At 44.1% G+C, this 255628-nt stretch overlaps 5 protein-coding genes and 2 long non-coding RNA genes across 16 annotated transcripts; 3 read left to right on the top strand and 4 right to left on the bottom strand.

Moving 5' to 3' along the window:
- Positions 1–38353: 38353 nt before the first annotated feature.
- On the top strand, positions 38354–75766 carry SLC1A4 (solute carrier family 1 member 4). Its single transcript, XM_052784191.1, has 8 exons — positions 38354–38945; positions 48530–48572; positions 50030–50092; positions 56457–56623; positions 60111–60344; positions 61439–61633; positions 63087–63221; positions 65563–75766. Exons 1-8 carry the CDS (start codon positions 38434–38436, stop codon positions 65795–65797), a joined length of 1584 nt encoding a protein of 527 aa, XP_052640151.1. The 5' UTR covers positions 38354–38433; the 3' UTR covers positions 65798–75766.
- A 943-nt stretch (positions 75767–76709) lies between these two features.
- Positions 76710–95231, top strand: CEP68 (centrosomal protein 68). 7 transcript variants are annotated; one of them, XM_052784186.1, is made up of 9 exons: positions 76710–76854; positions 79153–79288; positions 88481–88906; positions 89416–90870; positions 92195–92317; positions 92545–92641; positions 93536–93690; positions 93825–94070; positions 94812–94933. In XM_052784186.1, the coding sequence occupies exons 3-9, from the start codon at positions 88691–88693 to the stop codon at positions 94860–94862; spliced, it is 2343 nt and encodes a 780-aa protein (XP_052640146.1). In that variant the 5' UTR covers positions 76710–76854; positions 79153–79288; positions 88481–88690; the 3' UTR covers positions 94863–94933. The 7 variants fall into 7 exon arrangements, with proteins under 7 accessions (XP_052640146.1, XP_052640149.1, XP_052640144.1 ...); XM_052784183.1 differs by lacking the exons at positions 76710–76854; positions 79153–79288 and adding exons at positions 84270–84932; positions 85048–85167; XM_052784185.1 differs by lacking the exons at positions 76710–76854; positions 79153–79288 and adding exons at positions 84270–85167; positions 86280–86371.
- Positions 95232–96366: 1135 nt separating this feature from the next.
- Positions 96367–111426, bottom strand: RAB1A (RAB1A, member RAS oncogene family). Its single transcript, XM_052784190.1, is given in 8 exon segments — positions 96367–98425; positions 98696–98827; positions 99874–99969; positions 101483–101578; positions 103798–103870; positions 111020–111156; positions 111159–111236; positions 111238–111426. Coding segments are annotated over 8 exon segments (999 nt in total). The 3' UTR covers positions 96367–98227.
- Positions 111427–113066: 1640 nt separating this feature from the next.
- Positions 113067–118374, bottom strand: LOC128140456 (uncharacterized). Its single transcript, XR_008234745.1, has 3 exons — positions 115762–118374; positions 114411–114648; positions 113067–113495 (listed from the first exon to the last, which is right to left on the bottom strand). It is a non-coding gene; the product is annotated as an uncharacterized LOC128140456 (long non-coding RNA).
- A 1472-nt stretch (positions 118375–119846) lies between these two features.
- On the bottom strand, positions 119847–140493 carry LOC128140455 (uncharacterized). Of its 2 annotated transcripts, XR_008234744.1 has the most exons (4): positions 140256–140493; positions 139407–139545; positions 121630–121732; positions 119847–120223 (listed from the first exon to the last, which is right to left on the bottom strand). It is a non-coding gene; the product is annotated as an uncharacterized LOC128140455 (long non-coding RNA). The 2 variants fall into 2 exon arrangements; XR_008234743.1 differs by lacking the exon at positions 121630–121732 and having other exon boundaries at positions 140256–140491.
- Positions 140494–140648: 155 nt separating this feature from the next.
- On the top strand, positions 140649–166238 carry ACTR2 (actin related protein 2). The gene is made up of 9 exons (XM_052784181.1): positions 140649–140785; positions 147119–147229; positions 152760–152975; positions 157028–157100; positions 159484–159620; positions 160440–160589; positions 161301–161446; positions 161849–161981; positions 163181–166238. Exons 1-9 carry the CDS (start codon positions 140738–140740, stop codon positions 163349–163351), a joined length of 1185 nt encoding a protein of 394 aa, XP_052640141.1. The 5' UTR covers positions 140649–140737; the 3' UTR covers positions 163352–166238.
- A 22765-nt stretch (positions 166239–189003) lies between these two features.
- On the bottom strand, positions 189004–254418 carry SPRED2 (sprouty related EVH1 domain containing 2). Of its 3 annotated transcripts, none has more exons than XM_052784177.1 (6): positions 254233–254418; positions 216568–216745; positions 215070–215238; positions 212155–212219; positions 192348–192497; positions 189004–191926 (listed from the first exon to the last, which is right to left on the bottom strand). In XM_052784177.1, the coding sequence occupies exons 1-6, from the start codon at positions 254277–254279 to the stop codon at positions 191276–191278; spliced, it is 1260 nt and encodes a 419-aa protein (XP_052640137.1). In that variant the 5' UTR covers positions 254280–254418; the 3' UTR covers positions 189004–191275. The 3 variants fall into 3 exon arrangements, with proteins under 3 accessions (XP_052640137.1, XP_052640138.1, XP_052640139.1); XM_052784178.1 differs by lacking the exon at positions 254233–254418 and adding an exon at positions 226320–226609; XM_052784179.1 differs by lacking the exon at positions 254233–254418 and adding an exon at positions 221884–222110.
- Between the last annotated feature and the right edge of the window lie 1210 nt (positions 254419–255628).

Here is a 255628-nt window from a genome sequence, read left to right as displayed (position 1 = left end):
GATTTGTAATACCTATAAATGCTGCTACTATTGCAGCTAAACCCTGCATCCCCCCCCATTGCAAGTGATGCTGTTATTATGGATATATAAAATGCACATGGCAAGCGCGACTCGGCTATTCCAGAGGCCCAGACTCCCCACGCTCCAGCGTGACGGCGCTGCCCGTTGTGCCAGGCGGAGGAAGGACGAAGGCTTGCCAATGGAGGCTTTATATCATCTTGGGGCTGCCCCCGTGCTGCAGCTGGCAGGGGACCAGCGCGGCTCCTGGCATCCTTTCTCGCCGTTTCAGGGTGGCTCTGATTTATTCCTGGCTCCGGTGGCCCTCCAAGGGCTGTCCCAGCCAGGGCACCAGGCGCTTTCCATATTTCCTGGCCATCTCCCATGATTTCCACCCCAAGCCTAGTTTTGGGCAGAGAAGCAAATACTGCTGTTCTTATGCTTGGTATATCTTGAGATCCCAGCTATACAGGAGGCTATAATCTTTATGGCAGACAAAATATTTGTTTGAAATGTGAATTAATCAATAAACCCACTTTTTGGTGGTGGAAGTCAGCATGTATTTCCCTGGCACGTGAGAATGGGCATTCCCAGCCCCTGAAGCTTACAAAATAAAATACCACTGAAAATTTAATGCCGAACTGTGAAACGACAACCAGAAGAAAGGCTTTTGTTTTCCCTCGCCTTTTTTCTTGAACCGAACAGTACCTAACTGTTTAACTTGTGGCTAGGGATTATTTATATATGGCTCTTGTGTAGGTAAAGCACCATGTCCTTGGCCCTCTGCCCACGTAGCACAGTGCGGGATCTCTCGTTACAAATTGCAGCTGTATAACATAACAGGAAACGTGGGGCTTTAAGTTATTCCACTGGAAAGATTAATTATTTGGAAAATAGTTATGCAGCAGCTTTGTGTATTTTTGGAGCAAAGGTGACCAGCACCATATTAAATTTAAAGAAAGAAAGTCTCTAGGAAAGAAAAAATAGAGGCACTTTAGAGAGTGGAAGTGTTGTGGGACAATTTTATTAATTTTTTTAAAATAATGTTTGAATCGTCTGCTGTCACGGAAGGAACAAAGCTGAGCTCCACGAAGGGCAGCCCCGGCAGGGTGAGGGTGGTGGAGGAACGGGAGTTGCTGGATTCAACTGGACCTTGACCCTTCCCATCCAAAATCCCATCCACCTGCTTGAGGGGAAGATGCAGGAGTCCTGCCGATGGGGGAGGCAGATGAGAAGCAAGATTGGAGGCACAGGCTCAGCGCAACGGGTTGTGGTCTCCTCAAAGTATGCTGCGGACAGCCCATGGGAAGACACCAGATCCTGGGGAGCCTCTTCCCTCCAGGTAGACATTCTTGAAAAGGCAAATGTGGTGTTGGGAGGGGATCTTTTCCCATGGGGCAGAGGATGGGGTGACAAGTGATACCTCCCGCTCATGTCAGTCCATCCAGCCTTGTCCGCCTAGCTGTGAGCTTCTTTATACTGCCAAGTTCGTGGGATTTTAATTTGCTCCTCTGCATGCAAGCGATCACCCCAATTAAAGGAAACTACTAAAACAGCAAACTAGCTGCTGCAGTGTGTAGGCATGGGTGACGGCCAAGTTCGCCCATCGCCTCTGTGGATGCTTCCCAGTGACTTCAGAGAGGCCTGCGGCCAAAGTAAAATGTCTCACTGATTAGGATTCGTCTTAGCATCCAAATGTGCTTAAATACTGGAGCTCTCCGGAGGGATGTGGTTTGGATAAAGAAGTGGTAGTTATTTTTAGGCAGCACAATGCACCTCAGTAAAGTTTTTCCACTCAGACACTTAAGCCGCGGCCATTTCACGAAGGCAGCTATCCCACACCTAACTTTACGCTAACCTGGTCTCCCAGGGCTTTTGCCCACTGCTGTGATAGGGACCCAGTGGTCCCCCTCTGTTTGCTCAGCTAGAACTCCTGAAATGAAAGCCCCGAGGGAGAAACCCTCTTGCATGAGCATCTCAGTGGGTTTTGGGAGGAACCTAGTGAAGACCATGACTTGTGGCCTGGCAGTCGTGCTCCTGGACTCCTCTTCTCCCCTGCAGACAGGAGGAACAGGCAGGAGGTGCCCCAGGAGCAACAAGATGTGGATCCCAAACCATGTCCAGCATCTCTCCTTCCATCAATGCCCAAGGGAAGCCTGCTTTCAAAGCAGCCCGGTTTTCCCTGTCCATACTGGGAAAAGGATGATTAATAATAGATTAATAATAGCAATAGGCTACATTCAAGCTGTAAATGTCTAATAATTGATGCAGGATGGTCCATTATTTTTAATTTTTACATTCCAGGTCCTGGCAAAGAACAACATCAGATTAAGGAGGGGTGTAAAGAAAGTTTCTTATAAAATCAAGAATGCCTTCTACGTAAGTAGCGAACTGAACAGAGAGAGCAGTCTCTTAACTTTCCAAGTTTTTTATTTCTGCCTCATTTGCTGCTACCTCAGACTAACCAAAACTCCATGTTTGTCTAATATAAAAAAACTATTTTTGCAAAACTCTTCAAGCCACAGTAGTTTAGCTCTACCACAATAATTCACCACTCTACTATAGCAAATGTTAATATATGAAAAAACCTGCTGGGTATAAAAAAAAAAAAAGAGGAGGAAATTATTTAATTTAATGCCTCTACGTTTCAGTGCATTTGATAGAAGACAGAAGGCATATTTTTCATCAGCCAGAAAATAACATTAGCAGAAGGCTACTTTCTTCACTGTGTTGCACCTCATGTGGCTGTTGGCTCTTTTATACCCATAGTGCGTCCCCAAAGCAGATATCCGCAAAATCCTTCTGGTTTGGGACCCAAAGAATCCCACCCTGCCCCATAGCCCAGATCTTAGCCCAGATACCTGTGTGATGCCTGGCTGAGGTCTGGAAAATCATCTCTGGTATCATCATAACACAAGCAAATTACAAGTTAGCTAAGCGCATATGACTAAGCTGTCTAAGATAGGACCATGGTCATTGAAGGCTCCACCTAGACTCAGTGGAAAGAGAGACCCTCTAGAAGACAATCCTGCCTAGCTATAATTACTGCTGGGAGAAATACCTCTTGTGTCTTCTGGGCCATTGACTACGGGGGCAACCCAGGATGACAAACCTCCTTACTTAGGTTTTTCAGAGAACTGCTTGAAGTTGGGTGAGGAAAACAGAAGGCAAAAGTGAGGTGTGTGGGGAAAAGGTCAGCAAATCTTGGTGCAGTACATAACATAAACCTTTTATAAGGAAAGAAGAGGTCACTGTAAATAGCAAAAGGGTTGTTAGGTCTGAGGCTAGCAAAAAGGTTCAGCTGAGAAACAAGGACGGCATAGATAAGCTGAGAAGCTTTCAAGAAACCAGGTCTTTTGGGCAAAGCAACAAATCTTCTACATTCAAAAGTCACCTGAAGACAGAAGGTGCCTGGAAGAGCAAGATTTTATTGCCAGCCCAAGTACGACCTCATTGTACAACCAAAAGCGACACAGGAGAGGTTGGTCGGCACGATGGTCTTTTGAGTTTGCCAAAGAGGCAGATGTTCCTTGCCACGGGGAAATTATCTTCCACACCTTGGCATCTGGTTCCTGTAGCTGCCAGTAGAAGAATGGGACAGGCACATTGTGCGGAGGGGCAGGTGGCACATTGCAATGGCTTTTTCAAATAATTACCAAGAAGAAGTATTACAACAATTTTTGGCTGAAGTGATACAGATAAACACTGTGAACAAGCTCTGTGAATGTGGCTCGAGGAATCACTGAAATTAGCATTTATCTCTTGATATTTCAGAGTCCTGGGCTAGAGGATTTCAAGAATGAAGGATTATTTGGCAATAAAACCCTTTTCCTGGTGCTATGCCCATCAGCGAGCAGATCCTTAAGTGAGCAGCCAGGCAGGCTATGAGTTGCTGTGTGCCCACTTGCACCAACTTGTACTCTAAGGGGTGAACACCAAGCCCTTGCTAACCTTCCTGCAGGGTTGGGTATTTTGGAAACTAATCTGAGAGCAAGCAAAGGGCTTGAAAAATAAGACAGAAAAATAGCAATTCTCTTTATACTCCATTCGAGGAATGAACAAAGTTCTTTAGAGGCTTTTGCAAATGTGGCATCTCAGTTATCTGCTGGGGACAAACTATTGCCTTCATAAAGCTCTGTGAGGTCCGTCCCTCAAAGAGGGCATTTTCTCGGTGAGAAAAGCAGTATGAGCACAGGAACAACGGCTGCAGGAACAAATCCGCTGCTCATGGGAGAGGGTATCCGTTGCAGATCCCAATGGGGCAGAAGTTACACCAGCCTCAGTGCTCCCCATCCTGGGCTGGAGGGCCTCCAGCCAGTCCCTCCTACCTTTCCCTGGCCGCTGCTCCACCACCATCTCACTTTTGTCCTTGCCGATCTCCATGAGGTTAAAAAAATGTAATGGGAAGGTCTTAAGAAGAGAAGTCTGGAAAAATCAGGAATGCTTCCTAAAACCCTGGCTTGTGTGACATCCATCTGCTCAGAGCACACATTAACTGGTTGTTTCTTCTAAATTAAAAGCTGTGATAAACTCAGCTGCTCTCAGCTCCACCACTATCTTTATCCTTTGGAGTGAATTTGCTGAGATGAAAGGGACTATTCCCCCCTCCTAGATAACTACTGGCCCGAGTTGCCTGCACGCTGGGGCAGACCTCTGCATCCCACCGTAACAGATTGTGGGTCTTTTTGATTTTCCTGGAGCTGCCAGCAGAGCAGGGCGAGGGTGCGAGTGGCACCGAACATCCTCGGGATGCAGCTTGGACCATGCGCAATGGACCTGCTTGGCTCCTGAGCGCCGTCGCCGTAATCACGGTGGAGCCTGGCAGACGCCTGAGCCACCGACACTAGCAATTAAGTGTAATTATCTAAGGGGGGTGTGTGTGTTATATGGAAACACAGCCCTGCCATGAGTGCTGATGTTCTGAGGTAAACACCGAGCTGAGTGGAGAAATAAAAGTCAACTCTCTTGAATTTTTTTTTTTTTTTACAGACCTGCTCACTGTTACAGAGCTGAGCCTTAGGGGTTTTTTTTACAGAGACCCTGTTCAAGTGGATGAGGGACACCCCACTCTCCCGCAAATGCCAGAGGGATGAGGATCTGACCACATCCTCCATGCTGAATTACCCCAGCAAATCCTACCCACAGGGGGATCGGTGAGACATTGCCACGAGGGACCGAGTAATCTTGTGAGCTCTCGATGTGGTGGGAAATAGGATGGAGATGACGAGGTGGGCATCCAAAGGATGGGTGAAGATGGACCCCACAAATTGGGAGCTCCCGGTGTTATGGTTTATATGTGGTTTTGGGTTACCCTGAGCAGGGCTGAGCAGGAAAGGTAAAACAATGACCCAGATAACATTCCTGGGCAAAACAAAGGAGAAGATGTTTATTGGGGAGTAGCTCCTGGCCGGCTCTAGCTGGGTGGCGAAGAGTTTACTCTTCTCAAGGCTAAATCCGAGATCAAAGGGAAGACCTCAAACATTAGAGGACCCCAGGGCCCAGCCAAGGCTTGGGGAGGAGGGGCATGGAGAGGCTATGGAGCTGTGCCCACTGATGGCGGCCAAGGAGAGCAGCCACATCTTTGAAATAAATAAAAATGGCTTTACTTGGATGGGGCTGGTTTGATGTTGATCAACCAGCTGGCTGGGCTCACGTACCTCCAGATCGAAGGGACTGCCGGGCGTGAAATCCCAGACAGATGTGCCGTAGCCACCTGGGATGGCTGTCCCTCTGCCTTGGGGGACCACTGGACCACTTCACTTTGGCTTTCATGTGTTTGACTGCATACCACATCTCAAAAAGATGCTAACATCTCCCCCCTGCCCTAAAAAAGGAGCTCCTGAAAAAAAAAAAAAAGATAAAGTATTGCAAGGAAAAAACAACTTTGCAAAATATCTTTCTTTGAGCTAAGGAGCTTTGGGTGGTATCAGGCAAGATTTTCAAAAGTGGCTTATAATTATAAAACAAGAAGCCATGGTTTTGTGCCAAAGTCTCCTGAAGCTAAGGGGGGGGGGGGGGGATGATCTTGAATCTGGACAATGGGAATTGAAGAGGATGGTACCTTATATCCCCTCAACTTTAAATCACAAATGCCTCAGGGCAGCAGGGTTTTTACATATCAAGTGGAGTACTTGGTAAGGGGCTCTGAGGTAGGAATGGCAGCCCTTTATTTTTCTGAGCATCCCAGAAATGTATCAAGGCCGTAGGGAATGTTAATATATTTTATTGGACAAGCCGCTAGAGCTGGAAACAGCTTGTCAGCTGTTGGGCACACAAACATTTCCAGAAAAAAAGCAAAAAAAACCTTAAAAGCTTTAAAAAAAGTGCCCAGAAAGACTTCATTCGTGCCAACAACACCTTAAATAAACCATCAAAAGTAGCCAGACAAAAACTAGAAATATCCCCAGAAACCAAAGAAGTTCTGTGAGTGTGGATCAGCTTTGGGCAAATTACAGCTGTTTTGCTTGAAAGGCAAAGTTTTTCCCTACAAAATTTTCCTTGAGTGTGTACTCAATCCTCCTTTCTTTTCTATCAAAACTTGAAAAATTAATGAAAAGATTGATTGAAAACCAGCCAGGCTTGACACGGATGGAATGCTGGCCTAAGCAGGTTTTTTTTATTCGAAATTCTAGATTTTTTGTAAAAATAGTGCTATAGGAAATCCCTGTTGATTGGCAGGGTATTCTTGTGGTTGCTGGGAGAGCCTGAGCAGCCCAGGCATCTTGAATGAACAAGACCTGGTGGCAGGAGAAATATTAGTGTTATAAATGAACCCAAACTGGAGAATTCCAGCTCTGGAGCCTCGTCCTGTTTTGTGTTCAATCCTATTCAATGTCCAGGACCAGACAGCTCATGAGTCTGAAGCTCTCCCAGTCACTGGGGTAGTTCAAGATTTGGATTTCTAAGAAACTTGGTTGAAAAGACAAGACAAAAGTCAAGGCAAAATAGAGTATTTCTCGTTCTCTGTATTCTTCCATGCTTCTTGCTTTCCTACTTCTCTTGTTTTATGAGTTGTAAGGAAGATTAGACAATTTGCTGTGAACCTGTACAGCCAAAGAGTTATTTAATCACTTATTACCCAAGCACTTGCTACCTGCTTTGCCTATCTAGAAGGCATTAAAAAATAAAATAAAATAAAATGTTTTTGCTGAAGTAAGAGCCTGGATATTGCTTTGACATTACTTATTCATATTCAAAATTTGTCATGTTGGGTCAAGCTGTGGAGTTTATCCCTGCATTCCCTCTCACTGAGCACTTCTCCATCTGAAAAAAGGGAGAGTGTTACAAGCAAAGTTCACAGGGCATGTTTCTTCTATTGCTCTGCAAAAGGCACTTCAAGCAAGGTTGATATCAAAGCACTACCGTAAGCACCAAGCATAATAAGCACCAAGGAAGGACTGCCACAATTCATACATCAGGAGAGAAACAGAGACTGCAGAACAGCATTTCCCTCTCTTTGGGCTCCTTATTGTGGTGAGGTTCTTGTCAAAGGCACAAAAACCCCAGCCCCTTGCAATATCAGACATTTGTTTAAGTCATGGTGGCTGCCAGAAGATAATAGCCATCAGTGTAAAATTACAAATCATTCTGCATAATGCTGTGCTGATTACCATGAAAGCAATGGCAGTATTTGAATTTTACTGCTTTTTTTTTTTGCCTGTCTTTGTTGCCATGCTTAGCTGAAGAGCTCGACGTGGCAGCCTCACTAAGGCAGTGTTTTATACTCAGATCTGCATGGCTGGCCTGGTGTCGCTTGTGCATTGCTCATTTGCTGCTCAACAAAAAGGTTCAGCAGGTACCTTAGGGCAGGTGGACGATCCCACCGCACAGCATCCTTGTGGAAAGCCTTTGTGGGCTCCAACTTGTGTCCCCTTCAGCAGCAGCATCGTATGGCTCTCTTGTGATAGGGGAAGTGATTTTCGCCTTTCTTTCAAGTCTGAGGAAGGGAAGCACAAAAGCCTGAAGTCAGTTGCCTGTGTTCACAACGCAAACGGCAAAAATGGGTTTTGCACCTGAATTTCTGGAGTCACGAGGAATGACATACCCAGCCACTTGCCCAGGCATCTTTCAAGTGCCTCTAGCAGTACTGATACCATAATGCTGCCATGAAACTGAGCTCAGCTAAGATATTCCCCACCACCACCTTGAGTATTTACCCTGAGTATTTCTCTGTAGTCGTGGCTACGCTTCCTGCAAAACCCGAGCTAGATTGTTTAAGATGAGCTCAGGTTAAACCATGACCAGTCTTACAGTGTGAGGGATGAGGGAATGAGGGATGCTTGGGAAGGTACTATTTTGTGATGAGCAATTATCCAAAAGGAATCCTCTGCTGAGAGAGGAGAATGTTTTGTAGCCATGACAAAAGCTGGTGCTTAATTCTACTTGATGTGAAGGAAAAAAAGATCATCATCAACATTTCTCTGTGCTACAGGATGAGGGACTGCTTGAGTCAGGGACGTTGCTGTGGCGAGTCAACTGGATTAAAAAAATAATTAAAGGAGATGCAGAAACAAAGTATGACAAGGGGGATAATTATGAAACAAGGAGCAGGAGAAGGGCTGAAGTTTTCACCTTAGCAATCAGGAAAGCCAGTCAGGACTGCTATTTGATCACAAACAAAATGTATTTCAATACCTCTGCTTGTCTGAGCAGCTGGGGCTCCTGCGATCAACCCCCCCTGCAAAGCACACTCACAGGGGCAAAAAGCAAGAGGACAGCACATCTGGGGCATCGGTGTAATGTTTGGACAGCCAGATGTGTCTGTTGGCTTCACGCTGTGCCCCGTCTTGGTCAGAAAGGATTTGCCAAAATGTTGTGGAGCTGGAGGTGCTGTCCTTGCCCAGTTTCATGCAGCTGGACTCTAACTCAAATTAATTATATATGTGCTCTGCTTAATAAACATATAGATGACTCCTTCCTTCCATCCTGTAGCAATTTAGCTGGTAAAAGTGCAATTCATGTGGCCTGTCCTTGAATATCTGGCTCTGCTGGACCCAGCGCTGCTCGTGGGGGCTGTGTCTGAAGGGGGAGTGTCTAGGTGGGTCTAGGGTGATGCTCAGGTGCTTTCCTGATCCCCACTCCCATCACTTCTTCTCAAAGGAGTCTGAAGGTTTTTTGTGAAGAGCCTGAAGATGGGATTTTGGACTGTGGGATGGGTTATGGGTCACAAAAGCATCTGGAAAACATGCCAGGCCCTCTAAAGCATGGGGTCCTGCAAAAAAAGAAGACGTAATGCCCTCAAAGGAGCTGACATGTCCCCTTGCCATGCAGGACCCTGCTCCATGTACAGCTGAATCCACCTTTAGTTCACAGTCAGGCTTTCCAAAGCCCGAGAATTCACTGTAAATGAGTCTTTCTGCCTTTTAACCCACCCCTCAAAATGCTGTTTCCCCTCTTCCTGGCACCTCAAAGTTGCCAGCAGTGCTATTTCAGAGAGCAGAGCCAAGCCGTTCATCTTCTTCTTTAACACGTTCAGTTTTTGCTTAGGTCAAGACGTGCTCATCTACCATTTTCTGGTGATTCACAAGCCAGAAAAAGTTCCTGGCTGATTCAGAGGAGGGATGCACGAAGCCCTCAGTCACCATGAGTCACTTCTCTGCCAAATGCTAATTTTGCATCAGAAGCATGTTTTACTTGTATTTTGAGAGTGACTTTTTTTCTTTTTTTTTCATTCTCAGCTCTGTCATTTGAGGACGCACCCTGCCTGGGAGGTGGTGAGCACCCAAAAATCCTGTGAAACTTGTGGGTGCCAGAGCCTCTTATTTGGGATTTGGGACTAGAGCTTCCTGGGGTGTTGATTAGCGTAGACCTCCTGAAGGAGCAACTTAATCAAGTTTGTAATCAGTGTGGTGGTCTAAGCAGGATGTTAAAAGATATTCAGAAAGGTGAAGCTTCATATAGGCTCCTGCAAGGAGGAGGATTTCTAAGGGGTCATTGAAAGCACATCTTTTTTCTCCTTCCTTGGTCTATTTGCTGGCATTCTACTTAAAAAACTTTCTTCCCCAGTGGCAGCAATAAGGCAGTCTGGTAGGTTTTATGGCATTTTCAAGAGTTTTCCTCTCTGGCAATCTGTATATTTGATCTTGATCTTTAGTTATGTCCTTCTCCCTTTCTCTTCCTTAATTTTATCAAGCTAAACCATGTGCTTATTAGCTGCCATAGTAAACACACGTCGATGATCCTGAGTTAAGAGGAAATAGAGCAGTTGGTACTGTCGCAAGCTTCCCTTCTCCTTGTAGATAAAACCTAGTAGGTCTTGTTGGATCCACACATGCTGTCATGTTTAAATGATTAAACATTGGCTCTCAGTGGCCAAAGCCTCAGTATTATACAACAAAGATGAAGCTTTCAGAGGACATCCCTCCTTAGTAATGAAGTCAGTGAGGATGCCAGAGGTTTAAGTCCCTGTTTCCCAGCAGACATGGTACAAGCTGCACCACAAGCAACCACATGGAATTTTCTCATCTTTCTTCCTTTTCCATCTAATTGAAGGTTAGAGGTTTCCACCTAATCGAATGTTAAGAGTGGAGGCTACAGACAGATGACAACCCGCAGAGCTCTACTGTGAGATGTCATTGTTTGGCAGGGTAACGCGGAGTAGCTCCACTGGGATGCAGAAACCGGGGCCAAGGTGGGAAGGGAGGCAGACAAGAAAAAGAAGGAAAAGAGGAAGCTGAAGCCAGAAAAGTTCTCTTCAAGTCCCCTCCCACCACATGCATGATCACTGTACGCTCACATGAACACTTAAGTGCTGGTGAAACAGCCTGAAACACCAAACAAAACACAGGCTGTAGCCCCAGGGGCAGTAGAAAGAATGAAGAGAGCCAAATGTTATGCCTCCTCCAGGAGATGTGGGACATAACCCGGCACAGGGAAACCTGCTTCGCTTCTTGCGTGAAATACGCCCAAGCAACATCTTCAGCGCTTGGTCCCCGAATGAGGGCTTCTAATTATTTATTTACATCTGCAATTGTCTCCGCCTGATGCTCCCATATCTGTGTGTGCTGTTGAAGCTGGCTAGTGAGGGATGGGAAAGCCCTATTAAATCATTAAGCCTCTCCCCTGAAGTGCGGGCCACGTGCTCTCAAACTGATAGAAACTGATACTGCAGTTTATCTCTGTCAGAAGTGCTGTGAACACTTAGCATCTGTCTTTTAAGCTCATTGTTTTCTTAAACGTCCTTGGGCTCTGCTGTTATTTCAACAGAAAAAGGAAGACTCGAAGGGGAGATCGTGCTTAACCAACCTGATTGCCTTCTGCAATGACGTGACTGGGTGGATGTGGGGGGAGTGGTGGATGTTGTTTACCTCGACTTTAGTAAGGCTTTTGACACTGTCTCCCATAACATCTCATAGACCACGTGACAAAGTATAGGTTAGATGAGCGGATGGTGGCTTGGGTTGAAAACTAGCTGAACGGCTAGGTCCAAAGGGTTGTGGTTAGTGGCACAAAGTCTATTTGGGGGCAAGTGGTGCACCCCAGGGGTTGACATTGGGGCCAATGCTGTTCCACATCTTCATTAAGGACCTCAACGATGGAACAGGGTGCATCCACAGCGAATTTGCAGACAACATAAAACTAGGAGGAGTGGTTGATACACCAGATGGTTGTGCTGCCATCCAGAGGGACCTCAACAGGCTGGAGAACTGGGCTGTCATGAAGTTCAAGGGGAAATGCAAAGTGTTGCCCCTGGGGAGGAATAACCCCAGGCACCAGTACACACTGGGGCCTGACCAGCTGGAAAGCACCTATACAGAGGAGAACGTAGGGGGGTCCTGGTGGACACCAAGTTGCACATGAGCCAGCAATGCATCTTCGTGCCAAAGAAGGCCAACAGATTGGGCTGGAGGAGGTGATCCTGCATCAGGAGGGGTGTTGCCAGCAGGTGGAGGGAGGTGATCCTTCCCTTCTTATCAGCACTGGTGAGATCATGCTTGGAGTGCTGGGTCTGGTTCCGGGCTTCTCAGTACGAGAGAGACATGGACATACTGGAGAGAGTTCAGCAAAGGGCCAATAAGATGATGAAGGGACTGGAGCACCTTTCACATGAGGAAGGGCTGAGAGACTTGGGACTGTACAGCCTGGAGAAGAGAACACTCAATGTATAAATACCTGCAGGGAGGGTGGAAAGAAGACCGAACCAGGCTCTTCTCAGTGGTGCGCTGTGACAGGACCAGAGGCAGTGAGCATAAACTGAAACACAGGAGGTTCCCGAAGCGCTTTTTCACTGTGAGGGTGACTGAGCACCAGCACAGGTTGCCCAGGGAGGTTGTGGAGTCTCCATCCTTGGGGATACTCAAAAGCTGTCTGGACATGCTCTTGGGCAACTGGTTCTAGGTGGCCCTGCTTGAGCAGGGGGGCTGGACCAGATGACCTCCAGAGGTCTCTTCACACCTCAACCATTCTTTGACTCTCCGATTCCCTTTCTGACTTTTTTTTCCAACTAAGGAATCCTTCTCTGCCTCACATGGCCTATATTTTTCTAGGCATCATCAGCCAAGATATTTGGCATCATCAGCCAAGATTTCCAGTATGGGGAAACTGAATCATATTCCTGGGGCTTCAAAGACAACAACAACAACAATTCAGCAACAAGTGCTACCTTTCATCAGGTATTTCACCACTCTTCTCCAAAGGGACAGTATCATAATCATAATCTTCAGTGGGTATCAGTAACTATGAGATTTTTTTAATCCAGTAAACCAGCACTGTGATATTAGCAGAGTCTTCCTCCATTACATCTTGCCTGTAAGTTATATTTCAATAGGGGAAGCCATTCGTACCCTGCCATCTCCTGAGTTGGCCAAACATCCACAAGCCTATTGCTAATCTGCTTTCTCTAATGAAAGCATCAATTCCTAGCAGCGATAGTTGTCATTAAATCAATAAGACATGTAACCCATTCTTCTGGTGCCTCATACGAACACTTGAGCAGCTTGTTAACAAGATTTGCTAACGCTGAGGTCCCACAGTCCAGAAGTTTCCCACCGATGCTGCAAAAATAATGGTATTTGGCTTACAGAAGAACTTTCCCAGTTTGCTTTGTTCTCCTAAATATTTTAACCCTGTTTTCCCTCTGATTTTTCAGTGTTTGAAACCTGTGGAGCAACTGTGCTTGGGTGGAGGTGGTTCAGGCTTGAATGAAGCACTGACAGCAAATGCCAGGCATCGTTTTCTGCAGGTAGTCAAACACTGCCACAGAGACAGTCAGTTCTTGGTTTGCCCAGCAATTTATTTTTCCCCCTGAGAAACACTAAACTAACTCCTAGTCATCCCCAAAGGGTTTCCTTCTTTCCCTGGGATCTATTCCTGATAATTTTTTTTAATCACTTGGAAGTAAAACTGTGGCCCCTTAGAGTCTCCCAACACTCTTCTGGCTGGTAAAAACCCCGTTCCTGGAAATCTGGAGGCCAGCTAATGTTTTAAGGATGAGGAGATGACCCCAAGGTTGGCAGCTTTGCCTCCAGAATATTTCCTGATGTTAAAGTGCAGATGACGTGCCTTTTCTCTCGAGCACCAAGAGCCGCCTGTGTTGACAAGGGAGTGCTTCTGTGGTGTGAACCAGACTTTTTTACTGGTTTTACAGGTTTTTGGTGGCTGGGTCTGACCATGTCGCCGAAAGACCTTCATCCTTTCTCTATGCACATTTGTGCGCGCATTGACATAGTGGGATCAAGGGCTGCAAAAGTAAGGATCATACTGCTGACCTGCTGGCTTGTAGACCATAATTAGTTTATGTCTGAAAAGCACGGCAGCAGCAAAATGTTTCATGTGTGTCTGGTCAGAGAGACAAGCAGGGAGATAAGGAGGGTGATGACGCTAGAGAAAGAAGAGGAGAAATATAAAAGGAGCGAACAAGCTGGCAAAGAGAAGGAAGCCAGAGGTGCTCAAGGACGGAAACACAAGAAGTCAAGCTGATTATGGAGAAAAGGCTGTGCTTCAAAACATAAAGGGAAGCAGCACAGAGAGATGCGAAAGAGCAGTAATGACAGGGAGATGGATCGGATGGGCAAGCTGTGGATTGAAGGCAAAGGCACAAAAGGGCAAGGACAGATACATACAGCTTTGCAATTAGTGGCTGTGATTTATGTTTGCTTCTTTGTCTTATCATCCTTCCCTCGCAGATGTCCTGCAAGCAGTGGCAGTCGGGGGGGTATTTGGGGAGGGGAGAGAGGGGCTTTTAAATAGTCAGACTAACCGTGAGGTATGGAAGGGACTTTCTAGTAGTCCGTACAACCTACCCAGGCAATTCTCATTAGAAATATATTCTAAATTAAGTGGTAGCTGACCTTCTTAAAATAATTTTAAGAGATCCCTTCTCCCTCTACCCCAACATTTGTGCTTCTCACAGCAGGTTTCTGTTCCTTTGGACAGAGCCTGAGCACTCAAAGCTGGTTTGGGTTTCAGCTGCTAGCTGGTGAGGAGCTGGGAGGAGGGAAGCATGAACGAAGGCGGCACAGAGGAAAAACTTTCTTTGATGGGACAAATCTACTGCACTGCTCCCTGATCCTTTCTCCTCATCCTGACCATCCCCTTTGCTCTGTACACACACAAAAGCTTCTATCCCATCCATTGGCCAAAGCTTGAAGCAACGTGATTTTGTGGCCATCACTTGATTACCTGCGAGGCTGTGAGCCCAACTGAGAAGCTCGAAACTGTGGAGGGGGCTTAGATATTTAACTTTGATTTATTTTCAATGAGTTTTTTACACCTCTGCTGACATGGCAAGATGAACACCATAAGTAGGGAGCAATGGGCTAATCTTAACCCAGGGCTGGCCCAGAGGGAGCTCCATCACCTCTGGTCCCCGCCATGGAGGTGGGGGCACCTGAAGAAAGAACCGGGCCTGCATGGGAGGAGAAGCAGGAGGCAAACGGGGTGAATTTGGGAAAGGAGGAGTGCACTCACTTGGGAGCAGAGGTCGGAGAGGCTCAGCTGTTCAGAGGGGGGCCAGCTGCGGCCACGGCAAAGGCAAATGGTGGGGCAAGAGGGATGTGCGGGTGACCGCAAGCTCCTCTGCTGGGTGTCCCTTGGGGAGTGAGTCAGGACTTGTGGGCTTACCCTTTCCTATAATAGTTGGGGCTGAGGGTGTTTACCCTGTCTGCTCGGGCAGCCCGAGCACAGGCACCCTTTGTAGTCCTCCCGCCCCTGCGGAAACCCACCCGCAGCTCCAGGCTGGTGGGCTTCGTGTCCTGGACACCTCAGGACTCGTGTCTCTCTCAGGGGAATCAAGAACTAAAGCTCCTGGGATTGCCTGTGTTAATAATGAGACTATAGACCCATATATAAATGCAACTACATGAATATATTAACTTTGCTTCGCTGTTCAATAGCTCCAGGAAAGCTTATGTTTGGAGTGAGCACACCTCAGTAAATCACTCCCAAACACCTAATTCGTTGGCCTGGCAGGGCTCACATCATGACAGCCTGGAAATGAGACTGTAAGTGCATTTTTTTTCTCCCTTGTTCTTCTTTTGGAATTTCTTTTGCTGGTTTTCTCTTATCTACAGGTCCTTTGGGTGAGCGTCTGGTACCTGCTTGCCCAGCTTGGCTGCTTTTTCTTGATATCCCGGCCTCTTGCTGGTCTTCCTGGGAGGCTGTAGCAGTTCCCTTGCCCTTAGAGGAGCTCGGGAGGAGCCTTGCTCAGGAAATGGGGATTTGCTGCCTCTTAGGCCAAACAAGAGCACACACTCATGGTAGTAAAGCATTAAATCTCCTCTGGCATTATGTGTAAGAGGTGCAAACCCCTGGTTTTCTCTCTGGTCTGGGGAATGGGCATCCCTGGTTTTCCTTTAAGGGAATCTGTGAACAGCGATGGAGAAACACAAGTCAGGTAAAATACAGGGATCCCCATTTCCACTGGCAGCTTTAAAGGGAGTCTGTATACCCTAAAAAGGCTGGAAAGAGCTGCAGGGGACAGTGTCCCCAGCTTGCTCCTGGCCAGAGGTTGTCCCTGTGCTTGGAGGTGACTTCTCCCAGCTGTCTTCTGCTTCCCCCCAGAGCCAAGAGCCTGCAGCAGGCTCTTGCGAAAGGTACCTTGTTAAAGGTGGTTCAGTAGAGCATCTGTGGATCCCAAATTAAGAAATAAAATGAAAAAGTGGAATCCTTAAAGAAGTGAATCCATATTTATCCTAGAAAGCAAAGGTTACTGGCCCAGCCTGGCTCGGTGGGGTGCTTCAGGCTCTCTGGAGGAGAACTGGGGGTTGCCCCTTCCTTGGTTGGAGCAGCTTTGACTAGTTTGGGAGGGAGGGAGCAGTGGGAAAGGATGGGAATGAATAAAATAAAGCCAGGGGGGAGAGAACTTTGTTATATTAATATTCACTTCCCTGTTTTAGAAAGGGAAAAACAATGCTTGGTCGTTTGTTGCACTTCCAAAAACACATAGAAGTGAGACTGCATAAATTGATTAAAGAAACAACATGCATTAAATAGTATTTACCTGCCAAAACTGAAAGGGGGGGGGGAAGACATCAATTGGAAGGAGAGTGGAAAGTATTTTGATTGAAAAATGTCAACAAGCTCTCCTAGAAGCAGCAAAAAGCAGCAGTGATTGTGTTTGTACAAAAAAAGCCCTTCTTCCCTATGTAGAAGACTGGTTTTATTTTCCCCGTTTCAGATCACCTACCTTTCCCACAAGAAAGCCACATAAAACCTCCCAGACATCCCCAGTCCCCCCACTGAACTCTCCAGAAAACTTTGGGTAACAGAGAGGAGAAAAGAAGAAAAAAACCTCAGAAACAAAATACAACAGCAAGGTCCAGATCCTCAAAGGCCTAAAAATAGCTCTGAGCACTGGGCTCTGTGTTGGTGATGATGTTTCAGTGGAGAACTCTTCCTGCGCATCCTGGCTTCTAGCTCAAATCTGGGCACGGAGAGGGATTTTCTAGGTGTTTGGGTTGTTGTGGGTTTAGTGGCTCGCTGATGACTTCTAGTTTTTTTTATTCCCTAATCCTACGTGAGCATTGTAGGCTGAGAGACATAATCCAGGCTCCTTGAATGAATCTCACAGAGTTTTGTTCTTAGACAGAAAATGAATTAGGTTAAGCAGGGATTAGAGGAGACACACCACATGCCTGCTTGGCCCCATGCAATCCCAATTGTTTATGTGTGAGCTGGAAAAAAAAATGGTTTGGGAAAAAATAGTTGTAAAAAAGTGAAAAAAAGTAGGAATAAAAAGGAACCTCAGACGGTTGGGGACACTTTCTCAAAATGGCAATCCCATGGCACTGAACAGCCCTGGCAGTCCAGGGTAAAATATATCTAGGATGGAGCCAGCATCTGTGGAAAGATGGAGGTTCAGTGGCTGTGGATGGGTCTGAGAATATCAAGACAAAGCTTTGCTGAGCAAAGAAGGGCTGATAGGGAGAGGATACCTTTAGACCACAAAAATCATGAAGATTTGGGTGGTGTTTTAAAAACTGCAGTCACAGCGAGTGGGTGGTGTTGGCCCACGGGTCGTCTTCCTTAGCCCTGGTGTTCCTCCAGCCTCAACAGGCCAGATCCTGCCCTGCCTGCTGTGCTGGATCTAGGCTTGCCGAGCATGGAGCACGATGCCCGCTTTCTGGATTTTCTATTTTAAGCAGCTTCCGTCAGAGGTGAGGAGTTGAAAGTTGCCATGCCGACAGGGAAATTTCAGGCCCTAAAATAGTCAAAACTTGCTCCTGCATCATGCAAGCGTGCGTATGCTTCCTGCGAGGGAGGCGAGGACCAAGCTAGGAGGGTGCAGGGAGGCTGTAAGGATCCTTCCTGTGCAGGGGGGAAACAACCCCTTGAGAAAACATCTATAGGATGCTTTCAGACTCCTTCCTTATAGGTATCTGGGTAAATTAAGCAGCAGCAGGCAACAGACAGCAACAGCAATGAGGGGATCCTAATGATCACAGCATTTAAAAAAGCTGATTATTCCTGGTTTTACTATTATTGTCACTGCTAGAGATCATAGCCTCCAGACCCTCATATGGAATCCAGTCCTCAGTGTGAGACATGGAGAGCAGAGAAAAAGAAACTGGGTGGTTTAGGAGGGAATATGCATTTCTCAAGGAAGTCTTGCACTATGCTTGTGGGGCAATAGAGTTGAATCACGATGTAAAAGATTTACAGCTACGTGTTGGAGATACCCGAGGGCTGCACCAAGCACCCAGCTATGTCCTGCCTATCATGCACCTGAAGCCTCCTGTCGTGCAGGAATAAATGGGCTTGGTTTTGCATTTTCCCACACTGTTCAATCCAATTTGACCAAAGATGCCAAAATGTGGATTTGTTGGTTTTTTTTTTTTTTTTTAAAGTTCTTTAAAACTGGGGTAGCCCCTGCAGAGATGCCCAGACCAGTCAAGCTAGTGACACAGATCTGCCAGTGGGTAGGGGACGGTTGTGCCCCTTGCACATGCTTGGGTGAGGTTATTCTCCAGCCTCACAAAAGCATGAATGCAAATGCTGTTTAGCCATCCCTGACCAAGGAAAAAATCAATTCACTTTACATGCCCAGAGCCAGCCATGCTTCCGACCCCAACGGGTGCTGAAGCATCTCTGCGGCCACCAGAAATGAACCCTGGCAGAGCCTGGGAGGCTCTTCACCACAGTGAGACTCAACATGCGTTTCAGCAAGGGGAAATCACAGCTCACTTTTCATTTCACGCGTTCTGCCTTTTTTTTCTCTCTCCCTTGCTCCATTTTTTTTTCCCTGCTCACCCCTCCAGCCAGTTGTCGCTCCACAGTCCACGCTGACAAATGTAATTTCTTCTGATGTGTGAATATTTCACAAGCGCTCCCTCCCCCAGGGATGGTGTCTGCCTAGAAGGAGGCAGCCTCTGCGGGGATGGAAATGGTAGCAAATGACAATCTTAATGAAAGATCTCTTCTCCAAGGGCATCTCTGCAGAAGAATACACCATCCTGCAAGAGCTCCCAGCTCATCAGAGTGTGCCCTGCTCTCCAGCTGCTTGAGTTGCCTTTGGCCATGGGTGGTGGAGGTATAGAGAATTACAACTTGGTCTTTTCCCAGGATACAGCATTTCATAGGTTTGGACATGTGTTGGGATGCTCTGGTCTAAGCTCCTCATAAGACTGATGGAAATATCTTCCCTTCTGTAGACATACAATGGCATAACCCAGAGAGTGGCATGATGCTTCAGGTGAATTTTTTTCCACCTGATGTCCGGACAGAGGAACTTCATCACATAATTCCCTCCATCCTGATACACATAAGTAGGTGATAATCAAATTAAAGCACATATCAAATCCAAACAACAAACTAAGCGTCTTCACCAAAGAATGTGCACATGGGCCCACGTTTCCCCATACCTCCGCATCTCCATCCCCTCTCAATCTCCTTGCCCATCTCTTCTACATCTACAGGCCACCAAGAGGGGCTGGCACCCAACAGACATGTTTTCCCAGGTGTTCGTGACCCCCAGACCCTCCCAAAGTTTTTCCAGCAAGGCCTCCCCCTGTGCTGGATCTCCCTTGCTGTGCAGGACCTCTCTTTTCACACCCCATCCAGACTCAGGTTTATCGTGGGCATAAATATTCGCATCTGCCTGACCCCAGCAGTATGTATATAGCTATGTGTATATATCTCACTGTATGTATAGAGCTGCCTTATAGATATCCTAGATGTCTTAGATATCTGAATGATACATGTTAGATACCTGAGTGATACGTCTTAGATACATCTTAGTTAGTTATCCAAGTAGCAAGCGCAGCCCGTGCCTGAGCAGCGGCCACGTTGCTGTCTCTCTCTCCGACAGTGGGTGGCACTATGAAATCAAAATAGCTTTGCTTCCGCTTTATTCCACTATCTTCATTTTTCAGCCTGGTGGGGTTTGAGCTGTGCAGTTTCGGAGGGGCAGGGAGCATGGGTTTCACACCGACAGCATCTCGAAGTCGAGGGTCATCAGAGGGGAACTCGTACAGCAAACTGCGGGCTGCCTGGAGGATGCTTCCCTAGGAAAATCAGAAATGGTGAAGTTACTCTGAAGGCTGAGCCTGGTTTGAGTTGTGCTCTTCACCACTTCTTTTTTAAATTTAAGGAGCAAGAAGTGTTTATTAGGAAAAATCGAGTATGGTGGCTACTTTGTTGCCCTTTTTTTCTTGTAAAACACAGAGAATAATTGCTGGTCTGCTTTTTCAGGATGGTGTTAATCTGTGACACTCTCTCTCCTACAAATAACTTTAAAATATTGGGGGTCAGTGTTGTGACTCACTCTTGATAGCAAGAGATGTGGAACTTGATTTGCACGTCTCAATAATTTTTCTTTGCATTTCTGTTCTGTTAGAGATGCAAGGGAGATACTCAGGTTTGGTTTTCATCTGCCCTAGGACTTTCTCATCAGCAGGCTTTCCCTAATTAGCTCTCATTGCAAAACTTCTGCCAAATTGAACTAACTGCAAGTGAACAACAGCAAGATGGTGCAGTCCACGAGTCCATGAGCGATGGTACAGTTAGGTTCATCATTGGGGAAAGGACACAGAAACATTTGCCCGGATTGCTAGGCTTGGCAGAAGCACAGAGCACTCCAGCCTGTATGAAAATGATCTTCTCAAAGAAATTAATAAAGTTTCTGTGATATTAGCAAACTCTAAGCTGTATGGCAAACTGTGTTTAAAAGCTGAATGGATATTTTTTACCTAAACCACACCCTTGGCAGGGAAACGGTGGGATGCTAAAGCAATAATGAGAAAACAACAATGTATTCACGATAAAAATGCAGAATCTCCTGACACCTCAAAGGAAGGCCCAGTTTCAAGGTGCCCCATGCACTAGGGTAAAATCCAGTGTGTTGTGTTGGCTATATCCCAAACCAGAGTTTCTCAGGCGATGGCTGGTGAATCATTTCCAAGGGATACATCATAGCAGGAGATGTCAGTGTCTCCTGCCTCTGCTCTGTGTGCTTTCGAGGGGTTTAAGGCAGGAGCTGCTTAGAGTTTGCAGCTGGGACTCGTGCTGGTGCTAGGATCCATTTGATGGAAAGTTGCCCCCACTTTAAGCAGAGGAATGGGACCAGCTTTCAACAGCAGTGTGGTCCATAGAGCAAAGCAGCAGTGTTTAAAGAGGTCAGTAGGGGAATTACGACTTCTGTTTGGCTCTTCAAATAGGACAGGAGTATTTCCACATTTGTACAAGTCCTGGTTTCACCCTAAATGAAAACGATCCCTAAATAGGATGCTAGGTGCAAAACACTGTGCTCACACTTTACTCAGGCAGCCCAAGTAATGTGGTACCCTGCTGAAGTCAGGGTGATGGAGGGTTTGTAAAACAACAATACATCATCTCCCTGGAGGGTATTTTATCCAGGGGTCCTCCACTCTGTGTCACGTCTTGGCCAGTTCAACTTCCCTGAGGCAGATGAACACCCAAGTGAGGAAACTGGAACACAAACATCTTCAGAGCCAAAAGCGTTGTGTGACCCTGAGAGGTGCTGGTTGTGCCCACAGCACCTCAGGCTCAGTTTAGAGGACAGGCCATGCCCAGCCTGGCACACTGACTGTGTAGACACATCCATCAGCAAGGATGTAAGTCATGCCTGAGAAATAAAATGCAAACAAAGCAAGTCTGTGAACTGGAAGTGCTCAATGTCACACGATGGGATCTGCACTGGTGCTGGCAACCAGGAGGGCTAGGGTGACCCTGCTTATGGTGGTGATGTTGGACCAGGTTTCCCTCCACAAAGAGAGCATCCTCAGGACCTCAGAAAGTTACAGTTTACCATGGAGTTGTGCAGGAGCTAATCCTTCATTCTCTTAGATGTTTGGAGGAAGGTTTTGGGAGAATAACTGTACTTCTTTTGCAGGCCCAGACAAGAGAAAACGAGACTTTTACCGCACTCAAAAACCTGGTCCCTACACACAGGGAGAGCAGCAATAGACATCAAATCCCCCTGAAGTGCAGTGAGAGGCTGGGCAAGCAGACACAGGGTTCGTGCAACATGGTGGACACTCATTGCAGACCCCAAAAGAGCTACACCAGCAAAGGACACGACCGTGCTAGGGGGAGCACTGCTTTTTCCGCTTCCAGAGGAGACCTCTTTGGCAATTACAAAGCACACTCCACTTTTGCAGGCCATAGTGGGTGACCAGTGTCTCCAGGTACCACTATGCCCACCTCAAGGGATGATGGCTCCTATGATGCTGGTCCATGAGCAATCCCAACCACCTTGTGCTAGCAGTGTGTGTCTTCTTTCACAGCTGTGTCACAATCATACCCTGCTTTTCTTTATTTTAAAGCAAATGACTCTGTGGACTTTATGCCAGCACTTCAGATTGTCTAGTGTCTATACATCAGTCTAGCTTCAGACACCAGTGGGTTTACATTAGTTCATGCTAGCTAAGGCCTGGCTCAGCCTGTTTGTTGACGGCGGTGGCATATGTTTTAGTGTAACTCCAGTAAGGATCATCTTGCTGGGACCAGATAGGAATACACAGGGCTGTTGTGCTAGGGGAGATGTCTGGGTGTGAGAAAACACCAGTTTCCCCGAGGCATGCTGCCTTTGTGCACCTTGGCATCCGAACCAGCAAAGACCTCAACACTACATCAGCCTCCCTGCTCCCTTTTGCAGAGGCCTTGGGGTTCAGGGGTACCAACCACATGGGCCAAACTTCCCCCTCTCCTTCACAGCATCTGCTCTGCTCGTATGGACAGTGTTCAGTAGCAGGGGAGCACCAAGTGACAACATCTGCCGCTGTGGGAGTTGCTGTCGGTGTGGTGTGGTTTTTATATATGCTGGTGGAAAAGCCAAACTCTGCCCTTGCAGTGAAATCTGTGAGGTTTTATGGAAAATCAGGCAAGGCAACCATGGTCCTGTCACCTATGCCAGAGCCTGGGGGGCCAGTTTCTCCTAAGATCAGCCCCACCAGTTGCCCATCTTTCTTCCTCCAATGGGAGCAGAAGCTCATCACCCAAGGGCTGTCCCCGCCATTCCCTTCCCATACAGCATATGCCCCAGTTCCTCAGCCTTTGAGGGGCAAAATTAAATTTTACCTACGCGGCTGGGAAATGTCAAGCTTTGCCCAGACTTGTGCCTATCCAGTGCCCACTCAGGCTGCAATGCTCAGAAAGCCCCGAGGCTGAACCCCTTGGCTTAGACTCGTCTACCCAGCTTTGTTCTCCATCACTCTTCTTCATGCCAAGCGTGGACATTATGATTAATGTGAAGGATTCACAGCCCTGGCCTGAAGGACTTACCATCATCAAGATGCCCTTTATGAAAAGATTTCTGCCACAGTTGTTTAATGAGAAGCATTTTGCCATGTTTTATCTCAGTTGGATGCCTCAGCGGGACTGGCTGGAGGTTTGCTCCAGTGGGGCCAGAGTCTGGCCAATGAGCCAAAGGTTCTCAGAAGTGGCTTTGGCTTTTCTCAAATTAGGCTGCTTGTGACTCACAAACTTGTGTCTTGCTTTCAGATGAGAGAGAGAGATAGAGGAAAGATGGGTAAATAGGCAGACTGGTGCAGGTTTCATACCAGCCTCTGCAAATTGCTTTAGCTAAATCAGAGATGTTGCTAGTGGGCTTTTGACACGCAATTCCTGCCTGCTTCTCAGTTAACGCTTCCCTGGGAGCAGAAGATGAAGGGATTTAATTTCCTCACCAAGACCAAAGCACAGTGCTAGGAAGGTGAAATGACCCCTCCTGCTTGTGTGCTGTGGGGGCCTGAGAAGCAGCATGACCATGTGATGTGTACTGGGCTCCATGTGGCTGGGGGACCTCTGGGTTTGTCCAGAAACCCTTCACCAAAATCTATAGCATCTCCCAGTGGCCTTCCCATATGCCTGAGTTCTGGAGGAGGAAACTCTGCGTACAGTAACCAGCCTCAGGGAGGGCTAAGGAAGGAGCCAGCAACAAGAAGTTGGGTAAAGCTGTCCTGTGTCCCCTTCATGCTGGATACCTGCTTCACACACGGTGGGTGATAAGCTCCCAGGAAATAATTTCTGAATATGCACAAGGCTAAAGTGGAATTGCTGTATTCCTGCTGGCTGCAAGAGAGCCGAGAGTACAGTTACACACCTGGTTGCAACAGTTTAATTATTAGAAACTTGAATTTCACCGAATGTATCTAGAAATAAAAGTTGCATTTGCCAGTGAGGTTTCCGATACAATGACAAGAGAAGCTCCTAAGATATTTGTGGGGTTTTCACTTTTGGAATTGGTTTATCTGGTGTTAATGAAAATCTAGGCGTATATTTAGAAGTTCCCCCACTGCAAGTCAGAATTGCTTTCCATAGAGCCCAGGTCCTGGGGAAGGGCTCGAGGTCCTGAATACAATATTTCCCTGTTTCAGAGCTGGACCTATGTACCTTAAGTGCGTGCATGTACCCTCATACGAACTAACACATCCCTTCTTGTTTATCTGGTTCAGCCCCTTGTGAAATACTGCTACCAGATTCTGTGCATTTTCAGCCGAATTGCTCTGAATGTAATTACCCAATCTTGCTAAAACTGTTTAAATGTGATTAGCCAATGCAATTATGCAATAATAGAGTTGGTCCAAAATTCAAAGCAACAGAAAGAAAAAGAGGGGAAGAAAAAAGCAAATAGAGGCATTTGCATCAGATTTTTTTTTGATTACTTTTCCTATTTGACAGTATGGAGGGAACAACCCTCCAAAGCTAGAAAAAGATTGGTTTCAAAGTGGAAAAAAACCAACCCTGCCTTATCATCAGAATTCATTCCTTGAAAACAGTTGTCGATCTGAAAATGCTGACCCGGGGAAGATTTTTTGCCGTCTTCCCTGTGGTCCTCTTTAGTTGTCTGGTGGCACATGAAAGATAGTGTCACCTGGTTCCACATGAGAGGCATCAATGGTGGTCAGCGTCCTGTGAAGAAAAATGCATCCAGAACCTGCTGGAGGTGGCTGGTGATGCTGTCCTGTGAAAGACGCTAAGCCCTGGTGATCTCCTTGTGTTCCTGGGGGGATAATTTGGGGATGAAGTGGGAACCTTGCTCCAGGGCTGCAGGCAAATGCTGTCATGCACAGCAGCATCTCAAAGGTTTGCATCCTTCTTCACCCAAAAGAGTCCTTCCAAGAAGATCCTATGGTCACTGCCTCGGTCTTCGCTGAGAGGCCCTGAGGTCAAGGGCTATTGAACAGCTCAGTCCCTTTCTTTGCTGACTCTCCACCATTTTGTGCACCATGTGAACAGGTACATTAAACCTTCAGACACCAAATCAACAAAAGTCTCCCTGCTCAGTAATGGAGGTTTATAAGCCAGCTGAACAAGTCAAGGCTTACTTCTATGCATTCACTTTTCATTCTTCATTTGACTAATTAAGCAAGAAACCTGGGTCATAAATTAATATGATTAAAACAAATGAAGCGGTGTAGAGTACACCCTTAACTGTGCAGATCATAGGTCACTCCATCTGTACTTGTTTGCTTAGCCCACTCCGGACAAAGTCCTAGCAGATTTTGAGCATTTAATTGTCAACTCTTCATTTTTTATGGTTCACTGCTTGCAGACCCACAGATTGTGCGGACATTGAGAGGCAAAGGGCCAAATCATGCCCCATCCTGCCCCACTGGGAATGAACTGAATCAACAAGATGAGCGAGCGTGCCGCCGAGGGTGGGACATGGCTGTGCCCGGCCACTCATGCTGCACTTTGGATTGAGCAGAAATAAGAGGCAGCGGTGTTTTACCATGGAGGAATTTCCTACCTTGCAAGACCCACTGTACTGACCTCCTGTCCCCATTAGCTTTGCCTTTTCAGCTCAGACTGGATCTCGCAATTTGCCCTGAACCCTCTCTCTGGCTGTTTCCGGCTGGGGGCAAGGGGCGGCCTGTCTCCAGTCACGGGGCTCATGGCCGTAGCTCATCCTTGTACAAGTCCTGGGGTACCCTGGCTGCTCCTCTTTCTCCCTGCTCAGCACCAGATCATTAGGGGACCGAGTACCACCCAGCCACCACGTGCATAAATGTGCTGCAGCACTGGAGGTATCTGTGCTCACCCTGGCAGTACACATGGTCCCCTGGAGGACAACTGATAAGAACCTAATAATTTAATTTTGGGGAGGGAAACCAGGGAGATCATAGTGACCTGCACTCCTGTCTCAGCTGCTTGTCTCCTGGCCATGCTGGGGTGCAAATGCCATGAGGCTTTTGCAGGCAGATCTCTGACCCCTTCGTTAGCCAGGCCCAGCTGAACTTCTCCTTTCCTGCCTCGTTAGGAGCTGTGGCCCCTGCACAGGTAAGTCAGGATTTGGGATGGATGCAGGGAAGGGCAAACCTCCAAACACCAGTATTTTTCTGTGCCCCAAGGGCGTAGGTGAGACAGTGCATCTGCTGGCCTGAAGTGGATATTACTGGAATTTGGGATGCCTTTCGGATTAAGCATCACGAAGCGCTCACAAGGCTCCATTTAGCCAACATGTCTGAGCTCTGCCTGAAAATCTGATTTCCCTGTCATTACTTCTAAAGCTGTCTTTGCCTCTCCTCCTTTCTTTTTTCATTCTTTTCATCCTGGCCAGTTGTAACATGTACCTCCCTGTTATGTTCTTCAGAGGTACTGCTCTGTTTTTACTTGAACTAAATAATTCTCTGTGCTCTTTTCTCCCCCTTTCCCAGTATTGGCCTTTTCCCCAAATTCCTGGCGCAGGCAGTTTGTTTTCTATGGTTTTGCTTCAGCTGAGCTTGGTTATTGAATGTGCTTTCTTCTTTCCAGAGAGACTCCTGGTCCAGCCCTGGGCTGTTTTTCCAACACATTAAGTGTTTCCATGTCTTTCCTCTCCTCCACTCTGAGAAGATTTAGTTGTATCCTTTAAAAAAGTAGCAGTAACCTTTTATATCTCTACTTCTGGCCTGTTTTCTAAGGACACAAGGTGTATTTAATGGTGCTATGCATGGGTATGTATATGCCTACCTGTTGATTCCCTCATAACTTGAACCCATTAGCCAAATTTAATGAAAGTGGACAGAGAGTTAGGGAGCTCAGAGACTTCAGGTTCTGAAAAGTCTCATGAATATGTGTGAGTGAGCAGACAAGGAAGATGCTCTGTGTTCCTTAACCAAAGGGCAGAATAAATACTGTGGTTTTGGGGGGAAAAACTCAAAAATATGACTGAGGGCTCCGGATCCAAAAGCAAATGAAAAACATGCACTTATTTTTCTTTTAAACCCCATGCTTTTAAACCATGAAGTCTCATGATTTTGGAGGGACCAGAATCATGACTTTTAGACCCTTGGGTATGAAAGCAGTGATGTTGGAGTCTTCCTGCAGCCAAGAGTAGTCAATAGACCCTCGCAAACTCACGAGGGTACTGCTTCACTGCCTCCTTCTTGCTGGTTTCCTGCCAAGCCGTTCCTAGAGGCAGGAAAGAAGCACTCCCAGCCTGGAGCTATGCTATTGCGTCTGAATAACATGGTACAGGTCCAGGGAGGGACAGCATGGGACAAAGCAGATCAAAGAGCTGGATGTACTGGGTAACCTTGGGCAAGTCGGTTTACCTCCCTGTGCCTCTGCTTGTCTACTCACCCTGCAGAAACCCTTGCTGGTAGGACTTTTCTCTGCTGTGTCTGTACAGCACCTACCACTACAGGGTTCCCACCTGGTTGTGCCCTGCAGGGAGGGACTGCATTGGGTCCTAAAAAGTCATAATTATGGGCACAGCAATCTCATTCAAGAGCCACGGGATCAGCATCATTGTAGAAAGCAAAGGAGATAGCCTGGCTTGTAGGAGGCATTTCTCAGGGGCTTTGTCCTTGTGTGGGTGCCCCTTGGCTAGGGTTTGTCTCAGGCACTCTTCCCAAAAGCTCCAAGGAGATAAAAAACTGAGGTGGAGAAAAGGAAAGAAATGGAAGAGCAGGCAGGAAAGGAAGACAGAAACTGGGAGACAGAAAGCAGGAGACAGCTCTCTTGTCTGTCAGAACAGGTAGCTGCTGACTCAGGACAAAATATTCCCATGTGAAGACTGAAAAGCTTCCCTAGTCCCAGCCTCCTGCATGCACAGACCCCGCACAAGCGGTCAGCGTGGAGAAGGTCGGCATTGCTCCCTGTTGAGGAGTATGGCTGAAAACAGCCACATTTTCTTCCTTTAGGAGTTCAAGTCACTCCCCGTAAGGTCTGATAATTCAAGGAGAGCTTCTCCAGGGTGTGCATTTGCCTTCCTTCCTAACCGTATTTGGACGTGATATGGGGTGCTTTACCTACATTTCCCACACGAAGAAAGCCCCTTAGCTGTAAGACAGCTTCTCCCTCCCTGCAGACAGCTATTTACAGGATTTCAATGGGTAGGTCTGAAATGACTCCATGTTCAGAATTACCACTGCCAAAGGAAGGAGATGGGGGTCTTTGCAAAGGGCTTTAATAATCTTCCTGTTGCTCTGGCTGGCAGCTTTCGGCATGTGTCCCACATTCTTCAGTAGCCCTTTCCTTAGCAATGAATAGGCTTTTAGCACACTCTCATAATGGTTTCTTTTCCTGTGGCACTCAGAAAAAGCTTTCAGCCTGCTCCAGCTGCCGCCTCTGCTGCCTCTCCTTATCCACCAGAAAGATGCAGTGGCTCTGCTCAGCATATCCTCTGCCGCTAATAGAGCCACTATTTCACCTCTGAAAAGAAGTGGCGTGTGAGCAAGGGGTGGAGGATGGCTTTGCCTCTGTTTATTTTTCTTAAAGCTCCTTTGCAAGCTGGGGGTTACAAGGCTGAGTTAGGACCTCTTCACCCCCCCAAGAAGCACACGTGCCCTGTGGATCAGCAGCCTCGATGCAGGATCAGGGGGCTTCAGCCTGGAGCTGCTGTCCTGCACTGTGGCAGCAGCGTGCCAGAGACTGAACTTGTACTCCCCAATGCAGGAGGTCTTGGCTCTGATTTAAGGCAGGTGGAAAGTGCATGCTCTTCCTGCCTTGTTTTCCTTGTCTTAATTCCCAGCAGGGCTGTTACTCTAAAACCTGCAGTGACAGGACTCTTACACAGCCACTGTAGTGTGTAATCTACTCTGCACGAGTATGTTGTTGCTTGTTTTTTTCCTCCTGGATTTGATAATGATGCTGCTTAATTAGGGAGCAAAAATTGCTTTAGTTCAGGCTAATAAAAGGGCCTTTGGAGCTCCCAGCAGTTATCTCAGATACCTACATTAGCAGGTACCCTAGACAGCTTTGAAAATTGTACAATAGGTAACGTAAGCTCAGATTCTCAAAGGCTTTGAGATCAATGAGAATTACAACCCCCAGAAAAACATTAGGTACCCATGTACTTTTCTAGGTCTGGCTAAGAAGCGCGTCTGAAAGTGTGGACTTCAGCAGCAAAAAGCTCATTTTCCGTGATGCAAACATGATGGGAGGAAAAGGAGAGAGTGGCAATGCAACATGCTGCTGTGACTTCTCAAGAATTTGAGGTTATTTTCATACTAACCTGCAGTGTCATTACATGAGTTTCTGTGTTTCCTTTTTCTCTTAACTTTGTTTTTTTATTTCGCTGCCCAGGAAAGCACTGAGTAGGTGTTTACTATTTTCCTTATGCATATGTGACTCCCCCACATTTCCACATATTTCTATGTATCTTTTCAGGATTAAAGAGAAAACCTACATCACATCTTTCTCCACTATTAGCACAACTACTTTGTGATTCACATGGAGATTTGGGACAACTGTAGACACAAGGTAAGTTTTAGCCTGGTTCCTAAAAAATTGTACATTGGCACATGCACTGGGAGATGTGTCTCTATGTGGCTCCATCCATGCCTCATTAATAGCTCTTGATTCCAGCATGCAATTTCACCGAAGGGTGGAGATCTCACAGGAATTGTATTTCTCTGAGTTTTGTAAAAGTAGGCAGGTTGGCTGAAGAGAAACCCCCACTGAGGAGGTGTCTGAGATTACCTCTGAGCAGAAATCCAAGGATTCACAGACTTGGAGACCTACAGCCTCAGAGACCTACAGCCTCCTTAGGTGGGTTGGCCTTAGTCATCTCCTGGGCCTGAATGCCAAATTCCCTTCATCACAAAGGAGGGAATAGCACTTCGTGGCTGAACGGCAGCCTCGGAGAACAGAGGCAAAGAAGCCATAACACTTTCCCAAATCCGTATTTCATGGATATAGCAAACACTGCAAGTTTTTAGTGGTTTGATACTTTACACAAGGGGTTAATACACCCACTTGGTGAATCAACCAGGTCAGAACACATTGCTGGCCAGATGCCATCTTCTGCAGTAGGTTAGATGCAGTCCTGGTAGCTACCTGCCTCTCACTGCCCTAAAAGAGATTTATACAGTCCTGGGGTATTGGCATAAATGACCAAGTACTTCTTTTCTTCAACAGTCTCCACTTCTTATACCAATCAGGTATAAACCTAATTTTTTAGGGAGGAGGGGAGAGCTCTACATTCACCACTGACATAAACATTATCATCTCAGATACCCCCAATGATGAAGTATAGCTGTTATAGTAACACCGCCTCTGACAATCTCAGGCAAAGTGGTGAGGTGCTAAAACAGCAGTCTGAAAAATGGAAGTACCTGCTTTCTCCTTGGCACTTTTACTCCTGTTACAGCATTACAGCAACACACATGCATGCGCGCGCGCACACACACACACACACGGAGCAATTGCTCTTTGCTCCAGGCTGGTTACTTTTCTGCCTAATCCATGCACAGCCGTCAGGGGCCTTGCGACTACTGGCCGTGCTTGAATCTGCAGCCACGGACCTTGGCAGCAGTGCATGTAGCAGTGTTACTACTGAAGCACAGTGTCAAGTGGAGAAACAACTTCTCTGGTCGTAATGGGCTGCCTTCGTTAGCCCCTGCCTGCTGACTCTGCTGCCTTAGCTGTAGCTGGCAAGGGAGAGAGGAGTTTCCACCTATCATCAATCCATGACATGCTCTTGTGCTCTGGTCTGAAGGGGTATAGAAGAACCAGGAAAGGTGCAGAGGGTGACAAAAGCATGCAGTGAGCACTGTACGGGACTAACATCATCTCTGGAAAGGAGATGACGGGGTTCAAAAAACCAGCAGACAAATTTGCAGGAGGAAAACGCATGGAAGGCTTTTAAACCCAAAGGACTGCACCTGGAAACATCTGAGCTGCAGACTGTTGGATACTTGGAAAGTATTCTCAGAAAATATCACATGTTCTTGGTTTGCTTATTCTTATGTTCTTCCCTTCCAGTATGACTGTTCTTACGATACTTTGCTGCTCTTTTTGCACAGCCCCAAGGATCTCTAAAGCTGCAGTTACTTCTCAGAGACCTGTTTGGTCCACACCTTTGCTCCCACAGCCCCTTGGTGTGGCCACTGTCACAGTCCTGCAGCAAGCTGGGGGCATGGGAAGACATCCTCACAGGCCAGTGGGCAAAGGGCAGCTGCACAGTCCCCTACGTTCCCTGTCAGAAGCTTTACCACTCCTGTTCGCTGTCATCCCAATTTACTGTCACCCGTAATCAGGGATACAGTATTCATTGTCATACTGTAATCAGGGATAAAATGTGTAAGAACAGAGATTCCCCTTGCTGCTTCTAGCCACTGAATCACAACCAACGTTCAGAGATCGCCCATGCTTTTTTATCTCCCTAACATAGCTTTTTATAGCATATTCCATACAGCTGATGTAAATCAAGGCATGCTCTGCTTGTGTATTAATCCTTGAATGCCAGGCAAATCCTCAGCTGTCTAACTTACCTGCCTCCTGCCACCAGCAAGGCACTTTATCAACCCACAACCATGGGAGAAATCAGCAGGCACTTCTACTTGGAGCACTTGCAAGTTCTTCATTCAAGCATGTTTCCCATAGTTGAAACCTTCCTATCGTTTCCCTTGCTCCTTCGGTAGCAAAGCTTCACTGTGAGAGGAGATCACACAGCTTGTTTTCAGATCAGCCCAGCTTGTTTTGAAAAGCCTGACCCTGCATTTCCCCCGCCAGCTAGAGGCAATGTCCCCTGCTAGGACAGGATGCCACACATCCAAGATCTTGAACATCTGCGCTCATTCTTGCCCTTTTTTCTGTCTTTTCCCCATTTTACCCTCGAAAAATCTCAGGAAGACCCTACGAAGGAGAAAATGCCATTATTCTTGGGAGGCAAGTTGGAGCCCTTCTTTTCCAGCACATACCAATTTGTTTTTCTTCATGTTTGTACATTATTATGGTTTTGAAAAAGGGCACAACACACCCAGTTTTAAATTTACTCCTGTCTCAATTCGACTTTGTTTCCAGAGCCATTCAAAGGAGCCTTAGAGTAAACAAGATGGGGGGGGTATTATTCTATATTTTTCATCTTCTTGCTGGTAAAACTTCATGTGCCTTTGGAGAATAAAGTTAAATATTTACCCTAGGTCAACCATCCCTGTCTGCAGAGTTTATATTTTGTTGGAGTTTGGGCAAGCAAGTGGTATTTGCAAAATTCCTTGCCTGCCTCTGCTATTAGAAAATGCACTCACAAAGGCCTTTTTTCTTGATCCTCAGAATATTTTCGTTCAGGCATGAGAACTTACCTAGCATGGAGAGACAGTGAATCCACATGTGATGCTGCGGTGGGATTGTGTTTGGGACTGGGACTGACCCCCACTGAGGGCCAGGGGGTCTTCTTTCCGTGATTTTGGATGTCTTGAAATCAGGCTCATTCCGATAAGTCCAGGTGGCTGCGTGTGGGTGGCTGGTCCTGCATCCAGCTTGCAATGGGGCGAGCTGGTCGGTGGCACTGGGAAGAGCTGAGGAGCACACTTCATGTTCCCCCCCCGAGTCAGGCAGAGAGCATTTCTGTGATGGGGCTGGAGTCTGTCCAAATTGCTTGGCATCCCAGGCCCAACAAAGTCTTCTTGCCAAGCTGAAGTCTGCATACCAAGGAAGTGCTCTAGGCCTTCCTGCCTCAGCCAGCGTGCTGTGGCTCTTCTGAGGAACTTCATTTTGCCTGGTGGAAAACATGCTCTCTCCCACATGCTTTTCATGTATTCTCCTCAGAAAAAGGCCACTCTGTAATACAGCGCCTTGGGACACTGCAGGCTGCCCAGAACATCTCAGCTGGGATGTTTGGGAGCACCTTTATTCAAGCTTGTCTTGAAAAACACAAATATAAAACCCAACCCCTTCCTGCCTTTTTCCTTTCATCTTGCTCTCTCCTCCCCCCACCATGACTTTTAGGCATCAGACTACTTCATATCAAAGCAGTCATGGGAGATGGGCTGATTGATGATGTCTTTCTAAGCCTACGAAGTTTTCTGTTAGGTCTCCCAAGAACAGAGGGTAAACAGCAACCAGACCCAAGGAAGCTCCTGAAAGCTGCAGATGACCTTGCCAGTCTTACGAAGAGGGAGATAGCGGCAGGAAGACAGGGGGAAGAGGAGGTGGCATGATGAGTTCTCACTGCACCCCTGCTACACACAGCTGGTATGTGGTTTTGTAGGAAACATGGCCCAAGGGCTACTCTAACCTGTGCCAAGAGGGCATGTATCAGGTGTGAAACTCAAGGACCTGCAAACAGCTCTTTGAAAGCCTTCCTCTCCTCCTCTAGCAAAGAAACTCAAGTCTGATTTCTTTCAGACTTTGTCTTGATCTTCCTCAGGTGTGGAAAACCTTCTCCTCTGTTTCTTATGGGCTTTTCCACCCTCTGAAAGCCCTGTCATTGCAGCACTTCCATGCCAGTAACTTAATATGTGTTGATGTGACCCTATGAGCGATGGAGAAAACACCCACCAGACAGCTTTATTATCCTCACAGATTATCAAAAGCTAAGGGTGTAGCAACTGCTACTTTATTTCATGGGCTTTGCCCTTTCAGAAGTATTTGTTACATATAGTCTTTTATGCTTGTGCTTCGTGATAGTGCATAATAACACCTAACATATGCAGTAAGACTGATAGATACTATGTAGTAATGCAGAGTGTATTCCACTTTTTTCCTTCCCCAAAACCAAAAATCACAAGGCAGAAGCTGTCTTTAATACCTTCATTTCTGGCTGAGGTGAGCAGCACTGCACAGTTAACTGTCAAATCTGACTTTCTCCAGAGACCACAGCTGTTGCTATCCAGAGGTTTGATTTTATTATGGAGGCCACCATGAAGTTCAGAGCTAGCTCCAGATGTGGACATCCTCAGGGCCAGGGTACATTTATATTTTGGGAGTCAGGGCAGAAAAAAAGTAGGACACAGTTCAGATACCAGGTTAAATCTCCTCTGAGGAGCAAAAGATCATCTTGAGTTTGTAATGTTGAGTGAATATAATATATACAGAAGTCACAGAGGGAGGAAAGTAATGATTTTCTATGATATTGTTGTACAGTCTGGTTTTGGTGTAACCTGCATTGTAAGTCAAGGGTGTCCCATGACAGAAATTACCTGAAACCTGGGTATTCTAAACAAATTCTCTAGGTCTTCTCCATACTCGGTGGAGCACAGCAGATACCCCCATGGGAATTTCATTTCATCTGCCTCAGACACATCTTTTAAAAGGGGGTGACCTTCCCTATATCTCTATTGACTATGGAAAAAGTAAGAATTAGTCATTAAATTTCTAGGTGGCAACACCTAGATTATATAGATCCCATCCTGAGTGTCCATACCATGGATCTGCAGCAAGAGTGTGGTAAAGGTTAACAGTGGGAATGGATGAGCAGTAGGAAAAAGGAACTATAAGCCTTTCCTCAGAGAGGTCTCGATATCAACTTCCCTTGACAAAGCAGGACCTTTTCTGAGGGAAACAGCTCAAAATAAGTCCTGTACTCTGCTTGCTTGGTGCTGAAAAATAGAGAGGAAGGACCTGATTCCTTTACACCCATTGAGATTTTTTCATTTCCTTCACTGAGGCTGGAATTTCAAATACCCACACCAAAAAATTATATCAAGCAGAATTTGACTGGAAATCAGCAGGACCTCTTCCTTCCCGGGCCAGTGGTGAAAACTATGCTGGCTGTCTCCTCACTGAAAGCAAAAGGAATTTTTTTATTTTATTTGAAAGGAACTGGATTTTTTTTCTGGTTTTTTTTGTGGGTTTTTTTTGTTTTGTTTATTTGTTGTTGCCTGTTTATGATCCCTCTGCTGATTTCTGGAGGAAGCACTCTAGCCCTGTGCAGGTGAAAGCCATCCAAGACAAAAAAGTTCTTCAAGTCACAATAGGGAAAGTTGAAAATTCTAATTTAGAAGCACCAGCAGGGTGGACATTGGAAACATGCAGACTGACTCACTGGAAAGCTCCCAAGATCTACAAGTGCTCAAATGAAAACATGACACAATGGATCAGTCAACGGTTACTACTGAATAAGTCAGCGGGCTTCAGAGTTAATCACTGCAGCCATCCATGAACTCTCACAGGGTATGGAAAAACTTTTAGCTTTGCCTAGAATGTCTTTGGGATGATGTCCATTCATATGGTGGGAGATTCACATGCTCTATTGCCGCCTTCTTGGCAAAAACCTTGTCATCTGAAGATATGTTAAGAGAAGAAGGGTAACTTCTTGGATCAGTGTTTAAATCAGAAAATCAAGAGGGGAAAAAAAGGGAGGGGAAATTAGGAATCCGAACTCTCATGGTGTCATTGACCAGGAAGCTTGACACAAGGGCTGACTATCACCAACCAGCCTTAGCATGGGTTAAAAAACATGCAGTGGGATCTACAATTTTGGAGGAGTGTGTTCCTGCAGGTCACCCGGCTGTTCTTGTGGTACTGCTCTGAGCAAAGTCAACCCCGCAAGGACATGGGGAGATCATCCAGGAGAGAAGGAGCCGACTATTGATTCATATGGTGGAAAAGGCTCAATTTTAACTCTTGCACTGGTCTCATACATGTGCTGCTACAGATGAGTTTTCCTATTTATTATGCTCTTCTTGTTCACACTTCCCTGAATTTCTCCCCTTGCTTTTAAGTTTGCATATGGGAACTGCATTTCGGCTCATTGTTTGCTTTTAGAATCTTTTCTCAACTGAAACAGAGAATAGAGACTTCTATATGTTTATATTTATTTTATAATTTTCTGTTGTCCTTTCTTTTCCCCTCTTCTCTTCTGCTTTTCACGGGTTAATGGAAAAAAAAAGGGTGAGACCAGGAGAGAATGGCAGGGAAAAAAGCAAGGCAAAAATGAAGCATGATGTTTTCATGAGGAATACTCTCAAAATATTAATTAAAAATCCATTTTATAAATGCTTCTGATGCAGAAAGAAACAATTATTTTAGAGAGTTAATTGTTTATTATTCACAAACATATTCACAAAAAGAATTCAAAACCAATTTTAAAGGACCCACGTAGCTTTTTGCTCCTTTTGAGGTTGGTGGAATTGAATGTCTTTGAAAGTGTTTGCAGATACTTGCTTTCCTGTTTAGTTTAGTCTCTGTTTTCTCTCTCTGCTTATCCTAATTTGGTAGAACATTTATTCCCAGACTTCCAAAAACCAAGTGTTCCTCAAAGGGAAAGTTACCAGGTGTCCTGGTTTCAGCTGGGATAGAGTTAACTGTCTTCCTAGTAGCTGGTACAGTGCTATGTTTTGAGTTCAGTATGCGAAGAATGTTGATAACACTGATGTCTTCAGTTGTTGCTCAGTAGTGTTTAGACTAATGTCAAGGATTTTTCAGCTTCTCATGCCCAGCCAGCGAGAAAGCTGGAGGGGCACAAGAAGTTGGCACAGGACACAGCCAGGGCACCTGACCCAAACTGGCCAACGGGGTATTCCATACCATGTGACGTCCCATCCAGTATAGGAACGGGGAAGGGGGGGCAGGGATTCGCCGCTTGGGGGACTGGCTGGGTGTCGGTCGGCGGGTGGTGAGCAATTGCACTGCGCATCATTTGTACATTCCAATCCTTTCATTATTGCTGTTGTCATTTTATTAGTGTTATCATTATCATTATTAGTTTCTTCTTTTCTGTTCTATTAAACCGTTCTCATCTCAACCCACGGGTTTTGCTTCTTTTCCCGATTTTCTCCCCCATCCCACTGGGTGGGGGGGGAGTGAGTGAGCGGCTGCATGGTGTTTAGTTGCTGGCTGGGGTTAAACCACGACACCAGGAAAAAAAATATAAAATCATTAAGAATATGCCTGGTATCCTGAGTCAAATTTTCATGCAAGAGCAAGCTGCAGGTCAAGACTTTGCATTGAGCCCTGAGGTGGGTGGTGGTGGACACAGTTAGTTGTTGGTGGAGTTGTTACCTATTTAGATGGAGACAATTCCCAGGAGCTCCAGCAATGGTGTAGGGATCTTCGGATCTATCCACGAGGCTGGAAAGCAGAAAAGAGTCTTATTAAATCAGGATTATTTCAGTCTCTTTAATTAGTCCGGTCTACTCAAAAAGCAAATGTGTGGCTGGTTGTTTTCACAGCGTGTTTTCTGCTAGGCTGTGCTTTGCTGATGTCAAGGGAATGAACTGAAATGAAGCCCCTTCTAAAATCCAAACATCGGCTGAAGCTCGTGCAGCTGCGTCCGTGAGCAAACGTGACAGTACTGTACCTCCACGGCCCTTGCGGATTTGAAAGCCCCAGGTGTCCTTTATCAGCGCCTCGTGCTGTCAGAGACATCGTCTGCTCCTCAGACAACCTGCTCACGTGGTCAGATGTGAGTTTCAGCCTGGTTCCTCAAGGACGCATGCTCGGAGCCCGTGTGTCCGTGCCACCCTGCCACCAATGAGCCTGCGGACCTGCTGGCTGGCTTTGACCGTGGGGATGGGGGCACAGCCATGACCCATCCTGGCACAGAGGATGGCTCCTGCCTCTCCGAGAGGTTCCTGGAGAGAGGAGGGGGACACTGAGGGGATGTGAGTGAACCAGGTGACACTGAGGAGACACGTGTGAGTGAGCTGTGGGGACACTGAGGGGGACACTGAGGAGATGTATGTGAGCTGTGGGGACACTGATGGGGATGTGCGTAAACCATGGGGACGCTGTGGGGACATATGTGAGCCACGGGACACTGAGGGGATGTGTATGAACTATAGGGACACAGAGGGTACGTTTGTGAGCCATGGGGACACTGAGGAGACATGTGTGAGCTGTGGGGACACCGACGGGGACGTGTGTGAACCACGGGGACACTGAGGGGGACGCTAGGGAGACGCGTGTGAGCCACAGGGACACTGAGGGGGACACTGAGGAGACCGCCGGGGGGACACGTGTGAGCTCTGGGACACGGAGGGGGACACCGAGGGGACGGACGCGTGTGAACCACGAGGACACGCGTGTGACCCGCGGGTACGCCGAGGGCCCGTGGGTAGCGCGCGGGCGGCTCCGCGGGGGCGCGGAGGGGACGTGCGGGACCCGCGGGCGGCGATGGCGCTGAGGCGACCCGCGCCTGCAATCGCCCCGCGCGGCCGGGCCCCGCGCGGGCGGGGCGGGGCGGGGCGGCGGGCCGGAGTCACCTCCCCGCAGGCGTGGCGTGGCCGGGCCGGGCTGGCGCCGGTCCCCGCGCGCGCGCGTCGGGGGCGGGGCCTGCCGGCGGGGCCGGTCAGTCAGTGGGTCGAGCGGCGGGCGGCAGCGGGACGCGAGGCGCGCGCAGGCAGCCGGCGAGCCGGGAGGGCGCCGCCGCCTGCCGCGCCGGGCAGCATGGAGGCGGCGGATGAGGAGAAGGCGGGCAACGGCCGCGCCGAGGGGCCGGCGGCGGCGGAGCAGCGGGGCGGCGGGGGTCGGCTGCGGGGCTGCTGGGGCTTCCTGCGGCGCAACGCGCTGGTGGTGCTGACGGTGTCGGGGGTGGTGGCCGGCGTGGCGCTGGGCGCCGCCGTGCGCGGTGCGGTGCTGAGCCCGGCGCAGGTGGCCTACCTGGCCTTCCCGGGGGAGCTGCTGCTGCGGATGCTGCGGATGGTGATCCTGCCGCTGGTGGTCTGCAGCCTGGTGTCGGGAGCCGCCAGCCTGGACACCCGCTCGCTCGGCCGCCTGGGAGGCATCGCCCTCGGCTATTTCCTAGGCACCACGCTGCTGGCCTCCGGCCTCGCCGTCGCCCTCGGCTTCATCGTCCGCCCCGGCGCCGGCGCCTCCGCCCTCAACGCTCCCGGCCTGGGGCTACCGGGCGGCGTGCCCACCAGCAAGGAGACGGTGGACTCCTTCCTCGACCTCGTCAGGTGAGGCCGCCCCGCTCCCCCCCACCTCCTCCCTCCTTCCCGCCCTCCCCGCCGCCGCCGGAGGATGATGACAGACCCGGCGGTGTTGCACGCTGCAGCCGGCGGCCGCCGAACCTTCCCCCCCCCCCCCCCCTTCTCCTCATCCTCCTCCTTCTCCTCATCCTGGCTTCTCCAGAGGCACCACTTTCTGCCCAGGTACCTGCAGCCTGGTCAGGTGCAGGGCTGTATGGTGCTCTACCTCTCCCTCCTTTATTTTTAATTTTGGCTGGGTGGCTGCGAGGATGAGTCAAGGCTTGCTCGGAGCTCTGGGTGCCTGGACCCGTTTTTGGTCCCACCTGGAGGGAGAGCAGCTCCTGGATGCTTGCTGCAGAGCAGGCATGGCCTTGCCTGGCACCTTCCCCTGCCCCGCTGCTTGTCGTTGCCAGTCTCCCACAGGTAGGGCAGGGCAGCTCTCCCTATCCCTCACATGCACCTTTTTCTTTTATTCCCCCACCCTTTATTCAGTTTCCTCACACAAATGCCAACCTGCCTCTTGGAGATGCAGGCATGGAAATGCAACCCCATGTTTCCATCGAGGATGTACCCTAAACATAGTCCAGCATGAGGAAGGACACCCTGTATGTTCATGAGCTTCCCATCCCACCTCTGCACCTTGCAAAGACAAGACTCTCATTCCCCAAAACTACCTCGAAGCAAGGCTTCCACTTCTAACCAGATCATAGTCTTTCTGTTTTATCCTTATTCCTCCTTGCAAAGTTGCAGACTTTACCTTTTTTTTTTTCCCCAGAGCCCTTGTTTTCTTGAGATCTGTCCAGCTCTTTAAATAAGACAGAAACAATTACACAAATGAGGCAAATATCTGGCCAGCTTTTTGAGTATCAGACTTCCAACTGCGGTCTCTTGTCCTTTGATGAATCTTGGTGCAGAACCCCAGATGAGAACAGACAGTGTGTTTTTTTGCCCTGGGTCTGGCTCTGCCACACCTGAGTGGTGTCGGGCAGTCACAAGAAAGTATTACAGGTGCCAGAGTAAAGTGGTGGAATAAAGGAAGACAGGGAAGTGTGGAGGTTTGCTGAAACATTGGAAGATGAACGGCTTTGGAGGTGGTAGATGTTGTTACCAAGATGCAAACAGAAGAGTTAAGGGAGGTCACCTGCGTACCAATGAAGTGGCTGGAGAGTTGTGCTTAGTGGATATCTTTGTAATTACGAAGCTGAGTGGGGGATTTTTATTCAGATCGTTTGCTTTGCTTTTATGAGTTCAGTTTTTCATCTGAGAGACTTTTTAGCTGTGTCTGGGTAAACAGATGTGGCAAAGAAGATAAAAAGAGTTTTTTAAAGAAAAAAACCAAAACAACCTCAGAACTGTAATTACGAATCCATGTTAATGTCCTTTTCTCCCCCAGAGAGACGTATGTTCTGTTTGGACAGAAAGTACGTCTGGTTTGTCCCATTGGCAACCACGTACTTCGTGTCCTCAGCCCACCTCTCTGAAAGACCAACAATTAAGGACCTCTCTTAAGGACCAGAAATTCCTGACAGAGCATATTAAGAAGTAATAACAGGACAGTGCGAGTAGGTGGACTGGCTGTGAAGGTGATGTGGAGTTGAATGAAAGTGTAGGCAGGTGAAGGAAAATTACAAAAAAAAAGGAGTCGGCCCAACCAGGAGAGTTGGGAAGTGTAGCAGTGGCAGCCCCGGGTGCATCCTGGCGTGGTTGCTGTAGCTGGTGTTTCATTCTTGTATCGCCACGCAGCACAGAGTAGGATGTAGCTGAGAAACAGAGCAGGAATGCTCCAGCAAGCTTCAGGCTGTGGGTAACATCTGTGAAGTTGGGAGCAGAAAGCTGCTTCTTGTTCTGGTCTGTAAATGCAGGTGGAGAGTTATCTTTGAAGGGGTTGTAATGGTGGTGGGATTGAGTCCTTAACTCTAAAGTAATGCTCATAACGATGAGACTTGGGTAAAGCATGCGGGTTGCAGAGGGGTTTCCTTCTGGGAAATGAGGGGCTGGGGGCTTTCCTCCAATGCATGTACAGTGGGCTGTGAATTCAGCTTTTTCTGGGAAGGACTGTTGTAGCCACATTGTTGGGCAGTCCAGTTGTCACAGCAGCAACAGCAGAATCCAGTCCAGTAAAGATGCATTTGGACACAGCCGTCACTAAAACTCCCAGTCTTAGCGCAAATCCCTGACAGACCCAGGGATGGAGTGAGTTATGTGATTTTCTGGAAATAATATCTCTCTCAGTCTGCCTTTTATTTTTTTTTTTAACTGTTGTTGAAAATGTGGGTGTTCTGGTTTGAGCATCGATCTTGGTCCCTGCTGTGGTGGAAGGTGCCACAGTAACCTCATCTTCAGTTAATGAGGCCTTGAGTATATAGGGCCTGGGGGGCTGAAACTGTTACCTTTAGTTTGGGTGGGTCTTGCAGCATCCTGCTCTTTGCTTTTCCTTTTCTCTCTTCTGATCATGAAACTTTCTATTAGACACAATAAAACTTTGTTTTCAATTGTGTCACAAGACTGGCTGTGTCTGTCAAGGCTTCACTGCTCAGTTTCAGGTAAAAGGTAAAAATGAGGCATGAATGGGTAAACTGAGTCCCCCTACAGCACTGAATGCAGATGTAAAAGGTGGCCCAAGGTAGAAACAGCAAAGCAGAGATCACAGCTGTGAGTCAGTATTTGCTATGGCTTCTGCAGGGATGACACAGAGTGTCCTTTCCCAGGATGCAGATCCCTTCTGCTTTTGGGAATTGTATTAGTTAATGACCAAAGATGTTGCTTTCCATTGTTGCAGTGATGTCTGGAGGCCAGCTTAATTCTTGGTTGCGATTTTCTGTTTCCAAGTCTAAAGCTTCCACACAAACATGCAACTGTGCATGCAGACATGACCTCTGGAAAAGAGATTTATCTTGGGCTTTGGTAGCAAATAAATGATGACTTGCTGGTCAACCAAAAGCCTCTGTTTTTGTCCATTGACCATAACTTCCAGGTCTAATTTGTCTGCCTTCCTCTGACTGGAGGTGCTGGAGCACCCTCTTGGTTTCCCTTCTGGCAAGTGCAGGAGGCAAGCCTTGAGCATGCCTGGCCAGCGCTTAGGCATGCTGTCCTCTGCCCCAGGATGCAGGTTGGGAACAGCAGAGCTGACCTGAAGGTGCCTTTGTGCCCCACAGCAGGGATGCTGATGGCTCATCTCATCTCATTTCATCTCATCTCAGGTCTGTCATGTGGGCAGCTTTTGGAGCTCCCTAAAAGATGAGCATGGCCAAAGGTAGGGAGAGACTGCAGCTCAGCTATCACAGCTGGGATCCAGCAAGAGTTCAGAGGTGCTTCTACAAAGCTGATGGCTTAAAAAAAAAAAAACCACCCCAAAAGTGGGGTGTGCTCTGAACTCAAGAGGGGACCTTGGATTTTCTTAACTCTGTCCTATGGCAATGAAGAAAGACAGGCTTCTCCAGAGCATCTGGCAAGGAGAGCAGCTTGGTTGTTCCAAATAGGTGAGTGCTGAGTGCCAGCAGAAGATGAGGAGAGTGAAGGAAAATTTTGGAATTTCTGGTTTCATCCCTTACTCATTTGTTTGGTGCAGAAGGCAAAATGGAGAATGAAGAGCTCTTATCAGCTTGGCTATGAAGTGGGTAGCAGGTAGAGGAAGAGGCTAGCTGTGATATGGTGGGCTCTGGGGCTGAGCACCCACCTGGGTAGGAGACATGGCAGAGAGCCAGCTTGGCTTGGATCATGCCAGGTGTCTAACCAGGGAGAAACAGGTGAGGAGGAGAGAGGTGGTGACAAGGAAGTGACTCCAGCCACCAGCTAACACAGCCAACCTATAGCTTGTTGGAAAGCAGTTGAAACAGCAGGATCAAGTGTTTTGCAAGAATCTATTGATTTAACACTTTTGACTGGCAATTGTCAAGACTGCAAGTTTTGATAAGGTCAGAGTTTTGTTTTAGCTCTGATTTATATTTGCTGATTCAACAAAATTAAAGTTTCACAGGAACCTATTGATCCTGTCAAAATTTCCAACAGTGGGTGATCCTGCCACTTCATTTCAGTGAGGTCAATGTTTTGCTGTAATTTTATACAAAAGACTTAAGTAGAAAATCTCACTCATCAAGAAGGAACATTCCAACAAAATGTTTTACAATATTTTTTTAGTGGGAAAAAAGGTCTGGAACAGGCTTTCTTTGCCCAATTTTGGGATGAAAACATGTTTTGAAACTGGAATTGGCTTTGGGAATGGAATTCTGGTCTTAATCCAGCTCTAGCTCTAACAGTCTGGGGAGGGAAGGAGGTAGTAGCATCATCTGCTTTTTATAGGAGGGGTATGCAGAGGTCTATGTGTCTGCCCTGAGCAGTAAGGTCAGGGTTTCTCAGGCTGCCAGGCAAGTCTGCAAAAGCAGTTTAAATTTTTTTGTTCCTCACTGCCCTTTCTGTCTCTCTGCCAGAGGTTACCAGCTGTGCTGCCAAAGGGAGTACCCACGGTGCCGTCAGCAAGCCCACGCATTGGCTCCAAGCACCGTTGGAGCCAGAGGGAATGCAGACATGAGCTTGAGTGCAGGGAGAAGCACGGGTTGTGTTTTGCTGGCTGGGCTACAAAGCAGATGGCCAGGGTGGACCATGGGGTCCAGAGCACTCATGCAGTGACCCTTGCTCAGGCACCAGTTGCTCCGGTAGCACTTGTTTCTTATAGTCTTGCTCCTCCCAGTGAGTCACCCAACAGCAGCAACCATGAAGGCTGTCTCTGAAATCCCAATGTGGAAAGAGAGCAAAACTTGACTGTTAGGAGAGGAGGGGGAGATGCCACCTTTGTAGTGATAAATAGAATAGGAAGTGGCCAGGGAACAGCTGCAGTTACACCAATGTCAGGTCCCCAAGATAGGCTAGCCACTGGGTTTCATAGCTGGATGGCTAACTCTTAACTCTGGGGTACCCTCAGAAAAAAGGGAACTAGTAAATGTTACTGTCCACCTTTGCTTGTATTGTTTTCTGAGCCCAGACCCTCTCTTGAAGTATAGGGATTGCTGACTGATTTTTGTAGGAAGAACTCAACATTTTCATTCATGTGCCTGCACTGTCTGGTGGGGTTTTTTTAGGAAGCCTCTCAACATTTCTGCTTCTTTCTTTTGTTCTTTATATTCATTACCTTTTACTACTGACTCCCACCACTTATGTTTTATTTTCTAAGCAACGAAGATGCAGACTGGACCATTAAGGCAAAAAGTACCAAATACCTGCTATAAGTAAACACATTTTCAAGTTTCTCTGTTAAATGCACACATTCATAAATATGTATATGTCCAGGGCATGTATTGTGCATCCACATAAATGCAGATGAGAAAAATTGTTGTGTGATATTGAATGAAAATCTTGGGACAGAAATTAAAATAAAGGTATTGGAGTGAAGCAATGCAAGACAAATGTGTAGTATTTTAGGGTTTTGTTCTGCTTGCCTGGATTTCCCTTCATGCTTTTGCTGCCACAGCAAAGTTGTTTGCAGAGCTCTAGCAAAAGAATCATTTAGAAACAGTTAATAATAATCCCTTATAAATGCAATGAAGGCATTCCTGTGCCATCCTTATCCTGCTGGTGGAAAGATACAGGGTAAGGAAGAGAGGAATTCGCCTGCAATATCAAACTTGAGAAGGATGGAAGCTACAGCCCCTTTTTGCTCCGTTTACAGCTCCAGGTTTCCTTAGTTGTCTAGGATTTCCAGTAGCAGATGCTGCAGCTGAACTAAGATTTCTGTTACAGCAAAAATACAGTGAGTCCTCCTTGCTAAATTCAGTTAGGGGAGTAATGGTCCCTTCTTGCCTGGTGGGAGTAGCTTTTCACTTGAGAAAAGGAAAAAGCTGCATTTAGCTGGCTCTGCATGGGGAGATGGTGGGATGAGTACAGTATTCAAACACAACGTATTCAGACCCTGAAACTCCTGCCCTGGTGCTGCTGCCTTCTGGTTCCTATTTTAAGAGGATCTGAGATGGGTGCTTTCTCACACTGTGTGTTGTGCAGGTATGTGGAGGTTTTCTGGCTCAGCCCAGCTGCCGCTCCAGCCCCAGGACACAGCTGTCACCCTTGACAGCTGTCTGATGGATTTCTGATTTTTTGGGGGGGACGGACTGTCTGCACGACTTGCAACAGGCAGAGAGAGACTTTCCTGCCTGGTGCTTGGCAAGGGGAGTAAAGTCTCTCTGTACCACCTACTTTGCCTTTACACCACAAAGGCAGTTGGGTCCATGCATGGGTAATCCATCCCTCTCCATGGAGCAAGGTCCCGGCAGCAATGGAGCATCAGGGGTGCATGCAGCACATCTGTCCCCCTGCTGTAATGTCGTGCATTGCTGGCTCATCTCATTCTTGCCACATACAGCAAGTTTCGTCTCTCTGAATCACAGGGCCAAGGGTGCCTGATCCCAGACCCCTGTGCTGGGCTCCTTATCACCTAGACTCAGGGTTTCCTCAGCAGCAGGGATGGGGCCATGAGAAACAACAGCAACAGTCAACAATCCAGTGATATAACCATGGTGATATCCTTAAACTCTATGTTCACATCTGGTATGGGCTTTCAAAGCAAAAAACCCTTCTCAATATTTGGTCTGCATGGAAAAACCAACTGCCAGATGCCCACATTTAATTCGCATGCTCAATTACCCAGCTCATCAGCTTTCCTGTTTGCCTGTTCACCCGGACAGGAGGGGTGTTCATGCTTTCCCCTGTGAGTCCTCCGCTTGGGCTTGGGGACACAGCGAACACCGGCTCACAGGGACAGAGCTAGGTCTGGGTTTCTGTGGCGGGTGAACTTTGCCTCGCTGTGCACCATGAGCAAAGCCTGCAGGCTCAAGCACATGATGAGCCCAGGCAGGTCACCAGCCGGCTTTTGGCTCTCCCTGGAGCATGCAGCATCCTGACCTGTTTTTTTTAGGTGCTGCTGTGGTGTTCTTGCACATATCCATCTTAAGGCAGAAAACTGCGGTCTTACCCACCCATAATTAAAGCTTAATTTAATTCGCATGCTGACTGATCTTAGGTGAGCAATGAGTGTAGTCTGTGCAGAACTCGTGCCTCTAAGGTAAGCCATTTATTTGTTGGTTGCTTTTTATGACCCAACAGATTTTGTTCTTAAACTTCAGGATCTGAAACAAAGAGGAGCAAAACATTATTTTACGTGTTGTTGGGACTTTGCAGCCAGGTGTACTTAGAAGTTGGATTGAACAAAACACAGCTTCTTCTGAGCTGCTGAATTAAGATGCAAAATTTTTACTTGGTGGATTGTCAGAAATGCTGTTTGCTGTCCTCAGAGTCGAGTCCTGTGACCACTGCTCCAGGGATAAAGAAGAGAGACTGCTATATGCTCGTATTTGAATAGCTTTAGTGCTGTTCACACTTGAAGCAAGAACCTGCCCCTCGCTTTGCTGTAGCAGGCATCACTCAAGTATGTGCTTTAAGTATATGCTTGGAGTTAAGTTAGTGTTTAATAACTGAGGCCCATGCCTGACATACTGTGTAAATTATGGAGGGTTTGGTTTCTTGGCCACATTTAAACATTGGAGAACCGTATTGTTTAGGCTTTAGGATTGCTTCCCTTGGCTTTGTTTTGTCAGGATGGAAAAGCTGTTTTTAAAAAAAAAAGGTAATTTGATTTCTGGTTGGTTTTCAGTCTTTTTTCATCTCTCTGATTCTTCAAAATCCAGTCAATTCTTTTTTTAAAAAAGTAATCATCTTGCTATGAAAAGTTGAAAAGAAATATCCTTATTTTCCCAACAGCATGTTTTCTTCTTTTTCGTTAAAACTGTGCACTGAGCTGAGCCCATTTGTATATGTGATGTTTTACTCCTGATAAAATTAAGTTTGCTTTTACTTTATATGAGGTTTTTATCCACCGGAGAGTTCCATCCATGCAAGAATTGGTGGACGTTAGCTGTTCCATTGATTTTATTTGACTAATTCTTAAGCATCTCTGCAGAGTTAGAGCTCGCTTTCCTACTTTCAGACAGACAGCTGTATTGTCAAATTTTAAGGAGAAAAAGTTGCTGTTTCTTTCATGCTCAGTGGAATGTAGACTCCAGAAGCCAAGTTATTCTTACAGCAATTTGGCTTTTGCAGCTGCCTCCTAATACACTTGCAATGCAACAGAGAGGCAGGCTGAGGTAGTTCACAGCAGCCACTTGTTTGATGAAGGTCCGTGTACTTTACATCGCTGTCAAGGCTGTGGGAAAACCCTCACTATGTGGCAGGATAATGGAGCTATGCAATGGAAAAGACCAATATCCTTATCTGTGCCATTTTTTAACCTCCCTCTTGCTTTCAATGATTTGACTCTGCTGCTCCATTTCTTGTTGTGGTTCGGATTTGCACTTTCCATGTCATTCATGGAATGATCGCAACTGAAAGCCTGGTTTAAAATCATGTTTGCCAGGGTAACTATGGCAAGAACTGGGGGGGAGGTTAGCACGGCACAGCCTGGAGGTAGCTGCAGCTTCCTTGGAGCAGTGCAAGGAGCAAGAATGGGGAGCAGCTACCGAAGTGTGTTTTGCCACAGTTAACTGGCTCTAGGTAAGGTCTTTTGTTTCCTTACCGTAAGAGTTGCCAGGCCTCCTTGATGCATTCGGCTGGCAGTGTTTTCAGTTAGTACCTAGACCCTTCCTGCTCTCACCAGCTAGGGTCCTGTCGTGACCCCAGAGGTGAGCTTTTATTCCTATTTTGCTTTCTGACACAGCAAAAAAAGCTGCCATTTGGCTAGGGGAACACATGCTCTTTGCACACCATAAGGGGGGAAAGAAGTGTAGCATTAAAAACAACTATAAAATACAAGAAGCAACTTTTTCCTTACATGGTCCAGTTAACCATTTTTCCTGTCCTTGTCGCTTCATAGATGCACATATACACTGGATGCCCAGTAGAAGTGTATGTCACTTTGCATGCTATCCTCTCTGCACAAACCTGGTGCTCAATTTGCATTTCTGTACGAAAGCACTACCAAATTCAGATGTTGCAACTTTCCATATGAGTTGCCTCTGCTTTCATCTGTGCTGTTTAACTATTTAAGCCCTTGCAGACACCTCTGGCCTGTGACATTGTTCTGCTTTACCTTGGTGTTCAGGGAAGCTGACCTTGTTGTGTTGAAGGGTTAAGCTGTTCTTTTAAGTGGATTTTGCTGATTGGATTGTCCTTCATGTTGATGCTGTGAGCAAAGTGTAATCACATGAGTAATGTTAAAAATCTGCCTGACCCTGGAGGCCATAAGCTGTTGCTGCAGCTGGTGTGGCTAAGCCAGTTTCTGTAGCCACTGGCTGATGGGTGTGTATAACTAACATTGTGTCTGATCGCCTCTGGTGTCACTACCGAAATGGTTAGGTGTGGCAGACAAGCAGGGACCTTTTTATGTGAGCAAAAGAAGATGGCATTCACACCTCTGGAGATGTAGCAAGACATCTGCTCTGTGCTGCCATGGTGTCTTCTGTAGTATGTACCTCACTAATGCAAATATGCTTGCCTTTGCAAAACTAATTCAGTTTCTGAGAGTAGAACACCTTGGTGCCTTCATTTTAGAAGTTTTACAAGAAATATTTCATTTTCTTGTTTGTATTTTACAGAAACCTGTTTCCTGCAAATCTTGTTGCTGCAGCTTTCCGAACGGTAAGATGTGTGGACTTTGGACGTGAGCTACAGCGCACAGACAGACAAAGTGACTGCTCTTTTTGGAAAAAGGACTAGAAAGATGGTGTAGAAAATACCAAAAGTTAATTTACTTATAGTAGGTGGGATTTTTAAAAGCACCTGACATAATCAGACATACAACTTCCATGGCAAATGGTTTGATTTTGAAAAATACTCCTCAAACAAAAGTATATTCATAGCCTATGTTTTGTACCTCCACCAAAAATGTTCTTTAAACTTTTGTACTTTGGGTGCCATGTTGGGCAGCAATAGCAACTCTTAGTGCCAGGCTGCTTATCACTTTGCAGGAGCTAGTGAGGAAACCCTTGGGTACCTAGTTTGGAGCTGGGCTCAGAATAGACAAGGCTGAAGACTTTCAGGCTCTTCTGTGTAAGCATTACCTGTTGCCTGATGCTTTTATTCAGTATTTTCCATTGTATCCCTTGCTGGATTAATTGCTCAGCCTGGCTTCTCTTCCAACAGAGGACCAAGTGTGGTAGGATGATAACTGGCACCACAACATAGTGTGGTTTAAACTGATGGACAGGAGCTGTGGGGCTCCAAGAAGATTTTGATTTAGTTCTTAGTGCTAACTTTAGATGTCAGGATAGATGCTGTTGAGAATATTGCTATGGGGCAGAGTGATTCTTTGTGATACAGGAGCAGAATAATAGTTTTTGCCTTTATGGTATTCTGTTGTTTGCTTTTGTATCAAAACCAAGGTCAAACTCTTAAAATCAAGTTCCTTTTTGAGTGTACATATAATACAGTACAAGTCAATATGCCATAAATAAAAATAGGAGCAATACAAAAATATCATTAAGAAAAAGATATTCTGTGATACCTCAAGTGTCAGGGTTCTGTATGTTCAGGGATGAAATAAAGAAGTCCTCCTTTCCTCTGTGCTGCTATTTTCACAGGTAATTGGCAAGTACATAAGCTTTTCTGTCCCCTATTTTATATCTAAAGAAAACAAGCCAAAGAAGTGCCCTGCTTTTGCGAGGCGTCTAGCTTATTTATCAAAGTAAACTGTTGCCCCAGATTTTAGATATTTTACTGACAATTTTAATGGCTGCCTCACCATTTCTAACAGTGAAACAGTGCAAGCGCCACTTGCCTTCTGCAGGAGCCAGTGCGACAGTGTGGTGTGTGAGCAACAGCAGGGTGGAGGAAAGGGGAATTCCTTGGCTGCTGCCCAAATCTGGGAGCTCAGGGGGTCACAGAGCACTTCTTGGCTGCCACATGGGGAAGGAGCTGCATATAGTGTCAGTCCCTTTTCTTGCATAGGACAGGCTTATTAGCCTCCACAGTATGGTCTCCAGAAAAAGTCTTCCTAACAGCAATCTCCTCCTTGTGAAATGCTAGATGATATGGTCATATTGATGATCTGATTCGCAAACATAGTGGTTTTGTTTGGGTTTTTTTCTTACCTGCAGTATGCGACAGAATACAAGATGCTGCTCAGAAACACTACCTCTGGAAATGTCACGTGGGAGAAGGTAAGGTCACTTATGTTTTTATACAAACCTTTGTCAATTGTAATATTTGACTACTTTGCAGTCTTTAATCCTTTCCAGCAGTCACTGGAAAGAAACAAATACTTGTCTTTGCCTGGAACTGAGACACACACAAGCCAGATGAGTTACCCACAGCCACATAAGAAAGCTATGATGGATAGGAGAGTTGGGCTTAATAGATCTGACCCCTGAGACCTTACTTTTAGGCCATGCTTTCTTAGACCTGGTCTCGCTTGATCTAAATTTTGATTAGTCACTCTGCCTAATGTTTCCAAATAACTTTCTGTAGACTAGAATTAAATAGCCATCAGGCTGGCTGAATATGTCCCTCAAACCTTACTCTTCATTAACAATTTGGAGACAATGAGCTTTTTTCCACTACCCAAGGCTCTTAAAAAAAAAGAAAAAGAAGAGGTTAGTTGAGAATTTTTTCTTGTTGCCATGCTGCTGAAATTTTGTTTGAAGCAGTAACAAGTGGTCTGAAGGAGTAAAAATTATAGACAGAACATTACAAATAGGCTGCTATTGCAATGGTGTCAAAAAAGAAACTAATTTGCAGGTGTAGCTGAGGTAAAGAGTGTTCTCTTCCATATGGAGCTTGTAGAACTTCCAGAGATGTTCTATATCCTGTTGAGTGGCATCTCTCCTGCAGCATGGGGCTATCAAACATCTTTATTATTGGCCAGAGCCGACATATTGCAAGTCCAGCAATAATTACTGTTGTCTTACAGGCAGCATCCTATGAAACAAACCCAGTATCCCAGCCTGTCATGTGTCACCTCACTCCAAATGAAGTATCTCATGTGCTTTCGTGGGATTTTGGGGAGATGGGTCTGACACTGGAGATTACTTTCAGGGTTATTTTCTTTTTCTCGGGCTCATTCTGACTATCTGAGATCAGTATCGGATGTTGGGTTACTATATCTTTAATATGATTTGAATGCCCCTAGGGCAAGAGACTTGTAATGTTTGTATTTGTCATGGAAGGGCTCAGCTGAGGCTTGCCCACCGGTTTGTAAAACCATCGGGGGAAAAAGCAGTTTATGCATATCCAGAGGGACTCTGAAGCGTATCCCTGAGTGCAGGAAGTACTGGCCTCTTTACCTTTTCCTCACCACGCATGGTGCGTGAGCAGGTGATGCAGAACAGTGTGTTTCTGAACTCTGCTTTCAGCTGATGGGCTGAACTTTCACCAGCCCTGGGGGCAGGGTGATAGGTGACTTGGATGGCACAAGAACTGAGCAGGGGAAAAGTCAGCCCTTGCCTAGAAGCCTGCTATCACACAGCGAGTGGTTTCACTGGGGAAGAAGGCAGCTCCATCTGCCCAGGCCTATGAGATTGCATTAGCCCAGATCTGCACTCACCTCATCTGACACGGATGCACAGCAATAACTGCAGGACCACGTGATCCCAAAAGAGCACTTTCTCTTCTCATGCCATTATATCCTTGGGCAGTACATGCCTGTGCAGCCTCGTGCTACTAAAACCCAAGTTCAATATGAAAGGCTGTAACAATGTGCACTTAGACATGTGTGATTGCTTACAGAGGGTAAAGTTATTCTTCATTTAAGCAGGGCTAAATGAAAGGTGAATAAGACTCTTCTTATTCATCTTCAGTGTCAAGCTTGATAGGGGCTTCTTGGCAACCAAGCATGGATCAGGGCCAACCATACCCATTGGACATAGGCTTGGCTGTTGAATACTTTTTTAATGCTTGTTCAAATCCATCACTCTTCCTCAAGAGATAAGAATGCATCTTTTGACAATTTAAAATGTAAGATTCTTTTTCAGTTTTCTTCTTTCCTTTTCCCACTTATCAGACTCCTGTTTTATGCAATATCAGAAAAAATATTATGAATTTGTCACCAATGCCTGTTTTTGCCAGTGCTTATGATGTAATTTCTGGTATTACTTTTCCAAAACCTTTCTTCAGTTGTTGGGGCGGAACCAGAGCTGAACTTCTTTAATTCCAGAAGACGCCCTACTGCCTCTAGAGAAGAGCAGACCAAATAAAAAGAAAGCATCGTCTCAGTTTTGTTAGCTCAGTTTCAGTACAGATCTGGCCATATTATTTATGGATAGATGAGGATTAAGTTTGGAAAGGAAGAATATGATTTTTGGAGAATATGTATAAATATCATAACAATAGAAGTTGGGTTCCAGGGAAACAAGATGATATCCCTATCAAATGTTTTCTTTCATCAGCAGAATATTTGATTGAAGAGGAGAAATGTTTTCCTTCTACTTTCCATATGAATAGTGTAGAGCGAACTTTTCCATTGATTTTATTTCCCCTCCCCCCACTGGTTAATAGGCCCTGTCTTCTCTCGATGATATGAATAGTGGGGCACGTAGATGTCTGCGCAGCCATGTCTTTTTTGTTGTTTCACATGCTCCCCTTATGTTTACCTAGCTTTTATGGCTATGTCCTCTCTGTCTCTTTGGCAGCAAGCCTTCCTGGGGCATGGACTATCTCAGTTCCCCATCTGCAGGACAGGGAGGCTGTGGGGGCTCTGAGTTCCTCTTGTGGCAGCAGTAAAAATACACAAACGGGTGATTGCTCTTCTTCCTCACATCACGTGGCTACATTTTTTTTTCAGCCACCTACTACTGGGACAGCTCAATATCAGCAGTTGTTTCCTTGATAAGCATTTTGTTTCAAGAGCTAAAAAACAACAGGATCTTCAGAGAGATTCAAGGACCAGAAGAGCTCCATGAATCTTCCTACCAGAACACGTAATTTCAAGCAAACAGTAACACATCCCATAGTTTATCCAGGAACAAAGCTCTCGTTAAAGCCGTTTTTGTTTGGTGTCCACAATGCTGCTTGGTTTGGCAGCTCCTTTGGGGTGATGCACTCTTCTGTTAGAGTACAAAAAGACTGTTCAGCATCTGCCAGTTTTAGAGGCTGGGATTGAGAGGATCTTCCGCTGAGGATTTACTGCTGGACTCTTTCCATATTGTGCTGCAAGGAGGTGAAATTCTCTGAACGCTGCAGATTGTCGTCTTTATTTGCAGGGAGCAATTTCTTGCAGTAAGTTACTACTCCATGCAAATGATGGACCTTCTGCCTACATCTGTGGTGATGGGAGGCGATGGTCAATGTTGTGTATTGTAAAAAAATTGGCTCAAGAGGGAGAAAGAGAGAGCAAGACCTGAAAAGGGTGGCAGGATGACAGTGAATAGAGGGAAACAGCTAAGAAGTTTTTGGTGGCTGTGCCAGAGTCCTCCCTCCGGTCACCAAGAATTCAAGGGTCCCCAGATCACAAGACCTAGGCTTGAAGGACTAGTAAGTGTGAGCACTTGGAGAACAGCAGCAGCAGCAATCGCAGTGCCAGGAGCAAGGTGGAGAGAGACATCTCTGAGGGTGAAGGAAGACTAAACTCCATGTATTATCATTCTGGAGAGGTATAGGGGAGTTTGAGGAGAACTGGCCAATTTATGCACAGTAGGCCACTGTGCAGGTTAAGATGAAAAGTGAGAAGCCACCTGTGTCCTGGCTGTAGCTAACTGGAGCCGCTGCTATCTCTTGCCCTCTCCTCTAGCTTCCCAAGAACAAAATTTGGCAAGCCTTTGCCACCCATGGCTCTGAAGAAGGTGGAGTGGCTGATGCTTGTGGGGATTGAATGACCTAGAAGAGCTCTGGACTTCTCTAGTCAGGGAAGTGACCTTCCAAATTAAGCTCTAGGAGCTCTGGCCCTTGTTTTCCTGAGTGCCTCCCAAGCTCTGTCCTGCTCTGTGACCCTGTGTGCCCTATGCAGCTGGTGGAAGCTGAGCAATCCTCTTGCACGTTCAGTACACTTCTGCCTCGTTCCTGAGACTAGATCTCTGAGAAGCCTAAACGGTAGCAGGTTGCTGCGCTTCAGGCTCATACCGCTGCATTTAATGAGTTGAGAAGCAATTCTCCGGTAGAAGGAGTTTAATGGGCGGAGATGCTTTGCAAAACATCAGTATAAAGTAGTATAATGGAATTTCCTCCCAGTAACATCCAGGTCAGGAGGCTGGGCACTTTCAGCAGCTTGAAACACTGAATTTCTGTTCCAAAGGAAGGGTTGATACTGTTTTTTTCTGAATGACAACAAAAACAAAAAAGCATTCAATGTTTTTAGGATTTTTTTCTTGTGTGGAAAAGTTTAGGGTCATTATGTTGAAATTCTGTTCCAAGCTGAACTTTTCATATTAGCCTTGTATCAAATTAACCCAGTATAAGATGTTATATTATAAAATAACAAGTTGAAAAAAACACAACAAGGTGAAAAGTCGTGTCAAAATGAAAAAGCGTTGCATTCACTCCATGTGAATGAAGAAGTGTTTCTTTTCTGGTGTAAAAATGTTCATGTTTTGCCCAAGTTGACATTTCCCAGAGAAAGCTTTGGTTTTGTTGGAATGGCATGGCAGCATTATTTTACTACAGATTTACTTTCTTCCTGCTAATAAATTAGTCATAAAATTTGAGACTTGTATATCAATTTGTACATTGTTACTGATAAATTGTCACTGAAATTTTGTTAGATTTTCTTCAGCCTTATGGTAAACCTTATCTCCTACCCTAGAGTTATGTTTTACCGACAGAAGTGAAAAATAGAAAAATGTGCACGGACAGTTTATTCAATTAATAGGAGGGTGTCGTTTTTTCTGTCTAACTTTTCTAACCACAGGAATGTTCAGGGCTTTCAGGCACACAAAACAGAATACAGACAAAACTATCCAGACAGAAAAGTGTTACTGTGTGTGGAGAAAAGAGCACATTTCTTGAGACATCTCTGGAGATACAGTGCACCCCTTTCATAATATCATGTCCATGTTTTCAATTCTTTCAATCAGAAATCAAACAAATACTGACAACTTAGCCCTGAGCAAGCAGCTACCATAAAAAATTGCAGATCCTATGTCTAATTATTTTGTAGCTAGCAAATATAAAAAGCCAGAACCTTCATTGTTTGTAAACACTTTTGTTAACAGCCGTTTAGCCTTCATGCTTTTGTGTGTAATTTATGTTTTATCCCCTTCCCTTCAGTACTATGTTTCCACCTGCCACTAAGAGACAGTCCAGTTCAGCAGTATACTTCCAGGAAAAATATCATCTCAAGCAGGCTCATTTTGTCAGATGTAGCAGATCAGTATCCCGAGTTCTTTAGTTAATATTCATTTTAAGCTTTTAGCTCAGAATATATTTTTCTTTCCTAGTGTTGAGCTGGTGTCTACTTAAACTAGCCAGAAGGCCAAAACTTGTACACAAACCTAATCTGTTTTAGAAGCCCTTCCAAATAAAACAACAATTTGACATGTTGAGCTTGTACTGCCAAGTTGCGGGGGGGAAAAAAACCAGTTTGTCAAAACAATTATATTTTTACGTAGCCACAAGAACACTCATTCAATTCATATGACTGCCAAACTACATTGCCAAACAAGCTTAGCTCTCTTTGAGAAACAAACCATGAAGGACCAGCAGAGCAGACTTGTAAGTAGACTAGTTTTTGTCAATAGGTGGATCCTGTTTTTATCCTCTTGCTTCTACCATGCAGCCACATGATTTCTGAGAAGGGTAACAGGTATTTCTTCTGTTCTGTCTGTATCTCCTACAGCTGATGTGGACAGATGAATGAGTAGGTTTCCACAGTTTGCTACCTTTCTCTGCCCCTCTCCACTCTTTCTGCTTCATAACATTGGTTGTTTTCTCATGGTTTTCACCTTGGTATAAATATCGCACTAAAGCAGTGGAGCTGGCATTTTCTGAGAGCAGATTCCTATCAGAGGTGTCAGGAAATAAGAACATGTTTGGGGCCAGACCGCTGCAAGCCTCTTGCAGGTATGATTTGTTTAGGTGGTAGAATATCATAGTGCTGACAGTGAATGATGCTTGATGGAATAATCAGAGCTAGGAAGTCAATATTGCCAGTATCTGCTATTTATGCCTGCAGTCTCTCCCACACCCATCTTCCCTTACGGGGAAACAGGGATGAAAGTTTCAGTCTTTTAACCACACACATGTGATTGGTGCCTATGCTGTTTCACATCTGTAGTGGAGCTTGTCTTGAGTAAACTGGGGAGGTTTCTTGTTCAGGTCACGGAGAGCACATGTATCATATTGAAGGGCATGAGGGGAGGTAATAGCAGGCCCTTTCCTTCTCCAGTGAATCCATGCCAGCTCATAACTAGGGAGGTTTGTATCTGCACTGCATCCAGATCTTGTTTGGTTCCCTTCAACAAAATAGGTTCTTCCTTCCCAAAATAGGTTCTGTGTGTTGATTTCGGATCAGTCAGGCAGCAACAAAATGAGGTGACCCTTTTGTTGGGTTTTGTGCCAGTCTTGCATCTAACAAGCCTTCTTTTTTTGCCTCTACAGATCCCTGTTGGTACTGAGATTGAAGGGATGAATATCCTGGGACTGGTGCTGTTCGCTCTGGTTTTAGGAGTGGCGTTGAAAAAGCTCGGTCAGGAAGGGGAAGATCTGATTCGCTTCTTTAATTCATTCAATGAGGCAACTATGGTCTTGGTTTCCTGGATTATGTGGTAAGTGTGTGACTGCAGATAAATCTGCAGTACAATATTATGCTCAGTTCAGGAATCTCACCATTTATCCATCTCTCCAGCTTTTTCCTACCAGATCCCTCATCACAGCAAAAGTGAATGTCATGGTGTCACATAATGGGGTCTTTTCTTCTTGCTTGTGCCCTGTAATTACACAGTCATGCATAGCTTAAGGTATCAGTCTGGAACACTTCAGACGGTTGCTTAAAAATCCTCTCCAGGACTCCTTTTTGATTAATTAGTGGAAAGAAGGCTTTCTATTTCAAAGCAGCATAAGCCCATGGCTAGCTGCCATCACGTGCCTAAAGGCACTGGCCTTGAATGAATAAAGGAGATGTGAGCAAGTAAGGAGTATGGTTGTGTGAAGGCCAGAGATGTTTGTGCTTGGAGTGCAATTGCAAATGCAGTGCATAACTAAAATCATACTTGTAGCTTCAAGCCTTGATTTTTCTGTTGGTCAAAAGGTTACTTGTACTGATCTGAAAGATATCCAAGGAGATGAGAAGGTAGCCCACTCACTGGTATTGGTTTGGGAGAAACCCTGTGGAGTGCATGAATACGGACCCCCATCTGTCTATTGCATCAAAGGCTGATGGAGAACCTATGGCCCTTTGTATAGAAGGGAGGAACAGTCTCCAGGGCTATGCTCTTCATCCTATTGAAACAGTAGTGCTAGCTACTGAGTGTTTTGTCATTGTTATCAGCAGAGCCTGAGTTATACAGTGGATCTTTAAATCTCTGTTCCACTTCTAAGATCTCTTTCATTTTCTTGGGTGAAGCAGGAACTAATGTTACTAGAAGAGCAATCAACTGTTTCTTTCTTGTTTGTACTTGCTTCTCCAGAGATGCTTCTGTTTTCCATTTCACATCCCCGAGAGTAAGTATTTCCTAAGGTTGATTGTTTATTTTGTCTCCTGCCTATTAATGAGCAAATCCATTATTTCACTTACTTCCCTGGAGTCCAGACATGTTTATGGGGTGGATGTTGCTCTGACTGATCTCACAAAGCTTTTGGCACAAAAAAAAGTCTATATGTTAGGAACTGGAGCGCGCTGAACTTTCTCCAAGAAACCACCATTGGAGGAGGCAGGCACCTCTAGGAAGCAGTTCAGGCCACCTAAGCTGGGGTAGGACCAGCTTCCTGACTGGGTTTTCTGTCAGGTAGGCTGAATCTGGGTCTCAGAGCAGTATCATGGCTGTTCTTATGCAGCTGGATGGGTGTAGGCTGCTCTTCTGAAACCAACAGTACTAATACCTCACATGCAAAAATAAAAACATTCATAAGGACAACTAGCTAACAAATTAACAGTGGGACATTTCTCGCTCCCTTTCCAAAGCTGTTGGAAAAGCTGTAAGCTTACCTTAGCAGGGGTATTTTTTCTCCTTTCATTCTGCATTTTTCATTCCTACTATTTTTCTCCCTCTAAGAAGTAGAAACGTTTTAACAAAACACCTGATTTTACACAGGCAGATCTCTGTGTTAGTTGCTGTCATAAGGGATTGAAAAATTCAAAGTCACAAAGCAGCTTAAGTCTTTTACTCTTGAGTGTAATTCCTTGGACACTGAGTACTGCTAAGAGGCAGTTCTTGTATTCAGCTGATTACAGTGCTAACACTTCAAGCCAATCAGTTGGTATATAATCCTTTACTTTGTGGATTATTGGGACCACAGCTGACTCTTAACACTGCAGTGCACCGTAGCCCTTACTTGTTCTCTTTCCTTCCTTAAGGCTCTTGTGTTGTCCTGGTATTTATTCAAAATCTGTCAAGCTACACGTACTTCCCAAAGGATACTTTGGAATGGCCAAAATCATACTACAAGAGAAAAGGCAGCTTGAGCTCATATCTGGTCCCATTCAACAGCCACTCTCGTGTTTAGCAGCACTTTGGTCTCAACTTTCAGTTCCTTCCTCTCCATCCTCCCTCTTCGAGGGGAGGGATCCAGTCTCAGCTCTGAATCTAGTGTTCATGTTTGCAGAGCTTGTGCAGGACTGGGGCTCAGCTACATATAGCTAATCGGGGTGCTCAGAAAGGTAGTTCAAAGACAGTATGTTGCAGAATTGGCAGAGGCTAAGTGGGGAAGGTTCAGCAGGCCCCCTAGAGATTTGGCCAAGGGAGGGCAGAGAGAGGGTGCTCACATTGATCTGGGACATAAGGAGGTGCTCTGTGGACAGAACAGAGGAGCTGCAGAAGCACTGAGGGTGAGGCAGGCTAGGAAGAAGTGAGTGATGTGGGCAACCTTAAGGCTTGCCCACCTTTCCAAACCTTTGCATGCTTAACCAAACCTTCTGAAGTTTGTCCTGACTCCACAGATCAGCTTCTCTGAACATGGGCATTGGATTGGAGGGGACAGTGGGAGAAAAAACTTTATTTCTGAGATGTACAGGCAGATCTTTTGTAATCACGTGCGTGCCTGGGGCAGGGTATTGGGGAGCTGGGTGATCTTTTAGTATTTCTTAATCTTAGAAGCAGAAATTGATGGAGCGTGGACAGCATCAGCAGAGGTACTCAGACACAGACATCCCAAGTAGAGCTTTGGAGGAACTGACCCTGGGCCTGAAGTGATTCCTGTAGTTCATTTAAGTAGCTGTTCTGCTGAAGGTGCAAGGGCAATTCTGTCTTTTCACAGCTGTTCCCAGCTGCACAACTGGCACAAGAGGTGTGGTTGTGGCCCGCAGGTGGCTCTTCCCCCTTCCAAGTGTTCCTGACAAAGGAAACCTCAAACAAATGCTGACGTCGTAAGACATAGCAAGTTGCTAGATAGGAGGCATGGGAATGTACGTGTACATGACTGTTGGCTTGAGGGAAGCTCTGGAATCCTGATCATTTAACTTAGTGTTTTGTAGGCAAATAGCAGAGTTAATTGCTATCTTTCACACATGCATCAGCAGCCTTTAGCTGAGCTGTCTGGTAAGGGCGTAGCTTTTTCTTTCCTGCACTGAATATGTTGGCACCCAGTATGACTACCATTTTAATGACCTAACTTCATACTTCTTCTGGTAGTTACCACATGTGTAAGATCCTACTCTTCCACCCCTTTCTCTGCTCCAGTGACATGGTACTGGTCCTTTCTTTCCTGCCATCTGCCATCCCTTCAGCAGTGACTTTAGCTTTAGGTCTTTGCCTGCCTTCCTCCCTGATGGACTAAAAATCCACGCCAGTGTCTTGTCCTGATAGCTTCTGCCAGCATTTCTGCTTCCTGCTTGACTTCCCTTGGACACTCTCTTAGCTACCTCTTTGAGGGCCTAGGTGAACAGAGCTTTTTCAGTTTGACTGCTTGCCTTCCACCAAGCAAGAGTGTTAGAGAGGCCTTCCAAATTTGCTTAACCTGAGTGTGTGGTGAATAAGGCACTACTCTTCAGTAGGAGCAGCATATTCTTTAGAAGAATGTTATCTCCAGGACAAAAAATATCATGTTTTTCAAGGCTTTTTGTTTGTACATAATGACAGGCAATATTTCTTTACACAGGTATGTACCTATTGGCATTATGTTCCTTGTTGGGAGCAAGATTGTGGAAATGGAAGATATTGTCCTTCTGGTGACCAGTCTGGGAAAATACATCTTTGCCTCTATCCTGGGCCACTTCATCCATGGAGGAATCATTCTGCCACTTATTTATTTTGCATCCACACGCCAAAATCCATATCGTTTTCTCTTAGGACTTATCACACCACTTGCCACTGCTTTTGCCACTTGCTCCAGGTGGGTTTCTGTGCTTCTTTTGGGATTATAGCCTGGTTATATTTGTCAGTGTAAATTGGTTATATCCCAACACCAAATTGTGTTGAGTTTTAGGTGCGAATATTGTTCCTGAGATTGCAAAAGTAGACTTCTGAGCATGGAGAGTCTCACTGCTGTCAGCAGCCTGCCACACAACACATACTGATAATGAGCTGTTGAAAACAATTCCTCAAAATATCGGGACTGTAGCATGATGCCGAGTTGGAAATTTTTGGGGGAAAAAGTGAAAGTATTTGCCTGCCAGCTGTTCTTTCAATTTTAAGTAAAGTGAGGGTCAGTAGTGAGGGACTTTGTCCTGTAAAGTTTAGTTCTCTAAGTTCAGAAGGATCTGGAACAAGTTTAGACTAATTTTGCAGGAGCAAAGCAGACTTATTAGCTAGTGTAAAGGGACGTAACATTAATGATTTCAAAGATCTGGCCTGATCAGCTTTTATTTGTCATAACCCAACTATCAAGCATGTCATCTACACTTTTCTCAAGGTGCAAACACCTGATCAAATATCATAACTATATAAAATCATTTCAGGTCATCTCCAAAAGTAGATGCATGTCTGCCACAGGAGCTGAAGTACATGAAGTATGAGAGGGTTTATGAATAAAACCATGTAACTTATAATGCAAGAAATAAATCCAACAGTGATTTTTTTTTATTATTATTCGTGTGTTCATTTGAGAAGGTACTAGTACAACATTAACAGAGATTCCTCTGTTGTGTTTATATTGGCATCTATTGGTGTATTTTTGTGGTTTGAGACTTGATCATTCCACAGCCCTGTTAGGCTACATACTGTGTTAAGTCATGAGTTCTTGCTTCTGGGAGATTAGAGTCCTTATCAGCTATTTCTGGATGGAAGCAGATTATTAAATACCGCTGCTCAAGACCAACAAGGACGGTCCCTCATTGCTGTCATTACAGAGAAGGACTATAAAATGGCATCATTGTCTTGACAGTCCTGTCTGCAGCATGTTAGAAACATGAAAGTGATGAGACAGTGACTTTCCATTCAGTGCACCCTGATGCTTTGTGTTTATTTTTCCTTATTCTCTGTTTCTAGCTCAGCCACTCTCCCGTCAATGATCAAGTGTATTGAGGAGAACAATGGAGTCGACAAGAGGATCAGCAGGTTTATCCTTCCTATCGGGGCGACTGTAAACATGGATGGAGCTGCTATTTTTCAGTGCATGGCAGCTGTGTTTATCGCTCAACTGAACAATGTTGACCTCAACCCTGGGCAAATCTTCACAATTCTGTAAGTTGCTTGCTATTGCAACCACATCCTTCTGGGCCCCAAACACATTCAAGCCTGTGGTCTCTCTGTTAATAGCTAGCAGTTTGCATTCCACATCTCTGACCTAAAGCTTGCAAACTGCTATGAAACATAATTATAGGGTGATTAAAGGATGGAGTCTTTCAAGCCTTATAAGATTTGCCAGAATCTTGATTTAATAAAAGGTGGAACCTGGGAGGGGTAATTGAATTCTGAAACAGACTTTGAGCTGTTTAAAGCTGTTTCTCACATGAAATTCCTCTCCTTCCTTAAGCATCTCACTCCCCCACCCTCCACTCACCATTAAGCTGGGTAATTGAGGCATGCTGCTCTACCCAGAAAGCTATGCCTAATTCACCCTCTGGATGTCTTAGAAAATCCTCCTGCCAGCTCCTCAGTTCTTTATGTATCAATTTCATACTAAAGACTCTGCTTCTGCTTACCTCTGCCCTTCCTACCATCGCATCGCTGTCTTCCCAGGTCAGACCCATTATCATCCCCCTCCTGACTGCTTTGCTCCATTATCCCCTCCACCACCTCAGTCCTGCCTCCTTCTCTAGGACTCTCTCCCCTCCATGCCTGCAATATCGTCCCACTTCCCATATCCTATGAAGTATCATTCTCTTCACTTGCCTCCTCAAAAGTCCTGAAGTGAGGATCCTACAAGGAGTTCTAGCCCCTCACTGTGCCAAGAAGCCATAGCTGTATCCACCAGATGCCTCCTCGGGCCAGTTCCTGGCATTTTTTTACCCTCCCTGACACGGTTTTATTTCCTTCCTTATTGCATTTCCCAGTATATTGTTTGTCTATTTAAGGCAGGGCTGAGGCATTATTTTCTTTGATGGTGACCAAATTAGCCTTTCAGGTACTCAGTGAATCAGGTGTTAACACAGACCTGAGGATTATGTAGTGATAGCCCAAGGAAAACTCAGTTGCAGACTGCACACGAAAAGGTGTGTGGTCCATGTCTATAGCACATGCACCACAGGTTTCCAGCTCCTGATTTAGGGTCTGTGTTTGCAAACGAGACACAGAGAAGGGACAGTACCCTGCATGGCAAGGTTTACCTTTATACATTTGGGGCCAGGAGATGTAATGTACTCAGCATATTTGAACTGATACATGACTTGGAAATGGATATATTAGTAAGGCAGCGGGATATAGTTGTGTTGGGTTTTTTTCTGAAAAGGCAATCATGGTATTAAAAACAAAGCCATTGCCTTGGTAGCTGCTATGGATGCCTGCTGAGCAACTGTGCTCTGTACCCTTTACTTTGTATCAGCAGGCAGGAAAGGGTTTGCCTGGGAAGCAAATGATCTGTGTCCCATGCTGTAGAGTTTGTTTACAGTTCCCATAGTGGGGAAATCTGTGACGTAAGTGTAGAAGAGGAGCACTGCAGAGCTCGTGCTAACCGGGTACGCAAATTGATTTGCAGTGTGACAGCTACCGCATCCAGTGTGGGTGCAGCTGGGGTCCCAGCCGGAGGAGTCCTCACCATCGCTATCATCTTGGAGGCCATTGGACTTCCAACCAACGATCTGTCCTTGATATTAGCGGTGGACTGGATTGTGTAAGTACTTTAGGCCACACATAGCTGCTGTTGCATGACATGTAGCGTGTTCAGCTGGAAACACGGGGCAGGGTAGTCAAAGTGGCGCAGTATAAAATAAAACCCTACAAGCTATGGCTGCCTGCAGGACAGGTAACTCTTGAGAGATAATGGAAAAGGTGGTCCCTTCTCAATTAAAGCAGGTAGTATGCTAAAATCCCTCTTCAGCTTTTTTACTCAGCCTTTATTGAAATGTATTTCTTTCTGGTTTCAATTCCCTTTAGAAGGATTGTTAAAAGTTTGTTCAAGAGGGTGTTGATACTGCTGGAAATTAGTTGGACGGTAGGAGGGAAGGGGTAAAAAGGAAATTGAGTCTGAATAGTGGTGGAAAACTTTCTTGGTCACATATGTGAAGCAGTCTCCATCAGAAGCTGTTGACAGCTATTGTTTGAACTATTTTTGTAGTTCAAGACTGGTCAAAGCACCAACGCAAGTGTCACAGAGAGGTGCTGTCCATTGGCAGGGCAGGAGCACAGAGGGTTTGTGGCACTCATCACAACTGTGGCCAGTGTCATGGCTGGAACATGCTGCTGGGAGTCACAAGTTTAGTACATAGTATTACCACCTTTCCTTTCCATCTCGTGGGAAAGAGCTAAAAGGTCACGCCTTTGCTCAGCTCCTCCTCTTCTTTTCCCCTCCTTGAAAATGAGAGATTATCTCCTTGCCCAGCTCTGTTTGGAAGAGCTCATCTCACCACTTAGCATAGTTATGTCCTTGTTAAGGCCTAAATTTACCTTCTGTAGTACCTAAATTAGATTAAGGAAAGCCTAGAAAATTTTTTTTGCTCTAAGTATTGGGGACCCAGCCACAAGTGCATGATAAAGTATAAATGCGGGTGATCTCTTGTAGCTTAGATGAGCCTCGTGGAAAAGGGTGTCTCTGCTTTTCCTCGAGCAAGCATCTAAGCACTCATGAACTACAGCACGCTTAGAGTTTAAATGCTAGTGAAGTAAGCATGATCTGATAATTTAAAAGTATAATCTGCTTTCAAGCCATCTGGTTGAAGCTGGGTAGTGGGCTGAAATCACTGGTCAGTATGGGTCAAGCGATCTGAATTCCATTGGGTTTCTTTTCCAGTTGATGGGTTTCTGGGCATTTCCTGGTTTAGACTGTACATAATCCCCCTGCATTGCTTTTTGGAAATACCAGCCTCTCTGTATAGATGGTGTACTTCCACAGCAGATGTGGAAATTAGGATGCCCAAGGGCAGTCTTGAATTCTGGAGGCTGGGGAAGAAGGCAGCTGTATTATTTCCTTCCCTTCCCACACCACATGTGTCTGTGGAGCATAATCTTATTCCTGTGGCTTCATTAGGGCCATCAAACTCTTTCTTGCTGTCACCTCTTGGGGACCATCCACCTCCAAAGGACAGGAGAGACAGGCAAAGCAGTGGCTAGCCCTTTGTATCCCATCTTCCTAAGGTATTACAGTAGTAGCTGTGTGTTCCACAAGCTGTACTTGCAAGTGCTTGGAGGCAAGTGTGAAAAGCTTGCCTTTCCTTTCACTCTGGGCTGGCCTCAGCCTGTGTCGTGCTGGCTGTCTTCATTTCAAAATATGTAGCATCCCTCTGTGGTCAACACTGTTGTTCTAATCAAGGAATTCAGCCTTGTGGTAACAAAAGGGGGAAGGAAGGAGGGAAGAGTCCCGTGTCTTGTTTTAATGCCAGCCGTTTAATTACCAGAGAGAACCACAGTGACAAGTTGAGCACATGTTGAAGTTAGGCTGCAGAATGACTAACAGAAGTCTTAAAAGGCATGTGAAGAAGTTCTTCTTTATGACCCATAAATCTCCATTAGACCCTTGGACACAGTAGTTTTGTGCTGTAGGACCAAAGGTTAGGACGGGTGCTACTAGCAAAAAATCCAGAGAGCACAGTCACTCTGCCTGCTTTTGGAAGGACCCCTTAAGTAGGTGTTTGGGTTAAGATATGAGTCTCTATAGTTAAAAAGAGCTCAGAACTCGCATTTGAAAAATGCTGGCCTGGGGAAGGGGAAGAGGATGGAGGTGGGCTGGGAAAAGAAGGATGCCTGAGAAAGAGTAGTACCATTGCTGCACCCCACTGAGAGACCAGAACCAGTCAATAGTAATGGTTGGGCTGACCTTAAACCAGCTGCAGTGCACATTTTTAGTTCTGAAATGGTGATGATAATTCTGTGGAAAATATCTATGGTAATAACATCTCCCTTGTCTAGCTCCACTGATGTTAGTGGATCAGCAGGGGTGAATCAGCTCCCCTTATTGTATTGTAACTCTCTTAAGCTAAAAGCCTGCTGCTTTGTTTTTTGTTTCTTATCTTAACCAGGGACCGAACCACCACAGTTGTGAATGTGGAAGGGGATGCCCTAGGAGCGGGCATCCTTAATTACCTGAATGAAAAAGAAAAGAAAGACAAAGAGCAGGAGCTGAAGGAAGTCAAAGTAGAAGCAGTTGCTAACAGCAAGTCTGAAGGGGAAACATCACCTTTGGTAACCCACAAAAACCAGGTTTCCAACACAACCAGTACAGCAGATCCTGAATCCAAGGAATCAGTACTGTGAACTAGAGTCCATTCATCAACACACGTCCTAGAGGTGGACCGGGGACTTGTTAACGCACCTAGACGTTTGCAGTGCTAACAAGGGCTGGATGGCTCTTGAAAGTTTTCCGTTCCAGTCTGTTTTGAAATACGCTGGCCTGGGGCAGGGGAGGGAGGTGGAGTGGGCAGAGAAGGGGTGTTGAGAAAGAACACTCGCTTTATAGTAGCATTTTAATAATTCATATATATACATGCTTATGTGTTGCACGTGCACACACATATACATGTATGTGAAAACAATGCCATTGAGACTTCTGGTTTAACAGGACTTCTGTTAGTAAAGGTTCATATGGGTTGGAGATGAGGAAGTAGACAAACCCAGTATGTGCGTATTGTAGGGAAAAATTAGTAAGCTTGTTGTGCTGCCGTTCAAATGGACATGCAGTCTAGAAACTCCAGAGTGGGTGAAAATGTTGCTTAAATTTAGTTTCTGTCCTGGAAACGCTTACCGACAATTACAGACACAATATGAAGCAACATTTTTCTCCCACTCCCCTTCCTCTCCTGTTCTCTGATCCCTTACAAATGTTAAATATATCCTGAAAACTAGCTTTTTCTTTTTTTTTTTTATTTTTTGTTTCATATCTGAATTAATAGATTTTAGGGGTCCACCCCTTGTTCCATTCCCCCACTACACTGCAGCTCATAGCAGCTTTCCTACCTTTTGGTGAGTAACTCCCAAACTTTGGGACCAAACATAGAAGATCTTTGTGCAGATCAAGGACTGGTTTTCTTCTTTCCTCTAACCAAGCTGTTAAGGAAAAATCCAGAGGAAACACAAATTTTGTTAAAGTAATCCCTTTGGGGCTGAAAAAAATGTAGAGTCTGTTCCAGCATAAATACATCTGAAAGAGGCTTGCCTGTGACAACATCAAGAAATCAAGAAGTCAGTTCCCTTCATGAAAACACGCATGCTCCTTTGCTAGCACGCCATGTCCTGCTCATGTTTATTTAATGGGTCAGTCCAAACAAGTTAAGTCATATCTCTCTTCCAGCAAAATTGAACAGGGGAGGAAAAAATCTGAACACACATCATGTGGGAACTGACGGCAGGCAAGTCTGAGTGTTGGTTTGAAAGGGGAAGAGAAGAGTTGAGTTTATAACCCTGTGTAGTTCAGTGATCTCTGTGTGTTGGGACAGCTGCATACCTGTTCCTGCTAGGAGTTTGGTCCTACTATAAACGTCCTTCTGGCAGCAGCTTACATTTAGTAATTCTGGGTGGTGCTGGGCCTGGGTAATGCTTACTGGCAGATGGTAACCTTTGCTTGAGGCTGAGCCAAATGCTTCTGGATTCTGACTCTACCTTTCTTCCTTTACAACATACTTCCTGAATTTGCACCCCAAACCTGAACAAAGTCCGGCAAACTCATTGCAAAGATCCTGTTGACTTATCTTGGCTTTTTGGACAGCAAATAATTACAAAATTATGGCTGTGCATATGCCAAGATTTGCCTGGACTTGTGACGTTTTCCCTTGGCTACTTTAGCAAGATGATTGCATATGGTCAGTCTCCACACTTTTAATTCAGCAATATATATTTACACTTAGCTTTGATATAAAGTAATGCTAAGTCTCCCTTTTTCTTTCTCCTCTCTTGCTTCAGAGGAAGCTATCTTGGAAAGATATCCAGTTGCTGATGTGTATGTTCACGGCACTAGGAAGAGGCAGCTCCAATTTCATAGCAGCAGCAGCCTTCATTTGCAAAGCATCCTTCCTGGTGAAGGGACACAATGAGTTTTGCAAAAAGCGCTCAGAATGAGATGTGGCTACCTCTGAGGGAAAACACAGTGAGTGCGTCATTACTGGCTGTTTAACCGTGTGCAGCAGAGCTATGCAAACAATCAAAGTAGGAAAGCATTAGTCAGCCCACTGAGAAACTGCAGGTGGAGTTTCTTTTTAACCAGTTTATTTATAACCATGTCCACAAAATTTGGTCATTCCTTGGCTTGTCTTCAAAATGGAAGGAGACAAACACAATTCTCTAGGGACATCCTTTGCCCTGTATTTATTACTTCATTTTTAGCAGATCAAGACCCACTGAAACTTTGCGTTTCCTCCCATTAGAATCATCCCAACTCCTTTCAACTCAGGAAGCCAAAAGCGCACTTTGTAGCTGACAATGAAAGTCAACAAATAAGAGGTGTTTTGAAAAATGTTAGAGGTTTGAAAAAATGGTTCTCAACAAAACCTTTTTTCTTTTTTTAAACAAGTGTAAGTATTTCTTTGGAAAATCTGAATGCACCAGAACCCCAAATACTTTGATTTTGAAGCAGTTATATGGATGTCTCAAGGAAGCTGAAAATCATGACTGTTCCCTGTGGGCTGGGTTCTGTAGTTGCATTTTATCCTCCATCAGACATTTGGCCCCCCTGGTGCTCTTCTTCACCATGACACATGCAGCTGGGATCAGGACATGAGAGCAGGCAGCATTCAAATGACAATTCCCATGAACCATCACAGCAACCACAGGTAAAAGTTCTCACCTGGGCAAGTCCAAAGGCTGGGCTTCCTTGCAGGCAGCACCTTGCCATTGTATTGATCTTTCTTCCCTGTGGTGCTGCAGCTTGAATGCACCCTGTCCTTGTAGCAGTGTGCCATAGGCTGTGGCACATTCTTTCTGACAGTAGATCCCAGGAAATCATAGAATCATAGAATGGTTTGGGTTGGAAGGCACCTTAAAGATCATCTAGTTCTAACCCCCCTGCCATGGGCAGGGACACCTTCCACTAGATCAGGTTGCTCAAAGCCCCATCCAACCTGGCCTTGAACACTTCCAGGGATGGGGCATCCACAACCTCTCTGGGCAACCTGTTCCAGTGCCTCACCACCCTCACAGTAAAGAATTCCTTCCTAATACCTAATCTAAATCTACCCTCTTTCAGTTTAAAACTGTTACCACTTGACCTATCACTACACTCCCTGTTAAAGCATTGCCCCAAACTTTCCTGTAGGCCCCCTTTAAGTGCTGGAAGGCTGCTATAAAGTCTCCCCAGAGCCTTCTCTTCTCCAGGCTGAACAGCCCCAACTCTCTCAGCCTGTCTTCATAGGAGAGGTGCTCCAGCCCCCTGATCATCTTCATGGCCCCCCTCTGGACCCGCTGGAGCAGGTCCATGTCTTTCTTATGTTGGGGGCCCCAGAGCTGAATGCAGTACCCTAGGTGGGGTCTCATGAGAGTGGAGTAGAGGGGCAGAAACACCTCCCTCGACGCTGGTCACACTTCTTTTGATGCAGCCCAGAATGCGACTGGCTTTCTGGGCTGCGAGTGCCCATTGCTGGCTCATGTTCAGTTTTTCATCCACTAATTCCCCCAAGTCCTTCTCCTCAGGCCTGCTCTCAATCCACTCATCGCCCAGCCTGTATTTGTGCTTGGGATTGCCCTGACCTACGTGCAGGACCTTGCACTTGGCCTTGTTGAACTTCATGAAGTTCAGCCCACCTCTCAAGCCTGTCAAGGTCCCTGTGGATGGCATCCCTTCCCTCCAGGAAATGGTAAATTAAAGCCAATACCTCAGAGTCTTCTTACTATTTTCCAATAGCAATGCGGAAGCTCAGAGTCTTTGCTAAAGAACTCCTCTCCCAGTCCCCACTAGTGGATTGCCACATTTTGCATCAATGTGAATGTCTAGTCCCATATAAAGCTTGTTAGAGCAGTCAAATTTAAGGTGGTCAAATCATTCTCGTAGCAGGAATTTAACCAAGGAAATCTAACACTCCCTCTCCTGGAAACAGGTGCCATAGGGTTTATATGAACCATGAGTATTCGGGTCTTAACCTGCCAGAAATCTGTAATCTTACAGAAGCCCTACTTTAGACTTACAAAGGTGCCAGTTCTTTTGTTGTTCATGCACAGCAAGAGGGATCCCAGAGTTTTCCATAGAAGCAGGAATGCTGGGTAACTACTGCTTGTCAGAACATCTTCTTCATCTTTTCTCTATCATCTGTGTCAGAAATGACATTTCTTGTTTTTCCGTGATGTTCCCATTCCTCACGATGGCCATGCCGCATCTTCTAGGGCTTTCCACCTGGATTCAGATTTTTTTTCTTAAGGTACAAATGTAAAAGATCCAATATTACGCTCTCTCAGACTGTAAAAAATTTGGCACATTCCAACAACTGCCCTTTTAACAACGTGAATCCTGATCGAAAGCACGATGAGATAGAAGACTTGCCATTTGCTTCAAGTGGTCAAGGTCTTCAGGTAAGGCTACTGGGAGAAAAATGAAAGGGCTGTTGGAGGATGTGCATTTTAGATGCTGTCCTTGACCTTCAGTGCAATGTGTTACACTGGGAGCTTCCTATTTCAAGTCCCTGTGCAGCCTCACTCCAAGAGGCTGTGAGCTGAGAAGGTGCTCAGCAGCAGTGCAGGTGCAGCTGGTAGTACCTGCTCTGCTCTCACCCAGGCACTCCATGAATCTGCTGCTGGTGTAGTACTTAACTCCAGTGTTTCTTGAGTGGACATATGTTTATGTTCTCCCAACATGACTGTAAACTGGAAACCTTTAGTCAGTTGCTTTTTCTCTCAAGAGGAAATAAATTCTATCTAGAAAACACTGTTTTTCTTTTTGGTTTTAGTCTTTTTTTGAAGGTACAAATTCTCTTCTTAAGAAACCAGGCTACAAATAGCTCACGTCCTACCTTCTAGTACCGCGATTGCTTTTTGGGAGAAAGATATGGGAATATGGAAGAGAAGAGTCTGCAAGCCTTTGGCATATGCAACCGTGTTTTGTCTCTGATGCCATTTATTCTTCCACTTTTACCTTCTCTTTTTTCAGTGAAGTTTCTTTGACTGTTTTGGACCATGTTCTATTTCTTCTTCTCCAGGATTGGCTTTCCACTCCATGCTTTATCCGTCACTGCCTGATCTCACCCCATTTCCTGGAATGCCCTGTGCTGTTTTTATGTATCAGTGGCTCAGGTATAAATGGGAGAGTGGACAAAGTTTTGAGGGCTCCAGCTGGTCCCTGGGAAAGTAGTTTGCATTCTGCCTTGCTCATGTCCTTAACTCACCAGAGGTTTGTGAGACAGTAATTTAAAGAGTTGCTCTGAGTGTGCGGAGCATTATCTGTCTGTCATCCTGAGAAAGGTGCTTATTCCATGCTGTGAGATGTGGCTATGGATGCCTGAAAAGCTGTAGTGAGCGATGAAGGATGCTAGCACTTGGCTGCTATTAGGATATTTTCAGTAAAGACCCATTATTCCCAGTAACTGAGCTTTATCTCGGCTGGTGTGTTGGTAATTGCACTACAAGATTCAGTAATTGCAAAGGACTTTAAACCCTTCTGGGGATGTCTCTTGCAGTCAGGGTGTTTTTTGTGTTGAGAACAGACTAGGGCCAAACCCAGGTCTTCCCCTGCAGGGATGTTACAAACAGGACCATGTGCTTCGGATATAACAGAAATGTGGAGTCAACCAAAGTACCAAATGAGTTGGTGAAACAACTTCTGCTTTGTCTTTTCTGGGCAGCCCTGTTACTGCGTGTAGAGGCAATGCCCTGAGCTGGAGGTGGTGAGAGGTTGAGGGGACAGTATGAGGGCAGTATGTGCTTGCTCTGTTCCTATACTCTTCCCTGGGCATTTGCTGTGGCCAGTGCCAGAGATGCACATGACATAGTGTCACCATTCTTAGACTTATTCTCCTGTGCTTCCTCCGTATTTTACAGCAGGAATAATAAAAACTGAGGCATTTAGGCAGTTCCTCTTTCAGTCAAGTCAAGTGGCAGCTCATAATCACTCACTGTGATGGACTCACAGACCTGCCTGTAATGACTGATGAACAGCACCAAATTAGGCAGGTCACATAAATCCTCTGCCTGTGCTTTCTTTTCTGTAAATTAAGTTTACAGATACTTACCAGTCTCTCACAGGCAATAGTGTGGAGGATAGTAAGTCACAGTGTTTGGAAAGCACTCTTAAGACATAGAGCATTAAATCTTAAGTAATAATGAACTTTTCAAAAATCTGAAAGGAATCAAATAGTTAAAGTGTGCATCATGAAGTCAGAGTTGCATTGTTCTAGAGTATGAATGACTGTGTGATGGAAAGGAGATCCAGCATATGCATTTGCTGGACTAACTCAGGGGAAGCGGGGGAGCTAGTGCCAGTGTGAGTTGCATTTCAAAAAGTGGATGTGATTTAGTCAAGGGAGACACAGTGCACTGTTACATCTGCCTTCTTCCGTGTCCACCTGGCATGCCATGAAAGCTTAGGTTCAGGTAAATGAACAGACTTCACCATGGATTCAACGTCTAAACTAGGAGTCTTGACAGGTTAGTTTCTGTCTCATTGCAATGGAAGAAGGAGCTTTTCAGCTAAAAGAACAAGTTGTCTTGTTGGCAGTATGGGTGAAAAAGGTGGAGAAAAAGAAGGAAGAGCCAGAGGGTTGCAGGGGGAGCATCACAGAAGACAGGGTAAGCAAGTGGATAAAGAAGCTAAGACCTGAAGGAAGTATCTTTTCCTTGGTGTTTTGATACAGATAGCATCAAAAGACTGCAGGCATTTGTCCAGCATGTGGCAGAGACTGATGCAAATCCCTGCCCGCTGACTGGCCAGGATTTGCAGGGAGAGGCAGACGCCAAGTGCTGATGTTTCTGAAGCCCGTCGTCACTGAGCAACAATGAAGCATGCAGTGTGCCAGCATGGAGCTCTGATAAGCTGCTTCTGGCTGCTAACCATGACCACAGAGAAATAACAGTACAGTTCTGGATCAGGGATTGACCCACATTCCTCCTTGCAGGATAGCTAGGACAAACGCTCCTCAGATAAATGCATGGTAGCCATTATTCTCTGAGGACAAAGAAGACCTTGTTATCTATGCGAGCATATTGATGAAAGCCATGTTCATTTGCTGCTTCAGTTTCAGGGAGGAGGGAAAAGGGTATGACAAATGATCTGAAACTTTTTCCAGACATTGGGCAACACGTTGAGACAGTTGCCACTGAATATTTTAAGTCTGACAAGAAGTGATCAAGAGCCTTATTTGGCTTCTGTAGCTCTCTGTCTTGACATCTAAGCACCGGCTTGGGGAGTTAATGTTAACACAGTATTCATTCTCCGCATGGGGTCTTTACAGACATTTGTGACCAGCAGGCACCATTTCACAGCTGCAGAAGTGAATGCATGCAGAAAAAGGTGAAAGAATGCTTTCTCGAGTCACGCAACGAGTTGCCAAGCAGGCTAGGAGCAGATCTCGAATCCTGAAGCCGAGTTCATTGTTAGCTAACAACTATCACTTCACTAAAAAAATTATCATCTGGGGGTTTATAAATATATTTGAGTATTGATACCATAGTAGTAATAGTATGTTACTGCAGGATGATCACTTCTCTTTTTGGAGGAATGGAAGGGGAAAAGTGTAGATGTAGGAAAGTTATCTTCCCTCTAGGATGGATTTTTTTAATAGAAAAGGAAAAAGGAAATCTCTTTCATTCAAGAGTTCATGGTATGGTTACTTACTAAATTCTATCTGAGTGTCAGCAGATATATCCTCAAGAGCTATGAAATCTCATTTGGATTTAACCATTCATCTCACTGCCAGCAGGAGGTGAGGACTGTGGACATTCCAGCAGGCCAACTGCTCTTACTTGAAGTCCTGCTCAAGAAACATTTATACTTGTCTTTCTCAAGGCCACAGATGCTGTTTGCAAGGCAAGCAGGCCTACCGACAGGGACCAGTGTGAGGAAATAAATTTTGAGTCAACCCTGTTGTAATGTGAAGTTAATGGTGTGGTTTTAAGCCACAGAGACCAAGAAATTTGGTATTTAGATGTTCCTTAGGATAGCTTTCGTTTGCTCCTTCTGGTAACAACACTGAGAAAGTAATACCCTTGCTTTGCAAGCATGTAGTTAAGTAACCGGAGCTAAACTGCATATGGCATGTCAGTGCAACTTAAGTTAATTGCAGTTACATGTTGCAGAAAGAAATTACCAGGGGAAATCTTCTCTGAAGGAAACTGTTTACACATGCCTGAATCCCCCTGGATTACATTCCCACAGAAAGAATTGTACTTAACTATTAAAAATACTCCAGATATTAACTGGTTTGGATTGTAGCTTTTTTAAGAACCAGAAAGAATGCCACAAAATGGACAGGCTAGGGCCTTCAGTGGTGTGTATTAATGTAATTTCCTGAGCTTTCAGTGGCCTGTGGACTTCTAATGGAGATGATACCTCCTTAGCAGCATAGGGGTTTGGTCTGGTCCTCTTAAGACGATCATGTTCATTAAAGCAGCAGTAACGGAAGATTTTTAAAAATTGTTGGCTATAACTAGAGGCATTTTACGTGCTCACAGTATTCTTATGACATGGTGCCTCCCACAAGAAAAATGTGTTTTCTAGATGGTCAGTGTTGATGGAGAAGCTTCCTAATTTTTTGATCGGTTTTCCTTCTCTGTATCTCTCTTGCAGAGTATGCTGTGGTCCTTGGAGTCTCCCCAGACCCCATCAGGACCAGGCTCCTACGGTACATAGATTAAACTTAAAGATATTCTAGTCCCATGTGAGGACACAGACTGTCTTACATTCTGTTATGAGGGGATGAAGATGTAGCTTCAACTTTGGAGGAGGGGCTGGGCTGAAGAAAACCCTTCTTCATTAAGGCAATACCTTAACGACATTTTACACTTAAGTCAAATAATTGTGACCAAGCTAGCCCAGCCCTGGCTGCCTCCCTGCTCTGCCCCACAATAGATGCTCTGTTGACATCACTTCCCTGTAATGTCTAGTGTGGAGGTAATGTGTTTGCCATCCCTGAATATTCCAATCTTTTAAAAATATAGTCTTATTTAGACTTTTTCTGTTACTACCCTGGCTACACTTTTGTAAGGTCATCCACAAAGCACATGCTGTATGGGATGGAGACCATGCACAGCACTACTAATAGCTGAGCATACCTCTGCTAATGGGAGATGAGCCTTTTTTCCTGAATTGCTTCTTGGTTATAGCAAACTGAGACTGACTCACTCACGCTTTATGAGGGTGAAGATACTGATTAGATTTTGATTAATCCCTTTAGATTCAGGGACAGCAGGACCACCCCTAAGACACAAGGTGTCTCCTTCTGTAGCAGAGGTATGCAATCTGCCTTATTATCCTTAAAGGTGCCTTGTCCTGCTTCCCTTCAGGACAAATTCCAAGTTGCTGTTTGGCTTTTGAATATAACTATGCACCAAAGGTGAGAGACTCCATTATCCCTGGAGACAGGAGGGAGAACATGATCTCCTGGTGTGGGACAAGGAAAGTGAGTTTCTTTTCTTTATCCTGTAAGGTCTCTGTCAGCAATCCTGCCTCTGATGTGTGTATGCGCATGTGTGCTTTTACTTCTACATGAGCACAAATTGCTCTAATTAGGAGGGAGGATTCTTGTATTTTTATATGCTAAGCCATTTGATTAATTACTTTAATAAAATGACAGACAGATGAACTCTGAAATTCACTGCCATCTGCTCCAGTACAATCCAGTATCACCGATACAAAGGTATCTGCCTTCAGATAAAACCTAGTGCTTAGAGTAACCACTCTGTTAAGTAAGTACTTGTGCCATGTGGTTGTGTTGATCCTCGTGAACATCTGTAACTGTTCCTCTTTTAAAGCTATGGGTTTGATCCATGTGACTCTGTATCAGCCTTTTTGTTATCTACTAAGAACAGATGTACATGCACATATGCAAAAAAAGACCATATTGCTGTGTCTGGGGGTGTGTGACCCTGGGGTAGCTATTACAGGTGTTTGTTGTGTTGTGTACCCTTCGGCGTAAAAACTCTCCCTGCCTGCCTGGGGAGAAAACAGTCCTGTGGCTCAGGTTGAGATAGTTTGTTGTATTAGGAGGGTGACACAATAGGATGCTCTCTCTCTTTTTCCCTTCTCTCATGGAAATGTATATTTGTTCTCTCTTTGTGTAGCTTCTCAATCTGAAATAAAAATCACCCCAAATAGAATTCACGTTTCCATCTTTGTTTTGAGAATACCTAGCCTTTTAGCTGGATCAACCTTGCATAGGCAACTGGGCGTCTTGCTGGACCAGGTTCTGGGGCCCTGTCTCCCAAGCAAACTCTCTGTGACTCCTTTGGAAATGCCCCTGAATGAGAACTGTGTAACTTGGTATTCAGGTCCACTTTCCCAGACCATGCCCTTTGCCAGTCACTTTGTCACTTATTATCAGCATATCACTCCATTTAACCCCTTCTCCTGGAGCCCAGGGCAAGCCTACACAGGGTAGAATTTCTCCAAGCCCTCTGCACAGGTAGTCGGCTCTAAAGGGGCTTTGGGAGGGCCCAGATTAGTAGGTGTTTTTTATTGATGTGTGACATCGTGGAGTAGAAGGGCTGACAGACAGACCTGCTGCCTATTCTGCCAAGCAAACAGACTTTATTCCCTGGAGGAGGATTGAGGAGTGGGAGAAATCATCTAGCAAATCCTTTGCAGTAGGCAACCAGACTGGTAAATTCAGGGTAATTTTGCATTTGACACATGCGTTCAGTCTCAGCAGTGTGCTAGTTCCAGAATTGAGGGCCTGGGTTTGCTATCAAACTTTTCCATTAAAAGCTCCTACACCTCTGTAGGGTAGATTTTATCCTGAGATGCACAATGCAGAACATAACAAATCCTGAAAAAAAATCTACTATGTAAGTGTAGTTTGGTTAGTTTCAAGCATTAAATTCTGGTCCCAGAACTAATAAACAAGGGTGCAAAATTTGCAAGAATTGCAAGCACCAGAAGAAAGAAGTATAATTTGAAGGACCTGCCCGTTTATGACTTACAAATTGTGACTGGTATTGTGTCTTGGTATGTGAATTTTATTAAACCATCAATGTGGTTGTTTCCAAAAAGCCTATCTGACCCCATGGTTGTGTCTTTGTCTTCTCGCTTCCTAGCTGAAACCCTGAGGAGATACCTGGAGGAATGCTAGACCAGTGAGCTAACAGAGACGTCCTCTTGAACCTTATCCTCTAGCCATTCAAATGTCAGCTTTGGATACAAAGATGGCTGCTGCCTAAAACAAGCAGGTTTTCTGAAACCTTCTGAGGTAAGTGGTGGTTGTCAGAGCTGTAGTGCCTCGCCATTTGAAACACATGGAGCTTTATGAGACCCGTGGAAGAACGTGGAATGATTTATTGTCTTTAATGAGAACTGAGTCAAGCCTTAGACTGAGTCCCAGCTGACTCAAGCCAGACATTAGAGCTTGCTAGAGATTATTATAGATAAATAGATAAAGTTTCTTATGATATTTCAACAGAGAGATAAAAGTTGGAAGAAGTTCTAATTAAAGTTCAATGACTTTATTCTGTTTTTCTACCACCACCTACCAATCTGGCCACATGCTTTCCAATTTCTTAATTTAATCTTTTTTTAAGAGGAAGAGAGTTTTTGGGAAAATGTTCCTCACTTCTGCCTTCTAAAAAACTCAACGGGCAGGTGCCACACATTTGTCTAGTTCGCATGAAGAAAAGCATTTAAAAATAAATTTATAACAAAAGCCGCTGCTGTTGTTGTAACTTAATATTTGCCGAGGAAATCCAATTATGGCCAAGGAGCAGATCAGTCCTTTCTTTTTTTTTTTTTTTTAATCCCCAGTTTGTCTGATTAAGATAGATATAATTATAGGGAAGTGCTTTGCAAGTTAGTTAAACGGAAGTCAACACCATTTTGTTCTGCTGTGAAATGAATCGTTTGAGTCGAACAGGTTGTGTGGTACAGCTGTGCTAACAGGTCGTGTTTACAATACATAGATTGATGTTAGCTTGTTGAAAATCAATCTGCTATCTCCCCGTTTGAGCATTCAAGCAAACATACAAGTACATTGTACCTCTCGGGGGGTCTTGTGAGCTGTGATGTGCATGAAAATAGCTTGGCAAGCTTACAGCTAACTTGCTGTTCTTGCAAGTTCTTGCATCTTGGATGTTAAGAGTCAAGCCATCATGCTATGGAAGATACCGGTGGTTTTAAACTGGGCAGGCAGGGTAGCAGCTGGAATTTATTTCCACATTTTGAAAGTTATCCTTATGATCATAAGGGTTGGGTTTGTCAAAATATATGCCAAGGACCACACAAATTACAAACTCGCTCTGAAACCTAGGACCAGACATGCAACACAAATCCACTCCACAGGCTTGAGTAACAAGACTTTGCCATCTCCGCAGGATAGTGATCAGCAATGTGATGTAAATTGCTGTAATTACTGTGTCACCAAAACATGTACACAATCAGGCAGATCGGGATTCTCTTCATCATGTTGTGCTGGAGTATAATTAGATGGTGATGCCTACAGCTACTAGAGTTTGAGGGAGGCCTACAAACATTTGCAGCTCAAATCTCTCAAACCAAGTAGGTTCCAACCAACAGCAACCAAATCATCAAGATTAAGCTTCTTTGGTACTGCATTGTTAATTGGCTTGAGTAATTTGACTCACTGACCATCCTGAAGGCACCGGGCTTTGTCCTTTTAGCAGTACCATTCTTGCTGAGGTAGGAAACGAGTGTGGCCAAACTCAGTATGAGATCTTACAGAAGGGGAATATGGTATTTACTTACATTTTAAGCTGATTTTACCTGCCTACACTCGTTGTCTTACAGATTTCATTCACTGATGCTCACAAGCAATGAGACATGGTTGTTCAAGTGGTCTGGCCCTGATCACTTGCATGCAACATATACAACAAGGGATGATGGTTGTCAAATCTTCATTAAATGTCCCAGTTTTGGGACAGTTCTTTAACAATCTTTAAGAATTGATAGTTGTTTTGTGGTGATCCTTTGCTGCAGTCTCTCTTCTTGCTAGGCTGCCAGGAGAAGGAATGGGAGATGTGATATGCTGCCATCCTCCTGTTATGAGAGGAGAGTCCTTCGTGAATGAGTTGTGTGTGCTATGTGCTATGGTCTTATCAGTGTGCAGACCTTCTGGGCTTGACAAAAACAACATAGTCTCAAATTTTTTGCTGGGAATGGTGTAATTTGTTATGAATACAAGCTGTTCTTAACTCCCCTGCTCTGCTATTTCTCCTGAGGCTTACATAAAGAGGTTTTCATTCAGACCAATCCCAATACTTCTTTTACAAATCTGCACTGATGACTGGTTCCTGCAGATCCCAGCTCTGGTTTTGAAGAGCCTCTCGGTTCTGCTCAGGACAACGCACAAATGACAAAGGGCCAAGACATCCCAGCAATTAGAATGAAAAGGAAATCCCCCATATTCCCTACTGAAAGCAGCAGTAAAATCTCACATTTAAAAGTAAAATTAATCCCAATTATTCATTGTGCATTCTAATTCACATGGATCAAAAGCTGCCACCGCCTCTTGACCATCCGGCTCCTATTTATTTCACAGCAACGTGTCACCTTCATCCAACAAGAGGAAAGGCAAAGTGTCTGGACCACACCAACTCCATCCCATTCATCCCCCTCTGCACCTCGGCACCTAGCCCTGTTCAGCTGTGTGGGTGTTTCAGAACGCCTGGATAGAGGTAAGGAGATGTTTTGGGGGAATATGGAAACTTGGAACACCTGCCTTCGTGGCTGGGTCTCCTGTTGCTGGCCGTCCGGCCAGGCTGTTCGTGGTGTGATGGGTACATCGTGTGGCCAGAGAGGAGAAGTGCAATTTTTGTTTGACCTTTTTCTTGGGCTAAATCCTGCCACTCTGGCCAGCTGAGCAACCGGATGGTAAAGAACTGAAATTGTCCAGCTGCTAGCACTGCTCTGCACTTCTATGTTGACACTAAAATAGATGTCACTCTGGTTTTTCCTCTGTTCTTCATTAATCCTGCCTTACATGTTTCATGTGCCTGCTGCCTTGAGTGTGCTTAAGTCATATTTTCAGGTGCTTCTCCAAAATCAGGAAGAAAAAGAAGCAGCTACCTTTTTGGGGAGATATTTAGTAATAGTGCAGTAGCAGCTATGATGATCTAGAAGAGTGAGGCAAAATTTGCAGGCTTTTGATGAGTCTTCTCATGACTTTATAAAGAAGCTAAAGCAACATGGCTGAGTTTGAACCTGCTTATTTAGACATTACCAGAGTGACTGTCCAGCTGAATGACTGGATTCCTCAGGGGCCTACTGTAGGTCCAGGACCATAAGTAGTTGTTTAGTGACAAAAATGTTGGAACAGAGAAAATCTGCATGTCCCACCTGGAGGAGAAGGTCTGGGAACATGGAAAAGCACAGGGCTGAAATTCATAGCAACATTGGAAAAATTGAGAGAGGGTCTGGGAAACAGAGGCTGCAAAGAGTTAATCTAGATGAGAGTAATTAACTGCACTAATACTGGTAGGAAATGGTAGATTAAGGAGCAGGAACAGGAAGTTACAGGCTGTCAGAAGCATGAGTCAATGCCCTGCGCTGTGAATAAGGCAGATACTGTACCAGGGTGTGTAAACAGGAACGCAGCCTGGACTACCATACCAGTTCTGCCTAATCATAGCCAAGCCCACGCTGGAGTTTTGGACCAGGTTTAGGTGTTGACCTTCAAAGAAATGTGGCCCAAAGAGTAAGAATCAACAGGAGAACAAGGGGAATGGCCCAAGATGTGAAATCCTGACCTCTGGGGAAAAGAAAAGGGTTGTTATCCTGAGAGAGAAGGACCTCTCCCTGCAAATACCTTTCAGAAAGAGGTTAGGCAGAGCAAGTGCACAGTGAGCAGAGTGCTGAGCAGTTTGTACGAAGACAGCTCCTGCCCAGAACCACGGGTAGGAGAGTTTGCCAGCCAGCCTGTCCTTGAGGAGCGAGGAATGCGGTGCTGTCAGGTTGCAACATAAGTATTTTTATAAATCAGTGCCTGAGCAATTTTAACACAGGAGAGGAATAATGTCAATCACTTTGATGTAGCCAACAGAAGCAAAGAAAGCTTGTGGCAGCTCCTTCCCACCTCGATGATAAGTTAACACTGGAAGATGGCACGTGTACCAATGGATTACATGTAATATTAACTCTCTGGCTGTCTGAGGCACAGCAACAGAAATGGAATAATTTTCCAAATGCAGGCAAATCCTCCCCACAGATAATGTCATACTGGTGGCCAAAGGATGGCAAAGTGATTACAACCAGTTTTTCTTTTCACTCTGGAGCGGTACTCTATTAATATTGCTAGCAATGCTCTGGGAACAAATAGGTCAGGTCCAACCCCTGCATTTGCTGACATCTCATCCATCCCAAACATTCGCATTGTGAGACTGAAATTTGATGCCCAAGACAGTGCAGATGCTATGCAAGAGCATATGGGGCACATCCAGGCTTCAGGTTTCGTCGCAGAGTGTTAACTGGCTTATAGTGTGAGACCATTCAACGTAGAAAGAAATTACAAATTGATGTGCCAAAAATTCTGGATTCCAGCACATCATTGGTTATGGGCATATTAAAACTCAGGATACATACAGCTGGTGCTCCTGACGGATCCAGTTCTGTACAAAAATATGGATACTCCCACCAAGAAGGTAGAAGTTTTTGAAGAAAATGGAGCCTTCATATCCCAGCTTCTCATATACTAGAAATGCACCACTTTCAAATCTGATCATCGTAAGCAAGCTCTACTTCATGTCATAGATATGGGGATTACTGCTGAATTATTGCATCCACAGATGTGGAGAAACTATTTGTCTTTGCCACAGAACCTTCTTGCTGAAAAACACAAGTCTGAAAGAATCCCGACATCTCAAATCGGCAAGAAAATATCCATGTTAGTCTTTGCCAGCCTTGAGTGACTTTGGGTGGGAGTTTGGCTGGGTTTGACCCTGTATTGTAGATTGAATAAGCCAGTTTCTCTTCAGCAAAGTTCTTAACAAAGAGGGCCAGATGTCAGCGGAAGAAATTGGTATCGTTTCCCTGAATTTCTTAAATAATCTCTCCTTTAGATCACCAGTTTATCCCCCCCTTGTTTATTGACACCTTCTCAGCATGAGCCCAAGGAGATGGGAAAGATTTTGCGGCGCTCTGGCTGTTCTTGTAGACATCCTGGCACTCGTTTGATCGGAGGTGAAACAGGATGCGAACCTTTCCTGCTGGGGCTGAGACCACAGCCAAGTGCTATTCAGCTCCGAGAACAATGTCTGGCAGCTTGCAAGTAATTTAAACCAGCTAAAAACAGCCAAGCCTGGGTATGAATCATGACCCATCCGTGTTTGCTTCAGCCTTTTGACTTGCCTGAAATCAGCATGGCCTCTACTGGCAGGCAACCGGCTCCCTGGAGTATAAGCAATAAACATTTTTAAAGGACTTTTCTTTCACAAGGGCTTTGCCTGCATGAATTCTAACAAAAAGCCAACTCTGAGAAGCTTGCATCTGAGGCAGGGGGATGTGCTGCCCTCTGGAAGACCAGCTGTAACATTCATCAAAGAAACCCCAAATATAGAAATATTATGCAGGAACAGAGGTGATGTGGGCTTTTTCTTGGCTGTGAGATCTTCTGAGACCACTGTACCATGTTATACCATGGCATTACAGCTCCACTTTTTGAAGCAGCCCTGGAAAAGATACTCCCACTCTGTTTCTCTAGAGAGAAAAAGCAAGATCCTCCAGGATGGTAAATGGGGCCGGTTCCACTGAGGTCAGGTCACAGCAGCTGGCAATCTGGACCATAATACATGGGGTGGCAGAGCTGGAACACGCCGCGGGGCTGAAGAGTGTGGCCAGTGGACCGAAGCACTAGCCAGGGACTTGGGATACCTGTGTTGTTCCCCTCACCCTGCCGCCCGACTGCTGAGCAAACCCGAGATGTCTCTTTGGTCCTTCACGGTCAAAAGCTGGCAGCAACATTGTTCATAAAGTGCTTTATCAAATAACTGACCTCCAGGAAATCTCAGCATTATCTAGGAAATAAAACTCCAGGAGCAGATGATGCAGACAAAAACCAGAATCAGCCTACAGAAAGAAACAAGGGGAAAGGTTTGTATTTTCTACGGGACGTGGGCACATGTTGGGACACAGCCACTCCAGCCACCAAAGAAGGAAGGGTCTGGCCAGCTACAAAAGCCAGAGCAGCCTGCTTCAAAGCCTGAAAGGCATGAGGATCTACCCAGAAAGTTGACCGAAAGGCAGGGCACGACCAGCATCCGACGGCCGGGCTGATTCAAAGAAACTAACTCAATAGTTTGATTAACTATTAAGTAGGTATTCTTTATTGGCAGCGCTGGATGCACGGGGGATCGTTCCACCTATCGTGCACACCGTCGAGTTTAATTGTGCAGGTTAAGTACATGTTCTACATACATATTCACTAGATTTCCAAGAAATGTTATACATATTCATTAGTTTTCCGGGAAACTATTAGCATATGTAAATGTCCTTTACGCAGGCGCATTGAAGGTCTCTGGTGGTCTTCAGGAGTCCTCTGGTGGTCTTCCATAGTCTTCCTCACTTGTCCGCTATTTGACCCTCCTCAGGTGATTCTGCGCAGTATGGTCCTTTACATGTTTTGATACATCAGTGCTTGTTAGTGTTCTTATTATCTAAGTTTTCATTAGTAGTATAGAACCATATGGCTAGTTTAAGCTAAATTATCTACAAGGACGAGAACAAAGGCAGGAGTTGTTATCTTTTCCAGCCCTATCTATTCAGGCAAGGCCTCTACTTGTGCCTTCTTAACAAGATCATAAATTCATCAAACATTTAATTAAGTTTTGTGATCACTCATGGTTCCTTCTTGCTCATCACTCCCAAGTACCAGTCTCTGACAGGCTTAATCCCTGGCAAACACCAGTCCTTGGTATGTAAAGTTACAGAAAGACAATCATTAAGCAATAAGCAGTTCGTTCTCTGTATCAGGCTCTGCACTTGCCGGCAGCCTGGTCTTGAACCCAGGCCCCGCTCTGCTACATCGGAGGAAGGTCCTGCACCGGCACCTCCTCCTGCGGCCGAAGGGGCTTTGCGTCGTGCTCGTAGGATGCTAAAACCCATTTGCCATTACACGTGCAGTCATTGCTCCTGCAATACCATTTTTAGATGGTTTTCCACCCCAGAAACAGCGCGGTAACGCCCGGGGAGGTGCGCAGGCTGCCAGCGCACAGCTCAACCCTGGGAAGGTCAATATATGGGATAAAAGGAAACACCCTCAAGTCGCAACAAGCTCCTCAAGGGCACTGGAGGTGACGATGCTCCACCAACGGCAGCGCCCGACGGTCCCAGGGGGCTCCTCAAGTCCCCGGGGGCAGGCTGCGAATTTGCCTTCCCCACCCCTGCTCGGCCAAGGGCCGGGGCCGGGGCCGGGCCGGGAGCGGGGTCGCCGCTCCCCGCCCAGCGTTGGGGGCGGGCGGGGTGGAGTCACGGCCGCGCCGCGGGGCCCAGCGCCACGCTCCGCTCCCATTGGCTGCCGGGACGCAAGGCCGCCCTTGGTGACGTACGTGCGCCGCTCCCATTGGCTGGGACGCGGGACGGGGGGCGTGGCGGTGGGGGCGGTGGTGGTCGCCGCTGGGTAGGTGCGGGCCGGGGCGAGGCGGTGGCGGTCCCCGGGGGCGGGTAGGAGAACGGAACGGCACGGCACGGAACGGAGGAGCAGCAGCTCCGGGTGCTGCCCGGGAGTCCCGGGGGGCGGGCGGGGAGGAAGCGGGCGGCTTTCCCTTTGGAAGCCCGTCCCCATTACCCGTTGGGCGTTGCATCCGTGTCTCCAGCAGTTCAGGGCGGGCATCCCCAGGGTGCGGTGCTTCCTCGGCATTATTGCCTTTATTTCTTTTTTTTTTTTGGTTAATGTGCCATTTTTTCAGCTGCGGAAAGGCTTTTCGGGTGGAAGCATGCAAGAAAAGGAGAAAAAAAATACCAAAACTCACATTCCGCAGGCCTGAAAGGCAAGAGCGGTGTGTTTTTCCCCGAAACAACAACAAAAACACTCCTCCCCAGCAAAACCAGGGCTGGTGGGAGACGGAAACTCCATCAGCGTCCGCTGCTCTTGTTGAAGTCTGCCAGCCAAGTGATAACTCTCATTGGGACAGCTCTTCTTGTCTGCTGGGGTTTATGCAACTCTTTGGCAGGCAGCTTTCTTTTGACGACATGAAAAAGTTAAGGGATCGCTTTAATTGAGAGGTCCCCGTGGACCTTCCCCCGTTGAAATGAATGAAATGGCCACTGTCTTCATCTGTTATCTAAAAAAACAGTCAAGGGTACTGCTTCTGAGCCGCCCCGTCGCTGGTGAGACAATTGAGGGCTCGGGTGTAGCTGGGATTTCTGGCAGTTTTCATGTGGTTTTAAGGCCAGTGGAAGGTCTCCACCGTGCCTAAAGCTGTGGTCGTACGTCCCTCTGCAGAGCTGTGTCAGTCCTGCCTGAGGATTTGGGCTTGCTGCTTCTTGTCGTGAGGGTTAATCTTGATGTGTCTCTACCGCTGGCAGCCTGAGCTCTGAATTTTTGTGGTTTTGTTGGAAAATGGTGAGAAACCTTGTTTTTTAGCTGCTCTTGTAGTTGAGAGTTGCACTTAATGGCATTAGCATTTTCATTCTGTTTTTAAATATGACTTCTTGCCTGACTGTTCTGTGTACTGGATGTGTGTGACTTCCCCATCTAGTTTGCATCCAAGTGTGGCTGGGTGTCCAGCTTCCCCTGAAATTAATTGAAATTAGCTGCCTGAATTAGAGGCTTTTGAAAAGGCAGTGAAATCTCTGGTGTCCGTTTGAATATCCTTACAAATTCTGAAATAAGCAGATTTACTCTCACTCGTGTATTGGCAGGTTTCCCAGTTTCTCTTTAGCTTCCAATTAGCTTCTGGAGATTTGATGAACCTGCGAACCAGCACTTGCTCTTATTTTAAAGACTAATGGTGTTATAGAAATATATATCACTGCATGCTCTGTCCATAAGATCAACAAATAGTCTTGAAAGTTCAGAATAGTTCAGCCTTTGCGCTCCTGCGTAGTTACAAAAATAACAGATGGGTTGTGACCTGTAATTTTTTTTTAATGTTGCTTAACACATGCTTTTCAGATTTAAGGCCAAGCTTATATATGTTTTTTATAGTTGTTTTTACTGGGCTGACTGACACAGGACTCAAGCTGCTAAATCTGATGGAGAGAACGATGTTCAACATCACTTTGAATTTAATGTGGCATCTTCTTAAAAATAAAGAGGTACTGAAGTCGATCATTTATTACTGCACATTCAATTTAAAACTTTAAAGTCTGCAGTGGTGCCTTGTTAAACTTTTCTTTCTTTTAGATATTTTTTAAAATCACTGCCCAACAACAGAACTGATTGTTGAGGCATTTATGTCCTAAGCTATGGGTGTCCAGCACTCCCCTCTCTGTTAAGGCTTAAATCTACTGGATCATTTTTGGATGTACAGCGCTGCCAGTATGTGCAAGGAGAGATTAGAGCCGGTGAGATGCCCGTTCATGTCGTGATAATTAGTGATGTTCTCTGCTGAATCACCTGCTTCCTGTCATGGAGGAAAGTGCCCCAAATGGTGAATTTGAAGCAGGCTTTTAGGCTCTGAAACAGATCCTGGAATTTAATACGTGGTACCTTACGATTTGTCACCCTGGCAGCTTTTTTCTCATGAGATTTTGGTTGGAAGAGGAGGAATCCAGCCAGCGAGCATCGTTTCTCCTTGTGGCCAAGGCCCTGGCTTTCAAAGCTGGTAAACAAATGTATCTCAGGGGATTTTCTGGGCATTTAAATCACCTGTAAGTTGGATTTGGCATTCGATTTGCTAATACTTGCTTGCCTGACTGTCTAAGCAAAGTAACTCAGAGGGACTGAATGGGAGTTGGTGAAGGCTGGCAGGTGACAGGGGGCTGCCTCCTGGGGCTCAGGAGACCTCTGGCCCTAAAAACCTATGATGGATACGTGAAGAAATCCCACACGTGCTATGTGGGAAACACACGTGGGTTCGTGAGTGGTTTGAGATATTCTTCTTGTTAGCATCAGAAATCTACCTTCTGTTAAACAAGATATATATGCTTACATATATTTTAATGATATATTGTTGTATAATCTGTAGGGAATTTAGCAGGGGTACACTTATCAATTACGTTTATTGCAATTACTATGCCATTTTGTTTGGATATACAACCTTTTTAGGGGGAAAAAGAGAGCAATACGGTCGATTTTAGGATGACATGAGGTGCGTAGGGTTGTATTCAGTAGCGACTTAAGCAATCAAGTGGGTGAGTCCTGGTGTCGGCAGAGGGACACGGCTTGCTTGGAGGGCTGGGAGAGCCCAGGCTTTACTTGCCCTCTACGCAGCTGCTGCTGTGCTGAATATAGCTGCCCAGCAGTTGTACAGGCTGCCGGCTCTCAGGGAGGGGGAAGGCAGCTGCAGTGCCTGCTGCGGGTTGTGCCGGGGATTTGGTCTCCCTTGGAGACCCGGCGCATCGCCCCGTTGCTCTTTGTTCACATGCATGGGCTCTGCCCGTGGGAAAACCCCCGATGCCAGAGGGGTGGATCATAAAACGAGATCACGACAAAAGAGCTGACGGAGGGTATGAGTATCAACTTGCTTCCCACTTCCAAGTATTGTTTGGGAATACTTTCTTTCCTCCTTTTTTTTTATTTTCCTTCTAAGTTGAGTTTGCTGTTGATGCTCCCTTGGCTGGCCCCTCCATCGCTAGCCCGGCACTAGCTGGGTGAGTACTGGCAAAACCACTCTACCAGTGTTTTCCTAATGCTGGCAACCTGCTTTGGGCTGGAGTTGCTGGAAGAGGCTTCAGTGTTGCCAGGGCTCTGAGGATGCTCACCTGTGACTGAGTGGCACAGAGCCTACATGTGGGGATTTTGGCAGTGCCCATTTCGATGCTCTGTGGGGAGCCCGCAAGGTGTCATTTATGTTGAGAGTAGTTTTGAGTCCTGCTAGCTTGGTGAACGTGAGCAGAGGTGCTCGGCTCTGACTGGTGTTCGCAAAACAAGATCTCCCGTGTGCTGTATTGGGTCTCCTTGATGTGGCTTATCGGTTGTCCTGCTGCAGCTCCTCACTGGAGGCCAGCGCAGGCAGCGAGAGGGTGATGGTGGAGCACCTCCCTGTGTGGAGCACCCAGGGCTCAGGCTTCGAGACTAATACCTCATGTTAGAAGGATTTGCAGCAAGATGCAATGGGCTTGGCTCTACAGCACGCCTGAAAATGTGTCATTGGCTGAGCAAGTATTTCCATTAATTAATTTCACAAAGAGTTAATTTCATGAATTGAGGTAGCAGCTGCAGAGCTAAGCGCCAAGCTTGGGTTTTACAGCCTCCTACCTCTCCCTCTAATTTTTTATATATACTTCTCACTTCTGGGTGGCTTCCATTTCAAGGTTTTGAGTTTGTCTCTTAAAAACCCCTCAACTTTCCACCCCAACGGCCTTCAAGACTCAGTGACGCTAATAGGTGCTTTACATCCTAGTTAATGATGTCTCTTTTGGGCCCTGTAACCTCATGGTGCACAAAGTGTTTGTGAAATTGGCCATTAATTCAGGAGACAGTTGCACCATGCTGGCAAGGTATAAAGCACAGGTTTATTCTCAGTGCGGCCAGAGCTTTAATTAGATTTTCCCGGTGTGTCATGTCCTCGAAACCAGAAAACACTGCTGAGGCATGAAGGTTTGCTCTTTCCTCTGTCCCACTTGACACACCAAGATGCGACTTCATGATTTTTGGGGTCTGACCCAGAACATGCTTAAGATCTTCACTATTAGACGTACTCAGTTTCTTTACTTGGCATGGAGACAAGGGGGGACGGTGAGTTGCTGCTACTGTGTGTTGTGTATTTCAGAGCGCCCAAGGCTTGGCATCATCTTGCAGAAGAAGTTCTGTCCCTGTGGCCGTGGATGTGGGAAAATCACCTTCTGAAGCCTCACTGAGTGGGAAGGCTGAAGGCGATGGTAGGTGGGACTGCGCAGAGGTGGAGACAGACTATCCGGAGCTAGTGGACAGCCTGCGCCAGCTTTTAGGGGCAGAGGAAGCCAAGCCCTGCTCGCAAGGGATGGAGAGCATGGCAATGAGTGGACGCAGTCGCTTGGCCACCAGTGTTACCCAGGGAGGTTCGAGCTACCGCCAAGAAGTGTCTTCAGCATCCACATCCAGATTTCCCAGAGAAAGAGCAAGCCTCTCGGAGACAGAGTTGTTAATTTATAGAGCTGTCGACGGCGATGTGCCTCATCATGTTAGCCACCGGTTCCTCTCCCCAGAAGAGCAGCAGGTGAGAGTGTTGTGCGTACAGGTGTTGCTGCATCACCGGGAGGTCCCAGGTGAGGTGGGGACTTGTTTGTCTGGGCTGTCGTAGCAGGGCTTTCCATCTCCTCCAGCCAGAGTGTGCCAACCCCAGCCCCGGGCTAAGCCGTACGGTGGGGAAGGGCTTGGGCTCCGACACCTGAGCCATTGCCTCCATTCCTGTATTGCCACCACGGAGCTGGAAAGTCGCTCATGACGGGGCTCCTTCAATAAGTGCTTCTTGCTGCCAAATGACTCGTGCAGCTTCTCAAGCCCTTGGGATGCCTTTACTTAAAAACAAGCCCCACTCTGGGCTTCGGGCAGCTGTGTGCTGTCCTGCAGACAGAACAGACTTCCCCTTCCAGCCTCTCCTCAGAGCGAGTCCAGGGCTGGGCTTTTATCTCCATGTCCCAGCACAAAGGAGCCTTTTGTCTGGATGCTGTGCTTCATTTTATGCGTCCCTCTCTCCCGTTCCTTTTTCCCCCTGTCCTCGAGCAGGTGAAGGCATCGGGCTGTTGGGAGCCGGCATCCAGCCCTCCCAGCCGGCGTGGCTCTGCAGAGGAGAGCATCCTTGCTGGCAGCTGCCACGATGCCCATGCCGGCCAGTGGAGCCGAAGGTTAGCAGTTCAATCACCATTATCCTCCACCCTGGAGGTCCTGCGGCCCCCAACGTCCCCCAGCCCCGAGAGTGCCCTGCGGAGCCACTCCGCATCAAGCTTCTCCACTCTGTCTTCAGAAGAAAATGGCCTCTCTGAAGAGCCGGCCCAAAGCATGCCGGCCAGTGCAGATGTGTCTTCTCCTGCAGGCACTGCCACCCGGGACCTATGCTGTTGGTGGGCTGCGGCAGAAGGCAGGGTGCCGCGGGCACGCAAGCTTTTCAGTCCTCTGCTTGATGACCGTGCCACCGTGGAGCGCATCAGGGAGATGTCATCATGCCAAGCCAATTACTGGGCATGTGCCATACCTGATTCATTACCCCCATCTCCAGACCGTCATTCACCCCACTGGAACCCCAATAAAGAGTATGAGGACTTGCTGGATTATGCTTATCCGCTGAAGCCAAGATACAAGCTGGGAAAGATGCCAGAGCATTTCCTTCACGATTCAGGAATAGGTTTGGACAGCTTTTCTGTTTCCCCTGAGGGCACGTCAAGGTCCACCAGCATCTACGGCCGAGGTGGGCAGGCTCGAGGAAGTGGAGAAAATGGATGTTGGGGGTTCGTGGCCTCTGCAGACAGGTTCTCCGCCCCAGGGCCTGGAAAAAGAGGCCGCTCAGGAGCTGGCTCATACTATGAACCTTTACCTATTGCAAAAGCATCCTTTGCAAAGAGTGCTTCCAATCGTCCTTCTAGAGGTTCTGCTAAGGATGTAACGACAGAGTCAGCTAAGCCAGGTTTATCTGGCTGCCCTGCTGCAGATGGGAGAAGCTGGTGCACCAGAGGGAGCCCCCTTCCAAACTACAAAGGGCAGGCAAAAAGCACTAGTAGTTTTTTACCTACAACAGGAGTGCTCCCCCTGAGGAAAGAGTGGGAGGGTGATGAAGAATTTCTCTCCCTGCCTCCGAGACTGCAGGAGCTGGAAAGGCTGGCTCAGTTTTTGTCCAATCTTTCCTTAACAATAAGGACGCCTGGGCACAACCACCGAAACCTTCCACGTCACAGTGACGGCAGGCAGCCCCTTTCGTCTGAGTTGGCTCCTTTTGGAGAAGTGGGTGGCAGGGACAAAAGAGGTAATATTGAGGATTATGCTGGGCTGTGGCACCCCTGCAGCTCTCGAAAGCCCAGCTGGGAAGACACTGAATCATGTGGCCGGATCCGTAGGGATCCTCTGCGGGGGATTCATGTACCGACCGGTCTCGGGGACACATTGGATGGGACGTACCTAAATGAACCACGGGTCAAGGGGCATCTGAAGAAGAGCCAGGAGGGCGAGTCCCTTGCCCAGTGTGTTAAGGTAGGCTGAGACAAGAAATAAAGTTTATTATGGGAAGATCTCACATAAAATGTTGCCTGTGTTTATGGCACAATTAATTAAGGCTCCCCCTTCTGCATGATGTTTGGTGCCTGGCAGCTGGTAGTAATTTATGCAGGGGGGCTCACTGGAGCAGATAATTTCTTCTGATGGAGCAAGAGCCCATCTCAGTTTTCCTGGGGCTCAGCATCACAGGGCTAGGTTCGGTGGAAATGTGGCACTTGGCTTCCCCCAGCCCACCCGTTCTGCAGCACCGCTGCACTGGGAAGATGCGAGAGCCATGGTTGGGGCTGGACTGGCATGAAGTCTGGTGTTCGCTGCCTGCCCCATCACTCCAGCTATTTATTGTGGCGTGGCTGGCCTTGCCCTTCATCCCAGGCTCTCTTGTCTTCCCCGAACTGGGTCCTACTTAAGGTATAACAAGGCCAGGCAGAGCTGGCAGGGTTTCTCTGAAGAGTTTCTGAATTATTTTGTGGATTTCTATTTTTTGGGCAAGTGATGCCTCATGGCCATCCTGCCACCAGTGCTGTGCTCCCTGGCCACACCTTCCCCTCCATCTTCTTCCCCACCCCAGCCCCAGGCTGAATTTGGAAGCGATGCTGAGCTGTTTGCAAGAGAGTAATTATTATCATGCACATAGCTACAAACACCAGTGCATTTCATCCCCTCCTCTTGTATGGGAATAAAAGGGTCTTTTCTACTGTCAGCATTAGGGTTTATCTGTCGCCCGAAATCATGGTGCCAGGGAGAAGCAGTTCAGCTTTATAGCAAAACCCCGAGGAGCAGGAGCAGGGCTGGAGTTTGGTTTCAGTGAGAGCAGAGACCCCTGGGTTTTGTGCAGCATCTTACAAAAATAATCCCTTACTGAGACGCTTTAAAAATAAATGAAAGCACTTAATTGAACGAGACGAACCCTTGGGGAAGAGCAACTGCAAATTAACTGCATGGCTCTGGTGAGGAGGAGGGTGTCTCTCTGGCTGGGAGATGGTGGAGGCAAACCTCTTCCTTCAGCCTGGGTGCCATTGGCTTCTGACACCTCCCTAGCAGCAATTTCATGGTGACCCTCAATTCTTGCCACACAGTGGGTTTGGGGTGTGTTTAGGGGTTTAGGGTTTTTTGCCTTTTTTCTTTTTCTGTTGATCCTTGGCTTCCCAAGCTTAGGGATGTTTGTGTGCGGGGGGCGGGCAGGAGAGGAGCAGGGAGCAGGTGCTTTCTGAAACACCACTGGCTCACCTATTCCTGTCCCTGCTGTGTCTTTGTTGCCGAAATAGATCAGTAACTCCTTTTGTTATGCTTCGTTAAGTAGATGTTTTGCTGCCAGCTGGAAGAGCTAATTCGTTGGCTGTACAATGTTGCAGACATCACCAACAGCTGGGTCCCAGCCACGCTGGATGCTGAGAGCATGAAGGCATTGCTGCACCGCTACTTGGTAGGTATTTCTCCCCACTCTTCGGTGCTGCAGGCAGCAAGTAGTGGGAAGCAAGGCACTGCTGGCACGGTCCAGGCAGGCGATGTGGGGTGCATCAAGTGTGCAAAGCCAAATCTGGGAGTACTGGGAACCTGCTCGGGGGAAACTGCTCCCTGGGTGACCTGCTGCAGGTGTCTCTCTTCCAAAAACCCTTCTAAGCAGCGCTCCTCTTCCCCTTTCTTTCCCAGGAGTTCAGGAAAGATGTGGCCAACCACCGGAGCCTGACGGAGAGTGTGCTGGAGAGGGGAGAAGCTCTCCTTGACTGCATGGCATCAAATTCGCCAGGTGAGGAGGAGCGCTTGAGCGGGGCTGGTCATGGACACAGCCGGTGATGCTGGCCGTAGCGTCTGCCCCCTGAAATCCCTGGCCCCACATGTGTGTGGGTGTGGAAGTGGTGAGCAGAGTTTGCCATTCAGCAGCTGTATGGGAATGAAAAGGGTTTTACACCTCCATTGCTGTCTGGAGACTTGGAGGTGAGGTGACTTGGAGGTTTGAAGCGATTACTCCTGAGCACTTTCAGCTGCACCACGCCTTGACCCTTGCCTTGTGCCGTGCCACCCATCGTGGGTGATGAATAGGTTTCTGCCTCTTACGGGTCCCTTCTTAGGTTTTTATCTTAACTGCAGCATGGCCAGATCCCACTGGGCTGTGGGATGCTGTCGGCCTGCAGCTGGGAGGAGATGCTTTTGTCCAGCACAGGAGAAGGCGATTTTCACACCCTGCTTGCACTTGGTGCATCCCAGGATGGGTGTTGGCAGCCAGTTTGGGGAGACAGCCCAGCCTGGCTGGTGGCGCAGCACACATCGGGCAGTCGCTCTGGTTTTTTGGTGCATCCTGCACAAGGGATTTCTAAAGGGCAGGTTGGGTCTGCAGTCACCAAAGGGGCTTTAGTGGTCAAGTGCTGCATTATGGATGGGCTTTCTTACACAGTCCCAAAGGTTTCCTTTGGGAGCCCCTATTTCTGTATCCTCACTTTTAACCTGGAGCCTCCTAGGTCACTTTCCACCCCCTCCAAACTCTGCATCACAACTTGGGTGGGATGAAGATCAGCTTATTGATTTCTAACACTCGATTTCCTTCAAAAGTCTATCATCTGGGCGAGTGGAACTCTCTCTTACTACTTTTACAGACATGAATTGTCACGTTACTACCACCTCCATCATATGTTTTGTTTTCCAGCTCTGAAAGACACGCTGGGTTTGATTGCAAAACAGTCAGAAGAGCTAGAAAGCCACGCGGAGCACTTGTACGAATCTGTTCTAGCTGCTGTGGGTCCCATGCAGGGTGAGGACGGGATGGAGAACAAGGGAGTGCAGCAGACAGCTGCTCAGTGGGTAAGCAAGGGGGCAAACCAGCCTTTCTGTGGCGGGAGGAGAGGGAGGGAAGTGTAGGAAGATAAAACACTTAAATTAGCTAACACTATACATCAGGCTTTATTATTTTTTCTTTTAATGTGACGTTTGGAAAGCCTAAAAGGAGAAGAAAGCAAGGGCGATCTCAAAATGGATGCCCCATCATCTTTAAATGTGTGTCAGGGGAAGAGCAGTGTGATGAAACCCAAGATCGTGAGAGCGATGGCAGCTCCTCGGAGGGACCCAGGGAGCCAGCAGGCACGTCGCTGTCAGTCAGGGTGGAGGGATCATCAGCAGTCTGTCCGGCACACACAGCTGCTCTACTGAAATCACTTGGACAGCAGAGGGAAGATGGGAAAGGGGTATTTTTTTGTTTGGTTGGTTGGTTGTTTTTTTCTCTCAGAGAAAAATGCTGCTTGCCCTGTCACAGTGGGAAAGAGATGCAAGTTAATTTGGGTGCAAAATATGGGCTAGAAAACTTGTTTGCTGATTTCTTGAACGTCTTCCTTCAAATAAAACTGCAGAGACAAAAGTGTTTCAGGAGGGCATGGCAGGAGCGTTAGCTTAAAGGGGCTGAGGGATGTGTGGTGTTTGAGGGCAGAGGCACAGCAGCATCAATGGGGTCAGCTGTGTGCTACCACAGCCCTCAGCCACTCACACTGTGATTGGGAATCACTATAAAACTGTGTCCGTACAAAACAATCATGGGTGTTAGCAAGGAGCTGGGTCCAGAGACACAGGAAGGCTGTTAATGGCTTCTAAGCACCAAGCCGTAGGAATTTAGGATCTGCAGGATAACCTTGCCACCCCCCACCCTGCCCCCCGCATTAGCTCAGAGCATTGATTTCCCCATGGCCCACTCCATGGCATGCCTTAAAATTTGGAGTTGCAAAGGCAAAAAATTATTTCCAGTACTTTAAAGGAGAGTAACAATAGCTTAAGTAGTTTGTGTTTTGTTTTTTTTTTTTTAAATTGCTAAATATACACTGACTATAACCTCTACACTACTGAGCATATGTGGAGTTAAGTATAGCATGGGGGTTTGGTTTGTTTGTTGGTTTGCAGCCAAAGCACAGTAGCAAACTTAATCCCTTTTATTTCAGGTGCTGCCTCTATCAGACCTGGGCTTCGTTAGCCAGTCTCGGGATGGCTGAGAAGAAATGCAGCAACCACCAAACCACCTCTTTCACCTCTTGCAGAGATGCCAAATACCTATGATCACTGTGTTTGGCTGATTTCAGTTTGGTTTCTTTTTTTTTTACTGTGGCTTGAGAAAGGCGAGCTGTACAGCAGTTATTTGGCTACTGGGATGTCTAGTTAATAGTGCTGACTATATTGGGGAGTTTTGTGAGGAATGTACAGCTGGCCTTTTTTTGGTTTGTTTTTTAATGTAGCTTTCCTTTTTTATTGAAGTGGCTTGTTCCATGTGTTGGCAAAATGTCAGGAACATGCTGGTTTTTTAACTGAGTAATCCATAGTGTGCCGTGCAACTCACTTCTAAGTAAAGCTGTGTGATTTTATTAGCTGCGTTCTCATGTTTTGTTTATGCTCTTCAAAAATAGGTGCTAGAAGCCAAGAAGTAGCAACTCCTGGTTCTTGGGAGCAAACTGAACTCTTGTTTATAGTTACCACTCCCTGATGAAGCAGAGCCTATTTAACTTTCAGTTTCCTTATGCATGAACATGAAGAGCCAATATGCTGTATGAAATCTTGATAAAATAGTAAGCAGGTGAGTACACTCAGGGAAGAACCAAGTTATCTATGAACTGCTGTCACCTGTTATTTGCAGTAGTTGTGTTAGTGCTGTGCTGGTTTCCCTGGGTGAAGAGTTGTGCCTTTCCCCTCTTACAGCTAGTGCAGTTCATCACTGCTCAAAAAAACATTCATAAAGGGTTTCCAAACACTTTCTGCAACAGAAAAGGGCATCTCTGAAGCAGCATAACAAGGTAAGTGGCCAAAAAGTTGCAGCCAACTACAGAATGTTAGTACTTGGCTTTAATTAACCTTTAAACTAAATAGCAATCATCATGTTCTTGTGCATCATTTCCTCCCATTCTTGTGAATGGAACAAAGTGAAGTTTCTGTACTGCACAAGTAGAAGGTGAAAGCATAGTTAAAACTGAAACAGTTATGAATGATAAATAATTCATTGGGTTTTGTGGGGGTTTTTTGATACTCTCCCATCTTCCACCACCTCAGCTTAAAGGGCAATTTTTTTTATTGCCAAGTTGCAGGTGACAATTCATAGATCAGTGTAAGTTCAACAAAAAGGCTCAAGCAGCTACAGTGAGACTGGTCTCCCTGACTTTACCAACACCAGGTCCCATACCCATGGGCATTCAGGGAGATGCTTAAACAAAGCCTATATAGAGCAGGGCAGGGTGGGAGTTAAATGCAAGGAAAGGCTACTGGTCCCTATGTGCTACCACTTGCAAGTCTTAAGCCCAACCCATTACATCAAAGGTATTTAGTATTTTAGCTCACAGGTGAGAGACTACAGTGCCCTTGCCCAGGATTTTTAGGCCTGTTCTACTCTCTTCCACACAACTCCTGCCTGACAAACACAGGCTTGAGCATTTAAGAGCAGCAGCACAGTAACACAGTAATGACTTTTGGGGGGGGGGGGAAATAACCACCAAACAACTGGTGCAGCCCAAGTTGGTTTTGCAATGCTTTTATTACTGTATATATTAACATTGTTTTGGATAGTATGTAGCAGGCATCTTGACATTTAAGTTCATTTGTGCACTTCTCTGAAGGGAAGATGTTTTACCCTCAATACACCTCCTTCTGGTTCACTTCCTGATTTTAGCAGCACTCACTACTCCTACTGCTCCTGCTCTCAAGGAGAAGCAAGTCACATTATATAATGAATTATACCAACAAGCACATCTCTAATAGAAAGCACATCACTTTATTGTGAAGGTCTCAAGTGGAAGAGTTCAACTTAACCATGACAATACTTTATGTATTACAATTGCCTGTTGATTTATGCAACTATGTTGAAGAAAGCTGTTAGCCAAAGTCATCCCCCCCCCAAAATCAGAGGATATTTGCACCAATTTTAGTTTATACCTCACAACATACCTAGGCTATATTTTTACTATCACAGGGTGTATTTACTACTAGGGGAATGTTACATGGTCTTTCAAACATGAGACTATTTACAGAATAGGCTGAACATTTGAGTTTAAAGCTGAACAATTTTACATGTATAGGAAGTGTTATAGGCTAGCTTTCCTGTGGCTTTTAGCTAGACATCAGGCACTAATGATTTGATTAGCTCTGTACAAAGAATCACACTGTCCAAAACCTCTTGGCTGCTGGTTAGTTCCAAATTGTTCAAGATAGCGCCTACTTTGAGCAACAGTCTGTTGTGGGGCCTTACTGTCCCTGTTTCATCCTTCCCATGCCTCTATGCATAACAGAATAGAAGCTAAGCTGTTGCACTAAGTCAGAAGAGTACTGATTAAAAGAGGATGGAATTAACAATATATAGAAAAGACATAATATACTGGTAGAAAGTTATACCACCTCAAGGTTACATTGAAGTCATTCATGTTAGGGAAATACTGTTGTCTCCCCTACTATGCAAAGCAGACAGGAATTCCCTAAATAAGAGTCCTTGAGAAATAAATTAAGTTCCAAGACTAAGTTAGGGAACTGTTGTACATTCAGAGTGCATTATGCCTCCATGAACATTGGCTGGGTGTTTCTGGTACAGCATATGTGCCTTAAGCACCATGACAACTCAGTCTTTTGGGCCATAGTCACTAGCTTTAGTTGCAGGGAAGGTCTCTGGTCTCCTAGGTCTGAGAGCCATGGCTGCACACAGATATGTTTTGTGCACAATGCAAGCCTGATTTCCCCCTTAGCCATACAAATTAAGACAATATTTATCACCATACAGTTTGATATTACTTCCAATAAGTACAATATTTATTAAACATTTCTTCAGTTTTGTTACATATTGTGCAACAAATTACAATATTCTGCAGCCACAAATTATATGCAGAGTATGAAGAAACTATTAATCAGATAGTGTGATCTTTCCATTTATAATTCTACAAGAAGGAACTAGCAAATCCGATCTTACATATATCTTACTAAATTTTATGCATGGAAAGTGACAGACACTGTTGTGCTGTTTGATACAAAATGGCTAAACTTCATCTTCAGAAGACTAAACCTGACATCTAAACATGCCAATAGAAACATCAAAACAAAAATACATCCTAACCAACCACAGGAAACAGTCTGGTATCAGGAAAAGCAACAAGGATTACACATTTATAAACCAGCACACAAAGGTTTAAAACAATTCTGAAAATGAAGTTAGCTGTCTTGAGTCAAGGGAATAAAAAAAGTCAGTATTGACCATTTACAATCTCTGACCTTTGTGGAGACGGTAAGAATCTGTTGTAGTGCAGCTACATACAGTACAATTCAGGCAATTTTTTTTTCACTTGGGTTCAGATTGCAAATTCATTGTTGTGAGACAAAAGGGGGGAGGCAAGTTTTAGCAGCAACCTCCACTAGACTGCTTGACTGGAGTGCTCTGAATTTTAACATTGGACTTCTCTGCACCACCAGCTGTCGCTCCCGGACCCATTCGTTTTTTAATCTCAGCAGCCATGGTCATGAAAGACTGTTCTACATTTGTGGCGTTCTTTGCACTGGTTTCCAAAAATGGAATTCCAAGAGAATCTGCAAATTCCTGCAAATGGAGAAACAGCAAACAGTAAACTCATACACTGGTTCATACCTCACCTTGTTTCCTGGTGCACCACTGGATAAACCCCAAGCTCCTAGACCACCACCCCACTCCCAAACTCCAGTCTGATAATGACTTGCACCACAAGGCATCATTGACATGGCACCTTGACATCTGCATACCAAGACATTTCCCTGCACTAGAACTCACTCAAGTGCATTGCAATCCAGACTAGGTGCTCAACCAAGCAAATACACATCAGTATCAACATACCTTTGCTGTTGTATAGTCTACTACTTTCTTTGTGGTCAGATCACATTTGTTCCCCACCAACAACTTGTTGACGTTTTCACTGGCATAACGGTCTATCTCCTGCAGCCACTGTTTTACATTATTGAAAGACTCCTAGGAGATAAAAGAATTGTAAGCAAGACCCTTAACCAAGAGGAAAGCTCAGCACTATTCAGTGATGACTCGGAAAGAATATGAAGCACTATACTTAACCTATCAGTGTGATTCACAACCACAAGACAGAAAACTCTCTACTTTAATACTACAGTACTCCCCTGATTGCCTCAGGATAGGTGAGTCAACACAGGGTCTATACAGCTCCTTAGTCCATGCTTCAAGCCCTACAAAATCAGCCCTTCCTCCTTTGCTGCACTCCTCCATTATTTTTCCCTGCTCTGTATCTTGAATTGAATAGTCAACAAATTCTACCATCTGGAACTCTTCCTCCTCCTCCTGTAGCAGAGATAAGACATGGCATACAGCTGAAACCAGAAGAATCCCAAGCATTTACAAAGCACCAGGTATTAGGTGCAAACCACACTGTTGTAAGGATGCTGGAACACCCTTTGACTCCAGAAATGCAGAACTGCTGTGCTGAACTGATATTCAAGTTAGTGATTGAACCCAATGGTTCTTTTTATATTAATTTGGGAAACGCTACACTTCATAAGAGCCCTTCAATCAGGACAACTGCACCAGTAATCTTCAGAGATTCTTTCACAGAAAACACTGGCTCAGCTGTATTCTGTACACATGCTGACAATTTTCTGTTTCAAATGCCAGTTTTTGTTGTAGACCAAAGTTTAAGTACATTCAGAAATCTTTCAACAACTTGCATCAGTAACTCAGACTTCCTGCTACCAAAGGTAGGGTGAGAAGTATTCACATAGAACAATCAGCTACCTGCCCAGCAAGTTTTAGGTTAAGCTTAAGATACAAATGCTTTAGACCCACAGATCCCACTGCTCCTTTTATTTCTGTGTTTAGCTCCAAACCAGAGACTAACACATACATTAGCCTGATAAACCTTAACACAGCCTGAAGAACATGGTCACTGTCTCCTTAAGAAGCACCAAGTCATTAAATTCCCAGTTTTATTTACTTATCAGCCTAGCATATTCCACCTGGAGAAACTCTCCAGGCACAGGTTTAACACTTACCTGATCTGTAACATCATACACAACTATGATGCCATGAGCACCTCTATAGTAACTGGAAGTGATAGTTCGAAACCTCTCCTGTCCTGCCGTGTCCCACTACAAGGCAAATAACAGGATCAGTTACTGCAATGTAGCTGTACCAGTGTTACAACATTAGCTTCCAGAAATACAGCTCAGCTCATCAGCCATCCAACTACGAATAGATCCAAGTCACAGCTACAGAAGTGACTCTGAAACTGTATGCATCAAATAGGATTTGATAAGATCAAGATATTTTAACTGAGAAGAATTACACTTCAGTAGGTGCTTTTCTAGAACTGCTCATTTGTTTAGTTTCAGACAAGTGTAGTCAAGAGATCTCACTGAGGAAAACATTAAGCAGTTTTGACCCATGAAGAAGCCATGGTTCAGTGGTCAGAAGAACAAACATGAGCCGGGGCTTGAAAACCTGTTAGGAATAAGGTCAGAGAGATGTGGGTCTCTAACATAACCACTCCACTTCAACTTCCTTAGTACAAGAGCTGCAGCAAAAGTATTTAAAGGCAACATCCTCTTCAGAGGATGAATTGCAACAACTCAAACCAAACCTGGTTCCCTTCTCCCACTGGGAGAGTTAAGGAGGGACATTAGGTGCTTGACCTCTCCCCACACCAGGACAGGAAAAGCACTCACCCAAACATTCCTCTCCCTGGAGCCATGTCAAGAATAGGGCTAGCTGCACATTAAAAATAGTGAGACTCACAGACAGATTTCAGCAGCAACAGCATTCTTAGTGGGCTGCTCTGGACTCAGGACAGCTACATTAGAGTCCAGAGGCTCAGCCTTAGGCTTCTGGCCGTAAACTGGATGCCTGCTCCACAACACGGCCTGGAATCCCTGAGTCACTGCCTTCAAGTCCCAAGAGCCTCTGCTTGAGCTGGAAGCAGTGGCTGACAAGGATTGCATGACCTTGCATAGATATTAGATTTCATTACACCAGTCACCCTTTCAGAGTGCTTCAAGATTAGAGGAAAGAACTGCCAAGTCTCTTCCCCTGCTTATTCCAAGTGAAAGGCCAAAAGCATAACTGGAAAACACTACCCAGTGCTAAGGCAGACAGGCCAGTTACAAGCATTCATGTCAGTTTTTCCATTCAGGTCAACAAAAGCAGAGTTCCCAGCACTAGATGGTATAGTCTGCTATTAACAGCTGCTATAGAATTCATGCATCTTGGACAACTGTGTGACATTCTTGCACTTACACAAATCCTTGCTACATACTGCAGAACTACACCAGTTTTGATACAAGAGCACTCCAGCACAGCATTCTACCATTTTTCAGCTCACAGCCCATAGTGCCTTTTAAATACTTAAGCTTTCTTTTCTTCCCAGGAAAGTAAATTTATAACAGGTTATTTCCTCTTTCAGGCAATCAGCCTTGATAAGCATCCTTTAAGGACAGGTCATGGGAAGTCTTGTAATCCTGTAAAAACTGCCTAGCCTTCCTTCTAACAGGGAAGATACCACTTATATTTTAATGATTAAAGTACAAAGGTAACTACTAACCCTTATGAATATAATTCTGTGCTTCAACAGATTAAAGTACCCAGGAGTTGAGAAATACTACTTACTATCTGAAGCTTGATTGTTTTCCCATCTAGTTCTATAGTTCTGATTTTGAAGTCCACACCAATCGTGCTGATGTAACTTTCTGTGTACGTGTCATCCTAGGAGAAAGAGTGAACATAAGTCAAGCCAGCTGCACCTCTTCTGCAGTCACCTACTTTATTATGCAACAGGTAGGCACCAGGCAAAGGTACTTACTTCCCTAGCAAAAACAGTCTGATCTTTCATGGCAAAGACCAATAGGTAGCTAGGTATTTTCACTGAGTATTTACTTCTCCAAAATTCTGCACAGTTTTTTAAAAGCACCTCAAACAACAAGATTTATGTTCCAAAAACTAGTCAAAAAGCCTCTTTTCTGGAAATCCTGTAATGTTAAGTCCTTTTGAACTGTAGTTTAAAAAAAAAGTCTTTGCTCATGTTGGCAGACTGCAGAGCTACTTAGAAAAACCATTATAGTTATTAAAATGCCTCAGATTTTTATCTTCCTTTGATGGTTTTTCATCTGTATTACACAGCAGCTACCTACAAGTCAGAGCCTTTGCCTCAGTCACACTCCATCTGAATTTCAGATCCTCTGCTGCCACAGCTGGTTGCCAAGGCAGTTAAGAGTTACAGCTTGGGTACTTGTGTTAAATCCTCTGCTCTGCAGTCTGTGTAAATACAGGAAGGAAAACGCAGCACTGGTTTAGCAGCTTGCATAGAGCTGACTGCAGAGTCTCCAGCAGGCCTTAAGATACACAGGAAGTGCTTGCATCAGTCTTTGCTACCTTCTAGTGATTGTTAGCTTGCCAGCATGAAGGAACTTTCTATTCCTAAAGTACCAGTAGGATAGAACTTCATGTAAAATATACCACAAAAGGCTTTATGCAACCAACAGCTATCAAAAAAGCAAGGGGTTTCTTTGGGTTGTGAATGGAAGGCACCTTAGGTAATACATCTGCCTGAGGGAACACATGCAAGTAAGAATAAAGCATTAAGGCTTTTAGAATGACATGACATTTATTTCCTTCACATTTCAATACTCAGAAGGGTATGTTTGAAAAGCCTTACGCCTTTTAACCTATAGCAGGAAGAACACAGGTAAGTGAATGCTGTGGTAATTCCTTATGTCAGGGTAAAATAGCTTACTTAGTAGCTCTTTCCTTTAGAAACTTGACTTTCTTAGTTGAAGAAACACCAGATAACCAAGCACAAACTTAAGCTGGCTATCAAAAAAGAAAAGTTGGGATTATTCACATGAAGCCAAAATTAATCCAGAAGTATCTGCAAGAGAAGCAGGCTAGACTGATCTGGGAGTACTGCTCCAGCCTTGGTGTCACTTCCAATCCACTGCCTCCACCAGTTCTGTGAGCAAAGCAGGTTACATCTTCCTAGTGTCCATACTGTCTCCCTGTCCTAATACTGCACAAACAGCGGTTTTAACAGTTTTAACTTAGGTGATGCTATTTGTACACACCAGAGCACCATTTCATATTAATAACATTGAACACAACAGGCTCTTTCCAGAGGTGCCTAGAGCAATTGTTTAGGCTGTGAAACTGCTGCCATCATCTTGCAGTAGTATCAGACTCTAGTTTCTGAACTAATGCCCCACATTCTCCCTTCCTTCCTATCCTCCCATGGCAACATAAAGCTGCACTTTGGCATAGATATAGATAAGGAGTTCACTGGATTCCAGCTTTTTCTACTCAGAGCTGTCAAACCCATTTTACCTTTTCCTGTTGACAAGAAAACTAGAGTTTCTTGCATCAAGTTTCAGCCACAGAAGCTCACCAGCAATTTTAACATTTATTATACACTCATTCACTAAAGGAAGCACAAGGCCTTATTATTCCTAGAATATTATTTAAATTACTTCCCCCTCTGGCTAAGCAATTGGTAGGCCTTTTCAATGAAGATATCAAACTTCATTTGGCTGAAAATATTCAGATCAAGTAGTAACTGATCAAGGTCTTGCCCTGACACATTTGTACTCTTCATGACTGAAGGCACACACCCCAGAATTCAAGTATGTTCTTCCATCTTCAGCGTTCTACCGCTAGTGTAATGATGGACATCAAGATATCTTGTTCTCCAGCAACAGGAAAATGAGAATTAAACTTAACTGGACATATTCTTATATTACTTCTTTCCATATTACTCAAATACACCAGCTAGAAACAAATGCAGAAGACAGGAGGGTTTTGCCATACTTTAATTATTCCTTGGTATACCAGACCTGACAGACATCAGTCCTTTCAAGTAGTTGTTGTAGCAGAGAAATTCTTGCTAAGTACCTGGTAGTTTTTTTTACATAAAGTTTTCAAGCACGATCACTTACTGCAAACCTAAGTAGAAGGCAAGATTTCCCAACACCGGAGTCTCCAATCAGAAGCAGCTTGAATAAATAGTCACTGCAGAAGAAAAAAAAAATTAAGTCACTTAATGAAAAACACTATCAAGAACCAAGTTCCTTATAGCTAGTATATCACAATGTTTGAGAAGGGTCAATTAACTCACTACTAGGGAAGTCACCTACAACTTCAAGCTTCTCTATCCAGTTTAGACACTCTCACAATTTACTTCATTTGCTTGGTAAGGGAAGTGTGATGGAGATGCTCTGAACACAGCATTTTTGTGCAGAACTGTGCTTTCCTAGGAAGTTACTCTGGGGTATTAAGTGTGACTATCACCTATACTAACAGTCCTACTTCAGCCCTTTGTGGTCTAGCTAAGATGAAAATCATGCTTCACAATTAAGTGCAAGCCTCATGGTTTGGTTGAGTGACTCAAGTAACACACAGATGGTAGTAATAGCCTGCTGTCCACCAAAGCCATCACCCCCCTATCATCTTTAAAGTCAAAGGTTTGATTCCACTGTCCAGCTTCACAAACACCATGTAGTTGGCCAAAAGCAACCAATTCTTTCCTCAGTTTAAGTTACCCAAATTTAAGTTCCAGCAGAATCCAACAGCATAACATTCAATTTAAATATACAAACTATGAACTCTAAGTTTAGTTAGAGCTGTTAAAGCAGAATGAACATCCACCTTCCATGATAAGACTATTAACAGCTGAGTGTGACCACATACTTCACTTGCCTTTCAGGAATTAAAACAAAGCTAAAGCCATTGCCAAATGAGGATACATTTGTTCTCTAGAAGATGTCAGGTGTGACACTAGGAATTCTCAAGTCACACTGGAAGAGGTAACATTTTTTTTTGCTTAATGTCAAGTCCTCCCAACATTGAGGGAACAAGCACAGTATCATCAGTGACCGAACTAGTCTTATACTTCAAAGAGTAGTGAAGATTTCACTGTTGGCAAAGCATTAGATTTTGTGTTAGTCGTAAGACCAATGGGGCAGTTTAATGCTAGAGATCAAGTAGCAGAGAAAAAGCAACAAACCACCACTTACACAAGTTATTTTGCTTTGTAACTACTAGACTACCCATTCTAGGTTTACAACTCTTCAGCCCTGTAGTGTCCAAGATTAAGTCCTGTTCTCATTTAACCACTAGAGTTTACGACAGACATATTTCTATGCCCACTTAGCCAAACCAAGAAGATAAAAATTATGCAAATGCCTGCAGTCAACTGTCCCCACCTATTATTCCCTACTAACACCGCCACTGACTCCAGCTGGCAGGAATCCAGTCAGGAAACCGCATCCATCCCCAGCTAGTAACAGCCAAGCAGATGGTCAACTGCTCAGCTTTTCACCACTCCTCCGCTCAAGTGCCCAAATGACTGTCATCTTGGCTGGTCCCAGGCTTCAAGAACACACTCAACTGAAATGTTCATTAGTTTCCACAGCACTTCTCTCAAGGCTAGAGAGAAGTCAGAAGTGGTAAGTGTAGCAACTAATAAGCTGACACTTAAAAATACAACCTTCCCCCACAGTGTAAACCTGAAAGCACTCAAGGTATTTAAAAAAAAAAAATCAAAGTCAAAGGATATCTAGCAGTTTACAGTCACAGAACTGACTACTCCACCTGTCAAGTCATGTACTAATACAATGCAAGATGGTTTTAGTAGAATGACAGTTAACCCAAACTGTTTAGGGGAGATAAGTTATATTGCATCACAAGCCACATATCTTAACAGCTTCAAGACAGCTGAAGCATCATTACTGCTCATACTCTTACACTGGTGATAATAGACAAAATACATGTTTCTTGAAGTTTGGGCCTGCCCATAAGGCAACACCCCCACCACCACCACCACCTGCAGTCCCAAGCACTGCCTCCCTGAGTGCTTCAAAAAGAACAGTTTTGTGTTTCCGGTGGCTCCACTTGCAGAAACTCCACCACAGCCACACTGATGAGCTAGTCACTGAGGATGTACAGTTGTGCTTTACCACAAAAAAAACGTGTTTTAAGCCTAAGGATCACCGAAGTGGGACTGTATTGACCAGTAGTACAGTTACCCTCAGCTACCTGGCTCCACTGCCTCTCAACCACCAACATCACCTAGGAACCGAGGCAAGGGGCTACCCCGAAGCAACTGTAGCAAGAGACATTTAAAACTTCTTACCCCCACTAATAATTTCATCCCCCAAGAGCAGAGGAACTCTATGTAACCTGGAGACCAAAGTAAGGTACAATAGCTCTGAGACCCAGTCCACTGTTAAACCTATGCCTTCTTCCCCAGGATGATGCATAAACTGAAGCCACAATTGCCTCAGCCTCCAAAAAGCTCCTTCCTACATCAGCAGGAAACTTTGGTTGTTCAGTTCCCTGCAAAACCAGAATTTTCAGCAATCCTGAAGTTAAATTATTACTTACAGTAAGCACTGATACACTTGAAATTATTAGAGCTTGTAGCATGTTATAATCCCCTTAAGAATGGTAATACAGCAACATTACCACTACATTGTCTTCACTAAAATTAGTGGAAAAAAAATAGTTCCTTCCTGGTGTACGTAAGGCTTCAGCTATGAGTCTGAAAGATTCACTTCAGAGCCTCCCCTTGCTTCCAAGGGGAACTGAGGTCTCCCCAGCCCCCAAACATCAAGTAACTTGCCTTCCTCTGTTACTCTTAGTGCTAAGAGCAGCTCCCAACCAGATCTACCCTATTAAATCTTTTACTGTTCAGAAGCAAACAAGAACAATAATGGTTTATGCGCAGCACTACTGCTAAGTTAACATAACAAGGACACAGAAGGCTTAAATATTGGGTTTGACATCTTTGTTAGTAAGACCTTCTGACACTTTGGGCTTTCCAGAAGCAAGTGACAAACACAGGCTCATACAGTTACTTAGGCCACCTGCCTCACCCCCACCAAAACCAGGGCCAGTCCCAGTCAAGCTGGGGCATGGCTGGAAATGGCCTTTACTGAGTTAGCTCTGTCTCTGACCTTAGAAATGGGTGCTGTGTCACAAAAACCTAGTTTTGCCAGGTAAGAAAGACTGATGCTTAGATCTGCATCAATTCAGAGATAATTTAAGTAGAACCTTGCTATTTAGGTTTTAAAAAATTAAAATCATTCCATATTTCAATTATATGGTGCCTTCCTTTCTAGGTACAGTTGCACTAGGACCTTTTAAAATACAGCAGGTGCCTATACAGGGGCCCTAGAACCAAATGAGCAGTCCATTACACATGGTATGATGCTAGACACAGCTCTCAAGAGTACAGCAACAGTTTAAACTGAAAATGAAAACAAGCCACAAAAATTTGCAGAAATCTATTTCTAGACTGAACTACACTGATAGAATATTTGTGTTAATGGGTTCAACTGTAGCGATGTGTCCAACAAGCCATGCAGGTTAATTGTGGTATTTGCTCCTGAAGAGCCACACAAGCATTTCTGAAGCCACTGAATTTTTGCTCTTCAAACCTGAAGGCCTAACTCATCAGCTCTCCCAGTTTAGGGAGCCTTCATAAAGCAGGCTAAGCTATGCAGCATAGCCTTCTCCACACTACTTGGAGATAATGTGAATTCAGATTTATCATTCAACTATTTCTCACCATTTATATACGCAAGTCATACTTAGCACCCCTAAGAGAGAGCACACTGGAAGAATGTGCACAGCAAGGCAGGCAGGTACTGTCAGTAAGAGTGAGGCTTTCAAATGCTCCCCAGCAGGAAGAGGATATGGTAACTTTCTCTTGCCAAAGAGATAAAAGATATATATGTTAAGCTTAATTGCCTCTTGCCAAAAAAAAGGCACCTCCAAAATAGCCCTGTCAAATTTTTGAGCAGTGAAGCAGCATCCTCCTGTACAAGCATTTTCCACACAATAGTCAGCAAGTTCAGCAGAAGACCAGAAAGTCAAGTTTAGGACAGACCTGGCCAAAGCTGTGTGGAAGAAGGGACCTGTGGGCCTCCAAGATACTGTTGTTTATACAGGTAGACATACGGGGATTTTTTTTTTAAATGCTAGGAAGCTTTTACACCAAAACAGACAAGACTAGGTAGTCCTCCATCTCCAACAAGGAACTGCTGGAATCGGCTTTAATCACTGATGTCAGCTGCAAGTTTACTGTAAACAGGTACTCACAGCAGCCTCAAATCCCTAGTCTTTGTTCTACCACCCAAGAAATTTTGAAGAGGAGCATGACTGTCACTCTGATTACACACTGCTTGTGTAAGTAAACAGAACCCAGAAGACATAATGCCACTTTGCATCGCAGATTGCTGTTTGGGAAGGTTAGAACACAAACAATTTCAGATGATTCCAGCAACCCAGCAGCTGTCACTCGATTGTCATCTACTGAACACCATCACACAAGTCTGAAAACCCCTGCACAAGTACTCTCTAACACTTCTGAAGAACACAAAAAACCCCAAGATTTACTCGGAACAAGCACTTCATTTCCCCATCTCCCCTTGAAGAAGGTATCTAGAACAAGATCCAGACACTATAGAGTATTGATCAAGATTAACTCCTGATACCACTTGGCTGTTAGATAGTTTACCCACCAGTGTGTTTATGCTAGTCAGCCTACTACACACAAGTTGCAGAAGGGGTAGGAAATGCCGAACCTGACATGATCTAGCCTCAACAGAGTCAATATTGACACTTTGCTCATTTAAACACCATGAAGGGGGAGGAACACAGAAGGAATACATCCCAGTGCTGGGTGGGCAGGTGTTTTCAGTATTTAGCTTCCAAACACTAGCACTAATATCTCATCCATCCCTCTCCAGCTCCTTCACTCAAACAAAAAAGCACACTAACTAGTCCAGTAGGCTTTCCCACAGCCCTGAAATTTCAAGGAAGCTCTCAGAAGCACACACACCTCCTTCAAACCTTTGCACCAGCAGCTTCTAGTTCTATAAGTTTAACAGGAAAATTGAAGGAGGCAAGTCTTTTTATTAAGAAATTTTAACTAGCTATCCCACTGACCTCTGACAGAGAGTTCTGGCATGCCCAGGAGAGAGGATCTGGGGCTACAGCCTTATCTGAAGCTGTGATAAGGAAGTGAGAACGTGTTACATTATAGGCAAGGCACTTCCAAAAGGACAAACAGACATCTGTACCTGTATCTGTTACAGGTAACTAGAAGGAATAATGTCATAATCCCATAAGTCTTATTCCTGGTTTAACATTGATCCAAGTATACATATTGCAGTGACAGATATTTTCTGTCCATCTCAGCACACCCTTCCCATCTTCTATCCTCATCCTGCAGACACAACCCCATCAGGAAGTAGCAATACTACAAATTAATCTTAAACTACAGCTTTTTGTCTTTGTTTTGCTTTCAAGAACTTGGCTGTCCTCACCACCAGGAATGAGCACTCTTCACTGAGAATGAGTCTCCCTCAAAACATTTTCCCCATCTTCACAGCTGCATTCAGTATCTCATTACAGGGAACTACTCTCTGCATCAAGAGCCTAGAAAGCTGAGAGGCTTCAGGAAAGGGAAAAAAAAAAAATCTATGGAAAAAGCCCCCTTCAACCTGTTTTGGCACACACAGTGTTAGTGGCCTAACTCCTTGCAGGCAGTTTTCCACTACAGAACCCACCAGTCTGCAAGGTAAATTTGAGTCTAACTCTGAGAGTCATTACAACCACAGAGGCACCAACAATTTGTTGGTGTCTCACCCACTGACTACCTCCAGCTACCGTTTTGGTGTCTTCCAAAGCCACATGAGCAAGCTTGTTACATAATCTTGCCAAGACATAACTTGAGTTCCTGGCTGTACCTCTTAGTTTTCATCAACTCCCTCACACTAGCTGATGACTACTTTGCCTTCTACTCCTATTTGCTCTTCAGGTGATTTTAACAGGCCCCAGAGTGCTTGCAGCCATGCTACCATAAGCAAAGAGCACAAAAGCCATGACCATGCAAGTCAGTAGCCTCAACTGTGTGTAAAAGCATGCTCTGAGGACAAGAGTTGTTCAAGTGTCATCCATGAACAGAGACAATGAGTATCCAGAGCAGTAATGTCATACCACACATGCATTTCAATACCATAACCACTTCAGTTACATTGGAGTGCACAGCGGCTTCATCATCCCAAACTGGAGTGCCAGCAAAGCCAGCGTCAGTGAAAGAATCCTAAAAATACTCTCCAACACTGAAGTGTTGAGAGTGCATCAGCTGGTTTTTAAAGTGCTTTTTAAACTAATCCTAAGTCTCTCCTCTTCTTCACACAAAAAAACCATGAGCAAAACGAGGTTTATTGTCCCCAACATCCCGGTGGGCAAGCCACTGCTCTTACAGTTGCCAGGATACAGACAACTATTGACCAGAGAGCTCAGACATCCTTACTCCCGAGCAGGCCAATTAGAGAAAGAGGCCATATTCACACAACGAGGTACAACGACCCTCCGAAAAAAAAAAAAAACCAACCCCAAACATAAAACTGTGCCATCACCAGGTCTTCTAGGCAAGTGCTATTTCAGCTCAAGACAGCCCCAAGAGCATTTCATTATCAAGTCACAGCGTTGCAAAATTTACATAGGCAAGAAGTGTTTTGCAAGAGCCATGTGACACACACATGACTTGCAGCTAAAGTGAAGGGTGGACCTCTGACTACTAAGCCGCCAGCAGCAACCGGCCAGGAAGATCGGCTTTCACAAAGAGCTGGCTTCCCCCCCGTCACTTGTTGGAGCCCGAGCTCCGAGGCCTATTTTCCAGGTCCGGAAAAAATCGCCGTCAAGTGCGCCCATACTTACTTCGCCACCGACAGCGCTCCCGGGGCGGAAGGCGGGATGCCCGAAGCCACCCGGATCACCGGGCCCATCGCGCCGGTTTATAGCGGGGACATCATTAACTTTCCATGGCCCGCCGTTCGGCTGCCCGCCACCCCACCCCCCCCCTCCGACCCCGGTGCCCGTAACCCAACCCCACCCCCCCCGCTCCGGGGACGGCACCAGCAGGCCCAAAGCCTGCCCTCCGCCGCCGCCGGGGCACGGCTCCCTCGGTGACCGGGGGTAGGCGACGGGCCGCCAGAGGCCCGAAGGCTCGGCCCCCACCCCCCCACTCCGCGCCAGACCTGGCGGCAGCCTCCCCCCCCCCCGCCGCGGCCTGCCGATCGCGGCCCTCCCGGCGAGGGGCAGCGGGGCCCGCGGCCGCGGCGAGGCCCTCCCCCGGCCCGCACTCACTATTCGGGATTCATGCTGGACATGTCCGTGGGGCCCGCGGCCCGAGGGACGGCGAGCGCGCTCGGGGGGGGGGGGGGCGGTCGCGGCCTGGCACCTCCCGCCGCCGAGGCGGGCGCTCCGCGGATGCAGGCGTCCAACGGCTCCCGCCTTCGCCCGGCGCTCGGCTCGGCCTGCCCCTCCGCCGGCGCCCTGCCCGCTCCGCGGCCTCCGCGCTCGCTCCTCAGCCCAAAATGGCTGCCAGAGCCCAACCAGGAAACGGGGCGGCCTCTCGCCGAGCAGCGCTTACATGGCCGGGGGCCGGTGGCGGGGCATGCCGGGAAAGCGAGTCCGCGCAGCCGCCGCCGGGCGGCCGCGCCGCCGCCGGGGGACTCGCTTTCCCGGCGGCCCCTGCGGCGGCGCCGGCGCATGCGCGCCGGCCGGCCTTTCTTCCCTCGGCCCCGTCGGCTCGGCGCGGCGGCCGGCGCGGCGGATTGGCCGGGGAGGAGCCGGCTCGGGGTGACGTCAGCGGGAAGACGTGGCAGCTCGGACGAGTCACCGCGCGGGCAGGAGAGGGGCGTGGCCTCGGCGGGCGTGGCGTGGCAGGGCAGGGCGCCCCCCCGCGGTCGGCGGGGGCCACTGGGCGCCCCGGCCGGGAAACGGCGGGCCGGGGTTGGCGGCGGGGCCGGGCGGACCCCGCGGGCTGCGGGGAGGGGGCTTCCCCGGCCGTGAGGTGCCGCGCCCAGCCCTCCCTCCCGCCTGGGATCGAAACCCCCCGCCCCGCACGGCCCGGCCGGAGTTTGATTTTCTCCGTTGGTTACGTTTCCTCCGCTCTAAACACGGGCGACAGGAGAGGGAGATCCCGAGCCCCGTCCGGCGTCCGCTGGCGTCCGGCGTCCGCGTACCCCTCGGGTTTTGAAACGTTCCCCAAAGGCCTTTGGCCAGGTGGGTTCGCTGGGAGGGATGAGCGAGGCAGGCCCCAACGGGAAAGGGCCGTCCCCGTTTCCCCTGACGGGGAGGCCCGGCCGGCCACCGCCGGGAGGAGGACGAGGACAGCCCGCTCTGCTGCCCCTTCCACCGCTTACCTTCCGGCCGGGTGGGGGGCACAAATGGAGGCACCGTAACAAAAATAGGAACAAGAGGGGTGGCGGGCAGCGCAACGACGGCTGTAGCAGAACACGGCGCCTGTAGGAGCCGAGACCTCTTTTCTCCACGTGCATTAATAAGTGACAATGCCTTTTCGCACTGCCGTTGCATCTTTTATCAAAGGCATTCTACGCACATTATTTAGTCACATTTCATAACGTTCTTTGGGCACAGTAAATATTACTGCGCTCATTCTACTGCTGGGAAACGGGAAGGGAGAGATTGTCACACGCCAGGGATCTCGGAGCAAACGACCTGTTAAAGCTGGAAGAATTCAGAATACAGGAGCCTAGTTTTCTGGTCAACCACTTGAAACAAATTCTTACAGAATATCAAGTTGTATCGCTAGCATTTTTAGTTGTTTATGCTTTCAGATTTATTCCTAACAAACTCCTAGCCTTTTCAACACCGTCAGAGCGCATCGCTGCAACACTACACATCGTTCTAGACTCATACGCAGAGCGCTGCTGAACCTTAGAAGTCTTAACAGCTCCTCGTAATCAGCTCGGGAATTTAAATCCCCACTAAATACATATTATCTGACATTATTTCATTACAAAGGGCACACTATAATACATTGACCAAAGTTAATCTTCCAACTGGCTCAAAGGACAGGAGGAACAACCCGCGAATGGATTGCGAGATCACTGAAACATCCCCCACAGGGAAGTGCATGTAGGACTTCATACAGCAAGCTGGGAAGCGCTGCTGCAGCCATCTAGATGTGAATCTGTTCACACGCTGACTTCCACCAAGCTGCAAGTTGCCAGCCATGTCGGTACACCAAGGGACTACCAGAATAGCCGATGTGAACGGAAGCCTTTCCACTGGATGGCAACAGAAGAGAGCTGAATCCCCAGAGGAACTGAAATTGTGCCGTCTTGTCCTTTTTCCCCCCCACAAGAAGATCATGAAAAGTCACCCATGCTTCACGCATCCTCATGGTTTTAATATAGTCATGTTCAATTCCTTAAAAAAAGTCAATAAACTGTGCCAACTATAATTGGAAGTATCGAGCATTGCTTAAAAAAGGTTTTGGGTTTCCTTTGCTTTCTTGCATTGCTTGTTAGGTAACATAATCTGCAGATGAATCTACCACATAAATTACTGTAGGTACTGCTTCTGCGGTGGCCATCGTTGGAGATTCTACTTCCATGTCCCTATATACTTTGTGTATTTGTGAAACAATACCCATTTTGTTTGATGTTTGCCATCGGAAATCCAGCGAATCCTTTGAAAGTCTCTCTTCTCCCTCATACACCACGACTCTCGAGACACTCTGTGGAAGGTGACCAGATGTGCAGAAATATCCCAGATGAGTAACTTCGTTTAGCAGACAGCACGTCATTCTCTGCTGAATACAAAAATTGTTTTTGCAGGGACATTTTTAACATTTGTGCTTTTACTTTTCTCTTCCCCAGTGAAACAAAAAGCTCCAAGCACCCCAATTCCTTGTTCTGTTGTGAGGAATAACACACACAGGCCACAGTAAATAGGGCTCTGCCACATCTGGCACTGCATAAATGTATCCAGCAAAGTCAGAGCAGATGCAGGGATGAACCAACACCAGCACTAGCTAACTATGAAAGCCACAAATTAGATTTACTTCTGAAGTAGGGCACAGGTTAATAAGAGTGTGGGATGCTGTTTCATCTCAGAGAAATAATAGCTTCCGTGTCTGAGAAGGGCATATTTAATCTGTATGACTGAACCAGCAGCGTGGCAGGCGTAGCAACCCATGGCTCCAGGCTGGGTGCAAGGGCAGTGCGAAAAGTGGGTCTGCTTCAGCTCTGCAGGGAGGTGCAGGGAGGGCTTTCTGCTGCCCATGTTGCAGGCTGAGGTCATCTACTGCTTTGATGTCATCTGCAGCTGAGTGTCTGCACGTGTACCCGTTTAACTGGATGAACAGGCTCAGGACCCCTGCCTGGTTTCTAGCTGGGATCAGAGTGATGATTTATAACCCGTGTATCACATTCTGTCCCGTTCCTCCTCCTTCCTGCAGTGGGTGTTCGTAGTTTGTCTTGAACACCACGAACCACTGGACGGTCAGAGAGGCCTCACGTGTCTCTCACTAATAGGAGCGTAATGCAAGGAGCAGTATCAGATGCCAGTTAGGGAAACATTATTCATATACCTTCAGGGCTGAATTCTGCCTGTGCCAATAGAGGCTGATTTTATCCTGTTAGTGAAATCAGCTGCAGAATTTCCTTTGGCTTGGGCTGTTGCGCTCTACCAGAGCAGCCTAGGAAAAGCCATGAGCACAGATTACCTTTAACTGTAGTCACCTTCCCCAGTCCTGTCCACCCCGGGGCAGTATCCTGACCCACCAATTCATGTTTTTGAGGTTGAATTCTGCTGGTTCCTGGTTCCACTCAGGTGACCTGCCATCCTCTCCTCCCATCTCTCTCCTCCCTAGGCCACAAAAGGCATGTGCCAGAGGAGGCCCTGGGAAATGAAGGGACAGGAGGACAGGGGATGGGAGGGAGAGAGAAAGCAAGCTGCAGTGGCTGCAGGCAGGTGTAAGAGGGGAGAGGAAGGAGGGAAAACAGCACAAATGATGGAGGAGGAACGTTACAGCTGCATGAGCTCAGGTTTTGCATTGCAGTACAGAGCCCACATGCCTGATCTGCCACGGGACTGTCAGTGGGACTGCGAGGGAATCGCCCGTGTGGACTGCAGCCTGCAGAAAGCAGCGACATGCATAGGATTCATTCTACCTTCCTCTTCTGCCCTTATTTCATATGAAATGGTCAATATTTTTTAGCTGTATAACTATGCCACACAGTAACAGGGCAAAGGAAGGTTTCAGGTCTGCTCTCTACCACTCTACCACAGTTTTTACCCTGAAAATGTCTTTCTTTCCCCTGCGTAACAATTCTTGAACCAAAGGTAGGGGGAATCGCGCTTCTGACCCAGTACTGCCTCCCCATAAAGCTGTCATGTTAGCACAGCAGTGTTCAGATATCATTCAGGTCCTGCCAGTGTCCTTTTCCCTAGACTGCGTACAAAATCAGAAAAAAACAATTTAGGTATTTATTTCCCCTCCTGCGTTCCTCCGCTCTTCACTTCCCCTCCCCCTTCTCAGTCAGTGTTCCATGTAGTGGGAAGCTCACAGGCTAACAGACGCACAACAGCCACACGGACAAGGTCAGGTACCAGGAATGCACAACAGTGAGCTGAGACATTGCAACTGGCTCTTTTGATACTGGGAGAGCTGGGAAACAAACACTGATTTTAGCTTATCAATAGCAGCATGTCTCTCTTGTATTGCTCACAGTCCTCCCATGTATTTAATCTCTCTGCAGGACTTGTCAGCTACCAATGTTTTTCTGACAATATAAGCAGTCCATTCCTGATGTGCTGGCAGCACACCTGAAATGGTGTTAGCAAATTCTTCTCCTTCTTAATTCTTGATTTAGGAAGTAAGGGGCAAAGGAGAAGTAAGTTGCTGATGGACCTGTAGTACCAGTATGATGAACCCATACTCGGGTGTAGCCTGACATCAGAAAAATAGAAGTGGAGAGGAAAAGGGTATTCTGGAACTGTTTAAAAGAGCTGGTCCACTATCACACATTGCTTCTTACAGGAGGGAGGTAACCAGATGGTGTAATGGATCTTACCAGTCTGTAAATCGCCAGGAAACAGCTAATGTCCAGCTCTACTTCTTGTTTTTGCCTCATACAGCCTGTGCATTTGCATCCTACAGTGAGGGAAATGGAGCCAGAGATTCCACGTTGGTTCCAATCACAGGCAGAAGCCAAGCAGATACAGGCAAGGTGAAGTGTCAAGAGCACTTGGTGGATGTGAAGGGACAGCAGGATGCTTGGAGAGCAGATGTCCAACTCTGGTGAGCTAAATCTCTTTTGGGAAACACCTAGAAGGAGATCTAGCACCTTGTTCTGGCTCCTTTCTTCAGAATCCAGGCCCAGTTTGCCTCAGTACTGTTCTGAGCATGTGAGAGTTTTTGTGGCAACTGTCACCCAAATTTGAAGCAGAAAATTATTTTGAGCGGGACATGAAACACTGTAATAAGCTGGCTAGCTATTAACTTTGATATCTTTCTTTACTTCTTACTTTACATTGTCACCATGGTTCAGATCTTGATTTCCCAACCTTCTGCAAAACTGATACCACCACCACATTTTGTATTGCATGAGTAGCCATGGAGGAAGCCAAGGGGTCTGGTAGTTGGGGCTTTTGTTACACAAGCCTGGTGGAAGCAGTGTAACACTGCAAGCTTAGGACAGTAACTGAATGCATTTGCTAAAATCATAGAAAAAAATTAGGTTGGAAGAGACACCAAGAGATGGTCTAGTCAGTTCCTCGGCTTTGGTTGCATCCATTTCAATCCCAATAGTGATGTTCTTGAAAACGTCCAGGAATGACAATTCCACTGTTCCCACGGGCCATTTGTGACAGCACCCACAAGAAAGGTAAAAAAAGCTCAGTAGTAAAATGATTCCAAGAATAAATTAAGCAGCTTAGGCTTTTACTTAAGGTTGCTGGTGAATTCAGTACACTTTACTTCATCTGTTACATGCTGGGCACCTTTTTAACCATAATCTTCAGTGCCACAAGAGATGAAGACGACAGAGCTCAAGCTCTATGCTGAGCTTCTGTGGCTCTATGCCAGCTGAGGATCTGGCCTGTTTGTTGTTTTTATAATGGCAGCTCAGACTCTGGACCACAACTGTGCAACAGGAGGTCAGACTCTGAGGTTGCCGTCTCCCGAGCACCTGATGTCCTGCTTGCAGCACTCATTTCCTTCTAGTAAATGAACCCTTTCTTACTGATGCAGACCTTGGTTGACTGCCACATAGACACTGGGGGAGAGTACTGCTAGAAAGCACCTTGAAAACAGCCCAGAAACATCAGGAAGCAAGAACGCCTGGGTTTGCTTAAGTGGGGATCATAGTACTCTCCACAGATACTGCCAAGGGCTATCTTCTACCTCTGACTCATGCATTTTGCAACCCAGCGGAGATAGCAGGGTAGTGCACCATGGAATTTGGTCGCCCTGCTCTTTACCTAGGTATCTATTTGCTTAAGAGTTTGATTCATCATACCAGTTATCATCTAAATGCTCTGGCATGTATTCATCCAGCTGGGCTGGCATCTCCCTGCCTGGCACAGGATGTTATTTAACACTGACATCGATTTAATACCGAAGGTTGTTTTATTGGGTTTTGCAGGTGGTTTTTAGTGCCAGGGTTCTGGAAGGGACCTTTACCCTGTTAAGCTCAAAAGCTTGTATTTTCTTATATATGTGTATGGCATCCAGAAGTGGCAAAAGGATACATTTCTAATGAAAACCAGCACATCAAATCAGTGGCTGTACTTTCTTTCATCTTTCCTTCTACTGTCTCACCCCTTTTCTTCAATACCAGCTTTTGTGTCATTATTTTTAATTCTGACCTCTTCCTTTTTCAAAAACTTTCTTCTCGATTTTTCTTTGTTCACTATCCTCCTCTGTTTGCTCATCCTTTTTACACACCTGCCTTGCACATCATCTTCCATACTTTGTGTATTGCACACTTATGGGGGCCTGCAACATGTGATTCAACAACAGAATGCCCTCCTTTCATGGTGTGGCATAGATGATACCTGTTTACACTATGTTCTACACTTTGAATTTCTTTCTCACTGTTCTTTGTGCTTTTTCGTCTTTCTTGCTCCTTGGTGTTTTGTTTTCTCCCTACTCATCCCTTGTAAGTTCCATCTAACTTGGTTTGGGGCATTCATTAGTAGGCTTGTGAAACTGCTTGCACATGCATGTACAATTTAGCTGTGTGTCAGGAGAGAGAGTCTCGGACCTCTACAATGACATTTGGGTCTGCAATTGCATATTAGACTGTCTTCTGGAATTATCTGTTTTCATGGAGCCTACAAATGCAGAGAGAAAGGAGGAGCCACCTCCTACACTAGCCAGGAACAAATGCATATCTTCATGAGGAAAGGACAAGCAACTTTTGCCAAGCCCCACGGGCGCTTTCCTCTCCCTACACAGGATTAACCTGGAGTCCTGCCAAGGCAATGGCTGGACGCACAGTTTGAGAAATACTGTTACAGCTCAAAGATGCAGCACTAACTAGACCCCCAAAACACAGCACATACTGATCTTTTCAGTGCTTAGGCCTCCACAGCCTTCTAAGCACAAAAGTCTTTCTGACAACTCTCAAAAGTCTTTCTTATGACTCTGTTTTTTCTTGTCCTTATTTTCTTTTCAGTTTCCTGCTATATTTCATGCCTAAAAATGGCAACAGGCAAAGAATCAGTCAACAAGGCCACTTAGTCTACCCAAAGCTCTAAATGAAACCTCTCTTTGATGCTGTATCTTCCTGTAAACATGTGCATTTCAACTGAAGAGTTTTACTTTGTTAAGTATTATGGGATTTGGAGAGATCTGAAAATAAGCTTACATAATTGGTTTATCCTATCAGTAATGTTGATAACTGCATACCTTCCTTGTCTGGCAGACTAAACTTTGAGTAGTCATCCACTAAATTAAACTAACAATCAACAGAAAACCAGATGGGATTAATCTTTTATTATTGTTATTCAGCATGAATCCTTAAATGTAACAAAAGCTCAAGGATAAAAGCTTAGGCTTTTAGAGCCTCTCTCTTGTTAAGAGAGTCAAATGCCTTCATCTTCATCCTAGCACAGGACAGACAGAACTGAGGCTAGCTTACAGACCTGTCATTGATAACCTTTATTTAAAATCCTTCAACTGTCAGTTCAGGATTAGGTATCATCCCTATTATTTCAGACAGAAGCTTATCATTTGTATCATATGAGGGTACACCACTACAGTCCTGTGAGGAGGATGGTACAGATCAGTTTAATAAAGTCTTTGAAGAAGCAAAGAACTGTCTTTGAATGGTGAAATACTGTGATTTTTGGCAGCAGGTTTTGAAAAAATAAAATTTATAAAGGTTTCATTCTGCTTAAAACATTAATCAGTGAATTCAAGTGGTAAAACTCTGCATAGTAGTAAAGCCAATATGGGAAGCAAGAATTCAGTAGGTTCTTTAGTCCACAAATGGTAAGGAATCTAGCTTCTGCTTTATTGAAATAGGTACACCTATAGGCTTCAACAAATAGGCAATACATCCTATTTTACGCAACTTTTCACCTGCAAATTTTGAAGACCCATCTGTGAGTGAAAATGAGTACAGACGTGAACCCTTTATTTGGATCGTACAAAGGCAAAATTAGGAAATTACACTCAGGATTCAGCTAAGTGTGGAAATTTTTCCATGCTATTCAAAGTTTTAATGATTGGGTGAATTTGTTCTCCTTCTCTCACTTTCTTGCTCTCTTCTTCCTCCCTCCCTCTCTCTTTTCTTTTTGCTTTTTTAAATTTTTTTTTTTTTTAAGATTGCATTGTGTCTGCACTGACCCGGTACACCTATCCATACTATTTAGACACACAACCTAAATAAAGCAAGAAACTCTTAAATTCCATAGAGATGTTTCATTTTCAAGCTAAAAGGCAACAACATTTAATTACTAGCAGGCTAATCCCGCAATCATTATTCACTGGAACCACTCAACACAATGAAAGGGTGCTAAGTTGATTCTAAATGACATTGCGTAATGACTGACAAACTTTAAAAACAAACTAACATGAAAGCAAAGGTATTAAGATACAGGACATTGCTGAAATGTGGTAGAAAAGCATGATTCAAGACTAAAATAAGATACGGGACATTGCTGAAATGTGGTAGAAAAGCATGATTCAAGACTAAAATATCCACAGTGGAAATTAATTTTTCTTTTTTGTTTTTGTTCACAAGGCACAGCATGTTAAATTCCAAATTCTGTATTTAGATGCTTAATTTAATTTTAATCTCGACTGATTTCCAGGTATACCAAAACGTTTCTCCCACATCTCAAAAGTCTGCTTACCACTGTGGGTGAGGGATGACCAATGTAGTCTATTAGTCACCTATGAATTTTCTTGTAAGATGTATTCTTCCATGGCTGGGAGGGTTATTGCACTAATTCATCAATGCAATCCTTTTCCTGAGACCAACCACAGCATGAAAATGGCACTGATGAAGTAGCTCTGATTTCTCCCTAAAAGCAAACAAAAAGAGAGAGAACAGATATATAATTTCAGGAGCTATAAATTTACCACTAAGAAATTAAAAAAAACTATTTACATTCCACTGGCTATTGTGGTGAAAAATAATTACAAAGAATGTTACTCAAGATAGGGTACTGAAATTATTTGCTCCTTTTACCTTAAGGAAAAAAAGCTGTTTAAAGATCAAGTAATTCATAGTTAAATGCAATCACTCCCTACACACTGCATGCATTGCCTATGTTCATTAAGTAATGAGATTCTTTTGTACTGTGCAAAAATGGTCACATTTTAAATACATGAGATTATTCAAATTCATCTGTTATCTAACACAATATTGCCCCATGTAATATTCATTCCATAGCTGGAGTTTTATGTCCAAATACAAAATCTGCTAAAATACATGGTTCAAAAGACATAGTAATATCATATCTAAATCAAGAACATCAGAAAGTAGGGTGAGGCAGAAAGCCACAAAGGCTTATTATGTGAGATAGCACTTGAAGAAAAAAAAAAAAGAATCAGGACAACTACATTTGCTTTCCTATTTGGTGTCCACAAGAGATCCCCATGGAAGAGATATAGCACACATGGGAACAAGGGTGACAGCTTCTGCTGTGATGATTTTTTGTTGCTTTTTGTTCTAGTACTATAATTCAGAAAGGGCAATGGACTACTGTGCTTTCTATCAACACATAACTAACAATATCAGAGACCCCAGGCTCCCTCATTAATTCAAAACAGTCCACCTGATCTTTTGTAGAGTATGCCTATGTACTAAGTTAACATTTCGCAAATTGAATGATACCCCATTCAGAGCAGCTATTTTGGGAGGCACCCAGTCCTACAAAACTATGAGGCCATACTCTTCCCCCAAGTCTTATTTTGAGTAGTCATTCAAAATTGTGCAAAATAATCATCCACCCTATTTTAGTGGTCGCATTTTAAGCTCCATGTCATAAACCTGAAAGATTACTGAGGAGGATACAGCCTATCTAAAATTAAGACGACAAGGGAAAACTGTGCAGTGGCAACATGTAATGTTGGGATGTACATTGCAACCATGGGAGCAGAGAAAGATAACCTCTGTAACCACTTTCTATTCATGGATATGGCAAAACCTGTTACAGATATTTCTTACAAAAGCTGAAGCGATGCATCTTCATTTTCTTTTGGTGGGCAGTCACTGTACATCATAAAAAGCTACATAAAATGAACAGTGGATATGGCATTTAGTCCAGCTATAGCTTTTTCAGTCCCAATAAACCCATTAAACTGAGCCAGAAATGACTCATTCTTCTCAGTAACATTGCTCCAAAGCAATTGACGGCAGAGAACCAAGATACTGGCCTACGACAGCAAGACAGGAGAGAGTGTTCCAAGTAAGTTCCAACCATACCTTTATGTTCATTGCAATTATGCCAAGTTAAAACACATTTCTACTCCTACTCGCTGGACTATATCCTGAAGGACAGTCTGGTATGCATCCAATGAGACAGGCCCTGAAACAAATGTAATGGGACACATGTAGTTTGTCTAATAAGAAATGTCTATTAAATGTTTAAGGCAAGGTTGATCTTAATATCCACAAATTGCTTAATAACTGAGATTGATAAAGGGGAATGACAGGATAAAAATGCTGCACTTTGCCCTTCATTGTATCTAGACATGTATGAAGGTCACCCAGTACTTTAGACTCCTTCCCACAGATGAGCCAAAAGCTAAGTGTTCAAGGCACAGCTGAACTGTAGGGAATGATCCTCCATTTTTATAACAAGATTCCTGTTGGCCTTGCCATCCATTTCAGTTAGGCTCCACACATATATAGCCCATTTGGCAACAGTGTTCTTAACAAGCCATTTAAATTTTTAATTAGTTTATTGTAAAGCTTAATTATTGTAGTTAACTTTTTTTAAAAAGCTATTGATACAAAAATAGAGACTGAACTAATATCATGACCAGTAAATTTCATGTTCACTAAAAGAGTAATAACGGCTGACGCAATCTGCTTGTGCCTACTGACATAATCACAACCAGCTCAGATAAAGATGTTCCCTTTCTTTGTAGCAGCACTTGTATGGACACTGTAACACTTACAGAAATGTTAGTTTAGCAGTAATTTGCCACCTAAAGCAAGAAGAAGTTGTTGTATGTAAAAACTAGGAACTATAATGACTTGGTTTCACTTTTGTTTCATAGTTATAACACAAGCAACTGTGAAGCTCCAAGCTGAAAAGGCTCCATCTTGCTTCTGTATGGAAGTCTCTGTACACAAGCTTGCAAAATAGGTCTCCCAGGAATATATTCTGATTAAGAAGGGAAGAAAAATGATATATAGATGGGCTATTCATTTAACCAGATTGGCACAATTGTGCCACCTGAGAGGAATCTACTCATTTTAACCAGCAATTTAAATACCAGAGATTTAAAAAATGTGGCTGTTCAACTCTGAAAAAAATCTTTACATTATATCATAGGAAAAGTGACCAAACAAAAGGAGACATTTGAAGTTGGACTTTTGAATGTGTGTAAATGAGATGTATGAAGGGGATTAAGGATCAGTAGGGAACCTCTAAATTTTGTAGGGTGTTCAGGATCTTTTGGGGGACTGCAGTCTGCTTCCCTGGTAAGCTAAGTCCTGAAAAGAGTTGTCTGAACAGTCCATGTTCCTTCCACAGGCTAGAAAAGCAGAGAGCGAGTTTTACTCTTTTCAAAAGGTATTGAAGCAACTGCTTTAGTGTGTGCAGAGAGTGACTTACAGTTTCCGGGTGGGCTGCAATCACATGCCACCCCTCCAATACTACAGAAGTGGATTGCATGCTGAATAAACCTTAACTTGTCTATTTCAAGTTTGAGATAAATGGCCTTCTGCATGTAAAAAGCCACTCTTGTATCAGTCCATACCAACAGCTGGGGGAGAAAGGAAACTTTCAGTGGTTTGATTTGATCTAATGCACGTAAAAAAATGCCCTTTGTTTTCTACAGAATGCTGTTCTACAACAAGATAGCAATGGATTGTAAATGACTGGATGTAAAGAGAAAATTTTGATATATATTATACTGGCAATTTATGCTGCTTATATGAAATAATAAAAAATGTATCCTTTACTGATTTTTATACAGAATATTACCATATTCTGGCAGAACAAAGTACATCAGCTGAGAAACTGTCTCACAGTGTGTGATGTCTAGTAGCTCTGCCAATATTAGCTTTATGGACCAAGTAATAATATTATGTTAATAACTGCTGATTGCTATTTGTGTACCAGACTGTTCCAATACCATGGTGATGAGCATGTTGTTCGTGTCTGGAACAGATGGACAGAACACAAGAGATACTTGCCTTGATTTTAAGACAAATAGGATTACCTGTTTCATTAATAACGCCACACAAAAGCACAGACAAAACCACATGATTCTATCTCCATCTCCAGTAACTGACAGGAAGAAAAAGATGGTGCACATTTATAAAGACACACATTGGATGCAACAAACAATTTACCCTAACTTTCAGGGAAAGCAAATCTTTGAATCACTTGTAAAGCCAATGCAGCTGCTTTATGCTGTTAAGAGTGGAAACAGAATTCACCACCTTGCTGTCTGCAACATAGCTCCTTTGCAGTTCTCTGCAAAGATAATACTTCAGACTGGAGATGAGGCAATTGCCTGCGTCCTGCCCAACACCACTGATTCCCTACCTGCTGATTTAAACACCCCTTACAAAGAAGAAGTCGCAACAGCTTTCCATCATTTCTAGAGAAGAGAACTGAAAGAACAATGAACGCCACTTCGCCTCATCTTTTTGCTATGACAAAGAAATAGGGAGAAAAGTACACTTCAATTCCACTATGTTGTTTCTTAAGCCCTACCACCAGATAGCCACTTTAGACTGCATTCTCTTATTCTTTCACAGAGAGGAAGAAAGACCAAGAGACAAAAGAAGAGGGAAATATTTTCACTGTAGGTTGTGCAGTTCTGTTTAGAATTAAGCCCATGATATTGGGAAAAAACTATCTCGGGGCAATCCACAATACAGGATATGATGCCGTATATTATTGACAAACTGTTTTTGAATGACTGAAAAAGCCGTTATGTGGGGAAGAGAGCTCTGACACAGAGCACTGGGACCATAACAATAACAACTCCTTTCCTATCTTAGTGAAAAGCTAAAAGAGGAAACTGGAATCTACTGCTCTCATATAAGAGCTGCCAATTTCCCACATGAAGCCAGTCATGTTTGGAAAGGAAATGACCTACTGCTGCACGGCAAAGCTAGGAGGTGCAGGTGGCATGTGAACAACTTTCCCAGTCACTGATCTGCCAAGGTCACAAAACAGAAAGTACAAACGGTTTTAAGGACAATCATGCAGTTCCTGCCAGGTCATCCACAGATTCTGAAAGCACTTTATTCAATTTGGCATCCAAAACGGTTTGAAATAAGGCCACCAACGTAGATGAGGTGTCAGATCACCACAGTGATATATTCCCTTCTCCCAACATACATGAACAAAATTCTCTAAATTACATATGTCAGCAAACACTAGCATAGACCGAAGCACCACAATCATTCAAACACACACAGTGGCAATGCCTTGTCTTTAAATTTAATCATCTGTTAATGCAGCCAGAAGTTTTGTTCAAAAGTGTCTGCTTCTCCTGCAGCACTGTCTGGCCTGCAGACAACTTCACAACGCCAGACTGCAGCAGAGCTGTGTGAAAGGAGCTGCTAAGCACTGCTGCCAATGCTACAAAAGCGAGCACGGACCATCTCACTGTGTGGCCATGTAAAGCGTGTCTCAGGATGAAAGGAGCAACAATCATGCAAAGTTCTGAAAGTCTTAGGAAGTGAGATTTAGCATGCAGCCTCTGCTGAACATGTCAAGCAAGGTGAGCATTGGGGAAGGCTGTTAACCATGATGTGTTGGCGGTAAGCATCAAATCCTCGGAACTAAAATGAGAAAACTTTATGCCATGCTTTCGCTTTCCATTCCCTTTTTACTGGCAAATAATACCCATCTACATCTGTCCAAGGAATCATGTCATACCACTGCAAACATAAAGAGATTTTGAGTAGGTCCCCGTTCACATCTGAAACACACAGCTTGAGAAAATAACAGGAAATAGCAGAGCAGAGAGTTTCCAAGAACCACAGAGCCAAATCAGCACTTCGTTCTTAGTGGGTAAATTAAAAAATCTTCTCTGCTGCTCTGTGGAGCAGGGTGAAATATAGCAGAATGACTTATATTTCTGCAGAACTTTGCATTTGCAAATACTGACTGCATCTTCATTTGTTTCCAGTAACAAAAACAGGTTGGATAGGCTAGAGTGGAATTAATTTGAAAGCTGAGCAATGATAGCTGCACATACAAGACAGCGTCCCTTCCTCCTTGTGAGGGACGAGTTCCTCTACCCTGAAATGGGTATCAAAGATAGAGGGAACGAATCATTTTCTGAATTGCCTGTTTCTCTTTCTTGGCTATTGACCATTTGCTGAGAGAAGCTGGCTGGAATTTAGGGTGTGATTCATTTTACTTTCTCAATTACTTCTGAGCTCTCTTCAATAAGAAAAGCAAAGCTGTGTCCAACACCATCATGGGACTCCATCTTTATTGTCTCAATAATTCAGTCTGTTCATTTCCATTGGGAAAAAAACAGACTTTCCATGCTTTGGCACTAAATTTTTAGCCTGGGTTCTAGAAATTAAACTACATGCTTTTTCTTAACTTTAATATCCCATATCTAGCAGAGGTACTGCTAAATGACTGCCACAAATTGGTCTGGAATGATGAGGTCATATTTCAGGGCATGAGACCAGAGAGAAAAAATCCCTACATGCAAGGCTTTGCCAGCTTCAAGAAGAAAAAAAATTGGGAAGGAGGAAAGAAAAAGAAATTAAATGAAAGACTGTCCTGTTCATGAGCTGTAGCTTTCAGATTTTCTTAGATATTCACCAATGAAATCAGTGAAATATTCTTGAGCAACAGTTAAGTTTTAAGCTGACAATATTCAAAATACTACCCAAGGAACACTGAAAGTGGAACTGGAAAACATGATCTGAGATGCTGTGACTTACACTGAGCATGTTAAGAGGAAGATCCTGGCTGCTAGGGGTATCATCTGTGCTCTTGGGCACTAGGGTCACACTCTACATAGCCTTTGTGGTTAAATGTTGTTTTCCATGATACAGATACTTCCAATACATAGCACCAAAGGAAGACTATTCAGGCTATGGTAAACATTTAGTGATACTTCTCATAAGTACTCTCCCAGTCTCCAGCTTCCATTAACTATTTGTCCCTACTGCAGCCATGAACACATACCCATGTCTGCTTGCCAAGGTCACACAAAAAGACCTCTTCCACTTGCAGAATCACGAGAACCATTTTGTTCGCATACTGCTCCAAGTACAAAGAGCACCCCAAACTACTCATTTAGATTCATGTAGTACATAAGGTGTTGATACAAACAGAAAGAGGGCACTTAACCTTCACGTATCTAAAGGAGGCCTCAAATGGGAAGACAACTCTTGTTTACCATATGTACCCAGCAAACTCATAGATGATATCCAAGGCTCAGTTCTAACCTGCTGGCAAATACTATGTTCAATGCAGAAAAATGGTCTAAGGAGCCTGAAAACCCACCACTACTACCTTTCTTGGCCCTGGAGTTGATTCAGATGTTGGCTAAGCCTGTGCAAGCACAGATCTGAACAGTCAAGACACCTGTGCTAGTGTACAACAACCCGGCACTGCTCAGGCAGGAGTCATTTGAACACACCAGTCATGCCACCTGTATCACAGTGTTGTGAAGGAGTCATTTGGCAGGTTTGACACCACCCTGAATTCCTTAAAGAGGGGAATCCTAATCTACCTACCTCAGTATTGTTCAATATTATAAACTGCAACTGTTGAAAGTAGGGCTCATGCCCTGCAAGCTGACTGCTTATTAGAATTGGAAAGGTAAGGCTTGGAAGGCAGGAACTGAATACAGAAGTCTACTATCTCATAGAGTAATATATGAAATGATATAAAAGCGGAAAATAGAAATTAACTTCCTCAGATTTAAAAGGAACTTATACCTGAATAAGCACTGTGTTTTTAGACAACATATCCTAGGGTCTAGTTTACATATAGTTCTTGTAGAAGCATTACTACTTTCTAGAAGGGTAAGTTATAGTTTGTTTAACTGAAATATTATTCTGTTACAAGCCCTAGTGGCTGGTATATGCTTCCTAAGAATTTCATTGAGGCAAAGAAGTCTTTTTATCACACCTATCTACACAGATTCTTCCGTCCTAGTTATCTCAACAGATATTTTTTATTTGGTGGAAAAACTTTTGCACTTGGATAAGCACCTAGATAAAGCATTGTTTTGTGCAGTCAAGACATGTATTTATTTTTACATGCAATGACATACATGAAGCCTATTTTTTTTCTTACTGAGTCTGATACTAGGTATACATTACACTGTATAGAATAAGTTTTTAGCTGGTGTTAGCAAACATGAGGTAGCTTATTCAAATCCATGCTTGCAGCTAAATTAAGTTTTCAGAGACGGAGGGGAAGAACATACAGCTGTTTATTCTGAAAAGTTCTTCTGATAGTTTCCTCTTTCATTTTCCATTTAAACTTTTTTTTTTCCCTAGGACAAAAGCATAGCCTGCCACTACCACATATTTCAGCTACAGGTTCCCAAATAGTCAAAGGAGGGTTATTTTTCAAGTCAACCAAGCATTAGCAAAACAATGGAGTTCTGACCTACTGGGATGAAGATTTGATAAAAATGTTGATAACAACTACAGAAAATTGTTCTGGTTCACAAAATGTGCCTATTAAAATTGTTCTAGATACATGTCCAGGTAGATTGTTTTACGCCCCTGTTACTGGATTTTGTTTTCTCATTCATACCCACTGCAGCTCCCACCTAGAAAAAAAAATATATATTACTTTGGAATGACTAATAGTTTAAGCAAAATTAATCATATCAGTAACACCTGCCTAACAAATAGTTTAAAAAATGTAATCTACATATAGATTTAGACCAACACCTGAAATTCTAACTACATATTTTCACCTAATAAATAACCAAGTTCCAAATAAATGCCAACAAACCCTCCACAAGAGTACAGTGTTACAAAAATGTACCCCAGCTCTCTACAAAACAGCTTCAAGGACTGCAATGTGAAAGGAGGTTTTAGTGCTGCTTCCATTTACCCTTTCTATGCCCCAATTTGAGATGACCTTGCCAGTGCTGGAAATCACCAAATCTGGAGGAAGTGCCTTCTCCAACTGTTCCTAAGGAAAAAAGGCCTTTGTCATCATATTTTGTGTATGAGTGCCTATTCCACTGTCTTCACTTCCTCCTTGAGTAACTTTTGAATGCAGTGTCTGCTTTTCAACTAAATGTGAAAGTGAACCACAGATTTCAAGATACAAAGTTGTCACAAGTTTAGTGGAAGTAGGCAGCCAGCTAGGAAGGAGATCCAAATGGTGCCTCCAGCCATGGAAAAGGATATTGCAAAAGCCCCATTCTTATCAGACATCAGTTGATTGATCTAGGACAGACAAAAAGACCATTCAGGCCAGGGGAAAAACTTGCATGAGACATAGATCCATTGGAAACCAAGCTTCACCGATTCCATTGCTCATGGACCTACTTGCTCATTTCTCTTAAGACTTTCCTAACATGCAGAGAGCTAGGGTTCCCTAAACATCTGTTCATGCCAGTCACAGTCCAAGTTACAGTTCAACTACATTTTTTTCTTAAAAACTCCAATGAGGACTTTTTTCCATACTCAGAATAGATGTCCTTAGTGCCCCAAACCACTGAACAGCTCTTCAAATATCCTATTTCCACCTATCTACAATTTTTCTTAGTATAGGAAACCATTTTCACATGTGGCCTTATTTAAAATGTGATTCTGCTCACTGGCATTAGTTTGTAAAAATATAGGAGTCAGTCTTTTTCTTTCTGTTTGTTGAGCTTAGATATTCAAGTCCCCAAGTGGTATTCATTTATCTTTTGTGTAGGCAGAAGTCTTGCCTGTGATGCCATATGCTTGTGCATTATCAACAGGGCTTCAGGTTACACCTAGCAATGCCAGTGGATAGGATTAACAACCACAGAAGTTCTTCACCACTCTTCAGATGTGCTAACAGAAGAGTTTATGGGAGTACTGCTAACTCAGGTGAGGCAAAGCCAGCTGCCATATCTCAGACCAGGATTTTAAACTGCTTTAAATAATCTACCTAATTATGCTTAATGTGAATTAGAGAGAACTCACAAAACCTGCTCTGTGACAGGTCAGTATGTAGCAGCTAGAAGACTCATATGGCTGTGGATGGAAAATCTCTTTTCTCTGCACATCTGGATCTGGAACAAAATATCTGTCTATGTTCTAAACTAGCCAAGGCTGCAGCTACTGTTGTGCTAAGAAAACCAAGAAACAGAAATAGAGTCTTTAAGACTCCAAAAACACCTACTTAAGAAAAGGAAACCATATTTCTCCAGCAACACAGACATTATAGGGCCCAAGTTTATTGCACTTTTTCATAGAGCAAAATACCTTTTGGCACATTCTCCAATCCCATAAACATGACTGTGAAGGAGTGAAAATTAAACTCATACACAGAACAACTGTTAAGACTCAGCCTTCAACCTAAAAGTACTGATCAGTACTGATCAGCTGTATGAAGCAAGTTTTGCGCATTCTTTCACAGTTTCAGTGGTCTTATTTAAAAAACAAACAAACACAAAAAGACAGGTGCTCATCTTGACTGAAAATAAATCTAAAATTGCATCATTTTGATATTTGGAACCTAGCATATATCTTCTAGATGAAAAAATATCTTATTCTCTCACAGACACTCAAAAATTGTGTGCGTTTCATACCTCTTCAGCATCAAGTACAGCACATTCCACCTTCAGAAGGATACAGGAATGTTTAAAGACAGTTATCTGAAACAGCACCATGACAACCATACCCAAGTACCCCATCTACACATAAGAGACACAGCCTCATATTCACTACAAAGGACAGGCATGCGTTCACATTGTGATAGCTATCATGTCACTGTAGAACTTCCATAAACCAAAAGTACAAATAGTGCCTGTGCCTTGTCTTCACTAGCGTCCACTGAAGTGAAAGCTATAACCATGTGAATAAATTCTCAGCAACGCAACTAGTGAAGACTAGTGTCTCAGACATTTGTGCCTCAAAGGAGAGCCTGAATGAATTTTCAGTTGTCTAATGAGTTCACACTGCAAGCTTTCCCTTGCTAGGAGGTAGTAATAGGACCTCTTTCCTCCTCCCAGCCATCCATTTTCATAAAATTGCTACGAAGCTGGAAGACTAGAGTCCTCTTCCATATGAAGTGAAATGGCCAACGGGATTCCATGTTATTAGTGCTGAATGTTGGAATAGACAGAGTATGATCACATAAGCCTTATTTCTTTAGGGAATCAGGCTCAAAGAATCATCCCCCACCCCCTTTTTGCACTAAAAAAGACAGCTATTAACTTACTGATCTATCTCCAACAGACGAAGGAGGTGAAGAAACAAGGCAAGTAAGCAATGATGTTAACTGAGGAATAAATTACTCTTTGGTAGTCAGATGGAAGAAAAGCCTCTGAGGAAATTTAATCACCACACCCTGCTATTTATTAAAGGACTGTGTGGAAGCCATGGCTGGGCGACTGCTTATGCAAACTTAGGAAAATGTTTGTTTAATAAAAAGATTAAACAAAAGGCTTCATGACAATGTCTGCTGTGTCTAACAGGACTGGACTGTTACAGAAAGCCTGATCTTGCATTCAGATACATCCAGGTAGACTATTGTGTCTGTGTGGAGCAGACAGATTTGTGCATGCACAGGCTAACTGAAGGATTCAAGCCACAGGGGAAAAAAAAAAAGACTGTATTTTTTGTCTACAGGCTGTGACAAAAAACAAGCTTAGGAAATTAGTTCTGTTATGGATCAAGGCTTACATGCATGTATACTTTCTAGGTAGAGCAGAGTTGTAACTTACTCTGAAGGATTTGTTGCTTTGAAAACTTTTAAAGGAACACTTTTCATGTGCATCTGAATGAAAAAACTGTAAATTGAGATTTGGTCAAAAAGACGTATTTTTAAAATGCGGGGCTGTAGGAAAACCAATCAATAGATATACAAAATTTACAATAAAATTTACAAGTAAAATTCCTACTATGAATACCCAGCAGAAATAAGCAACGCTGCAGAACTCTCTTGGTTACCCAGTGAATGGTACTGTTCACATTCTTCAAAAAGATTAGAAGTGGGATGTCGCATGTAACTACTGTGATCCATTTAATCTTTTTTTGTCTCTTTCCAACCGAGCATTTTCAGAGGGGAAAAACAATGATGTCATCAAGTTCCTCTCTCTGCTGAGACCGGTTAATTGCAAGGTTTTGTGCTGATATGTTGATTAGAAAATTTCAGTCAGTGATATCATTAATAAAAGTAGGTTCTCTTGCCATTACTTTGTGGTAGTTCATGAGGGAGATAGAATTACCTCATGACCTACTTTTAGACCACAGTCAGGGGGTGAAGGATCACCCAACCTTCCAGGATACTTGAAAGGAGGACCAGGATTGAACACACCTCTTACTTGAATAAAACAATACAGTATATCATTGGGAATTATTCTTGTTTGCAACATGAGTTTCCTAGCTAGAAGAAACAAACCCAGTGAGAATGAGAAAGATTAAATTCTGCCTCTCCACTGTGCTGCAGTCTTTCCCTCTACAACTATTGATCCAAATATTAAAAAATCTAGGAAAGCACATACAACCTCACATTAAAATTATTAAATTACTTAGCTACATTTTTAATTATCAGGCACAAAGGACAAAGGTACTTGTTGCCATCTGCAGTATCTAAGCTGCTTGTCATTGCGATGTTTAAGAAAAAGGGCTCAGATCCTGAGTTACTTGTGCCCAGCTCTGCCTCCAGTTCGGATCTGAGCTTAACTAAGCAGAGACAGCAGTGAGTTGCTACTCAAGACTGCCACCTGCTGTCTTAAATTCCTAGTCACTCACTGGCTGATTAGTAAGTAACCTGATCAGGGTGCTTCTTCTAAGACTCCCTTTGCTTGTAAAGCTAATTCTATGTAGAAAGGCTGTTTCTTCAAAAATAACCAGACACAAATATTTACATAAGTTACAGGAAGTAGAGCAACTATGCAATATGTTGTATCTGTCTTATGAACAGTTATATTTCCATGGATATCCAAAGCTATTAGACCTAATGAAAAACCAAAAAAGAGATTATTTCCTTCTCAAGCAGCACTATGCTATGTCTCACTGTTCTATGTTTCAACAGACAGGCCTATCCATTTTATTATGCACATTAATCAATTGCCAGATAAAAATACATTACTGACATCTGAAATGTGCTACTGCATTTATAAACTGTTGATTAAAGGGAGAAAGATTAAAGGGAGAAAGGTTGCATTTTTTCCCCATGATTAATACTAACTTTAAGTACAAGTGGGATCAAAACTGCCAAAATTGAGAAATTAGAGGACAGTCTTATGCTTTGCACACTTCAGATGTCTGACAGTTCTTTGCTTCTAATCAATTAGGGGACAACCTTGCAGTCTTTCATTCACATCCGAGACTTCCTCTTCATGAGTCTGGCTACTGGTATCCAGAGTAAATGCACATTCCTGTGTTATTATCTAGATTGAGACCTCAATATCCTCCCTGTAAGGAAGCATAAAAATTCTCATACAAAAGTTTTGACTACACCCAACCTTCACCTGCAATTTAGAAAAAACCCCTAACCTTTATTTCCTTTCCCTTTCCTTTCCTTTCCTTTCCTTTCCTTTCCTTTCCTTTCCTTTCCTTTCCTTTCCTTTCCTTTCCTTTCCTTTCCTTTCCTTTCCTTTCCATTTTGCCTTATTTCATTTGAAATACAGGGCAAATAGTCTCTGTAAAATTGATAATTGAAAGCTTCAGATATTTTTCAGAGAGGTTTTCCTTATTTTAAGCTAGTGGTGCATCCACTTATTTGAGCTATTTCCCCATTTTCATTCTCAATCTTAGTAAGTTTTTGGCCTTCATTTAACCAGGGTAGCTTCCAGAGGCTTGTAGTTAGGAATTTCAAGGGCAGTATTCACTAGTTCTCACTTTAACACTGAATGTATTATTTCTCTTGTGCCATGGCAGTAGGAAGAAGAAAAAAAGGCAAAAAAAGAAAGCACATCGTTTTTGAAGCAGTTCTTGGGTTGCTTTCATATGATAAAGTTCTTACCACTGAATGGAGTATGGTAAAAAAGTAATCGTGCTGAGCATCTGCACTGCTGCACTGCACATAAATCAATGGACTTTGCAAATGTCCAGCACTTCTAAGAAATCCATTTGGGCTTTGTTAAAAACAAAAGGCTTTAAAAAAACCAAGTCTTTTGGGGAAAAAAAAAAAAAAGAGAGAGAGGTGCAATTCAAAGCAATATATGATATAGCAATATCATATATTGACAATTCTTATGCCTTCTGGAAAAGCTACTTAATGAAAGACATTGCACTTCATTCTGAAATGTCTCCCATTTAGTCAAACCTCCCTGGTCTTCAAAGTATTACATAGAGCTCTCCAAGTGTTGCAGGACCAGCACTGGCAGGCAGGAGAGCTTGAAAAACCCTGCAGCACAGCAGCATAGTAGGCTTTCCTGCATCCCATAGACCGGCAAACTAAGGTGCAGATGTTTCTGTCTCCTAACCTCTTGCATGCTGCGTGTTTGCAGCATTGACTCAATCAGGACTGAATCTCTCCGATATCTTTGCACATGGTCTATTTACTAAGCCCATATGTCCTACTTCCATGGCACGCTCTGCTCTGAAATTTCTGGTCATCTTGCTTCAGTCACTGCAACTCGTAAAATCATAGAATCATAGAATGGTTTCAGTTGGAAGGGACCTTCAAAGATCATCTAGTCCAGCCCCCTGCCATGGGCAGGGACATCTTTCACTAGATCGGGTTGCTCAAAGCCCCATCCAACCTGGCCCTGAACACTTCCAGGGATGGGGCATCCACAGCCTCTCTGGGCAACCTGTTCCAGTGTCTCATCACCCTCATCATAAAAAATGTCTTCCTTATGTCCAATATAAACCTACCCTCTTCCAGTTTAAAACCATTGCCCCTTGTCCTGTCACTACAGGCCTCGGTAAAAAGTCTTTCTCCACCTTTCTTATAAGCCCCCTTTATATATAGAAAGGCTGCAGTAAGGTCTCCCTGGAGCCTTCTCTTTTCCAGGCTGAACAACTCCAACTCTCTCAGCCTTTCTTCATAGGGAAATGGAAAAACTCACAGCTTTCTAGTTTCTAGTATGTACAGAACATTTTTTTTTCCTCAAATGAGTTAAAATAACAGATCCTTATAACACACTTCAATGCTACCTTTCATTTACTCTCCCCATAACTCATTCTCACATGGAGCTAGGCTCCATATAGTCCTGCATACATCCTAAAATATACACTGAATCACTTACATCTGTGAAACATTGCAGGATATCATCTCTGTGAAAACTATACATGAGCTGTTAAGTACATAATAATCGTTACAGATCAATCTATCACAATGGGGTGCTGACAACAACTTTCGATCACAAATTCAATATCCTTATGGTCACATATACATGTACACAAATGCAAGCTAACTCGATTACCAGTGACTGCATTTTGTTCAGGTCATACTTTATCATAAAGTCTTTACTGCAGGTAAATACAGACTGGTTAAATAATACACATAAATTACTGTTACCTAAGGTGTCATGTTCTCTGCAACTTTTTTTCTTTTCTAAGTATTCCTACTAAAAAGAATATAATAAGGGCTATTCTTAAAATCCAATAGCATGTAACAATATTTTCTTTCTAAACGACAGCATTCCATCATTGCGTTTTTACAGCAACCAAGCATATACTCATGTAAAAGTGTTCTGTAAAAACTGAATTTAAAAATGCAGAAAACATATAAAGAATGGTAAAAAAAAAAGCCATTAATCAATTTGTTAAAAGTAACATTCACTCGTATGGGGCTTAACTTCACAGCAACGATAAACTGATTGGAAACCACATTCTTTGAAAATTTGAAGTGCAAATAGACTTCAGCTATCAGGATTCTACCATCAGCAAATTACATCAAAACATTGTTGTCCATATGCTGTGGATGAGTTTTGAAAACTGCATTTATTTTTTAACAAGTCAGTATTCAAGCTCACAGTATTAAAAAACCAGTGTTGTGATTAATGCACAGGACTGGGTATCAGATGATTTAGATTCTAATCTTGGCTCTGTCTCAGACTTCCCCTGTGAGATAATCACTTACAATTATCTTTTCAGAGGTGGCATCTAATTTTGGATAACCCAACTTTGCCTGCCAGACTTTAATATCTGGAACCCAGTTTTCAGAAAATGGTTTCATTGATTTCAGTTGGTATAAAAAGAACTCCAAGTCTCTAGAAATCAGATTCATGAAACTCTGAATTTCCATTGGTTGCCATTTATATCTCTGCAAAGTGTCCACAAAACATCACCAGTGACATAAGTGGAGAATTCAGATTTGTTAATACTTTGCATCTGCTGCACATGCCTAAACAACTACAAAACATTTAGTGCAATGGAGAGCAGGGTCCAGAGCATCCAGAGGCTTGCCATGAGTGAGGTGTTCAGTGTCCAACACACCTCATCTGCACATTTTAGTGCTTCAGCTTAGGTGATCAGAAATTAAAGTGTTTCAAGTAAGAAGCAATAGCTGAAAAGGCAGATTTTCTTTACCATAAAACTGTTTGTGGCCCCTAACTTTCAGTAAAATCAGTGTAAGTATATGCCCTGCAGTCATCACATATACAGTGATCAAAATTCATTATGATTTGCAGTGTTGGAACTCTGTAAGATAACTCTGTTTGAAGTTGTGTTTTAAAAATGTTGAATGGCAGATGCGATACACGCTAGAGATGCTACATGGAACCGAACTGGAGTTGAATTTAAAAAAAAAAGTGACCTTTACAATCTGTTCCTATGTTTATCTGGAAACAAGTCAACAAAAATAAACATTCATACTCTGTAACCCTCTGACACTAAAAAGGAAAAACATTTTCTCCACTTTGTGAAGAAAAGTTATTGAAAAATCCCCAAGAGTAAAAACCTTTCCTTGTCATATTTTAATTACACAGCCAAATAGCTCACTTAAGAATCCAGTCCTGGTGTAACCTACACTGCATCATACCATCTGTGTGAAGATGTTTTGCAATTATGCCAGTACTTCCAGCTCAGATGACTCAGAATGGGTGGTGCTTATAGGGAGGAGAATCCAGACCCTTTTGTCCTTCACAGAAATCCAGGCCTGCTGAGCACTCTTGTACGACGCAGTTCGACACCAGAGTTGTCTTTTCTTAGCAGGAAAATTATCCTGTATAGGCGCCCATGACAACACTGCTTCTGGCACCTGAGCGAGGTCGGTTTTGATAACCAAGAAAGTTAGATATTCAAGATTTGGTAAAGGTCAGAGTCCCTTAATGCTAATGAGGTAGTCATACAATGTTGGAGGTGTGTCTGTGGAGGGCTTATCTGCCCTTGAAACCATGATCTATTTAGAAGTATTCAGACTTCCTGAATGTTTTTGACTTACTATATCCACTGTTTCATAAATCCAGCAAATGATACCCAGTGTTTAGTCAATTCTAAGGGACGCTTTCTGTGAATATTTCTAATCTTCTATTTTTGGTAAAGTAATGAAATAATTCTGAGACAAAGGTAAAATGCCTCAATAAGAAACAAAACAGATTAATAAAAAGGTAATATTAATACTTACGTAGAATGCCTTTCCCCTGCTCTGCCAAAACAACATTGGAACCGGCCTCATCAACATAGGAACTGGCCTCAGTTTCCACAGCCAGCACAGAGTTGGCATGTGCAAATCCTATACACCTACACTGAGAGAGAGGGTTCCGTAGGAAGTGCAAGTGGGGCTAAGAAACACACTGTTTGCCGTGCTGTGTGTGAGATGTCATCTGTTCCTCCTAGACCCTCCTTCCTCTGCTATACTGAGCAGAGCTGTGGGACAGTTGTCCCAGTAACTCATTCTCCCTTCCTGTTCTGAGTATTTCCTGCCTCTGTTTGTATGGTTTCTCTATGCCTGCACGTTAGGATAAGCATGGAGCACTTAATCAGCAAGTTCATAAAAGTCTATTAAACTCAGTATAAGATTATCTGTTAAGCTTCAGCACTCTGCTTAGACATCATGGTTTTATTATCTTCTACCACGAAGACTTGTTCTCTCTCACAAAAGTCACAGCAAGTCACCACACTTCTACTAGGAAACTGTGGGTAGTTCTCTCCATGGCTTTATAAGCAGCAGCGAGTGGATGCTAGCTTTTTGGAAGAGAAATATTCTATTTACACAATGTTATGCAAAGGTTACCTTTCAACTTACTGCAAAAAAACTAAGTTATGAAGTATATATACAAAATTACTCTGAAAATAGAAAAAAAGTATTATTTTCTTCTGTTTGCTTATTTCTTTACAAACTTCTAAGCAAGTTGCACTAACTAGAACGTACACAGAATGGAATATGTGCAATATATACACAAAGAAGATAATTCAAATGTACATGGTACCCTGTATTTTCACCCATCAATTCACTGATTTTTAAGCTTTTCCACTTCAAGATCTCTTTGCATCATATGACTGACCTACAAAAGAAATACTGATCCCTGTGTATATTGGGTGTAGTTAAATTAAATCTCTGCAGCTATGATTTACTTATAATTACACTGTACTATTAGCACAGTTCAAGTATTTCACAAATACTGACACTCTGCAGGATCTTTGGGGTGTTACGGTGTTCCTCAACGCCACTCATACGGACAACAGATCTCCTTCTCCACTGACACACTAGTGGATGCACTGGCATGGAGGAGACATCCTCTGTTACCCTGCTCGCAGCAAATGACACTGAAAAGTAAAGACCACAACAAAACTTCCCTCTTGGGTTGCTTCCCTCATGGTTGCTGCCATGCTCTGCAACTTTCTTCCTACAGACACTGCTTTTTTTTTTCTTTAGAAAAAGAAGTAATATCTCAGTTCAACTAAACTAGTAAAATAAGTTTTAAAATAGATTTCCGTTCAAACCACATTATATTTCCTCTCCCGCATTGTACATGACCTTTAATAAAACACCAAAATCTTTTAAGGCTACCCAACAACTGACAACAATAGCTGGTAGCAAGAACAGTGATGGATTTACTGACTATACTGTGCAATACCTAAGTTCCTCCTTAATAGGCCTACTTCCGGTACAGAACTTGCATCCCTTTGATGTGTAATGTTATATGCTATGCCAGAAGCAGCAAATTAACCATTTCTTTTGCAGTGATTGGCAGACTTCAGTATCACTATTTCTTGAGTGACTTTAATTACACTGTAATTTCTGACTGCAGTTCTCAAACTAACCCTTTGTCATACAGCATTTTCTTTAACTAACAGTCTAAATCCCTGGTAGGAAGAGGCTTATGTGATAAAGTTCCAGGGGATGTATATTAATGCAATAAAATTAAAATCTTAAACGTATATAAGGATCTAGCGAATATCTAATCTCAGAAAAGTTAGTGAAGGCAGTTTGCTCTTTAGTTTGCTCTTTTTTTCTTCAGGTCTACCAAATTAAAACATAGTTTGCCTCAGAGCAGAGTAAATTTTGCCATCATTGTACATGAGGAGGCATAGGTGAAGCATTCTGTCTGACAAATCAACAGATGATTTGAATGCAAAATAAAACATTTCTCATTCAGATATTGCAGATGCATTATTCATGAGCATCAGTATGATATGGCATGGTCCCATATCCAGTTTATTGAAACTAAGACATAGGCAGGTTAAGTAATGTGTCCAGAATTACCCAGCAAGTCTAACAGCAGAGCAGTAAGCAGGGCGTAGTTCCCCTGTCCGAGCCCTCTATGCTGGGTTCAACAAGCTGAGTGATTTCAGATACATAGATTAACTAATTTTTCTGGACAAAGAGCAGGCTTTTAAGGCAATTGCTTTACGCATCTGGCTTCAACCAGCAATGTAAAACCTTTACTTGTATAAGTAACAAAATGTCATACCCTGAAAAATAGATTAAAATATGAATGTTAAACATATCTATATTAGAAAGCAATTCATACCCAGGTAAAGCTGCTACTGCTCCACAGTGACCAGGACATCCTTCCATCATAGCTGCATGGCACTGGATTACTCCATGTTTGTTTGCATAGCCTCTTCATCCTACTAGGTAATGTCCTGTCTTCTCCTCATTCTCAATATCTGGATGTGATTAAAGTGAAGAAAAAAAAAAGTCAAATATTATGGCCTATATTCTGGTGTTTTTAAAATTTCTGATTGTTCCCACTAGTCTGTAAAATTCAAGGCAGAAAAAAACCCATTACAACCACCATTATTTGTACGTAACTCATGTAACTATACAAAAACCCTTGCACTTATTTCTGCTACGCCTGATTGTAACAGGCCGTTATTCATAGTGGATTGACACAGCTCACGGCACAGAAGTAAGAAGGGTGGGTTTTTGTTCCTGGCTTCTTGAGCCTCATGGAAGTCAGTGGAATTTTGGGCAACGCAAGGAAAAAATACCGGGCTGTCAGAGACAAGCCAGGAGATCATACTATTCTTTCCTTTATTTTGAGTCCACCAGACAAATGCAAACTGTTTGCCAAGCAGACCTGGGCAAAACCTCTTGGGGAGAGTAAAAGCTCTTCTGGGATGTCGAGCTGTGAAGTAACACGGTATTAATGATAAATACTCAACAGCTGCCTAATTTTGCTCTGTGCAAGGGGAGCTGGCAGACAAACCCGCTGCGGCACAGGCTGCCGGGGAGGGGAAGGTGTGAGAGGAGCGGGCGGGCAGCCCCTCGCCCCGGAGGGAGACGGCCGGGCAGCCCCCGGGCCTGCGGCCTGCTCGCCTCGGGAGGCGGGCGACCCTGCTCCTGCCCGGCTCCCTGCCACGGCTGCCCTGAGCACCTCCTGCATGCGCTCCTGCGGCGGTAGAGGAAGTCTCTGTCTGTCTGTCTGCACAAGCAGCCGAGGAGAGCTCTGTGACCCCCCCAACCCCCCCGAGGCACCGTCCCCGTCTCGCCATCGGCGAAACGCGAAAAGAAAAAAAACAAATCCGGTCATTTGGCTCGGTTTCCGGGCCGCTCTCCTGTCCGGGAGCGCCCCGGCGGCGGGCCCGGGGAGCGGGGCGGCCTGTGGGGGACGCGGGAAGGCGGCGGGGGAGCGGTGCCGCCGCCGCCGCCGCCGTGGCAACGGGGGCGGGCGGGCCGGGGCGGTGGAGGGGGGGTGTCGCCGCGCTGATTGGGCGGCGGCCGGTGCTGACGGCTTCCGGCGTGCGCGCGCGGCGGGCGGCAGGGCGGGCGCGCGGGCGGGGGGGCCCGGCGGCGGAGGTTGGGGCGGCGGCGGCCGGGTTTGTGTCTGTGTCGGTGCGGGGACAGCGGCGCGCAGGGATGGACACGCTGGGCAGGAAGGTGGTGGTGTGCGACAACGGCACCGGGGTGAGTCGCTCCGAATCCCGGGACCCGCCCTGCCGCCGGGCCGGGCCGGGGGTGGGGGGGAAGGGGAAGCAGGGCGACTCCGCCGCCGCCCGACCCGGCCCGGCCCGGCTTCCTGCCGGCACACCCGCGGGCCGCGCCCGGCCTTGCCGCTGCCGCCACCGGGCCCGGCCGCCGCCAACCTCGTCCCGCTCCCAGGCGCTGCCCGGGGCCGGCGAGGGCCGCGCCGCTCTCCGCCAGCCCCGGCCCGCGGGCAGCCGCCGCAGCGCGGGAGGTCGGTGCGGGCCCGCGGAATGAATGGGCGGGGGGAGCGCGGCGCGGAAAAACGGCGGTCCCGGCGGTTTGCCGGTTGTGCGCTTGTTTCTAAACCGGCTGAGCAAAATCTACCGGCCGGGGGGGGGGGGGGGGGGGTGTCTTCGGTGCTGTGTCTGGTGGGCGGGTATTGTGTTGTGCATCCCCCCCCCCCCCCCCGCCCCCGCCGGCATTTTGCCGTTTTACCGTGAATATCTTATTTCTCTACGACACCTGAGCAAGTCTCTCTGTAGCAACGAGCGTTTAACCGAAAATACCGATTTCTTAAAAAAATTCTGAACGAGCGCATTATACATTGACCAACCAGGAATGTGTCCTCTGTATGCAGGATTATTAGTTCTAGGGAAATGTTCGGTGGGTTTGTTTTGTTTTTTGTTTTGTTTTTTTTTCCTTTTGCGGCTGCTGGCCAAAATGGAGCATCATCCTTTCGTTAATACTTTCCTGATCTGCAACATACTCAAAATTGGCATTTTTTTTAATCAAGAGAGCCCCAAAGGTTTTCACCCCTTCCTTTCACCTTCTCCGCCCCCCGTGAGCAGGCAGGCACCCACTAGAAATCCGTCCTTTTGTCAGTGGTACGCAGGCTTTGAGGCGCTTCGACAGGAAGTGAAAAAGATACCATTTTAAAGCAAAAAGATAAGATGCTGTAGGTGGATATTCCCCCTCATGATTTTGTTCAGCAATCTAGGGTTTCCCCCAGTAAAGAAGTATTTTGTGGGGAGTTAACACAGCTGACAGCATGTAAAGATCTCTTGAATGACAAAAAAAAAAAGGAAGTGTGTTTTTTTTTTTAATAAAAACTTGAAATAAAGAAGATTTTTTTTTTTTTTTTTAAAGCCAAGGAGGGCATAGTTGAGACAAAGGATGTCGCTATTAGAGATTCAGCGTCCTGAATTAGAAGGATTTCCAATTAGCATCTGAAATGATTAGAGTGGTTTAGGAAGAACAACATCATATTTGACAGTTCTGGGGTTTGACAGTTCTGATCTCGTTTCTCCTCCTCTAGCAAAAATTATCTTTAATAGGGCTGGGGTCCAGAGCCTTTGGGCACTTTTTACGCTATCATTTAGAAAAAGGAAAGAAAAAAAGAAGGCATTTATCATTTTCTTCTTACAAAAGGACGTGGAAGCTTTTTTGTAGTTTGTATTGGGTTTTTTGGTTGTTTGGGGTTTTTTTTCATTGTTTAATACTCTTACTGTCAGGCCCATACCCAAAAAAAATTTTCGAGGTTCATCCATTAGTGTGGTCCTTCACATAGCAATAAATCATTGAGTTGTAAAATGTTTAGTATATCGGTAGTGACAGCAGTGTTGTGCTTTGGCTGGTGTCAGTAAGGTGTGAGGCATGGGGTAGAAGCCATTATTTTTACCCAATTTCCCATGCTGTGTTTGCAACACAGATTTTGTGCAGTGTAACATATCTGTGTGTGCTTTTAAATTGAGAGACATCTTGGAATGATACAGGTTTTTTTTCCTCTGTGAGTTGTACCAGCAGGATATAAATAACTATAACTGTGGAAGGTGCCTTTATAGTGCCGCTGCGGTGCCGAGAGGAGGGACCTGTGTTACTTTAGCTTGTGTTGCTTTGGGTTGTGTTCAACCTCTAAGCAGAACAACATACATATGGAAGTACCCTGGCCACAGAGTTTACTGTGTGGGAGAGCAGAGTATCAAGAAATAATCGTTAAATTAGTAAACTCAAAATATTTACATTGAATTGGGATAATGAAAGTTGAAGAAAACTCCATTCAGTAAATCTTTCAAGCCTCAACTGCGTATTGAGATTATCAAGTAGTCCTATATTGTCAAACCAGTATTTTTATAATAGTATTTTTTCTCTATGACAAAGAAGAGATGCTTTATGTCAGAGTGATTTCTGATACACTGTGATATGTCATACTTAAAACCACAATTGAAAGTAAGTCTCTTGCCAGGTGCCAGAAATATTACATAAAAATGGAGAATATCTTTAGAAAAATCAGATGCGATTTTAACTTTAGGCTTGTCTTTGAAATTAACTGTTCTTGTTATGCTGCAATAAGACTAATAATGTATCTGGCTGCAACCACTCTTTGAGGAAGAGGTGACTAGAAGGAAGTTCTTGCAACACGTAGTGTACGAGAGAGGCAGGCAATGGCACCTCAAAGGTCTAAAGCATTAGCGATGGATGTTCTTATTGGTATAGGACAAATGGTAAGTTACTTAGCAGCCTGTAAAATTTCTCTAACTGTGTTTAGGGGTTTTGTTTGGGACTTGCATCAATGGAAAGAATCAAGCACAGAGACCTGATAAGAATATTAGTATTCATTTTAAAACTTGTCACATGACCTGTTTGTGAGCTTCCTCATTCTTTTTGTTTGAAAGAATACTCATACATAAAACTTCTTACTATTTGATGACTCAGTAGGAAGTGAAAGAGTCGGTATAAACCACAGTGAAATGGAGAAGAAACTATATATGGTAAAACTTCTTACATACAAGATCTTGCACACAGGCAAGCTAAGTAGCTATTCTTAAAACATTCTGAATGTATAGCAAATGTATGCAAAAATGAATGATGATGAACTTTTGGCTTCCGTACAGAGATGGGTAAATTCATTGGGTGTTGGTGTTTTTGTTCAAGACATGATGTATACTAAGCATTGTACTGAAATTATATGATAATTGTTCCAAGGGGTGCACAATAGGAGATGGAAGAGAAACAAGCATGCTATACTTAAATTTTACTAGAGAGTTTCAAACTGAGAGTGGCAGGGACAGTGAGTATTTAACGTCTGGCACTAGAAAAGAGAAGCTGATTAAGTTCCAGACTACTGCAGTTCATAACACTTAATTGAACATTTTGGAGGATCTCCTGTAAGGGATGGGAAGGAGAAGTATCTTATGTTCTTTGTACCCCTTCAAAATCTAAAACTGTCCAGGATCTGTTGTTATATCTGTGTTTCTTAGGTGCATTTACCTGTTGGTAGTTTTACCGAGTCTCGTTCTTCAGCCATAATATCCAATGTTATGTCATCACAAACCTACTGAACCAGCTGAATATTCAGTATCATGTCAGGGAGAATACTACAGTGGGGATGCCCTCGCTGATGGGGAAGCTGACGTTCAAGGCTGACTTGTTCTCATCTTCACCAAATATTCATGTAGCCTGGAGGGGGAAATTTCAAATTTGAAGGGGAAGAGACAGTTAAAATTCTGCCCCTTCTATCTACTGCTTAGTTTATCAAACTTTGTAAAAATGTCATTTTTTTAAGGTGCTCTGTTCTGGCCTGAAGGAGGTAGGGAACAGACCACGAATATCCAAGTTTAGTCTTGCTCATTGCAGTTCACATGGATTAAATCTGGTTTTGATTGTTTTAGGCTGGTTGGAGAAACGACAGTCTGCTTTTAAAATCTAGGATTTATTAATTGCCAACATCGTTAACTACTCGGGAAGGTGTGCCAAGGTCTTAACACAGAAAGGGGCTGGAAGTTACTATTACAGTTCAAATAGTAAGAACTTAGAATAGTGTTTTTGTAGGTTGGCATTTTCTAGGTCAGCGTAGTTGTATATTTTGAGAGGTATTTTTAAGGTTGGCCAAGAGGCACGCACTGATTTTGTGCAGTAGTCGTTTTGGTCACCTGTCTCAGTGGTTGCCCTATAAATCTCGGGGTTTATTTGCCTAGTCGGCAGGATTTAGAAGTGTGGGTAGCGGAGCTTCGTGAGGAGCGCTCCAGTAGCTTGAGTTGTAAAGACTCATTTAGGTGTTACTGGTCCTGTTACTTCTCTTGACCAACACGGTGATGACTGGTAGGGAAGTTGCTTCATGCTGGGGGAAAGAAAAGGAGGAAAAGCTGTAAGCAAATATATGGGTGTAAAGGTGCATGGGCTACCTGGAGGTGCTTAGAGTTGTACTCGGAACAATTTATGAAACCCTAAGCTGGAGGATGGGATTGTATGGGCTGTTTTATAGAACTTCCTTCTAGCTTGACCAGGTCCTGCACAATGAAATTTATAACAAGCATACCTAAACACTTGTCATCGCAACAAAAATTGTGTGATTGCCCTGAATGCAGTAATTTGCCAAGTCTGGAAGGGAGCTTATTTTTTTAAAAAATTTGGACACCATTATTTGGACTCGGCTCAGTCCTTCAAAATGTCTCATGTTTCCTCTGGTATAAAACTTCTTGTAAAGTCTTCTGGTGTATTCGGGTAGTGCGATCCAGAAATGCTTGTGGCTACTCTTTGCTTTCGCATAGCAGCACTGCGTTGTTGAATACACAGATAAGATCTGGGTAAGTCCTAGGTAATTCTGGCCTTAATACAAGCAAAAGCGTTGGTAAGTACTTGCCTGTTAAGAAAACATGGATTGAAGTAGAATAAGTGAAGTATACACAGTATCATTCCTCAGGTATTCCAAACAGCTGTGCCTTTGGAGACAGCAAGCATTGAATGGGTGAAAGAAATTAGGGTCACAAAAAAAATTCCCTTCCCCCCTGTATTAGCCCAACTTTAGTTAAAATATCTCTTGGCTCTTTCTGTAACTGGCTTTATAAATTTCTTTCCAAAACAGGTGCCCTTTTTACTGCAGTAAGGCGAATAATTTAGATCAACAGAAAGTGACTTTTCATGTTACTCTTAGTGTAATGGCAGAATTCCCCTCGGCTGCAATTAGCTGTACTCTTTGCTGTGATAATTGTTTCAGTGGCAGTCTTCAGACCTCGCTTCAGAAAATGTTTGTGAATGTTTTGGAAATTCTAGCAGATGGCTTTTAATACAACCTGAAATAGATAATTAAATTTTGGGGCAGGGTCCCAAGGAGGCTGTGAATTGTCTGTCCTTGGAGGCTTCCAACACCTAACTGGTCAGAGCCCTAAGCAACCTGGTCTGAATTCAGTGTTGACTGCTTTGAGCCCAAGGTTGGATGAGACAGCTCCTGAGGTTCCCTCCAACGTGAACGATCCCGTGATGCTGTGTTACTGCTGTTAACGGTTGAGTAATTTTGCAGATGAAAATGCATAATGTTTAGTTTGGGACTGCAGGATTTTGTTCTGGCATGCTGATACAGCGCAGTACTCAAAGTATGCATCAAAAAGAGAAGCCTGCTCTGTATGAACTGCAGGCAGAACATCAGAGTATGATATATGAGCATCAGAGTAGGATAGCCAAAGAGCATAATTTGCTGATCCCCTTTAGCTAAAATTGTATCTTCGTGCTGGCACATTTAAAGTTCTTGTCACTAGAGGAAGCTCAATTGTAAAACTATGTATATATTTTTTATGCTCAGTTATGCCCCACTGTTTTCTTAGTGTATATGCTATCTTGGGACCCAGTGATACAAAGCTTCCTTTTGTACATATTTGGGTAACAAACGCTCTTTCAGAGTATCCTGTTTGGTGTGAACTACCATCAGCTGAGGTTTTGGTTGTGCTGTTGGTTTTAGAAGTGCTTACTGCAAACTCCTACCTTTATCCTTAACAGAAACCCTGAAAATTATGAAACACTGAGAAATCCATCTGAATTGCAGACTATCTGCTAGTTCACTGTTAAACACTTTTTATAACAGCATTACACCTGAATTCACAAGGGTTTGTTTTTTTTCTGGTGTGTAATTTGCTATGCTACTGTGTGCTTTAATTGGAGAGGCAATTTAATTTGGTCTCATTGGGTACTCATTATAAGGTGATCCATTACAAAATGATGGATTTTGGGTTGTTAGAGAACTTTTTTATAGAGTGGCAGGAAATCCAAATTCAAACACTGGACTCTTTTACACCTCTCAACATACTTAGTCATTTTAATACTGTTTCTCAAATAATCTGACAGTCTAGATTCAGAAAACATTCTGGAAAATACTTTAATTCAGTTTTACAGTTCTACACATCATCTGAAATGTGCAAAATTGATTTGAAAGTATAAATGTAATTGGCTTCCAGTGGGGGACATGCTCTTAAATTTGGGCTTTTAATTTTTTACCCCAAACCAGGTTTCTATTGGCAAACAAAAGTAATGCATGTTCTAATAAAATTATTTATTCCTTTTCAGTTTGTGAAATGTGGCTATGCAGGCTCAAATTTTCCAGAGCACATTTTTCCAGCTTTGGTTGGAAGACCCATTATAAGATCAACTGCTAAAGTGGGGAACATTGAAATCAAGGTAAATTTTTTTCATTATTATTCCTTTCTGACACATAAAAATATTTAGGGCAGCTTTTGACTTATGTAATGTTTGGAAATGCCTTTCCCTTAATTCTCCTTTATGCTGTTTCAGTATCTCTTGATTAATTTCTGTATTGACCTGTCACAAACTACAAAGTTATTAAGAGGGTAGTCTAAAGCACTGGAGGCCTTCAGATAGTACAACTAAGGAGGCAGCAGGTAGGGTTCAGGTGGTTCTGGGCAAAAAGGGGCTTCAGATGCCAATATGTAAATGATGTCAAGATTAGAAGGCAGAAATCAGACCAGAAGGGGTTGATGTTTGTCACCGAGCTGTACTGTGAGATTCTGAGACAATGCTGAAGAACTGCTGGAGCTTCCAGGTCTTTCTGTGCTGTTTGCTTTCTGCTCACAGTTGATCATCTGTGATCTTGTACCAGACTTTTAACCTTGGATGTGTTTGCATTTCATTGTTTCTATTGTTTTTGTTTTCTTTTCTTTTTGCTGTTGATAGATGTAGGTACTCCACACCAGTTAGAGATGGGGAGGCTGTGTTCAGGCCACTTTGTCTTGAGATGTTATTCCAAGCTTGGAATGGAGTGACACACAACTGTTTGAGAATCTTTTTCTGAAGTCTGGGGAGCTATCATTTCTCACTTTATTTCTAATTACAGAGTAATGCTTCAAATGTTAGTAGTTGCTTCTGCAATACAGGCTTCAGTAAATGTCTTGGCCCTGCTGTGGTTACATCCTCCTTTCTTGCTTCTCGCCATGCATTCTTACCTTGTGCTGGTTGTACTGCTTGTACAGTCGTGTGGTGAGCCACTTTTAGTGAGCTGATAGAGCTGAAAAAGAGTGATTTCTTTGTCAGGTAAAGTTTTGACTACGTAACTAGATAATTGTGCAAGCTCCAGTTTGAGAGCAAGGCAGAAGCAGGAACTAGAGGGAGAAGCAGGAGGCAATGCAGAACTGTAGAAGCCCTCACTTGGGCCAGTGAAGGTCAAGTAGAACCACACATGTACAGACTTTCGATTTTGCTTTCCCTGTTGCTTCTGAGCAGCAGCTTAGTAAAAGGAAAAAAAAATCATCTGCCCAGTCTTGTTCCTTATTTTCAGAACCCTATGGGCGACAAGGAGAACTTCAATTATCTGATTTCTGCTGTTGCCTGTAAAAAGTTAGTCACATCAGCAGAAGGCCGTACTAGGAAGTCAAGAGGATCAAAGACATCAGACCTTTCTGAAATGCTTTGTGTTTGGGGGTTTTTTTTGTTGTTTTGGTTTTTTTAAACACTGCAATACCACTTACCTTGTGTCAGCTAGGACAATTTGGTCGAAAGGGTGGAGATATTTCCCTTTCACGGTAGGCAGGAGGTTTTGTAAGAAGAAGGAAGATGTCTTCCTTTCTCTTGCAAGACTTGGAGAGGTGTTTCTTTGGATATCTACTTGAACTTAATGTGAAAATTTCTTCAAGGAGGTCCTCATAAAGTTTTATGAAAGTTATGCAGTGATTTACAAGTCTTAAGTCCAAGAAAAATTCTCTTGCATGAAATCTCATTGTTGAAGTCATGTTTTCTTTCCAGCTGATCTGATACAGCCTGTCCTGCCAGTTTTTGATCCTCTGATTATCTGATAACTTAGTTTAATGTCATTACAGATGACAGTGTGGAATTGGAAAGATAGGAGGTAAAGTTGGTGGTTGCTACGAGATCAGTGCTAAAGAACCAGCAGACTATATATAATTTTGCATGCATTGCCCATCTTCTGCTTGAGCATAGATCACATGGGTGTATTTCTGAGTGTAAACTGTGTCTAGATTCTTCCTAGAAGTTTTACAGCATCTGCCTGTAATAGCTTGTCACTCTTTCTTAAGGAAACAGTGTATCAAGAGAAGAAATCCCAGCCACAGATAATTTGGGTATCCCAGTAGGATAATAAAATAGGAAGACTTGTTAAGTGTGAGTGCTGTTTTTCTTTGTGAGATTCTTGCAGATTTCCTAAAAAAACGTATTTTAGCAGGTGAGTTTTATGCCAAAATTTAATTCTAGCTATTCACTGCAAGTTCTTACGGGATAAGTTTAAAATTGACTAAAGGAAGCTGGCAAGAAGATTATCAGTTTAACTTTTCAAAACTATTCAGAAAAGCTGTCATTTCTGTGAACTTCAGAAACTCTGTGAAGAGTCTGGAAGCTGATAAAACAGCGGTTATCATCCATCTATTGAGTTACCAATTTCAAGTTGCTTTGTCCATGTTTTCCTTCTGGATTATCATTTCAGCCAGCAGTGGGGATATAGTTTTTTCTCCTACTCAGAGTCCCCAGTGCAGGACATAAACACAAAAGTTCAGTTATTACTGGGATTATTTTGCTTAAAATTGCAACCTTAAAACTCTAAAACCAGAAGCATAGAAGGCAGGACAGATAAGTAGCTTTGACTATTTGAAACAATCAGGATTTTGGGGCAGATCAGACCCAGCGAGTGACCTGCTGAGCCATCGTTCATGTCCTACAGTTCTGCTCAGTTTCTGCCAAAGACAACCTGGAGAAGGTCATTCTCTGGATATGAAGTGAGGAAGACGGCCGTGCTCTGACCAGCCTCTGTGGTACTGCCTGTGCAAAGGCAGCTGCCAGAAACTCTACGCACTTTCCTTTGACACAACTTGCAGAATAAGTAGATTTGCCCTAATGGTGCTGATAGTTATCCTGTGGCTTTTGACAGCTTAAGTGACTCAAAGTGAATTTAATCAAAGGAGGAAAAATCTCAATAATCATGGAAATGGCTTTAGTATGACTTTGGACAATGTTTGTGCACATACACTTCAAATATCTCATAGTGCTTCCTGGCTGCTTTAATTATCTTCTACCTCCGTAGCTTGCTGTAGGGAAAGAGCTTTGAGACACTGCTCTTAATACTGCACTTCATGATTGCTTATTTCCATTCTGAGAGTAGATGCCATAATTTAAGTAAACATCTCTTACCTGATTCTTTTGGGGTATTTGTTCCATGATATATGAACAGATTAGCCTGCTTATAGGTGAATGCTTTTGTGTTATAGTTTTCAGTTCTTGGATATTTAAAGCAGAATTTTTAAAACAAAATTTGAATTTAGCATTTGTCAGAGCTAGTTATGGTCAAATGCCTTGTGCAGAGTCTTGTCTAGTTCAGATAAATGCCTTGCCCAGGGTAAAACTCCAGTGTTACAGAATATTCATGCACAGAATCCTATTTATGAGAAATAGGCAGATATACTGATCTTGTTTGCAACCTAAGATGCATAAACATGACATGCCACTGACGTAGCAATAGCTTTCTTTAAAGAGACACTTTAATCTGAGATCCTGAGAATGTTAGTTTGGCCCTAACTAAACTAACTCAGATCATTTCCTGCTGTATGTGCATCTCTTTTCAGCCTATTTCTACTGTGTACTTAAAATAATTTGAGAATTTCATTTAGGCCTTTTCTGACTTTCTTGCTTCTACCTTCTTTCTTCACCTTTCTTGACCTGTTGAAGTAGAATAACAAAAAGATGGTAAGTGAGGTGCCCCTGTGCTGTTTGTTTACCATTTTTGCTTGATGGGACCTAGTAGCTGTTATGTTATTTTTTGATGCTATTCATTGTTTTGTCTTGTCCTACATTTTACATTTGAATACATACTTATTTTGGACGTTGTTCATTGCTTTGGTTTACTAGCAACTAATTCATGAGAATATTTTATGTATTGCTTCTAAATGCTACATAACCTGTAGTTTTGCAAGATATAAGAATAACTCTTAAAGAGCAACATGAGCTCAGCATCTTTAACAGTAGAAATCACTATATTTAACATTACAAACCAAGAGCTTGAAAAAACTTTCAGATTTCAGTTAGACAAATATTGCTGAGTACCAAAGCGGTGGGAACATTGAATATCATGATACGGGTTCCTCTCTGCAAATTCAGTTGTGCTGTCCTTCTTCCTCTTCACCTACCAAGTGCACATGTTTGTTAGTGTGCTCTTGAGAACAATTGTTCTGCCCTTTAACTTTGTTTTAAAAGGATGTGAAAGTTTTGCACAACTTTCATTGAACATTTGAATAGCAGCTTTTCCTGGGCTATGTCCTGTTTGACAGCATAGAGCCTCAAAGAACAATGCACAAAAAAGGCTTCTGATTCTTCTAACTGGTGGAGCTTCCGTTGTCTTAAATTCTCAGGAGTAATGTGGCTGCATGGTGGAGTTTTCATAGTATGGCTTCACTAGAGTACATTTGATTTAAAATGTTAGTCTTGACTTCTGTCTTCTGTACAGTGATCTACTGTGCAAGGGAAAACAAAATGCCTTGTCAGGGAGAGGGGTTGGAAGAGGGATGGTTTGATTTAAACTATTTTCAGTTGACTTCCTTTTTATATAGTCAACCGTAATTGTTTAGATTACTTCTTAAAAAAGGCATTATAAACTAGACGCTAGGTTTTTTCGTTGTGCATCTTTTTTCCATAGCATTAAATAGCAGGTTGAGTAACCCTCAGTTTGAAGTTTTCTGTGCCACAGTAACCGCAAACTGCAGTGGCATATTTCTGTATGAAGCAGCTGGGTTTTTGCAATGAAATGACTGTAATATTAATATGGAAACAGTGCTGTTGGTACCTATAAATATGTTTTTACAGGCTAAATATGAGCAAGTCAGTTGAGGCTTCTTTAGAAAAGTATGGGATGTAATAAGGAGCAAAGCTAACATGTTACTGTGCATACTTCCTCTGGGAAATACGTGGGAAAGGAGAAGATATGATGCTACTAATTTGAATATGCAATGTTTGCATAACTAACTTTAATAAACAGATTGCTTAATCAGTGTGAAATGACTATACAAACTATGCATTAGTTGGTTGTATTTGTGTAAGAATGCATTACTGGGGTTTTTGGCTTGGGAGTTTTGGCATGAAACAGACAAGGGTATATTTTATATTCAGATGTGTCTCTTCACACCCTACTGACATAGGCAGTATGTAAACCATTGTTTCTTTTAATGTCTAGTGTGGAACTTCTAATCTCTTACTTGCTTTTGCTACTGTTCAGTATGCTTATTCACCACTCATTATTCCTGTTTTGGTATTGTGCACAGAAATTTGCAACATGCATGGAAAAATAATTCTGCCAATCCCACCTACTACCCTTATGTGCTATTTTGCATCTTGGCCTTTTGAAATTAGTATTAGATAAAAGAATTTTGGAGGTCTCAGTGAAGAAATGTCTGTACTTATAAAGGTCTTCGTGGTATCTAGCTGTAGCAGGGTTTATTGGTTTATTTAAGGTTAATTGGAGAATGGAATTAACAAAGTTTATTTTGGAAAAGGTTTGGGATGGGTAACAACCAAATTTAAATACTACATGAAATATGTTCTACTTTTCTCCTAAGTACCTGAAAATGATTCTAAAACGTGGGCATTGTTTAAGAACACAGTTGGACACAAGCTGGAGCAGTTCGCTGTCATTATTGAGGATTTTGGTGTTTGGAAAACTTTGCAAGCACTGACATGTTTCTATATTAAAATTTTACAGGATCTCATGGTTGGTGATGAAGCAAGTGAATTACGCTCAATGCTGGAAGTGAATTATCCAATGGAGAACGGCATAGTTCGGAACTGGGATGATATGAAGCACCTCTGGGATTACACATTTGGACCAGAAAAACTTAATATTGACACAAAAAATTGTAAAATACTACTCACAGAACCTCCCATGAATCCAACTAAAAATAGGGAGAAGATCGTGGAGGTATGTCTGTCTAGTAGAAACTGATACATGCTGTCATTGAAGCATCGCTAAGAGATTTTAACTTCTTGGAACATCTGGTAACTGAGGCAAAGCAGTACTCCTGTTTTCTAACCAAAACTCGTCCTCAGCCATAGTCATGAAGGCTACTGTGGTTAAATTCAAACAAGCTGATCTCATTCAAAAGCTATAAGCAGGCTTCTTGTCTCAAGCCATATCCCCAGTAAGACACAGAATTGGAAATGTATGTTTGTCTTCATGTATCTAAGATACATTGATTACTAGCTATTGGATGAATGTTAATTACTTTAAATGACTTGGACTTCTGTAGGCCAGTAATGCTTCAGAGGAGATTGAGGCTTGAGCAAGATGATGCTTACCAGATGGAGCACTGTTATTGGAGGTAGCCGAGACAAAGGTGTGATGACAACCAATTCATTAATCTTTGATTAATGATAGGGATTATCAATAAAAGCCTTCTAAGAAGGAAAGCTTGGTTCTTGGATCCTTGATCTCACAGTGCTGCCCTGGGCAACCTAAGCTCCATCTGAACCTTGCATTAATGTAGGTTGTCAGATGTATTTTGTTTACCTCAAGAACCACGTGACAGACTCAGTTTTGAATAGCAGTAATGTTTGACATGAACAAAAAGCTTAGTTTCCTGTTTTGTTTTTCTTCTCAAGCATCATAGGTATTTTCAATTAATGTAAGTATTCAGCGTAACAAAAGTGTAATTAAAAAAATGTGTAGTTAGAGTAGCCAACAGGGCAGGAAAAATGGGTTCTAAGTCTGAAACCATATCCATTTATCAGAACTTTGAATATGAAAGCTCATGTATATTTTTTTCCCCCAAAATTTCCTTTAAAATCCTTTCTTTGACGCAGCTACAGTAGTGTTTTCTGCAGTGTGGCAGTGAATCTGTTTGTGCTAATCTTTTCTTTCAGTGACTTGGGAGCAAGTGAAGTGTAGCAAAGTTGGAAAAAAGTGAAAAAAAATCAAACTGTACAATCTAAATTCAGCATTTCTTAGAAATTGTGGACATTAGGGACCTATTACCTAAGTATTATGCAATGCAACATTAGTAATACAGTCTATTGTGTATCAGTCAGCTGTGGTGTGATAGACATTATTCTGGGTGGCCTCCATGTAGCAAGAATAGTTGAATTTCCTGTTCAGGCTTCTTTGCCTTTCAGCTGTCTACAATAGTATTCTTGTTTCTGTTTTCCTGCTAAACACAAAAGGCTAGGTTTTAGTTCTTCTAAGACTGAGTAATTTTATACCATAAATTGAAAAGTCTTGTACGGCTTCTGAAGTCTGATAAAATATTTGCATTGCTCCATTTGCTGTTTTTTTTTTTTTTTTTTTTTAAACCACTCCAGAGATTGTAGATACTTAATCATGATCCAGAGCATTAGGAAGACCTAGAATCTGTTTTTGTAAATTTAAATTTGAGTTAAACAGAAGCTTATTGCCTCTATTAATATTTTGAATGGATCACAGTGTTATGAAGACTAGCAATGTCTAGTTTTTAACTGCAACATATTTATACTCCTTCCATTTTTGACATGGACTCCTACTTTTCAGGGAGGCTAGCCCAGTATGAAGCAGAGGACTGAATTAAGTTTGTTTTTTTTTTTTTAAAGCCTGAAGTAAATATAATGATGTCTCCACATTTTGTGATACAGTGCAGTAGCATTTTAAAAGAAAAGCTTAGTCATCTGGACCATATCAAGATAATAGATAATTATATATGCTGTACTTCATTCTAGTAATTGTGTCTCCTTACCCCATTGCCTCATCAAACTCAGCTACGTAGTAACAGCAGCAAGTGTTCAGTAGACAGCTATATTGTAAAATACGTATTTCAAAAGTGCTGTTTCTTTCTTAGCATGTACAAGACATTGGCAGCTCCTGAGTGCTGTTTGTCTCTATCTGCTGCATTCTTATTCTGTAGTACCCTCAGGAGCAGCCAAACTGTAACGGCATATGAGGTAGCTATAGAGATACCCTAGCACAGTCGCTTCTAATCCCAACCTAGTATTCTTTATCTTTTTTCCCAATTTTTAATTCTTCCTTTCTATGCCCAATTAGAACATCACTTTGTAGGTAAACCAAAAGCTGCTGTCATGAGAAGGAAGAATCTTTTCAGGACAACATCTTGCTCAGTGTTTACACCTTAAGATTTGTTAACATATATGTCCCATGTCAAGGCATTTTTCATGTCAAATAGAACAGACCTAGATGTCTTGAAAGAAAGAATAACCCCCCACCAAAGGCCGGTATGGAAGTTATAAAAGGATTTTGCAGTGGCTTCTAGGGTTTAGTACAACATGTGAAGGCAGTAACTAATGCCATTTGAATATTCATTTTGTTGTATGAAGCTAAAAATTTAGATTTTTCTTAAATTAGTTTTTCATTTTGTAAGCACTGAGGTTGTTTGAAAGACTCATCCATTGGAATAGTGCTGGTTTTAGATAATGACTACTCAAACGGGATCTCTTTTTGAGTTACTGCCCTTTCAACTGTTCCTTTTCTGGCAGACACTTCTGCTTCTTGTTTCTGGAGGTATTGTGTATATGCTAAATTTTGGCCAGTATGGAAGTTACTAGCCAGCCTTGAAATGTCTTGCTCATGCTTAGCCCGTGCATCTGACTACTGTATTAAATTTCCTTTTATAATACTCAGTTCACACTGGGGGTTTATAAAAACCCAAAGTGTGATGTTCTCATGGCAGGGTGCTGTGCAGCTCACCCCATGTTCCTTTCTGCTTGACTTCTGCTATGCTGCATGCTTACAGCAAATATCCCAAGAAAGGCGGCATCAGTCTTCCTAGGGGTTTTGCAGTGTGCTCGATACAGCTATGAAATAATTAACTTGACTTTGCAAGGATCGGGTTTTTTATATGGGCCAGCCATTTAAAATCACGGTATTGTAACAGAGGAGGTTCTTTAAATAGTTCAGAATTCTAAAATTGTCAGACATCAGCTTTTTTGCTTTAAAAATATTTAGCTATCTTTTACTTGAGCTGTGGGAGTACTTAGGATTTAATCAGCTTCTAATCCTAGAAATTGCAGAAGTGCTCAGGAGGCTGCAGAATAGCAAAAGCAAAACTTCTGTATGTGCTGGAATAATCGGAGTTCATCTGTTTTTCCTGGTAAAGCATTTTGAGGGGAAAACTGCTGTACAGTATGATTTGTTTACTTGGCCATTTTTGCATTTATAAAGAAGACAAGATCCTATAAACTCTACATCCTTTAATCTTAGACTCTGTTTCTTCACTGAAACTAGTTTAGTGGTTAGGGGAACCTAGTCCACAAGACAGGCAGTTACTTTTCATGTTTCAATAAGAGTTCTGCAAACCCATGGCTTTCTGTATGTAGTAACAGAGTTAGCCCTACCTGTGCTATTTCCGTTGTAGTGGATTTTGCACTAATTCTGGAAGTTTGTTATCAGTTGTGCTTTAAAGAAGGGAAGAAGGTGGCCCAGATGCAGAGAACAACCTGTGACACCACACTGATTCTAGACCCATATGCATAGGAGTGTTTGGTCTTTACTGGACATAGTCTGCAGTTGTGCAAAGTCTGTAGGACTTGATATGAAGGAGAAAAAAACCTCTGAACTTCATTAGATTTAGAGCATACACCTTTAACAAACATTTCATTCCCAAGTCACATTTCAGTAATGAAGTACTTGGCTGGTCTACAAGTACTGCCTCCCACTCATTAAGCACTTTGGAAGACAGCTCTAGTAAAGCTGCAGAAATTGGTGTGTGGGTTTCTTGAAAGTATTCACTTTCATTGCTAAACGGACGTGGAATATTTCATGTGGCTCATCTTGTATGAACAGGTAAGGTATAGAGCTAAATGTACTACTTACTGCCATAAAGCAAGTAGGTTTCAAATGTTTGTGTAGAATCTGTATGATGAAATTTCTTGGAAAGTGTTTTTTATTAGTAAAAATACAGAATTCTAGAAATACAGTTTTCAAGCATCTATGAAACTTCTTTTAAGTATTTGGCCTTTTTTTGGATGTTAATTTTTGCCTTCATCTTACAGGTTATGTTTGAGACATACCAGTTTTCTGGGGTATATGTAGCCATTCAGGCTGTTCTTACTTTGTATGCTCAAGGTAGGCAAAGATAACTTAAAATCTGTTTAGTTTATAAATGTGTTGCTGAGCCAAAGTACTAATATGGTATTAATGGGTCTTGGGTTTCACTCAACGCTGTTGAAAGTAAGCTCAGTTCTGACTTACGGGCTTGCTTTTTGTTTTGAGGAACTATTGATAGGTACCATTGTTGGTGTTATTTTCATGAACCAACTGTGGAGACGTGCTTGTAAATGCGACAACCTGGTTTATCAAAACTGTCATTGTTTCAGGGTGTAGTCATTTGGCCTTTGGTATCAAGTCTTAATGACATACTTTTGATTTTCTATTTAAGGAAAAATGTATTACCATAAGAGAATTTCCAGATGACTAAGTGACTTTTTTTTTCAACTGAAAATAGTGCAAAATGTTCATTCTTTTGCTGTAGATAAACTAGAATAAGTGATCCTCAGCCTGAGGAGAAAATTACAGCTTCACTGGATTTGGTAGAAATTCCAACATTGACTGCAATCCATCTAGGATTTTAAGAAGTTACTCAAGCACATCAGGTCTAATGACATGACTCCTTACATCTGTTTAGTAGTGGCTTGGTGTATTTAGCTGACACATAGCAGGACATAAATATCCTTGTCCATTAACATGTCACCATAGTTTCTGTGTCCAAGAGCAAAAGTGATGGGGTACTGGGAGGGTGGTATTGTTATGCAAGTCATTAAAACTAGTTGAACCAAAACCTCTTCTGCAGACCTGGATATTAATTTTGTTTGCTGCTATCTGTGCTATTACTCTTCCCCCCCCGCCCCCCCCTTGTTTTTTCTTTGATTTGATTCCTTGTAAGTACTTAATTGACTAACATATACAGTCTTAAATTCTGCTGTAATTGTATTTTACCATATAGTGCTCAATTACTTTGTGAACAACAAAATGTGAAACAACTTAGAGCGGTCCACAGTGTTTCTATATACTATCACCTAAAACAAAGTTGAAGACCTTCTAAGATATAAAAACCAAGTGGCACATAAATAGAGCGTTTGCTTTTGAAAATAAAAGCCCTTTAAAACATCCTACTTATTTATATTACATTAAAGATTAAAGTAGTGGCTAAAATTACATACAGTGCCTCATTTCAGTGCATCGCATTTTGTTGCTGCTGTTAAAACTCTCTTAAGACTAATTTTTGCTTTTACCTGGAATTCTGTGTGCTCATGTGCCTTTTAAAGGCAAAGGGGTTATATATCAAAACTGAGTTTAATTAGGAAATTCTTCAGCAATTCCTCACAACAGTCTTTTGGAGTTAGGTGTAGTCCCTTGTGACTATTTCCTTCCTTACTGCATGTGTCCGATTGCAAACACAATGAGACTTGCATGGTGGTTATTCCAGTTTACTAATAAATCTGAAGATCTGATTACACAGCTGAACCAAGGTGTGTTCTTTGGTTCATTCGAGACAGATAACCAATTTGTTTGCTTTCTGTTTACAAAGCTTGGGCAAATCACAGTAGCCAAACCAATGCACCTTGCCATTGCATATTAAATGTTCTTTCATTATTTTAAGGTCTCCCCTTAAAATATGTTTTCTTGCTTTAGGTAGCTTATGAGAAACTATAAAACTGTTTTCTAGTCAGCTTTCACCATTAATTGTGCTTCTTATTTATTTTGTTAGTGAAGTAAAGAAACTTCTGTTTCTACATGCCTAGGATATCTCAGTTTTGTACACCTTAGAATTTAATGGGTTTACAGTAAACTTTTTTTGCCTGAGTTAATTTCTTGAGTCTATCAAAGTGGACCTTATTCAGCCTAATGCTATTTCTGTTGGGAAAAAAATTAGATGTGTGCTATATAGTCCAAATATTCTCTACCTTATAAAAGCATTGTTTTGTTTTTTGAATACCAGTCAAAATCAACAAGTCCTAATAATTGTAACAAGGTGAACGTGTGGCCTGAATACCTCTAGGTTTCTTCCTATTTGAGAAATTAATATAAGGTTGTGCATACACAGCTGAATCTGAAGAGGAATTTGTGCCCCAACAAGCATTTAATGATCTTAGATACTCTCTTTAATTAGAGCACAATTTAAGATGTCAAAACACCAGATAAAATTGTGAATGGTAGAGTTATAAGCATCTAGGAAAAAGTAGAGGTAATACTTTAAAAAAAAAATGCATGAAAGCATTTGTTACTATGAAAAAATTAAGTTTAAAATCCAGCTGAATGGAAATAACTGAATTTTGAATTGTGACTACTTTTCCCAAAATGATGACTAGGGGAACAGAGGTTGTGTTAAGATTACAATGAAAAATCCTATCTTAAACTCGCTACTATTCTGCTCTATTTATGAAGGCGCTAATAAAAGTTGTACCTTTTTTTTTTTTTTTCTTTTTTCCCCTCCTTCCCATTCTTTCAGGTTTGTTGACTGGTGTTGTTGTGGACTCTGGAGATGGTGTAACTCATATTTGCCCAGTTTATGAAGGTTTCTCTCTCCCTCATCTCACCAGACGGTTAGATATCGCTGGGAGGGATATCACTAGGTACCTCATCAAGGTAAACTGGAAAGAATTTTTAAGGTTGAGGCTGCTATCTGTGGTACATTGGTTCAAGTTAAAATCCCTTGATAGCAAGAAACCACTACATATTTTCCCTTTATTACTCATATGTTAATTACATAAAGAACTCTTGTATTGTCTGTATTACTTCAGTCTATCCTTACGTTTCCTCATCTAAGTCACATGTGATACTATTGATACTATTCAGAGACTTCACATTTTCTTAGTGGCAGTCTTGCAGGAAGGGATTTTGTTCCATATTTGGGAAGGAAAACCTCAAAAGTTGGCTTTCTTGATACATAAAATGAAAACAAGATTGTATTCTATTAGTTCTACTAATTTATTTTTAGGAAGACTTTTTCTTACAGTGTGGAAAATAGCATAGTGATTCTTTCCTGATTATTAAATAAGATAGCATGTTTCATAGACTATTTGGCCAGTTTTCTAAATATAAGCAATATTCTGGATTAACAAATCTTACGGTTAAACTGGAATACTGGAGTGTTCTGAAGTGAAGTCCTAAATATAAGAATTATTTTGGTTATCTCTCACTTGTCTTCGTAACAGTTATACTGAAAGTATACTGAAAGTTGTAATGATAATGATGAAGAAAATTTCCCACATGGAGTAGTGCTGCTGCTATTCTACTTCTCTGGTAACAATGGATACACTGTGACAGATTTGACTTAATACTAAATTTGCAGTTAAAAAAGGGAGATGAACTTTTTAAAGATACGTGTTTGAATGTACCCATCTACTGATGAAGAGATCTGGACTGTTCCTTTAACTTACTGCTAACCTCATACGTTCCCTCTAGCTCCTCTTACTGCGAGGGTATGCTTTCAACCATTCTGCTGATTTTGAGACTGTTCGCATGATCAAGGAAAAGCTGTGTTATGTGGGATACAACATTGAACAGGAGCAGAAACTGGCATTAGAGACCACAGTACTAGTTGAATCCTACACGGTGAGTGTTTTGAGACAGCTTTTCTTGCCCTAAACTTCATAGCGGTTTAAATTCAGGTAGCATTTAGCTTTATTATTCCTTCTAAACTTTTCTTGGCAGTAGCTCACTTCCCAGACATAGGAGTCTGTAGAATCAGATTACTTGGTTCTGTGAAAACTTGTAAAAGCTTTTTTTTCTTTTCAGATTTTCCTAAGATTTTGTACTCATTTTTGTCATTGTAGATCCTTGAAACTTGAATATTATAGTACAGGAACTTGTAGAGAAGGTGGACTTACTCTAGCATGTCAGATTGTTCCAACTTCATCCATCTAGCAGTGACATGTATGAGACTGATATCTGGTGACAAGAATGGTAAACTTGCTCTTAGTGGAAACTTCCTGTGATCACACATGAAAGAAAAGAACTTACAGGAAAGCATTACTATTGCTGTAAGATCATCTTTTAAATTGTTATTAGGAGTTGTATTGCAAGGAAATGTTTGGTATGTCAGTATTGATGTATCTGGTCCCCTATGTCTCTGAGTGAATTGCATAATGGTTGAAGAATTTGTGCCTTCTGTCAGTAGTACTGAATGACTTCTTGCAGTGGTGACAATTATCAACAATTTCCTGTTATAAAACATTAGGGAACACTGTAGGTCATTTCCTCCTGGTTTGTTTAGTATCCAAGCAGCTGAAAGTAGTCTTCTAAATGGTGTTTTTTCTTCACTAGCTCCCAGATGGCAGGATTATCAAAGTCGGTGGAGAACGGTTTGAGGCACCAGAGGCTCTCTTCCAGCCTCACTTAATCAATGTAGAGGGGGTTGGTGTGGCTGAATTGCTGTTTAACACCATCCAGGCCGCTGACATTGATACCAGGTAAGAGCAGAACACTTAAAATCCTCTTTCAGGGTGCAGGGGTGATGCGAGAACTGCAATCACACAAAATAACATCTTTTGCTTTAGACACTAATAAGTGCACTGCTGGGGGAGGGTGTATACTGGGAGTGGGGCTCAGTCTGAGATCTTGAAGCTTAACAGGTTGTCTGGAAACTTTTACTATTTTGGTATGAATGAGCAAGGATAAAGTCTCAAAAGCACAATACTCTTTTTACTGCTGCTTTCTGGGATGCCTGGAAAAGCACGAGCAAGTCTGCCAAACTCATGCAAAGTCTGTCTTTGTGTAGTGACGGTTTTTTAGATTTGTATTTACTCCCCTGTATGTACATGTACCTACTTCTACTATATGACACTAGAAAGACTTTTTTTTTTTTTTTTAAGGTCTGAATTCTACAAGCACATTGTGCTCTCTGGAGGGTCCACCATGTACCCCGGGCTGCCTTCGCGACTGGAGCGGGAACTTAAACAGCTCTACCTGGAACGAGTTCTGAAAGGAGATGTGGAAAAACTCTCGGTAGGTACCGAGTCGCTGCTTTATTTGTGTGGGGCTGAGGTTTATCCTGAATCCCCACTAGAGGGAACCAAGTAGTCAGAAATGACAGAAGCTGCGAGTGGCCCCATGCAACTTGCAAAATTGCTGCCTCTCGGTTCTTCACGTCTGTTTCTTGTATAGGTGGCTTGTGTGTATATACTTGCAATAAAGCCACCTTCTAGTCTGTGCTAATAGCAAGTAATTTCTGAAGTCTTGGGTTAGTTCTGAATGTAAAATGGGCTGATAAATGCTAGGGCACAACTTGTAATGTAGGTTAAACAAAGCTAATGAGTTTGGTTTTTTTAATCTGTGAAAGTTTTGGTTCATGCTATAAGTGAAATACTCAAAAGTAAGAGGCTAGAGTTCTCACACACCTTCAAGTGGAATAAATTACTCTTGTTCCTTGGTTACTGTGATAAGCAGACAACAGTCACACACACGTTACAGAGGTAACACTGCATTGTAATGCTATCTGCTTTTCAAGGAGGAGATATTTACAGAGAAAATTCCTTTGAGTGGAGTTTGTAGTGTTGAACTGAATAGAACTTCCCTGGTTCTTAATACCCTGTTCTCTAAAGATCTTTTGCAGCCATATGGAATAGGAGTCAACTGTAGAGAATGTTTTAAGTCTAAGACAATATTTCACACACAGCTTTGTACTCATTTTTGCTCTTGAAGTTAGTGCTTTAGCATTGAAGAATTTAAGGGAATATTAATTAGTTAAGCTGGTCTAGATTGTGTAAATTTAAAGTCTGTTCCATTTGCCCTTCTGAAACTTGGTATAATTCTAAAATATTTTGTGATTTGATGATCTGGTAACTTCTGATAATTTTAGTCATTGAAGCTTAGGAAGTATTTCGCTCTTTACTGTGTTCATGAAATGCAAAAACATGGTCTTTAATTTTGTGTTCTGACTCCTGGGCTTTTTGTGGATACGCTGAAAATATAATTTTGGGGAAAGTGTCAATAGCTGTCTCTAATTTCCAGTGCAAAGTAGTTATTTTACTTTGGTTGCGCAAGCTGGAAGCTCACGCGAAGTGCCCTATGCTAGCGTTTCAGTTTTTTGGTTGCATTTTTCTTACTAAACAGTTTCCATTTCATTGTTCTGGTGGAAAGCAGAGTTTTATTTTGAAAGGCTTTGTTTCAAGAATCCTAGTAACAGTTTCTTTTCTTTTCCTTAGAAATTTAAGATCCGAATTGAAGATCCACCTCGTCGAAAGCACATGGTGTTTTTGGGTGGCGCAGTTCTAGCAGACATCATGAAAGACAAAGACAACTTCTGGATGACCCGACAAGAATACCAAGAAAAGGGAGTGCGTGTGCTGGAGAAGCTTGGTGTGACTGTTCGATAAATCCCAAAGCTTGTTCCCATCACATGTCTAAAGCTTTTTTCTTTCATTGCCAATCTCTGAACTCACTCAGCTACATGCTATGGAAAGGCCTGTCTGTGGCCTTTTGACCCAAAGGTCAGGTTTTGTTCTGGTTTCTTGGGGTAGCTTTTGTTAAATGTTTCTTAATGTGGCTAAATTTGACTATTAAATTTGACCACTTCCCTGCAAACAAAACAGAGCAAGAACAGCCTGTCTGCTTCATTGTTCCTTCCCAGTAGGCAATTGGGTAATTCTGGTAGGCTTTTTCTTCTGGGTTTATTGCTGTAGTACTGCTAGCTTTTGTCTCTAGTTCACAAGGGGTTGTGTGCCTTTTTTAGCATCAGAAAACCTTTAAACAGGAGTTTTTGCTATTGGATCGTTGTGGTGGTTATCTTTGCATCTTTTTGCCTCTCTCTACATTAAGATTTTTTTTTTTCTTTCCTGCAATTAGAAATTTTGATTAAACATTGTTAGAAACTAGTTTAACTAGCTGGAATGGCTTTAACACACTGTTTTGATGTAATGTGGTTCCATATGCACTGCTGCCTAAACTGGCTTCTGAGGTGGTTTATCCTTAAAGGTGGTGGTGGGGCTTTCATACTGTATTTCTCTAAGTGAGCATGTACACAGTTGCCACAAACAGAGAAACACCTGATACTCTGGCAAATGTAAATTTGTGGCCTTAGGTGTCTCTTTCTGGAGGGAGGAGACAGGTTTGAGCTGTGTTGCTTTTCTGTTAAGGGACAGCTGGGGGTCACTCTGACCAAAATTGCCTCTTTTTATAGCTAAATTTTGGTACCGTTTGTTGTCTCAGCATAGGGAGCAAGAATGTTAAATTAGCTATTCTGTAATTGTTAAGAAACTTAGATATGCTGAGACAGGAGCCTCTAAACTTCTGAAGAGATTTAATACTTTCAGAAATGCTTGTGAAAACTGTAACTATAGATATTAAACCCCCCCAAACTAAGTTTTAAAAGTCTGTTTTAAGTGCTTGTATGTACATCAGAAGCACTTCTATTAAACTTTACAACTATATTAACGTAGTGCCAAGTACTGCAAATGAATATTTCAATGACCAGTGTTTATTGCAGCAAGCAGATATTTATAAACAACCACTGGCAGTAGGTTATAAAGAATGGCCTATATTTGTTCCAGTTAAAAATAACATTGGAATATGAGATGTTGGTTGGTAAATATCCACAATTCATTTTGTTCAGTCTTGATTTTTGATACTTAACGTGGGATGGGGAAGGAAGTGAAAACCAGTGATGAAAATGCTGTTTCCAGAAAGTACATTAAAGCTGAGTTGTTCTGAAAAATAGAAGTTGTCACTAGTAATTATCAGCAATCTTCTCTGAGTATAGTTGCCTGTATTTTCTCCTACTAGTGGACTGGTAACTATCTTTGCAATAAAATCTGCCTTACATAAATCATAGCAAAACCTGCTTGCATACGAATGCCAGTTAGACTTAGTTCTACTTTGCTTTTCATGGAAATATTATATCACTTCTTACTGGTTTTCCAAGCCTACCATAACATTTAAGCATAAGGAAGTTAAGGTCTGCTTTTGACTTCCAAACCTTGGAATGTATGAGATATGCTTTCATATACTTGCCATTTGTCTACATCTTTACATTAATAATTGACCCCAGGAACATGGAAATATTAAACTCCCTTGGATTCTTAAAATTTGCTTTCTTTCTAAATCGAGCAGACAGCTTCCTTTTGGCTGAGTGAGCCAAACAGGCAGAAACTATGTCTGCATTTCTTTAATAACAAGACAGTCACTATAGTATTGCTAGTAATGACCATTTAATTATAGGTGGGCGGGGTTTTTTGCAGCTATATTTACTCTTAACTTGAACAACATGAATTTACAGGCATGCCGGTCATGCCTCAGTGCATGCACTTAAGCAGTTACTAGATTTTTGGGGACATGAATGTAAGGGGTACTCTGAATTCCTGTAGTCTTCTGAACGTTTAATACACAAGATTTAAAAATGCTGTGGGCTTGCTTTAGAGCTATGTTTTCTCATGTGACTGTCTCTGGGCTTTTCAGACAGTGTTGAGAATCATGGAAATAAACCAAAGAATTACTTAAAAACCTTTTTTGAATGACAATCTGTCATGTGATTATTCAAATCTAGACCTTGACCCTGCAACCCCTTTTCTAAACCATCTTCTCCCCTGTTCATTGGCTTTGGTTAGATATGTGCATATTTCAGTAAAAGTTTTGGAATTTGGCCCTTCCACTAGAGACCTTCACAGCACCATGAGTAATAAATGTCATTTGATTGTGCAGAATCTTGGGTTTCCATGGAAACTGCGTATATATTAAAAAAAAAAAAGGCAACTAGCATTTTAAATCACAGCTATCATGGATTCAGAAGAACGCATACGTAATCCAAATACTGAATGGGGTGTTCCAGTTGTGCTCTGTGTGGTTCTTCTTGTGTGTGTTTGCACACTTGAGAGTGTATGTGTGTGTTCTCTCAGCTGACAGCTTCAATATTGCTATGAAAGCAATCTGGTTTTAAAGTTTCAGGGGTTTTTGGGTTTTTTTTAAGACCAAGTAACTTGAGTTGTATTTGCAATATGCTTCAGCTCCTATAAAATTAGAATAGAAGATGCTGCATCAGTTGCAAGTTTTTTGGGAACACCCTATTTTTAATATTAAGCTGCTTCAACCCCGCCCCCCTCCCCCCGCCAGTGTTCTAGGATGTTAACCGGTGTAACACAAATGGCTTTTTATACAGTTCTGAATAATGTTAACACACAACACTGGTTGAGACCATGAATGGAAATAAACATCTATTTAAATTGACAGGTCTTTTCAATACAAAAATAAAATGAGATTTTTTTCAAAGTAGATTATGTTTGCTTTGTTTCCTTTGGGAAATCACAGTTCTGTCAGCTTTTCTCTAACTTCCATCACAAAACTATCATGAGCTGCTTATTGTGAGGAAATCCGACATGACAAAATAACACATTCCCTATTGATTGCTATCGTAGAGTGAGAAAAGCACCCCTACTCCATTCTCTAGCCAAGACTCCCCTCCCTCCATCCTAGTTTCTTTAAAAAGAAAATAAAATCCTTATCCTTGGACAGGAATGTTTTCTAGTTAAAGCTTTATGCTCGGTACTGCAAAACGGGAAGAGCCCTCAACTTGTATTGATTTCAGTATCCCTGGCTAAGCTCAGAAGCCACATAATGATGCTCTGTTGAGGAAAAATCTTGGCAGTGCGACCTCATGTGCTACTTCACCTGCCTCCCTCATTGTAGCTGATAGAAGAACTGTATGAGGGGGAATTTAGAAGGATGCACTGATTTGCAGCAGTTCTTGCACCTGAAATTTTGTAATTCTCAACTTGCTGTGTGGATTAGGGGCTGACCCACTAATCATGATGCATTTATCTGGCTTTTAAAATGCGCTCAGCCAGCCTTTTCACCCCAGCTCATTGTACATGCTGTTCTGTGTGTATGTTCCCCAGGCATCATGTCCCCATGTCACTCTTTTCTCACAGTGAACCAGTATGTGCAGTTTGGCTCTGGGTGTATCTATCTCAGTGGCTAGGTCAAACACATGCCATCTTAGATACAATACAGGTAGACAGGATTTTAATAGCCAAAAAAAAAAAAAAAGCCCCCAAATCTTTATTCCATCACTGTGTGTTCTTGGGGAAAAAATAAACAAATCAGGCTTTACCTCTGCTCAGTAATAATTCATGTTCCCCACTCCTCCCCTTTGGCTTGCTTTGCCTGACATGGCTTTTGTGTGGAAAGGACTAAATACAGCTCAGTTGACATTTGCTAGTCAACTTTTTCAATAGTGAATTCCTCCCTGCGGGCACTTACATCTATTTTCCACGAACAAGCTTCATTAGCTGTTTCAATAGTGTGAAAAATGAAGTTTTGGGGTTTCTGTTGTTTGTTTTGGTGGGGTTTTTTTTAATCCAAATATATTTCTTCCTGTGTACTAGCAACCAGGAAAAAGGTGTTATAAAAAATTGTTTTGGACCTTTTCACCAAATATATTAAAATCTAAACTAAAATTTAGCTTTATTTGAACCTTGCCCTGTGCTACTTGTTCCTCTCTAATGGGTTGGTTTGTTTTCCTGGTGGTGTAAGTCACTATCACTTTGCCATTATAGGCTTCAAGAAGAAAGAAAATCTTCTATTCAGAGTAGGCTGCTAATTTTGCCTCTTGCCTTCACTGTATTACAACATTAAGATCAGCTTTAAGTAACATCCTCCAGGTAAATAGCTTACCTCTCTGTAACCTGTTGTTGCAGTCTATTGTCCCAACTAACAACTGCACAAAACCAGATTGTAGTGCACATCTGCTTATCACCCAGACAGCTGGAGAAGGGCTTCTTGCCTTCCTTGTGCCTCATGCGTCGTTCTGCTCTGGTGCTGCTGAAACAAGGAGTCCTGAATTTCAGGAGGAGAGGAAGCATGGGGCTTTGCTTCTGGATTTTTTTTTTTTTTCTTCCCCCCCCCCTTTGAAAGCAATTCCTTAGCATTGAAGATTAGGGAAACAGTTTCTATTCTGGGTGATGAGTAAAGCATAATAAGTCTTAGCAGAGACTTGGGATGATGCTAAGGGGCATCTTCCAACCGCAGAACTGGTGTTCCTTCCCATACCTTTTTTTTTTTTTTTTTAAATCACTGCTCCCCAAAGCCTAAGAATGGTAATTAAATTGTAGCTGCAGGAATAATGACAGATATGGGCCCCTTGCCTACACCTTTTCATCACTGCACCCATCTCCCATCTGTTTTTTGTTTGCCCTAAAGCTTAAGTGGTTTCAAGATCTTCCTCTTGCACACATGTTCTCACCATGTGCCCATTTTAAATCTCTCCAGGTATTTTAACGAATTAATTAATTGCTAGTTGCTGACCTCAACATAAGCACATCCTGTAAGTCCTGACTTGCATCAGGCGCTTTTCTTAGCACAGCAGCACCTTCTGGGGGCTACTCCAAATCTAAGCTTTTGCATTGTCCAATAACGTTCTGTTCTAAACCACTCTGTGTAATCCTGATGTTGGCTTTCCCTGCCAAAGCAGGAAAGGCAAAGGTGGCATTAAGGACATGAAAGGCAGTATTTTGGGAAGCACCCAACCACATAATCTCCTTGGAATATTTTAGGGTTTTCCCATTGTAGTGGGTATCAACACTACTTCAAACTACCACGGGGCAAGTCCAGTGAGAGCAGGTGGGATTTATATTAGCACCTGTAGTACTGGTAGATTGTCCCCTCTAAGAAATTCTTCTTGTAAAGGAGGTGCTAGTGCTTCCCACAGCATTACTAGGTAACCTGGAACATTAGCCTTTGAAACATGGTCAGTGCTGGAATCCATGTAGTACCACGTGAGAACAAAATGCTGTAATGATAATTGCTCATTATCTAATTATGCAAGAACTTAAAGCCTCGGAGGGTGAACAACTAATTAAATGGTTATCCACTTTTAAAATGGCAACAAAGAAATGAGGAATATTCATTCTTTTGGCTCTTGTTCCAGTACTGTCAGCAAAGTCACGTGTTCCTCAAAAGGTGAATGAGGCAGTCCAGGACAGACAGACATCTCCCCATCCTGATGCTTTGAATGCCATAGAGGGTTATTGAGGCAGGGAACTTGCTTTTAGAAGAGTAGACTGCTTACTCAAAAGCAACTCAACTTTTGAACTGCAACTCAAAATTAAGGAGGATTCAGTGACCCAGGTTATCCAGGAAGGCAGCAGATGCTGGCCTTCAGAGCAGTATGGGTCACCTCTTACATTCAAGGACTTGCTTGTGCAGAATTTTAAAGAGAATATATCTGGAGCACTTTGTCCCTTGGTGTGGATGCAATGTGCTGGGGACAGGCCTTGGTTTTACCCCATGTTGGGGCATGCTGTTACCACCTAGGAAGAAAGCTGCCTTTCAAAAAAAAGCAGCGACATTTCTCTGTATGATTAAAGACCCTGCAGCTTCTGCACCAGCAGTAGTAGACCTCTGTAAAACTCTTACCCAGAGTGCTAAATCCTCCAACAATTAGCACCCTAGGCTCTAATGTAATTTTCCAAAAAGTACCAGACAGCTTCTACCTCATCTCAAGGCACGTGCCTTCCTTCAGAGCCCCCATTCCTGCCTCTCAGCATTTGTACGCTGTTGGCCCATTTGCAAAAATACCAAGCACCTCACTGCTTAAACCAGGGTGCCCCAAATACATGGGATACACCAGCCTTTTCAGAGCAGGGCAAACACCCCTGACCTGCTGTTCTTCACTGTTGTAGGATGAAGGCAGGCAGTAAGCGTGGCTCAGCAGGTATCAGCAGGACAACACAATTCTTGTGTTACAGAGGCGCTCCAGCAAGCAACCGGTGCTGAGCTTCTGGGGGATTTGGAAGTTCCTCTGCCTGTCCTGCCTATGAAACCCAATACTGTAGGCATTCTCAAAACGCAGCCTGTAGGTTACAGAACACAGCTGTGCAGTTGTGGTGCCCCCTGGTAGCTCACAGCTCACACCTGGGGCATGGCAGACAGTGGTTTAGAGCTGTTGGCTTTGGAGCAGGCTGCAAAGCCCAGATATCTACCCCACCAGAAAAGCCCCCTCAAACATAACCACCAAACATGGAAAGCAGAATTTACGCCCCTTCCAGATCCAGAGACTAATGATTTTAATCAGAAGGCATAATTGTGACTGGGAATGAAATTTCAGTGAGCGCAGCAACACCCAGGCAGTTTCTGGGGAGCAGCTGATGTGCTCTTGTCCACATTCTTGCAGTAACAGGGGTGTGTACATTTTTGGGTTGCCATTGATTACAGAGCTGTTAGCTGGATGTCTTTTATATGCAAGCTGGCTTTTTCCCCACTTTCCCCAAATATATGGTGCAAGTTTCTGCTGTTAAAGAGGGGGGTACTAACTTGGGAGGTAGGTTGGTCACTTATAAATCAGAATGCTTGCTATTTTTGGAGGTTTTCTTAAGGAGTGGAGGGGGTCAAAAGGAAATGACTACTTTTTTCTTTTTTTTAATTCCCCATCCCCCCCCGACATTGTAACACAGTTGTTGCTTTCAAGAATATGCATGGTCTGTTTTCTTCAGACTATTGGCTCATCTGGTAAAATAATTAGCTGTTAGGCAGACAGAGGGAAAGGATCACATCTGCACAAGACAGGAAGACTGGGACAGTAGAAAGGGGAAAAAAAAAAGTCCCTGCTTGAATCACAGCTGCCCACCATGCATAGTAACAGAGCTTGCCAAGAATATTCAAATTGATTTAGGGAGAAAAGCTAAGGAAACCGCTTAACCCCAGCCTGCTTGGATCCATGACAGTATCTCTATGGGCTGCACTGCTCCCACTTTGGGCCAAAAGAAGGCTTTTCAAGCTGCGTGTTTCACCAATGATCCTTGGTCCATCCCCCTTCCCCTTTTGCAACAGGAACACAAAACACAGACTAATTGCCAGGCATGAGGCTGTGAGCAGCTTTCCACACCGAGACAATAGCCAAAGGTGAGAACATTTATTTCATATTGATGGGATTAAGTTGTAATTGGATCATGTGATTAAAACCAAGAGCCAGGCAAATTATTTGTGAATAATTTTGGGCAATGGGAAACTTTTTGCTGCCTGCTGTACACTCTGAATTAGGTCCCTTCTTAACAGAAATCGTCTGCACATGCATCACCTGCAAACAACCTTTTCAAGTGTGCAAGTCCAAAATTACTTGCTCAAGAGTTTCTGAGCACACACATCCGTTACAGATTGTTCGCAAGCAGTTGTGAGGGTTTTGCATCAAAAAATACAAGTAGCAATTAGTTCGGACATGCGAGTCATACAACAAATCCCTTTCCCTAGTTAAATACAACTAAATCTGTAAGGATACACTCATTTAATGATTAAAAAATAGCGTGTTGGGAGTATTTGTCCTCAGAACCTGTTATCTCTGGGACCGTCTTTTCCTGCAGGAGTCCCAGGCTCAGTCCCAGCAATCTCTTTGGGATAAATCCACAAAGAGATAAATGTAGAAACGCACAGAACCATATCCAAATAAAATAAAAGTGCTATAATGCAGGTGTTTCAATACTTGATTTCAGGTGCTGGTGCTCAGGATGAAATCTGGAGCCCTAAACACCACCTAAGCTGTGGGTGGGCCTTCCTCGCCAGCTGGAGCAGCAAACTCCAGCGTTCAGCCCCTCCAAACCTCTGCTCAGCTGCAACCTCCCTTACAACAGGAGGCCTTTGGCACATAAGCTTTTTTCCAGTTAAAACACAAGTTCCCTGGGTACCTAAATGTCTGCTGTGAGGCAAATGCAGATCTGCTGAGACCCTGACAGCACTGAGCAGCTATGCACTCTGTCCATGCCTAAACCACAACAGGCCTTACCAGCAAAGTGTTCTCCATCAAGCTCGCCTGCGGAGCCAGGCTGGAAGATGTGTGCACAAGATGTTTTTGGATCACGTCTCACACAAAAACAGCTGTGGGAGGAAATGGGCCCAGTAGTCAGACCACATTCACAATTAATATTCATTTATGCACAAATACTAACACAATTGTAGATGACTTCTAAAGGAATGGGCCTAAATACCTCCAGGAAGAGGCAGTTCTGTGCTCTGGACAAATGATTTAGAGGCCACTGAAAGGAAACCCAAACCCTCTTCCTCTGTTTCATGAGAAGGGCCTCTCTTGCAAAGAGTTCCTGCCCATGCACCCTGACAAGGAGGAGGCATCCTCTTATAACACAGGATTAAGCACCTGAATGGCTTTGAGGAGCCACAGCAGAATCCTTAGCCTCTCCTATTTGCCAAGTTTTGGCAGCTCCTTGCACGCAGCTGACCAACTCCTGGGGATCCTCTGCATACCCTCCCACATGCACCAGCATGAAATGGGGTACCTGACAGCCCCTAGCACTGGCAGCTCCCCCAGGCTGCAGGAGAGACACATCCTTGGATAGATTCAGGTCTCCAACTGCTCTGTAGCTCCTGTGGAGGGAGATGATCCTCCCCTCCTGCAGCACAGGAGGTGCAGGTATCGGATATAAATGCATGTTGCAGAAGGCTCACATACAGGAGTAAAGCAGGGTGTATCTGTAGTTGGGTGGATACGTTTGAGGGGGCATGCTTGTAACTTAATTATAAAAGGAGGAAAGAGGTGTAAAACAGAATTACATATTTTTAATTTTGAACGTGGTTAATCGGAAGCCCTGAAATCACATCCCTAAAGCAGGCAGGATTAAGCATGGCAACATCCCAAAGAATGACAGAGATCTAGTGCCCCAAACTTACAGCAGTGAGTAAAGTCATCAGCTCATGGCAAGACAGAAATGGAATAAGGAAAATGCAACTCAAGAAAAGAAAACCAAACAGAATGGGAGAGAGACAGAGAGAGGGAAAGTGGGACAACAGAGAGGACCATGGTAGGTGGAAGAAAAGAAGGAAGGAAGGCAATGAGATGGGTACCACTGGCTTACTAACCATAGTTACACAGTCAAGACCACTGTCACAGACATTTGCTGGCCCTTGCTGGTGACCATACAATCAAGCATAGCCCAAGGATGCCCTTCGGAGGATGTGGTCTGTCCTCCCTCGTTTTGTGTGAGGTGCCAACAGTCAGTGTGCAAACGTGTGGCACTTTTCCCAATGTTTAGAGTAGAGCCAGTGCTCACCCCTGCTCAGACTCCTTCTGAAGTCAATGAAATAAGGCCTGGATGGGATAAGAGAGGTGTTGAACAGTGCTCTAGGGGTCCAAGGAAAGTTTTCACTTGTTCTAGCATTGCATTTTTATTTAAAGTACTTGGTGCATCAAGGATTACACCCTGCTGGAGCCAGCTGTTTCACAGGGAGCACAGCAAAGATGGAAGTTTGGGTTTTCCTCAAGGCCACATATCTACTTTGAGGGGCAAAGCCTAGAAAAGTGCACAAGAGGGAGGAGACATAGAAACCTTTCTCCCCAAGGTTTGCTCAAGTTCCCCACTCATGCGGAGAAGATATTAAAAGGGTAGGCAGTGTAAATCCACTAACACCAGGAATCCATTTTCTTTCAAACCAAATTCCTCTGTGAATCACTGAAGGAGCAAACACATAAGACCAAATCCAAAAACCATGTTGCTGCCTCCTTAGGAGCCTCAGATAGATGGTTAAGCATCACCTTACACTGATGGTCCATCTGACTTCCAATATCTGCACGCACAAGGCAACACCTGCCAACTTCAAGGGAGATATTCATGTGCACAACAGGCAGGATGAAGCCTTAAAACCACCAGTAGTTACACTTTTACTGCCAGAAGCAACATTTTAATCTAAGTATTGGCTCCTGACAGAGGCTGCATTCTGAGGCACTCCAACATCTTTGCTCCATCTGAATAATTGCAAATGCCTGTCTTTAATCTATTTTCAAGAATTGTTGGGTTTGGTTTTTTTTTTTTTTAAGTACAAAAGAAAATGTTTCTGTGTATACATTCATGGCAACAGAGCTACAGAGACATAAACTAATGGAAGGTCCATATGTCGAGAGAATATCATATGTAATGAAAACTGCTGCATTTTTGTAAAATGTAATGGGACAGATACGCAGCAGCTGTGGGTTACTCAAGAAGCAGCTAATTTAGCAAGCTGAATTCAAGGATATTTCCCAGATCTCCCAAACAATGAATAGTAGTGTTGTTTAAGATTACCATTATGCCTTACATCCTCCTTTGACTAGAAGCAGGGGGAGGAAGCCTCTATCTGTGCTTCTGGGGCAGAAGTACATGATTAGTGCCTAGCTATCACAGGAAGCCCCAGGGGAGCAAGGGGGTCTGGGCTTGAAGGAAGGAAGGAAATTGTGTAGGATAAACAAAACAGAGCCTCAGGAAAGCAGTCGAGATGGGCAAGACTTGGTGAAAAATAGAAAAGAGAAAGAAAAAAGGAAGTGCTGAAGGGATCTATTTGAGTTCTAGCTAATACTAAACTTCAAAACCAAGACACCCCCTTCTAAAACAGCATTAGAAATTTAGCAGGTTTGCATTTCTATACACTTGGGTTTGTTCTAAGGCAAGGTAATACTCATTTCAAATATACAAATAGCAGAATTTTTAAGGCTTGATTACCCTTAGATTGTACTTTTCCAGGGATTTTACTCCCCCCCCCCCCCCAAAAAAAAGGAAGGTGCAGACAACCTGGATGTAGCAGATGCAATCACAGCTCCATTTCACCATTCACTACTAGATTCACTAAAGAGGCAAGACTGGTATGACCTGTTCTCCCAAAGTAGCCAGTTTGCCAGCAGCCCAAATACCCCACAGCCACCCCAGAGAGCCACAAACTTGCTGCAGCTGTGGCTGCCCTGGCCCACAGCACAGCCCACTAGCCCCAACTGCCCTGAATTCCCACTGCAGCTGGAGCCAAGTGCCTCATATTGGAAAGGTAGACACACCAGGGGACCCCCACCAGGATCTGCTAATTCATATGTTAAAACAGATTATACCTCCTGCTTTAAAAAAACAAATTAAAAAAAAATTTAAAAATAGGGCTAGTTCAAACTCTGGCTCCCTACAATATCTCCAAACTATTTTCTGTGGGGAAGGTCTCTACAGTGATAATGCCAGTGCTGCCAAGAGCAAACTGCTGCAGTTTGCAGCCACCCTTCTGCAGCTGGGAAGCAGAGGGGGAGGATAGGGACCGGCTAATCGGGAATCCAAATTTGTTGCAGGTTTTACACATGTAAACAAAAGCAGCCAGGCCCTCAGCAAATTAAGAGATTACCTGAGTGAACAGAGTTTGCAAAGGATTTTCAAATGTAGTAATTTGGTAGTAGTGACTGAAAAGGAGATTGTTGCATTAAGACAGATTGTATTTATCTGGTTCCTGGATCATGATGTTAGAATTTCCCGTTGCTGTACTGTTGAGATAACTGAAGGCTCTATCTCCCTATGAAAGAAAAACGCTTGATTTCCACAGAAACGGAATGAACTTACACAAGAGAAGTACCAGGAAAATCCACCTCTCCTGGCCAAGCTCTTCTCTCTGCTCCACTGGTGGAAATCAGAAGTAAATGCCTAAAGCTCCGAGACTTGCTGTGCACTCCTGGGGGTAGAGCAGAGCGGAGGCTCGTGTTTTGCTGATGGAGTCATTCCCACAAACCCAGCTTTAGAAATTCATTATAGCATCAGGCTCAAGCCAAACCGTTTGCTTAGTTACACAGAGAGGGGATCGCTCCTTCTGTTGAAATCAATGTTAAAACCACTGGGTGGCTTATGTAATGTAGCATCGGGCCTCCAAAGTGTTTTATGGCAGAGGAGCACATCTGGAGTCAGCAAAAGGCTATCTTGGGCCAAGGACTTTGCTGCTTGCCATATATGATCTACACATGCAAGTCTGGGGTGTAATTCTGCTCCTAAGAGTCACAGCTGAAGTGAGATAACGCAGCTAAAAGTTTTGGAACTACCTGAAATAAATACATTTTAAAATAGATGGTTTTTTCTTCTTAAAACTTTTTGAGCTGACCCTTTATATTTAGTGATAAACAAATACCACTCTGCTCTCACATCAGAATGCGATTCCCAGAGCAGTTCATTTCTTTGCGCAAGGACAAAAGCCCAGCCCCTCAGCAAGAGGAGCCTGAATTTATTCAGGATTCCATAGGAAACAGCTGTTGCTTTCAACCCAGCCTCTCCTTTATCTCCTTTATTGTTTATTCATGTCTCAGCTAATACTAACCACTATGAGCAGGTCAGGACTCTGCACTCTAAAAAGCTCCTCAGAAGCTGATGGAACTCAGCCCAGTGCCAGTAGGATGGAGGAGCTGGGTTTTACATTATTCAACTCCCAGGTGGTGACAGAGGTAAATTCCTGACTTTGTTAGCTAATAGTGCAGACAAGAGCCAGGCCTTTGCCCCGGATTTTTGAAAAGGGGGCAGACATTCAGTAAGTTGCATGAAGGAAACCAAATGCAACGAGCCAAAAACAGAGCACGCCTTTGGACATTTCTCCCCTTCACTGAGTTTGTTGACAATTCCTTTGTACTGCAAAGGATGTTTACTCCCCGCCTCTTCTGTAATGATATAGTGAGCAGAATTATGCTCAAAAACCTGCAAACGTTTATCTGTAAAGACTGTGCTGTGGTGTCACAGCATGCAGAAGTGGTCCAGAGCCCAAATAGACCGGGGATATTTCTACAGAGAAGCAGAGAGAAGGCACAGAGCGGTGACCCCAACAGGTATTTGCTGGAGATTTGCTGCCAGGCAGGGGGAAAGATGGCAGTGATGAGCCCAGTGTGAAGAACAGGAAAATGGAAGGCAGGGCTCCCATGTCCTCCTTCTAACTGCCTTCATTTGTCTCTGTTTCCCAGCCAAAACGTGGGTGTAATTGTTCAGGCATAGCATGAAGCTTTAAAGACTCACAGTGGATACAGCATAGCGGGAGGACAGCATGATGTCAGCAAGAAGTGAGTTGTTTTCCTCAGCAGTGGAAGAATTAGCGCGCTAGAAACCCAGGGATGTCAGGACTTTAGTCCAAACTGGAAAGAGCATTTGAGCTCACCAGATTGGCAGGGGACAGAGGGACAACCCTATGTCTCCCCTTGCAGAAAGGCTTGTTGATTTTCCTGAGTTACGAACCATCAAGTGCTGTACATATCACTCACACTCTTTAAAATGCTGCAAACCCCAAAGCAACGTCCCCATGGGGAGAGAAGCAACATGAGTTTGCCACGGAGAAGGGGAGAGGAGAGGTAAATGCCTGCTTGTACAGCAGACCTCTTTTCATTTAACAGCAGATGACAGCGTCACTTATTTTCACAGACAGCTATTTAACAGTCAACATAAGGAAGCATCATGAATAGAGAACAGCAGACAAGGTATAAATTATACAGCTAACTAAAGAATATGGTTCCTACTCTACTTTAAAAGACAGGCCAGATGTCTTGAGATACAGTCAACTGTTAGTCGGCGTGGCGAAACCCTTTCAAGACCAGCTAACTCAAGTCACAATGTGTGCTTGATTCACTTGGCTGAACGGGGATCTTCCTGGGCTGTGAGCAAGATTTACACGCAGCTGAAAATACGGTGGGAATGAGTCAGTTCCTTGGAGCTTGTGTGGGAGGCAAAGACAGAACTGTGGGTGGCTTCAAAGTGCTAAACAGCCTTTTAAATTCAGGCCCAGTTTCTCAGAGGAATAAGGAAACAGAGATATTCACCCTGACTGGAGTTAGTTCCATGCCTTGGGTCAGCCTCGAGAAAATTGCTCTCTGATAGTAACAGCCACTTCCCAAGCGCGCAGGTCCACTCACTTCCGAGACAGTTCAGCTTCAGATGTAATTCTGTGGAGTTTAACAGCAACCCAGTTAGTCCCACACCCATAGCAAGGCAGCAGCAGCTGGCCCTTCTCTCCTGACAGCTGCAGGCTGCCTCCAAGGCAAGGCAGAGCCTCATCAGCTCCAGGCCAGGCATTTGTCTGTCCATCTCTGCTCCCTGCACCTCACCCCTTTTGCTCGAGCTGCCTGGGATAACAACTCTGCCAGCACAGGAATCTTGGGTGCCCACTTCCTGCGATGACAGAGAGCTGCTTCAACCTTTCCAGCTCTGTATTGGCAGGGATTTGCCCTGCCCCGCAGTCTATCATTCCATCTCTGGTGCCAAGAGCTTTGGGATGTGGTCCTACCCGCAACCAGTCTGTGCGTATGGGGGAAAGAGGATGCTGTGGGTTAAATTACCTGGTGCATTGGAAATTCAGGCCCCATCCAGTTACCTCCTGCCAACTGTTTGCCATTCAGCCCCATTCTCCTATAGTGCAACTGGAGTCCGGTCAGCTCTAAAGAGGATTTATTGCTTTTACTGGATCAGGCTCACCCTTCCATTTAAGTGCATTAATGTGGGTTAGCTCCAACTTAGCCCCACACAGCATTAGCCAAGTCAACATAAAGTTCCCTACTACTGGCAATGTTGTTGTTTTTTCCCTGTCACGATGAATTTTTAATGGTCTTTATGTGCAAAAGCAGCTTTGCAAAATCTTAGGCTCCTGCTTTCCAACTTAGATGATTTGGCATGTGAAGAATGCAATGAATATTTAAACCTGTAGTTTGGCATAGCCTGCAGAGCAGCTAGAAACCTAGCTGTGGTCTTCTGGGGGACTGACCAGCAAGCATGCAAAACCCCCAGCCCGGAGGAACAGCACGGGGAGCTTGTGAGGATACATCAGTCTTCAGCGCTCAACCAAAATCACCCTAACCCCATCATTCTTTAAATTCTTTTAATTAACCTCAGGATTCATATGGAGGAGCTGTACGTGGGTGGAGCTGTGGGTTATTTGATAGATGACTCGGATCACTCTGCTGGTCGTATTTTATTCATGTGAGAATAACTGTTGAAGGCTGTTATTTACCACTGGGACCAGGGTCCCCATCCCAGTAGACAATGTGCAGCCATGTGGTAACAATCTCTGCCTGGAAGATCTTACAATCAAACCAGATTAGACAAAAGGGTCAAAAAGGAAGGGACCCCTCTTTTGCCCTCATCGTACAGATGGGTGAACTAAGGGCTCACACACACACATTCAAGCAGCCACCAATTAAGAGTTTACTGTAACCCCTTTGTACGCAATTTAGCCCACAGCAAAATCAAGGCAAATCAACTTAGCTTTATCGGCTGTAAAAGGGCACCCGGTTCAGGAGCCATCACAAGAAAACCTCCATCATCCGCTTGAACACACAAGGATAGATGCTGGAATTCAGCCAAGACAACGTGGCTTTCATCCTTTACATGAAAGGGGGCTCCCTTTGACATTTTGAGGCCCACTTTTTTAAGAGCTGTTATGCAAACTTTGGCTCACATGAGCTTGAACAATACGGAGACACGTATGACCGAAACTTCCAAAGTAAGCAACATTTCTGTATGCTGGACCCTGTTCTGCAAAGACATGTGCAGGAACAGTCCCATTGACTTCAGCTGAACAACTCCAACAGGTATCAGTTTGCAACCACCAGCCATAAAGAACCGCAGCTGAAGGACATTTATTTATGGTATCAATGTCCCCTGAGCCATGGTTTTAGTTTAGATATTAGCATGGAAAGATGCATGTTTCTTCAGAAATCGCTGTTGCTCTCTATCTCAGTGTGGCTTCCTGGAAATCCCAGATCTAAATATTGGCAGTTCTGTGCTATTTAATTTGTGAAGCCATCAGACCTCCTGTAGCCAGTGGCTGTCTTTACACGTGATCATATTTAGGAGGCTCCATAAGCTGGTGTGTCATTATCTCAGTGTGTTAATTGATTATGTCTGGCCTACATACAGTCAGCTGGACTATTCCCTTTGGGTTGTTATTATTAGCAAGACCCAGACATTTTAAGCCTTTTGGAGCCCAGGAATCTCTCTCATCATGCAAGTAGAAGCCCAAGGAAATCTCTTGGAATCATTGACTTTCCAACTACAATAATTTAATTTCATAGATGGAAAGATACTCATACTGATGCATAAGCAAGTGAGAAAAAAAGGTGAAAGCAGACTTCAATCTGGCAATAAAAAAAAAGCAAATCATCCACCTACAGCCCTACAAAGATACAGCCAACACTCTCAGCTGAATTAACAAATTGTGAAGCAGACCCTTTAGAAGCTACGGCCAGACTGAAAAACCAGGGCATTACGTGACACATTTCTTTGCCCTGATTGGGAAAACATGTCACTTCCCTTCCAGATATCACTGGTATATGTTAAAACAAGTATTCCACAAGCCATGAAAACAACAGCACTTGGTTTCCAAAAGATGTGTCTGAGCATGACCGGCTGTTTAAGAGAGAGGTGTGTTGCGAAAATGAAGTTGCTCTTGTGGGGTGGATGGTTAACGTCCAGTAGGGCATTATTGCCAGCTGAGTTTATCCACAGGTAGGGCATTCATAACAAGGCTTTTCCCACATTGTTTGCCTGGTGTCTAATCAGGAATGAGCTCAGCAAGAGTACTAACAGCTCTGCGTTTTACCCAGCTGCCTATTTTTATGAAGCCTGTAGGAAATTAGTTTCTTCAAGACCTCAGTTTGGTTTTCACTGGCTGTGTGGTTCAAGAACCATTATAGGAGTAGGAGAAGCGGAAGATTAATGGTGCAAATTCCAATCTGTTAGAAACCAAGCCAAAGTTTTGAATTTGTGTGTGTCTTTACTCCAAGTTGTGATTAAATTCAATGAAGTGCAGAGCCTTAGGACCCACATCTTAAAAAAATCCATACCTACTATTTTCAGCGATCTGTGGCCTGATTTCTGGAGATGCTGATCATCTGTAGTTCATGTTGAAGCAATCACCAGTTGCTAAACAATCAAATTAGAAGTCTCAAATTAGGATCCAAACATCAACCAATGAATTTCTGCATCAGAACCACGAAGTTGCTACTAGTTGGCTGAATTGCTCACCTGGCCAGACCTTGTTTTAAGCAAAGTGGGTCTTTCACTTGCGTTGCTTGTGACTAAGACTGAAAAGATGACCCTTAAATAGACAGTGATGGCAACTCTGGCTGCAGAATTTTTCTATATTTCTTTACAGGGGATGGGAAAATGCATAGAAGAGCTTTGCATAAAGAAATAAACACAAAGAGGCATTTTGGTATTGTCCTATGTATTAGCCAGGCTCTGAGAAAAATAGCTGCCAGTAATTAGCCTCCTAACTCTGTATTTTGAGGGTTGTTATATATTACTGAAGCCAGTGGGAAGTTTGCCATTGACCTCAGTGGGGCCAATATTTTATACCTACCCAGCTAGGAAATCTTAAGGGTTTCAGGAAGAAATTAAGATGTTCAACACCTCTCAGGGCAAAGCCACTTGTACTTAAGGGCCTAAATATGGACTTTACACCTTCATCTCAGACACCCAGTTCATCCTAGTTTATATTCACAGCTATAGCACAGCTGTCTTTTTGAAAGTATCTGAGTTCCAGAAAACATGTATTATAAATCCAATTCAATGTCGGCAATCTGACAAATAAACAAAACAATAAATTTGCTGTCTTTTCACTACTCACTTCATATCCTCAATCTGGTTTGTGTCTTTTGACACATAGGAGGCTTCAGAGAAATTGTATAACAATAAGAACACAATATCATCTCAACAATAAGAAAATTAAGGTTAAAGGATCCATAAAAGGGGATTAAAAACACTTGCCAAGAGAAGGATATGGAAGAGGAGACACTGGCATTTGCAAAATGGCTGCTATGGGCCACAGCTCCTGAACATCATCACATTTCCAGGCCTATCTGTATAAAAAACTGCCTGGGAAAAAACCTCAGACTATCAATTCAGCACTAGAAAAATCTCCAGAGAAAATTGTAGAAGGGTTGTTATGGTATTTCAGCAAAATCAAATAAATTTCAAATAAAAATTTTTTAGGCTTAATGAATGAACTCACATTGCTGTTACATTCAATTGGATTTTTTTTTGAAGAGGCACATAAACTTTCCTGTTTGAGGGGATAAATCAATGACAAATTGTCTGATGTTGGGAAGAAATTTCCTCTGCTAGCAGATGATTCCAATACAGAGTTTCTTGTATTCTCTCCCTTTGAAGTATCTGGTACAGGCTGTGGTTAGAGACAGGATATCAGCCTGACGAACCCCAAAGACATTTTCTTGTAGCTTAAAGTTCAGATGGTCACAAACAGCAGTTGTTCTGGTTAGAAAAAAGTATCACGCATTTGCTGTAAGTTCAAAAGCGCTCTGCTCAGCACCTGGATTTTCTGCTCTTCGTGCCACATCTTTACAACCACTTCCTTCAGGAACTGGCCATAAAATGTGCTCTGATGGTGACAGCTCTTAAAACGTTATGTATGTGAGTGGGTTTGAAAACACAGTCCTTTCAGGGGTGCTTTTTTGTTACAGGACCTTTTTCTCATGTATGTTAGTACATAGACACCCTTTCAGGCTTTTAATCTTTCATTGGAAGTTCAACCTAATATTGGAAAGGATTGCTGCCAGTCTGAAACCCTGCAAGCTGTCAAAAATGAGTGAAAGGTGGCTGAGGGAATGTCTCTGCCAATTTGACACTTTTTAAGTCAAAACTGCTTACTCCTAGAGACATTTTTTTCTTTTCCAAGCTGGTTTGTGAAGGTCCAAGTGAATGAAATGACCTGGCAATTGGGCACAGAAAAAAAGGTGATGAGCTAAGGTGCTAAGGGTAAAACCAGTGATCCTGGTGTCCCACAAAGCCCTTCCTTGGCTGTCAGCAGGATGCTCTCACTCCTCACTCACCCACTTGTAACTTTGCAGGACCAGAAAGTGGGTCCCATTTCAAACACAGCCCTTTAAAGACAGAATTGGGGAGCTGATGCACTGTGTGGGATAAGAAATCCGTTTTTATAGTGTCCCTTAGGAGAATGGGGGAGGGAGAAGACCATGGGAAGTTCACCTCAGGGAGTTGCCAGCAGAGGGGGTACTTTGGGTGCCAAACCTTGAGATACTGGCATCCAAATCCTGCAGATCCCAGGAGACAAATCGTGGCTTCACTAAAGTGTATGGGATTTTTGCCACTGACTTAAGTTGAGTCAGGATTTTACCCCAGGGAACTGGGGAACGCAATCTCCTGGCACTGAATGGGCTATTCCTCTCCAGTCTTCTGCCTGATGCTGGAAGGAACCCGTTTGTTCGAAGTCTAGGGAAGTACAAATGCAGCAAATAGCACTGCATATGTGATGGGTGCTAGAGTTTTGAAATTAAATGTATGTGGTATTTCTTGCTGTGTCTCTGACATGTTACAGCCCTTTGAATCTCTCTGCAAAGGCAGGGGTAAGCGTGAGGACTTTGCTCACCCAGCAGTCTGCTCCAGGCCTGTGGCACTTCTGGCACACAGGGAAGTACAACTATGTCTCAGCCCTGCAGCAGACAGTAGTAACCATATCTAAACTGTCATACTGGCATCATTGCAAAGGCTGCCTTGCTCTGGCCAAATGGTTTGCACCAAACCCCTCCATTTCAGGCAGATGAATGAAGGCACAGGCTTTCCTACTGGCCAAAATGCCCCTGGTTTCCCCACAGCCCAGTCATTGGCCCCAGAGAAACAGAGCCACTGACCATTCAGCACATGACACTCAAGTCACAGCAAAGCAGAAAAGTCCTCTGAGCAGAAAAAACCTCTCTGCTTCATCCTATTGCTATTTCGCTTTCTACTTTGGAAGCCTTCTCATTTCTGTGGCTGGCTCAACCGCTTAATGGGGTTATGGGGTTTTCCCCAAGATGAGGATGTTCACTGAGGTCTATTCACTAAGCGAACAGAGAAATCCTCCAGCAATACCCAATACTTGGGGCCACTGCACAGAAAACCCCATTCATTGTTGCCAAGCCACCAGGGTCAGCCACACAGCTGGAGTTTTACCTGTTTATTTATTTATTTAAAGGGTAAGTATCACTTGGGTTTTTAGCTCATGTTGGTAATTTTAGATTTCTGCTCCAAAAGGATACGTGTGCACACACACACACGCATATATATGTGTAGATAGATTTCCTGCTTGGCAGCCTGAGCCACAGTTGGTCTGAACTCTCCTCTCAGAGGCACAGACCATCTGCCCTTCCTGGCGGGAATATGTGGAAACTGCTGGGGGTACCTCAGTTTGAACATCAGGCCCCATACCAATACATCACCGTGACCCTGGGAGCTTCATTTTATGTACCCCTCAAAAAAAAAAAAAAAAGACTGTATTTCTACTTATATTTCATGTCTGGGATGAACCGTATATCCTGCATCTGCATTCAGTCCTAGCTTCTACACTGTCTTTTTTAGCTGCTCAGAGTTTTCTGAAACATATTTATTGGGATTTGAATTTTGCAATGTTTAGACTCATGAACAAAACCAGCAGAGTGCCGCTTCTTTTGGCTGCACACATCAAAATGCTCTCTGTTTTAAGTTGTGGTCAGCACTTTTACAAAATGTGGTTGAAAGTTATACTTTCTAACCTGGCTTTTATCATTGTTCTCAGGAAGTTGTAAAGAGTAAGCACTTTTAAAGTGAAATCACTTGAGTTCAGTAGTTCTGGAATTGGGCTTTTAAGGTTGGAAATGGCCCTCCAGGGCACAAGGACATTAATGCTTCAAATTTTAGAAGTGTCTGAGCTTTTAGTTTCTGAATCAGGTTGGAGCTAAACATAATCTGAATACCGGAAATCTCAGATTAGAAAACAGGGTACATTTGGGAACATATCAGACTTGATATTTCAACATCAAGGATCTCGCTGTTTGCACTGACAAGTTCCCTATCCCTGTTCTTTTTTCGTAAGATTGGAATCTCACATCAAGAGCTTAAACAGTTAATAAACTGACATTGGCATAACACTGAAACAGAGAAATTAAGAGTGTGAAAATCAGAAAAATGCTTGCTCAAAGTGGTAAGCCTGATAGTAGTCCTGTCAGTTCCCTTAAAACAGATGTTGGCCAATTCTGCAGCTCATCGTGACATAACCTTAGAAAATGCAGAAAAAGAAATGTCAGTTCATATTATACTCTCTGTATAATTAAGAATAATTAAGTATTGTAGATAAGAATTAAGTTTAAGGCTGCATATGACTTGGTAATGTCTTAGCCATCCCAAAGTATGCATTAATTCTAGCTCCCCCATGCAATGATATGTATTCTTAACACCAGTGACTCCTTAGGTCATTACATGAATTATATTAAGTCTGGAAATGACTTTGTACTTTCCTTGACACCTCAGAGTACACATCAGTGTGTGTGTGTAGCTCTGATTGTGCATGCAGAGAGCTGGGGTGTGTTACAGTCCTCGGAAACCTTTCTCTTTACAACCACCCAGAGCGCTGCTGTGAGATCCTGTCTCACACAACATTAGGCAGCAGGCTTGAAATCTAGCAGAAGCCAAACCAAAGTCTGTCAACTCTTCCTAAATGAATTTACAAGTGGGGAATGGGGGAATGAGATGAATGGCATGGGATGGTTGTGCATGAGTGCAGGGAAGCAACTAAAAATATTTGTGGAGATCTAAGTACACCACCCCAAAAATACACACATACTTTCCACCATTTAAATATCTTGTCTCTGGGCGGAAGCCAAACATTTTTCTATTTATTTCCACGTATGCCACCAAGATACTAAGGAATTTAATTGCCTAATTCAAAATGTTAAGAAAATACCAGAAGGCTGAACATCCTGGAAAAGGACGAGGTGTTAGGAAGGATGTTAACTCATCTAGCATCGTGTGCTGAAGAAAGGAAAGCATTTCCGGTTGCTAGTGCTGCAAGCTCGCTCTCAAATAATTTGTGAAAAAGGCTGCATTTGGTCTGTATGAGAAGCCAAGTTCTGCCTGTGATAAGCATTGGGAACACATGCAATGATACCTCTTGTTTCCAGGAGTCCTGACAGCTACTTACAATTTGCATTTCCAAGTAGAATTAGCAGAGAAAGGAGATTTACACATTCCTTCCTGATTGGACCGATTGGTTTGTGCTCCATGCAGTGAGGCTCCTGTAGAAGCCCAAACCTCCCAGTTAATCTTCAGAGACAGTGACAGGAGAGATGACCTTTGGGTGAAGATGGTGATGGACTTGTGCTCAGGATACTCCAGGCCAGACTGTGTCACAAATTCCCCATGTGACATTAAGCAAGTCATTCAAACTCTTGGACTTACTCATTTTCACAACAGGGATAAGTCAGTTTTACCTATTTCAATTACAGCTCTCTGAGCAGAGTGAGAAAAACTTATTACTGAGTGATTAAAGGAGGCCAGGTAAACCCTTCTCATGCAAAAATTCTGTCCCTGAAGGCAACACTGGGCAGGTAGTCCCTCCTGAGAAATGCTTGAAACAGTCATCTTGGTACCTTGCAGGAAAACAGAGCTGTTGCAGCTGGAGGCACCCTCACTGGTTATCCCTTGCAGTTGCCATCCATTCCCCCTGCAATTCCTGACCTGGTACTGCTTTTATGAGGAGAGGCTTGTTGGAAGTATTTGCAGGTTTCCTGAGTGAGCACAGCCAAGAAAATCCTCTCCTTGTCCTCTCTCTCTTCAGTTTCATAGGCTACACAGAGAAAAGTTCACACAGGTGGGACTGCTGTGATAACATTTGTCTGAACCCAAGGATGCCTCCCCAGGAGAAAGGTCTGGGGGTGAACTGGGTCGGCACCGCTCCTGCTGCCAAAGCGGGGAAAGGAAAGGCTGGGAGAGCCATTCTGACCCAGGCAATGGTAGCAGCACATTTGGTGTCAAGTCTCTTTGCTATAAAATGCCAAGCTGCATTTGTCAGCACCTAAAACTCAGCTTGGGTGAAAGGACATGATTCTAAAATGCAATTTGTTATTACATTTAATAGTGAAATGATTATTTTAAAGCCATAAAATATTCAACCTTGTTTCATATGGTTGCAAGCTTACAATATCCATGTCCTCTTCAAACTCAATCTCCTTGATTACATCTTGCCAAGAAGACAGTACCTGTCCCAGATATCAGCAGGAGTAAGCCTGGGACCTCTGCATTGATTAGGTTGCAGAAGGTTGATTACCTTTTGTGGTGCCTTGTATCTTGGTGTTTGCATTTTCCATGGATCCAGGGTCCAAACATACCATTTACTGGTTCAGTTTAGAAATATCCATGCATAACCAACCCTTTGATTCACAGATTAAAGCAAGAAGACATTGCAGGCTGCAAGAAGATACGCGGCTTAGCCACGTCTTCTGTGGGACAAGCTGAATTCGAATGGCCAGGGAACAGTGCTGAAGTTTTCCTGCCATAATTAGTCAAGAGAGTATGAACTGTAAGCAAAAGGCTGTTGGAGTCTCTTTGCCCTCAGCTTAGCCATGGATGGAGCAAACAGCAATGCAACCCAAAGGATTTCGTGTGCAACAAGAGTCCTCCCGAACACACCACCTGACCCACACTGCACGTGCTTCTCATGAGGCCTGCAAAGTATTTTTTTTTTTAAATTTCTAACAAATATACACTTGTATCATGAATGTAAACAGAAATCTAGGTTTATATAAGCATATAATATTTCTAGAAATACATGAATACAAATATAAACCAATAAAAAGGTGAATGTGGACTCAGGATCTCAGCAAAGCTGTGACAAACCGTTGAGGTTATTTATGCAACTGGCACATCATCCTGTGTGCTGGGTGGTGCAGATGACGCAAAGCACCGCCGCTGCAGGAAGCAAACCTTTTATCTGAGGACATGTATGGTTTGGCTCTTGTGCTCATTGCCTCGGCTCTTACACGCTGGTCGAGGCAGCTTAGTTATTCAGCAGCGAAATAAGCAGCAGCACGTAGAAAAAAAAGGAGCAAGGGCTTGGTTATCACTTTACCTACAGAAGAATAAAACTGGGCTTTTCAGAAGGGCATGGTGTTGGCCTGACTAGCTCACACTGGAAATAACTGTAAAAATTCAGATATACTCACCGGTTTTCCTCCAGTTTCTTCAGTTGATAGGCCACAGCCTGGTGTCCATTTTAACTGGGTTATTCCTCTTCCATCTTCCACGTTAAACCTCTCCGAATGGGAATGGCACTGCCAGCTGCCCCAGGCGTCTCTCTTCAGTGGTGGCAGCATCCAGCCAGCCCTACAAACTCCCACTGCGCGCCCTCTCAAAAAGCAAGGTGGCCCTCGCTTGGCAGCCATGTCTGCCAGCCTTTCTCTCTGCTTTCCCCTTTTCTTTGGGGCAGCTCTGCTTGGGTGAAACAAAATAAAATGAAAACATCCCCGTGGCGCATTTAGCCCAGCCAAAAGCAGCGCATGAGGGCCCAGAGAGAAGAGAAGGGAGAGCAAGAGGGGCATCTCGGCCACTGTCATGGCCGCTGGGGCCTCCTGGGGCACAGTGCCACCAGGCCAGGCTGCCCCCAGAAGTGTTCTCCCCCAGATATGTGTGAAACACCTGAAAACCACCTAAAAAACACTTGAAAAAACACCTGCCCCCATGCTCCCTGCCGCGTCTGGGCAAGTATGGCCCATGCCTGAGGCTAGCAGCATTCGCCACTGAAAAACTTAAATAAATCCATTTTTTTCCTCAGAAACCCCCGAGGTTGTAGGGAGGCGGCTCCGGCAATGGCTCGGTGTTTCCTGGCACCGTTTATTTTTCCCCTCCTTTTCCAGCCAGCCAAATAACAACAAACAGTGTCATTTTGATATGATGTATTTATATTTACATGGTACATTTTAAAGCAAGAGCTACACTGATCATACATATTAGAAACAATAAAAAAAGAAGTTAAGAACTAAAATGTACATCATACGCTTGTATATATATTTTTTTTTTACACAGAGGTAAAAAGGCTTATAAAAATCAATACAACAGGGTTTTAACTTTTAGTATATAGATACAATAATGATGAGGCTTCAGGCACTTTAATTTGTTAACGTGAGCGATAGCTTGGAAAAAAACAAACCAAAAAACCTTTCCACAACAGAAAAAAAAAATTTGGTTAATGTTTTGTTACCACAGATACAAAAATAAAATCTGAATAATTTCTCTCAAATGATTGATGTCAGTATTGCAAAGCTGACTGGGAGAACGCTACACACTGTTCAGCAGCAGTGTGGAAATTAAGGAGAAATATTTACAAAAAACACCCATTTCTATCATTGTGCCCTTACACCACTGCCTTCACAAACCAAATAACACACGCAGCAAAATCTACAAGTATTACAAAAACCCAAGAGAAGAGGGAGAAAGGAGGAGGGGAAGAAAAAGGAAAAAAAAAAAAAAAAGAGGGATTTTTTTTTTTTTTTAAACTTTTATTTCCAGACATACAGAAAGGCTTGCAGTATGTCTACTTTACTTAAATAAATAGGGGCACTTCAAGACCGGACAAAAAGCTGTAAGATCTTTTTGTAGTGTTGTGCTTTATAGAGAGAAGATCTTACAGATGTTTGTTTACATGAAACAACTTTGAGAACAGAAATAAAAGGAAAAGGTTGTTCCATTATTATTTTTTTTTTCCGAGGCTGGCTTGATGTTTACTAGACACCATTGAGAGATTTGTCAACTGCTATTAGGCACAAAATATTTATATTTCATTCAGCAAACCCAGACACACCACCCAGAGTGTAACGCTCCATCCCTTTTCCACTATCATTCTTTTCTTTTTTTTTTCCCCAACTGAAAAAATCCCCAGCAACTGCTACGAACTAAGCCTGCCAAACTCTATAGTGTATAAGCACATTGCATACTTAATTCATGGTTGACTAAAAAGCTGTGATTAACTCTCAGAGGAACCGCTGGGACATTCCACCAAGAAAGAATGGCAAGCATTCCTTTTACATTTATTTGGCAAATTAATTTAAAAAAAAAAAATTCCTCTCTTTTAAGACTGATGTCAATGTGCAATAGAGGGAGGGAAAGGACATGCGCCCACTGGCAATTTACTGCAGAAAGAAATTATGGCAGGAACAGCAGTGCCAGCTTTGACAGGCCAATCCCTAGCTGCCTCAAAGTATTCAGATTGTACTATGCTAGTTAGAGCTCACTGCGCTAAATTTTTTTTTTTTTTTTTAATAAAAATTATTTGGCTATTCCTTGTAATATATTAGAAAAATACTCTTTTTCCAAGCTAATTACAAGCCTTGTACACAAGACAACATGACATTAAAAAAAAAAAAAAATTAAAGTAATCTTATCCTGCTATATGCACCTTATGCATCCACTTGATAAATCTGGGTGGTGAACTGGGGAGGGGAAAGCCAGGGAGACGCTTTGGTCTGGCTCCTGCAAAGACTCACATGCTTAATCCTACACACAGACTCACAGAAATGCTGGATGCATGCACAATACATCAAAACACGTGTAAGCATCTGGAGGATTGGGACCGCAGGTCAGGAAATGGAAGTGGTGGTTAACATCCTGGCTTTTGACTTTAAATACCTGTTTAGATTGCTAAATGTAGTTTCTACCGTGGATGCATATGTTCTCATGCTCATGTATTATACAGAAAACAAACAAACAAACAAAATTTTCCATATAATCCACCACTTAATGCAGCATTTCCCCAGAATTGCCATAATAGTGCTTTTGACGTTGCATTGTTAGTAATTCTTTGCATAACAACAATTTTCCTCATCTGGAACCTTAGTGTTTCATTCACAGATCATTACATGGCTGGCTAATGAAGAAGTTCCCTTTCTTTTGGGCAGAACTCTGAAAACACAGTTTTATTTTTCCAATGTTATTTAGGGAAAAAAGAAAACCCTAAAATTTACATTTCCCTTTCAAGTAGTGGTCTGAAATGATTACAGGTAAGGAGAACTACCAGATTCTCAATGATTATGTGACTATGGTAACTGAACCTTGCTTTCTGTTCACAGAGCTTTATGAACAGAGAAATAATTTAAGATGTTTGCTGAAGGAAATGACGATGGACTCTAGAAGAGAAACTGCAGCTTAGATGGCTATTTTTGCTTTGGAAAACAGAACAAAAACCCCAAAGAAAACTAGTGACAGAAATACTGTGTTGTGGTACAAGTTTGTTACTAGCACACCTTCTATACACACACAATAACTTGATGGCAAGTTAAAATATCTTCCAAGTGATATTTCATTCACTACACCACCAAGTGATATTTCATTCACTACACCACCCCATTTCTAGAAATGCCAAAGCTTGCTAACACGCTGATGGTACCACACAAGCAGAGGCAAGACGGACACAACCTGGAGATGTTCTACAATCCACCACCTTTTAAAGCAGTTCGTTTCTCAAACTCATTTTAACTGAAAAAAAAAACCCCAAACAAAAAAACCAAACATGTACAAGACAGTCTTGTTTTGATTACAGATTAATAATACAAAAGTCTATGCTGTAGGTTAGTTAGTTAGAACACTTGATGAGCAAATCAATGCAGTGTGAGCCCCAGACGACCGAATGTAAAGTGATCCGAACTGGATGCTGTTGGGCACAGTGGCTGCATCAAAATGAGAGATCTCAATGCTCCAAAACCAACGTGTTCCTTGAACTACAGGAAAAACGTAACACTTTGAATGCATCTGTAGTCATCCAGCAGCTTTGTGTTTTCCACCACAGCACCTGCACATGACCCCACAGTGGTAACAAGCCCGAAGCGGCAAGTAACAGCACATACATGGAGCAATGAAAGACAAGGCGATAAGGGCCATCCACCGGAGGCAAAACATTTCATCACTGGTGTCACACGAGCAAGGATCTGTATAGTCTCCTTCTGGATCGGACATACAGTGATAGAGCATAGTGTCCGCGCACCACATACAGCTCACTCGATGGATGCAAGTCTTGACACGGTCTGGAGCATCCTGGCATTGACCCCGTTTGTTCTCCTCATGGTTGAACATGTCCCTGCAGTACACGCACCGCGACCTCTCACCATCTTCCTTCCGCCTGGGCTTGAATTTGACAGGTTGAGTCTTTATCACAGCACCCTTGATATCTTCACCCAGGTCGAAGTCCGAGTTGTCTACATAAGGGTAAGTGTATTCGTGTTTTGAGGCCTCACTTTTGGCAAAACGTACGTAGGAGTCCATGTCATCAGGATCAAAGTTCTTTCCTCGTGCTGGGGCATGGCGATAGTCCTCATATCCAGTCATCCAAATCTTTTCCCGAGGATTGATGCGCACTATCTCCTCATCATCGTCTGGAAAGTTGACATGCCGGTAGGATCGCGGTACTGACTGTGGAAGTAGGGATGGAGATGAAGAGGGAGAAAAGATAAATAAGCCCACTTTGCTATCAGCAATCACTGCTTCCTAAGCAGAGAAAAGCCAGTATTTAACAATTTTTGTCTTTTCTTCTTTGTACGCCCTTCACTGTGACCCATCACAGAGTTTCAGCCTTTGGCTCAGGAATGAGTACAACTGTCACAGACCTACAATGGTCTGTGTGCACATGGTACAACATAACACATTAAATCACAGTGTAAAACCTTTTTTTTTTTTTTTTTTTTTTATAATTGGAAGCCATTTAAAGCTAACTGAGAAGGAAAGGGAGAGAAAGGAATGGGGCTTTTTCAAGGATGTGGGGGGAAAACCAAACACCAGTCTTAGCTATGGCAGACACAGCCCTTTAGGTGGCCACACTGGGAAGAAATCTTACTTGTTCTAGATGGTAGTGGTCAGAGCTATAATGGTCATGAAGGTGTCCACGAGTGCAAATTCTTCGATGTTCGCAGGATGCAGGAGAAGCCAGACTTCGCACAGGCTGTTCCCTTTTTTGAGAGGAGTTAGAGGAGCTATCTGTAGCATTCTGTTTTAAATGGAAAGGGGGGGGGGAAAAAATCATCATACATTCAGCTGTTACTGCACATGGTATTAAAAGAGATGTTTTGCCACTCACTGACTTTACGCACACCTGCAATATTGGCAACACCTGACAGCAGGCAGCTTCATAAAGTTTCACATAAAATACTTGAAAGAGGCAGATCTGTTGCCAGGCCATAAAAGCTGTCGCCACACACATGGAAAAATAATATGCCACAGCCTACCTGTGACATATTCACCAACACCACTCGTATTCACTTGGCATGTTATTTGTTATACTGGGCATTGCAGGATGATGAGCGTTCACACTAGAAGCTAACTCTGAAGAGCAAAGTTAAACTCCGTCAACTGATGCAATCATATAAGTCCCATGGGCAGACTCAGACAAAGCATCAGTGTGTCCAGGCTGTACCCCACTAGTTACCCAGGCTACAAAAATACTGGCAATTTTGTTAACCTGTAGGGGTCCCATTAAGCCAAAAACTCCTTTACATGTTCTTCTCCAAACACTCACCAAATTCCAGTTCATCACAGGCTACTTGAATAATCAGCTTTCCTTTAAAAACTTCAGGGTTTTTTTTCCTCGGTTTGTCACTAATCTATAATGTGCAATGAATGTTGCTTGAGTTTTTATACATTCCTGGCTCATGGTGAGCACTTTCTTTAGATTAATTAGTTACATCATTACACAACAATGATCATGAAAGGGTGAAATATCACACAATGACATGCTGTTGTCAATACCCACAGCTTCTTAATATATGTATTTCACCTCCTCCTGGAGAAACACAGTGGTGTACCAGTCTTAGCCATCCTCTCACCATAGCCCTTCCTTGGCTAAAATAGTTTCCATACAATTTCTAGACATCCAGGATTTTGCTGATTAATTCTTTTCATAGATTGCTTGGGCTTTTTCATATTACCATGAATATCAGAGGACAGCTGTTAAGTGCACTAACAGATCAGGAGCAGGAAAAATGAGCCTCCATGCACAACAATCAGAAGAGCTGTAACACTGCACGTGCCAAAAATATTGGTGCTTTGAACTAAGAAAAATCCACCCCCCCCCCCCCCCCAACTAACAAGCTGTGCTGCACCTATGACAAGTCCAAGGGAAAGGTTTCCATTTGCCACAACAGTTAGCTAGAGACACAACCTCAAGAGTGGAGGAAAAAAGTTGTATCGGTAGTGGGAGAAGACTGGTTTTACCTGAAAAGCCTTCTCTCCTTGTCAAGAATGCACTCTTTAAATATTATTTTCCAATGAATCATACTAGATACGTCTCTTACTCCAAGAATACAGGAACACTCATTGTGGGTATTTGTTTATTCTGAAAACAGCGCTCTGCAAGACTCTGTCCAAAGGTGAGCACACCTTAAAGCATTACAACACAAAATAGGTGTTGATCCTCTTCAACCTGTATAGCACTTAAAAGCACTGAATGCCCAACTTACTTTGTTGAAAGCAAATATACAGATCTCTTTGCAGTGTGATGTAAAGCCAGGCTGGGTTATCTGAGAGGTACAACAAGCAGGATGAGTTTTGAAGGGCTGACCCACCCATTAGGAACAGAGTTTTAATGGCATGTGTTTGTTTTGGTTGCTTTTTTTTAAACAAGTACCTAGAAGCAGAACAACTGTTAAGATGGTTAACACCACCTCTAAAATTTAACTGCACTGATATTCAGGCTCTTTTTAAAAAGTGGTTTCTTCAGCCCAGTCTTCGTAACTTACTAGACAAAGGCACTTCAAATCTGGGGTTTAAACCCTTCAAAGCTAATTCTCGTGCCTGTAACTTCAGGTCCTACCATACCTAGCATGTTTTGGGGACATTTCAAAAGAAAAGGAGCAGCTTCTACAAGCAAGTACTTTGTAACAACATTAAGCTTCCAACCTATTTGGAAAACCTGAGAAAAATTAGGATTTAGTTACAACAGCCGCCTCATATGAGTACCTTTTTGCAGTGCTGTATGCGGTGCAGGCCCAGATGCCAAGCTGTAATTTAAGCTTCTCAGAACAACAACAGAAAGGCACACGCCCCATAGTCCGGGCAGCTTCAGCCTGCAGCATGCTCTCAAAGTTAAACTTTGACTGACATGAACCAAAAAGAAGGCAGGGCCTTAACATGGTGCCGTGCCAGCCAGCAGGACCCTTCACCTTCACTGGAACCACGGCCAAGCCCTGCTGGGGCAAGCCTTTCGTGTATTATGCTCCGAAAACGTCATGGGTGCTCATGGTCAAAATAACAAAGCCTGGGAAAATTACCCAACTGGAGGAGTTTGCACATACTGGCCTGCAACCCCCTTACCCTCCTAGATGAAAATAAAAATCCCAAACTGGATATAACTGCTAGATAATCTCAGTGGGGCAGCTGGGAGCTATAACCAGCCCTCCAAGCAGCATGCTATTTGCTGCCTCTCGGGGAAGGCAGTATTTCTGCAATAGGCAATTGGAAAAGAGGCTGTAGTGATTTTTATCTTGCCTGATTCTTATCTACCCTTGCTTTCCTCCACACCTTATTCTCCATCAGACCCAGTAGGGCAACTGAGCCTCTCTTCCACATGTGTTGACATGGCTACAAAACCTGTTTGCAGCATACCAGAGAGGCTGTGGCTCTGGCCTTTGCTTTCACCTTATTAAAAATTGCTGCATTTCCACGTTCAATGTCTTCAGATTAGAGGGGCGGTTTGCCAACACAAACACTTAACCTAAGCACCCAGAAAGGGAGAAAGCAAGCTATCCGAGACTAGGTCTCTGCTCACTCATCTGTAAAAAAAGTTCATGCTGCCTCCTGGTTGGTGACGCTAAAGGCAACTGGTTGACAAACGCAGTGTCTGCAGGGTTACCTTGCTGACCATTGGCTGGGATAAGCACTGTTACTTTCTAACAAGGTCCCCCATCAAAGCTTCAAACTTCTGTAGAAGAGAGAAGGCTCTCGACACATAGGAATGGATGGTTTGAAGATTGGGAAAAAAAGGTAGGAAATACCCCCTTCCCGAGCAGAAGGTCACCAATGAACCCCACAGGCTCCTCACCTGTGCTGGTGAGCATAGTCATCAATGATCTGAAGAGAGAGGTGAACAAGATGACACAGTTTTCTGATGAAACTTAAGTTATTCAAGGGAGTAAAAATGAAAGCTGATCCTGAAAACTTGCTTAAGAATCTCATAATGCTGAGAGACTGGATAAATAAAAAAAAACCAAACAAAAAAAAGACACAAAATTTTATCCCTAAAGTGGAAAGTGACAGAGACACCTTGATTTGACATGTACAATGATGCACTCTGAGCCAGCTATTGCTGCTCAAGAAAGAGGTCTTGGGGTTAAAACAGACAGCCCTGTGACAGTGTCAGCTTGGTGGCTCAGCAACAGATTAAAAAAAAAAAAAAGCAGCAGCAACAAAGATGATCATCAAGGCATTGCATGTATCTGCTGTGCTTCCCCAGTCTGTCTGCAGTTCTGGCCTCCCCTCCACCCTGTGTCCATAAGGGTACTGTCACCATGGCAAGCTCACATAGCCACAGTCAGGAAAATCGAGGACACGGGTTGGTTTCTCAACAACAACTAACTAAATAGCCTGGGTCTCTCCATTCTGGAAAAGAGATGATGGAAGGGACCGTGAACATGGGAAGAGAAGTAGTATTGAATCATGAGTCCCATGGGAACGTCAGTAGGAAGAGATTATTCTTCTGGTATCCCTCAGAAGAGAAGATCGCAAGGCATTCACTGGAATAGGCTTGGGTAAGATTCAAACAGAAAGAGGTACTTCTGACAGAGCCCATAGTTAAAACGTGGTTCAAAAAGCCATATGGAAACCCTCAGAGGAAACTAAGTGATCAAGGATCAAAGGCATGATGATGCTCAGGCCTTCAAAAGCATACTGTTCTCTCAGTACCACTCCACTGGGAGTGAACCTGGACTTGGTGACTAGCAAAAATCAGGCACGTTCTCAAAGAAAAGGCATTCTCATCTTCAGCCAAATGCCACTACAAACAAATGATGGCAAGACTTTGTCAGTGATAGAAGCAGGGAACAACTTATGTCCCCACGACAAGACTGGGTCTTGGCTGGGATTTTCTACCACCAACATAGCAGTGAAAATTTTGGGGAGGATGGTGGAGGGGGGAGACATGAGAGGGTTGTTGCAGGTCACCCAAATACAACACACTTGTCTACAGGAATGTATCTAGAAAGGACATAGTGTCCAGAGTCAGGCTATTTCACTGATGGAAAAACATGTCCCAAACCATTGAGTCACTGGTCTGTCAGAGAAACACTGTCTTCCTCTAAAGCCTGTTGAAACCAGTCCAGCTTCAGTATTTGTTTCTGAGGGGAAACTATTGAAAACATGCCCAGTAGCCACATAAGAGAAATGAACCCAAACCTGAAGTTATTGGAACAGGGAGTCTGGTAAGAAACTCTGTTTCAACACGCCCTCAAATACTTAATTAGAGAAATTTGTACTGCACGTACTAGAGCTTTGCTATTGCTATGGTGGTCGCAAAGTCTTGTGGTTTCACTGCCTGGATAACAAAATCATTAATCATGACCATAACAGTAATTTTATAAAACCTGTGCAACACATTTCCTTTTGCAAGTGAGCGGTACATATCTGAGTGAGCACACATATCGCATGTTTGATATGGCTGTTTTGAGAAACAACACCAGGCTTCTACATGCAAATGATTGCACTGTGATCATCTAAAAAAAAAGAAGCATCCCTGTTTCCCCCTCAGACTTTCAGAAGTGACTCATTAAATTAAAAAAACCCTAGTCATTAGTAAAGAAGATTATGTTAATCATTTACTGCAGTTTACTTCTCATTGAAATGGATTTGTTACACAAGAACGGCCAGCTAATCAGGTGCCTAAGTAATATGGTGAGATAAGCATCTATTATCAAAACCAATGAGAAAAAGAAGTCTTCTCCTGCTCCTGAACTGGACTGATCACCTTGCCTTTAATGGCTTTACAGAATAGGTTCACCCCATGTGATGCAACATCCAAGGGTGACTACAAAACAGAAGATTTGTCTCAAAATTATGAAGCAATACAATCTGCGGCAGCTTGTCAGAAATCAGTTGTCAGAGGGAAATTATGGAGCTCTGTCACTTGTAACTTCCAGAAGTGCTCTCAGCTAGCTAAAGCATTTGCAAGTTTGCTGTCAAAAATAACTGTGGGTCAAGCAAGACAATGGTTTTTTTCTCCCTCTAGGATTTTAATGGTTACATGAGGTGGTAAGGACAAGGGGGAAGAGAAGTATCATGATGTTAACAAGTAGTTTTGCAAGTAATGGTCCTAAAGGAATCGAAAACCCATGTCAGCCTGGCCTTTGCAAAGCACAAGGCCTCTACAAACCAACCTGCTCTCTACTGCCACGCTCCCCTTTGCTCAGCTCCCATGGCTGTGCAAGCCCGCTCACTGCATCACCCATATCTGAGAGGGACTGTCAACATGCAGCATGGAAACGCAAAACGTGATGGGGGCTCAAGGTCTCATCTTTACCAAGGCAGCCTTCTGCAACAGCCAAACCTCCTCACAGTGGCTCCTGTGTTCACTTCAGGAAGCCTAGACATGTTAAAGAGGAGCCCATCACCATCTCGTCATCTGAAAAGACGTGCTCATCGTCCCCAGGAGAAGAAACCCAGCACCCTCACCTATTCATGGCTTGAGGATAAGCATGGAAAAGTGACAGCCAGAAAGCTGCATCCTCCCTCCAGCCATAGCCTGACCAGCTCCGGCTGAGACCCGCACAATGAGGTCCCTGCAGGCAGCCGGAGCCCTTTCTTTGTGTGCTCTGCCCAGGTGCGATCCCTTGGGAGACCTGGCACAAGGCAGCTCTTCTTCACTTGGCCCTTTTCATTCACTGGAATAAGGGAAAACACAGCTGTGCTATCAATACGGAAAGGAAAAATGATAAAGTCGGTGAAACGGTACAGCAAGCGAGCAATACTGAGCTAAGCGTCAATCTGAAGTTTATCTGCAGAGCCTCCGCTGTTTATGAACTTCACAAAGAGGAAGTCTGAGAGTTATTTCGGATGCATAGCAAAGAAACTTCCACTTCTCCAAAGAAATTAAGATAAAATATAGTCTCCCAGAACTCCCTCAGCTTAATCTTGCCATAACAAGTCCTTCCTTTCCCATCCAACTTTTTGTTTTTTAAAGCCTAAAGAGATATAGCACTTTTGAATTTCACAAAGAGGGGAACAGCAAAAATCCTAATTTTTGTCTCAAAATGCCTTTTTCTCTCTTTTCAAGAAAATTAGAAGAGGAAACAGTTGACATTTTCCATCCACCTCTAAGTGTGCCCTGTATACACAGGACAGCCCACTTCAAAGGGGGCTTAGATTATCTAAGTATTAAGAAAAAGGTTCAGTGTGAAAAATCTCTTAAGATTTGAGACTCCTGTCTCCCGAGCACAAGCTTTTAATTTGTCATGGCAAGATAAAGCCACAGAAGAAAATGCTTTTGTCAAATTTCTGTTTGTTTCCTATCACTGAAGACAAGACAAAAATTGTATTGAAAAAAAATTGCTTCCATACATTTTTGAAACTTTTTGACACTCTCATCCGCTGAGGACCGCTGGAGCTGAATCTACTTCTATTCCCTAGCAGGGAGTCTGAAGGAAAAGCTTCATGTTAGATCATACTCCAGTACAGTTCAAAGACAAATTGGCTGCACACAACCATAACAATAAGCATGGATTCAGATTTTTCTAAAACCAGAACAGAGCTATAATTTCTCAAATGTTTGGACTGTTTCCTAGTCACCACTTACACAAATACCAATATAAAGTACAGAAAGCTAGCTAGTTTTACTGCTACCTTTTTTATTTTTAAGTTTTGTGGTTATAGCTTTTAGTGCCAGAAGGATGCTGGTAGCTCTGCTGTCTTAAGTCAGCAAAACTTAGGCAACATTTACAAGGATTTGGTGCACAAGATCATCTCCGTTAAGCTAATGCTAAACCTGCTTCTGGCATCATCGGTCAGTTCTGCATGGACCACAGATGTGGCTTAACAGCTCACTTTGAGGAGTAAAAAGAATATATGAGAATCAGACATGGTTAAATGATACAGCAAAGACTCAGATGTGGTAAGGGGGAAACCTCAGTGAGACTTCCCTGTTTCACTACTTGCCAGTGATACAAGGTGTCAGACACATCTCTGCAAAAGCAGGCATCTGCACAGATACAAAGAGAAATGCCTGCAAAAGTCAGAGGAGGACTGAAGTAAGACAGTACCCCATTTTGCTTGGACTCTGCCCAGGACCAGAGGCTGTGAGTGGGTCCACACAACATTTCCTTCCCATATGACACCCCTCACCTTGCCTGTACTGCACCACTGGGCTACAGCACCGCTTCAATGGAAGGAAAAGTCTGTGCATCAGGTTCTTATAAGGGAAAACCTCAAACCACAAGGCCCAGTTACTGTGGCTGCTCCCCAGGCAGCACAGCAATCCCACCGTAGGTAGAGTGGCAAGAGTGGGATGGCTCTGCCTACTCATGACGCACTCGTGTCCTCATCAATCTGGAGAGTGTCTCCTTACCAGGACTCCTAGGTTTCCTTCTTCATTCCTGTAACTCCTCCTTCCTGTGGCCTGATTGGATTTCTCCATGCTGAGATGAGCTACATCACTTCAGCAGGATCTTTTTACCTAAACCTGGGAACTGTTTAAACCAACCAATTGCTTAAAACCATCTAGGGACAGAGGCAGGCTTTTCCTTTTTGCATAAAGGGCTCCGTTAATCTGTTTATGCCTTGGAAATGACATCTCGGTACAGACTACAGCATTGTCAGGATGATCAGCTGCCCAATATTTGTGTTCGTACAGCTCCGCGAAGATTAGCAAAGCCTCCCTCCTCTAACAAGTAATATTAGCCACGTTACCACAGCTGTCCTCTGCTAAAGCCATGAGAGAAAGCCACCAAGGTCCGTACTGCTGTGGGGAGGTGATGGTCCCTGCTTCTCCCTCCCACCGGTCCCATCACCTGCTCTGTGCACATGCTTGAGTGGAGAACCACAGGAATCCAGCCCAAAATCATTTTTGTATCAGCTCCCTGATGCCAGCTGACCACCCGTAGAAGGTTGCGCCCTGATGGCACAGGAGGGTCTCCAAGCAAAGCAGGGGGCAGAGACAGTGGGGTCTGGAGAGGGAGGTGGGTGCCAGCTCCACTTTAAAGTCTTCTGTCTTTAACCTGCTTGTCATCAGCATAGCCACAATTAATTTGGAAAACGCTAGCTCCTAATTTTAAGATGCTAACAGGGAATTTAGCACATCCAATGCTGCTGAAAAGCTTTCCTTTCAGAAGACAGGTAGGGATGCTAGGAACTAAAGGAGCGAAGCTCAGCTGGGGGTTGTTAAACACTGGACGTGCACGGGGATGGGAAGAGCCTGCGCTGCTGCTGAGCGCAGCTGGGAACAGATGGCTCCACATAACTCAGCACTGAATCTCAGCTCTTCTATATAGAAATTTTCAAGGGCGGGGGGGGAGAAAAAATGCTAATGAAAATTAGATTAGCTAAGCTAAAAGAATTGGTGCACTCAATCAATCATTAATGTCTTTGCTATGTACAAATTCAACACTTCAGCCTCTAAATTCAGCAGTGCGCTCCTCCTATATAATACACCAGGTTACAAATAGGGGGGAAAAAAGTTAAATGCAAACTTCCTACAGCAGGCTGACAGCATATTTTAAAAAGTCAGTTAGGGGTCATTTATTCACACAGTTATGAGCATCCACATTATTTTAGCTGGAATTCATCACCAGAATAGAATCCAACAGCTGATACAAACTTTTAAAATACCCTCTTCACATGCACTGCAAATATGTCAGGGTCTGCTTAAAAATGCAATGGTACTCATTTACTTCTGCCTTCCCTTCTCCTTTTGCAGACAGAACCAGAGACAGATGAACTGCTTCCTATAATCACTTCTGATTTAATTTTCATAAAATATTTACGAGATAAGAGGCGAGCAGACCTTTGGCAAAACACATCAGGCAGGTGAGGGAAGGAAACAGGGCTATTTAGATGCAGTTGTTTATAATGCATTTCTGTACTGGGCAGAGGTCCATTTTGACTCCGGATGCTTGTATTCTGTTGTTCATCCTCAGTTACTACTAAACACATGCCTGGGGGTAGAGGGAACATCATCCTGCAGTATTTTGTCAGTCAGAAGGTTGGTTTTCTTTTTTTCCTTAAAAGGGTGAAAGGGGGAGCCTGCCACTTTAAAGAAAAATCATTCTTGAAGCCTCATGTAAAAGCATGTTTCATTGTTTAGCTTTACCAAACTCTTCCTTTTCCTTTCCAAACTCTCCAAAAAAAGAACTGCCCCGCCCCCCCCCCACCCCAAAACCCCCAACATCTAAGAGGATACAACCAAATTATGGTTAGATTGGCAAAACTCGGGTGCACACTCCAAGCAGCCTGAACTCTTTGTGTTTTGGTTTTTTTCTTTTCTTTTCTACCTGTTACATGAGACAACGGATTCAAACCAGACTTGCCAGTGTTTAAACACCACGTGGAAATTACAGGGTCTCTCATGAACAGCATGGCAACATAGTCATTTGCCCTGCAGTTCCGACTCAGCCCCCTTCACATCACTGCCAAGACGGATGCTCCAGCTTGGCACCAGGAGCCAAATGCTTTCCCCCCTCTAAATTATGCAGAGAGGCTGGGATGCTGGGGCTGAGCACAGCTTTGCTGGCTCACTCCAGACCCACATCCCTCTGGCCCCACCAGCGCTGCCGGGTCATGTGCTGGGCGGCAATTCCCTAATCCTTTCTGCCACGGCACGGGAAGTTGTCAATCATCACTCTGTCCCCCTGGCCAAGGCTGCCTCTTTCCAACTGTGTTTACACCCCGCGCGGGGTCCGCTCCGCCTGTCACCTTCAGAGGTGGTGTCCAGGGCTGGGCGAGACACCTCAAATCCAGCCCACGGCCCCGGTGCCTCCTCCCACGAGTGCCCCGGCACAAAGCGTTTTGTTCGAACACAGCAGGCAGATAGGTTGCAGATTACAAATCTAGCTGCTTGCTGAAAGCGACTTCCTTAGGTTGCATATTAAAATAATGGAAAAGGCCATTTTCTGTCTTTGTGAAATTTTCAAGCACCCCACGGCCAAAAGAAAGGACTATATGCTTCAAAGGCTAACTACATAGCCCAGATTAAAGAAGGAACCTAATGGAAAACCATAGTAATATCAACTATGTATTTTCAAGGTAAAAGCATAACAGTTGGCCATAACACACCCCCATCGACACCGCCTCAGCTATCTTGTTGTCTCCTTGTCTCAACTGAAGGATAAATTTCACAGTAGCAACATCAACGAGGAAAATGCCAAAAATACTAACCCTGGCTCAGCCTGAGTGCAAGAACCACCTTACTTGTACCACTGGCACAAGCACAGCAAAGGTCTCCAGTGAAGCTGTCTTGCAGAAGGTGGCACGATGAATATTAGCAGGGTGGCTGAGGTTTTTTGCCACCCGCTTAGCCAGCCATGCTTACGGTTTCCCTTGAGCCAGCACTTCTGCTTCTCCAGCCCTACACTGAGCTGGCTCAAGGAGCTAAACCACCGGAAAAGTATTTGCTTTCTTTTATAGGGCTAGTTTTTGGTTCACTTCCCCAGGCTGGCTCAGTGCAGGGTCAGCTGTGCTAGTAAAAGGGTGATGGCAGGAGCCCCTCTCCGCTCTGCTGGCTCTCAGCGGCTTTGAGGCTAACGATGCATCAGTCAAGTTGCATCCCTCAGCTGTGGTTTCATATATGGTGTTAAAATAACCCCTGCAACCCCATTCCTGCTCCCCCACGCCAGCTCTGCTCTTGGCATGGCTATGCTGCAAAAGCAAGGTAGGGAGAACCGAGCTGGCTGGAAAATAACTTGCTTTTCACAGGCATCTTGCCTCAAATCAGGTCCCCCCCCCCCTTACATAATGCCGAAGAAATGCCCAGGGAACCACAGCTGAACAAAAGCAAGGCCCAAACGAGAAGCCCACAAACCCAGCCTGCAAAGCTCTGTTGACAAGCTGAGGTAGGCAAACCCACCGCGCTGCAAACACAGAAAAGACGAGCTGTACTTGCAAACGCTCCTCCTGGCTGAGGGCAAGGGATCAGAGCTACGCAAGGGAAACAGCAAGGGGCACAGTGACTGCTTTTGGGAAGGAATAGCAAAGCCCACCTTCAGCAAGGGGTCCCAGGGATGGCTTCGTTGGCTGCCAGCAATTCCAGCTCCACTTCTGGATGCTCACCCTGCTGCATCCCCCCCCTTTATCTGGGCTGCTGCTATTGCCTGCAGGGCCATGCACTAAGTCCAACCAGTAACCTGATCCAGGTTAAAAAATAATCCTTAAAAAAAAGTGAAAGAAGAAGAAAAAATCTCTTCCCCCCCATTTTACTGTACATTAAGAAAGGGCAATTTCATCTTGGCTATGTTTTGTTTCTGACACATTTGTGCCTTAAGCACACAAATGCACTAAAGCATTGAGCTCCAGATGAATTAAAAGGGAACACACTTATAAACAGCTTCATGCTTTAACTCATCACGTAGTTTAAGTACATTACTACACAGCCACATTATTTTTTTCAGAAGACAAACACGCAGCTAGCTGACTGCAAGTAAGAAATGGTGCTACAATGCACTCAGATCACAAATTCATCAGCTAGAAACTACAGCTAGGGAAGCAGCAGTCAATTCACCTTTGGACAAGGAATCCTACAGGCAGGTTTGCTGGTGACACTTCTCATCCCAAAGCCTCAGGTGACTGCATATTACAAGAAAACAGGCTTTCAGTCATCTGAAGATTACTTAAATGAATGCAAGTGTGGTTATACATAACAAAATAGTTAAAGAGAATATGAAACCAAAAGAGCTGGCACACTAAAATATGCTACCATATCATCATTTAAGCACAGGGCAAGGGGAAAACAGGTGTTAAAAAGAGAAAGAAAGAAAAAAACCTAACAAAAATCTCCTTTGCACTGCTGGGGCAAACTGAACAAAACTCGATACTTAACTGGTGCACAAATTACAACACTTAAAAAGTTCTGGCAAGATACAGCTATAAGGAAACTTCCATCACAGCAGAAGATCAAATTTCAGTTTCCTGCAGGATATATCCCAATTCCAGCGCAGGGCCAACTGTATTTGTATGTGGGAACAGTACAGAGCCAGAAAATACACTACAAAAACGGTCTTGAGAGGAAGAATTGTGACAAGAGAAATTGCTTACCCTCAGCAAAGTAGCTCAACACATGCAAGTCGTTGCTATAATTAGCTACATAAAAACTACATGACAGTGAGACTTGGAAGATCTGATAGCAATACAGGTATTTTCTGCTTAATAATTTGTTACTGAACAACAGATGCTCCTCGCCTTGTCTTCACACAGACACCCCAAACGCCCCAAGCTCTTAGTAGGCTGATATTTGCAGGAAAGGACCACTTCCCATATTTGGGCTAATGTGAAAAAATAAAAAAAATCACATCCTTTCTTTTGGGTCTGGTTTTGGGACAGCAAACACTTTTCTGCCTCCTCCACAAAGTGCACACGGGTACCCGTGACTGACCAAATTTCTGACCATGTTCCCATCGTCTCCCTGCCAGCACAGCAGTGACTGCCGGACCCTTGGGAAGCGCTGCAGTACTGGTTGGGTGATCCTGTCCTTGCCAGGGACTCAGGATTTTGAAGACTATGTGTGGTAAGACAACCAGACTGATAGTTTGGTTTAAAAAAAAGGGGGGGGGGGGGGTAAGAAAAGAGAGAAGGTTTTACTGTTTGAAAGCTTTAGACTGAAACAGTGCCAAAGCAACTGATGTTCAGTGCATTTGGGAATTCTGTTAAACTGTATATTCCTGATCTGCAGCAAGAAAAGCCTGCTTTGCCCACCAGAGATTGACCCGAAAGCAAAAAAATAATGATAAATACAACAAAGCAATACATAAATTGTGCAAGACCTCTACTTCCCCCTCCTTTCTTTTCAAGAAAGCAAATAAAGCTTCAAATCTACCCCACAGTTCTCTCTCCTATCAGTTCCCCTTAGCTCTGCACTTCACTTACATCTTGTGAATCTGTGATATACACAAGAATAAATAGATTTTATGTTCTGTGCACCTCCACACCACAGTAATTTTCATATTTCCTCCTGTCCAGATGACAGGCTGTGAGCAAGCAAGGGCAATCTATAGGCTGAAGTAGACAATAACTGCTGCTACAGTTTTGAAGGACTTAAAGAAAAGAGCAGCTGACATCCCAGATGACAGCAGTGATACCTCCGTCTCAGTGACAATTGTATTAAATTATCAGTGAGTATAGCTTGCTTGTATTGGTAGAAAGAGTAAGAAAATAAATGGGTTAATTTCCAGCATCACTTAAAAGAAACAGGAGGTCCTGAAGGAAAGGGAGAAACACAACACTATAAAAAACCTGACAGCCAGAGGAAAACTTTCCACTTCACTTTCCCTACTGAAAAATCTCTTTGAGCATCATTATCCATTCCCACTGAGTGGCATGAATTTGTTGTGGGCAAAGTTAACCTGAAGAAAGACAAGGAATAAAAGGAATAAAAAGAAGATAGCCTTAAAATAGCTGGATATTCAGGACCTTTTCACTATTGCAGCAGCATCTCTCCTGCCTCCTGAACCCTGGCATAAAAGCAGGAAGAATTTCACCAAGAAGCTTATACACCCTGGTATTAACGGGAGGAAGGAAAAAAAAAACCAAAACAAACTATAGGTAAACCAGTGACTTCAGACTCCGGGACTACCTCGGTAGTCAGTCTGCTGGAACAAATCAAGGCAAATTTCACAGCACTGACGTGCAAAGAGCAAAAGCCATGTTCAGACACGATAAGCAATTGCTAAGTTGGTGTTGCACTGACTGTTGAAGTGTAGGACGGGGATGCCCAGAGCACTGCGTATAACTTGAGACACCCAACTATAAAAAAAACATAAATAAATCTTAGTCCAGTTCATTGCTCAAAGCCAGGAAAGGCTTTTTTTTTTTTTTTTTTTTTTTGAGGGAGGGATTTGAGCCTGCTGGTTTCTGTGTGTGAATTTCTCTCTTCTTGGCAAGTACTTTTTTTTCTTTTAAAATCTGAATTAGAATAGCTGTGGTTTACAATGCAAGCCCAAAATCCAGACATCAGAGGATGTGGCTAGCAGCAGTGAACCCTTCGACTGTACACGCACAGCACAGCTGGCTGCTGAGCAAGAAGAATAACATAGGTAAGGCCATCTAGTCCTATCACTGTGACAATCCTCTAATTGCTTTGCTCAGCCTCACAGAGCAAACAAGGTGGATTTGCTTGCGGTGACAACCTAAGCACCGCACCCCACCACCCCCATAAAGAGCTCTGCTCCTCCAAAAGGCGTTTTTCCTTTCTGTTACTTTATCTTAGCTTTAAGAGAAAGGAAATTGCAAGCTCTTGCTGCTCCTCAATCCCTGAGCACAACTTGTGAAAGAAATAAATCTTGCAACTCAGTGCTTCTCTACTCTCGGCAACATCATTTTCCATGGAGGGGTGGGACGAGAGATGCTCCAGCATCACACGGAACTTACAAATATATTCCAAAGGAATTGGACTGGGTTTCTACACGTCTACTTTAAAGAAAAAGAGCTACAGTCGTTCTTTAAAAGAACTATCTGAACGTGAAATGACCAAGCCAGCAAGAAAAATTAGATTTAGTGTTTATCTAACTAACATAAATCTTATAAATTTTAATAGTGAGGCTGTAACACGCTTGAGGCCCACATGGGAGATAAAAGTAGGGAAAAGGTTTCATGGAAAGGCAGCAGGGAGAAATCTGTTTTTTTAATTAGGAAACCAGAAGAGATGCAAGGAGGACTGTAACATTAACATCTGCCACAATCTGCACCGCTACAGCACAGAATGGGTAATTGTGTCTGTCTCTTAAACGACTGTGAGCAGCGTCCAAGCCACATAAACTTCCCAACTCGAACATCCCCAAGCACAAGAGTACATGTTCATACTGAGAAAAAGGCACGAGTGGTGCAGGATCACTCAAAACACACAACTTTGTAGTGAAAACATGAGTCTGAAGACTTCTGCTGGAAACCCAGTGTGAATCCTAGCACCAGGACCCTGCACAGAGAAGAAAAGTGGCAGCAGCAAGATCTGTCCGCATCACCTTAGTGAAGCTGGAGAATATTTTCCCTGTCTTGTTGTTGAGGAACTGAGGCAAACAGGCTTTTAGCCAGGAGTCTGCAAGAGAAGCAATGGATCGAGTCTAGGTGTCTTGAAACGCAACCCTGCAGCTTGGCCATGCACCTATAGATCGTGCCTGCTCTACCTGCAAAATTCTGCAAGTTTCATTTTGAGCAAAACCTAGGATTTTTTAAAATTATTATTGATTACATGAAACGGCTATGATTGTAACATGCATATAAAACTTAGTAAGGTTGGGTTTTGTTGTTTTCTCCCTCATATTCCCATTAACCCAGAAGGGGACTGCAGTCCATTTTTAGGTTCACAAACCAGAACTAACATGGGAGCTGTTGCTCCTCCTGCCAGTGGGTGTCTTTTCTTTAACTCTAAAGCAGGCACAGGGCTGTGGATTTATCTGAAAAACACATGCGCAGCATTTCAGCTAAACCAGTCATAAGGTTTCAGCACAAACACCTCTGCTTTTTCAGATGGGCTGCTAAAAGAGACCATTTCAGGCACTCTGCAGACTCTGGAAGACATTGACCTTTCTTTCCTTGGACTCAATTCACATTTTTCACTTCATGGTCATGTGGGATTGTTATCTGCAATTGAAAGTAAAAGTGTAGATTAAGTAAAAAATTTTGCACAAGAACTCAATTATATGGCAAAATCTGTGGCTGAGGAATTACAGAACATAGTCAGTCTTTATTAAACATTATTTCTGAAATGAATGTTAATTAAAGAAGGCTGAAGATGCAAGCTGGATGGATGAAGACAAACAGAACAATCTCAGACCATTGCAAAGACAATGTTTCCCCCAGTGGAGACAGAACGGATGGCTAGTCTTACTCAGATTGCATCTCTTGAGAGGACGATTTATAATGTACAAGACAGGAGAAATTTATTTGCTAACATATGGAAGACATTTATGGGCTCTACTGAGAATCTGGAATTAAAGAAACACAACTACATATTGTTAAAACTTCTAAATGGAGATTTCATTTAAGAAATAAGCATATTCCCCTCAAGTCAGTGACATTTATTTCTATATACTTTTGCTTTCTGCCCTGTTAGGTATGCATTTCAGAACAGAGGTTTGTATTGATTTGTCTAGTTGCTGTAGGTCTAATCCACAGGAAAATCATTAGATGGCAAAGTCCCGCTTTTAAAGATACAACCCATGCTTCAGAACAATGGATGAAAAGCATACACCGTAGGGATGGCGCAAGGTACTGCTTCCCAAGTTATGGTCTTGGCACTGCAAGTTACAGTGATGGGAGGAGATAAGGCTACTGACACCAGCGATGCTTCCCAAGCAAATGCTCACATGTCTGCAGCTGCAGATAATTCACCCCCTTAAAAAACAAAAATCCCCACCTTCTAGTGCAAGAAAATGATCCTCCATTAAGACACGCAAGATCATAGCCTGAGGGAGAGCTCTACCTCTGGGGCAAACCTTCTCTTCCCCATGTAAACTTGCTGGATGCCCAGAAGGGTTGCATGCTGGCTGATGAATAAACAAAATGGATGATGTATGAGTTGGACACACAAAAACATGCCCAAAGTCATCATCCCATGGAGCGGTACTGAAGTTAACAAGTTCAGGGACAGTATAAAAGCCCTGTGTCAATCAATATCCAACAGTTGTTATCAGGGTCAGTGCTTGTATGTAAGGAGGGTGGCTGTTTTAAAGCCGGTACCATTACATCGGTGCAAACATCAGTGCTGACATGCAAGATAAAGTTGGGGTGGCTGTCTGCAAAGCAGCATAAGAAATGTGAACTTTTGGACCACTGTGGTTGAACAGATTGAAACATCTTCAAGGAGAGGCAGGACCTCAGGCCAAATATTTGAGGCAGCAGTGTAGCAGCGACGGCTGGGATTTTCAGAGACGGGTAAATGACTGATTAAATGACTCAATCATGCAGATGCTTTTGAAAATTCTGCCACACGCAGTTAAGTTTATTCATGCATGTGTGGGAGAGGGGGAGGACTGTGAAGATTTTAATAACTACCTTAGGAAATAAAAAAGAACAAATGTACTTTCTCTTTAAAACAGAGCGGAAAAAAAACCCCTCCAAACCCAAAAAATCTACTGCTGTGGCTGGGGAAAAGAGTTTACAGGAAAGTTGTAAGGAAGTTTTGTATGCAAGGATGTCCAAATGGACTATGACACACAAGTCAAAAAGAAGTGCAAAGAAAGAATGAAACAGAAGGTTAATAATAAAACATATCACAGCCCTATCAATTTCTCCCAGACTAAAACCCCTCCGTGCTTCAGTCTGTTATTTCTGGCTTATGCAGACTTCATACTCCACCATCACCTACCAGATAAACGGGAAGTTGAGAGCTTCAAAGAGCTTAAGGACTACAGGAGAAGGACAGACTTCATCCCAGGAAAGCAAAAAAGAAGTAATGGGGAGGAAGATGCTCCTAAAGCCTTATTTTTGGAGTATGACAACACACCTGCCCTGACATGACAGCTTGACCAACAGCACCATGCAAGCTACCACCATCAGTGAAGTCCCTCTCACGCTCTGGAGATCACACAACATGTGGAGAGCACTGCCAGGCAGGGCACAACTTGACATGTGAATGTCTCCCTGGATCCCAACAAGGTGCCGACTGCAGCTGAGGTTTCCCTCCTTGCTAATGCTATCAAGTAGCTTGTTCCTCCTTTTCCGCCAAGCACCCTACCCATAAATATCTGTATGGCAGGGGGTTATCTGTCACCTCCCTGGGGTCAAGTAGGGGGGAAAATCTCTTGCAGTTTTGGCTCTTCACTTTGAACGCAGGAGTTTGAGTGATTTTGATGCAGCTGGGGCACCATTCATCCAACTTTCCCAATGTAAAGCAACAACTACTTAAAGGCACAACTGCTTCCTCCCAGTAAAAAGCACCCTACGAGTTTAAAAATCAACACTCAACCACAAGACTGAGCTTGTGGAGAAATGCAGGAGCACTCCCAGGTCCCTAAATGTCAGCCAGTTGGCTTTTAGCAAAAATGTCCTTTCCCATTTCCACAGGCTACTTTTCACTGCTTTAACACTGAGTATTTCCATGTCTAACCCAGCGAGAGCTGGCACACACCCGCCCAAGGTACATTTCAATGGTCATCCCCTTTCTGACAAGCACAGAAGAGCCACATGCATGTCCAGCATGACCATCCATCCCCAGCAGAGCAAGGCTCACCTGGTGAATTTGGGGACAAAACAGCACAAATCAGGAAACTCCTCTGGCTCCAGCAGTGCCTCCCCCTGGGTCCATCCAATCCCAGTGCCTATAAATCAATTCTGGCAGGTGGGAAGCAGCTGCTAATGATAGTTTTGCTGTGGAGCACAGGAAGTCACCTTTTAACCCTGCCTGCTGTTGTTTGTCTCCCGGAGCTGTGACAAAAGGACAGATGCGGACAACATGCCAGCCGTCGGGAGGATCTGGTCAAAACACAGCAGGGAACCTGCCCTGGTCCCATACCAGCAAAACATCACCCTCAAAAACATGTTTTGGCTTTGCGTGCTTCCCGGTGCCCATTTTCAAACAGCTTGATGCCTGTCCTCAGTTTTTCCTCATTCAACCTAAAGATGCAGCGAAGTATCTCAAAGACGACTTTGAGTTTGCCGCTGCTGCGCTGAGGACATCCCACCTTCCGCCCTTCTGCCATCCAGGCCCCACCTGCACCGCGGGACAAGGAGGGCATTTATAATACAACAAATGCATGTATGCATGTGCGTGGGGGTTCACGATTGGAGCTGAGCAAATAAATTTAATAAAGTATTCATTGCAAGCATCTTGTTTTCAGTCCATGGAATATCCATGACTGGATTAAAATTTCATGTGACATAATTATTTTTTTTTCCTTCTCTTTTAAAATGTGCAAGTATAGCAAGGACAGCAGCTTCTTCTGCTTCAGAAAAGCTCCAAAACACATTTTAGACATTACCACAAATTAAATACAAGCAACTCACTCCTACTTAAGTCACCGCTGGTTAGGTAGATGGCATGCTACTGTGCCTTCCTCCAGCTGAAAAACACTTGTTTGAACTTTCTACATTTCATGCATAGGCAAAACACTTAAAAGTTGGCTTTCGTTAACAACTGCAATTCAAAATCTTATTTCCTTGAGTATGCACCTGAGTAGCAGCCACCCACTTGAGTCTGTGGGAAGCTTCTTACGGACAGAAAAGAGAGGTATTACGAGGTATGTGCACCACCCAGGCCAAGACATAGGAAATTTGAGAGTTATTATTCACTCGCTTCTAGCCCTGACAACATCTGCTCTGCCATGCTTTTCACGTGGCGACAGGAGGCCAATAGAAACCCAAGGCTTTACCTTCTGTAGAGGATATACTTCCACCAAATAAAACACACCCACTGGCCAAACATGGAGATGGCTGGAAGCCAAACCCAAGGCATAAAAAGAAAACCCTTTCCAACTGGACCATGTAAACCGGAGCATAAAGGAGAACAACCTCAGGTGACATGTACTTACAGTGAAGACATCATCATCGCCGACCTCAGCCTCATTGTGAAGCGTTGACGAGGAAGTTGTAGACCCTAGGAAAAAAAAAAAAACAACAGCTTTTTAAACACATGACATTTCTATGCAACTTTTTTTTTTATTAGGCTGGTAAACATTTGGATTCTCACAACTTTATGTTGTAGATGTGTAAAAGAGGGGCTCAAATTAAGGAAGAAAAAAATCATCTCCTGGTAGCTGGGTTGGAAAGGTAAAATCTGAAAGTGTTTCTTGACACGCAACTGCATGGCTGCCAATGCTAATTAACTATGTTAAAAATAGCAGTTAACATTTCCAATTACAGAAGACTTTCATTTCTGAAGAACGGTAAAACTACGTACTAATCAGTGCTCAAGACCAGATCCTCAGCTGTCAAGAAACCCTACATGAGTTATTCTTCATGTATTTCCTAAATCTGGGGGGGAAATTACTTTTTATTTAAAAAAAAATAAACATCACTTTGACAATGAAGAATTAGATTGGGATTTTTCTTCTTCTAGCTTCAGAAGTTGTTATATATTGTAGAGGTCTTTTCTGTTATCAGCTGTTTCTCAGAGAACCACCTTGCCCGATGTAAGCAAAGTATTTGAAAGGAGCTGAAATGCGTAAATACCATGGACAAGAGCAAAATACTGGGGTGCAGTTCTCATTAATTACATGGTAATTATCTGGAAAAGTGGGAAATCACATTAAAAAAAAAAAAAAACAAAACTTTCCTCCAACCTCTTTCCCCACCCTGTGGGTGTCCCCCTCCAGAGCCGCTTGAGAGCCTGGTCAGCACCCACATCGCAGAGGGGCAGCGGGGAGGGTGGCACACGTCATCGCTGGATTTGGCAGTAAATTCATGCTGTGGCTAAAAGGGGGTGACCCCTTTCCCTATCCCCAGCCAAGGATCCCGGACCCCCTTCCCAGGTGGCTTCACCCACCATGAGGCTGCCAAGGAGGGTGGGTGCAGAAAGGTGCTCTGGTGGGGGGAGAAACCCCAAGCCAAAGGCATTTTTTTTTTTTTATGTAAGCCCACTGTTATACTGAATTAGGGCCACATCACATCCCTAACTAAAATAGTTGAACGGTTTGTACCACCTTCATTCTGGAAATTTTTAAAAATAATGTGCTATATATAATGCTATCCGCACCAGCCCTGGCTGCTCTCAGTTGCCTCATCACGAAGATGTGCAGAGCTAAGTGTGAAAGCCCACTTAAAACACTAAGTAACATGAAAACATTTGTGCCATTTGCTACATTAGCTTTAAAAGTAAAAAATCTAGACGCTCTACAGAGCTGCATAAGATTGCTGTACTTGTGCACAAGACTTCTATACTTCTGATGCTACAGGGAACAAAGTATCGGTTAAATATTAATAATAAAGCTGCAATTTCACAAAGTGAAGTTTCGAATGCACATAGCTGTGCTTAATATTACTTGCTAAATTTGATCAACTATGTGAACAAAAAATGTACGATAAATGAAATCCACTGCCCGACGCTGTGTGTGCACGAGCCAGTTACTGCTTTTCTTTCAGAAAGCCTTATTTGGAAGTTAAGGAGGAACACATTCATGAGGATCAGTCTGTGCTGTTAATGGGGTAAACATAGATTTGCTGATTTTGAAGTATCTGAGATACAGCAGAACTTGATTTTAAATACCTCCACTGTAAAATGGATCAAAGAGCAGAACAGGAGTTGCCACATACCAGAATCTCCAAAGTACTACTCAATACAGCTGAGTTATTATCTCTTGAAACTTTGCACAATCCCATGCCACTTATATAAAACATCACTTTTATGACTCAAAATGCTTCCCAGTTTTAGCAGAAGAAGAAGAAGAAAAAGGAAGGCCTAGCTGTAACTTGTTCACATTAATGGCACAGGAAAAATCAAATGAATAACTAGTTGAGAAGATCCTTCCTCTAACTGATGAGGTATTTACCAGGAGAGAACCCTGGGGGATTAATTCTCCCCCAGTATCTACCATTTCCATGTTAATGCAAGGACAGGGCATGCAGAACGTTAAGCTGTCTTATGGAGCTAATGTCCTCAAAAAGAATACACATATGTATATATATTTGAGCTAGTATCCTCAAAAAAATAATACCATCTGTATATAAAAACATCCCAGTCACAGCAGGTGAGAGGGAGAAAGGCTTTGGACCACTATGTCCCTACATAAAGTGGCACGGTTAAAAAAAATTAAGCAAAAAAACCCATGAAGAATCAAATTTCATTAAAATAAAGTACTATTGAATTATAGCTGTATTATGATTGCCTGATTGCAATGAAATGCGAAAAGGAAAAATTTATGACAACTTCAAAGCACAGGCAATTCAAACGCATTTTTTACAGAATTAAAAAAAAACCCAGAAACACAACAAAGTCTTCAAGAACTACCATTCAACTACGCGGACGCAGACAAAACTAATTACTGCAAAAAAACCAAAAACAAAACAAAGTTTTATTCAACTCCAGGCAGGAATTTGTACTATGATTTAACAAAGACTCAGTAAACATGAGATTCAGCTGCATATAAAGAAGAGCCTGGGCTGTTTGAATTACTATTCCTAGCGTGAAACCAAAGCCTATCAAAAAAAGCAGTAATAACAGACTCAATGATAATTAAAGGGGGGAAGTCTGGACAGACCAGGCCAGATAGGATTGGAACATACTTGGACTGAAATCCCTTCTTGCCTTAACGGATGAGAAAATTCAGTTCTTAAAAGCTGAGGCTTGCTCAGCACAGGGAAAGCACCCGGCTACACTTGGACACGTGCACAAGAGATGTCCAAGCCCAAGAATTGATTTTAAACCCATCCCTCTTCCCAGCTGCATGACTCAAAACCCATTCCCCACTCTTCCAAGGGTTGGAGTGACTGCCACCACGCGTCGCGGTACCTTCAATGAGGTCCTCGATGGCTTTCCTCACTCCTCTGTCGAAGGCTCGAGCATCAGCAGGGCTTTGAAAAGTGAGCCCGAACTTTCTGTTGTCGACTTTCCAGTGGTGAAAGGTGGGGTTTGCCTTCGTGTACACCAGGTCCTTCTTCACAAAGCACTCCAGCACCACCTGGGAGGGCGCAAGCCCCAGAAGAGGAGCAAAGTCACTTTTCCCACCCCAAGGACACAGACGGCACCGTCTCAGCCCAGACCCAAAGGCAAGCCAAGTCATGTCTCGTGTAGGGAAACATCCTTCCCTACCAAACGATGACTAATAAACACCAGACACTGTAATTGTTCTCATAACCACTGCACATTCATCTTTTGCTTGTGCTTTGAGTAGGTGCTTGCTCCCTACCCCAGGAGCCTATTTCGGACCCAGACCCAGCGTAGCACAGGTTACAGATAGCGGGGGCTCAGGTGGAGGGAGAACCTCTTCCCTCAATAATTTTGCTCAACAGAAATTTTATCCACCAGCAGCAGATTTAGGAGGTGCTGTAACACTCCCCTCACCTTTTTTTTCCACCCTCATACCCAGGCAGGCACTCATCTCAAGCTCTCCTGTGCCAAAACCCATCTCTAGAGTGATGCTCAGGGAGAACAGGAATGGCTTGTTAGTCTTATTCCATCCCCCAAAACCATAAGCACAGCTCCCAAATAGTGTCAAAAAAACCATTCTAAGCAAAATAGCATTGCAAAAGAAAAACTGTACCTGAAACAGCTTTAAAATGCCAGTCTTCTTGAAAGCAAGATCATTTCTGACTCAATGTTGCCCAAATACTGAGTTAGCAGAGCCTGTGCAGGTAGCGTTATCTTTAAGCTAGCCCATCTCTTCACAAGAGTGAATATCACAAGAATCAAATATATAGAAACAACGTAACAAACTATAACACCTAAAACAGACCCTGGAAACAGGGAAAAGGCTTTATTAATTTGATTTGTGCAGGTAAAGAAGAGAGTTCCTTTTTAGATAAACAGCTACCAGGAGAAACTGAGTGCGTCAATTCGTAAGAGACAACTTGTCTTCATATTCTCACTCTGCTTGTTCAAACCCTGAACGGCACACAGCATAAATAATTCATGGCCGTTTTAAAGGCTTGCACTCCATTACTCAGTGCAATGTGACTGGCTTCATGGGTTCTTTACACTTCAATTCACTTCTCACTTACCCCTGCTAGGTCTTAGAAAAAAACCACAGGCCCTTTTTCAATCATCAAAGCGGGTCTTTGCACATGGATGTTGAAAATTTACCTGCTCCTTCCAGGTGACAGCACGCCAATCTAGATAGCAGAAGATGGCAATTCTAGATGAGGACGGGTTTGTTTTTTTCCATTCTGGTACTATCTGCACATGCCTGTTTTTTATGTTTTAGAAAAAACTTGCACAAGAATACAATAGCAATAGATTTGGGATAATTCTCATTATAAGAACAGACAAAAGTTGAATTGGGGTCTATTACCAGTTTGTCTTTCTGCCTTTCACCATGGATTAGAAATCCACTTCTTCCATTGCCCTCTGGGTACGTGACCTTGCAGACGCCAACTCTACTGAGACCGCCTCCTTCTTGCGGCAACCATCCCCCACTGGAGTCATCTCGGGTCATAACCACAGCTTTGACTCGCACAATATAGCTGTCACTGCAATGGTAACAAAACAAAAACAAAACCTTTTGTGAGCATCACACAGTCTCATCAGAGCGTTTTTCTTGAGGGCGGTATTTAGACAGCACTGATCTGGCCCCAACACAGAGTTTCTGCCCAGGATGGAAGTCCATCTCTGTGACGGATAGCCTTGACCACTCAAGCCACCACAGGAAAGAAACCCATCAAAGAGCAAGGAACGAACCCATTGGGTTTCCAGATTTCAACATACCAAACAACAACGCATGGTCTCGGACACTCTTTCCCTTGTGCAGCTGAGGACAGGGACCAAGACAGTGGGGTGAGCCAAGCAGTACCCCAAGGCCACCAACCACAGGGGATGCATTGGGGCATCAGGTCTCCAAAGTGTTGGAAGAACATGTGGAGCTCAAATAACCCATGAACAAGGTGTTTTAAAGTTTTTGTGATCAAATTAGTGAAGTGGGCTTTGGAAGACAACACTCAAATTCCTTCGTAACTGGGACACCCTTATGGGAAAAAAACCACAAGCGTGGCTCCAGATGGTACCTCAGACAAAAGGAGATGGGGACCACCTCAGCTCAGGTCATCAGGACCACACCATGTCCTTACAACAGCTCCACCAGCATTTCAAGGGGCGTTCAAAGGCGTCACATCATAACCTCACAAGAAGCTATTCTGGAAGCACCCAAGATTTGGGGATAATCCAGGTGCCCATTGCAAGGGGTCAAAAAAAGAGGGAGGCTCTGCTCACCCAGGCCTCATCCCAGGGTTTCCACAGAGCAGTTGCTCCAGGATTTGCTGAGGACATCACCAGGGAGGGGGTCATTTGGGAGCAGAAAGGCCACTACAGGATGTAAGCAAAAGCCATGCACCTTGCATGGGACACACAACAGACTCCAACCTAAAACAGGTTATCCCCACCCCGGAGCTGCTGGGAAATACCCAAGTTAGCTTTTCTGTCCTCACACTGCTGCTGAGTCCCGGCTCAGTGCAACCCATCATGTGTTAGACATCGATTAACCTAGGGACTGCTCAAGAACAGCGCTGATGGCTGTGACGCCCTCACAGGGAGGTCACCAAGGCACAGCTACACGTCAACCACGCACGACCATGGCACTGTCAGCTGCAGAGCTGCTGAGACACCCGCCAGTGCCCGCAAAGGTGCCGCAGGACACTCAAACCTGGACAAAACTGGGAACATCAACAGGGGCTAAGAAAAAGGACACGCAAAGAAAATCGCCCAGGAATTGTCCATCTCCAGGCCACCAGGTGAGCTCACCAGGAGGAGGAAGCTCAACCTGCAGAGGGCTCCAAGAGGAGGCCTTTCAAAGTGACAGGTATCATCCTTTAGAGAAAAATTCCTCCTGGAGGAAAGCTCTGTATCTGGACATTTTCCCAGCATCCTGTACAACATGACAAGAGAACAGGCCCTTTCTATCCAAAATTACAAGCAGTGGTAGTTTTCTCCATCCTGTACCACCTAAAACTACCTCTTGTTTTCAGGCATAATTTTTGCATCACTTTTGTAATCCAACTGCTAATACCTGAAGTCTGAGTTCCCCTTTCTGTAATACAACCAGATTTTATTTAATACCTAAGTGAGCAGACTCACGGATCCTACTTGAAGGCAGTTTTGAGGACAGACCAAGGAAGGCATCGAGCATCTTCTGGACAGAGATGCCTGGGACCAGCTAATCTCTTCTGCAGCTGGACATATCTCGCAAAACACACACTGCGATTTTCTCTTCACTGGCTTTATTTTATGGATACACCAACTTTCCCACTGGACCTGCACGATGAAGGCAGCACACAGACGCTTAAGGTTCATCCCCTATTGCTCTGAGGACTTTGCACTGGCTGATAAAAAGCTTTTCAGCATACTTAGATACATGGCCTGTACCACAGCTGACACATGCAAAGCATTCACAGAACTGAGAAACAACATTTTTAAGAATATTTTTGCTTGAGTCCTTAAAGCAGCATCCTGGTACAGGAAACAGGGCAAGCGTGTCTATAAACAGATCCAGTTACCTTTTTATCTTTTGATGAAAATGTATTTCTAGATTTTACCAGTAGCAACTTTAACCTCTCAGCTTCCTGACAGTCAGAATTAAGCAAAATACTTCAGCTAATTTCCTACTGTGCAAAAATTAAGCTGCTTCCATCCAAGACAATTTTAGTTTTCTCCTTTGTAACTTTCCCATATGGGCTATAAGGATTAGCAATTAACAGATAAAGAAAAGGATCCTTTCTGGACTTCTTTTTAACTCTTCTCACTTCTGGGGAACTCCCATTAAATTTCAAGCTCTCTTCTGAAGTCAGAACTGCTCAATAAGACCTTCCTTCCTATCCTACCGCAAAAGTCATCCACACAAACTGCTGCTTCTCCTTCCACACTTGGAAATTGCTGCTGGAAATACAGCTCCCTGCGGGATTTACTGTTCACTTTTATGGCAGGAGCCTAAGCCTTCAGCTGTCCCAAAAGTACTGTCGTCTTCAGTTACCTTCCTGCAGGAATCATCAACTTAAAGGAAAATTAAGAAAGCAGCTACTACTCAGTACTTTGTGATTTCTACCAATTATCTGTGTGTTTCCATCACCTCTTGGTGATTTCTCTAGGCTCATAATTACATTTGAATACTAGTGGATGCCTACACATTAAATTTAGGTCCCCTGACTACTATCCCTGCCCATTATACTCACATTCTGGTGGGGCACAGAGCCGTACAGTTTTCATCTTTATATCCACACTGATACTGTGACCTATGGCGCTTACAACCTCTGCCACCACAGCCACTGATTTCACCCACGTGCCAAGAGAACACCACATAAACTTCATTTTTCCCACCTTGAAGAGCTACCTCCTTAAATATATCAAGCCAGAAAACGTAGTTTCCACCCCGCTACCATGGCAAGAAGAGCTCTGCTCCCCTATTAGAAAAGGGCCTTGTCCAGCAGAAGGGTTCACCTTTGGCAAGGTAAGTAGACCTCTGGCTTCGTTAATGTAATCCCTTGGCACGCTTTCCTGCACGATCAAAAGTCACCAGTGACGCTGCGGTTCCTGGAGAGCCCCATCTCCATTCCCACTGGGCTCCAGCCACAGGTGCACGTTTCCCAACATGCAACCTATGCCAAGGGATTTAGGAAAAAGAAAGAAAAGAAATAAGGAAAGGAGGTAGTTAAGGCTTTTTAGGGCTTGACATCTTGGTTTAGTCACTAGACGAGGACTCAGAAGCTGCACATTGAATTTTCAAGGCTACATACTGCTTCCTTCAGTTTTCTATGTCAAAATCTTGCCTGCCATTTCCATCCACAAGCCTAGAATAGGCAATGCTTCTTTCCCTCATGCCAGTGTTGATAAATGCTTGGGAGGTACTCAAGTATTTCTGGTCCATATAAGGACCTTGCTTTCTTAGTATAAAAGCTGTTTATTTTCTTTGCTATTTAATTTTACACGACTGCACCAAGGCTCCAGCTGGTTGCAAGCATTCAAAATCCTCAGGAGCAAAGGAGAGATCTGCAAATCACATGTGCACGTCACTGCTGAAACCTTGGTGCACTGAAGCAGCAAAACAACCATGTTCAAGTCATGCACCTGCAATTTTATCATGGCAACTGTGCAATTTGACTATTCCAGGAGAAATGGTTAATAAGGTATGTGAAAATATTTAGTCCATTCCCATTAATGAGATACCAATTGCCACTGAGATTAGATAACGCAAGCCTTTCATATAGTTAAAAATGAAACAGCTAAAAAACCACCCCTGCAGTAAGCCTTAGTTCCCTCATTTTGTTGGCTTCTTAAAACTTTAAGACCACTCTAATTATTGGGTTTACGGCCTATGTGCTATGTGTTTCATGCAAACTATTCTTAATTATGTTCTTAAATGGAATACTTTTCTGTCTTAACCCTACAGATTTGTCTTCAACAGCCTTAAAAGCTTGAGAAGAAAGTATCTGCAGGGATTACCCAGCTGCATGGCAGCCAGCCAGCATGTTCGAGGGCTGCTTCAGGTTGTTTGCCTGCCCCACCCTGAGCAAAAACCCATAATGAACTTGGGGAGTAAAGGTAGCGCAGAAAACCACGTGCTGTTTTTATTGGAAGGAAGAGAGCCGTTTAAAAATTGTAGCTTGTGGGTGTGCATACATATCTCTATAAAAAAAAAATAATTAAAAAAGTGTGTGCGTGTATAATTGCTACTCTGAAGGATATTGAGAATTTTTCTAAACAAGAAGTGACTGCACGATTACCTTTCCAATAACTGAACCATGGTTGCATTACCTATAGCCTAACTTCTACAAAGCATTTGTGTCTAAGAGAAAAGTGACATTTAAGGTGGATAAAAAAGTGCTTTCTTCCAGCATGCACAAGCCGCATCGTTAAGCCCAGCCAACACCATCCAGCCACATCACTTACAGCAACCGCACCACAGTGAAACCAGTGGGGGACAAAGCCCTGAGTTGTCTTGTATGCCTGGTGTGGGCTTACAGCTGCAATCCCACATCCAGGACTAAATGGCAAATAATTCCTTCGTTAGTTAAGGCTTTAATTTTACCAGTGTCTTTGTAAAAGGAGGGTCGAAGCACACAGCTCCCTTCCACCAGCCGCTCTTGTTTTCCACTTTGCTTAAAACGCAGCAACTGCAAATACCATGAGATGGTTAAAAATCCCAAGGGGTGGTGGGGGGGGGGAAGTAGTCCAACCCACCACATTTACTCCTTTCTTTTGAGTCACATTTAGCATCTAAAACACTTTCCAGACACATTCCATAATGCAGTAATATTTCTTCCTCTAGCCAGGCTAGTTGACCATAATATAAACTTACAAACTTCCATGCTAATGCAGCCATACGGCACTTCAGTATTTTCCTCCCTTCTCGACCTTGCAGCTTACAGGGCGAGTAGAGATTCACAACTCGGACAGAAAGGTAATTGCATATAACGGATTTCAAAATTATGGACTTCTGTTTTTAACTCATTGACATTCCCAGATCCCAGATTTCAGGGAAGAGCCAAAAGGACAGAAGGAGGCTACAAATGCAACAGCAGCAGAGGTCGGGCTGTTTAGCACAGATCCATGCAAATTTAACTTTACACTTACTGGGGCATAACCTGTCTTTAGCTGAGCTGGATGTATTTCACTGTGCTCTTACTTCATCTGACAGCTGGAGTTAAAGCCATCCTGTTCTGCCCAGGTGATTGCTGGAAATTACATTGCAAGGATCCTCTCTGGAGTTCATCCCACAGTGCCAGAAAGAAGTGGCAGTTTAATGGAAGTCATGAAAAACTGCTATTTTTGAAGTCCCACTTTCTTGATCTGATGCTTGGTTCGCGAACCTTCTAGCAAGGGTGAAGTACCTGCAGATTATAACCAGTATTCTTCAAAACCTTAACTTTTCACTTTGTTAGAAAGAAAACTTCTGCGTGCACAGAGTCACAGCAAAATAAAGTTGATATTTTGATACCATTTAGATTTCCAGCAGGTTTGATGCTTTTTCATTAAATATAAGCAAGAAAAAATAGCCATCTGCACTCCCCTGGTCAGAGCCAACGTTAAAATAGAGCCTGTAGAAAACCACGGAATACCTCCCAAAAGTTTTCCTTGCCCTCACCTCTGCATCACACCAGGAACACAGAACCACTGGACCTGTAACCCATCTCTAATATATCAAATTTGCAACCTATATTCTTCTGTCTTTCAAATCCAATACTGCCAGAATAAAGGCATCTGGGAAATTTTGGTTTCCACCCAGTCAGAGTAAATACAAGACAGTTCTATCTCAACATGCCTTGCTCCAGAGATGCTGGCCAAGTCCTGCAATATCCCTGTCCTGGAGCACTTAATCTTAAACCATTATTATCCTTACAAGCTCAATTTCAGGACATTTCTCTCTGTCTCAACAAAATGAGATAACTTTGTTGGCATTTAGCATTTCCTCCCAGCTTCCCCCTGAAAACGGAAAGGAGTTTTCTCTTCCAACTCCCTAGTTCACGCCTGGCTGCTGAACTGAGTTTGGCAGCGTGTGTTCAGCTTGTATGCTGACCATTTCAGGGAAAAAAAAAAAATTAACTCCAAGAACACTGTTAGCCACAGCAACACAGAAGGTGGAAAAGGAAAATCCTGCCGCAAAGGAAGCGCTCATGCAGGATTTGGAAATCACTGCCAGTAAGTTATAAGACATGCACAGTCCTACCTGCACATCCCATAAAGCACCCAGAGAAGTAGTTTTGCACGAAGGTTATTCAATGCTGGGGATTTTCCTGCTGACTGAGTGCTGCCCAAAATCTTGTGTGCAGTAAAAAAACCCAACCCAGCAGGGTGGTCACTCCGATGGACTGCGAGGGTCCTAGATGCAGCAGGGATGCTCAAAGGCTCAAGTGCCTTCAACCCTCTAAAGCTTGTCTTCCTATACGACACATGGCCTCACGCAAGGAACACAGCTCCAGGAAGCTGGAGCAAACCCAAAGTACCATCTTTTGATTTTATTTTTCATTCCTTGATGCCCTTCTGGGTCTAGAGCAGCCCCAAAGGCAGAATAAAGAAGGGCCAGGTCCTCCACAGCCAGTGCCCAGCAAGCCTGCGTTTGTTTCCAGCGCTGCAGCTCATCTGAAAATCCTCCACAGGAAAGATTAATAGCAGTTTTGTTTGTTTGTTTTTTCAGAAGGAAAGGGACTTCTCAAAAAACCAAGACACCTGCAACAATCCAGCCGGTCGCCTCCACATCTCCCTTGAACGCCGAGGCAACGATGAACAAAGGAACCCTTTCAACAAAATGTTTGTTAAACATTTAAGGCTGATATTACTGAGTTTATGAGAAACAGCTCTATCCTAACTTGCTCAAATGGGATTTCATAATCCTGTATTTATTTCAAATCCTTCCAGGAAGTACACGGAAAACTAATTTTTTAATATATATATATTTATATATATAAAAATATACATACATAATATATATGGTGTAGATATGAAATTTTTTTCTATATATTCATATCTTTTATATATGTATGATTTTTTCTTTTTTTAAATGACACACAGAAAAGCATCAGCTTCTGCTGTGAGAGTAACTCTCGCAGTGCATTTTTACAATGCAACATCCCAACTAATTTGGATGCACCAAACTAGGGGACAAGAGCAATTTTCTGCTGCAGATCTGGCCCTTGGCCCTCACTCCTTACGGATCTGGTGTTAAAAACCATCAGGCTTTGGCGCAGGCAGGGTAACACAAGTGCTATTCACACAGCTATAGGGTTGGGTGTTTTAGCCCTGCACAAGCTAAACCCGTTTTTTCAGCCAGCATAACCTCTCCTCTTGCGCCAGCCTTGCCCAGCTATCCCCAGAAAGTGCCATACACATGAGCAAAACCCCAAACGAACCGGCAAGCGGCTTTTTAGGGGAAAAAAATCAGGCTTGCAAACATGCTGATGTGCAAGTGAAGATCCACTGAGACAGCTCAAGTGCACGGATTTTAAGGGCTATCCCCAGAAATTAGCTTACTACACAAACAATATTGAATTAAAATGAAAGTCTAACTGCATCAGGGACATATTAATTTAGTACTCATGGCCATATTGAAGAATCTATGTAAAATATATTGTTGAAGCTGTGCTAAAGCTATCGAAACCCACAGCAAAAGTTGTTACAAAGACACCCCCAAAATTACTTTTTTCTACAAGACAGCCATGACCCCACTGGGATGCATGCTTACGACAAAACTTTTAATGAGCAACTATTTAATAAAACCTCTTCAAAAAAATCAGTGAACCTCATGCTCACTGGAGAATTGAATTACCTCAGGACCAGCCTCCTTGCAGCTTTGCATGGTGACTGCTTTCTCAGTGATTGCAAATTACAGGTTTGGTGTTTATTAAAAAAAAACAAACCAAAAAAACCCAAAACAGAACAACACCCTCCCCAACCAAAAAACTTTTATTCAAAATTGTTTAATGGATCAATTCTGCAACAAATCGTTATAGCTGCACATGTCAGTATGTCTTGGAAAGTTGTAAGGAACAGCAAAACAAAAAAAATCAGTTTAATAAGTTAATGCGTTTAAATAATTTACCCTGCAGCTCATGAAGCCGGCATAAGTTGCACACTCAAGTCCTCCTATTTTTGTGCAAGGGTACAAAATATTAACAGATCTCAAGGAAAGCTAATTAGCACTATCATTTACTGTAACGAGAAAGGAACTTGTTATTGCATGACAGATGGTATTTGTTTTATATCACATGCAAGATAAGAAAAAATCACATAAAAGCTTAGCCAGCCAAACAGGTAGTTACATGAGATCTGCATCCTGAATTGATTTCCACTTCCTCCCTGCACCCCCCCGCTCCCCCCAAAAGCCACAATCAAGTTCTATGTTAATTTTTTTCTAACATATACTTACCATAAATGCTGTTACTGTTATCCCATGTTAGCTAATGAATGGTGATATTTAGCAAAAATAAGAAAACTAACAAGCACAGGAACGGTATTCCAGCTTTCTAAGTTTTATCGCCCTCCTTATTTTGTAAAACGAAACTAGAGATTTTATACCGCTTGCCAAAAATTAGAGAGGAATGTAATGGAGAAATCTATTCAATTCACAAGACGACACTGTTTCCACATGACTCTCTTCTCCCTCCAAGGAGTTTCTGCTGTCACGTCGTAGACCGCTGTGATGCCCATGATGACACCAAATGCGCTGGCCAGACGAGGTATCCCATTACTCCCATATAACATCACGTTTTGCAGATTAAGTGCTACCCATCCTAATGCAGCCGTATTATGGTGGGAGTGAAAATAACGCAAGGTGTGCTTATCTTCAGCTACAGAATCAATGATATTCCGGACGTAAAAATAAATTATTTTGTATATGCATACGCAATATTTCTGAAAAAAATGAAATTTACAAAGCAAAGAAAAAAAACCCCAACACCAAAACCCCTTGCTCACCCTAAGCAATTTGCATTTTCCCCCACTCTCCTCCATTCTGATGAGTGTAGAATGCAACTATATTTATCCCCCTGTAAACAACCTCCGGGACACGTACGATACAACTACAAAGGCTAGACAGTATTTTGAAAACATAAAATAAAAATTCTGTGAGTCAATTCCAGCTGAATCTATTTTAGTGGAGGGGCGAGGGAATAAGCAGGGTAACTGTGGTCTAAATCTAAAATGTTTTTATCTTTTGCCAGGTAAATGCATTTAAAAAAAAAAACCAGAATAAAAGACGACATTCTTAACTACATCAAAACCAGCATGCACATTGAGTTTGCCTTCCACCTCTCTTTAACACCCCCCACCGCAAAAAGTGTCCATGGAGAGGGACATCAAGGGAAGCAGCTTCCCAAGCAGCATCTATTTTCCTCTCAGTATTTAAGAGAGGGTGCACGTTAAACCATTACTTCTGAAAAAAATAATATGTAACCATAAAAGAAAGCCTGTGTTTCACAAAAGTCATACATATTCACTGATAAATTATATGCTGATTTAGAAAAGATTCAGAAGAGCTCTGGGGGCAGATGGGAGGAGGCGAAAGAAAACAAAAAAACCAAGAGTAAAAAACAGGAAATTATACACAGCAAGAGCACACACACATACCTGCTGGGGGATGCCATTTCCTCTACATTTTACACACCGATTGCTCCGTTTTACCATCATTGCCACCACCAGCCTCCCAATCGGCGTTGGCTGCCCCGCGTCCCAGCTGGCTGCTGCCGAGCGGCTTCCCCCCATGCGTGATTCAGTCTCCTTGAGGGATGTGCTGCATTGTACCGGGTGAGTCATCCCAGAGGTATTCTGCATATTACAGCCCTGGCCGGACCATTACTCATTCCCAACATCCTCCCGGCTCGCAGAGCACCAGCGCACGCACGGACCAAAGATCCTTGCTTCCCCACCCCGGTTATAGGCTGGAAAAAAATTAAAATAATTACAATACAACCACCGTAAACTAATAACGGGGGCGTTTAGCAGCGGCTGACGGAGCAAACAAGCTGCTGAGAGGTTGCACCAGACCGGCGGGCACGTCACCTGCTCACTCAGGACTGCAAACAGGTCCAAAGTTGAAAGCGGGCGTCATCTTCTCCGGTAACCCTGACTGCACTTTATTCCCCAAAAGCTGCTAACACAGCGCTGGGACCAAGGGTCCAAACAACTCAACAGGCTTGGGGGAAGCACTCACCCTCCAGACGTACCTGCCTCCATCGCAGCTTTTAACAGGATTTTAAATACTTCCCGTTTGCGACAAGCTGGTATTTATAAATATCAGCTATAGGTCCTTGTGTACCATACCTTTGCAGGCAGCCCATGCAACTGAAGTGCCAACACAGCAACATCCCTACACACGAGCTTAGTTTCAGGCAGTTGGTTTCAAGCACTCCCTTGCTGCTCGAAAACTTGCATAACCACTTTAACTCCTCGCTCAGCCAGTGTGTCCCCTTCCCAAAGTTATATGATCATCCCTAAATGCCCTTTCATTTTTTTAAAAGCTGAAACGTTGCTCAAGAACTGCCTCAGCACCAACAAGAAGAATAAAAATTGTGACATTGGGGCTCTGAAAGCAGCTTCTAAAAATACTTGCCCGGTTTCTGAACTAATCTATGCTGATGATTAGGCAGGAGGGGGGAAGAAAGCTAATTTAAGTGTTTCCAGGCTCAGCTGCTTCTGCCTTCCTTAAATCCATACTGTTTTAACCTCGGTTTGGGGCAAAAATCCCTTTTTCCCAGGATAGAGAACGGTGGCTGAGGTGATGCTGCCTGAAAGCATCCTTTAGGAAAGCTGCGTCCCCATTTTACAGACATAACCACCTAAAATCACACACACTCTTGAAAACTTCAAGCTTAGACCACGGAAACACTGAGCTCAAGACCACCAAGGCTTGAATGCAGCTTCAGTGTGTAGACACCAGGCTTCATGGAGGATGCTGAGGACATCCTGAGTTGCCAGGACAGAAGCATTTGTTCCTTGCTTCTCTCCAGCATCCAGCGAGCACGCGTGCAGGTGTAGCTGCAGGCACCTTTTTGCAGCTTGGCTGGATTTTGTCACGACAATGGAATCAAGCTACACTCCAAAGCCACGCTGAAGGTAACAGACAGAATTTTAAATTTGTTACAGTGGGATCAAGTGACAGCTGCGTTTACCCTATTTCAATATACAACATAAAAAGGTCCTTAATTTAATGGGCAAAGGGTACTCCGTTTTGGTAGAAGTGCATTTGCGACCACTGGGTAACTCATTAGCCAGTCACAGCATCGTGCTATCCAAGTAATTAATTTTTTTTTTTTTAATTTTAATTGTACATCCCCAGTCCACAACTCGTCCTCCCAGATGCACCAGGATTTGCTGCCTTGCTTTCCTCTTCAAGCTCTGCAGCAGCGCTGCTTTTACCCTCAAATGCTTAACACAGTGCCCATCAGCTTTGTCCTCAGCTGTCTCCAGCAAGAAGTCAGCACACAAGTCCAAAGCAACGTCAGCCAGAAAAATTAAAGAAAGATGCCTGGCCCTTTTTGCGGCAAGTCCAGTTTCTAAAGTTTTTCTCCCAAGGGACAGGGGAAGATGAAATTAACCTCCCAGTGTAAATCAAAACTATCTTTGAATAAGCTGTGTTGTAATCATGTTTTTGAAACAACAACTTGAGTGGTTACATCTCCCCAAAGCTTCCCTGTTTTCTTGCCTTCCCACTGCTCTGCAGACCAGCCTGCCACTGGTCCTCTTAGAAACTCAAAGCACAGCATATGGCGAGACTTGGGACTGAGCACCGACATAAGGTGGCTTACAGAGGAGCAGCATTAACAAACATGATTCCAGCATTACACATCAAAAGATGGGTTTACACGGAAAAGCCATCACACTGTAAAGCTAACACAATTTTGCAGCTGCCGCAGGGTAGCTCTCAGCTCATGTGGCTGGGTTGAGGAATGACTTGGGTATTTTCTGCAAAGTCACCTGTCTCATGGTGTGCCAGGATCAGAGGCAGGCAGGGAGAAACACTCCACGTGTGAAAATCCAATACACAGAAAAGCCCTCTGTTATAAATGTTACAGCATGCTCAATCTATATGGATGCAAATAAAGCCCTGGCTGCCTGTCTACACCGAGAAGTTGTTGCATCAGTCAAGAAGAACCACCACCACCTAATTCAGTTCGCTTCAAGCCCTGCTCCCAAGGGTTTTCTCCAAAGGGAAGCAGATATCAAGTCATGGGATAGTTCTGAGCATCAACTGAATCACTGGTTAGGTTCTTGCTTTTGCAAATGTTCTTTAAACTTAAGGCTAAGCTAACAAACCTCAGTGCCTGGGTTGGCAATGCTGCCACGCTTTTTTTTTTTTTTTATCATCATTATTTTTCCCCTTACATACTGCCTGGTCCAGTACACCTTAGCACACCCATCCCTACTAACTTGGTGCTACAGTGAAATATCCTCCAAAGCTTTTGTGCATTTCCTAGCTTGGACTGGTGAGCGGCTGCTCTAATACACGAACATTTTCCCCAGTTTCCAGTGGGATGCACGCTGCTACAGGGTTTTGCTATTAGAAATCTAAAGTAAACATTGCAACTGGAGAGCCAACAAGGCAGCGGATCTGCTTTCCGCTGCCTGCTGGCCAATTACAAGCACGGTTCAAAGAGCCGAGGCTGTGGTCAGAGCAAGAGGAGCCCTTTTTCACTGTAGCTGCTGGAGTATTTGTGATTAAGAGAATGAAATTCAGTCACCTTGTTAATGCCAGTCATATTAATGGACTGAACTTCTGCAGCAAATATTAACACAGCGCACAGGACCAAGCGCTGACAGCTTGTGAACCAGGCAAAAAGATGTTTCAGCACGTAATTTTTGTGCAGCGAAGGCTTCCAAGTATCTGCAGCCCCAGGTCCATATAGGACACTCTGAAACTTGTAATGTCTCATCATCTGGGAATGCCAGGCAACCTACCTTAGGTGTAGCATTCAGGATTTGCTATAGCAATATTACCTAAACATTGCTTACTGTGCCTTGTGAGGGGTAAAGAAGGTTGCTTTTCCCCATTTTTAATTAAAAAAAAAAAAAAACAAACCAAAAAACAAAACCCCAACCCAAACAAAAGACTTCATAGACATGGTCTGTGTAGCTTTTTGTCCAACACTTCAGAGACACCCATTTCATTCATGCTGCCCTTGTTGCCCATAAAGTTTTCTTGAATAGAGCATTCATTCAAGTGGCGTTGTAGGGAAGAGCTGGAAGTATAGCAGAAATAGGAAAAAGGGCAGAAAAGCTGATCCTTAGGAATGACTTCAAACCTTTTATGATGTGCTTGGCACTGCTGAATATTCAGGAACACTGAAATGCTCCTCCCTACCTACCATTAACATGCTTTCCCTATTTTCGAGGAAACTGGAATAAGGCTCTGCCATGCTGCACATCTCTGCCAGCACAAAAGCAAGGTATTATTAAAAGTACAGCCGAATAGCCCTTCAGCTGTTGAGGAGTCTGCTGGGGGATAGATGGTCCATAAAAGCCCACATGGGAGCAGTTCCGGTCACGGCACAGCTCGACTCTGCTTATGCATTTCTCAACATTGACTTCACCCAGATCTTAAGCATCACTGAGCATGATGCTTTCCTAACACAAATGCACCCCGAGTACTCCAGTAAAACTAAGGAAAGAGGAAAGCTGCAGTATTTAATCTCTCGTAGACATCATCTGATCTGAAACAGAGAGAATCCATCACTTTTTCTTTTTACAGTTGGCTCCGGCAAGCTGCAAGCCACCAGCATGGTGGGAGCATCTTGCCATTAACACCCAGCAGCAATTGCTTTGCAGCTCAGGGCCCAGGCTGGAAGGCCATCGTCCCAGCTGGACTAGTGCAGGCGTCCCTTTGGCACCAGATCATTACGTATAGCACAATCCCAGCTCCTAGCGAAGGCACAAACTATTTATAAATTACAGAGATGTTAAATGAGCATGGCAAGTTGGAGGCAGCATTTTTTGCCATTTCAAAGCGTGCAAACCGAGGCAACTCTTTATGTATCAGTTTAAAAAATTCATCTCTAGGTGACTGACAGCTTGCAACAACCATTTTTCTTTTCTGGGTGTTTTAAAGCTTAGGCCTTGGACAGACATGTCATTCTCATAGATGAATGGACCTTTGTACATATGGATGACAATAAAAAATGACCCCAGCGTAGATGGGTATTTCCATCCAGGATGCAGAAAGGTTCTGGGTGGAAGCCATGTGGATTTAATTTTCCTGCAGACAGATCAAAGGAAAGCTGCCGAGAGCATCTTACTTGACTCGAAATAAACATCCATGACCAGAAAAGAGGTTACACAAATGACATGCACCAAGCTCCTCTGTGCCAGAAAAGCCTCATATGCTTTTCTTCTAATTAAACCCTTCCTCCATAGCTCCTAATTGATACCTGGACAAACAGCTGTAATATACTCCAGGAAGTCTAACCCTGTACTTTGCTTTACTTGTGTGACATGGACTTGATCATCACAGGGCAGGCTGCAAATTTTCATTTTCTTGATAAAAAACTGGTAACAAAAAAGCTAGTAAAAACACAAGACCTTCCTCTTCCCTTTTTTCAAGCTTAGATACTTAGCTCAAAGGAGAGGTGCTTTTATGTCCTGCCTCTCACGGTTTGCATCTGAATTCGTGTTTTTCTTGCGCCAGTATTGGTATCTCCTAGACTGGCCAGACAGCAGAGCTCAACTGCTTTTTTTCAAGTCGTCTGTCCAAAGAACTCGCCTCTACGAGCCAAAATCAATCACTGCCACAGATGGATTCATACCTCTGACCCCCTGAGAAAACCGATCACTCACAACACAGGTTGAAGAACTTGACTTGGCTGGTTGTTCCTAAATCAAACTTTTGTTTCATTTCAGCTTTAATCTAGATTGCTTGGTCTAACAGAGGCTTTACTCCAGTTTATCTGCAAAAGATCTCAAGTGATGAAGAATCCACAACATCCCTAAAAAAATATATAAATTTTTTTAAGTGTGAATCTGCTTTTAACTTCTAACAACTGCATCTTTGCTTTCCCCTTCTGTAGGATAAAATTTTTTCCCATGCAAGTATTCTCAGACAAATTATGTGTACCCCAGACCGCATATATCCAGTTTCTCATCCCTAATTTCTTCTTTCTAGATTTCAAATCATCTTTGCTGCTCTTTCTGAGGGTTGGCGCTATCTTTCGCAAAGCCCTCATGCCAGGACTCAATACTGCATGCTAAAAGCACCTGCAAAGGCAGCAAGATACAGCAGACCAAGAGGCAAGCAGCACAATACAATAAACTTTAGCCACCTACGTTTCTAAATCCACTGAAAACTTCCCGTTTTGCTGGGGACTGACTTAAGCTAACCAGCTTAAATTTTCAAGATCACTTTGCTTCTCCTGCATGTGTTAGTAAAACATTATCTTGCCCTTAAAATGTACCTTGTCTAGCTCTTTCCAGTGCTCTTGGGAACAAGCTGCTTTTTTATAGACTTAAAAGGAAGATGGTTAATGCTTATGATGCTGCTTTCGTTTTTAGTAGTTTGGGAATTATTTTATTGTTCATTTAGGATAGTGACCCTCACAGTCTGCCTCTTTTGGAACGCAGAAATGATACAGGGCAGGCTTCCCCTCTTGCATAGAGTACTGCAAGCTTTGCCATGCCTGCCCTGTATTAGGACATCCAGCATTCAGCTTCCTGATGTTATTATTTAAGTCCTATAGCAGTCAGAGATTTCTCACCAATACCTTTGGTTTCCTCCAGCCAACTGTGCGCATCTCCCGACCTCTACTTTGTTCTCCCTGCAGCCAGGTTTCCTGTTTACATCTTTGCCATCGCTTCCCTTGCAAAGCCGAAGGGCTTTGGAAAAAGCACAAACAAACCAGCGTTTCCTCAAGCTGCAGGCAGTTGCATGCCTCTCTTCCTGCCACGGTCCTTCACCCGGTCACAAAAGTGTCACTTGCATTTAATGGCTTGTATTTCCTGCGCTCTGTTTTAATAGGCAGATCTTTTAAATGCTAGAAGATATGGTGGTGTGAAGTGCCCGCTGAATATATTGCTGGCAAGAGCAATTTTGTTCACATACGGCAGAGAAGTCGATCAGGGGAGATCGCCTCGGGGTCATCCTATATTCTTATTCTGACAGGTAAGGATGAGTTGTTCAACACACTGCACTTTCGTGTTTTCATGCCAATTCCTTCCAAAAAGCTTAAGTTTTGGGTACATCTGCCTAGGGACAGGTGGAGTCGTCTGGCATATCTGAAGGGGACTGAAGCCTCCCATGGTCTTTCCTTTTAGCAGCAAAGATGGTGAAGGAGCTTCTCATCCTGTTCCCGTCAGGGTTTTTGGTGCACTCAGTATCAACTGGGAGCTATAATATCAAATATTCCAGGTTCATCAGGGAATACCAGAACATCAATGCCCCACACAAGACCAAAAAAACTGTCAAGCTTAGAAAATATCTAGTAAGAGCTTATGCAAGTCTACTCATTTAACAGGCCACAACACTGCTTAAAGACATCAAAAAACAAATACTGAAGAACAGCAACATTATCTTCTTGCTGAAGATATCTTCTTGCTGAAGATCTGCGCGAAGAAAGGATTTACCTTTTACCTTTGGGCAAAGCCCCATCTATACTGTACGTTGCCCACCTCCAATAAATTATTAAGGTAATGTCTAGAAGGGAGGAAGAAGATATACTCTGATTTTTTTTCCCAACTTCCCACTTGTTTTTCACTGTTTCAAGCTGTGTTACAACCACTCTACGCACGTTCAGCGAATGATAGTGGAACCGCAAGTGTTTATCTCAATCCAAAATGGCTTTTTTTTTTTCCCCTCCCCTTAAACTCAGATTTAACCAGGGTTTTAATTCCTGCTTACCAAGGACGCAAAATCGACAGGAGGTACACGCTTATCCTTCGACGCCCCATCTACGAACTTGGTTTTCTTCTTCCTTAAGGTGGTTTCATTCAGTTATGAGTCTCTGACTTCCTTCCTTCAGATTTACCTGCCTCTGCTGCTACGTCCACTAGTACCTTGGAGCATGAGAAATTTTGGAAAGGAAGAGCCTTGGTCTGAAGACAGGTCTCCACTGCATTTGTGCAAAGGGAGGGCAGCTCTGTGCCCAGCACTCCAGTGGGATGTTTTGGCTCCCAGACAAGATGGCAGCAGAAGTGCAATGTGCCAAGACTGCCCTGCAAGGCCTTGTTGTCCACTAGAAATTAATATTCAGAGAAAAAAGTGATGGCATTTCAGCGTGCTAAGGGAAAGAAATATCCAGGTGTTGCCCAAAAGCAAGCTGAATACAAGCTTTGCTAAACAATTTGCACCATGATGGGAAATCACAAGCTGTCAAGTCCAAAAAAAAAAACCCAAACCAAACCCAATACCCCCCCCCCCCCAAGCCTTTCTGAGTCTGATCAAGTGCTATTTCCAATATTAATTTGCAAGGTGGGGCAAGGAGCAATTCAAAAGGTTATGCCTTGAAGGACCCACAAGCTATTTCTTCGTCCAGGGATGCCTTTTTATTAATCCTAGCACCACAATGAGGCAGGTGCCCAACCCATGTCTCCTCCACCATGGGGACAGCCCTGGAGGAGCCACCAGGCCAACACTGTGAAGAATGCTGTGGATATCGATGCAATCCAGCATGTGCTGTGGAAACCCACGGTGGTGCCAGCACGAGCACTGAATTACAGGCAGTGTAACAGACCCAGCTTCAGTGGATTCAGTGATGGAATCAGATGATGACAGCTCCATCCAAAATAGAAAGCCAAGGTGGAAAGCCAGCTACTCGTCCCAATCCAGCGCTCTCCCTTGGAGAGCATACCATCAGTTCTGAGGTAGAAGGGAGAAACCACATCCTCACTTCAGCCGGTCCAGATGTGCTTGGGCTGTAATGACTCCATGGAGAACCTGGGAGTTGAGGCCCCATCCACCATGCACATGCATGCACGTTTTAGGAGGAATATATTTAAATTCATGTATTTAATGCATGTATTTAAAAACCAAGCTGAGATTAGCTAAAAGTAACAGAAGTTAGTAGTGTAGTGGCTGAAAAGATTGCATTCATCCTGTTATCACAAGGCATCACAAGAGCTGGACGTAGAAAACAGGCACTTCTCTGCTGACGGCCAATGCTCACCTTGCCAATAAATTAGGTGGAAATCTGCAGCCGTCTCAAAACGAGCTCTAGACATAGCAGCATCCCTCTTCTAGGAGTCTAGGTAACACTTGGACAGGAGACCTCCAGATGCACTTACAAGCAAATAAATGAAGTTTAGCTGAAACAATGCTTTGCCAAAACCAACATAAAGACAGTGACCTCTGGAATCTGGGGCTACTTGCAGATGTCCTAAAGGATGCCATCGACTAAGTCATACAAACGGTACTTTAACCCCTGGCAGTGATTCATCTAGATATTTTTTTCTAGCAAAAAGCCTTATTACTGAGGGAGAGTTTCCTATTATTTGCAGGAAAATTCAGAAGAGAACAAGTAGATACTAATTTGTTAAAGAGACAGATAAACATGTACAGGAAATACTTCTATGAAGGTCCTGATCCTCTGAAGATTAATAATCTACAGTACTGGAGACAAAACCGTGACACTGAGGAAATAAGCGAACTATAAAAACAGGAAGAAGTGGAAGTTTTTTTTTTTTATGTTATTTTGAGGGAATATTTGTTTTTCTAAAGCTTAAGATACCAGCAAAAGCCTCCATCTGCAGGTCACACTATTCTCTATACAAAAACAGCTGCAGAGAGTTTCCTCATTCAGGTCCCCAGAGCTGTCAGCCTGGGGAGGCCATCCCACACATTACAGGTTAGCTGCCTCCCTAGCCAACATTGTTACTTGGTTTTCACCTCATTTAAAGTCATTACAAGTCCCTGAAAGGGCTGTCACAGCGTGGACAACGTTCTGTAGGTGATACCAGTAAATCAAGTTATTTTGCTGTTGCATTTCCCCCCACAGCCACAGGATGAAGGCACTCCCTCCAGATAGGTATTTCAGTATATTTACTGTAATACTTGATATTAAGGTAGTACTTGCTGGAAATGAAGGGTTTTGCCACAAACAGAAACTATCAAGAAAAGCTGTTCTGGACTCTCCTGCCTTAGTTTTTGTTCAAATGAAAATAAAACTACCACCGCTGTGAATTACAGTCCCTCCAAGGATGCAGCAGGGATGTGCTGAGGCCAACCACCGCTTCTGCAGCGTCTTGGTGGCACAGCTATTTTCGGATCATTGTAAGTCACCAAAGCTGAACAGACACCGGAGGCACTAACCTCTTCTTCCACCTCAGAAACGTCTCATGCTAGCTCACGGTGGCATCACAAGGAGCCCTCAGACTCATGTCATCTCTTATACATAAGTTAGCTTACTTAAGTGAGTCAGTCTGAGGCTCAGCGCTGCCCAGGGGTCTTCTGCTATTAAAGGAAGTGGGGAGAGTAGGGGACAGGGACACCACATCAATTTGTCCTCATCCAGGAACTTTTTGAAGCAACTTCTCCACCCCTTTCTTGCAAAAGCCTGCAAGAAATTTAGATCATTCCCATTGCAACCAATGCTACGCACATGTAGTGAATGCCACCCTAAGAGCTGAATTAGGCTCACATCTCTCTGCAGAATACCCAGAGCACGGAAACCCATCAGTACAGAAATTAACCTGAAAAAAGGTTTAAATATTTATGCTTCTAGTATGTTCTCATCACTTCGCTCTTTAGTACCATAAATAGTTGTATTATTTTTGTCCACTGGAAGCGATGCCTTCGAACTAGGGCATTCATCGCTTAGGAAATACAATTAAATTTCCACGTTAGTTAGCAGATGTTAGTTAACTGGGGGGCAGGGGGGGTTGGAAATGATCTACATTAAAAAAAAAAAACAAGTGCAATACTATCAACCCAGCTTTCCACTTGGATTTCACCTCTACCACAACTACAATTAAGACCTAGATGCTATCTGCACACTTACTGCATGAACACATATATACAAATATCTATATATTGTATCAAATATTAAGCATTTGCTATTTGTCTGACACAGAATATACCAAGCCATGTGTTTTCTTGTTTTGTATGAGGACAGCAACTGACTATAACAACAATATGGTCAATTACATTGCAGTAAAATCAGACAAGCAAAGATCTCAGACAGAAACAATTTAAAATTTCAGTTCACACAAATTATTCCTGTCTAGAGAAATGCCGATGCTGCTACAGTGGCATAGTGCACATTGACGTGCTCCCTGATGATGAGGGATAAGCAAAGGTCTGTGCTCAAATGCCCACCTGAGCCAGCCAGGCTAGCTAGTGGGTATCTGCCTTATACCAATTCACATTCCCTTTTCAAGTGATTACTTACATTAAAATCATACTGAATTGAAGCAAATCTAAGTAGACCAGCTGTTAATCTTTTCTTATTTTTGTTTTTGTCTCCCACGTGTGTTAGCGTACAAGAGTTTGCATGACAAAATGTTTTACACCACCTCGTAGCTCCTCGCATTAACTGATGTTATTGGTAATTAAACAACTCGCATCAATTACAAGCAGAAATCGCAAAATAATTAACAGACACAGACGGAGCCCTTGAGCACCAGCTTCTAGGAAATCACTATCAAGAGTGCTGTTACAGTTCACGCTCTCCAGCTAATTAAGTATTTGAGGCAGCAATGAGAAGCTGCACCCGTATACAGCTCTCGCCAAGGTTCCCCATGCTTCACACCCTGAAATGTCACCCAGAAATGTCATTTCAACCCTGAAATGACACGCAGATATTCTGGCTTCACCCCTTCTTTGCTCTAGACAAAGATGAACGAACAAGCTACCAAAAAACCCTGGACAATACTTCCAGAAAAATACCAAACTTTCACTCCCACCATTAAGGTAGTTCATCAAGTGTGCGCCAATTAGCAAAATACAACAGTCTCTTTTTCTCCACTGTCTGCCAATAGCCAACAGATAGCTTCAGAAGTCATTCATTGGCTCTTCAAGTCCCTTTCTTCAAAGTAAATAAAAATAGTATGAAGTAACAAAAAAGCACAGTAAAATGATGGGTGCCTTGTCCAAAGCAGCCTTCCAAGCATTGGCAGCCCTGGTTACAGAGCACACAGTGCACAAGGACATCTGTAAGCCAGCTGATGCTGAAAGCGTTGGACCTCTCTTCTTCTGGGGCATCTCATGGCTTCTTGGCTTTGCAGAGCCCTGGCTGCATGGGGCATTTTTGCCTCATCCATTAAAACAACCAGTGTCTGAGGTCCATGGGTAGGTACTTCAACAAGTCAGAGACGCATGCCAATGACATCAGAAATAAAATAAAAAATAATAATAAAAAAATCAAGCAGCTTTAAAAATTTCCATGGCACTTACAGACTGTGGAGTCTCCTGCCAACCAAGGTAGCAATGGGGAGGGCTGGGCTTTGGTGCCAGGGCCCCTAGATGCCCATCATGCCTATGATGACCAGCTGTTGCCAGTATGGAGGATGGTACGGGGACTATTCCAAAAATCCCACTCCTGGATAGCACTCAGGACTTCCTCGTGACCCTCTGCCAAGCAAGCGGCATTGCAAGCTCAAAGTGGCTCCTCACTTGCTTTCCTGAAACGCTGCTATGAAATCGGCACGGACGGCTCTTATGAGGCTGGTGGTGCCAACACCATTTTGAAATAGCAGATTTTATTAACTTTAACCTGCTAACAGCTGACAATGCAATAACCCACATCTATGGGCTACTGAAGGTGCTACATCCCGTTTAGATTTGTAGGGCTAAAATTAAGCTTTTCCTTTGATATGGAGTAATTTTTGCTCAGTGCCCCAATGCTTGTTCAAGCAGGCTTTCTATTTACCTGGGGCAAGCATGCTCTTCAAGTTTAATTAGGTCATATCCCGGGCTGAAGAATTTAATAGTTAATTGAACCATCATGCCAAGCTATAGTGTGCTCTGCATGTGTCTCATGCCTCGTGTAGTGGAAGGCCATGGGTGGGAGAGTAGCTTGGGGTGGGGAGAAGGTTTAATTTTAGCCAAAAGGAAGAACACATTCAGCACACTGTCTAGCTAAAGAAATAAAATAAAAATCCACTCTGCCACAATCCTGCTCCATGACATGGGCAGACTAATTTATGCACGATCTGTAACACAGAGGAGTGCTAAACGGCAAAAAAGCGTTCACAAAACTACAGCTACAGCCATAGACAACGTAAGCCAAGAGTGGTTTGCTACGCAACACAGGAAGAAAGCCTGCAAAATGCTTGAAGCTACCAAAGCCTTGAAGCTACCATGCATGTCTGCACCGACACGCTGAGGGAGCACATCACAAACTTCATCCTTGAGCCATTGTGACTGAAGTCATGGCCTTGCAGAGGCTCCTGGTTGCACTCAGGCAGGAGGCTGTATCTTCAAGCTACCTCCCGGTTACCAAACACATGGGAAATACCTTCTTATATAAACAGGTTTCTTGGAAGCTTACACGTCCCCGTGCCAGGTTGTTGTGTGTTTTTGTAAAAAAACCCTACAAAGGCCAATCTCAGAGAGACTTTTTCCACATCTGTCAGCACATAGTTGATCGGAGGGAAGACAGTAACCGTCTTCTGACCTTTAAAACAAAGAACTCTTGACAAAATTAAGGTTATCCTGCAGAGGGAAGTTACCACATACAGAAGCAAATATCTTCCTTAAGCACAATATTATATTTAGCATTTTAATTAGATCATGAATGACAAAGCTACATTGCTACAAAAGTAGTTCCTGTATTTGGGATGTTCCAAAATAAAATGAATATACAGAAACTGGATTTTAGCCTTTTAGGTACTTCCTTCCCCATATTTCAGATCTACAGTTTTCAGAAGTTAAATATAAAACAGCAAAAAATTGCACAACCTGTTAACATGCACAACCCTTTCAATTTCTTTTATTCAATTAAGCAAAGAAACTCTTGCACGGGAGCAGTTGTGTTCCCTGCAACGCAGCACCTTCCAATGAACCACATCTTACCCTCTCTGCAGTGTTAAGTTTTCTCTGGGTTTTAAAAATTAACCTTTGCTGTCAAGGGAGTTTCTAAATCCCCTTTATGAATTATACAGGAAGAAAAGCTTGAACCAGGTGCTCAACAAGGCACATTCCTATTGGAGCCATCCAAGGAAAACCCTGCTTGGTTTTCTGCCATCTCACCAGCTGCAAGGGCAGCTCAGGCAATCTATAGGTAGGACCTTCCTGGACCTTTTATTATGCATCCTCTAGAAAAGGATTTTAAACTTCTGGAGGTTTTTTCTGTCCAAAATTTGAAGCTAAACATCAAATCAGCAAAACACCCCAATGGATTACTTCCTTTCATTGATGAAGACTTACCATTTTCAAGTGTCTTGAAAGGCATGACATAACAGGAAAATTTACTGATGGATTGAAGAAAACCTTTCTGCATTTTCTGTATGTGTTGCAAGAGACCTTGAGCACAGCTTTAAGCACCGGACAGTTTTCTCCTAACACAACACCACTTCTGTAAAACGCAGCACAGCTCCCTTAATCATTTGCTTTGCACTGTGGACTTCCACGCCGCGCACCTTTCCTCGCCAACCACAGCCATCCGTCATGCTTCAGTCACCCCTCCCTGGCTATTTACTTAAGGCTGGGTACAGCCAGGAATTCCTTCATGCGACAAAGCGTACAAACATGCTTTTATATGATGCATTTTGATGCTGGAGAGTGCACTCAAGGAGTTTCCCTTTTCTGTCCTGAGGAGCTGGTTTTACTCAGAAGTTCAGGGAACAGCAGAAGTTTCTTGCTGACAAGTCACACGCACAAGTACAGGAAAGAGGCTGAGCATTTATTCCTTCCACCTAAGAAAACAACAGCTTAAAAGCGTGGTTGGGGACTAGTTGTTGGGAGCCTCTTTCAACTAAAGAGCTTGCAAAACCCAGAGCATCCCTCTCTCTTAGGCTATTTTGCAAACAGGGGCTCATTGTGACCTTGTGCTCCCCACCACTTCACAGAAGAAAGCAGAATCATGTTTTCCTCTGCAAACATCACAGCAACTCAGCGCTGTCAAGCAAATGCATACAACTGCTGCTGTTGTACCTCCGGAGTCACCTGAAGCTGCACTGGCTTCATGTATCTGGGTGACATGGAGCGAGCAAGGCAATGAGGATAAACCTTCGGCACGCACACTTCAACTAGCGGTTGGGTTGAAGCCAAAAGCACATCCCCTGCTACCCTGCCATGCTGCTGGGCATCTGCACTCTGCCAGAATCCAGAAAGTAAAGACATGACGCTAGGCTTAATGGGTGAGAAAAAAAGTCAGGTGCTCTGTACCTGATTAGAAACACAGCTCTGAACAATAAGCCAAGGAAGATGCACACCATCTGACAGTGAAAGACACTGTCTGCAGACACGAAGAAGACTCAGTTCTACTGGTCTAAGAAGAATACAGTCACCACCTTCCTGTGCCCCTTGTATGAAGGGGTGACCCAACTGGCCCAGGTTCATGTCATGGCAGTTTATAAAACCACAAGCTGGAATGAATCAGTACAAAAAACATAAGTATTTTTTCTGCTGACCCATCACCAATTAAGACAACAAATTTCTCTGCCACCCCATCCTTCCCTTCTCTCCCCACTGCTCCTATTACACGCAGGGATGTTTACTTCCATATACGCTGCAAAAAAATCCAGTACTAACTGTACTCAAAAACAATGTTGGTAGCTATTTACCAAGTATTTTTTAATGCATCCTAATATTTGGACTGTCACTTTCATAAAAAGATGAGAGAGGATGTGAAGCATCTCTCTTTGATTCTCGGTTTACAGCTGAAGGCCAGCTAACATTAACCATCTGAAGAGACAACCTCTTTCAGCACAGGCATGTTCCCTGCAACCACCAGTAGCAGTTTTCAGCTAGATCCCTGGAAGTCCATTGAATGAGTCCTTTTTAACATTAATTGCAACAAACAGCGTATGTTATATATTGTCTCCAACTGTTCCACAGGCAACTGGTCAGAGATGACAGATCCAGAAGCCTTTCGCAAAGCAGCTAGGGTTTTCCACCCTTGCTTACAGGGCAGGGGTTGGACAAATGCAGCACCTGGCTGCTTTAAACATCTATACCATGAGTAGGTAGCCAGGGCTCACCACCGGTGACCCAAGGTGGATGATCATCTGGAGAAGGTCCAACTGAGGATGCTCATTTCTAGTCCCACCAGTCTTAAGCTTTCTTTAACTTCTAATTAACTTCTTTCTCTACCATTCATACCCCAAGCAAAGAAATCAGAGCAAATTTTTCCTTCTTAAAACATGTATAATGAAGTACTACTTGCAGTTGAGTATCTTCAGAAGGGTACCAGACTCACGTAAAACCACAACCTGGTAAACGGTCTTGTGAAAAATTATTCCTCCTATTCCTGCAGCAGAGAGGAAGCAGAAGAGGGAAACAGTCTAGTAATATTTAACTGGTTTTTCTTGATGCAAAGGTTGCAGAAAAGTTGTGTTTTACTGAAATCTCAAAATTCAAGTACTGGAACAAAGGACACATTTTCCTCTGTATCATCTTACCCCAAATCAACACACAAACCTTAGATACATTTGTAATCCAAAGAGAACTCAATTGCAAAAGCACCTAGTGATTTTATTGCTTAAATCACGGCAGAACTTGTAGTGTGTTTTGTCCAACACAGGCAAAACCAAAGCAGCAAGTGCTCTCCTGCTCACTGCTATTCCCCTTTGGTTTTGTTTTTTTAAGTCAGCGCTGAGAAAGCAAATTAAGCTTCCGACTCTCAACTGCTATAATCGCATGAGTTACGCAGCACCGACTCCAGAAGTTTATATATTTTCTTTTTAAAACATGAATGGGAAAGTGTACACAAACACCCTTCTTTCCCCATCCCTTCCTTCCCATAAAGAGGAGTGTTTGTTTTTTTATTCGACCTTATGAAAGGTTGGGGAAGCTATTCCACCAATATTCTGACAAAGGTAGCCCACACTTCCTCAGAGACATAGTAAAGGGAAGGAGGAAAAAAAAAAACCCACACCCAAATACCCCCACCAGCAACAAAGCTGCTAGAAATATTTTAAAATTACTTTTGTATAGAACAGCAAATTATATCAACAAATTAACCCAGTTTACAGTTCACCTAGAGCTCTCCTGAACAACAGAATATAGAGCTACATGGATGCAGAGGCACTGAACACCACAGAATTTGGGTGCTCCATAGCCAAACCCTCGCATCCAAGATAAAAATGCCTCAGATGGAGCTTTTTGTGTTTCAATTTACAGATCTTTATGATCACCATTTCTAAAATAATCCATGCAGCTGCTAACTTTAGGGAAGTCTTTTTTGTTGCTTATCGGGGTTTGGGGTGGGGGCTTTTGCGCATGCCCTGGAGATTTATTTCAGGGATTTTGTTTAAAGGCATGCATGCAGAACCAAATCAAATGAGTGGTTGGTGGCAGACTTCATTAAGCCCTAATTTTTTTTTCATTCATAGGCTGTGATTTCGAAGGGCTCCTTAACCACTCGCTGGGGGAAGATCGGCACAGCTGAGGTCAACAGGCGCACCAACCGCTAGCTCCACACCCCAAAACTGGGAGACCCCAGCTAGATCTTGGCCTCTGGGTACACAAGCATTTCTGGGACCCAATAATAAAACTGGGAGAGAAGCAAGAAGATTTTTAACATGCAAACACAGGAGAGAAGTTGTGTAAAAACATCACTGTACCACAAGCACACATATTTTAACATCATCCAGCCCAGCATCGTGCAAGATGGCCATGGCATTCCCAGGACCAACAAACTCTTTTGGAGTTCAATCCAAGGCATCAAAATAAGCCTACTTTTGCCTCCCCTTTATCTGCTGTCTGTTAATCATTTCTATACATACCACATATGTATAAGCATAACTTTTAGGTGGGGGAAGACACCCCCCCCCCCCCCCCGCCATGCACATCAGGTCAAACAGATAATATCACCCACCCTCCTTCTGCCTTGGCCCATCCACACCAAGCCATGCAACTCTGCGTTTGGAAGGCTTTTAACCAAAAATGGTCACTTATCCAGACGAACCGACCTGGGAAGGTTTATGACTTCTCGGTAAGGGCAAGGGAGATGCAGACTTTTTAAATAACTAATAAAGGACAGACAGACCTGATAAACAGCTCAAAAAAGTTGATATTTATCATACAACTTGTTTTAGGAGCTACTGTAAAGAGGCACATCATTGACCTGATAAGATCTTCCAAACCAGTAGAGTTTATGTATACATAGGCATAGGGGGAAATGGTTTATTTGGGCTCTAAGGTTCTTCCTGTAGGATACAGTGTTTACAAAGGGTATTTCTAGAACTTCCTGACTGCATTTGTAAGACCATGCTCTCTGTATGCCTCCAGCTCCTCTCCACACCAGCCTGCCTGTCCGCAACATTTATATCCAGTGCCTTAGAAGTACAGAGAAGCTATAGATGCTTCATGAGAAGTCCCACGGTTCAGCAGCACTGAGCTCCAAGTCACTAAGGTGGACAAGATACAGGAAAATTACAGTTCTTCTGGATGTGTTTTTCCCTAGAAAAATCTGCAAGTTATCCTTGTCTACATAACCCATAATGCTGTTTGGGTTTTTAACTGCATCTTTAAAATGCATTTAGTCCCCTTTCTCCCTCTTTCCTAACACTCCCTCTTTAAATTTTTATTTTATTTATTGTTTTTAACCAAGCTAGCTAACTTTCTACATTTCAGTTCCTTCTGACAACAAGCAGCAGCTCATCTCCAGCACTGCTTAATAACTTTCCAGCCATTCAACATTTGGGCTCTCATGCAGTATTACAATACCAAAATGCTAAATACTTGCAGAATAAAAAAAAAACCCAGGAAATTTTTCTCTTAAGCAGCTCTAGTGTTTTAATTGTACTGCAGCCTTTTATTCTTGTTTTTAAACACAGAAAACAAGCTCTGCACTAAGTTCTTCCTCTAGTTCAACTAAACATCTGATGCCTTTTTAAAAACACTAAGTCATTCAAGCAACGCCAAGTATCGGAATCACTATTTTACAAAATTCTATACCATTTCCTAACCTTTCTATCTTTACAGCCACCAAACTGCATACAGCCAGTAACAACATGTAAAGCAATGACAGGCTGCAACCAGCTTAACACCTCCCATGCCAAGTTTCAGTCAAGGATGAATTATGTTGGCAGTGCTGTAAATCTCCAGTGATAAAGTTTTTGCTGTAATTTCACCAGTATTTTAAAAAAAAGCACAAGCATGCTCCACCGAAGTATCAGTGGCTTTTCTGTAATTTATACACATATACTTTAAATACATGGAGTGTAACAAGCTCTGAAATACAGGGATTTACGCTGCGGTCTAACAGGGTAGCTGTACCCTGGTTCTCCGTCCCCACCAAGGCAGTTGGGGTTTTAATAAAAGTTAAAAAAATAAAAATAAAAAGTAAAATAAATCGGTGCTAAGGAATCAGGCACCTTGGGTTTTAGGAAATGTGATCAAATAAGGTGGCTGCATTGCCAAAACCATGGAGAAGGTGGTAGAAGGCAGGTCTAGCCCCCACTTTCAGCAACATGCTCTCCCACGCATGCAGCTCTTCAACAGCCAACGTGGCAGCAGACGAGGGTGAATTTCTCAGCTTGCTGGCATCGTGAGGACCCACTGCATTGGGCATCTAAGGCAAAATTAGGCATTCATCTCCCCGTCGTGCTGCTGGACTTCTGTCCTCACAGCCCTACCCATGCAGTACGGATGAACGATGGAGAGATGCAAAGGTCCAAGAGTTACAGGAAACGTGCTATTGAACAAAAACCAAGTTAAACAGCTGAAAAAAACTCTGAACGTGCTTTGAATGAGTCAAGGTGATACTTTCAGATCTCTACATAATTTTTAAGAACGAGACTGTTTGTAAATAGCCTGCAGCCCCAGCCCCAGAAGCCCTGCAGCAGCAGCCAAGTCTACTCGCCAGCTCTGCTGATGCCTTCCAGCAGCTCTTTACAGCATCCCTTTGATTTTTGGAAAACAAAAAAAAGTAGCTCTCCAGTATTAACACCTGGATACTTTTTCCTCTTCTCAGCCCTCAGAGATCTTATAAGGACTCCACGAACAACCATGCTCCTGGCACCCCAGCCCAGAGGCAGGGTGATGGCCTGGAGGGGAAGAAGGATGCGCATGACGAGCCGCCCGGGCTGCCACTTGCTACTGGGACATGAACCCAGCTATTCACACCCCCCCTTGCCTCATTTTGTCCCAACTTCGAGGCAAAGCGCACGCTTCCCTATATGCTGCAACTTGAAGCGTTAGTAACCTTATATCAGCTTGGGGGCATACCTTTCCACTCATAAAACCACGTAAACAGCCAGCTTGCCTTCCAAGTGCTTAAAAACCCAGGCGGGAGTGTTTGGACATGTCAGCGGAAGAAATGCAGCGAGCGAAGGTGAGCTGAGTTCTCGGCTTTCAGTGAGCACAAGCATGTGATGGAGCAGGCAAGCACGATGGCTATCTTTTTGGGCAGCATCCCCCTCACCTTGGGGATCTGCTCAGGGTGCTACGGGTGCAGAAAAATGAGTGTTGCCCATATTTAAAGGGAGGAACCCCCCACCTAGAAACAGATATACACAAGGCTATGGGAGAGCCTTCTTTCACCTCATGTTCCCTCCCTTAAAAATGCATTCTACCACCAGTATGTAAATTAGTAAAAAAATGAAAAGCATAAATGGTCTAGAGACTCAAGAAGAAAAAAAATATTACACAGATGTGCTTTAGCTCAGATGCGAATTGCTGCTAGTGGCATCAACTAATCCTAAGCATGGACTTAATTCCTATAAAACCACATCATTTAAGAAATGTTGTCTTTCCGCAGGCAAAGGGAGGACGAGGAAGGAGCTGGTAGGCGAGACCGTGGTGCTGCAACAGGCTCTGGTATTTAGGGAAGAAGCTTCATGATTTCCCCCAGCGTTTTGAAACTCTGACTGCTGTGCAAACACCTTCAGTATATTTCAGCTATTGCAAAGGAAACCAATCTTGCTCCTAACTACTCACCAAACAAGCAAGCAATGCTAAACATTTTAATGTACAGCGCAGGGAGGGAAGCTGCCTAGTCCTCAGACCCACTTTTAACTAGCAAAAAAAAGTAATGGGACTATCCAAACAGGACGTATGTATAAGGCAATTAAAAAAAAAAATAATCTAAGCGTTTCCAGACCTCCTCAGGACTTGAGTGCATGTGCAGAACATGCTCCTGTCCTTGCACAGCAGTGCAGGTCCTTACAAGCAGAGAGACATGTTTCCCATATGCTAGATCAAAAGACATATCAGGTTTTACAACACATCTCCCAGCGCCGTCAATGCGAGTCTCACAAAGAGGAACAGCAGAGGTGTAACAGTGACCAATTCAACATTCCTATTAAAAAAAAAAAAAGGGGGTGGGGTGGGGTGCAGAAAGTGGTTGCTCTCAACAAGAGACACACATTTTTGTTGCTACAGAGAGAGATGTACACAGGTAACAAGTCCTAATGTTACTTTTGAAAGGCCATTTAATACACATGCAAACAAACAAAAAAATCCATTTAACTGTTTAGGTAGTTCACTAAAGATGCTATTTTTGGCTTGCATTTTGCCTAGTTTCTGTAGCACCTTGGACAAAAAGCACTAGCTAGCAAGAAAGGAGCTCTACCACCACGGTAGTCTTCAGGCCACGAAATGCTTTTCTCCTCGCTAGGCACCGCTGCCAAAGTCCAAGTACTTTGTGGAGGTGGGCAACTCCACAATCTCACTTTTGAAAACACCACAGTTGGGGAAATCAAGTAATTTTGTTAGAAAGCCCTGTAACCCCTCTGCCCCATGCCTGCCAGTAAGAAGTTTCCTTCCTAGCTGGAATAGCCATCAGCTATTGGGCTCAGCTGATACACTCAAGATCTCTCCTCTGATTACAGCACATGCAGGAGTTGAGAACAAAGGGGAGGAAAAAAAAAAAACCCAACCCCAAAACATAGTCCTTGAAGTGTGAGTTGCAAGCAAAGAAAGTCAAAGAAGAAAGTTATTCAGAAAGCCTAAGAACAAGACTGGAGACAAAAATAATAATTTGGGTTAAATCTCATTTAGACCTATTGTAACAGGTAGAACCTGCTAGCTGTTGGCAGAAAGGTCTTTAACAGCCTTGAAAGAATACTTTGTAATGCTGCTTTTGATAAACCACAGCTTACTTTTAAGGTGAAGCATCTACTTCTACTGCATGAAGTAGACAGTGTTTCGCTCCAATGGCTACAGCAGGTGCATGTTATGGGAGACCACCTTCCCCTGATGCTAGGAAAAAGATAACTGCCAGCAGAATTTGGTTTGCACCAGCAGTTGCAGTGATGGCAGAAGTCCTGCTTCCAGACGAGCAACATGTGAAGAAATAAAATAAGCAAGAGGCAAAAAAACCCAACCCACCCAAGAGTGCAGGAGAAAGGAAACGAAAGAGTGCAAAACAAGAAGCGAAACGGAGAAAGCGGGCAGGAGAGTGCAGAAACCCAGCAGAAGGAGGGAACAGCCCCTCGTTGGCTCTGCGCGGAGAGCTGCTCCCAACCTCAGCCAGAGGCAAAGCCACATCTCCTGTGCCAAAGACCCGGCCAGCGGGCGCCGGGGCAAGCCCACTTCCCTGGGTATGATGGGCACGGGGCAGGGGAGGGAGGAACCACCGGTGACTTTGCTAAAGGAAGGACAGAGATGACGGAGTGAAGACATCCTCCTGGACTTAAAGAAGATGATCCTCCTCTGCCCACACAACACTTGTTTGACATCAAGCTGGAGTAGGAAAAGAGGTAAGGAGCATCGCTATGATATTTGCGGGTACCAACACCAATGGTCACACCCATATGATAAAAACCCCCAAAACAACTGCACCAGCAGGCAGAATCACAGTATTTGGGCATTGCTTTGCTATTCTTGCTGCATTAGCAGGGGTCATCCCCTCGCCCTGGCTCCGTTTCTGCAACCCGGCACCCTCAACTCACCAAGCAGAGGGGACCAGTGGACAGACAGCCTTGCCACGCAAGGAAACGAAGCATGAGAAACTACGCAGGCAAACCCAACCTTTGCTCTGAAAAGCTGATGCAAAACTGAAGGTGAGGGTTAGGCACAAAGGGAAGGCATCATGAAGGCAGCCGGTGCAGCCCAGCTGCATTTCTCTGCAGCTTCAGAGGGTCAGGTTTTCAGTACTGAGCAAGCACCAGAAAAATAAATTATTAAAGAAAATTTGACAAGGAAAGCGGGGACACGGGTAGGGAAAAGGGAAGGAAGGAAAAGAAAACTCACAAAATCTTGGCAGAAAGCCAATAGGTAAGAAACAAACAAACAAAAAAAGCATTAGAAACTATCAACTGACTTTACCCACAGCCAAGGTAGGAAGAAAGCATCAGTGCAAGCAAGGTGCTGGGAGATGCTGCACTGCTCTGCTTGCTGGCAGGCTTGGAGAAGCTCTCTCTTACCAGTGCTGGGATTTATTTACGTGACAACAGCTTCTCGCTTGCTTTTGGTAGTCCACAGAAATGGGGACTGCTGCAGCTTGCATCTGCTGTCAATCAACTCCACAGTCTATTCGTGCATTTTTTAGTCAACTGACCTTTTTTATTTTCTTTCTTTTCAAATTTCTGCACTGCTTCAGAAGTGCAAGTCCTCCAAAAATCAAATGCTCCACTTAGCAAACAGGGCATATATCAAAAATGCGGTCTCCAGAGCTGTACTTTTAGTTTTACTGATCTCTGAGCCCTCTCTACTCCTGCACATCTCTTGCGAGAAGGATTACCTTCTACTACTAAAAAAGGGGAAGGAAAAAAACCAAAACACAACACATTTTTCAATGAATTTGTTGTAGGGAGCATTTCCTATGGCCAAAGTTGGTCCTAACAGCAGAGAAAGCAAGAGGTGCACCTTTGCCAGTGACCCACGAGATCTCGACTTCTGGAGAAACAGGGTGCTGCCATTCAATGGGCTGGATCAACATGCAACATCACTTGTGTCAGGATGCGGCCGACTGCCTGCACCCTTTCGGTACTCAAACTTTCCAAGCACGTCCCTCCCAGGTTTAATACCTCTGGAGGATCATTTATCCTTATTCTGCTGTAGGGAAGGAAATTGAATTTATCGGTTCCTCAAGCATGCCAGAGAGTGTAAGAAAGCAAAAGGAGGGATTGAAACCAATAGTTAAGTTGTGCCTCATTCCTGAGCTCCTATTTTCCAGCCTGGTCCAGAAGAAGAAGGACAATCACGATCATCTCCCTGCGGTTTGGTGGCCAACAGGAAACAATTTTGTGGTTTAAATCCAGCTACCAGCAAACTGAGTCCACGTTAAGAGTGAGCCTTGCCGCACAATGTACTTTTGTTTGCAGCCTCGGGATTTAATTAAACGGGCAGATAAAGCCTACCTTTTAACCCACGCTCGAGGGTGCGCCCCAGCGAGATAAAGACCAGGCTGCAAAAACAGGTCAAAGATGATCCCATTGCTGGTGCAGCATCTGCATCATGATTGAACATCGTCAATCCCACCGCCGCTGTCCCACCCCACATCCTGCCAAGGACAGCCTCGCCAAAAAACCTCACTTTCTGGCCCAAAGGTGGGTTCTTTAGGTTTTTCCTCTTCAATACAGGATCAGGGTTATCCAAGGGCTGCCCGTAGCCATAGCATGGACTAACGTGCTGAGAAACTCAAGTCCAGCTCCCTCCTGCTAGTGGCAACCCTCTTCCCACAGGTTTCCCTTCCAGTTGTCTGACCAAACACCGTCTCCGTATGTCTTCCACCTACAGCTCCTTTCCAAGGCATTTCCAAGACAGAAGTAGAAAGGGTAAATCCCTTTTTTTCCCCTCCTTCATCCGACAGAGCTATTATTCCCATATAAACAGCAACTTCTCCCAGTAACTGAACAAAGCAGCTACTTACGTGTCACATTTTAAACAGGCATGTTTTCAGGCCAAGAAACAAACAGTTATATTTTGGCAATCCTTCATTTCCTGTCCTATTTGTGAGCAATAATGTCATGACATACAGCGTGTCCCATGCCTTCCTCCCCAGCTTAAGCTTGCAGCAAAAAAATCTAGCTGAATGAGCTGCTTATGACACCTACAGAAAAATCATCAGTATTGGGCAAAAGCGTGGTGAAAATGAAGAAAAAAAGAAAAAGGAAGAAAGAAATTATTTTTTCAGTGTAAGGGGCAAACTGCAATATTGATGGACTCGGTATTCAGAGCAAGCATCACCGGTCCCTGCTCGGCAATGGAGGGAAGCAGGATTTTGGGACCAGTGAAAGGACAAAGGAGCGTGAGTCAACTTTAATTTTCCTTCCCTGGACTGGGAAAAACACATCACCCCAAAGCATCGGTACGATCTCACGCCGTATTTTGCTGTCCCGGACAATGCCACAGCAACCCTCTACACCGCCTGAGACATATCCCACTTAACCCAGCTCGTTAAAAAACTCCGGGAGACCAGTCCCGCTTGCGAACACTTGGCACGTGCGCTCCGGGCTCGCTGGAATAAATCAAGCGCGTGTTTGCCGAGTGTCGGGGACACCCCGGGGACGCAGCCACTGCCTGGCTCGGGCAAGGCGTCGAGGCTCCATCCCAAGCAGCGAAAGGCTGCGGACCAACACTTCCTCGTTCTCTGACCTTTTCCATTTAATTACTTCCTGTGACTTTCTTGGAACCGTGCATCGGAACGAGCAGGCAGCAGCCCCCGGGCATAACCGAATCCCTTTACGGGGTTCAGCTCCATCCTCCTACTTACAAGCGGAAAGACGCCAGCAGCCCACCCAGGAGCTGCTGGTCGCAGAGAGGGTCACCGGGGCTCGCCGCAGGCAGCTGCCCCTCTCCTGCGTGCAGGCAGCGCTGCCCAAAACTCTCCCACCACTTATGCTCAGTGCCACAGCTTCATGCCTCTTGATTTATTACCGGGCGTCCCCGTTTCCCCCCCGCCCTGCAACGTGCAAAGGAGAAGTGCAGTGGCGATGGGGGGGCGGAAGGAGGGAAGCAGAAATAAAGGCTGGGAAGCAGAAAGAGGCGCTCACTTTGCAATGACAAATTGACCTCTAACTATCGATCTGAAATGGTGCAGTCCTGAAGGGACCAATGAGTTTCCAGCATCCTAAGCCCTATTTTTTTTCCCCTCCTCGGTTTTATAAATTGTTTCAAAACTCAAAATCTTACCAAGCTGTTCTCAAGGAATTAGAAAAAAAAAGCCAAAAACAGGGGGGAAAACCCTCATAATGTAGTTGAAGAGGGTTATTTTAAAATGCATCCTATCCCGACAGTGGTCCTTTTTTTGTAATCTGGCTGTTAACATTTGCTCACAGTGCGCTCAGTGAAACGAGAATAGCTATGCAAATTAAAGCCAGATATCTAGGGCAAATAGCATGCTATACTACCATTGTTCTGACAGCTTGAGAAAACTTATCAGGAGACCCTGTCCTTATTTTTTTTAACACCATATATATTGAGGGGGGAGAAAAAAAAAAAATGAAATCACCCACCACCAAAATGAAAAACAACCCATGAGTCACCAGCTTCAGCGACGCTATCAATCAATGCAAGGCTGGAAGCAAAGAGCTTACGGAGGAAACCATGGCTTACCTGAAACACCTCACCATGCCCTGCAAGGCGAAGGCCTGGACTAAACTGCGACAAGCCCAACTGCAGCCTCCAAAACAGCTGCTTGGAATATGCACCAGGGTAAGGATCATGGTGCATCAGTTACCCTGAAAGCCAATACATCCAGCCACCGAGAAGACAGCTAACACTGGCCTGGGAAGTGGGCTGAGCACCAGCTCCCCGTAGCCACCAGCGCTCCCCATCTCCCAAGGGACCGAAGCACAATGCTGCTGGCTTGACCAGTGACCCCAGGAGAGGTGGCGTGACCCGAGAACTTCCCTCCCTAGCCCAGGCAGGACATACACGAAACCCATTAGCTGAAGCCTCCCTCAGCATGGCAGTGCAGTGGCACGTGGAGGAAGAATTGACTCCAAAACAAACTGCAGCCTACAATTAAGGAAAAAAAAAAACCAAACCAACCATCAGAGCCAAGAGCTCGCTGTTTTACACCGACACTCACCTCCGCACCAAGCCCTGCAGGGAAACGCGTTCAGAGCAACGTCTTCCTGCAAGATGAAGATTGGCGAACACCAGCTTTCATCTACTGAATCGAGTTAGGTCTGCCCCTGCACGCTCAAACCCAGAGACAGGGACCCACCTCTCCTCTTCTTGTCCAATTTGAGAAATGAAACCAAAAAAACCAAACCAAGAACCGGGAGGTTTTTATTGGAAACAAGTTGGCCGCATTTTTCCAGCCTGCTAGGTCATGGCAATCCGCAAGAGAGAAACTCAACTTTTTTTTTTTTTTTGTTGGAAGAACCATACCAACTTCAAAATAACCACAATTTCAGAAGCTACATATAAACACGTATTTATAGTCTCTTCATTAAGAAGTGCCAAAACAACAATTCCTCTTAACACACACGTTGCAGGCGGAAGCCATTTCCTTCACCACTCACATTTCTCCAGTAAATCGCCTTAAAATAAGTTTGACGTTACACAGGTATAAGAGCAGCACATGCCGCCAATTATGATTTTTTCAGACTCCAAAAACCGAGCCGAAAAGTTGCACAATTTTGACGCTGCTTTATAAGCCCTGAGAGAAGTCATTTTAAAGCACGCTACATCCTATGGCGCTTGGCACGAAACCAGTCCTGCACGCAAGTGAGTCATTTCTCTCGACTGTCAAAACCCAGAAAGAGATAGCCAGGAACAATGTTTGGGCCAGCCTGGCTTGTAAAAGCCTTTCCTGTAATACCTTTAACTTTTATTTTGGGGAAGAGAAATGTAAAAAAAGGAAAAGAGCACTGTCAGGCATTTTGAAAGCCTTGGTGCAGCCTCTCGGGGGGGTTTATTTGTGGGGAGGTTGTGGGGATGCCTTTGCGGGGGGGTGGGTGCAGCAGGCACCCGCAGGCCCCCGGGTGGGAGGGGGTGGCGGTGAATGGGGAGGCCGCCGGTGACCGGGTTTATGAATGCGGCGTCATGTGACGGCGGCGGCGGCCGCCCTCCTATTCACAAAACGACGGCGGCGGCCGGGGCGGGGATCCGCGACGTGCCCCCCCCCCCCCCCGCAACGTCGGGGGTGCAGGGCGGGGGAAAGGGAGCGCACCGCCGCACAGCCCCCCCCCCCCCCGCTTCCGCTGCAGGCCGCCCTGGCCCGGCGCCCCGACCCCCCCCAGCCGGGGCGGGGAGAGGTGGCGGCCAGGGGTGTCCGGGGGTTCCCCCCCCGCAGCCCGCCGGCCCCGCGCCTCCCGGGGGTTTTTATGAATGAAAAGGCGGTATGCAAATGAGGGCGGCCCGGGGGGGAGCGCGAAATGGCGGATGCGCGGGCGGGCAGCGCGCACACGTATGCGCGTGTCCGTGTCCCTCTGTCCGACCGCGGTCCGTGTGTGTGTGTGTGCGTGCGCGTTGCGGGGGGGTGTGAGGGATCCGCACCGGCTCCCACCGGGCTAACAAAGGGTGGCCCCCGCCCGCCCGCCGCCCCCGCCCGGCCCCGCTCACTCGTCAGGGTAGGCTTCCTCGGTCATCTTCTCCCCGTCTAGGCTCATCCCTCGCCGCGGGCGGCCGGGCTGCGCCTCCGCATCTTCCTGCGCTTCACATGGCGGGGGAGGCCGCGCCGCGGCGGGCCGGGGCTGGCGGCCGCGCCGGGTCCGACGGCGCGGGAGCGCGGGCGGCAGCGGGGGGGAAGGGGGGGGCTACGGCCGCGCTCGTCGCCGGGCGGCGGCGGCCGGGGGCAGAGGAGGAGGAGGAGAGGCGGCGGTCAGCGCGCCGCGGGGGCGCGGCGGGGGCGCGGCGGCGGCGGCGGCGGCGCGGGGTCCGGGCCCGGGGGAGCAGCGCAGCGCCCGGGGGCAGGCGGCGGCGCCGGGCCAGCCCCATGGCCGCGCTCACGCCATGGCGGGGCGCCGCGGGTGGCGGCAGAGCGGGGAGGGAGGGGGGGGAGCCCCGGCAGGAAGCGGCGGCGCTGCCGAGCGGCCGCGGCCGCCGGGAGCGGGCAGGGCAGCGCCGGACCCGGGCGGGCGGGAGGGAGGGAGCCGCGGCGGCGGCGGCGAGGAAGGAGGAGACGCGCCTGCCAGTGGCGCCTCCCCCGCGACGGCCGCGGCCCGCCCCGGCCCGGCCCACCGAGCCCCCGCGGCGCAGCGCCCGGGGTGCGGCCGCCGCCGCGCTCGCCTCCGCCCGCCGGCGCCGCCCCCCGCGCCGCAGCCCCCGCGCCCCGCCCGCCGCCGCCGCTCGCTCGGCTCGGCTCGGCTCGGTCCGGCTCGACTCGGCGCGATTCGGCTCGGTCCGGCTCGGCTCCGCTCGGCGCGATTCGGCTGGGTCCGGCTCGGCTCTCGGCTCACCTCAGCTCGTCTCGGCTGGGTTCAGCCTCGCCCAGCCCCGCTCCGTCCTGTTCAGCCTGACCTAGTAAGGCCCGGCTCAGCCCGATCTAGCCCATCTCAGTCCTGCCAAGCCTAGCTCGCCTCAGCCTGACCTTGCCCAGCTCGGCTGGGTTCAGCCCGACCCAGCCTAGCTCGGCTCGGTTCGGTTCGGCCCAAGTCAGCCTGGCTCGGCACAGCTCCTTGTCGTGGCCGACAAGGCCTTCAGCAAGGATTTACGGCCCCGTAGGCGATTAGCGCAATGCCGTGTGTGCAGCGAGGGGTTTAACAGCCTCCTGGTAGAAGAGCTCAGGGAGGCAGCTTTGCCCCCACAGAGCCGAGTCCTGAGGCGACGGTGCTCGTCTGCCCGTACAGCTGGGCTTTTCTCACCACCCTTGCTTGCATTCTTCCCGCCCCATCTTGCCTTCTACAAGAGCTCAAATCAATCCCTGGAGCCACGCTCGGCAACGCTATGGGGTGAGCGCAGGCATGCTGGTGGCATCACGCAGCTTTTTTTGTAGGTCAGTGTAAATGTTTTTTGCTAC

Source organism: Harpia harpyja, chromosome 4 (assembly GCF_026419915.1).
Source record: "Harpia harpyja isolate bHarHar1 chromosome 4, bHarHar1 primary haplotype, whole genome shotgun sequence".
Taxonomy (NCBI): Eukaryota; Metazoa; Chordata; class Aves; order Accipitriformes; family Accipitridae; genus Harpia; species Harpia harpyja.
This window is presented reverse-complemented; position numbering and strand designations above follow the sequence as displayed.

Excerpts from the sequence above, each read along its gene's own strand:
- SLC1A4 (XM_052784191.1), top strand. The coding sequence starts at position 38,434 with ATGGAGGCGGCGGATGAGGAGAAGGCGGGCAACGGCCGCGCCGAGGGG. Across the intron at positions 48,573-50,029 it reads TTGCTGCAGCTTTCCGAACG|TATGCGACAGAATACAAGAT; the intron begins GTAAGATGTGTG and ends TCTTACCTGCAG. Across the intron at positions 60,345-61,438 it reads GCTTTTGCCACTTGCTCCAG|CTCAGCCACTCTCCCGTCAA; the intron begins GTGGGTTTCTGT and ends CTCTGTTTCTAG.
- CEP68 (XM_052784183.1), top strand. Across the intron at positions 92,642-93,535 it reads CATGGCATCAAATTCGCCAG|CTCTGAAAGACACGCTGGGT; the intron begins GTGAGGAGGAGC and ends TTTGTTTTCCAG. Across the intron at positions 93,691-93,824 it reads AGCAGACAGCTGCTCAGTGG|CCTAAAAGGAGAAGAAAGCA; the intron begins GTAAGCAAGGGG and ends ACGTTTGGAAAG.
- ACTR2 (XM_052784181.1), top strand. The coding sequence starts at position 140,738 with ATGGACACGCTGGGCAGGAAGGTGGTGGTGTGCGACAACGGCACCGGG. Across the intron at positions 140,786-147,118 it reads TGTGCGACAACGGCACCGGG|TTTGTGAAATGTGGCTATGC; the intron begins GTGAGTCGCTCC and ends ATTCCTTTTCAG. Across the intron at positions 157,101-159,483 it reads TCTTACTTTGTATGCTCAAG|GTTTGTTGACTGGTGTTGTT; the intron begins GTAGGCAAAGAT and ends CCATTCTTTCAG.
- SPRED2 (XM_052784177.1), bottom strand. The coding sequence starts at position 254,279 with ATGAGCCTAGACGGGGAGAAGATGACCGAGGAAGCCTACCCTGACGA. Across the intron at positions 216,746-254,232 it reads GAGGAAGCCTACCCTGACGA|TGACAGCTATATTGTGCGAG; the intron begins GTGAGCGGGGCC and ends TTACCATTGCAG. Across the intron at positions 212,220-215,069 it reads CATCGAGGACCTCATTGAAG|GGTCTACAACTTCCTCGTCA; the intron begins GTACCGCGACGC and ends TTTTTTTCCTAG.